The following is a 229,341-nucleotide window of genomic DNA, read 5'->3' as shown; positions in this document are numbered from 1 at the left end:
TTGGGGCCAGCTGCGAGGGTGACTCGATGGATGGGGGACAGTAAGAGTCCCCTCTGGGGTCACCCTGCTGCACCACTCCCTCCCCGCCCTGCTCATTTCACTATCATCATCCCTTGAGCACACGTCCCCCCCACCCCTTTTCCTGGCCGTGGATGGCAGCCAGGGGTGATCACGGAGCCCCTTGGCCCCTTTGCTTCAGAGCAAGCCTGACTGCCACACTGCTGAGGTTGCCGCCTTTGCCAGAGACGACCCCTAACCACGGTTTCGTTCTTTCCTAACCTACTGCCCTCCCATGGAGCCACTTCTCCAAGCTGGAAAATGGTTAGTTGCCTTTTTTTTTTTTTTTTTTTTTGGTCTTTTTTAAGGGCCATGACCGTGGCATATGGAGGTTCCCAGGCTAGGGGTCTAATCGGAGCTGTAGCTGTCAGCCTACGCCAGAGCCACAGCCACAGCCACAGCCACACGGGATCCGAGCTGCATCTGCGACCTATACCACAGCTCATGGCAACGCCGGATCCTTAACCCACTGAGCAAGGTCAGGGATCGAACCCACAACCTCATGGTTCCTAGTCGGATTCGTTAACCACTGTGCCACGATGGGAACTCTGTTAGTTGCCATCTTAAGAAAAACCATGTGAAATTGGAAGTTCTCTCATGGCACAGTGGGTTAAGGATCTGCTATTGCTGCAGCTGAGGTGCAGGTCTTTGGTGTCCATGTGACCACGAGCAAGTTACCTGGCCTGGCTGAGCCTCAGCCTCCTCACCTATGAATCAGAGGAGTGAGGTCACAGAGGGCTGGACTGTTAGGAGCAAGCAGCCCTTGAACCTGTCCTCAATAATTTATCCTCTGCTCCAAGCCTGCTCAAGGGCATGGCAGCTTTGGGCTCTGACCAGGGAACAGTGAGGGTCCGGGTACCCTCACTCTCGGCCACGACTCCCTAAAGAAACAAGGGCTTACAAAGGAACAGAGCTTAGAGTTCCCACTGTGGCTCAGCAGGTGAGGGACCTGACGTCGTCTCCGTGAGGATGCGGGTTCGATCCCTGGCCTCGCTCAGTGGGTTAAGGATCCTGTGTTGCCATGGCTGTGGTGTAGGCTGGCAGTTGCAGCTCCCATTCGACCCTGTCCTGGGAATGTCCATATACTGCAGGTGCTGCCGTTAAAAAAAAAAAAATGTGGCTCACTCATAATTGCAGCAAAAACCTGGCCTTTGCCAGGAATCAGATTTCTGTGGGGCTGGGGCCTTGGGGGTGAGGCTCTTCCCAAAGTGCAGTTCTACCCGGGGATCTGGAGCGGGGTTTGGGGGGCTTCTCTGGGCACTAAACACAGTAGAGGCAGGCAGAAGCCTTGGCATCTAGAAGGACCTGGGAAAGGGCTGAGGACAGGCCCTGGTGAGGCCAAGGTTGATGCGGGTCCTCCGGGCGCTGTAGGCCCTGTTGCCTGGGAGATAATTTCCTTAGCAACCAGGGGGCTGTGGGGGCCCCGGCACCCATCCCTGTCCTGCCCCCACCCTCCCCCCGACCCTCCCAGCACCACAAACCACCTTCTCTCTTGTTTTTATTCTTTCCCAGTCACCTCTCTGTCAGGGAACGGTACACCCAGTCCTTCCCGGTCCCCTCCGCAGTGCTGGATCTGGAGCCCAGGTGGTAGCAGTGGGACAGGGCCTCCACCTCCCTGGTCAGCTCCCGCAGTCGCCGCCTCACGTCTCTGGCATCGTAGGCTATTCGGCCTGAGGAGCGGCGCCGGGGGATGTCGGGGACATGGGCTGGGCCCAGGATAGGCGGCTGGGCCGGCAAGCACGGCTCCTGCTCTGCCTGGGCTCCCACCCTCACGCCCCCTCCGCTGTTCTTGGGGATCAGGGCCTGAGGGCCAGGGGGTGGGGGGTTCACAGGGTACACGTAGGCCTCTAGGTCCAGCTCCGACCGCATCTCTCTTTTGAGGGGCCTTTCCTCTACACTGTGCTGGAAGCGGATGGTCTGGGTGGGCGGCTCCGCAGCATCCGGGGCCCAGGGAGTCCAGAACCTCTGGGTGGATTGAAAGCCTTCCCAGTGCCCGGGCTGATCCCAGTTGTGGGAGCAGACCGCCGTGTGCTGACGGGAGGGCTTCTCATCGTCGTCCTCGTCAGTGTCAGGGGCCCAGGCCACCGGGCGGTGGGCACGGCGCGCGGAAGAGCCTCGACGGCGATGCCGCCGAGTGGGTGGGGGGGTCACGGTCATTTTTACGGGGTCCATGGTGCATCGAAGGTGGACTCTAGGGGAGCTCTGCTTCGGGGACTGGGTCTTCTTCCAAGGTGAGCACGACTTAGACGTTTCTGTGGATCGGGAAGGGGTGAGAGGCTGGAGGGGAGCCCGGCTCCTACAGGGATGGAGAGGCAGGGCGCAGGGAGAGAAGCTGCGCAGTTATGGTGTCTGAAAGGGGAGCGCGGCCGGGGAAGGGGCCAGCTTAAGGTCAGGGCTAGGATGCCTTCTTTCTGCCCCTCCTGTGCCCCCACCCCTCCACTCCCCACTTACCTTTCTCACAAATGACATGGAACGCATAGTGTAGGAAGCCACGGAGTCTGCGCCAGAGCTAGGTGGGGATGGAGACAGTGACCCCGGGGAAGCCCCCGACCACCGGGCCTGCCCCCCAGCCATCCTGCCAGCACCCTCCCACCTGGCCCCACCCTGACCAGCGTCACCATATTGATGCCAATGTTAATGCAGATGATGAGGCCCAGCAGCAGCAGGATGGAGCTGCCCAGGTCCTGGCAGCTGTTGGTGTTGGGGCTGTGATATGAGGCCCACCCGGGCCGGGGCCGCTCAGCCATGGCCATGGGGGTCCCTAGGGCCACCGGGGCCCCTAGGCCCCCAGCCCGCTGTGCCTGCAGTAGCCACCGGCCCCCCTTCCTGTCCCAGAGGCTCCTGGGGGTGAGCGGGTCACAATGGTGCGGGGTGCTCCCTCACAATGTGCCACGAGGGAGAGTCCTGGAGCCACGGTTGAGCCCTCCAGCCTGGGCCAGGCCGCAGCAGAGGCCAAACCCTTGGCCTTGCCTGCCTCTCCTGGAGCCAGCCAGGGGCCTCTCGCCTGTCTGGTGTCTGCCCCCATCAGCCCCTCCTAGTCCTCTCACGCCAGGCCCTGACCCCTGCGCAGAAGCTGGTCCGGATCGGAAACTCCCCCAACCACCCCACTACCATGAGAACCCTGCCCCAGCACCCACTCCCCTTCTCTCAGACCTCAGGACTGTTTACTGGAAAGGGCTGTGGGCTCAGACCCACGCCTCCTCCCTCGTCGCCAGAGTCACTTCTCCAAGGTTTGTTTCTTTCGCCGCCCCCCCCCCCCGCAACATAACAGCAGGCAGAACCAACAGTTAAACTTTTATATTTACAATATTCTCTTCATCTTTTGCCAGGTTTAAAAATGTGTACAGAGCCGCGAAGGGTTGGGGTGGGGACAAGGGACTGTCGGGGAATTGGTCTGGGGAGAGGGGCTGGGCATTGGAGTCCGTGGCTGAATCATGGGGTCCCCCAGCCCCCCTCCCATGCCCCAGTTTGGGGGGCATCTGTCTACAGGGTTCAGGGCCCAGGTCCCTAGCATTTAGAGGGCATGGCTGTTTGGAGAGGAGCTAGACCAGGCAGGGCAAGGGGTGGGAAAGGAACTAAGTTTCCACGGATGGAGGTGGGGGCAGAAGGGACGGGCGAGAGGCAAGGTTCTGGGGCGCCAAGACCAGGGATTCTGGATTCGGGCGTCAGTGGAAGACAGCACTCCACCTCCTACTCAAATTTGGCACCAACGCAAACGAGGATTCGCCCCCCTCTCCACTGGGGTCCCTTGAAATCCTTCCTGGCTTCATTCTTTTCCCCAGAGGCCCAAACCCTTTCTCTTTGGGCCGTCACCTTACACACGGCCTTTCAAATCAAATTCTTGCAGCTGAGTGCCCTAAGCCCTGTCCCCCACTGTCCCCTCCAGCTGTCCCCCAGCACAGCTGTCCCCAACCTGTCCCAGAAAGCCTTCCTCCCCTGCACCTTTCCTTCAGACCTGGAGGCCCGGGGCAGAGGGGCAGGTTGAAGGAGGAGTGGGCAGCTGAGGGGAGAAGCTGCTTTGACGCCAGGAAGGGATGGCTTCAGGGGGGGACAGGGACAGGGTGGCGGGGGAGAACGGAGGCAGAGAGGGCCGGATGACACACAGTGAGGAAGGACACAGGTGGGACCCCTTTAGCTGCCACCTCCTCTCCTATACCCCACCTGCCCACACATGCACCCACCCTGGCCCAGGACTGGGGAATCCTTGGCACATTTTGGGGGGCTTTCCCCCCTCAAACCCACCTCCCCAGGTTGGCAGGGGGGGAGCAATGGTCTGAGGACAGAGGGAAGGGCCGTCCTCAGACCTCAGGGAGGGCTTTGGTCAAACACGCTTGGCCTCTGTGGGTGGCAGGTGCCACGCACCCTTCCTCCCCGCTCCATGGCTGCCCTCCGACTTGGCTTCTCCAGGGGAGGGAGGGGCAGGGCGCCCCCTTGGGGTTTGCACAGCCCCTCGGCTTCTGTCAGTTTGAGGTCTGTTCCCACCTGCTTTGTGAGGAGAAATTAAGTGGGGGGCGGGGGGCCTGAGGCCCGGAGGATGCAGGGAAGGGCCAGAGAGAAAGGGGCTGTCTGCATGGGAAAACATACATCCACATGCAAGAACATGTTTCCACTCAGATACGCGTCCTGGACCCGTGGGAAGACAGGTTCCCAGGCAGCACAGGGAGGCAGGGCCTCCTCCTTCCCCCGCAGGGAGCCTGCGCCTGTCTCCTGGGGAAGGCGACGCCTTGACTTGTGCCACGGGGGATACTCATGCTTCGCTGGGGTGGGGGCGGGGGAGGGGGGCTGTGATTTCCTCGCTGCTTCCCAGGCACCACCCTGTGTCATGTGGTGGCCAAGGGTCACTCTCTGTGAACACACCACTTCCAGGGTCTCCAGGGGGGTGGGGGGGGGAGGGGAGAGGAGGCATGAGGAGACAGGATTCGGGGGTACAAATCCCCACAGAAATTCTTGGAGGGAGCCAACATGTGTCCAGGGCGGCCAAAAAAAACACCTCACCCTGCACATGGGAAAACACACCCCCTCGTGAGAAAGCACAACCTCCACGTGGGAAAACACTTCCACTCCACGTCTCCACACCCCGGAGACCGGTGTCCCGGCGGAGGGGAAAAAAAAAAAACAACCCAAAGCACCCCCCTCCCCCGGTTGTTCGAAGGCCCGGGTCCGGAGAAGGGGCCTCTCTGCTGGGGAGAGACGCGCATCCGGGTGGGGAAACCCATGTCCGCCTAGCGCTCCTCGACGTGAGCCGGCTCCACGCGGGAAAAGCCTGTGGCCGAGTCCTCCTCCCTGCCTTCCGCGCGGGCCGGGAGGGCTGGGGAGCGGGGCCTCCCCGAGCCGCCCCCTATACCCTGGTGGTGGAGTGGGGGTGGGGGAGCGTGTTGTTGTGGCTGGTAGCGGTGGGGGGCGGCGGGGGGAAGGGCCCGAAGGGATGGAGGGAGGGGGGCGGCGGGGGAGGAGGGGGCCCCAGGCCGCTGGGCAGCAGGGTCAGGGCCCCGGGGGCCAAGAGAGGCACGTCGTCCGGCGCCCGGCGCAGGGCCAGGGTGTAGTCGGGCGGGCAGGCGGGGCGCAGGGCCTCGGCAGGGTCCGCCCCGACGCCGCCGCCCCGCTTCAGCTGCAGCGACACCAGCTCCTCCTCCGGCGGCAGCTCGCGGCCGGCGGCCGGGAGCAGGGGGCCGCCGCCGGGCACGCCGGAGCCCGAGCCGCCCGGGGGGCTGAGCCGCCGGCACCGCAGCTCCTGCCGCCGGTCCCGCTTGTAGTACAGGGCGGCGAAGGCCAGGATGTTGAGGAAGAGGAGGGAGGCGCCCACGGCCACCGTGACGCTGAGCTCCGTGGAGTAGTCTCGCGAGTCCCCGGGGAAGCGGTCGTAGGCCCGGGGGCCCGGCTCGGGCTCGGGCTCGGGCGGCAGGGTGGCGGGGGGCGGCGGGCGGCGCGTGCCCGGGGCGCCGGGCGGCGGGCGCGGCGGCCAGCGCGTGGCGTAGGGCGGCAGGCGCGTGGTGGTGGTGAAGAGCTCCGTGTGCAGGTTGTGCAGGTGCGGCACGAGCTCCAGCCAGAAGGCCACCTTGTTGGCGCGGTAGTTGTCGCGCACGCGCGGCTTCAAGCCAATGTGCAGGTACTGCTTCTCCTTGCTGTTGAACTTGCTCCACACCACCTCCTCAAAGCGGTTGGGCTTGGTGTGGATGAACTTGGTGTCCTGCGGCACCGGCTGGTTGGGGTCGCTGTGGGCACAGGAGGGCAGGGAAAGGAGGAGTGAGGGCGTGGTGCCACCGGGAAGGGGGCTGATTGTGGGAGCAGGGGGAGGGAGACGGACAGAGATGCCGAGAACCCAGGAGAGAGAAACGGAGACAGAGCTGGATGCGAAGAGACAGAGAAACCGCCAGAGACAGGGACAGAAGACACATAGGGGTGGGGACAGACTGCCAGAGACAGCCAGGGATGAGGACCGAGGGACAGAGGGAGGGCAGAGACAGACTGCCAGTGAGAGAGGCACAACCTGAGACCGAAGGGGGTAGAGACGCATGGACACAGAGAGGCAAAGGCGCATGAGAGAAGCCAGGGGGAAACCTGTGAGCCAAGAGCGGCAGATCAAAGCAAGGATATCCGTGGATTTCAAGAGAGAGAGGTAGAGGCAGCCATGAGGAGACAGACAGACACAAACCCTTACACATCCTCAGATACACAGACAGACGGGAGCACCCAGAGGGCGGAGCGCCGGGGGGAGAGCGGGTTGGCCGGGTGAGGGAGAGAAGGAGAGGCAGACACAGAGCCAAAGCCACCAAGTGAGCACCCCCCCCCCCCGGCCCCCGAAAGGACAGGGACCTCTCTGTCCAACTCTTCTGACTCTCCAACAGCGGGTGTCTGAGTGGAGAAGGCAGGATCGACTTGATGGGAGGATGATGACCGTGGGAAGGCGGGAGAGAAGGGGCTGAGGATGGAGGAGGTGTGTGCCCTGGGCTGCAGGGGTGCCCCACCCAGCCCCTCTGGCCCTCACCCAGTCTTGGCGAAGTTGGTCCAGTAGGTCATGACCACAGCGCTGAGCATGACGTCATTCTTGGAGAAGTTGCAGGGGAAGAGGTCGGTGGCGCCCACCATGGGCACCCCGAAGACGTAGGGTAGCTCGTCCCCGTGCGCTGCGTCTGCCCACTCGGGCCGGCCCTCGGCCTGGCAGTGGTGGTAGAAGGTGTAAAAGTAGACGGGGGACTGGTAGTCGGCGTGCAGCTTGGCGGTGGCCACAGCCGGTGCCACCCACTGGTGGTCGGTAAAGAGCGCCAGCAGGGTCTTGCGCCGCATCTCGCCATTGTCCCTGTCGGCCCAGTCCGTGTACATAAACTTGATGGTCTCCCGCAGCACGTCCTTGCCCTCGGGGTAGCCATACAGGTTGTCCACAAAGTTGGAGACGGTGAAGTCGAAGGCGCTGGCAGACACGCCGTCCTCGCTCTCCGCCGAGTCCTCCACGAACTTGAGGCCCTCTCCTTGGTTAACCCCGATGAGCATGTCGTAGTTGAGAAATTCTCCCTGCTGCATGAGGATCTCGGGGTCATCCGGGACGACGTCACCGTCCACCACCGGCCCGAAGGCGATGTGGTAGCTGGAGAGAAGGGGTCAAGGTCGCGTCACCTGCCGGCTGGGCTGGCCTCCTCTCGACTCACAGCCTGCTGAGCCCTCTGCTCGGAAGAGCCCTCTTCCCTAGGGAAAGCCTCCTGAGCCCTTGGCCTCTAGGACCCTTCCCCTCTGGGGAAGTCCTCCCAGAAGGATGTCCTGGCACCCCCGCTTGGGGTCAGCATCACGGAGAAAGCTGGGCCCCCAGACGGGTCTGAAGCCCCCCGCTCCCTGGCAATGGGAACACCTGCAGCCCATGGGCACCTCTCGCCTCAGCCCCCGTGGAACCAGCGAGGAGCGTGGAGGCCTGGACCCAGCCCTCTGCTACCCCCATACCGGGCGGGCTGCACGTCCTGGTCCACCAGCTCCCGAGAGGGCTTCCGGCGCAGACACTCCACGGCCTCGGCGCTGTCCTCCCGGTCACAGCCCACCTTGGCTGCCAGCAGTCGCGTGTACTTGAGCGGCTGATAGTTGACAGACCAGCTAGAAATGGCAGTGCCACTCTGGGCGATGGCCTTCTGGAACAACCCTGGTGGGACGGGCCGGCTTCAAGCTGGGCTGTGTCAGCCCCAGGGGAAGGGAGGGAAGTGGGACCTGGCAGACTCAGGGGCACGGGACGGGGGACGGGAGGGGCAGGCAGAGGAGGTGGCTGGTACCTTCCGAATGGTGGGAGAGGATCAGCAGGTTGACGCAGGAGGCCCCTGCCCCGGACCCAAAGATGGTGATGCGCTCGGGGTCCCCCCCAAAGTGGGCGATGTTTTCACTGAGCCAGCGCAGGGCCTGGATCTGGTCCAGGAGCCCATAGTTGCCTTTTGCAGCCTGGTCCCCGGTGCTGAGAAAGCCTGGAGTGGAGGAAGAAAGGCAGCTCCCTGGGGGTGTCACAGTGCCCTTGCCCCCGTCTGGGGCAGCTTTGTCCAGCCCAGAAGCCATTCTGCTTCTGCTGGGTTTAGAGGAACCCCACCTGGCAGGCCTCCCTCCCAGACTCTGGCCCCTAGGGTTGGCTGCCCACCCTCACCGAGCACCCCAAGCCGGTAGTTGAGAGTGGCTACAATGACGTTGCCGTAGGCGGCCAGGACGGAGCCGTCGAACATGTTGCCGGTACCCTCCATGTAGGAGCCGCCGTGTAGAAACAGCATCACGGGCTTCTTCCCGGAATCCCGGATATCTGTGTGGGGCAGGGGCGGGTGGGCAGGCCAGGGGGTGGGGGACAAGAACACAGTCAGACCAGAAGCAGCACCGCCCAGCTCCCAGGTCTGCTGAGGTCCAGCCCGGAGCTCAGGGGACATGTCACTCCCGTCCCTGGGGGGCAAGACCGGATTCCCCTCCCTCCCTCCGCAGCTAGCCCTGGCAGAAGGTCCCTCCCCACCTCCTGCGGGCCTGCCCCACCGCATGTCTCCAAATGCTGGGCAGACCTTCCAAGAAGCCTCACCGAGGCAGGGGTGGGGGTGGCCCTCCTCAGGGCATCTGCTGGATCCCGGGGACCCCTTCCCCCCACACACACAGCAAATCGTCCTGCTCCTAAGAAGAGCGAGCTCCCAAGGCTGACACCAGAGCTAGAGATGCTGGGAGGGTCCTGGCATCTCCTCAGACTCAGGCCTCAGGCCTCAGCTCCACATGGTAGCCTGGTCTGTGGGTGAGGGGGTGCCAGGCCCTAGGGTCCCTGGGGGCTTGGTCTCCTCCCCGCCCTAATTCCTTTCTAGGTCACCTCCCCAGTTACCATGGCAACCCCCAGCCTAATTACTGTGGCAGGAGGAGGCAAGGTGGGAAAGGGCCCGCTTAATGAAGCCAGGGTACAGCCCTCGAGTCTCGGACCCGCCCCCTCTCAACCTGCCTGGGCCCTGGGTTCTAGAGCCCTCTCTTGCTTGTCCACACAGGATCCCATGATCGCTGCCATATGGAAGAGGCCCTCGAGGCACTCCAAAGCCGACTGAGGGTAACTAATTCCAGAAAGGGGGGGAGTCTGAGAGGGCTTGCCAGGGTCCCTGCCCCTGCAGCTCCACCGTGATTCAGCCACAGTGCCTGGGTCAGTGGCATCACCCCTGGCTCCCAAGCCCTTCTCTTTCTTTCTTTTTTGTCTTTTTTGCCATTTTGGGGGCCGCTCCCGCAGCATATGGAGGTTCCCGGGCTAGGGGTCAAATCGGAGCTGTAGCCGCCAGCCTACGCCAGAGCCACAGCAACTCGGGATCCGAGCCGGTCTGTGACCTACACCACAGCTCATGGCAATGCCGGATCCTTAACCCACTGAGGGAGGCCAGGGATCGAACCTGCAACTTCATGGTTCCTAGTCGGATTCGTTAACCACTGAGCCACGACGGGAACCCCCCTCCTCTTTCTTGACACCCGTGATGTCTGACTTGCCTGGACACTTATTGAACAAGACCCAGCTGGTTCTCCAGTGCCTCTGCCTGCCTCCCGCATTCTGCTAGAAACTTCTCTCCTGCCAGAAGGTTAACCACCGGGTCACTAGGACTCTTCCCTCCACCCTCTCCTGTCTCTTAGGACCTCCTCTGCCACCTCGACTTTGGCGGGGAGCTCCCGGTTGGGCCGTGCCCTGTGTCCTCCCCCAATCCCTCTCTTCCCGTTGATCCTGAACCTTGAGTGGCCTTCCAACAGTTCAGGGCCCGTCTCCTTCCCTCCTTGGTCCTGTCCTAAGAAGTCCTTGGTTCTCCCCACGCCTCCCCACCCAGCACCTCCACTCCCAGTGTGGGGGAGGGGGAGTCAGAAGGGGAAGGAGCAGGAAGGGGGGCTGGGGCAACAAGAATTCAAAACCAACAACAAAAAAACAGGATCAAGAAAGAAGAAAGAAAGAAAAAACAACAACCAAAAAGCAAGAAGCTCTCGGGGCAGATTCAACAAGAAAAGAAAAAAAAAAAAAAAAAAAAAAAAGATCCGTTTTTGGAAAAAAAGAAAAAAAGAAAAAAGTTCTTTGCACTTTTTCAAAATTTTGTGGTGAAACTTCAAGATATTGGGCCCTGTTTGCAAAAATTTCCAAATTCTTTAATTCGCTTCAAATGTGCGTTGTCTGCATTGGACAGGTTTTTGGAAATTGTAGCAGGTTTCTGATGTTTCAATTGTGTCATCAATTTGCCAACTTAACTTTTTTCTCAAATATTTTGTTCCAAATTAAAATTGGTTTTTTTTTTTTCAAACATAACATTTCGCAAGTTTCGAAACAGTCCAGATTTTTCTGTCAAACGCTAAACATTTTATCCAATTCTTTGGCGTTTTCATTTTTTTTTTTTTTCTGACATTCCAATTTCTTTTTTTCACTTTATTTTTCTCGCCATGGTTAGCTTTTCTTGCCAGTTTTCTAGTGGGTCCAACATGGTTCAAATTTCTTTTGAAGTTTTCAGATTTCTTTTTTCCAATTATTACCAATTTTTCTTTTCTTTTCTTTTTCGTTTTGAGTTGGGAGAACGACTGAGGGGCCGTGAGGGCTGCGGGGGGCATTTAGTTAGGGGCAGGGCCGTGAATGTCCTCTTATCAGCAACCACATGCAGCAGCGGGATTTTTAAATCTACCTGTGTCTGGCGGATTGAGCGTCGCCTCGTCACGTTTTTTTGTGAGCGGACCTAAGACCGGGAACACAAAACAGAGAAAAAAGGACAATTTTGTGGGGAAAGATGGGGGTCAGGGGAGGTGGTGGATGGGGAGGGGAGGAGAGAAAGCAGAAAAGGGGGGGGAGGGGCAGAAAAAATAAGCCAAAAAAAGCAAAATTTGTTTGCAAGAAAAAGAAACCAAGAAAAGAGAAAAACGTTTCTACAACCCAATGTCATTCCCCTCCCCGGAAAAAGTCATGCCCCAAAGAAAAGGCTGGTTTTGGGGGGGTGGGGTGCCTGAGTGGGCTGAGGCCTGTCTGAAGACCTATTGACTCGGCTGGAAGGATTTGGCTTGTCCAAGTGTTTGCTAATTGCTGGAAACGAAACGGTGTTAGAGGTGGGGCGGGAGGGGAGGGGAAGCCCACCCGGGAGCCCAAGGCCAGCTGTGCCCCGCCCCCCAGGGGCCACCCCTCCTGCAGGCCCGGTTCAGGGCCAGCCCAGCACCTGCCTGCTCCCCCAGGCTGTAGAGAGGAGGGGCTGCAGCAGAAAGGACTCTGCTGTCCTCTGGGCCAATCTGGCGGGCAGAGGGCAGGACGGAGGGTGGGGGCAGCCCGGCCCCCCAGCTCGCAGCCCCTGGAAGCCCTCAGCTCCCCACTGGAGGGCTGGGGGGAGGCCAGCGAGGGCTGCCTGTCCGCTTCCCCAGCCTCTCACCAGCCAGCATTTCTCTTCCATCCGCACTCACAAGCCTGACTTCTCACCCCAGGTCCCCGGTGTGGGGCGAAGCAGGGAAAGGGGTCATCAGGTCTTGCCCTCCACGCCACCTTCTCCCTCTGACCCCCACCAACCTCATCCCTTACCCAGGCCTGCTCTCCTCCCCTCCCCCCCAGTGGTAAACGTCCCACCAAGGGCCCCAGCACCCCCCCACCAACCCCTGCTCTAATGCCAAAAAGCCCCCCTCCCCAATTGGGGGTTCCCGCCCACAAATAAGGACTAGGAAACCCAGTGCCCTGAGCCAGCCTGACACAGAAAGCGCCAGGAGGGGCCTCACAAAGTGTGCCCACTGTCAAGGACAGGCTCCGGACTGTGCTCAGAGTTTGGCTCCGGGCTTGTTTTAGACTGGGGGGAAGGGTCAAGGCAGACCTGGAACCCAGGCCTGAGGGGTTCCCCGGGGCTGACGGATGTCTCCTCAGTGTCATAAGGAGGCCTGGGTCGGCAAGGCCAAGGCCAGCCTTGGAAAGGCTTCTCCCAAGGGGCAAGGATGGCCCTGTGGGGCCCCAGAGGATCAGGGCCTGTTCTCCTCCGACAGGATGGGGATGGGGATGGGGGTGAAGTCGGCAGGGCGTGTGTGCGCGTGAGACTATTAAGTGTGCGGGTGTGTGTGTGTGTGAGCATGTGTGTGTGCACGCGCCTGAGTCAACCTCTTCCTCCCAGAGCTGGTGTGAAGATTCAGTGAGATCACCTGAATGTGTCAGGCCCCAGGCAGGTCTGCAATAAGATGGTTAAAAATACAGAAGGTGTGGGCGCGGGTGGTGTGGGGGCGGGGCGGACAATGTGCGTGGAGGTGTTGGGTGGACAGTCCGTTGGTGGGAAGTGCTGGGGGGATGGTTCACACGAGGGGGGACGAGACGGTAGCCCATTGAGGCGGGTGACGGTGGGGAGACAGTCTTCTACATGCAGGGGTGGGTGGAGAGCTCACGACTGGAGGGCAGAGATGGCCCGACGGTCTGCTGGAGGCACTGGAGTGAATGATTCACCAGTAGGAGGGCACTGGGGTAGGTGGTCTGGGAGCAAGCAGGGGAATGCAGAGTGGATGGTTCTCACAGAGCGGGTGCTGGGCGACTGGGGAGGGTGAGTGAGTGGTCTGGGCTAAATGATCTATTAGAAGCCTTGGAATCGAATAGGCTTCCCCCCCCTTAAGGGCCTCACTGCAGCATATGGAAGTTCCCAGGCTAGGGGCCGAATGGGAGCTACAGCTGCCGGCCTACGCCACAGCCACAGCAACGCAGGATCCAACCTACACCACAGCTCACAGCAACACTGGGTCCTTAACCCACTGAGCGAGGCCAGGGATCAAACCCTCATCCTCATGGATGCTAGTCATGTTCATTTCCACTGAGCCACAACGGGAACTCCGAGTATGGTTGGAGTAGACACTTCTGGGGGTTGTGTGTATGGGTTACTAGGAGGCGTGGCTTATATGGGGAGCAGTTGTGACGGGCATTGGGGGCATGAGGTATTCTGTGCTTGGCACGAGAGGACTCTGGGTGCAGGGTGCAAGGTGCTGGAGAACTTGATCTGTGAGCAGAGCGGAGGGTGGCTACGTGTCTTGTCCCAGCCAGAGCTATGACACTCGGGCAGGAGGTGGGGTAAGCCGTGTTTGAGAGATGCTGTGACCCTTGGGGACTGTGGTTTAAGTGGCCTGTTGGGGCACATGGTCCAGGTACAAGGTTATTGGGGTGAAGGCCTATGTGTGGGTATTACCAGGGCGCAGGGATATTGGGGAAGACAGGTCTGTGTGGGTGACAGGGTACACAGAGAGGACTTGGGGAGATGCTGGGACTTTTGATGCGGGGGACACTAGAGCGCAAGCTCAGTGTTGGCTCAGTTGCGTACAAGATGGGAGTGTTGAGTAGCTGAGCTTTTGCCGTCTGTAGTGGGAACGTGAGTTCGTGACATGAGGCTGTTGTGTGTACAGTGTCCTCACGCAGGTGGCCGGGTAGCAAGGCTATGTGTGAAGTTGTTGGAGAGTGGCCTCTGGGGGCTGTTGTGGGAGTGGATGGTCTCTCTGGAGGTGTCGGGTATTTTGGAGTAGAGACATGGGTGCTAGGATAACGAGGACGCTGTCTGTGAAGATGGTCCGTAGGGGTGGCTGCCGGCCTGCCGATTACCCTCTGCTGTGGGGCTGCTGGAAGGTTCTGTGGCTCTGATTAATCCCCCGTGTGCTGAAGGCTGGCAGGTGGGGAACTGTCTGGGGGAGTGGGCAGGGGACTGACTACAAGCAGTGCTGTAGTAACTGGAAAGTTCGATGACAAGAAGAGCTGGCTCAGAGCCCCAGGGCAGGTGTTCTGGGTGGGTGGTGGGCTGTGCTGTGAGCGGAGGGGCTCTCGGCCTTCCCTGATCCTTCAGGAGTGTATAGGGTTCAGGGGACAGGGCCTCCTGAAGGAGAGGCACAACTCAGCTCAGGTGATGGGCTTTGTGTGGGACAGAAGGAAGTCTGTCCCTGCCGGCCTGGGGAGCAGGGGGAGTGCTCACTGTCCCTGAGGGGGAGGTGTAGTGACATGGGGTGCTGGCTGGGGACAAGCCCGGGGGCAGGAGATGGGGCAGAGCTGGAGCAGTCATCTAGGCACCTGAGGGGTGCCTCCACCACCAGACTGCCCTCAGTGTCCCCTTGTGTGTGCCTCTGGGGGGAGGGGGTGGGCAGGCCCAGCCTAGCGCCTGCTGCCCCCGCCATCAGCTCGCTATGGGCACAAAGAGCCTCTGGGGAGGCTGCGGTCTTCATTCCTGGGATCGCCTGCCAGGGACACCTGTCACCCTGGGAGGGCACGTGCAGGCTGCAGGGACACAATGGCCCGAGGGCACCCACGAGGGCCCAGCTCCCGGCCCGGAGCGAGCCGTGGCCTGAGGGTCTGCGTGGACGTGTGTGGGCTGTGTCCACCGGGGGCCCGGCCGGTGCCCGCGCCCTTACCGTCCTCGGTGGGCACGTAGAGGTTGAGGTACAGGCAGTCCTCGCTCTGGTTCTGCACGTAGGTGGCGGCCGCCTCCAGGTTGTCGGTGAACCACACGGGCAGCATGATGGCAGGCAGCGCCCCGTGCAGGTTCTGCGGGCAGGCGGGCGGCAGGGTGGTGGCGTTGCGCACGCCGGGCCACGAGGCGGGGGCCTCGGGCGGCTGGAAGCGGCGGGCGCCCAGGGGGGGCGTGGCGTAGGGCACGCCCAGGAACTGCACGACCGGGCCCAGGATCTCGTTGTTGAGCTCGCGCCGCACGCCGCGCACTCGCCCGTAGGCCGTGTTCACCACTGGGAAGCGCTCCTCCCCGAGGCTGCTGAGGCCCAGGCCCGGGCCGCCCGGGGCGCCGCCGCCGCCGCCGCCGGGACCCCCTCCCCCCCGTTGAGCCCCCGCCAGCCCCACCAGACACAGCGCCAGGAGCCACATGCTGATCGGGGGACCCCCCCTCCCTCCCCGGGACCCCCCCCCTCGGAGAGAGGGAGAAGGGGGGGGAGAGGGAGGGAGGCCCCCCTCGCCCCAGGAGGGAGGAGGGGGCGGGGGGAAAGGAGGGAGGAGGGGGGCGGGGAGGGACCTGGGTTAGACTGGACAGGGAAGGGGTCTGTTCCTCTCCATGGAGGGGGCGAGGGGTGGGGAAGGGGAAGGAAGCGGGAGCAGGTGAAGGCAGGCCCGACCTGCGGGGAGGAGGGACAGACAGACAGACGGACAGACGGACGGACAGACAGACAGAAGAATACAGAGGAGGGGCGCCAGAGGGAAGGGAAATTGGACGGGGCAGACAGACGGGAACGGGGAAACAGAGAGACAAGTGGTTAGTGACTTGGAATTCTGACCAAGTTGGCCCCCTTCTTCCATCCTCAGCCCACCCCCGCCCCTCCCCCACCCCCCATCACCCCCACACCGCAGCAAGGACCCAGATTGAAAAGTCTGAGGCTGCGGTGAGGTCAAGATATGTTAAAAGTGTAGGACAGCCAGGGGGTCAGCACCCCAGACCCAGCCCGCCAGGGTCCAGCGGCTTATCCTTCCAGGCAGGCCCCCACTTAGGGACTCAGGAGTCCCAGTTCCCACCTCCCTGGGAGGGATGAGATAGACAAGGAAGAGAAAATAAAAATACCAAGTCATTAATTAGCAGGAAGTGGCGGGTTTGTTTATACGTGCTAATTACTCCTGAGCTGTAATTTCATGGCACTGAACCCCAACCCCAGGCCAGACTTGGGCCTTCCTTGGGCCGCACAAGCCTTGCACCCTCCCCTCCCTTCCACAACTCATCCACTAAGGATCTGTGCAATGGGGGAGACCCCGTGTCCGGCGCCCTCCCCATGTCTTCCCTCAGAAGTTAAGGTGCCTTGAGTCAGGGGCTAGATAGGGAGGGGGTGCTGGAGGGGCAAATCTGGGGACAGATGCCTGATCCTGCCGCCGGTTGCCGGGCGACGGGATGCTGCCCCGCAATGTTACCTCGGCAACGGGCTGTAGCTTTAACCCTGGGGGGGGGGGTCTGGAGGAAGAGGGGAAGGGGCTAGGTTGGTTATGGGGTCCATTCAGGGCATGAGGGGGAGAGCAGAGGCGTGAGTCAGAAGCCTAGAGTTTCCCCCAGCCTTGGCATAGAGGAAGAAGTACATAGGTTGAGAGGAGCAGGAGACCTGGGGCATAGAGAACCCTAAAAGGTCCGCCTCTTGCCCCTTGTTGGCCAATCAGAGTCTAGCCCTAGTGACCAGGCCTCTGGCTGGGGAGAAGAGGTGCTGAGGTGGGTTTGGGGGCATCAGATGCACACACCGACGGCTCCTCTCCCACAGTCTTGAACAGCCTTGAAGCCCAAACACCTCTTCTTCCATGCCTGGCATTTTGACCCATGCCCTAGGGGCAAACCTCCTTGAATCCTAACCCAGCTATTCACCTCCCCTTCCCCTTGGCAGCCCCCTAGCGTTGCTGCCTTGACGTCTGGGTGCTCAGGGCAGCAGGGGTGGGACAAGGGAGGAGATGGGACTGAAGGGGCAGACACCCAGGTCATCTCAGCAAGCCCCCCTCTCGTCCCCCCCCCTCCAGCCGCCAGAGCTGTTTGCTGACGCGGGGTTTTCAGAGCCAGGCGCCAGCCCGCGGGTGGCTCTCTGCAGGTGTCAATTTATTCCAGAGATGAGGACACAGGAATCCTTACCACACACACCCAGTCATGCCCTCCCTGTCTTCAGGTCCTCTTAAGCTCCTGTTCCCCTGTCACCTGGAGGGGGCTTGGTGCTGACTGCCTCAGGATCTCCTCTGCCTGTGCCATGCTGGGCTCTGCTTCCATGGCCTTGCCGCCCCCTCCCCCTCCCACTAGCAAGGTCTGCCTCTGTTACCCCCCCCCCTTAAGGTACTTTGAGCCCCTGGCCTCCTCCCTGCCAGCTTCTCTCCCTTCTCCCCTCCCACTGGAGCCCTCCCCCCATCCCTCTCCTCTCCATAGCCTCCCTCAGAGCATCTTTCCACGGCCTCTTCCAGCTTGCTCCAGCTTTTGCCTTCCGTCTCTCACCCCTCAGTCTTTTTTCATCTCTTTCTTCTACACCTCCCTTCCCGGTGTTTCTCATCTTCCTCTCTCCTTCAAATCCCTTCCCCAAATTTCCCCCTCAAGCCCCTTCAATTTCTCTCTTCCCCTGTCTCCCCCATTTTCTCTCCTCTGCTCTCCCCAGCTCTGTCTGCCACATCTTGCTCCCCCCACCCCCTTCTCCCTATCCCTCTGCCTTGCTCGCTCTGCTCCTGCCCAGGCCTGACTCCCCCAGCCGGGGAGAGTTGAGGAACGGGGGCTCAGGCCGCAGGCCCCCCCTTCTTCCTGCAGTGGGGAAAATGGCTTGGCCGGGAAGGGGAGAAGGAGGGGGAGGGGGAGATGGGAACACACGGGGTCTGTGGGCCCATTCAAAGGATCATTCATGGGCTGGAGAGAGGCAGAGACAAAGAGACCGAGACGCAGAGACACGGCGAGAGCATCCCTAGGCGGAGACACGCAGACAGAGCAGGCTGGGGGAAACCGGGCGCAGGGAGAGAGATGGGGAGAGGGAGACCCCAGCGGACCGCCACACAGCCCCCGCCACCCGGCCCGGCTTAGCTCCTACCTGGCTCAGCCCTGGGGCCGTGGTGCCTCCATCCAGGGCTCCGAGTAGGGGGCGGACGGGCTTCGGGAGGGGGGCGGCGGCCTCTGAGCCCCCGCGGCCCCGCAGGCCCAGCCCCCGCCCGCAGCGCCTCACCCGGCGGGGGAGGGGGATCGCCCCAGCCCCGGGGGGCGGGGCCGGGATCCAGTCGATCCCCGGGGAAAGGAGAGGTAGGGGATGGGGTCAGGAGGAGCCCGAGAACAGGGAACCCCGCAGTGGGGACGGCGGAGGGAGGAGGGGACAACGGGACAGGACCGGATTGGGGATCCACTGGCTCCGTGGGCCGGCTTCGAGGGACCAGAAGGCGGTACAGGAGGAGGATCCTAAGGGATCGGGTGCGGGAGGAGGAGTCCACAGCAATCCCCAGGGGCCCGGAGCCCGGGAGCGCAGGATCCGCGGTGCAGGGGCAGGGATCCAGCCGGAATCCTCAGGGAGGGGGAGGGATCTAGTCGATCCCGAGGGCGGGCGGGAGGGGGAGGTCCGGGGAGTCAGGGGAGGGCGGGAGCCGAGTCTGGAGCCCCGGGGCGGGGGTCGGCAGGGCTCCTGGGAGGAAAACTGGGGGTAAGGGGGAGGCTTCGGGGAACGCTCAGCAGCAAGAAGGCCCGGACTCCTGTCCCCGCGCGCCAGAGCCCGCCCGCCCCGAGTCCATCCCAGCCCGAGAGTGATGATCCGCCGGCGGAGCAGCCGCAGCAGCCCCGCGCGTCACCGCGCGGCCGCCTCCCCCGCCCCCTGCCGAGAGAGCGGCGCACACCCCTCGCTCGCACCCGCCTGCCCACCCGCCCTCTAGAGTGTGGGGGGATTGGAGAAGGTGGAACGGGGTGGGAGTGGACAGACCGACGGATGGACGAAACAGGCCAGGGCAGGGTAGAGACACCCCCCTCCTCCCCGATCTCCCACCCTCCCGACTCTAGCCGTTAGTTGAGGGGAGAAGGGGGTGAACTCTAGGGGACGGGGCATCATATGAAGAAGGCGGGGTCTTTGCCCATATGGGAGGGGCTATTTGGGTGGTGGGTGGGGTCTAACGGTGGTGGGTGGGGCTTAGCTACCATGGGGCCGCCTCTTTTGGGGAGTGGGTCTGGCTTAAAGCTGAAAAGGAGGAGCTTGTGGGGAAAGGGGCGGAACTTTGCGTGGGGACCGGGATCTTTGGAAATTGGCCGGAGGTGGGGGGGTGGGGAGGAAGGTGTTAGAAGAGGCGATCAACTTGGAAAGTGGGCCAATCCGTGACGCAAATCCTCTGGTCCCGCCCGCCCAACCCCGCCCCCCCACTGCTCGGCTCCTCCGCTCCTAATTGGTTATCTTTTCTCCGCCCGCCAGACGTCTTCGCCACTCATCAGAGGTTTTACAAAGGCTCAAGTACCCGGGTGAGGACGTGGACGCAGAAATGAACATGGCCCGGATTGGGCACCGGTGGCCCTCATTTGCATGGAAGATCGGGATTGGCTCGCCTCTTGGGTGGCCCGGGCGGTGTTCGTCCGGCGCGTGACCATCCTTTGCCATGGCGGGTCCGGGGGCTGTTTTCCGCCGTCTGGGTGCCTTGTCCGGAGCCGGGGCCTTAGGCTTGGCCTCCTACGGGGCGCACGGTCAGGAGGCTGGGGACAGAGTTGGGATTGTGTTGGGGGCGAGCTTTAGGGTCTGGTGCAGAGGCGGAGTCTGTGGAAAGCGTCGGCCTTCACATCGACCAGACAGCCCGCGGAGCCCTCAACCGTTTGAAGTCCCTCAGCCCGGTCCAGTTGGTTCCCAGAACCCCCCTTTGCGTGTTTCCACCAATCAGAAGCCTCCTGGGGGGCGCCCTGTCCCGCCTGTGTCCACCTGGGTCCCCCCGGGAGTGGGGACGATCGGGGTTGTTGTTAGGACTGGTAACCTTTGCTTCTCCTTTCCACAGGAGCCCAGTTTCCGGATGCCTACGGCAAGGAGGTGAAGTAACTGCGCTGGGGCCTCCCGATGTCCTGGCCCCTGAGGGCACAAAGCCTGGGGTTTCTCAGGGAAGGAGTGGAGGGGCGGGAGCGGCAAGGGATGCAGGTCCGAGGCCTGGGTGTCTGGGGGTGGGGGTAGCAGACGCTTGGGCTGTGGGATTGGAGGACGAGCTCCTGTACGTTGTGCCCCCGCCCCTGTGTTTCTTAAGGAAGTCCACTCTTCTCTTTCTTACAGCTCTTTGACAAGACCAACAAACACCACTTCTTACACAGTCTGGCCCTGTTAGGGGTGCCCCTGTGCAGAAAGCCCCTCTGGGTAATCCCCCCACCTCCCCCACCCCTAACCCTCACCAAGCCCCACACACTCCCTCTAGCCTGCCCTGCCCTTATTAGCCTGCATTCTGCTTTGTCTCTCCTTCAGGCCGGGTTACTGCTAGCTTCTGGAACTACCTTATTCTGCACCAGCTTTTACTACCAGGCTCTGAGCGGAGACCCCAGCATCCAGACTTTGGCCCCTGTGGGAGGGAGCCTGCTAATTTTGGGCTGGCTTGCCTTGGCTCTTTGAGCTTCCTTGTGTTGAATTTCTGGGTGCTTTTTCAAGAAATGGAGCAGGGAGGGCATTAAAAGAGAAAGGCAAATAAAGAACTTTGGAGTCTTTGTTCCTCTAGCCTCTGGGAGGAAGGGTAGGGATTGTCAACCTTTGCACTCCTTCCCTTTCCTAAGACTGACTCAGTGAGCCTTGGGTCTGGCTGGAGAGTCACTGCTCACTTTAAGTTAACTTTGTTATGAGGTTCTGAAACTGGTGGACATTAGAGTTGTAAAGAATGCTTGAAATAGGGACCTCCCTTGCGATGCAGGGGGTTAAGTATCTAATATTGTGACTGCTGTGGCTCAGGTTCGATCCCGGCCCAGGAATTTACATATGCCTCAGGCCTGAAATAATGCAGCTTCTTACTGAAGCCCTCTTCCGGGGCCTGGGAATCTGTTTTTTAATAAACTTATCCTGTTCTGTTGCTCACTAATATTAATACTAGGTTACTGTAGGGTAGTGGTTTTCAGCCCCAAATTTATTGAGCACCCACTTACTCTAGAAGTCAAGGTTGAGGCAAGGCAGAACAGGAGGCATGTCATTAGTCACAAAATAATTTGGGGCTCAAAGCAGGGACAGAACATCATGTGTTGGGGGTCAGAACATGCTTCCCAGTGCTTGAGATGATTCTTAAAAGAGCACTGTTCTGTGGCTGAAACACAGCGACCAAAGGGACAGGGGTGGGTGGCAAGGGGTCTGGGGCCACACGAGTCCTCAGTGTGGATGGAGTGTCTGAGTTAGGCAGAAAAGGAGTGAGCAAGGTGGCAAGGCAGGCTGGAGTAGCACCCACAGCAGAGAGCTGGATGGTATTCAGGAGGCAATAGTTAACTAAACTAGGACTCACCAAGTGTGGCTCATGTGTCAGGCGGACCCAGGTTACAAGGAAATTGGCCCGTGAGCGGGACAGTCACCATCCTCTCCCTCATGCGCTTTCCCATCTAGTAGTGGAAACAGACCTTAAACAACCAAACACAAATATGTCACTGTGACCTGCGCTCTGTGCTTGAAGGAAAAGAACAGGGAGGCTGGGACAATGGGGTGGTGGAGGGTGTGCCCCCAAGACTGCGCAGACTGAAGGGGAAGCGTGATTTAGGCTGAAAGGGTACCTGGCAAACAGACTGAAATGGAGCGGTTTGAAATCCTTGAGGCAGGAGACAGTTGGGCGGGTCAGAGCCGGAGCAAAAGCAGTGTGACTGGCAAGCAGTGACGAGGGAGTCCCCGATGGCCAGCGAGGTCCTTGCAGGCAGTGGCGAACCGCTCGGAATTTATTAGCAGCGCAACAGTAAGTCATTGAAAGGTATACGGAGAGAATGCTAGGGTCTGGTGGAGATGTTTAAAAGATCCGGAGAACCAATCAGAGGACGGCAAGGATGACAACAGGGAGACCGGTCAGGAGGTTCTAGAGGTCCCTGGTGATGGTGGCTTGGCTGAGGATGGAAGAGGTGCTGAAAGAGGTCCTGAAAAGGGGTGAGCAAGAGGGCGATCTCTGGTTTTGTGCACCTGGTTGGATGGAGGTGCTGCTACTCAGATGAGAAACCCTGAAGGGAGGGGCTGCCCAGGGGAGGGAGCTCAGGAGGTCCGTTTGGGGTGAGTTGCTTCTGAAGTGCCTGGGAGACTTCCAAGTGGAGGCACCAAGCAGGTAGTTGAGCTCAGGGAGGTGCCTGCGCTCAGGGAGAGAGATCGGCCTCAAGTGTACTCTGCACCCCACCCTGCTCTTCCATCCCATCTCCTCCCCATAAATACCTTTGGGAGGCTCCCGTGAGTCACTGCGGACTCCTCCTGGTTGCCAGACCCAGTGGATGGTGTTCAGTCTTCCCTTCCTCATCCTCTTTGCGGCATTCGACCCAGTTGGCCACGCCAGCCGCAAGCACATCCTGTTGCTGCCCCGCCACACTCTCCTGGTCTTTCCTGGCTCTGTGGGTGCTTTGTGGCCAGCTTCTCATCTACCCAGTTTATTTATTTTCTTTTTGGCCGTGCCATGGTATGTGGAAATTAGGGTTAGGAATTAAAACCTGTGCCACAGCAGCGACCCAAGCGGCTGAAGTGACATCGCTGGATCCTTAACCCATTGTGCCACAAGGGCACTCCAGTTTAAATCAATAGTTCTCCAAATCTAATGAAAAAAAAAAAAATAGCGAGTTCCTGTCGTGGTGGAGTGGAAACGAATCTGACTAGGAACCATGAGGTTGTGGGTTCATTCCCTGGCCTTGCTCAGTGGGTTAAGGCTCCGGCGTTGCCGTGAGCTGTGGTGTAGGTCACAGACACTGCTCAGATCCTGCGTTGCTGTGGCATAGAGCGGCAGCTGCAGCTCCGATTGGACCCCTAGCCTGGAAACTTCTATATTCCATATGCTGCTAGTGTGGCCCTTAAAAAGCAAAAACAAGCAAACAAACCAAAAAAACCCCACCTATGTTTACATATGTTAATTTCACATTTTATTTACCTTTTTATTTTTATTTTTTGGCCATGACCAAAGCGTGTGGAAATTTCAGAACCAGGGATCAAACCCACCCCCACCACTCTGAGCCACAGCAGAGGCAATGCAGGATCCTCAACCCGCTGTGCCACCAAGGGAACTCCAAGTTTCACCTTTTTTTTCTTTTTTAAGGGCTGCACTTGCAGCATATGGAAATTCCCAGGCTAGGGACTGAATCGGAGCTGCAGCTACCTGCCACAGCCACAGCAATGCAGGATCCTAACCCTATTGAGTAAGGCCAGGGATTGAACCCCCATCCTCATGAATACTAGTTGGGTTTGTAAACCACTGATCCACAACAGGAACTCCCAAATATGTCTTTTTTTTTTTTTTTTTTTTGCTTTTTAGGGCTGCACCCGTGGCATATGGAGGTTCCCAGGCTAGGGGTCTAATCAGAGCTACAGCTACTGGCCTACACCACAGCCACAGCAACGCAGGATCCGAGCTTCTGCAACCTACACCACAGCTTACGGCAATCCAGATCCTTAACCCACTGAACGAGGCCAGGGATCAAACCTGCAACCTCATGGCTCCTAGTCAGATTTGTTTCCACTGTGCCATGATGGGAACTGCTTTTTTTTTTTTTTTGGTTGCCCTACAGCACATGGAGTTCCCAGGCCAGGGATCAGATCCAATACCCAGCTGTGGCAACGCTGAATCCTCAACCCACTGTGCTAGGCTGAGGATCAAACCTGCATCCCAGTGCTCCCAAAACACCATAAATCCAGTAGCACCACAGGGGGAACTCCCAAATTTCACCCTTTTTAAAAATTTCTATTTTTATGTATGTTTTATAAACATGGAAATCTGTAGTATACTGGGGGTGCATACTTAGCTTTTTTTAAATTATTTTTATTTTTTTAATTTTTTTTGGTCTTTTTAGGGCTGCAACCACGGCATATGGAGGTTTCAGACTAAGGGTCAAATTGGAGCGTAGCGCCGCTGGCCTATACCACAGCCACAGCAGATCCGAGGAGCTGCGTCTGTGACCTACACCACAGCTCACGGCAACGCCCCGATCCTTAACCCACTGATTGAGGCCAGGGATCAAACCTGCATCCTCATGGATATTACAGATTCATTTCCACTGAGCCACAACGGAAACTCCTTTTTTTCTTTCTTTTTGTTTTCCTTTTAGCGCTACACCTGTGGCATATGGAAGTTCCCATGCCAGGGATCCAATCAGAGCTGCAGCTGCTGGCCTACACCACAGCCACAGCAACTTGGGATCGGAGCCACATCTGCAACCTACGCTACAGCTTGTTGCAATACTGGGTCCTTAGCCCAATGAGTAAGACCAGGGATCGAAGCCACATTCTCACAGAGACAGTGCCAGGTCCTTAACCCGCTGAGCCACAACAGGAACTCTGCAATCCGCATATTTTTAAATCCAGTAAATATCTCCCACCCTACTGAGCTCCAGACCCCGTGGCAGGCTCCATGTAGCATAGTGCTCACTGGACACCTGCAGAAGTTAGGTGGTGAGGAGGAAGAGGGCCGAGGTCCAGACCAAGGCAAAAGCTTTGGAGTCAAGAGAGAGCACAGTGCCTCTGAGACCTGAAAGAATTCCTGGTGGCTGGCTTGAGGATCATAGGAAGGTCAGCAGTGAAAGATGAGGACAGAAGGGGCTAAATGGTCGAGTGCTAAGAGGTTGGACTCTTCTGAGAGCAATGGGGAGCCACTGAAGCATTTATATCCAGGGAGGAGGCATGGCTTGAGTTGTATTAGCAGAGGATCACAATATTTCTTCATTTAAGAGATAAGTAAGGAGTTCCCTGTTGGTCTAGCAGTTAAGGATGCTGTGGCACAAGTTCAATCCCTGGCCCAGGAACTTCTGCATGCTGAGGGTGAGGCCAAGAAATCATAATAATAGTAATAAAGAAAAAATAAAGGAGTAAAATAAGGCTTCAGAGGGGACCTCCAGAGTGGCCCAGATTGCCAGTGGCAGAGCCAACACTGGATCCCAAGGCTCCTACCTCCCAGTCCAGTGCCCTTGCTGCATTTCCATCCTTCATCTCAGGCAGTATCTGGGCCGCAGGGAACCTCCAGGGGAGGAGACCCTGACATCTGCAACGGCCACTGTCCATGTCATGTATCCTTAATACCTTTGCTTTGGTCCTCTCAGTGGGTGGGACTCAGGGAAACCAAGATAAATAAGGCCCATGTGAACACTGGTCCAGTCTTCTCAACAGTCCTATAAGTCAGTCGAAAGTGAAGTTAGAGGTGAGGTAACGTGTCCTATGTCACACAGCTGGGACCTAATGAAGTTGTGAGTCAAACCCTCTTCTGACTAATTCTCCGTGCTAAGCTCTTCCTTCCTTTCTTTCTTTCTTTTCTTTTTTTTTTTTTTTTTTTTTTTTTGTCTTTTTGTCTTTTCTAGGGCCGCTCCCGCGGCATATGGAGGTTCCCAGGCTAGGGGTCGAAATCGGAGCTGTAGCTACGCCAGAGCCACAGCAGCATGGGATCTGAGCCGCATCTGCGCCCTACACCACAGCTCACGGCAACGCCAGATCCTTAACCCACTGAGCGAGGCCAGGGACTGAACCCGCCACCTCATGGTTCCTAGTCGGATTCGTTAACCACGGAGCCATGACGGGAACTGCCTAAGCTCTTCCTTTCTTATACACAGCAAGAAACTCAGATTTCAGCAATGAAGATAAACGCTTTTAAAAGTAATTTGATATAAGTTCCCATCATGCTCAGGGGTAACAAAGCAACTAGTATCCATGAGGACACAGGTTCAGTTCCTGGCCTCACTGGGTTAAGGATCCGGTGTGCCGTGAGCTGTGGTGTAGTTTGAAGGCACGGCTGAGGTCCAGTGTTGCTGTGGCTGTGGTGTAGGCCAGCGGCAACAGCTCCGATTCGATCCCTTGCCTAGGAACTTCCATATGCTGCGGGTACTGTCCTAAAAGACGACCAAAGAAAAAAAGAAAAAGAAAATGCAATGCATTAGGTGTTACAAGTAGATACTGAAGTGGGCTTATTTTGCCTTTGGGGACTGGTAAGGCTTCAGCTCATTTTCTGGGTTTTCAGCAGGCATAGTTCACCAGAAAAAAAGGACAAGATCATACAGTTAACAAGTCAAAGGAGAACAGGCGTGCCTGCAGCTCAGGATGGAGTAGACAGGCAGGAAATGACCAAACAACAAGAGTGAAGGGCTTCCTGGGCCAAGGCTGAGTCACCTTTGACTTTCCCTTTCCTCACATCCCATTTCCAAGCCATCATCTAGCGCTGTTGGCTCAAAAACATGTTCGGAAGCTGGCCCTTTCTCACCACCTCCCTTGCTCCCACTCTGGCGCTCTGGTCGACACCACGACATATCTCGTCAGCTTTTTTTTTTTTTTTTTGGCTTTTCTAGGGCCGCACCCACGGCATATGGAGATTCCCAGGCTAAGGGTCTAATTGGAGCTATAGCTGCCTACGCCACAGCCACAACAACGCGGGATCCAAGCTGCATCTGTGACCTATACCACAGATCCACGGCAATGCCGGATCCTTAACCCACTGAGCAAGGCCAGGGATTGAACCTGCAACCTCATAGTTTCTAGTCAGATTCGTTAAACCTCTGAGCCACGGTGGGAACTCCTCATCTAGCTTTTTGCAAGAACTTCCATCTGTCCTTGCCTACCCACAGCCTACTCTGGACAAGCAGCTAGAAAGAGAGCCTCCTGGGAGTTCCCGTCGTGGCGCAGTGGTTAACGAATCCGACTAGGAACCATGAGGTTGCGGGTTCGGTCCCTGCCCTTGCTCAGTGGGTTAACGATCCGGTGTTGCCGTGAGCTGTGGTGTAGGTTGCAGACGCGGCTCGGATCCCGCGTTGCTGTGGCTCTGGTGTAGGCCTGTGGCTACAGCTCCCATTCAACCCCTAGCCTGGGAACCTCCATATGCCGTGGGAGCGGCCCAAGAAATAGCAACAACAACAACAAAAAGACAAAAAGCCAAAAAAAAAAAAAAAAAAGAAAAGAAAGAAAGAGAGCCTCCTAACACAGTCATCCTCAGCCTTAGCTGCAATTTAAATCTGCTGGGGAGGAGTTCCCATTGTGTGGCACAGTGAAAATGAATCTGACTAGAGCACAGCTCATGGCAACACCAGATCCTTAACCCCCTGAGCGAGGCCAGGGATCAAATCTGCATCCTCATGGATGCTAGTCAGATTCGTTAACCACTGAGCCACGACCACTGAGCCACGACGGGTACTCCCAGAGGTACTTTAAGGCGGCCCAGATGGTTCAAACTTGTGCCCAGGGTTAGGGACCACTGTTTCAGCTTGTAAATCTCAGGTCACTTCTCTTGCCAAACCCTCCAGCACTTTCCATTTCACCCAGAATATAAGGCGATGGTCTACAGGCCGTATGTGATCTGGCCTCCCGTGACCTCTCCCCTCCTCCTTCATTCCATTCCAGCCACTGGCCTTTAGGGTCAGTGAACAAACAAGGCACACTCCTACTTCAGGGCCTTTGCCCTTGTTCCCTCTGCCTCAAACACTCTTCGCCTACAAGTTCGCCTGGCTTAATCCTTGGCTTCCTTTACGTCTTTGCTCAACCATCACCTTCTTGGTGATGACTTCCTAGTCCATCTATTTTATTTGTTTATTTATTTTTAATTTGTTTTTTTAGTGCCTCTCCTGAGGCATATGGAGGTCCCCAGGCCAGGGGTCTAATCAGAGCCACAGCAGCTGACCTATACCACAGCACAGCAACACAGGATCCAAGCCAAGTCTGCGAACTACACTGCAACTCATGGCAATGCTGGATCCTTAACCCACTGATGGAGGCCAGGGATCAAACCCATATCCTCATGGATACTAGTCAGGTTCATTTCCATTGAGCCACAATGGGAACTCCCTAGTCCATCTCTTTAAAACTACAGCTCCTGGAGTTCCCGTCGTGGCTCAGTGGTTAGCAAACCCAACTAGCATCCATGAGGACTCGGGTTCAATCCTTGGCCTCAATCAGTGGGTTATGGATTCCGAGTTGCTGTGGCTGTGGTGTAGGCCGGCAGCTACAGCTCTGATTAGACCCCTAGGCTGGCAGAGTTCCTGTCGTGGCTCAGTGGTTAACGAATCCGACTAGGAACCATGAGGTTGCAGGTTTGATCCCCAGCCTTGCTCAGTGGGTTGAGGATCCAGTGTTGCTGTGAGCTGTGGTGTAGGTCACAGACTCGGCTTGGATCCCACATTGTTGTGGCTCTGGTGTAGTCTGGCGGCTACAGCTCCCATTCGACCCCTAGCCTAGGAACCTCCATATACTGTGGGAGCGGACCAAGAAATGGCAAAAAGACAAAAAAAAAAAAAAAAAAAAAAGAGAGAGAGAGATCCCTAGCCTGGGAACATCCATATGCTGCAGGTGTGGCCTTAAAACAACAAAAAGACAAAAAAAAAAAAAAAAAAAAAAGAGAGAGAGAGAGAGTTCCCTAGTGGCCTAGCAGTTAAGGATCCAGCATTGTCACTGCTGTGGCTCAGGTTCAATCCCTGACCCAGGAACTTCCGCATGCCATGAGTGTGGTGGCCAAAGAAAATTGCAACTCCTGTCCACCATTCTCTATCTTTCTTACCCTGCTCCATTTTTCTTTATAGAACCTGTCACTGTCTGACTTTAGATGTATCTAAGGTACATTATCTTTCTCTTCTCTAAGATTAGAAATTTTAATTTTTTGAAAAACTGCTATATTTTCCTATCACCTTAAATGCTGTCTGAAATATAGTTGGTGCTCACTTAATCTCTGTTGAATAATGGAATTTCTATGTGTTTGTACATTTTGGTGGAGGCTGCTGCATAGTTGGGGCTGGCTAGAATATGAGGCAATGAAGGGTACCAGGGGAGAGGCGAGGCACTTGAGTGTGATGCAGATGATGACTGAAGCTGTTGGACCAGCCCAGAACATGGACATGGGGACAAAGGAACCACCAAATCTGCTTCTCCCTATGTTCATCTTTTTGTCTTTTTAGGGCCGCATCTGCGGCATAGGGAGGTTCCCAGGCTAGGGGTCCAATCAGAGCTGTAGCCACCGCCCTACGCCACAGCCACAGCAACCCAGGATCGGAGTAGCATCTGTGAACTACACCACAGCTCATGGCAACAGCAGATCCTTAACCCAGTGAGCGAGGCCAGGGATCAAACCTGAAACCTCATGGCTCCTAGTTGGATTCGTTTCCACTGTGCCACGATGGGAACTCCCTTTCTTTCCTTCCTTTTTTTTTTTTTTTTCCTAAGGGCCGCTCCTGCGGTGTACAGACGTTCCCAGGCTAGGGGTTGAATCTGAGTTACAGCTGCGGGCCTACTCCATGGCCTCAACAATGTGGGATCCAGGCTGAGCCTGTGACCTACACCACCACAATCAGGCAATGTCGGATCCTTAACCCATTGAGTGAGGCCAGGGATCAAACCTAAGTCCTCATGGATACCAGCTGGGTTCTTAACCTCCTGAGCCACCACGGGAACTCCCTCCCCATGATCATCTTGACGGATGAGACCTCCATCTACTGGTCACCAGACACATGAGGTCATCCTGAACTCCTCACCTCCACATCTCATCTCCTCAAAAACTTCTATATTATTATCTAAATATCTCTAAAATCTGCCACTTTTGTCCACCCACACTATCACAGCCATCCTCTCCCCAGACTACTACAACCCACACTGGGTGCCTCTCGTGTGTTTAAATGGCTTTCTAAAACATTCGACTTTCTCCCTCCATCTGAAAATCCTTCAGTGGGCTCCCTGCTGCCTTTGGGGCCAAATCCCAGCTCGCACAAGGCCTTCTGGGCCCGTGGGCCGGACTCCCTCTCTAAACTCATCTCCTGTCACTCAGCCTATAGCGCCCTGAGGCGCAGAACTTCCTCACACCTGCGGGCCTGGGCTCAGGACCCAGAGCAAGCGAAGGATGCGACTCTTCTTGGGGGAAGCCTTCCCTGCTGACAGCGCTGCCTCCTCTGCTCCCGCTGAGCCTCATTTTACATCATTACTGACAGTCCGGTGGCCTGTCCCCCGAGTGGCTGGGGGCGCCTGAAGGAAGTGCTGTAATTTCAAGGTGTCTTTGGGGGTCACTGCTGCGTCAGGGAGAGGAGACTGACGAGGTAGTCCCAGGGAGGCAGAAGGGGAGCCAGGAGCCGGTCCTAGGAGCCAACGGATGAGTGTTCAGGGTGTTCCGCTGCGTCAGCGAGGCCCGAACCGCCCTCGGGAGGAGGAGCCTAGGGTCCAGCGCCGCGCAAGCCGCCCTCGTTCCCACCAAGGGGCACTGAGGACTCTGCGCCCGCGGACCTGGCAAGGGTCGCAGAGCTAGGTCTCACCCAGCTGCCCTCCCAGGCGAGCTTCTCTCTGGGCTTCTGCATCGAGCGGAAGTGGCGGGGACGCTCGCCAAGCCGCGGAGCCAGGGGCCTGGGGACCGAGGCCCCGCAGGAGAGCCGGCACTCTTTCTGCGCAGGCGTGTCGCTCAGGCCGGGAGGGGCGGGGTCTGGTAGGGGCGGGGGCGGAGCCAGTTCCCGGGCCCGCCTCCCCTAGCTCCCCGAGCCGCCGAGCGCTGGGCGCCCCGGCTGTTCTAGGGGCTTCAGGTGAGCTGGGGGCGCTGAGGGGTCCGGAGACCTCCCTCGAGGTCGGGCCGTCGGTCTGACCGCGGGCCCATCTGCCTGCCGTCTGCCAACAGCCGCCTCCGCGGAGAATGGGAGAACAAAGGGAGGGGGCGGTTCTGGGGCCCCTGAGGGAAACCAGGGTCCCAGGGCCTCCGCCCTGCCCGCTGACACTTTCGGTTTCTCCCCGAGTCAGACGCGCCGCCCTGGAGACCCTGGGCCGGCGGTGGGCGCAGCTGCCTCTCCGCGTTTGCCTGTCCGTCTTTGTGTCTGTCTCTGTGTCTGTCTGGCTGTCTCCGAGCTTGCCTCCACTTCTAGAACTAAGCCTCCGGGACACCGACATCCCGCGAACCCTCCCCCGTCTCCCATGGCAGGTAAGTGGGTGCAAGGCTGAGGGTCTCCGTTATCCCCTCACGGACTTGGGAGCCCAGTGTCGGACGCATCCTCCGGGAATGTGCTCGGACTGGCTGTGTGGGGCCCCTCCCTTCCTCCCAGGAAGCCGCCGCCCTGCTCCCCCGCCCCATCTTTCTCCGTCTCTTGCCACCACATTTCCCTCCACTCAGCCTGGCAGCCCGCGGGCTAAGGGGTAGAGGGGTGAGGTGGGGAGGCCCCTTCTAACCTACTCCTGTCCCCCCACAGGCTACATACCCCCCAAGGGCTACGCCCCTTCGCCCCCACCTCCCTATCCTGTGACCGCTGGGTACCCGGAGCCGGCGCTGCATCCTGGGCCCGGGCCCAGCCAGGCGCCAGTGCCTGCCCACGTGCCTGCCCCAGCGCCCGGCTTTGCTCTCTTCCCCTCGCCCGGCCCTGCGGCCCCGGGGCCAGCTGCCCCCTTCTTGCCAGTGCCCGGGGTGCCTTTCGGCCTCGAATTCCTGGTGCAGGTGAGTGGAAGGAAGGGAGGGAGGGGTGAGGGGGCGGGGGGGGTACCCAGGCGTCTCGATCCTCCAGCTGACGTCTGCGCGGCCCCTACTCTCTTTCCAGATTGATCAGATCTTGATTCACCAGAAAGCTGAGCGGGTGGAAAGTGAGTGGAAGGAGGAGTAGGTTGGGCCTCGTGATGGGGGCAGATCGTGGGCTCTCGGTCCAGTGGTGCCTGAGCCTCAGCGTGTCACCCCTTGGCAGCGCTCCTGGGCTGGGAGACCTGTAACCGGTACGAACTGCGCTCGGGGGCCGGACAGCCCCTAGGTCAGGCTGCAGAGGAGAGCAACTGCTGTGCTCGTCTGTGCTGTGGCGCCCGTCGGCCCCTGCGAGTCCGCCTGGTGGACCCCGGGGACCGAGAGGTGCTCCGCCTGCTCCGCCCTCTCCATTGTGGCTGCAGCTGCTGTCCGTGCGGCCTCCAGGAGGTGGGTGGGGAAGGATGCGGCCAGGGAGAGACTCGGGTTGGGGGCGGGCCAGTGATGGGAGCAAGACCCGGGAGGAGGCATGGGGAGAGTGGTGCCTCAAGTGCAAGTTGGCCAGCAGGTGGGATGGGAGGTCTAGAGAGGAGCGTGACAGGTAGTCTAGCGAAGGGGATGGGAAGTCTTAAGAGGGGAGAGAGACAGGTGATAAAAGTAGACTGGTGAGCGTTTGGGCCAAGGCGCCCTGGTTGGGCAGTGACCCTGTCTGCCTCTCGCTCCAGATGGAAGTACAGTCTCCACCGGGCACCACCATTGGCCATGTTCTACAGACCTGGCATCCCTTCCTCCCCAAGTTCTCCATTCAGGATGCTGATCGCCAGACGGTTTTGCGAGTAGTGGGCCCCTGCTGGACCTGTGGCTGTGGCACAGACACCAACTTTGAGGTATCAGGAAAAAGGGGAGATCTGAGCCCTTCATAAGCCAAGATGAACCGTGAGGCAGGATGGCCGACAGAATGGGCACGAGCCCATCAGTCCAAATCCCCTGTGATGCCTACCATATTTCCGGTTTTCCTCTACTCAGAAATAGTCTGGCCCATGGTCTTAAAAAAAATACGGCGAAGAGGGTTTCATCTTAAGGGCCAGTGCCGATTGTTACTGCAACTGTGTATTGGGGGGTGGTGGGATTCAAGGCCAGGCTGGATTTAGGGTGCAGGATGGTTATTGAGTGCACTGTGAGCTGGGCCCGTGTGGCTGCTGTGTTTTGAGTTCCTGAGCCCAGGCCCTGGAGCAGGCACAGATTTAACTTGCTAACATGTGCAACTCACCCTGCCAACCTGCAAGTCCAAATGAACACCGCCACCCTAGCATCCAGGCAGTATCCTTCTGACATGCATCCAGTCACCCTCTGGGAGCCTGGAGAACCCAAGTGGTGACCATTTCGGAGGAAGGCCTGGGAAGCACCTTCCTTCCTAGAAGACAGAGGCCCTGGCGTACTTCGGGTTAACTACCTGTGTAGATAGATAAGGGGGGAACCACAGGTCTAATCCAGTAGACTCTCCAAGCTTCTGATGAGGTGCCCTGTCTAAGGTTACTTGTAAAAACTGAGTCACCTTGGGGAGGTTTTGTGATGGGAGCTGGTTGGGTGACCTCTGGATGGGCGTGTGTAGGCTGTGAGGTTCTCATCAGGCCAGCCTCCCTTTTACATAACTATGAATGGTTCATATTAGGGGTTGCACTCTTGGGACAACAGGGCTGGCTGGGAGAGGCCCTGCCCAGCTGGAGACTGGTCTCCAGGCAGTGCCCCAGGGCTATAGAGCAGGGGAGGGAGAGGGGAGGGGAAGGGCGGAGATTTAGTTCAAGCTGCTGGAGAACAAGCATCAGAAAAAGACCAGGGAGTCACTGTGAGTTACCCACCTCGGCAGGGCTTATCATGACTGGTCCTCTCTCCGCACCAGATGTGCTTGGATTCGCCCTGGATGAGGCTGGCATGTGATGCTGGACGGGGGCCTCCCTAGCTTGTGGATCAGAGGACAGGCAACCCTCTGGGCAGACACAGCCTTCCAGCAGCCTGGTCGGCTGGTAGGGTGCAGCCAGGCAGTTAGCCTGCTTGGCCAAGATACTCTGTGCAGGGCACAAACCGCACCAGCTGTGGGCAGCAGGGACTTCGCTAACTAGAACAAACCCAGCCACTGGCCATCCACTAAAGAGATTAGACAGTCTCCTGCTGCTTGCATTTCGCCCCCCTCAATGGGATCCAGGGCTGTATCCTGGTTTGTGCTCTACTCTCACAGAGTGGCCTCCGGGGCCTCAGTTTCCCCACGTGTCACATGGAAACCCAAGGCTTTGGGAGGGTTCCCTAAGTGTAGAGCCCGCACAGTGCGTCCGCTGTGCGAGTGAGACGAGCAGGTGACATCAGGCACTTCCTCCCCAGCGGGGCCCGCCCTCCCTCTCTCCTGCCAGGTGAAGACCCCGGACGAATCCCGCAGCGTAGGCCGCATCAGCAAGCAGTGGGGCGGGCTGCTCCGAGAGGCCCTCACCGACGCCGATGACTTCGGCCTGCAGTTCCCGCTGGACCTGGACGTGAGGGTGAAGGCTGTGCTGCTGGGCGCCACATTCCTCATCGTGAGTCCCCCCTTCATCTGCTACCCCTTTGCTCTCACGCTGAGGCTCTATGCCCTTCTTGGCCTCTTGCCAGGAGAGGGGTAGGGAGAGACTCGCGGTGGGGCTGGGGGGGGGCAGTTCCAGGCCTGCGCTGTGACCCCCGAGCCAGGCTGGCCCAGTCCGATCTCCGGCTGACCGTGCCCTCCTCTCAGGACTACATGTTCTTCGAGAAGCGAGGAGGCGCCGGGCCCTCAGCCGTCACCAGTTAGAGGCCGCCTCAGGGTGAAGAGACCATCAGACTCAACCAGAATCCACGATGGTCCCTGGCCCTGACCTGGCCCCTCCTCAGAGACAGTCCCTTTCCTCCGTGTACACTGCAGGGGAGAGACAGGGACCCCTGAGAGGCTGGGGGCTTGGCGCCCCGGCCCAGCCCACTCCCCTGGCCTCCTTCACCTCTGGCCCCTCCGGAAGCGTAGATATGAGAGCCCTTCCCCGTGCCTCCCACCAGCACCCCTGCACTCCCGGCACACAGGCGTATCGCTTTCAGACTTTCCCTCCCCGCTTCCTCCCACCCCCTTCCAGAGCCTCTGCTCCAGACCAGGCCTTGCGCCCTGGGAAGGCAGGGCTCTGGGGTTTCGTGACAGGTGGGGACTTCAACGTAGCACCAAAGATGACAGGCGTGGCCAGCCTTTCCCCGCATCGGGACTGGCTCCTAACTGAGGCGGCCGCTCCCTCCCAGCCCGGCGGGAGGGCCCAGGCCCCAGCGCCAACTTCCTCCCCTGGCTGGTGCTTGCCACGGCCCCCTGTGCCTTACCTCACCACCCCTTCTTCCCTCGCCCCAGGAAGGAGGCTGCCTCTTTGTATGTTATGTTCATATAAACTTTGTAACTTTTTGGACACTGGAAGGTGTATGTCCTGGGAGAGGGTAGGAGAAAGAGTTGGTGTGGGAAGAAACAAAGGGAAATGTGACCGCTGGGCTGGGCAGGCGCTGACCCATTTCACCATCCAGGCTGCCAGGATCAAGTGTCCTTGAGTCTAAGAGGGCCACTGTCATCATCCACGATGGCCCCCGACGAAGCTGGGGCGGTTGGAGCCATGTGCCCCGGTCAGTATGGCTGCTCCCACAGAGCCCAGGGTGGGAGCTGATGGCGGTTCAGGATGGCTGTTCCCACGGCCCAGTATGGCCACTTGCTCGTTCTCTGTAGCGACAGAAGCTTCCTACGGTGTGATGTTTAGCAGCTCTGTTCCTGCCAGTCCGCCTCTTGGGCGGGCCTGTGTAGCGAGGACCGCCTCCTGCTGTGGCCCAGCCAGGGGAGCCGGCGGCCTCGGAGGCCAGACGGCAGGGTGAGGGGACGCTCCCAGTGCCCGGTGCTGGGCTCCTCCTGTACCCGCCTACGGCAGGCTCTCCCCATTGGGAAAATGCCCTGTGGGGACCGTATTCCAGTTCTGCTTGGTCCCACGTGGCCAGGCCTTCGGGCCCTCTGGTGGCCATGCCCAAAGGAGCAGAGCTCAAGACCGGGCCAGGACGTAGCGGCTGGCAGCTGAGAGGTCCCACTGGTAGCGCTCCAGGATGCGCCGGCAGTCTGCTCTGGACCAGCTGCTGAGGTAGAAGAGCTGGTCCACCTGCGGGGGCGGGAGGAAGGGCAGCCGGCTGCCAGAGGCCCGGCGGGCGGGGCGGGCGGGCTCCCAGGGAAGGGTCGGACTTTACCTTGAGGTTCCGGATGGCGGCCACCACATCTCCCCCAGTGGCTCTCAGGGCCTCCTGGCACTCCTGGTGGGTGACTCCATGCACGCTCAGCTCCACCTGCAGGGGGCAGAGCCTCGCTTAGGCCCCTTGCCCAGCCCAAAGCCCCTTCCGGACATCGGGACACTCCGGGGAGCCCTCACCTCTGTAATCCTCCTCTGCAGCTCGAAGTCAGGCAGGGGTCCTCTGGAGGGGACAGTGGCTTTGCTGGCCCCCGGCGCTCCTGTGGGCTGACTGTGGGGGAGTTCTCTTTTGGGCCAGGGAGGCCGCTCCCTGGGAGGCTGGCTGGGCTGGGAAGACGAGCTGGCGGCAACGGGAGGGCGGGGTGGCAGGCCCGGGGCGCCCTGGGGCCCCATTCTGGCATGTCGAAGTTCAGGGGGGCTGGACCCCCCTCCTGTGGGGCGGGGGCCCAGGGACAGAACTGACTCCAGGCTCTTGGAAATGCCTGCACGGTTGAGAAAGAAACAACTTGGGAGGAGGCCCAGCTGCCTTCTTCCCGTTCTCTGTCTACCTGGGCTATCCTTGGGGTGGCCCTCGTGTTAGGGGGGAACAAGAAGACAGCAGGCAGCCGAGGGCCCAAAGCGCTGTCAGGGGCTGCAGTGGGGAGATGCGGTCCAAAATATAGCCAGAGAGTTCCCACTGGGTTAAGAACCCAGATAGTGTCGATGAAGATGCGGGTTTGATCCCTGGCCTGGCTTGGTGGGTTAAGGATCCAGCATTGCTACAAGCTGTGGTGTAGGTCGCAGACGAAGGAAGCTGAGGTCCCACATTGCTGTGGCTGTGGCGTAGGCCAGCAGCTGCAGCTGCAGTTCAGTCCCTGGCCTGGGAACTGCCATATGCTGCAGGCGTGGCCCTAAAAAGACGAAAGCAAAAAAAACCAAAGTACAGCCAGCCAGGATGTCAGCAGTTAGAATGTGGGGAAGGAAGCCACATGTGGAAAAGCATGGCTTCACAGCAGCAGGCATTGTTGGAGAGTTGTCCTTGATCTCCTCAGAGACCACGGTGGCCCTGTCCCCACGCCCACGCCCACCTTTCGACCTCTGCAGGGCCATGTTCCTTCTCTGGCCTTGAGCTGGAGGGGGATCCCGAAGCTTTGCCTTCGCTCTGTCCCTGTTGGAAAGTGTTCCGGTTCATTCTCCACACCCCCCACCCCACCCCATAGAGCAGTGTCCCCTCCCAAAGAATCTGGGGCTTCCAGGCAGGCCAAGACCGGAGTGGAAGCTGAGACCCGGAATGCGAGGGCTGGCAGGAAGGCGAATCCAGCCTCCCCTCCAGCTTACGCTGCTCCCCCCTCCCCAGGCCCTTCCAGGAAAGTTGCTGGACTTGGTTGCCCGCCCCCCCCCAGCCCTGCCCGCATTCGTCCTCACCCACTGATGTTTCCCTGGTGGTGCTCTCCTCGGGCAGGGGCGCCTCTGGGGAGCAGATGGCTGGCTGGCGAGCCCCCTGAGTCTACCAGCGTCACTGCCGAGGCTGGGAAGTTGCCCATTTTGAATGTGCGACCGTTCTGGCCCTTCCAGGTGGTGGAGTCGGGGCTGTGGGGAGAGGCACTGGTGCAGGGACTGGGAGCCAGGGGGGAGGAGCTCTCAAGCTCTGTGCCACGGAGCGGCCTCTGCCCAGAGGAAGGAAGCCTTTTTCTCTCTAACACAAAAGGGCTCTGTGGACCCATAGTGGCTCCAGCAGGGAGGCCAGGACTGGGGTGGAGCTCTCGGAGCCCGGTGGGGCAAGGAGGAGATGAGGCAGAGGATCGGGGTTCAAGTTGCTGGAGGGAGGCTGAGATGGGACCAGGGTCAGGGGGGTGTCCTCCCCCTGGGGCTGGGTGGGAGGCACGAGGCCCTCACCTGCCCTCGATGATAGTGATGGGGTCACCAGGCTCCATCCTCAGGGCACCTGGCTCTGTGACATCCCTCACACAACGTCCCTCAGGAGGCCAGGCCTGTAGAGACAGGAGGAAAGGGTGGCTGGGCTTGTGGCGTGAGTCAGAAGGGTCATGTCATGCGAGCAGAGAAGAGCATCCACCCACCACGCAAACCCATTCCACATGTGTCCTCTATCCTAGACCCAGGGCGGGACCGTCCCTGTCCCCCACTTGTCATCCAGTGGAGGAGGCAGACCCGGATTCCATGTCAAGCTGGACACAGCCCAGGGGCCAGGGAGCAACAAAAGGGGGGCCCGGGCTCCACCTGTGGGGACCAGGGGGAGGGTGCTGTGACTGCGTCTGCTCCACACCCAGACCTCTCAGATCTGCCTCCCCAGCACCTCTGGAAGTTTTCCACTTCCTTCCAGCACCACTGCCTCCATCCTTATCCAGACCTCTGCATCTCACTTCTGCTTCACAGCCATTGTGGCCTACGTGGTCTTTCCATCGTCAGCACCATCCTTCTAATCCCCTTTTGCACCAAGCCAGAGTGGCACAACACGTAGAGGTGGCTTAACTCCCTTCCGTGGCTCCAAGTGCCCTCAGAGTAAGGACTACTCTCCTTAAACAGTAGTGCATAGAGCGGTTTCTGTCACAGCCCTGAAGTCAGATTGACTGATTCAAATCTCCACTCCTCCACTTCCTGTGTGACTTTAGGCAAGTCACTTAAACCGTCAGAGCCTTCACTGGCCCCCCTCTAAAATCGAGATGGGTTGTGAGGATTAAATGGGCAAATATGCGTAAGGCTTTGCCGAGAGCACTCAGTGCGGTATCTTACACAGATCAAGTGCTCTAGGTGCTAGCGCTGCTGACTTAACACCTACAAGTCCCTCTTTGTCACACCCCTGAGGTGTTAGTTACACGTACTTCCCCCTCCCACACGGAGCCTTTCCCCTGCCTGTGGGACACCCACTGCATCCTACTGCTCTGCGCTTTGGGCTCCGTCATCTCTGCCGCAGCCCGCAGCCCTTCTGCCTGCATCCACAAGACCCCAGCTGTCCCTTGGAGGCTCTGAGTGCCCTGCAGGCGTCCCGAATCTGAAGTTCAGAGCCAGTCGGGTCCCAGACCCCAGCCAGGGAGTCAGCGTGTTAGTCTTGTGCATGGAACCTTGGGAGAGAGAACGGATGCCAGAGAGACCGAGGGCATCCGGGGAGGCAGAGGTTCCCACCTCTTGGAGCAGCCCCTCCAGGTTGGAAAAGCTGGGCCGGTCCGCAGGGTGGGGGGCCCAGCAGCGCAAGGCGAGGGCGTAGAGGGCCCTGGAGCAGAGGGGAGGCCTAGGCAGGCGGGCTCGGTCCTTCTCCAGCCGCTGCAGGATGAGGTACGGCGGGACCCCCGCCCAGGGCTCCTCGCCTCCGGAGAACATCTCCCACAGCGTCACCCCAAACATCCACACGTCCGAGGCAGAAGAGAAGGCCCCGTGGCGCAGGCTCTCTGGCGCACACCTGCGGAAGCGAGGCTGAAGGGGGCCTGACGGGGCCGGATGCGTCCCCGGTGCCCCCACCTGCCACTGGGCACGCCCCCTTAGCGCTCCCCGGAAGCCCCCACGTCCGGGCCCTTCCAGACCAGACGACTCCTCTAGTGCCCGCCTCTCTCGGAGGTCCGGCCCCTCCGCACCCGCTTTGCTCCTGCCCCCCAGATCCTGCCCCTCCGCCCTGGCCCTCACCAGGCAAAGGGGATGCGGCGGGGCCCGCCCATGACGTAGCGGCCCCGGGCGCCGCCCAGCGGCCGCACCAGCCCGAAGTCAGCCACCTTGACCGTGCGCGGTGAGGCCAGCAGCAGGTTGCGCGTGGCAAGGTCTCGGTGCACCAGCCCGCGGGCCCCCAGGTACGCCATGGCCCCTGCCACCTGCCGCAGGAAGAGGCAGAGCAGGGCCACGGGCAGCGGGGGTGTGGGGGCCGGGGCGGTCAGGCGCGTGTGCAGGGAGCCCAGGGGCGCCAGCTCCATCACCTGTGGGAGCACAGCTCAGTGAGCAGTGGTCCGGCTCCACCAGACCCTGGCTCGCTCTCCTGTTACCCACCAGCCCCGGGGCTGTCCCAGGAGCTGGCCTCTGGGTCTGCTCACCATCTGCAGAGGCTGGCCCAGTACCAGGCCATGCAGACGCAGCACGTGTGGGTGCTCCAAGTTCATCATGACGGACACTTCTCGCAGGAAGTCCCCTAGCTCAGTGCCCTCGGGGCCTTCGGGACCCACCCGGAGGGACTTGACAGCCACTGGGATCTAGGGGTCAGGGGAAGCACCATCAGGCACCCTAGAGAACAGTTAAGCCAAAGCCAGAGCAGAGAGGGCACCCAGAACAGAGGGGGCAGCTGGCCCAGGTGCCCACAATGAAGTAGGCTCCTGGGACACTCACACTCTGGCCACTGGGCAGGGTCCACAGCCCCCGGTGCACCACGCCAAAGCAGCCGGAGCCCAGAAGCTCCCCTCTGCACACGGCACCATCTGGGATCAGACACTTGAGTCCCCCTTCTGGCTCAGGGAGGGATGGAGGGCTGTCTGAGGGTGGGGTGCTCTCCTTTTGCCCAGGGGCAAAACCTCCAAGGATCTGAAACAAGGGGTAGGAAATCAGATGTGTGAAACGCTGCATACTCCTCTCGGCCAGGGCCTGAGCTGGCCCTTGATGCCTCCCGCCCCCGCCCCAAAACCCAAAACACACACCTTATAGACCCAGTTCTTAGACTTGAGCCCGGAACGGTGCCTCTTCAGGGCTTCAACCAGTCTGCGCTGGGCTGAAGGAGGCCAGAATCAGAGGGATGGGGGAAGAGATGAGGGGAGCAGGATGCAAGGGTTTTACAGGCAAGAAGAAGAGGGTGTGTGTCGGGGGATAGCAGCTAACAGGCGAGGGTGAGAGCAGGGCCTGGAGGCAGGGGACCCTCACCAGGCCGGCCCATGCCAATGCCATCCAGATCCTCGGGTCTTACAAAGTCGAAGTGCTCTGGCCGGGTCACATTAAGCGCCTCAAGGATGGGTCGGTAAAACTCGGCCAGCTGGATGTCCCGGAGCAGCCGCAGCAGCCAAAGGGAGTCCGCCTCGGGGAGCATGTCTGGAGGAGGAACCCCTAAGGCTGACACCCTACCCTCCAGACACGTGGCCCAGGAGAGTCGCCTAATACTCAGGCACCAGAGACATGGCTGCCAGCTTCACCCTCAGCCCCTCAGAAATACTCAGGTACAGAGGAAGGGATGCAGCAGGGCAGGCCAGGTGTCCTGCCCTTCACACACCCCAGAAGAATGTTCTCTTCACAGCTAAATTTCAGCACTGCGCAGACTTCAGGTGTGTGGCCCTGCTCACTGAGATCCTGTGGCACAGTGCCCACACCCTGGGGCCACCCAGATTCACCACGTAGACCCGAGGTGCCCCACTGTACACAGCTACTCACATACACCTGAGACATGCTGACCCACCAGGAGTCCTCCAGAGACACCAAGATACGCTAACCACACCGTGCTTTAAACATGCATGCATGCACACACACACACTCACACACACACACACCCCTACAGATATACTGCAAAAGACATCTGAGATGCCCAGATACATGTCCTCACAAGGCCGAGGCACTCCAGTATATACTGCCTAGAACACCAGGCTTCCCGCCATGTCCCCTCGCACAAGCAGACCTGAGTCATGTTGAGTTCACTGCCTCCAAGATACACCACCCCTCACATCTGAGGCGCCAGGTCCTCACAAACACGCCCCACACAAGATCTCAAGCTCCGTGTCCGCAGGTACCTGAGTTCCACTGGCAGACTGCCCCCTCTGCCCAGAGACGCCCAGGGGCATTGCCTCTTCTACACCCGAGGCAGCAACAAATCGGGCGTTTGCGCTGGGCGGTTTAAACTCAGGTACTGCTCAGAGCCACCCAGGCTGCCAGGTGCACAGTCCCTTCCACACCCACCTGATCTCAGCTCCCGGTACAGAGCGCGGCGGGCGCGCACACCTGAGTCACGGGCTCTAACCCGGCTCCAAGGCGACGCCACCAATCTTTATGAAATAAGGCTCTAAGGTGCTCAGGGTGCCCGCTGCCTGCACAAACACACTCTCCCTTCCACACACGCGGCCCCCTCCCTCCCTCCCTCCCCGCACTTAGTTGAGCCCGGAGGAAGCAGAGGACCCCGGGCTGGGTCCAGAGGGACGCTCGGAGGCGGCGCGGAATCCGGCGCGAGCAGGGGGCGGGGAAGGAGAAAGCCCAGGACGCCCGGGAGCCCCGGGGCCGGGACCCAGGTGAGACGGGGAAGCGCGCGCCGGGGGCATCGGAGCGGCCGCGGCCGGGAGGGGCTGGGAGCGGAGACCCCGCACCAGCGGCCGCGCCCCCGCCCGGCCCCCCGGGCCCCTACCTCCCCCGACTCTCACCTGGCGAAGGCGGAAGCGGCGGCTGCGGAGCCGCCCAGGCTGCCGGGACTAAATCCCGGGAAGGGCGGGACGGAGGCCGCGCGGGGCGGGGCCTGGAGGCTCGGCCCGGGCCCGGGAGGACCAGGTGAGGGCGGTTCCCCAAGGAACGTTTCACCCTTCCCCAGACAGCCCTGTCCGTGCCCGGTCCCCGTGCCAACTCCTCCGCTCCTCTCGACCAGAGTTCCGTCCCTTAAGGGAATAAGCCCCTGGTCAGGACATGCCGTCCAGGCTCCCCCCGGAAAACCAGGCTAAACAGCGCTCAGCCCCTGCCCCCAAGCAGGGGAGAGGGCTTCCCGGCGCTGGTGGAGGAAGAAGGCTTGGTACAGCGGGTCTGGGATTGGCGCCACGGGAGGGTGTTGAAGGCGGTGCAGGACGGCAGTGCCCAGCCTAGACAGCGTCTGCAGTTGAAGCCTTTGCCTTTTCCCCAGCTCCGAACCCCCTTTTCCCAGTCTAAAAGGGACCTTTTGGGGAGCTCCTCAGTGTGGAACATGTGGGGAGCCTTGGGGGTCGGGTTGGAGACGGAGCTTCCGAGCGGCTCCCCAGCCCCATCCTCGCTTGGTACCTGGTCTTGGTGATCCAGGCCGCACCCCAGGCCTCAGGGCTCGAATTCCCATCACTGGCACTTCCTGGCCTCACCCCTCCCCCTAAGTCACCTCTGCTGACCCCAGGGCCCTGTCTGCTGCTCCTTGGCTTGTGGGGCAGGGACACAGTCTGGTTCCCAGAAGGCTTTGAGGAGGACTCTCCTCTCCCTTTTCCTGAGGGAGAGGCCCAGGGAGGAAACCACCAGCCTTAGGACGTGTGGCCTGTTTCCTTCTGTCCCAAGGAAGGCTGTGTGAGCATAGCAGCTGCTGTCCCCAGAGTCCCTGGGGTGGGGGGGGGAAGCCCGCCTCTACTTGGTAAACACATGGGAAAACCCAGCATTGATTGGAAGATCGTAATTCACCGCAGTACTGCTTCTATGATTTTCTTACCAATTCTCTTGCCCTTCAACCAGGCCCGCTCATCATACTGGGATTGTCCCCTGCACATCTGGCATCTCTGACATCCATGAGCCCGCTCCACATGGAAGGGGCTGGATATGGCTTGTTCTTCCTAAGGCACCTGGGTCAGTGTAGGCATATGGTAAGTGCAAGGCCCATATTGGTTATGAAAATGTCTGCTCAGTCTAATTGTCATTCCTTTGTAGATGATATCTCTTCTTCCTGCTTTTAAGGTATCGTTGGTGTTTTGTAGTTCTTTTTCTTTTCTTTTTCGGCAACACCCACAGCATGTGGAAGTTTCTGGGCCAAGGATGGAACCCTGAACCGCAGGAGGGACCCTGGCCACAGAAGTGACAACACCAGGTCCTTAACCCGCTACATCACAAAGGCACTCTGGTGTTTTGTAGTTCTAGTACAGAAGGTCTAGGTATGGATCCCTTTATATTTATTCTACTCAGTATGTTGTGTTTCCTGGGTCCATGAATTCATACCTGTCACCAGTTTTGGAAAATTCTCAGCCAGTAACTCTCCAGATACTCTCTATCTTCCTTTCCTGGTATTCTCAGATTAGAAACCTTTTTACTCTCTCCTCTGTATCTTCTTTTTTTTTTTTTTTTTTTTAATTTTTGGCCACCCCAAGGCATATGCAGCACCCCAGGGCCAGGGATCAGATCGGAGCCGCAGTCTCCACCCAAGCCACAGCTGTGGCAATGCCAGATCCTCAACTCACTCTGCCGGGCCTGGGAGCAAACCTGCTTCCCAGTGCTCCCAAGACACCACTGATCCCCTTTCACCATAGTGGGAGCTCCTCTCTTTCATATCTTTTAATTGCTTGTCCATATTTCTGCCCCCCCCCCTTTTTTAGGGCCGCACCCACAGCATATGGAAGGTCCCAGGCTAGGGGTCTAGTCAGAGCTACAGCTGCTGGTCTACACCACAGCCACAGCAACACAAGATCTGAGCTGCATCTGCGACCTACACCACAGCTCACAGCAACGCCAGGTCCCTGACTCACTGAGTGAGGCCAGGGATCAAACCCGCATCCTCATGGATACTAGTTGGATTTGTTTCTGCTGCACCACAACGGGAACTACTCCTCTTCAACTTTCTTTCTTTCTTTCTTTTTTTTTTTTAATGGTCGAACCTTCAGTGTATGGAAGTTCCCAGGCCAGGGATTGAATCCAGTCCTCAGCTGCGACCTGCACTGCAGTAGCAACATAGAATCCTTTAACCCACCTCCCCCTGGTTGGATATGGAACCCTGGGCTCCACAGGGACCCGAGCCACCACAGTAGGATTCTTAACCCACTGCGCCACAGCAGGAACTCCCACCAGTTTCTCTTTGATTCTCTTTGTTGTGCTATGCAATCCATACACTAAGGGTTTTTGTCATTACTATAATCATGGGAACATTATTAGCTTCCAGTGCCGACAGTACTTTATTGAGGTATAACGTATTTTCAGTAACATGCACAGATTCAACTGTACAGTTCAATGTATTTCAACAAATGTTCACATCCATGAATGCAGATTAAAACCCAGACATTTCTCTGGTCCCAGGAAGTAGCCATGTATCCACTTTCAGTCAATCCCATTCCCGAGGTAATTACTATTCTGACGTCTAAAACTCATAGGTCAGAGTACCCTTTGTGGCTCAGCGGGTTAAGAAACCCAACTAGTATCCATGCGGCCGCAGGTTCGATTCTTGACCTCGCTCAGTGCATTAAGGATCTGGCGTGGCTGTGGCTGTGGTGTAGGCCAGCAGCTTCCGCTCCAGTTCAGCCCCTAGCCTGGGAACTTCCATATGCCGCGGGTGCAGCCCTAAAAGGAAAAAAAAACAAAAAACCCAAAACCTCACAGATCACTTGTGCCTGCTCTTGCCCTTTTTGTCAGGGGAGTCACACGCTCTTTATTATCTGCAGTTGGCTTCTCTCACTCAGCGCGCTTTGAGATTCGTTCTGGTGCTGTCCACGTTCTTGGGGGGAAACACAATGGCTCCATGAGCCCCTTCAGGGAAGAGCATGTGAAACCTGATTTTCCTCTGAATGTCCGGTGTCCTTACAGATCTGGGTGCCCCTGAGGTCCCCTGGTTGGTGGGTGAATACGTGAGGGTCGAGCACATGGGCAGATGCAGCTGGACAGGCTGGCAGGAGGCCGACTAGGCACCAGTTCATCCTTCCGGCCAGCTGTCACCAGGTTCTGGAGCCCCAGGTGAACAAGCCCAGGTCACGCCTACCCGGGCTCACTCGGAGGCACCTTGCACAGTGGGAGCTGGGGCCTTACCTGAGGGCTCTGGTAACCTCTGAAAGGTTTTAACTGGGGGGTGACAGATGCAGCCTGAGGTAGTAAGAGGCTGGGAAGAGGTGAGAGAGAAGAAGCAGGAAGAGGCCTTGACCGTTGGTTCGGGGGAGACAGGCCGCCGGTGCCTAGGCCTTGGCCTTGGAGGGAGAGGAGGCTGCGCATGGGGGGCGCCATCAATTGGACTCCCCGCCTAGGTCCTCTGTGCGCCAGCAGGAAACCAAGCGGAGGCTCAGCCCCACCTTTGCCTCTGTCTTGGAAAAAAAGCAGGGAATCAGAGGACTCATTCCCTGCCCTCTCCCTTTGGAATTCATTTCATTTCATTTCTTTCTTTCTTTTTCTTTTCTTTTCTTTTGTTTTTAGTCTTTTTAGGGCTGCACCTGTGACATATGGAGGTTCCTAGGCTAAGGGTTTTTTTTTTTTTTTTTTGCCTTTTCTAGGGCCGATCCCACGGCATATGGAGGTTCCCAAGCTAGGGGTCTAATCACAGCCTACGCCACAGCCACAGCAATGCGGGATCTGAGCCGCATCTGCAACCTACACCACAGCTCACCGCAACACAGGATCCTTAACCTACCGAGTGAGGTCAGGGATTGAACCCGCGTCTTCATGGATGCTAGTCGGGTTTGTTAGCCACTGAGCCACGACAGGACCTCCCCCTTTTCATTGCTTACTTTTGGAGTTAAGCTTCTCTCATCCCCACCTTCGCCCATAAGGAGGATGGGGTGTGGGGGAGCACAGCCTGACCAACCTCACCCCCCGCAGGAGAGGAGCACCTCCTCCAGGCCAAGGAGATGGGGCGTCCCGCCCACATCACCACCCCCTCCATCTGCATTTCCCCAAAGTCTGCCCTGCCCTGCAGGCTCTGCATCCGAGAAGGATGAGCACATTCACAGCACTGGGGCCAAGTGTTCCCCACAGGGCAGAGAACCAGGAGGACAAACACAGAGGGCACCCAGGGGGCCAAGCTCCCTGCCCCCACCCCCTTCCCGCCTTGAGTTTGGGTGAGGGGTGGGGCCCAGCCTTGTGCGGAAAGCTTTCTGCTCCTGTCAGGAGCCGACTTCGTGCCTCCCTACCTTCTCCTTTTCTTTCCTTCCTTTCTTGCTTTGCTTGCAGCATATGGAAGGTTCCAGGCTAGAGGTCAAATCAGAGCTGCAGCTGCTGGCCTACCCCACAGCCACAGCAACACCAGATCCAAATTCCATCTGCGACCTACACCCCAGCTCATGGCAACGCCGGATCCTTAACCCACTGAGCGAGGCCAGGGATTGAACCCGAATCCTCATGGATACTAGTCGGATTCTTAACCCACTGAGCCACGGTGGGAACTCTACCTTCTTTTCTGCACTAATCCTGGAGATCACTGGGCTCGCCCCCTTCTACCTGACCCAAATCAACCTCTCCCCTCAGTGCTCTGGCTCTCTCTTCTGGGCCTTTGTGGGGCCGGTCCCCCTGCTTGGCAGTCTTCCCGCCCTTCTTGCAGTCTGGCCTTGCTAAATGCAGGAAGCCTAGTCCTACCTGCTCGGGGCTCGTCACCTGCACCCCAAGACCCCTGTGCTTTCCCGACATTGCACTCTTTGCTCTGGCAGAATTTGCCCGTAACATGTCTGTCTCGCCTGCTAGATCCCAAGCTGCAGGTGGCAAATGACTTCATCTTGCCTGGGCAATGCTGGGTCCCCCATGCCCAGTCTAGTGTCTGACTCATGTGACAAGTGCTCAGTAAGCTCTGTTGAACAAATGAACAAGGCAGTCGTCTGGGCAGAGTGAAGCAAAGGAGATTTTTGACATCACGAGCACCTTTGCTGGGAGTGGCAGCGATGGGAGTTTCTGAACCTGATGTGTAAGCGTCCTCCTGGTGAACCTGTCCCTGCCCCCCCCCCAGTGTGGCACTCCCTGGCCCACACGGTTAGCTCTCCCCAGACCCTCTGGTAAAAGCCTTCTGTACCATCACCCCTTCTCCACCTCCCAGCACCCAGAGGTCCCATCCTTTCCTGATTTGCATTTGCCTCGCTAATTAATGGAGTCACCAGCCCACCACCCTGTATATATCTGATGGTTTGCTTTCCAGAGTAGAAGCACTCTGGGCATCCCCTGGTAGGTCAATGGGTTAAGGATCTGGTGTTGTCACTTCTGTGGCACAGGTTCAATCTGTGGCCTGGGAACTTAAACACACACACACACACACACACACACACAAAAAAAAAAAAAAAAAAAAAAAAACCAAAGTGGAAGAACTCATATCTACTGTATTGCTTCAGCCTCACAGGGGAGCTGAGAGCCTTTACAGAGCAGCAGCTTAGACCTCACCTCTGGAGCCTGACTCTGAGTTTGAATCCCCGCTTTATCACTTACCATCCGATGCATCTGAGCAAGTTACTTCACGTTTCTCTGCCTCTCTTTCCTCATCTGCAAGATGAACTTATTAGGAGCAGCTACCTTGTGGGGTTATTGCAAAAGTAACTGAGTTATGCGTCTGGTAGCCAGTCTCCAAAATCATTCCCAAATGAACCTCCCCTCCGCCCCGGTGTTCACACGGCTGGGCCTTCCCACAGTGAAGAGGGCCGATCCGTGTAACCAGTGGGATAATGTGAAAAGGATGGTGTGTGACTTCTAAACTGGGTCATGAAAGACAGTGTGGCTTCTGCCTGCCTTCCTTGGGTCACTGGCCCTGGCGGAGGCCGGCCAGCCACCATGCCCTGAGGACAGGCCAGCAGCCCTCTGGAGAGGTTCCGCGAGTATGGGAGCGGAGGGCTCCTGCCATCCGCCAACACCAACTTGCCAGGCGGGTGACTGCGCCCTCTCGGAAGCTGATCCGCCAGCCCTTGGGTTTCTGCCACCCTGACCAACTTCTCTGCTGCACCCTCCTCAGAGCCCCTGAGCCAGAATCCCCCATTTTAGCTGCTCCTGCACTTCTAATCCACGTAGACTGCGAGTGCTTGTGGTTTTCGGCAATTGAGTTTTAGGATAATTTGTGTCACAGCTGTGGATAACTAATACGATGTTGAAAATGCTTAGAAAGTTGTCTGACACGTAGTCACCATACCCGTTCGCCATCGTGAGCTCCCCTTTACAGGAAGGAAGACTGAGGCTCAGGCTGGTGAAGGGATAGCCCTCAGGTACATGCATCACTAGGAAGGGGCCTGGCCAGGCATGTTGTCAACCCCGGGCCTTTGATGCCAGCCACCCAGCCCTTTTTTCGGACCCTCCGCCCACCATTCCAGTTATCTGTTGCTGAGCAACGATACCTAGTGGCATTAAAACCACTGCTTGAGGAATTGCCATCATAGCTCAGCGGTAACGAAACCAACGAGTATCCCTGAGGTTGCAGGTATGACCCCTGGGCCCCACTCAGTGGGTTAAGGATCTGCCATTGCCCTGAGCTATGGTGTAGGTTGCAGACAGACTCAGCTCAGATCTGGCGTTGCTGTGGCTGTGGTGTAGGCCAGCAGAAACAGCTCCGATTTGACCCCCAGCCTGGGAACTTCTATATGCCGCAGGTGCAGCCCTAAAAAGACTTAAAAAAAGAAGAAGAAGAAAATCCATCCCCATTCTGGCAGGCCACACTCTGGGAGGTTGGCCTTATGGGCACAAAGCAAACAAACTCCACCAGCCTCTGGTGCCATGTGCTCATGAAGGGCTTACACAAGGAGGGCATATCACAAGGATATCAGAGAAGGTTCTGGAGTCATCAGGGATACTCTATGGTATCTACCATGTGCCAGGCTCTGAGGAAACAAAGGCACAAAACCGTAAGCGGCGGCTCTCGAGAGTCATGTGTGGTGTAGAGGGAGGCGTGTAAAGACACAAGTAACAGGTGCCCTTGGAGAGGGGCCTGGCGCAGACTCACTCCGCTCTGCCTCGGGGGCTTAGAGAAGGCTTCTCAGAAGAGGTGATTGCCGAGCCAAAGGAGAAAGGCCTTCCAGGTATAGGAACAAGCCTGGGCAAAGGCAGGGAGACATAAGGAAACAGTGTCTGAACAACTAGACGCCATTCAGTATGGCTGCGGGGTGGGCAGAGCTGACAGACAAAGCTCCCGGGACACCAGGGGGTCAGCTTTCAGGAAGCATCAGCAAAGCCGATCACTTCCTGGTGAGAGGAAGAGGATGTCCTTGACACTGTTGGCGCTGCCATGAAACCTGAGAGAGGATCCCAAGGTTGGGGGGGGGGAAGGAAGGCCGACATGCGGCGTCTGAGACGCCTGTGGGTCATTCCAGCAGGATGCCAGCTCTGTGTCTGGACAGTTCTGGTCTGAGGACCGAATAAGACAGGGTAGCTACTGGAGTTCCTGTCGTGGCTCAGTGGTTAACAAATCCGACTAGGAACCATGAGTTGGCGGGTTCGATCCCTGGCCTCTCTCAGTGGGTTAAGGATCCAGCGTTGCCGTGAGCTGCAGCGTAGGTTGCAGACGTAGGTTTCCAGAGCCCGAGTTGCTACGGCTCTGGCATAAGCTAGTGGCTACAGCTCCAATTCGACCCCTAGTCTGGGAACCTCCATATGCTGCAGGTGAGGGCCTAGAAAAGACCAAAAAAAAAAAAAAAAAAAAAAAGGGTAGCTACTGATGGAGAGGCTTAAATGTCAGGGGCCAGGGCCAATTCTAGAGTCTGTGGCAAGGAAGAGTCAGGGAGGATTTATTTTATCTTATTTTATGTTATTTCTTTCTTTTTAGGGTCGCACCTGTGGCAAATGGAAATTCCCAGGCTAGGGGTCGAATCGGAGCTTGAGCTACATCACAGCCACAGCAACACCAGATCCCCGGGGGCCACTGGGTGAGGCCAGGGATCGAACCCGCATCCTCATGGATACTGGTCGTTTCCGCTGTGCTACAAGGGGAACTCCTCCATCTCCAGGGTCTTGACAGATCCCCCAAACAGTGGTTCTAACCCTGGCTGGCTGGAGGCTCCATTAACTGAGGCCCCGTCTGAGACCACTAAATTCAGCATCTCTGGAGATGAGGACCTGCCACAGGTAGCGTTTTAAGTTGCCCAGACAGCTCTGATGTGCAGCCAGTTCAGAACTGGGAGCCTCCAGGGACCCAGTTTGAAAACTACACGGCAGCTAAGGGAGCGCCAGGATCCCTTCCAGGCTGGCCCTTGGACTGAGACTTGGGGTTGGTTAGTGACAGGCCTCTCTCTTCCTGTCCCATCTCCCATCCCCCAAACCCAGATGCCTGCTCGCCAGGGGACCAAACAGCAGCATTTCTCCAGCACACAATCCTGTTGGGGATTCGGACAGGCTCGTCTTTGTGTGGAGGCCTTTGCAGAGCGTTTTCGAGGTTTCTCAGCACCCCTGGTCTAGACTCGCTAAATGCCAGTAGCACCCCCTCCATCAAAACAACCAAAAATGTCTCCAGATGTTCCCGAATGTGGCCTTGGTGCAAAATCCCCCCCACTGGGGAACCAGTGTGCTCCGCGAGCGCCCCCCTCCCCCCTGCCCGCCCTCTGCGCCCTCCCCAGCTGCAGATAGAGGCCAGGCAGCGGTGGAGGCCATTTGACAGCAGATTTAGTTGGGCCTGGCAGGAGGGAGGCCTCCGTGGGAGGCCAAGGCTTCACAATGTTAAATGGCAGGGTAGCATGCCAGCAGGCTGACTGATGTGGTCTCACGCTAGGGGAAGGGAGTTTTCCAGAACACTCATTCCCGGATTCCCAATCAGTCACAGGAGGGCCAAGAGAAGCTTCTGGGGCAGACAGCCCCCGCTTTCCGGGAACGGGCAGAAGGGGGTGTGGGAGTGGTGGTGTGCACGGAGGGGATTCTTTCCTTCTGTAGATATTTTCCTGGCACGGGCACTGCCCCTGTGCGATTGGTTGAGGGCTGGAGGCGAGGCACTCTCCAGCTGTGGGTGCCTGGGTCCCTGGAGGCCATCTGAAGCTGGGATCTTGGGAACGTCCGGGTATCAGGGTCTGGAAGACTGAACCGCTGGGGCTGGAACTAAGGGGCTAGATGTTTCTTCCCCACGAGACAAGTGGACTCTGTGGGCACATGTGCCTTAGAACCAGAGGCTAGGGTCTGTCCTCGTCTTCACAGCTCACTTTTTGCTTGGAAGTGTCTGTACCTGAGAGATGAGAGTGTGGGAGCCCTGGGAAGGGAAGGGGAGGGCCGGGGGCGGGGAGGAAGGATGGGGGGGGGGAGCAAAAGGGATGGGTTGGAGGCGATGAGGCTCTTTCTGACCCTTATCCCCCAACTCACTCCACTGAGAGGCTCAGAAACCCCAGAAGCAGGACGGTTCCCGAGACAGAGAGGAGCAGAATCCTGGCTTCCCAAAGATCGTGACTTCCTGCAGGGAACCCGGGAGGCAGTGCATGATCCTGGGGACCACATGCATTGAAGCTGGGGGAGCCCAAGAGCTCAGAGATCAGGGTGGGGTGCTGCCAGGGGTGGGAGTAAGGACCTGGGAAGCAGCGCTTTCGGGGCCAGCAGTGCACCTCGAAGCCCTCGCAAGTGGAGCAGTTGTACAGGGTGGTGCTGCCCCCTGCAGGAGACAGCGGGACCAGCGCTGGGTGGGGAGGCCTGGGCTCCACCCTTCCAGAGTCCCACACTTCCTCCCTCCTTTGGGGCCCCCCCGCCGCAGGCCCCTTGCCGGAGCTACCCCTTCCCCTTCCTACTCACGACAGGCGGGAGCGCAGAGAGCTGAAATGAGAGGCAAGGAGAGTGGGGGTCGATAAACTCAGCCACACACTCCTTTGCCCGGGTTCCTAGGCACCCCTCGATCCCTCCCTGCATCTGTACCTTCCCTGTTGTACTCCGGAAGCTTGGTCTTTTGAAGCCACCGCCAATATGCAGGGAGTGGGGAGAGAGACCCTTTGATCTCTGGGGAGGCAGGGAGCAGCTATAGTGCCCAGGGCCTCCGCAGGAGCGGTTCCCCCAGCGTCTCCCCATCACAGTCTCCACCTGCCTCCCCAGCCCCCTCCTCCGGGGCCAATCCAGGTCCCTAGGTTGAGCCTTCTCCCTTGACCTCACCCACAACCCTCAGGACTCTGTGGGTCTTCTCCGTGACTTTGTTCATGGACGTGTCATCTGTGGAGATGAGAGGGACGGGGGATTCGCTCAGCAGCCCAGAAGAAACTTCTGGGGCCCTTCCTGACTTTTTCCCAGAGTCCCAGGAAGCTCTCCCAGGGGGAGTGGCCAGTGCGTCCAGAAAAGGCTGTGGACGGAGGAGGAGGTAGCTGTGGCACAGCTGGGAAGCCAGCTGGGTGCTGCCCCCCTTGGGGCACAGGGGTGACTATTGCTGGACCCGTCCCTGGATGTCTGATCTTACCTAAGGCAAAGGCCGGAAAGTTCCAGGAAGCCTCACAGTCCTTCCACTGGGCCTCCATCTGGCTGCAAAGCTGATGCAGGCGGCCGGACAAGCCGTGATCTGGGAGGCGGCAGAAGATGCAGGCCTCGGCAGCCGCCAGGAAAATCCCACCCAGTACCAGCATCCACATGGGGCCCAAGGAGGAGAACCGGAGGGGTGCTGGCCTCACCTAGGCTGGGAAGGCCTTGGAATGCTCTGTGACCCTGGTTACAGCCCTTTGCCTGGAGGTTCTAGAGTGTTCCGGGACAGTTGGAAGTTCTGGAGCATCCCAGAACAATGCCACTGCTCCATCCCTGGCGGGGGTAAACCTGGGGCCCAAGGAACTGGGCACCAGAAGATACCTCTAGTAGGAGATGGGCAGAGAAAGCAGGGCTTCTGCTGTACCCCCAACCTGGCCCTCAGCAGCCTTTACAAGTTCGCGGTTCTAAAAGCAATTTTATTTGTCTTCTTGTAAATCGTGACCAGTGATAAATAGCAAGCGACTCCCCCAGTGAAGAAGTCGTTTGTGAGTATCCCATCCCCCAGGGACCCAGAAATCCCATCCTTTTCCATAGCCTCCCCCACTCTCTCAAACTCCTCTGTTCATCTCTCTGCCCTGGACAGCCTTGGGCCTTCCCCAGCTATCTCCTAGCAACAGGCTCATGGTTGCCCTAGCAACCGAGAGTTCTATACAGGGCTCCAAGGCCCGGCTGAGCCCCAGTGACTTCTCTCACTTCTCAGCAGCAGAGCCTAGTGACTCAAGGCCCGGCAGGCTCCTCCTGCCGACGTGGTGATGTGAGACACATGTGTGCACGCACACCTGTGATTAAACTAATTCTCAGTCTGCTTCCACCCATGGTGCTGGCACACCTGGTGCCAGAACAGTTGCCAGGCAACCCCGAACAAGCCTGCACATGAAGAGCCCGCAGAAAGACCAGCACACAGACACCATCTCCAGCAACACAGATGGGAGCCAGGAGGTGAGGGCCCCACACATCATCTGACCCACTGGCTGGCAGGCACGTACACATGCCTGAAGCGAAGGAAGACAGGCCAGGACCCAAGAACGTGCTCCCGCCTCCCCCCTGGGCAGCCCCACCATCAATATGGGGTCTTTTAAGATGGGAAGGATGCTCCAGCCCCACAGTTAATGGGGATTCTCCTAGCTCCCTTGTGGCCACCTAGGGTGGGGCGTAGCCTTTCTGTCTCCCTCAGTGGTGGCTTGGGACATGGCAAAGGATCTCCCTTCCCGTGTGTCGGAGTGTCCTGGCCTCTCCTTGGTCAGGCCAGGCCAGGCCAGGCCACCAGCTCCAGGAGAAGTCACAGTCTAGGAGACCACATTAAAGCAATCCAAAGACCCTCTTTCCCCAAACCCTGAGGGTCCCTCCACAGGTCTGATAAGCCCAGCCCTGCAAGAGAAGTGTCTCCACCTTTCCAGACCCTGAATACCGAGCTCCAAGCAAGGAAACACTGGAGGTCCCCAGGCTCAGAGGAGAAACAGCCAAGGGAAGCTTCCCTACCCCTCCCAGGATTAGCATCAGTCCAGACCCTCTGGTCTTGTGGGCTCTGGTTTGGGGATTGCTGCCCATATCTGGGCTCCAGTCAGGTGCAGTGGGACTCCTGACTCTCACAGCTCCCCAAGCAGAGCCAGGAAGAGGCCTCAGGAGAGCCTTCATCCCTTTTGGCACCCCCTTCTTTTTCCCCTTCCCCCCCGCCCCGGTCAAACGGAGGGCAGCGTTCCCAGTTCAGTTCTTAGTGCCGAACGAAGCGCAGAGATCGGGAGTTGAGCAGATCTTCGGGGTCAGGGAAGACGGAGTCGAGACGGAAGCCGTGCTCCAGGGCCACCCGCAGCACCTCCTCCAGGAAGCTCGGGGTGCCCACCACCTCCCGTGGCTCTCCTGGCCCCCCAGTCCACAGGGGCTGCAGCCCCAGTCTCTGGTACTCCACTTCCGGGAGTTCCGAGGGGCGGGGGGCCCACTCCAGACGAAAGTGTGGGCCTCCCTCCGCCCTGTCGTCATTGGCCACACCAAATCGGGCCCGCATGGCACCCAGACACTCGGGGTCGGTGCAGAAGAGGTTGGCCCGGAAGGTGTCCACCTGGACAGAGCTCAGCTCATAGTGGTGCGGGCCCCGGCGAGCGGAGAAGTGCACCAGGCGGGGGCTGCTTTCTACATCTGCGTGGAGCAGGGCGGCTGTGGGTGCCGGGGTCCCCCGAGATGCCTCTAGTTCCCGCAAGGCATCCAGGAGAGGCCGGATCTGGTAAAAGTCAGCCTCTGCCCGGAGAAGCGCCGTCTCCCCATATCCACGGGGCAAGTCCAGGCGGCCCAGCCGCAGAAAGTTGAGGATGTGCCGGAAGGCCTTGCCATCTCGGTCGATGAAGTAGTGGCCACCTCCCTGGGGACTGAGGTTGGGGGTCATGGGGGTACCGGCCCTAAACATGGCCCCCAGCATGGAGTCTGGGAATCGAGTCAGCGTCTCCAAAGTGGTGGAATATAGCGTGCCCCCCACATTCAGGGTCACAGGGCCCCCAAAGGCGGGGGGCGGAGAGGGCACAGGAGGAGGGGAAATTTTGAGGAGTACTGGGGACACCGAAAGAGAAGAAAAGGCGGAACTTCCTGGGTGTGTGCAGAACTGGGGCGTAAAGTTCAGGCAGTCTCTGGGTCGGAGGCACAAATTGGAGTACAAGGCAGCAAGATGTGGGGCTCACTCCAGCTACTGTGGTGGGGGAGGGTTCTGGGCACAGAAATTCCGGAAAGATTGGGAGAACGGATAAAAACAGCAGAGGGAAGCCAGAGAGGGACGAGAGATTTAGGTCCGATTCCGGGGGTCAGCGATTCCTCTATGTGGTCTTCAGACAGTGGGTTTCCGAAATCCAACCAGCAGGTGACGGTGGCGAGCACAAGGCCGACTCTTTGAAGGGTCAGGTTTCTGAGCTCTGGGGCAGAGCGCTGTCGCTCCGGGCGAGTCGATGCAGAGCTCCGGGAGCCAGTCGGAGGCCGGGCCTGGCCTGGCTCCGGCGCGGGTTCCAGGAGATGGAGGAGGGGCTGACCGGAGCCGACACCGGAGGCTCCTCTGTGTCCGCTGGGGAGCGAGGATGCACGCTCAGTCCGAGCTGGCAGTGTCCAAGGACTCCGATGGAAGCAGCCGGGAGTCTCGAGACCGGGCGCCGCCGCCTTCCCCCAGTGTCGTCGCAGCCGCTGAAGTCCTCTCCGCCCCCAGGAAGTGGCCTAAGGGCAGCGGCCGGGGGCCCTTTAAGAGGCAGCCCCGCCCCCTGGGCGCCCCGCCCCCCGCCCCCGCCGGGCGAGCGCGGCTTGGGTGGTGGTGGGAGCCGAGAGCGGCGAACCGGAGAGACGGGGCGGACGGGCTGGCTAGGCGGACGCTAGCGGGGGTGGGGTCCTGCGGGTGACTCAGGCGCGTCGTTCCGGATGTGGCTGCGACGGCCCCGCCGGCCCCCAGGTGTGCTAGACCTCACGTCTGCATCTAGGCTGGAGCCGGCCCCTCCTATCTCGCCGCTCCGGAAACCGAAGCCTGGCCGTCGGGGGCTGGGGACCAGTTCCTTCCCAGTCGCTCCGCAGGGAATTCCCGAGGGGGCGGGTGCTGAGCCGCCGCATTCCAGGGATGCCTCCGGGCCTGGGCCGGGGTGGCCTGAGCCAGCCTCGCCATCCCAGCCATATGCCAGCACCCCCAAGGGAAGGCCGGGCCCAGCCCACGCGAGCGGCTTCTCCCCACCCGGATGGGTCTGGCCACGTCGCCTGAGCCTACGTGCCCCGCGCGACTCTCAGACTGAGGCCGAAGCTCCCTCTTCTTGTTCCCCTTGTTCGCCCCTCCGCCCCTCGTGTGACTCAAGCTCGCAAACTCCCAGCCGCTCCTGCACCCCAAGAGACGCAACGCCCAACTCCTTGCCAGCCTGAAGGGGCTGCCCAGTAAATGAACTTTGAAGAGCAAGGCACAGAGGATTTAATGGCGAAGGGGCGGAGGGGAGGAGTAGCCGGTGCGGGGCCCTCGACGGTCTGAGATCATAGCGTGTGGAGGTCATGACTGCGCCGCCTCAGCTTCTCGGGGTCGTCAGATGCCATGAGGGAGAAGTCTCGGAAGATGTCGAGATACGTCTCATCTCCTGAGGGGAGGGAGGAAGGGCTGGGACGCCGGGTGGCTGGGCGCTAGCACTGAAGCGCACAATGGGGACAGCCCGGCCTGGTAAGAGCACGCGCTTCCAGCGTGGGTGGAGGGGACATCTGCGCTGTCAGGGCAGCGCCCTCGCCTATTCTTTGCTCTGTTTCAAGGACCTGGCGCGTAGGATGTGCCCCATCCATATCTGTTGACTAAATAATGTAATTAACCAAAGAAGCTGAGCACAGGGGGTTGGGGACAGGTCACCAGCGACCAGAAGCCCAGAGTTACAGTGTCGTGTGGGGGCGGGGATGGGGGGGTACTTTACCAGCCTGGCCCTGGGCCGCATCGGCCTCTCTCATCTTTGCCAGTCGGAGCCTGTAGGGAAGGGAATTAAGGATGAATGACATTCTCTTAACAACCTACCCCCCCAACTTCCTATCTTTTGAGTTGGGAGTTTCATTCATCTGTTTTGTTGAAAAGATGCCTAACGACAATATTAACGAACGTTGCCTCTCTCAGAATAAAGTCCCCTTCCTCGGACCCTGCCCTCCCTCCTTCTCCAAGCCTCAGTCCATCCCTGGAGCATCCTTTCTCTGCCTGGTCCAGGAGCTGGCCCCGCCCCTCCCGGGCCCCGCCCGGCAGGCGGGGGTCTCCGCCTCAGCCCCGCCTCCAGGGGAGGGTGCAAGCACGAGCCCCGCCTCTCCAGGCGTCCTCACAGAGTGACGATGTCAGCGTTGGCTTTTTCCACGGCGATGGTCAGGGGGTCTCTGCCTTCAGAGTCTCGAGCTCCCAGATCAGCCCCACGTTTCAGGAACAGGCAGGCCAGCCTGGACGAGACGGCCACATTCAGCCAGCGCCTCGCCCCGTCTGGGGCCTTCCCCGCCCCAAGGCCGTCCGTCATCCTTGCCCCCCCTACCCGGTGTGGCCAAGAATGGTTGCGTGGTGAAGCGGGCCCCGGCCCTGGTTGTCCGCTTGGTTCACACTTGCCCCGTTCTGGAGGAGAAACTCACAGGCCAGAAGAGAATTCTGCAGAGAGAAGCAGAGAGGGGCATTTTGAGAGGCACATGTGAGCATCGGTTAGAGTGGGGTCCGTTCAGAGGCCGGGGATGGGAAGGGCAGGCTCTGCTCTAGCTCTTTACGTGTGTTCGTCCATTAGATTCATGGAAGGACTTCATGAGCTATGTTATCTTCATTTTACAGATGAGGAAGCTGAGCCACAGGGAGGTTCCTAACTGCAAATGGTAGGAGTCTGGATTCAAACTCGGGTTTGTCGGCCTCCAAATCTCACACTCTTTGCAACCAGTCTCTATTGGTTATAGCCCCTATGGGATGGCAAGAGGGGCAGGGGCGGGGACCAGGGTCAGGCGGAGGGGAGGGGAGGAGGGGTGGGGAGGTGGGCGAGACTCTCACAGCAGCTGTGGCCTGGATCAGCGGGGTGGCATTCTCCTGACTCGCGTTGACCCAGTTGACATCGGCTCCGTGGGCGAGGGCATCAGCCATGGTGGGAAGGGACGGAGGATGCCCAGCAGCTCGAAAGAGCAGGGCCCCAGGGTGCAGGCTGCCCAGGTCCTCAGAGGGTGGCTCTGTGAGGGGAACCAGCCTTGAATCTGGGAAGAAAGCCCTCAGCAGTCCCCGAATGCTGTCATAGGACAGGTCACTTCTCAACTCTGGGGAGGCCTTCTGGGCTGGAGGTTGTGGCGGGAGGTGACAGGGGTGTGTGTGAGTGTTTGTGGGCAGGTCCCCTGGGGTGCACGGGAGAGACAGCCTCCTTCCCCTCTTCCTGTCCAACCACCCTGACCGGCTGGGATGTCCGGGGAGCTGACGGCCGGCCTCGGCTCTCCGGCTCCCTCTGTTCCCGCTAATCCCACACCCTCCTCCCAGCTTTCTCCTGACTCGACACCCTGCACAGCCCTCCCTGCCTACGCCCAGCCCCCCCAGCCCCCCCCCCTCGGTGCTTCTCATTCTCCACAGTAATCCCTGAAACGCTTGCCTGGTAAAACCAGGGCTGCTGTGGGCCTCCCCACCCCTGTTCTCAGGCGGAAGGCCTGGGCCTCAGCCTGTGCGTCCCAGCTCGCCAAGCACACAGCAGGCGCTCGCTGACTGCCCAGCCCAACCACCCCTATACCTGGCTTGGATCTGAAGCTCCCCGGCCGGGGCCTGATGTTCCCCGGCTTTGGGGGCACGGGGGGCTGCCCTCTTGGGGGCCCCCGGCCACCTCTTCGCCCCCGAATCTCAGGAAGCTTGGTCAGGAACTTCTTCTCCACGTATTTGGCGTGAATCCAGGCCTCCTTCTCTTGCCTGTCAGGGAAGGAGTGGGGGGAGAAGGGGACAGTGTCCCCTCCTCCCATCCCAGGCCCTCCCCCCGCCCCCCACCGCAGGAGGGCACCCCAGCCGCTACCCCAGCCTCACCGGGAGCAGCTGGGCCCGGGCTTCTTCACTGCCATGGCCTCCACGCGGGCCTCGTAGATCTGGTTCATGACCACGTTGCCCAGCTCGCACATGAGCTTCAGGCGGTCCAGGCGGAGGCCGAGACAGACAGACAGAGAGGGTGCGGGTGAGCGCCTGCAGCCCTGCCCTCGGGCCGCCCCCCCTCGCCCACGACCCTCAGTCACCTTCACGAGTTCCGGCTCCCACGAGTCAAGGGTCAGAGACCGGACTTTGGAGAAATGAACCCCAAGGCTCCTGAAGGGCCAGGGAGGAAGTCAGGCCCTCTGTGGGGCAGCAGCCGGGGAGCTGCCGCTGCTGCTCCTGAGACGACTGGGGGGCCAGGTCCTGCGTGGGGGCCTTGACCTGGATCCGCAGGATCCCGCCCGCTTGCCATTCCCTTTCCTCTTACCCTCTCCAGCCGTCTCCCACGCTCCAGGCACTCTGGCCTGGACACCTCTTTCCACGCCACCTCCCCTCCCCTCCTCCCACCAGGCTGGCGTGGGTGATGGCCTTAGAGACTTGCTAGGTCCTCACAATATGTCCTCTCTCTGCTTTTTCCTGGCTCCCCCGCCCTCAGCATCCCAGACCCTATACCTCCCCCAGTCAGGCCAATACACTCCTCTCCGTGTCCCCTGCCCTGGCCAGACCGGGACACCGCAGCCTGCGCCTGCCTGGGTCCGCCTTGTTCCCTAGAGGCTCAGCCCAGGTGTGTGCCCCGTGACAGGCAGAATCTGAGAGAGGAAGCCTTGGCCGGGGGTGGGGACGGGAGCCCTGCCATGGGCGCTCTCTTTTCCCCACCCCCGCCCCATTGCCACCAGAAGGAGTAGGGGCCGATTCTCGAGCCTTGGGGAGTGACCTGTGGATGCCAGAGCACTGGATGCAGAGGGTGACGCCGAGGTTGATGCTGGCCCACTCGGGGGCTGGCTCCCGGCAGTCGCAGCACTGGGCATTGCCGTCCACGCTCTGCACCTGTGCTGCCACGTGGCTGACCCCACCAGGCTCCCTTCCCCTGGCCATCCCGCCACAGCCCAGGGTGGCAGCAGAGCCCGCAGCCAGATGTCCTGAGCTCTGGGGGAGACAAGGGAGGAAAGAGTGGCCCTGAGGCCTCGGGGAAGGGCCAGCGCATCTCCCCGGAGCAGCTTGGCCCTGTCCCCCCAGGTACCTGGCCCGGACCCCGGGGGCTGTCATCAAGGCGAGCCTGGCTGAAGGCCGTCGCGATGCTGCTCTGCACAGCGCTGACCCACAGCTGCAGGAGGCGCTCTGAGTCAGCCTGCAGGAGGCAGGACCTGGGCAGGAGGGGAGCCAGAGGGCAGGGAGGGGTCTCAGGCTTGGGAAGCCAGGTGGCCGGCCAGGCAGGCTGGCATTCAGCTGGTAGTCAGCTGGTCCCAGTCCTATTGAAAGGCCTCTGCACCAGGGAACAATAGCCTTTTAAATATCCCCCATTGCCCTGGACCCAGGTGCCCCCCGCCCCCATCAAGCCACCAAAGGGTGAATGCCTGGAGCGGCTTCAGGGACCTCCAAGACCCTGCTAAGATGGAAATGCATCAGCTCTGGCTCCGGGGACCAGCACTCACTTGCTGGGGGACACGACCTCAAAGCAGAACCTCCTCTCTGAGTCGGGACAGAGCTTCACTGTGCAGAGACGAAGGTCATCCACCACCACGGTCACAGGGTCCTGGCAGGGGAGGGAGGTCAGGGGGCAGAGTCCAGCCAGCCAGGGCAGGGCCGAGTTCCCCGGGGCCTAGGCATCCAGGACCCGAGCCCTACCCACCTTGTACTTCTTCTGATAAACCAGTTGGTTGCTCTGAATCGTGAACCAGCGTCTGGAGGAGGTGGAAACAGAGTTACAGACACGGGCGGTATCAGGATGGGGCTGGTGACAGGGACAACAGAGAGGCGGTGCTCTCAGCCCCACCGGGATCTTGCTGAGAGGAGAGAGACCCCGGGCTGACTGTCCCGAGAGATGGAGGAGGGTGGACAGGGGCGCGGACCAGGACATCTTAGGGGTGCTGTTCACGTCTCGGGTGACCCAGATCTGCTGTATTTACGAGGCCAGCTTTCCAGCAGATGGCAGTCAAATGTGTTTACTAATCAGATAAGTCTATTGCTCCAATTTTGAGCAAATAGAAGTATCTTGGAGAAGGGGCTTGTTTCCTAATTTGCTCAAAGCTCCCAGACGGGCTGGCAGTGGCCCTGGCACAGGGAGGGGTTGGATCGGAGGAGATCACCAGCCGGCTCTGCACCTGCCAGGGCGCCCCGCTTCCCTCAGTGGAGACAAGTCCTTCCAGGAGCCAACGAGGCCCTGTCATGATTCACAGCTCCATCAGCTCCGACCTCACCTCCGACCTCACTTCCTCCTCCCTCCCTCTGTCCACACCCACGGTCTCTTCTCTGTTCTTCAAACGGCTCCAGGTTCCTCCAGGCCTTGGCGCTGCTAGTTCCTCCTGCTGCCCAGAACATTCTCCCCCAGAAACCCTTCCAGTCTTCACTCAGAAGTCACCTTTTCACGAGGCCCTATCCTGACCCCCTTCTTCACAATTTTTTTTTTTTTTTTTTTTTTTGGCCATGCCCATGGCATGGGGAAGTTCCTGGGCCAGGGATCGAACCCAAGCCACAGCAGTGACTTGAGCTGTTGTGCTGACAATGCTGGATCCTTAACCTGGTAAACCAAGAGGAAACTCCTGACCACAGGAGTTTTAATTTGTTTAAGATTATGACTCGTCCCCAGCTCTCCCCAAGGCTCGCCTTATTTTTCCTCTATGGCACGCTTACCTTCTAAGATAACGTATAACATACTTAATTATTCTATTATTGCCTGTCTTTGCCGAAGCAATGTAAACTCTCTGAAGGCAGGCGGGTTGTCTTTCTTTTGGTTTTTAGGGCCGCACCCACGGCATATGGAGGTTCCCAGGCTAGGGGTCACATCATCACATCAGAGCTGCAGCTGCTGGCAACACAGGATCCAAGCCACGTCTGCCACCTGCACCATTGCTGACAGCAATGCCGGATCCTTAACCCACTGAGCGAGGCCAGGGATCGAACCTGTGTCCTCATGGATCCTAGTCGGATTCGTTAACCTTTGAGCCACAAAGGGAACTTTCTTTCTGGGGGGGTGCACACCTGTAGCATGTGTAAGTTCCCCGGGTCAGGGATCAAACCCATGCCGCAGCAGTGACCTGAGCCACTACAGTGCAAATGCCAGATCCTTAACGCACTGTTGTCTGTTTTTTTTCTGCTGCATTTAACACACGATAACCACTCAGAAACAACTTAACCCATGGATGTGGCCGACTGGGGTGTCTGCTCCTCACCTGCTCCAGGTCTTAAATGCATTGCTGGCCCGTTTGAAGAGATGTCCCTCCATGACCAGGCCACCAGGCCCCTCCTTTAGGCTTGGCTCTGGCTCCTCCCCTCCCAGCTCCTGGGGGCACAAGAGGGTCAGAGGGCACCTGCAACGGGCAGAGACCAGGGCCCAGGCCCGTCTGCCTCCGGCCTGCAGCCACAGCCCTCACCTTCTGTTTCAGCAGCACGTGTCTCTGCTCCATGTCCCTCTTCTCTCGAGCTGAATTCAAGACCAGCCGGTGCAACTGGGCACAGGAGGGGCATCTCAGACGGCCCCGGCCTCCCCCAGCAAGGCCAGGAGAGTCATCTCAGAGCCCCTCCCTCCCACCCTCCTCCCCCTGTCTGCTCCCTGGGCCACTACCTGGCCACCCAGCTCCTTGCGATATTGGGCCAGGCGGCTCAGCTCCTCGTGGCCCTGCTGGAAGTGGGTGGCCTGGGCCTCTACCAGACGCAGCACCTGGGGGACAAAGTGAGCAGGGGGCAGACCCCTCTCTTTCCCTCTTCCCTGCAGCTCTCGTCAGCAGGCTCCTTCCCATCGTGCCCTCGCCACCCCTGCAACTCACAAACTCCATGATGTCGAACTTCCTCTTGTCCTCAATGACATTGATCTAAGCGCCAAGAGACCTCGGGTCAGTCTCGGACCCCGCCAGCTCCCACTGCACACCAGGGACTCCCCAGCCTCGGGGTGACTGAGGCCCTGCCACCCCAGGACAGCTTGGGGCAGGCACCTGCAGGGCATAGTCCAGCGCCCGGCCCCGGTAGCCGGCTCGGGCAACCTTCAAAGCAGCCCCTGCCTCTTCTGCCTCTTGGGCCCGCCGCCTGGGGACCTCTGCATTGTGGGCAAGAGCAGCCTCCAGGCTCTCGGCGCCCCGCCAGAAATCCCGACGAGCCTCTCGGAAGCCGCGGAGGCCTCTGCGGGTCAGAGGAAGACATAGACCTGCCCTTGCACCCCCCCCTACCCCCCCCCACCCCCCCACCCCCCCCCGCCACAGAGAAGGCCCCGGGGCTCGCTCAGAGCCTGCTGCTAGCCTGGGGACAGCCAGAACACCAAGGGCATCCCAGGGAGGGGGGAGACAATCAGGCCATCAGAACCCCCCAGGCTCATAACTCCTTCTTCATTCGGGGAGGCCCCTGGTGCCATGGGAAGAGGGCTGGAGGGCCGGTTTCCCTCCCAACTCACTCCTTGACCAGGGTTTGGATCTGCTGCTGCAGGGTTTGGTGAGTGGTGTCGAGAAGCTCCTGAGGGGAAACAGAAGGTGGCAGGTGGGGGTCAGGACTGCAGACGACCCCGCAATCCCCGCAGCCCCACCTGCCCCCCACCCCTGCCTACCGCGTGGCTGTCCAGCTTGTGGCTCAGGCTCTGAGTGAATTTGTCCAGGCACTCCTAGGCAAGAAGAGGCACAGAGAGAGTACCAGGCATGGTGGCAGCCCTAGACCCAGCCTGCTCTGGCTGGGGACCTGCAGAGGCCGGCCCAAGCCTCCCTTTCCAAGGCCTTCCCCCTCACGGCATCCCAGCCCCTGCCCCAGCCCGGTTCGGACCCTGCACATACCGCCATCATGGGCTCTGGGGGACCCAGGTGAGCCAGGTCACAGATGCCAACAATGAAGGCGCGGCTGGCCGCGAGGTAGTGGCGCCCGCTTTCCAGGAGGCCGTTACCCAGCTTGAGGAGCTAGGAAGCAACCAAGCCAACAGGGAGTCGTGCCTTCTGCCACCGAGAGCCAGTGACACCCCGACCCCCGTCCTGCTCCCTCTCCCCTCTCCCAGGGCTGTGCCTCTCCTTCCCCACGGCACCTGCACTTCTCTGTGGCCCAATTTCGATGTGCTTTCTCATTTCTATCTCTTTGTTCCCAGCCGTCTGCGCTTGGAACAGAATTCCTCCCAGCCTTGTCACCAAAGCCAGGGTTGGCGTCACCTCCAAAGTGTATTTCTCTACTCACTTCTACGCATGTCTCCCTGCCCTACGCCAACTGCTGGGATCTAGAGTTCTCCAGAAACTGCATTCTCAAGCCATCGGCTGGCTCACAGATCAGTGCTCTACTGGTTCATAGTCTATGGTTTTACTGTCTGGAGGTGTCTAGTCTGTGCTTGTTGAATGTTCCCTCATAAATTTTTTTTTTTTTTTTAGGGCTGCACCCATGGCACATAGAGGTTCCCTGGCCAGGGGTTGAATTGGAGCTGCAGCTGCCAGCATACCCCACAGCTACAGCAACAGGGGAGCTGAGCCATGTCTGCAACCTACACCACAGCTCAAGCAACACCGTATCCTTAACCCACTGAGGGAGGCCAGGGATCGAACCCGCATCCTCATGGATACTAGTCGAGTTTGTTTCCGCTGAGCCACAAGGGGAAACTCCGATTCCTCATTACAAACAAGGAGGCTTGGTAAACAAGGGAACAAGTGGAGTTCCCTGGAGGCCTCGTGGTTAAGGACCCAGCATCATCCCTGCTATGGCAGTGGGTTTGATGCCTGGCCTAGGAATTTCCACATGTCACAGGCACGGCCAAAAAACAAGGGGACAAGTGACTGGCCCAAAGAGGATCTCTGGCAGAGCCAGGTGACTGACCCAGAAGCCAAAGCGAGGGTGTCTGACCCCTGGCTCTTGTTACCTGCAGAAACGGCATTGCTTTTGAGGTGACACCATTGGCTGTAGCCTAGGCATCATGCCTGGGATTGGGTAAGTGTCTGTGGAGCTTGTCAGCTCAGCCAGGGAACAGGAGATCAGCAGAAGGCTCTATGAGGAAACCCCGGGCAGCAGGGGCTCAGGGAACGTGGGCTACATTGGCGCTCGTGGAACTTTGGTGGAGCTGACCTTTTAGGATGAGTCAGGGAAACAGAGCGCGACCTGAGGGTGGCTGGCAGGGTCAGTCATGGTCGGGAAGCTGACCATGATCAAATCTCATCAGATGTCACCCTCGGGTGTCCATGACCACAGACAAGCAGCCAGATGCTCACGACTCCATGACAAGGAGCTGGGGGACTGAGGGTCCAGTTTTTCCCTTACCCACCGCCCCCCTTCCCAGAAACCTGACAAAGGAACTTTCATAAGACGGAACCAACTGGGACCACCCTGGAGCAAACGCTACTGGACAACGCAAAAGGGAATGAACTGTTCATACATGAACAACTGATAATGAGCTGCTGCTATTATTGATACGTAACACCTTGAATAAACTTCAAGGCCATTATTCCGAGTGGGGAGAAAAAAAAGCCCATCTTGAGAGGTCCCCTACTGTATGATTCCACTTATAGAGCCATCTAGAAAAGACAAAAGTCTAGAGATAGAAAACAGATGAGTGGTTGTCATGGATTCGAGGAGGAGGCAGGGAGGGTCTCATTACAAAGGACAGCACAAAAGACTTCCTCGGTGGTGACAGGAGTTTTCTATCTTGAATGGGATGCTGGTTATAAGAATCTATACATGTGAGAAAGTGACAGTGAAGTACACGCAAAGATTTTTTTTTTAAGGGCTATAGGCAAAACAGGTAAAACCCAAGTCAGGTTGGTGGACTGTTCACTGAATCATGCCCATCTCAGGCGCCTGCTTTGGGAGTGTGCTCCAGGTATGGAAGATGCTGCCACTGGGGGAGGCCAGAGATTCGTACACAGGACCTCTCCGTGCCATCTTTGCAACTTTTTACATGCATACAAGTAATTAAAAACAAAACACGTAATTAAAAAAATATGGAGTGCCCATTGTGGTGCCACGGTAACCCAACTGGTATCCATGAGGATGCTGGCTCGATCCCTGGCCTTGCTCAGTGGGTCAAGGATCTGTCGTTGCCGTGATCCATACCCAGCCCTCAAAAGCAAAAAAAAAAAGAAAAGAAAAAGAAACAAATAGGAGTTCCCGTCATGGTGCAGTGGTTAACGAATCCAACTAGGAACCATGAGGTTGCGGGTTCGATTCGTGTCCTTGCTCAGTGGGTTAAGGATCAGGTGTTGCCGTGAGCTGTGGTGTAGGTCACAGACACAGCTCAGATCTGGAGTTGCTGTGGCTCTGTGGTAGGTCGGCAGCTACAGCTCCGATTAGACCCCTACCCTGGGAACCTCCATATGCCTCAGGAGCAGCCCTAGAAAAGGCAAAAAAGAAAAAAAAGACCAAAAAAAAAAACCCCAAATAAAAATAAAAATATGTATAGGCGTTCTCTTGTGGCCACTGGGTTAAGGTTTCATGCTGTGCCTGTAGCAGCTTGGGGTGGCTGCTGTAGTGGAGGTTGGATCCCTGGCCCAGTATGCCACAGGCACAGCCAAAAAAATCGAATAAATAAAAATATATATATTAATTGGCTACCTACTAAATTTTAGGCACTGGGGATTAAGCACAAACAAAACATAAAAGTCTCTCATGACACTTATGTTCTAGTCGGGAAAGGACGAGAAAAAATCGGCAAGCAGGACAGACAGCTTCCCACCCTTGAGCTGGGGGAGTGAGACCCTCAACTTGCTTCTAACCAGTGCAATAAAGCACAGCGAAGGTGACGGCACTCTAACGGCCGGTGTGATGGCTTCGCTCCTGTGACCACAGCCTGCCATCAGTGGTCCAGCACCCCCAAGAGAGGCTCGCCCGCTGGCCTTGAAGAAGCAAGCTGCTCCCAAGTAAACTGCCTGTGGACGGGGCGCCGTGGCAGGGAGCCGTGGGTGGCCTCTAGGAGGTGAGGCTTCAATCTCAGCAAGGAACTCAACTCTGCCAAGAATCATGTGACCTCAGAAGAAAAGCCTGAGCTTCGATGAGACTCCGTAGCCTCCGTCCACACCTTGGCTGCAGCCCGTGAGATGCTGAGCAGGGGACCCGCTAAGCCCGGCGGGCCTCCTGATCCACAGGCCCACTGTGATAACGTCAGGGCCTCAAGTCACCGAATGTATAATTTGTCATATGGCGATAGGAAATGAATACAGCCAGTACACATGTCAGCAGTCAGACCGAGATAAACGCCATGGAGGAAACAGAACCAAGTACGGGGGATGAGAGTGCGCTGTTTATCAAGAGTCGCCAAGAAGCCCTTGTGTCTCGTGTTTGTGTTTTACTACTTCACTTCCCATAGTCAGTCTGTGGGCTCCCCGAGGGCAGACACAGACTTCTTTGCCCTGAGGCGCCCAGGGTCCCGCATCACCAGGGCTCACAGGTGACCAGGTAAATCCACAGGTGAGTCTTGTTTTCCAAGATTCCGAGCTCCTTAAGGGCACAGAACCACTTTGGCTTCTCTGAAGCCCCCAGATATGGATCTCCCCTGGTGAGCGTCTGTATCCTGGGTGTCATTCTGGGTCTGCAGGCGTCTCCCGGGGCCCACCCGTCTCATCTTAACCACCCCCCCAGGTCGCCTCTCTGCGTCAGGATCACCTTTTCCAGCCGGGTCTCCAATTCGGACACTTCGGCTTCCACCAGCTCGACAGAGGCTCTGGGAAAAGGAGGGACGGGTCACCGGAACAGAGCCAGGGGCCCTGTGGTTTGTCGCCGCAGCACCCCCCACCGCCTGCCCCGGCAGGGTGGGGGCTTGGGGTTCCGGGGCGGAGGGTACAGACGAAGAGGCCGGTGGGGTTAAGAACTGCCCACCCGCCCTCTCTGGCTCACGCTGCTCTGCACGGTGTGGGAGCCACTGCGGCCCAGGCCGGAGCAGGAAGGGTAGAAGGAGGGTGGATGTGGCGAGGGCAGGAAGTTGCTAACCGCCCAGAGCAGGTGCTGGGGGAGGGGCAGGGGTCCCAGAGAGAGGGTGGGGGGAATGCCAGTTCTGGGGGTGAGAGGGGATGGCGGGGGCGGCGGGGGGGGCCCTTCACACTTGCAGTAGGGGGTGAGCATCAGAGCCCCGGACTTGAGAGAGCCGAGGTACCGCTTTGGCCCCGCAAGCTCCATCTTGTCTCTTTTGTGACTTACTCCCTGGAAGGACATCTGACTTGGGGAAGGTGGTGCGGGTATGTTGGGGGGATGTCAGACCACCCCCCTCCAGCCCTCCAGCCCTTGGCCCACTTACCGGAAGCGGGGGGAGTCCTTAAGACACTCCTCGAAGTCCAGCTTGACCGTCATCTCAGCTTGACCACTCCGGGGCCAGAGGGCCCTGGGGCCAGGAGGGTGGGGATGCAGGTGGCCGCACTCCCTGCGCCCGGAGGGCGGTGTTGAGGGAGGGGGAGGGGGTCCCCTCCTGGGTAGAGCCTGAGGGCGCGACCCTTTCCCAAAGTGGAAGGGGTATCCTAGGAGGAGCCCTCACCCTACACTTCCAGGCAGCGCTGGGAGGGGCAGAGGCGGGGCCTGGGCCACGGAGAAGGGCCGGAGATCAGAGAAGCCACAGCCCCGCCCTAGACACTGGTGCAGTCACCTTCCTACCGGGGCCCTGGCCTCCGGGCTTCAGGCTCCATCGGCGGTTGAAGTGTGGGGGTTAGGTTCAAATCCCGGTGGTGTGACCCTGGGCAAGCTCCCCGATTCCTCCGGTTCCTCATCCGAAGGATGGAGATGGCCACTCCTCCCTCCTCCAGGGCTGCTGCAAGAATTCAAGATGCTACCGGTGTGTGACTGGCTGAGTCACACCAGACTCTGTCATTCCCCCTGCAGCTGGGTCTTCCGAGACTCCTGGGTGCCTGCAGAGTCTGGTCCCCCAGATCGCTCCCAGCCTCCCGCTCTGCCCTGCCTGCTCGTGGTTTCCTGGGTGGGAACTTCCCCCTCTGCCCCCCTCTCCACCGTGACGCCTCTGGTCCAGCCTGGGCCGCCAATTCACAGCACGCAGACTCCTGCTCTTCTTCTCTTTATTGTCCACCTGACCGAGGTGGCGATGGCAGTGGAAGGCTGGCCCCTGCCCACCCCTAGCTGGCTACGTTTTCCATTGCCTGGTTTCCTCCTCCTGAGTCCATCGAAGCCGCAGGGTTTCATCTGGAGGGAGACGGGGCCGAGTGAGTGACTTTCTTGCTGCAGGCGGGAGACGTGGCCCCTGTGATCCTCAGATGCCCTAGAACCTAGCCTCTCAGCCCCGTGCCCCTGCCCATGCTCACGTCTGTGCTGGTCCTGGCTTGGGAGGTTTGGGTAGCGTCCAGCATCCCTCTCTGAGCCTTCTGCGCTTTGCCAGTTCAGCCCCTTGGACACCAGCCACTGACACCAGCCAGACATTGCTTGGGACCCGCTGTCTTTGAAGGGCGGGGCAGGACCTGGAGCGGGTGGGCCGCAGAGAGGACTCAGGCAGGAGGTGTGGGGGCAGCGGTGGTGCCAGGCTAGAGGGGGCCCCACTCCTCTGAGCCCCCGTGGGCCCTCCCTATGCCGCACGGACCTCGCCCACAAGGACGTTTAAAGCCTCTCTCATCACCTGTTGCCGATGAACCGGCCCGAGAGGAGCAGGGGTTGGGGGGTGGGAGCTTGCCAAGAGCCAGGCCTGGTAAGATGGTGGCCTGGTGCCCTCACCAGGCTTCACTGGTGTCACTGTCACCTTCACGGAGTTCTCGGGGGCCCTGTGATCCTGAGGGGGGCTTCTCTTGTGGTCCAGCAGGCGGACCTCAGTGCCCACAGGACTCTCAATCACCCAGTTTAAGTTGGCGGAGCCTGGAAGCATCACAGGATCAGGGCGGGGGCACCCATGGGTCCTCGGCCCTCCCGCTCCTGGGCTGTCCCGGCCCGGCTCTCACTGGACTGCTGCTCATCTTCCGTGTCCTCCTCCAGCTCAGGGTGGGGAGAACACCTGAGGTACCTCCCTTTCCTGTAATACTCCTTGCGCTGCAGCTCCATCTCCTTCTCCGTGACGGGGGTGGCTGACACTTGGGACTGACTTCTGAAGGCAGGGGAATCCGAGGAGTCCCTCAAATCAATCTGACTCTTACGGCCACCTAGGGAATGCAGGCCGCCAGGGTCCCCTGTGACGACCAGTGCCCCCAGCACAGGGGAGAAGCTCAAGCCCCAGGTTCTCACCTCCTCCCATTTTAGAAAATCATCAGTGACCACCCCTCCCCCCCCCGCCCCGTTTCCTTGGGTTCTCTGTTCCCCCTCCCCAGCCAGCCTTCCTTGGGGACCATCCTGATGGGGACCCCAACCCAGCTGCCCTCTGTCTTCCCTGGGGTCAGCTTCCAGCACAGCTTTCCTGTGGCAGCAGGGCCCTGGGGTGATGCCCACTGGGAAACACAGGCTATGGAGGAGAAGGTTCTGGAGAACAATTCCTTTAAGGCCCTGGGGCCCCAGCAGAGCTAACCTTTGGCTTCTAGGATGTGGTTCCTGGCCACCAGGCCAATCTCATCTTTGACTCCTCTGGTCAGTCCTCCTGCCCCACTTCTCTCCGCAGGCCTGAGCTCTGGGTCCAGCATCACACCTCGACTGGCACTGCTCACACCGAGGCCACCCACGTGGCTGCCCTTGTTAGGATCCAAGGGCAGGTTTTTCTGAGCCTTGAGGTACTTTCCTTCATTGTAATGGGCCTTGCGGCGCTTTTCAAAATCGCTGGGTTCTGCGGGCCAGGGTCACAGCTTGGCTTGCTTTCCTGCCAGGCTCTCGATGAAGGCTCCCTCCACCTCCCCCTTCGACTCAGCCCCTGCCCTGCATCTCACGTGTCTTGGAAAAGTTGTCTGAAGAGCCGAAGCTTTTGTGATCACTGTACAGAAGGACCTTGGGGCAGAAATCATCCATTGTTGCTAACCTGAAGGGGAGGGAGACCAGTTGGGGGCACAGAAGGGAGAGAACAAGGTGGGGGGGGGCAGGTGGTAGATGGGACGAAGCTGGCTGACTTCCTGACCTCAGCCTGGACAAGTCCTGATCCAAACTGTAGGACCTCCCATTTGGCGGGGGGGGGGGGGGGGGGGCAAGAGCAGATCTGGCACTGACCCGAGTTCGGGGGTGGAGGGAGGAAGAGGCCCCACGTTCCAAAGGAGCTCTGGCAGGACTCTCACCTCTCTGCCAGCTCCTCAGGAGTCATTGCGTAGGAGGTCCCCGCCAGCAGGTCCTCTTCGCTGTCCTGCAGTCTGCAGAGAAGGGAGGAAGCAGTCCCTGAGGCCCCTCTGCCTCCCCGTGCCTTTGACTAGGGAAGGGAGTCTGGGTTGAAGGGCTGGGGCTGAGGACTCTGCACCTGTGGTAGGGGGTGCTGGGCTCATCCACCTTCATAAATCCATAGTCCTTGTCAGCAGGGTGGTAGGTGGCCAGGATATTCATTTCATCCCAGTGCTGAGACTTTCTCCTTGGGGTGAAGGAAGGTCACAAAAAAAGGAGGAGGAGACCTTCTAGGGACCTCCACCTCTGCACAGCCCTCCCTCTTCTTTCTGTCATTCAAAACTTTCTCTTGTCCTCCCTAGTTCCAGAGGTATCGGAAGCTGGGGATGGGGTCAAACCTGAGGATAATCGTACTATGCAGTCAGGGTTTATGCAGTACCTGCCACTCCCTCAAAGGCTAGGAACCTCAGATTGTCCACCCATTTACCCACATCTACTCTCATTTCCAGTTCTTGGGACTCCGCCCCTTCTCTCTGCAGACTCTGCCTGCTCTAGTGTCTGGAATCTCTTCCTCCCTGGCTCCTTACCTCTCTGCCCTGGGGGATTTGTGCATCATGATGGAGCTGCTGTTTTTTAGGATGCTTCGGGGCCGGTCCTCACAGGGTTTGTCGGGGTGCGTGCAAGTTGACCCAGGGCGCGGAATGGATCCTGAGTTGTACATCCCAGGTCCCCCCGACCCCAGGTTGGATGTCCCCGATACACTGGTTCCAGGAAAGGGGGGACTAAACCCGCCAGGGTGTGTACCCGACCCATGGCTGTGGCCCGCGACCTCCCCAGGGTGCTGGTGGAGCCCGGAGTCGAGGACTGCTGTCCCCCCAGGATGCGCGGGGGGCCCAGAACCGTGAACCATGATTACTCCGGGGGGCAGCCCGGCGCCTCCTTCGACTCCTCCGATGCCTCCTAGCGCGTCCCTGGTTGCCCCTCCAGGGGATGCTCCCTTGAGGCTGCCAGCAGCCCCCAGAGATTCCTGCTTCTCCATGGCCCCACTAGGGGGCCACCCTCAGCCACCCCGCCCCGCCTCCCTGCTCCACATAGCCCCGCCCCTAGCCCCGCCCCCACCGCGGCGGGAGCGGGCCCCTTGGGCGGGGCCCAGGCCCCTCCCCCCCCGCGCGCCTGGGAGCTGCGGGGGGCGGAGTCAAAACTATCTCGGGACCTCAGGCTGAGAGCTTCGCTACGTGCCCCTCCCTTTCTGTTCCACCCTAAAACCTTTCTTTGTCTCCGGGATTTGTTCCCGCCCTTCTCCCTCATCACCGCCCTCATCCGAATTAACCAATCATAGCCAGGGGTCCTGGTCATGGGGCGAGAAACCTAATTGTGATGTCACAGCCCTCCAACCTTAGCTTGAGCTTTGGGAGAGTTGAGCTGGGGGCTTAAATAGCTTTGGTGGGGAGGGTCTTCAGGAACCGTCAGGGCCACTGCTTTAAACTGCCTGCCGGGATTCCTTTGGACTCTACTCCTGGATTAAAAAAAAAAAAAAAAAAAGAAATCTAAGTTTGGGAGTTCCCCTTGTGGCACAGAGGAAATGAAACCGGCCTAGGATCCATGAGGACACCCGTTCGATCCCTGGCCTCGCTCAGTGGGCTAAGGGTCCGGCATTGCCATGAGCTGTGGTGTAGGTCACAGAGGCGGCTCCGATCCCCTGCTGCTGTGGTTGTGGTGCAGGGCGGCAGCTGCAGCTCTGATTGGACCCGGAGCCTAGTCCGGGAACTTCCATGTGCCTCAGGTGCCGGCCCTAAAGAGCAAAAAAATAAAATCTAAGTTTAGTTGGACTGGGTTCAAGATGGGTTCGACTAGAAACACCTGCGAGCCTTTTATCCCTCAAAAGCCGGCCCGCTCTGCCGCTCACAAGAGTTGTGATACAAAGCGGAGAAACCGCGACACTGTCGGGAGACACATCCGGTCTCAGGGCGTGGATGGCAAGAGATTTTTTATTATAAAGCCACTGGTTGCCCTGGTCTGATTCCTCAGCCCCGGGTCACACAACTTCGTAGCTACGGCGTGAAGGAAAGACACCTCCTCTGGCCGTAAAACGAATACTTCAAGGTGTTGCCTGCCTCGACGAAGGCGGGGTCGTCGGTGCCGCTGTCGCAAAGCTGAACGTGTTTGGGCTCCACCCCCCCGTCGTAAAGTTGCCTGGGGCAGTCGTTTCTTCCACTGTCGCAAAGCCCCCTGCCGGTCTTCACCCGTCTCGGAGCGACTCCGTCACCTCGCCCGTGCCGTAAAGCAAACCTGCCCGACCCCGTCGTCCTTTCTGCTCCCACCGTGGTAGTCCTTAGTTCCCCAGCCCGGGATGCTTCATTGCCCGGCAGTGCCGTAAAGCATATCTGGCCCCAGCCCCCGGTCCTATTCCCTCAGGGTGTCTGTGCACAGCGGTTGCCACGGTGCCGCCAAGCGCGGCTGTCGCGCGGCCCCGGTGTCAGCGGCGATGGCGGCGGGGTCGGGTGGGAGTGGGGGCTCTGGGGGAGGCCCCGGGCCGGGGCCGGGTGGGGGTGGGGGCCCCGGCGGGAGCGGCTCAGGACCGGGGTCTGCCGGGGAGCTGCACCCGCGCACCGGGCGCTTGGTGAGCCTGTCGGCCTGTGGGCGTACAGCGCGGCGGCAGCAGCCGGGCCAGGAGTTTAACCACGGGCTGGTGTTGAGCCGGGAACCCTTGCGCGATGGACGCGTCTTCACGGTCCGCATCGACCGCAAGGTGCGGAGCAGGGGCCGCGGAACCGAGATATGGAGGGTGATGGGAGGGGACCAGAGGGAGATGAGGGAGGGCAGTCTTGGTAGCCCACATCGCCGGGTACCGAGAGGGAACCGACGGGCAGGACACCAGGTGATGGCAGGAAGGGAGCATGAAGCAGAATCATGTCTCAAGGAGAAGCAGACAAGGAAAGCTTGAATTCCCTCAAGATCCTGGAGCAGGGAAGGGACACGGGCCCCCCTCACTATAGCAACTAGGGAACAGACCTCCTGAAAAAATTTGTGGGAGACGGAGGAGGGAGAGATGTCAGAGATGTAGGTAGCAAGGAAAGAACATCCACTGAAGGACAGACTCACCAATTGGGCCAGAAAGATGGTTGAGGACACTCAGGGAGAAGGAGGTGTGTGTGCATGTGTCTGATGTGGTGAAGGGCCAGGCGCACAGAGGCAGATTTGGGAAGAGAGGGAATTTGAGTGCAACCAGAGCCTCGGAGAGAATTAGGTCGGGAGGGAGAGCGTTATACACGAGAGCAAGGAGTGTGGGCATGGAGAGCTATGATTTGGTAGTTGAGAGGCCACAGAGACCAGGGAAGTTAGAGGGAGCAGCAGGCGGGAGCCAGGGTATTTAGCTGGCATGGTGGGGAAAGGCATGATGTCCTAGAGGACAGAGCAGAGTTGCTAGGGGACAGTGGGTTGAACAGTCCCCTGAGACCAGAGTCCAGAAAATTATTTGTGGGACTGGATCTCTGGGTGGTGATGCCTGTTGTCCTAAGAGAGAAAAGCCGGTTAGCTTGGCTGAGAGGTGGAGGGGGGCACAGTGGTCTGTGAAGTGTGGTTTCCTAGTGGTGGGAGACACCCATTCCTGGCCCATCCTGAGCCTCTGTCCACCACCCCATCACAGGTCAACTCCTGGAGTGGCTCCATTGAGATTGGGGTGACGGCACTGGACCCCAGTGTGCTGGACTTCCCAAGCAGCGCCACGGGGCTGAAGGGGGGCTCGTGGGTAGTGTCAGGCTGCTCGGTGCTGAGGGATGGACGTTCTGTGCTGGAGGAGTATGGGCAGGACCTGGACCAGCTTGGCGAAGGGGACCGTGTGGGCGTGGAGCGCACGGTTGCCGGGGAGCTGCGGCTCTGGGTGAACGGGCGGGATTGCGGTGTGGCCGCCACGGGCCTGCCCGCTCGTGTCTGGGCCGTCGTGGATCTTTACGGCAAGTGCACCCAGATCACCGTGCTTCCCCCTGAACCAGGCTTCAGCCCCCCCACTCCCATCCCCACACCTCCCCTCGAGCCCTCCGCCCCCCCTGAAGATTCTGCCTTGGCCGAACAGGGGACCTCTGGGGATGAAGGTGAGAACACAGCTAGGGCAGAGGTGGAGGGGCGGGGCAGAGGGATTGGCTGAAGGCGTGGGGGAGATGTAGTGACAGGCGAGGCTGGGTTGTGGGCAGGGCCACTCAGGCCCCTGAGTCTGCTGAAGGGGAGAGCAGGGGCTAGAGGAGGGGTCTCCAGGCTGTGGGCCCTGCGGCAGGGGCTAAACCCTTATTCCCCTCCCACCCCGCCTGGTCCCCAGCCTTCATGGTATCCCCAGCGCAGGCCCGGCCGGAGACGTTTCCCAACAGCCTTGAGTCGCATAATGGTGAGGGCTCCGGGGAGGCCCTGGGAAGGGGAGCGGGCAGTGAGGTGGACAGGGAGGGACCTCAGGAGAGGGGCAGGGACAGCACAGCGAGCCCGAGGGGGAGGAGCCTCATCGCTGCTTCCTTTCTCCCTCTCGCTGCCATAGACTTTGCCAACATGGAGCTCTCGGAGGTGGTGAGCAATGCCATCCTGTCTGCCTACAACGGGGGGCTCCTGAACGTGAACCTGAGCTCCCCACCAGCAGGGGAGGCCCCAGGGCCTAGTGGTGCTGCCACCTCGCCCATCCTCACTTCCAACGATGCCCTGCTTTTTCATGAGAAGTGTGGAACCCTCATCAAACTCAGCAACAATAATAAGACGGCGGAGCGCCGCCGGCCCCTGGATGAATTCAACAATGGGGTCGTCATGACCAACCGCCCACTCCGGGACAACGAGATGTTTGAGGTGTGCAGATCCCGCGGTCTGGCGTCTGGCTGACACCTTGCCCTCTGGGAGCCAGACACGGGGCTCCATTCTGGATGCTAGAGGCGGAGAGGTGGGGACAGCCTGGGGACGAGCCCAGGGCTGGGGGCCCTTTCTCTGCACTAACATTCCCCCCCCCTCCCCAGATCCGCATCGACAAGCTTGTAGATAAGTGGTCGGGCTCCATTGAGATTGGTGTCACTACCCACAACCCCAACAATTTGGAGTACCCAGCCACCATGACCAACCTGCAGTCAGGTACTGGCCCCTGGCAGGGTGGGGGCATGGCCAGTGGTGGCCGAGGTAAAGGGCGCCTGTCCCCTAATCAGGGTGTCCGCTTGCCCCAGGCACCATCATGATGAGCGGCTGCGGGATCCTGACCAACGGCAAGGGCACCCGCCGGGAGTACTGTGAATTCAGTCTGGATGAGCTGCAGGTGAGGGCGGGATCCAGCGCGCGGGCCACTCTCCGGGGCACCCTGGTGCCGTGCGTCCCGGATGGGCACCACGTTCTCTGACCTGGAGCAAGACCTTTTATCTTTTGCCCGAAGCTTCCTTCTGCAGAGGCAGGGTTGCCCAGCACTTAGGCACTCAGATTTTGGAGTCAGATGGGTTCAATTCCCCTTTCCCTTCGGCCTTTTGTGCTAGTGATCTGAGCCAAGAAGCTTTTCTTCCCTGGTAGTCTTTCCTTGTTAATGTCTAAAAACGAGCCAGTTAGTGACATCTGGTGAGTCGTCATGAGGGTTAACAAGCTGGTGGTCAGAAGCTGGTTTAACACAGCGCCTGACTTGTGTCGAGCATTCGGAGCGGCCTGAGACTCGTGGGAGCCTTGCGGAACGGTTCCCCTGCCGCAGGGCGTGCTGGGGGGAAGGCTCTGGGACCCCTCTGTTCGCGTGGTCTCCATCCGGTTCGAGTCTGGAGCTCGACTGGGAATGGATTCCAGGCTGTTCTTTTTCTGCTTTGACTAGGAGGGCGACCACATCGGTCTCACGAGGAAGTCCAACTCTGCCCTCCACTTTTTCATTAACGGCATCGATCAGGGTGAGGGGCCGCCGGGCTGGGGCTTTCGGGGGCAGGGGCTGGCCCGGAGGGGGCGGGGGTCCGTGTCTCATCCTCTTGGCTGTTCCATACTCATCTCTCTCTGTCATTCTTCCCCCTCACCCCCCTTCCCTGCTTTGCCTGCACCTCCCGCCCCTGCAGGCGTGGCCACGCCGCTGACGCCCCCGGTGGTGTATGGCGTGGTGGACTTGTATGGGATGGCGGTGAAGGTGACCATCGTCCACAATAACAACCACAGTGACCGCCTCCGCCGGAACAACGCCATCCTGCGGGCGCTGTCCCCCGAGGGGGCCCTCCGCCGCGCTGCTCCTGCCGCCCAGGCAGAGCCCGAGCGCCTGCTCTTCCACCCCAACTGTGGGCAGAAGGCAGCCATCACCCACGAGGGACGTACCGCCCTGAGGCCCCAGTAAGGCCCGCGGGGCTGGGGAGAGGCCTGCGAAGGGGCTCTCGTGGGATTGGGGGCGGGGACGTGGGGGGCAGGGGGAGTCGAGCATGGGACCTCCTGGCTGGAGAAGGGGTGCCTCCTGGAGTGCAGCGTGTAGCTGGTTGACTTGGGCAGCGGGTGTCGGGCAGGCATCGCTGGCCTAAGCTCTGGCCCGCTCGGTGTGTGTGCCTTGAGAGCTGAGGCCCCTTTTGCGATGCCCTCAGTGCCACCGACGACTTCAACCACGGCGTGGTGCTGAGCAGCCGGGCCCTGCGGGACGGGGAGGTGTTCCAGGTTCGCATCGACAAGATGGTGGACAAGTGGGCTGGCTCCATCGAGATCGGCGTCACCACCCACAACCCCGCCTACCTCCAGCTGCCCTCCACCATGACCAACCTGCGCTCTGGTAAGCGCCCGAGAAGGGCAGGGCCGGGAGAAGGTCCTAGGGAGGAAGCCGTCCCCAGAGCCCGCCACCTGGCCCACCTGTGCCGACTCGTTCACTGGCTGAGCAGGGCCACCTGGCCAGGGCCTCTGGCTGGCTGGGGACCTGCAGAGTTTCCTTGCCCTGCTCTGGGAAGCAGGCAGAGGCAGGCTGGGCCGATGACTGGGGAGTAATGTGGGGACCGCTGTGCAAAGGAGAGGAGCTCTGGCTTCCCCCTCATGCCCTCGGCCCTCCTTGTCCCCCCCAGGGACCTGGATGATGACCGGGAACGGGGTCATGCACAACGGGACGACCATCTTGGACGAGTACGGGCACAACCTGGACCGGCTCAAGGTGGGACAGTGGGGGCACCGCCGGGTCTCGGCCGCGGGGAGGCAGGCAAGGCGGGGCTGCCGTGGGACCAGCCTAGGCAGGAGCTCCGCCTGACTCCTCACTCCAGCCCCCCTTCTTCCAAGGCAGGGGACACGGTGGGCGTGGTGCGACGGGAGGACGGGACTCTCCACTTCTTCGTCAATGGCATGACTCAGGGCCCCGCCGCCTGGAACGTGCCTCCGGGTGTCTATGCCGTGGTCGATCTCTACGGCCAGGCGGCCCAGGCCACCATTGTGGACGACGTGGGTGAGGGCCGGGCGGGGCAGGGCCTGGGGCGGCCTTGGGAGGCCTCAGAGGCAGCTGTAGGCCTTACTGGTGACTCCGCTCTTGCAGAGGTGCCCCCGGTCCCTGAGCCTCTCCCCGAGGGGAACAACCAGGCGTCTCCAAGCTCCCCATCGTCAGGGGCCGGGGGCTCCGACCTCCGCTTCCACCAGCTGCACGGCAGCAACGCAGTCATCACCAACGGGGGCCGCACCGCGCTCCGCCACAACTGCCGCAGTGAGTTCAACGACGCCATCGTCATCTCCAACCGGTCAGTGTCTGGACTTTCGTGTCCCCACCTTCCCACTGTCCAGTGTCAGCCGCCCAGGTAGAGCCTGATGGCCTCTCGCCCTGGCAGGGCCCTGAGGGATGGAGAGCTGTTTGAAATTGTCATTCAGAAGATGGTGGATCGCTGGTCAGGCTCCATCGAGGCTGGTGAGGAGCCCTTCAGAGAGAGAGAGAGAGAGAGAGAGAGAGAGAGAGAGAGTGTGTGTGTGTGTGTGTGTGTGTGTGAGTGTGTGATCGCTGATCAGGCTCCATCGAGGCTGGTGAGGAGCCCTTCAGAGAGAGTGTGTGTGTGTGTGTGTGTGTGTGTGTGTGTGTGATCGCTGATCAGGCTCCATTGAGGCTGGTGAGGAGCCCTTCAGAGTGTGTGTGTGTGTGTGTGTGTGTGTGTGTGTGTGTGTGTTTGTGCACGTGCACACACTCCCTCGGGGCGGTCCCGGCTGCCCGAGGCTGGGGCTCGGCGCCGACCTCCTCCTGGCTCCTTCCAGGAGTGACCGCTATTCGGCCGGAGGACCTCGAATTCCCCAACACCATGACGGACATCGACTACGACACGTGGATGCTGAGGTTGGGCTGCCTGCCTTGGGGACCAGCTGGGCAGGGCCGGGGTGAGGGAAGCAGGGTTCTGGGCCTGTGGTGGCCACAGATGAGGACAGGCCCAGGGGGTGTGGCTGCCCCTTCCCTTCAGTTGCGGGAAGCCCTTCCCGCCAACTCTTCAGGTAGCTCCTGCTCTTCCCTGGGAGCTGCACCCTAGGCACAGAGGCGATGAGCTCGGGTCTCAGGCCCCAGATCGAGATCCCAGTGCCAGGCTCTGGAAGGTTCTGACAAGCAGAGTCTGGGCAGAGGCCTGGGTGGGGAGGAAGCCAGGAGGCTGACCTACCCCCTCTGTCATCCCCCAGTGGCACAGCCATCATGCAGGACGGTAACACGATGCGCAACAACTACGGGTGTGACCTGGACGCGCTGGGCACGGGCGCGCGCATTGGCATGATGCGAACGGCCAAGGGCGACCTGCACTACTTCATCAACGGCCAGGACCAAGGCGCCGCCTGCTCAGGCTTGCCTCCCGGTAAAGGTGACGACGCTGTGGCTTTCGGCCTGCCGCCCTCGGCTCAGCCCACGCCAGCCTGTCAGGCTCCTGAACCGCTTCCTTCCCTACCCAGAGGTGTATGCAGTAGTGGACCTGTATGGCCAGTGCGTCCAAGTGTCCATCACCAATGCCACCGGCCCCATGGACAACAGCCTGGCGACCAGCAACAGCGCCACTGAGAAGTCATTCCCCCTGCACTCCCCAGGTTCAGCCGCCAGGGAGGGAGGGCGGGCCCGAGAGATAGAGCTTCCAGGTCAGGGGAGCCGTTCAGACAGGCTGGCCGCAGCAGCCGCCCGAGGATCGCGGGGAAGGGAGGGAGCGGCCCTGGGGGCCAGCAGGCACGAGGGGTGGAGTGACACACGGCCTGGATGCTCTCCTGCCACCCAGGGGCCGGGACACCGTAGCTGGGCATACGGCAGGTTGGGGCCTGAGGCTTGCGGGGGAGACAGGGGTGTCGGAGGCCCTGAGGGAGTACCGCAGGTGGGGCCTTTCTGTCAGCTTCCTGCTTCGCCCGCGTCGTGTCCGAAGCTGGCTGCCCTCACCCTCGCCCTTCCTCTCGTGCCCTCTTCCCGCAGTGGCTGGCGTGGCTCACCGATTCCACAGCACCTGCGGCAAGAACATTACTCTGGAGGAAGACGGCACCCGGGCGGTGCGTGCGGCTGGCTACGCCCACGGCCTCGTCTTCAGCACCAAGGAGCTCAAGACCGAGGAGGTCTTTGAGGTGGGCAGTGGAGACGTGGCCGAGGCGGCTGCGGACCGTGCCAGCGGGGCCAAACGGCCCCCCACCCCGCTGCCCCCGCGAGCGCAGCTGAGCGCGTCTCTCCGTCCCAGGTGAAGGTGGAGGAGCTGGATGAGAAGTGGGCAGGCTCCCTCCGGCTCGGGCTGACCACACTGGTGCCTGGGGACATGGGGCCCGGAGCGGGCGGGGGCCCGGGGCTGCCACCCTCCCTGCCCGAGCTCCGGACGAAAACCACCTGGATGGTGTCCAGCTGTGAAGTGAGGCGCGACGGGCAGCTCCAGAGGATGAACTACGGCCGGAACCTCGAGAGGCTGGGGGTGAAGCAGCGGACGCTCGGGGCAGGGCTGGGCTTGGGAGCGGGGGTGGGGGGGTGGGAGGGGGGGAAGAGGCGGGCTGAGCCCCTGTCCTTGCGTCACCTGGCTCCTAGGTGGGGAGCCGCGTGGGCCTTCGCCGGGGCGCAGATGACACGATGCACATCCTGGTGGATGGAGAGGATATGGGGCCCGCAGCCACCGGCATTGCCAAGGTAGCCCCAGAACCTTCATTGGGGCTGGGAGGGGGGTTGCGGCCCTCCCCTGGTCTCTGACCCCCGGGTCTGTGTGCCCCCAGAACGTGTGGGCCGTGTTGGATCTCTACGGGCCAGTGCGGAGTGTGTCTATTGTCAGCTCCACCAGGCTGGACGAACCAGAGGGCACCCAGCCGCCTTCCCCCAGCTCGGACACCGGCAGTGAGGGCGAAGAGGAAGACGAGGGCGAGGAGCATGGCCCGGAAGTAAGAGGCAGCAGCAGGGCCAACTGGGCCCAGGGACGGGCAGTTGGTGGGCCGTGGGCCACCAGGTTGTCTTCGGGTTCTCTGATCCAGTCCTGGCTGGGCAGAGGCTTATTCACAGGCTCTGCGTAAACTCCATTGGGGCGGCTCATGCTTCGCATCAGCGACCCTAGCAGCTCACTTTCTCTTCTACACCAGGGCCAGGAGCAAGTGGCCGTTATGCCCACGGCCCTGGAGTTCCTGGAGAACCACGGGAAGAATATCCTCTTGTCCAACGGGAACCGCACAGCTACCCGAGTGGCCAGCTACAATCAGGGCATCGTGGTCGTCAACCAGCCCCTGGTGCCCCAGCTGCTGGTCCAGGTGGGCCTCCCCTCCCTATCCCCAGCTCCACTTGCTTGGGGGAGCTCAGGGCCAAGCCTTCCTGGACAAAGGCTTTTCCAGGTTGAGGACAAAGTGGCAAGCACGCCCCTTGGATGAGCCTCCTGAGATTTCTGTTCCTGCCCAGAGGTGGGAATCCTAAGATCAGCTTCTGGGAGGTGCCCACCTGGGGGCTTTGGTGAGGGAAGCAATAGGGAGGGGCTGGGGGAGGCCAGGGAGGTTTGGGATCCTGAGTGTGGCAGGGGCCGCAGCCTGCAGGATGTCAGAGTTAGGCCGGGGCAGGAGCCTCAGGGATAGGAATCCTTTCGGGGCTAACAGCAAGACCAAGGCTGAAAAAGGGAGGGCCACAACTGAAACGGCAGCTTCCTGTCCCTCCAGGCTTCAGGAAGGGCACATCCCAGGCCTGCCCTTGGGGTGCCACCTTCCCTCGCTGGCTGCGGGGAGGAGCTTGCTTCTGCTGGGGGCGTGGCCTCTTCCCAGAGGCCGAGATTGGGGAGTAGTTGCCTTCTCCTCAGGTCCGGATAGACTTCTTGAACCGGCAGTGGACGTCTTCCCTTGTCCTGGGAGTCATCACCTGCCCGCCGGAGAGGCTCAACTTCCCTGCTTCTGCCTGTGCCCTCAAACGGGCAGCCTGGCTGCTGCGGGGCCGCGGCGTCTTCCACAACGGTCTCAAGGTGGGTAGGGAACAGAGAGACGGGGAAGAGCCAGGCCTCTGAGGAGGGAGGGTCTGGCCGGAAGGGAGAAGGGGGGGGGCCCTTCGCCGTGGAGGTGGGGCCACAGGTATAAAGGGGGCCCTGCAGCGGGTGGGGGAGGGGTGAGCATCAAGGCCTGGACGGGTTCGGACTCCCCCGTGCCCGGTGTCCCTTCCCCGGAGCGCGTTGCAGGGGGAAGGGGAGATGGGCTCTAGGAGACCGGAGCAGGGGAAGAGACTGGATGGTGGGCACATGTGGAGGCAAAGCCCTGGGGCTGGCGACCCCAAGTTGAGTGAAGGGCAGGGGTGGCTGCTGCCCTATGAGTCTGATCTCTGGGCAGACAGTAGTTGTCTCCTCCCAGATCTGTGAAAAGTTTGGGCCCAATCTGGACACGTGTCCTGAAGGCACCATCCTGGGACTCCGGCTCGACGGCTCTGGAGGGCTCCATCTCCACATCAATGGGCTGGACCAGGGCGTGGCTGTGCCAGACGTGCCCCAGCCCTGCCACGCGCTCGTGGACCTCTACGGGCAGTGCGAGCAGGTTCGTGGCAGTGCAGGCAAGGAGGAGCGGTGCCTGGAAGGCCGGGTTGGCTGAGGAAGGGGAACGTCTGTGTTCACGAAGGGGGGTCAGCCGGCGCGGGGGGCTGGTCAGAGCCTAGCTGACCACCGCTCTCTCCTGCAGGTGACAATCGTGAGCCCTGAACCAGGGGCTGCCAGTGGAAAGAGTACTGGAACCCAGGGGGACATGGAGAAAGCGGACATGGTGGATGGTGAGCCAGCCCACGGGTCCGGGATCCCACCTCACCCCGCCTCGTACTTCGGGCCCCAGCTCCTGTGACCTCTGCCCGCTCTGCTCCCGCAGGTATCAAGGAGAGCGTGTGCTGGGGTCCACCACCCACTGCCAGCCCCCTTAAGAGCTGCGAGTACCACGCCCTTTGCTCCCGTTTCCAGGAACTGCTGCTGCTTCCTGGTGAGTCCCCGTCTCCCTGAACTGCCTCATGCCCCACCCGGCCCAGAGCCAGGGTCCCAGAGACCAGCAAAGAGGCCGTGTGCCTGAGACCTAGGGCGGGAGCCGAGCCACAAAGTGGGCCACTCACTCTCCACAGAGGATTACTTCCTGCCCCCGCCAAAGCGTAGCCTGTGCTACTGTGAGTCTTGCCGCAAGCTTCGAGGGGACGAGGCCCACAGGCGCCGCGGGGAGCCCCCCCGGGAATACGCTCTGCCCTTCGGCTGGTGCAGGTTCAACCTCAGGTACACATGGGACAGGGTCGTGCATCTCCCTCACGGTCCCCTGCCCCCTTGAGAAACGAAGGTCCCAGGAGGGTGTCTTCTTGCTTGGGGGATGACCCTGTGGAGACAGGGACCTTTGCCCCATCTGCCCTCTCTGTCCCCCTCCTAGGGTGAATCCCCGCCTGGAGGCTGGGACACTAACCAAGAAGTGGCACATGGCGTATCACGGGAGCAACGTGGCAGCCGTGCGGAGGGTGCTAGACCGGGGGGAGCTGGGAGCAGGTACCACGGTGCCAGCAGAGGCGGGGCAGGCCGGGCGGGTGGGCCATGGGCGGGCTGCCCTTACCCCGCTCTCTTCACAGGTACCGCTTCCATCCTGAGCTGCCGGCCCTTGAAGGGAGAGCCTGGGGGAGGCTTTGAGGAGCCTGGTGAGAACTGCGCGCCTCCCCGAGAGGAGCAGCCCCCTCCAGTGCTGCTTTCCCCCTCCCTCCAATATGCCGGGGCCGAGACCCTGGCATCCAAAGTGCAGTGAGTACCTGGGAGGGGCCCAGGGCTGCTCAGATCTGGTGTTACCCTCCTTCCCAGCCCATCTCCACCCAGCCCTCACACAGTCTGAACAAAGACCTCTTACTTGGTCCTATCACACAGAACAAAAAAGGGAACCCTAGCCACGTGGAACTTCTGCCCTCTCTTGCTCTGGAGTGTTTGTGCCTAATGAGTGTTTAGTAGTTAGTATCTTTGAAGGTGACATGTAAATACTATGGAAACAAAATGTAGAGTGGAGTGAGGTGGATCAGAAGCGTGGCAGGACCCGGCCTATGAAATAGGGTAGTGGCGGCAGACGTCATTAAGAAGGTGGGATTTGGAGTTCCCGTCGTGACTCAGTGGTTAATGAATCCGACTAGGAACCGTGAGGTTTCGGGTTCCATCCCTGGCCTTGCTCAGTGGGTTAAGGATCCGGCGTTGCCGTGAGCTGTGGTGTAGGTTGCAGATGTGGCTCGGATCCCACTTGCTGTGGCTCTGGCGTAGGCCGGTGGCTACAGCTCTAATTAGACCCCTAGCCTGGGAATCTCCTTATGCCATGGGAACGGGCATAAAAAAAGAAGAAGGTGGGATTTGAGCAAAGGCCTGGAGAGGGGAGGGGAGGGAGCGAGGGGAGCGGGCATGGGAGGAAGACCCTTGGGAGGAAAGGGTGGAGCCAAGTCCCAGTAAGGAGGGGCTGATGCCTGGCAACAGCAAGGCCAGCTGCTCAGGCTCGCGGTCACCGTCAGGGCGGTGGTTGCAGCCAGCAAGAGCGAGGGGTACTGGGAGCAGAGGCCTCACTGTCCCGTTTCTGCTTCTTGCCTGCCAGATTCCGGGACCCCAAATCCCAGCGGACGCACCAGGCCCAGGTGGCGTTCCAGGTGTGCGTGCGCCCTGGCTCCTACACCCCCGGGCCCCCTTCTGCTGCCCTCAGAGAGCCTCCCGACCCTCACTTCAGCCCAGCTGAACTCGAGTGGGTGACCAAGGAGAAGGGGGCCACGCTCCTCTATGCCCTGCTGGTACGGGTGGAATGAGGGGTGACACCGCACTACGACAAGCACAGCAGGGCCTTGGGCCCGTGGACTCTGAGTGACGACTGCCTCCACCTCATTCCAGTGACGCGCGGCATGCACGGTGCTCAGCCTGGCAGATGCACAGGAGCATGTAGGCGGGCTCGCAGAGGAGCGCCCGGGGCCGGGACTGGACAGCCCCTCGAGGCGAGGGCGGCGAGGGGTCCGGCCGCCGGCCCTGGGGAACCCTCTCCATGCACTGATCTGGGGAGCGCGCCTCCCCGCCACTCCTCCCCCTACACTTAATTTATTTCCGTTTCTGTTCCTGGTTACTGTGAAGGCCAGAGGCGTCTCCCCGCGCCCCACACGAAGCTGCTTTTCCGGGCCGGGCGGGAGTGGGGAAGGCGGGCGCGGGTCGGGGCCTCTGTACAGTTGTTACTGACTCTGATTTCTAAGGAGCCAATAAACGCCGTCTCAGAGCAGCCGCCTCGGCCTCTCGCGCGCGCGCCTCTCGGTCCCCCCCGCCCCGACCCGGGAGGAGACCCGGCCCCGCCACGTCAGGGGCTCCGCCCTCGGGGTCGACGCCGTGCGGGGCGCAGCGGAGGCGTTTGGACGCCGCGGGCACCCGTCGCCCGCGCTTCCGCCTTCCCGCCCCGCCCCGCCGGCCCGCGAGCGCCGCGACAGCCTCGACTCCGGAAGGATTCGGCCCAGCGGCCGGATGTGACGCCACGGCCCAGGCGCTCGGGAGGCCGCGGAGAAAGCGACGAGAAGACGGGTAGGGAGGGGCCGGCGCCCGGGTAGCGGGCAGGGAGCGGGAGCGCCGAGGCCGAGACCCCCGCCCGCGCTCGCGGAGGAGCCGCGCTGTTAGGCCGGCCCGGCGGCAGGCACGTGACCGGGGCGGCGGGCGAGTGGCTTCCGCCCCGGCCTGGTCCGCTCCCTCTGAGCGCCCGCCTCCCCGCAGGCCCGGTCTGAGGTCTGGCAGCCAGTGACAGAGCCGGGCGTCCACGGCCCGAGCGCCCCCAGCAGCACCATGCCTGCGCTCCTGGAGCGCCCCAAGCTTTCCAACGCCATGGCCAGGGCGTTGCACCGGCACATCATGATGGAGCGGGAGCGCAAGCGGCAGGGTGAGCTGGGGCCAGAGCGGGAGGACGCACGGCCCGGGGCGCGCTGCTCTCCCGGGGCTGACCCCGACCCACGGGCAGACCCTGCGCGGCGGCCACAGCTAGAGGAGGGACCGATAGCCCCGACGTGGCGGGCGTCTGAGGCCAGATCTAAACTCCAGAACCGTGAGCTGGCAAGGACCTTGGAGAGCACCTAACAAACTTCCCTGTCCCCAGTGTCCTCTTGCAGTGGTGGGCAAACCTGTTTCTTTTAGAGGGAAAGAGTTCGTACCAAGTGTAGTGGGATACCAGTTTTTGCTGGCTTTCAATCGCTAACATTCTAATCTTTTAACCATTCTGCCACTTCCCCATTCTGCCTGACTCTGACTCTTCCAGAGGAAGAAGAGGTGGACAAGATGATGGAACAAAAGATGAAGGAAGAGCAGGAGAGAAGGAAAAAAAAGGAAATGGAAGAGAGAATGTCACTAGAGGAGACCAAGGAACAAGTAAGCAGTCCCTTGATCTCTCCCCAGCCCTTTCTGCCCTTGGCTCTCTTGCTTTCATCCCTCTCCTTCCTTCCCAGATCCTGAAGTTGCAGGAGAAGCTTTCGGCCCTCCAGGAAGAGAAGCACCAGCTTTTCCTGCAGCTCAAGAAAGTTTTACATGAGGAAGAAAAACGGAGGCGGAAGGAGCAGAGGTGAGATTGGGCAGCTAAAAATAAAATTGGGGCCCAAAGTCTAACTGGGATCAGGTAACAAGAGATCAAGTTTTTTGCGGGAGCGGAGAAGGGAAAAGGCTTGCCTTTGATCTGATGTGCCTGCCTCTTGTTCAGTGACCTGACCACTCTGACATCGGCAGCATACCAGCAAGGCCTGACTGTTCACACAGGAACTCACCTCCTCAGCATGCAGGGTGAGGATTAAAGAAACCACTTGTCAGATGGGCCTTCCTGGGGGTTGCAGCCTCTTCTTGCAGCATCACAAGCCCGTCTCCCTCTAGGGAGCCCCGGAGGACACAATCGGCCAGGCACCCTCATGGCAGCTGACAGAGCCAAACAGATGTTCGGCCCCCAAGTGCTTACAGTAAGAGCAGGAGGACTGGGTATCTAGGCTGTCATTTACTCCCGCTACTTCCAGCCGGCCTCGCATCCTTACCCAACCAGCATTCAAGTCATGAGTGTGTTGGGGAAATGGGGCTTTCAGTCACTCAGGTTTTTGCTTCATGGAGTTTACAGTGGTTCTCGTCCTCCCTCCTTAGAACCGACACTACGTGGGCTCAGCAGCTGCTTTCGCAGGGACCCCGGAGCATGGGCAGTTCCAAGGCAGCCCCAGCGGCGCCTATGGGACTGCTCAGCCCCCACCTCACTATGGACCCACCCAGCCTGCCTATAGTCCTAGTCAGCAGCTCAGAGGTGAGCCTTGGGCAAAGGGGAGGAGGGGCATTCCTCAAGGCTCTAAGGGAGGAGTGTTGTGAACAGGCTACCAGGAGGTCCTAATGGCTGTCTCCTGCCTTCCTCAGCACCTTCGGCATTTCCTGCAGTGCAGTACCTGTCTCAGCCACAGCCACAGCCCTATGCTGTGCACAGCCACTTTCAGCCCACCCAGACAGGTGATGGTAGACAGACACCACGCAGGGGCCCAGTTCCAGCGGTCCTCCTCCCTTCCTCTTCGCCTCCTTTCTCTACTCACCTCACACACCCTTCCTCCCCACCTAGGCTTCCTCCAGCCCGGTGGCGCCCTGTCCTTACAAAAGCAGATGGAACACGCTAACCAACAAACTGGCTTCTCTGACTCAGTGAGTAAAATCTTGGGAAGTCAGGGGAAGGGCTGCCCACACTAAGGGGAGCCCCAGGCTGCCTCAGCTGACTTTGTTCTCTGCAGTCCTCCCTACGCCCCATGCATCCCCAAGCTCTGCATCCAGCCCCTGGACTGCTTGCCTCACCCCAGCTCCCTGTGCAGATGCAACCAGCAGGAAAGGTAAGCCCACCAGAATGCCTACATCACCAAGTTGAAAAAAGGACTGGGTAGGACAGGTGGTCCCTGCCCCCCTTTTTCCCTCCTCCTCTGCCATGGCTGTCAGTCCCCTGCGGGAGTAGAAGGAAGGGGAAGGGCGCGCACTGACAAAGCCCTCCTCTCATTACTGCTGCCAGTCGGGCTTTGCAACCACCAGCCAGCCTGGCCCTCGGCTCCCCTTCATCCAGCACAGCCAGAACCCGCGATTCTACCACAAGTGACCATCAGAGTCTATCAACCTCGCTCCCCGCCCCTGCCCCCTACTGTGGGGGAGGATCCCTGGTGTGCCTCAGTCCCAGGCCAATAAAATCTACCTGCCACTGCCCCCGATGCTGCTACTGTCTGTGTTACCTCCCACTGGGCTGCCTGGGGTGGGGGTGGGGGTGGGGGTGGGCGGCAGGTCCGCAGGACGCAGGAATCACAGTGGGACAGCAGATTACCAATCACTTTCTCATTTCCACATTGACTTCCCGGTCAGCAAATACCATTTAATTCAAAGAAGCAGCTGAGTTGGGGGCTTCATATTAAACTTGTAGTTTTATTCAGGTTTGATTTTTAACAAATGTGTCGGGGAGAGAGCCCGCAGGAAAGGGTGAAGCCCATGGGGGGCAGGGCCCTCCCAGATGCCTGAGGAGGGGGCAGGTCCCCTCCCCTCTCCTCCTCTTCCCTCTCCATCTAAAGGGACTTGGGGAGAGACATCAGCAGGGGAGGGGGCTGGTCCCCAGTCTGTTGGGGTGGTGCTTGGGATAAAGGGCTATGGGGGAGTAAGGGACCAGACCAGGGACGAGTGTGGGAAGGGCACAAGGACCATTTGCCAGAATCCACAGCTTTCTGATTCCAGGTTGAATTAAAAAAAAAAAAAAAAAAAAAAAGAAAGGAAGAAAGAAAAACTAAACCACAAGCAGCACCCACCCCCTCTCCCCCACCAGGGCTGTAGTGTGAGGGGAGAGGAGGAGGGCAGCTTCGCCAAGGCCATGGTTCGCTCACTCCTGGCCAAGGGAGCAGGGTGAAGGGCAGGGGCTCCCCGACAGATTGAGGGGGTAGGGAAACCAAAATAAAACGTCAAATAAGTCATGTAGGAGTCCAGCCAAGGGCCAAGCCAGAGCTGGGCCAGGCTGGGGGAAAGGGCCTCTGCAGGCTGAAGGATCACTGCTGCCACCACAGCCACCCTGAGTAGGAGAGAGAAACCAGGTGAGACAGGGCAAAACCTTCAAGGAGAAAAAGGGCAAGAGGGACAGGGCCATGCTGGGGGCAGAAAATAAGCCTTGAACCACCATGACCATGCTGAAAGCATCGCTTTGATGGAAATGACAAAGCGTGTGAAGGGGGCTTTGGGGCGGGGTCATGCTCACCTGGGAGCCAGTTATTTTGCCATGGCCTTGATTGCAACAGCTGCCTCCTCTGTCATGGCAGACAGCACCGTGATCTGAGGGAGCAGGGGGGACGGTCACAAGTCTGAGCTTGGGAAGCAGCACGGAGGAACAGAGCTGGGCACAAAACAAAGGGGGGCACCATACCAGGATCTCTTCTCCACAGTCGTACTTCTGCTCAATCTCCTTGCCGAGGTCTCCCTCAGGCAGACGAAGGTCCTCTCGCACCTCCCCGCTGTCTTGGAGCAGCGATAGATACCCATCCTGGATGCCAATCAGCTGAAGGCAGACAGGGAAGGAAGCTGAAGGGAGGCCCAGGTAGCTTGAGGATAAAGAATCTTGATGGGCAAACTCGGGTGGCAAACTGACACCAAATACCCTCTCCTGCCATCTCTCTGGCCCAAGCTCTTCTGATCAGTATGCATCTCCCTCCACCCACCCCCAACCACTACTCCATCTGCGCCCAACCATCTCCATACCTGGAAATCATTCCTTTTGATGTTGGGGACATCCATATTATGAGTTGACGGGCAGATATCTTCATATTTCTTCCCAGTAAAGATGTCAATACCAACCAGATGGACCTGTGTGTATGCATCACATCAGAGAGAAACCCAACCAGACTCTAGGATGGAGAAGATAAAGGCTCATCAAAGTTTCCCTGGCTGGTAAGGGAAGTCAGACTGAGTTGTCAGGGCAAAGATTAGGGAAGTTGGCAATGGAACCAATTAATTCAAAAAAGAAACACTAAAGCCCCTAAAAAGAGCTGAAGGCCAAAGACCACCATGACTGGAATTGACAGCACAAGGGAAGGTTTTAGGGCAGGCCTGGAGCAGTCAGTTACCTCAAGCTATCAAAACATGAATGAGGCCAAGGTCCTTGGGAAGCAGGAGGAATCCAGGTAAAAGTATAGAAGAGGTTTTTTGGACATCAACATAAAAGGCTGAGGACTTGCAAAATAAGCAAAGTAGAAGGAAAAAAAGTTCAGAAAACAGGAAGGAATGAGAAAGGAAGAGTCAAAAAGAAAAAGGACTTGGGGGACACCAGAAAGGACCACGCATTTAGGAAACAAGGAAACCTGAAAGAACAGTAAGTACAGAGGCATGATGGAAGCATTAGGGGATGACCCAGGATGAACAAATGCCAGGGCAACAGAAGTTGGAAAAACCTATTTAGGGAACAAACCACGAGGAATGGATGGGCCAGGTTCAACTTCTGAGAAAAAAAAAAAAAAAGTACAAAGTTACAAGAAAAGCAGAAAGAATATCAGGACCCAAAGAAGCAGGAGGTGGCTCCAGCAGAGGGAGCAGCAATTCAGAAGCTCAGAGGTACACCGGAGCCCCTCCAGGGGAAGGGTGCGTTGTTAGGACTGCAGAGAGAAATCCTGGGCAAAGCAATGGAAACAGAGTTCCTACAAGGTCTCAAAGGAGAAAAAGGGAATCAGGAAAACAAGGACGGAGCACCTGAATAGCCAGAGCATACATAAAGGAGCTCGAAGAAAAGCTGGGAGATTCACACATCGATGGAGAAGAGGAGGGATTTCGAGGATGACAGGCCACAGGAGAGTAACCAAGGAAAAAGCTGAATGCTGGTGTGGCAGTTGAAAGGTGTTCCAGGCTAAGGGCTGAGCTCAGGAACTGGACAGTAATAAAAGAGCTAAAGAAGGTAGAGGGCCAGCACGGATGACAGCTTGTGGGAAAGGCAAAATGTGGAAGTGAAATTCTAACCTTGGCGTGGCCGTGCTTGCCAGTCTTGGAGGTAGACATCTCCACAATCTTACATGGCCGGCCTTTGAGCACCACAAAGCCATTCTTACGTAACGCTGAGCACTGCATCGGGAAGGTGGCTGAGGCCCCTGCATCTCCTGTCTCGAAGTCCAAATCATCTGCCATTTTAAGAGGCTTCGATTCCAACTAGAGTCAAGAAAAGAACTAGGGTCAGTAAGGACAGAGTTCACAGAATCTCCAATCTATTCCACTCTACTCTGGAAACAGCACTTCATTCCTCCCCCTTTATTCCATTACCCGCATAGTATGGTACAAGCTCCTACGTTACATCCTGACGGGGATCAAAAATACCTCAGAACTAGTGTGTATATGCAGGCGGAAGATCAGCAGGATCCCCACAGCAAATGAAAGCTAAAGGGGCGGCTTGGGATAGGAGACCTCCAGGACGTTAGGATGCCAAATCTCTGAGATGGGCAAAGGCCTGCCTCCTAGTACGGGGAGGACTCAGGTGTAACTTGCCAGTGAAACCAACCACCCCTCTTCCCCACACAGAACCAGGGCTATAATTAGGTGAGCAGCTATGAGCCAGCAAAAGGGCGGGGCTAATGGAGGGGAGGGGGGTGGAGACCGGAGGACAGGGAGCCCCACCCGTCTCTGTTACACCCCCCCCACCCTATCCACACACGAGCCAGTCATTGGTACAGGAAACCACAAGGCCTCTTTGGGGGATTCCCGCCTCTCCAACATGCATTTGCAGATGCAGCCGAGGGGAAGAAAGTAAAGTTGTTTTCTAACAGATCTCCCTGCCAAACACCTCTGGTTTCCCAAAGGGAACCCAGGAACCCAGCCTCTTCGCGAGGGCCCTCCCACTTTTCCCAGGATGCATCAGTCCTGTCGGCTTTTCAGGCCGGGCCTGTACAGTCAGTAGAAAGTGGGGGAGTGAGGAGTGGTGAATGACAATAAAATGAAAGCAAAAGGCTGGTAGTAGTTAGAAAGTAGAATAAATTATACTAAGCTAGGAAAGTTATGGACTCTAAAGCCGGGAACTCCCAAATCAGACCCAACGAGAACGACAGTGACAAGGTGAAGAGCACCTATCACACAGAGTAACTCATCTGCCCAGGACTTTAAGCCGTTGTCGGCATGACCGAGAAGAGTTGGGCTCCCGTCCAACTGCTCTCAGTTTCCCCATTTCGTTGGCCTCCCAGCACGGAAGAGTGCCACTTACACCTGGCTGGCCACCTCGCTTCACAGGAGGATATGGGGGAAAAGCCCCAGGGGCCCATGAGGGGAGAGAACACTAACATATGCCCGCAGACGGCTCTCCGGAGTGATCAGGATCCGGGCCACGGGCTACTCGCACTCCTCAAAATTCCAAGCCCCCTTAAGCGCCCGCGAGGACTAGCTCTCCCCGCGCGGGGGGTTGCCGGCTCCCGCCCACCATGTGGCCGCCCGGGGCTTCCGGTGGCGGGGACCTGGGGGGAGGGGTCCCCGCGCTGCCATGCGGCCCCCGTCCACGTTCGGCCATGCGGCCTCCGACCCCGAGGGCAGGCTGCCGTGGGGGCACTTCCGGTGCTGCGGGCGCCCCCTCCTCAAAGGCCGCGCCAGGCCGGAGCCACGCCGCCTCCCCTCCCCCTCGCTGGCCGCCAACCCCCCCCACATGCCCTCTCACCGAATAGCCCCCTCCCCCACCTCACGTGGCCGCGCGGCTCCCGGTTCTAAACGGCCCAGGTACCCTTGCCCCGGCGGGCCGATCTGGTCCCCGGCCCTCGTCCCAGCGTGGCCGCCCGGCGGCCTCTCCCGCGTGGCGGCCTCGCGGCTCGCCGTCCCCCGCCCTGCGTCGCTCCAACGTCACCCGGCCAGCCCCAACCGTCACCCCGCGCGCCAACCGGGGCGCGCGCCCGAGCCTCTCCGCACCTCGCGCTGCTGCCCGACCGAACCCCGTGCGGCGGTGGCCGCCGCTCCCCTCTGCCCCCTCCCCGACACTCGCGCAGTTCCATCTCTACTCCCAGGCCCAAACCAAGGTTCCGCGCACGCGCGCCCTGCTCGCTCTCACCTCGCGCGAACGCACTGACTCGACCCCGTCCGCTCGCCGCGAGCCCAACCGCTGCCTCCGAGCCCGCTGCCGCCGCCGCCGCCGCCGCCGCCTCTACCGCCGCCGCCGCTGCTGCTGCACACGGGTCTTAGTACGCAGGCGCCGACTCCCCACTGACCAACCAAGCAGCCCTGTGACAGCCGCGCAAGCGTGCTACCTATCTCCTCCGCCCTCCACCCCCGCACTGCGCAAGCGCACAGACCCTCCCCGATCTCCACCCTCCCTCCTACCTACCCATCCAATGACGCGCATACGTGACCCCGCCCCTCACAAATCCTGAGCTCGTCCCACCGGTAGACAACGCGCAGGCGCACCCGGTTTTTTAAGCCCTTCCACCTCCTCTCCCCTCCCCGGGTTAGACCACCAGCTCTACCGGACAGTCCTTGCGCTTGCGCAGTAAGGAGCCCCGCACTCCACACCCTCTGAAGGAAACGCCTCGGCCTCAAAGCGCATGCGTGTTGGGAATCCTGACCGCCCCTTCCACCTCAGACGTCGTCTGTACGCCAGGCGTTGAAAAGACCACGCCACTGTATTGCTGGTTCTGTCTAGAACGCATGCGTCTTAGGAAACGCCCCACTTCGGCTTTAGCTGGTCTTAAAAGACTCACACGTTTCAGAAAACTTGTGCTGTGGGGTGGGCCCCTTGTCTCTGAGCCCATCCCCCACGGTTCCGCACATGCGCGGCAGAGCCCTTTCGATTCCAGCCGCCCTAGCGCGCTAGTGCTGGTCGGGTTACCACCCTTCTCAGCTTCACTTCTCTAAACTGCGCTTCTGCTCTGCCATAGAGTTTCGCGCGGGAAGATAGAGCGGTCCTGCCCTCAGCCACCATCTTGTTTAAAACCCTGGTCCGTGTTGGTCCCAGTAGTTTCCACAGAGGCCTTTCTACTTCTGATTCCTAAGATGTAGAGACTTACACGGTATTTCTCTTTTTCCTCCACCTAGTCTCCGCCGTCTCCAGAGCAGTCGTCTACAAGCAAACCTAGAAAAAGTTCACTGTAATGAAGAGTGGGGTATCAGATTTCACTGACGTTCTTTAAGTCCTAGGAGGTGTCCGCGAAGCCAGAAACATGCTCTCCCTCGGAATGAGTTTACCTGGCCCTCGTTCTAGGGAAAAAAGCTGCTGCTTTTCCTGAAAGGTTATAATCTTACCTCTCCAGTTCCAGGATTTTCAGCACTACCTGTATGCCTTCATTGCTTCAGTAAGCTAAGTGGACAACAGAATTGTGTAACAAGACAAGCAACTAAGCTGGGCTTGGAATCTGGTTGTTTTGTTTGAGATGTGACCTGCTAGATGGAAACTGCAAACACTCGTTTGAATGAATACATTTATGTAGCATATAATATCATCACCCCCAGCTCTTCCTACTCAGTTTTCTGTGTTTTATGGCATTTGCTTTGAGAGAGAGAAAACAACAACAACAGTCTTCCTGAGAGTATTGTTTAAAAGTCCAATTTCTGCTCTTGTCAAAGATGTATTACATGACCCAACAATTCCAGTCCTAGGTATCTACCTCCCTCCAAAATTAAAAACAGGTATTCACATCCTTGCACGCTAATGTTTACAGCCGCACTATTCATGGTGGTCAAAACGTGGAAACAAAGGGGTTCATTCCCATTGTGGCTCGGCCGGTTAAGAACCTACTAGTATCCGCGAGAGAATGCAGGTTGGATCCCTGGCTTCACACAGTGGGTTAAGGATCCTGCGTTGCTGCAAGCCACAGTGTAGGTGGTAGATGTGACTGTGATCCCATGTTGGTGTGGCTGTGGTGTAGGCTGGCAGCTGCAGCTCCCATCGGACCCCTAGCCTGGGAATTTCGATATGCCAGGAGTGGCCCTAAAAAAAATTGTGTTTTTTTTAAATTAATTAATTTTTTTGTCAAAAACTTTTTAAAGGTGGAAACAACCCAAACATCCGTCAACAGATGAATGAGTAAATTGTGGCATGTGTGTGTAATGGACTATGAATCGCCAAAAGGAATGAAGTGTTAATGCATGCTCCAGCTCGATGAACTTTGAAAACATTTTGCTAAGAAGCCAAAAAAGGTCACATGCTTTATGCTTTCATTGATAAGAGATATTCAGAGTAGGTAAGTACATAGAAACAAAAAGCAGACTGGCGGCTTCTCTTGCGAAAAAGTGAGTTAAAGATGCGGCACCGTCCCTGTAGGGACTCAGGTCGCTGCTGTGGTGTGAGTTGGATCCTTGGCCAGGGAACTTCCACATGCCGCGGATGCAGCCAAAAAGGGAAAAAAAAAAAAAAAAAATAGCAGATTGGTGGTCACCAGATGTTGGAGATAAGGGGAATGGGAAGTAACTGTTCGGAGGTCATGGGGTTTTATTTTAGAGTCATGAAATGTTTTGGAATTAAACGTGGTGGTTGCACAACGTGTGAATGCACTAAATACCACTGAATCGTTTATTTAAAAATGGTTTTATGTTATGTGAATTTCATCTCCGTTTATAAATTCTTGCACACACATGTTCAAAGCAGCATTATTCATAAGCAGCAACAAGTATAAACTACTTAAATGTCCATCAGCTGATGAAGGGATAAATAAAATATGGTACATCCATGCAATGAAATATTATTCCACACTAAAAAGGAATGAAGTATTGGGTACACGCTGCAACATGGGTGAACATCAGTCACAGAGTTCCCTGGTGACCTAGCAGTTGGCACACGTTGCCGCTGCTGTCGCTTGGGAACTTTTGCATGCTGGGGGCGCTGCCAAACCAAACCAAACCAAACAAACAAAGACTTAGAGAATAACTTCAATAAAACTTCAAAAAAATACAAGATGACAGTCGCAAAAGACCACATAGTATATTATATCATTTACATGACATGTCCAGAAGAGGCAAGTATCGAGACAGAAAGTAGATGGTCGTTGCCTAGGACTCAGGGCTTAGGGGGAAATGAAGAGATGGAGAGAGGCCGCCAGTGGCTATGGGGCAAGGGGCAGAGGGTGTCTTTTGGGATGAGGAAAATGTTCTAAAATTGGCAATTCCCAGTGAGGTGCAATCAGTGGCATCTTGGGAATGCTGGGACGAAGGTTCGATCTCTGGCCTGGCATTTCTGCAGCTTAGGTCAAAACCACGGCTCGGATCTTATCCCTGGCCTGGGAACTCCATGTGACATGGGGCGACCAAAAGAGAAAAAAAAAAAGAAAAAATTTTTGGAGTGACAATTACTCTATTCAGATATTAAAAAACATTGGGGGTTCCCATTATGGCTCAGTGGGTTGAGAACCCAACTAGAATCCATGAGGATGGGGCTTTGATCCCCTGGCCTCAATTAGTGGGTTAAGGATCCAGCATTGCCCTGAGCTGTGGTATAGGTCCCAGATGGGGCTCAGATCCATTGTGGCTGTGGCTGTGGCGTTAGGCTGGCAGTTGTAACTCTAATTAGACCCCTAGTTTGGGAACTTCCATATCCCACAAGCGCAGCTCTAAAAAGACAAAAATATATATAATGAATCATACATTTTAAATAATTAAATTGTATGATACGTGAGTTATATGTGGATGAAGTTGTTACTTTTAAAATGTCATCTTTGGAAGTTCCCTTTGTGGCTCAGTGGTTAACGAATCTGACTAGGAACCATGAGGTTGAAGGTTCAATCCCTGGCCTTGCTCATTGGGTTAAGGATCCAGCATTGCTGTGAGCTGTGATGTAGGTCACAGACGCGGCTCGTATCCCACATTGCTGTGGCTCTGGTGTAGGCCAGCGGCTATAGCTCTGATTCGACCCCTAGCCTGGGAACCTCCATATGCTGCAGGAGTGGCCCAAGAAATGACAAAAAAAAAAAGACAAAAAAAAAAAAAAAAAGTCATCTTTGGGAGTTTCTGTTGTTCAGTGGAAACAAATCCAACTAGTATCCATGAGGACTTGGGTTTGATCCCTGGCCTTGCTCAGTAGGTTAAGGATCCAGCGTTGCCATGAGCTGTGGTGTAGGTCGCAGGACGATGCTCAAATTTGGTGTTGCTGTGGCTGTGGTCTAGGCTGACAGCTACAGCTCCAATTCAGCCCCTAGCCTGGCAACCTCCTTATGCCATGGGTACAGCCCTAAAAAGACAAAAAAAAAAAAAAAAAAGTCATCTTTGGTGTTCCCATTGTGACTCAGTGGTAGCGAGCCTGACTGGTATTCCATGATTTTAAAAGGAGATGGGAGTTCCCGTCGTGGCACAGTGGTTAACGAATCCGACTAGGAACCAGGAGGTTTCGGGTTCAGTCCCCACCCTTGCTCAGTGGGTTAATGATCCGGCGTTGCCGTGAGCTGTGGTGTAGGTTGCAGACGCGGCTCGGATCCCACATTGCTGTGGCTCTGGTGTAGGCCGGCGGCTACAGCTCTGATTAGACCCCTAGCCTGGGAACCTCCATATGCTCTGGGAGCGGCCCAAGAAAAGGCAAAAAGACAAAAAAAAAAGACTTCCCTGAAAATTATTGGAGAATCTTTCTTGCTTTTTTTCTCCTGATTTACATACCAAGAATTCCCCTTCAGCCACATAGAAGTTTCTTTTTTGAGAACTGATTCAAATACAATCGATCAGATTCTATCTCTGTCTTGTCTTAATGACATTTCACATTCCTTTCCCACCTTCTTCTGGTTACACTCACTCACCAGGATTAGAATTCAGATGTTCTTGGAGTTCCTGTCGTGGCTCAGTGGTAACGAACTCTACTAGTGTCCATGAGGACGTGGGTTCAGTCCCTGCTCTTGCTCAGTGGGTTAAGGATCCAGCATTGTCATGAGCTGTGGTGTAGGTCGCAGACATGGCTTGGATCCTTCGTTGCTTTGGCTGTGATGTAGCTCCAATGTAACCCCAGGCCTGGGAACTTCCATATGCCACACATGCAGTCCTTAAAAAAAAAAAAAAAAAAAAAATTCTGGAGTTCCTTTTGTGGCACAGCGGAAAGGAAGCCAACTAAAAGCCATGAGGTTTTGGGTTTGATCCCTGGCTGGTTAAGGATATGGCGTTGCTGTGAGCTGTGGTGTAGGTCGCAGACTCGGCTTGGATCCCGAGTTGCTGTGTCTGTGGCCTAGGCTGGCGGCTATAGCTCTGATTGGACTCCTAGCCTGGGAACCTCCATATGCCTTGGGTGCAGCCCTAAAAGGCAAAAATCAAATCAAATCAAATACATCTGATGGAGTTCTCTTGAGGTGTAGCAGGTTAAGGATCTGGTGTTGTCAGTGCAGCGGCTTAGGTCACTATTGGGTTGAGGGTTCGATCCTTGGCCGAGGAACTTCCGCATGCCAGGGGTGCAGCCAAAAATAAAATCCGTTAAATAAAAAATACATCTGAGAGCATAGTAAACAGACTCTGTGTTGCATGTGTGGGTCAACTGTCAGCTAATGGAAGGAATTTCGAGATAAAAAGAAAACAGGGGAAGACTGGAGGCAGGCAGGAATTCTCTGTGGTGCAAATATTTCACAGTGAGAATTTATCCTTATCAGGGGGTCTTGGCATGTACTCTTCTTCCTTCCACTCTCAAGGACTTACATAAAAGTCAAACACACCAAATGATCTTGAGGATGAGCATATAGGTGACTCCTTGGTTGGGAGTGGGGGGTCATGGACCTGCTGCTGAGGTCAGAGCAGACCCTTGACTGTGTTCACTCACTCATCCATTCATTCAGTTCATATTTACTGAGTCTATTAAGTGACCAATACTTGGGATACAAGGGTGATGAGTTTAGCAGTATGGACCCTGCCCCACAGTTGGGAGAAGGAGAGTATCAGATAATAAATAAGTAGCTAATGTTGTCCAGTGTGCTGAAGCCAGGGCCTGCCCAGCACCAGTGAGTGGTGGGTTTCTGAGTGGCGGTTGATATAAGAGTAGAAGGAGCACCCTGAGAAGATGCCTGAGGGATCTCTTGTGATTTTCACCTTGCTTCTTCGGAAGCTAAGAAAGAGAGGGTGGAGATAGAGAAGAATGACACAGGAGTGGTTCTGGGCCTAAAGGAAAAGCCCAGAAGTCCTCCCCACCGCCTAATCCCCAGAGGCTTTATGGAACCTGAGTTCTAGGGAGGGAAGTCAGGAAGTTTCTTAGAGGAGTTCCCTTGTGGCCCAGTGGGTTAAATTTTTTAGAGGAGTTCCCTTGTGGCCTAGTGGGTTAAGGATCTGGCATTGTCCCTGCAGTGGCTTGTGTTCCATCCCTGGCTTGGAACTTCCCCATGCTGAGGGCTCAGGCCAAAACAAAAAACAAAAACTAGGCTGGAGTTCCCATTGTGGCACAGTGGTAACGAACCCAACTAGTATCCATGGGTTCGATCCCTGGCCTTGTTCAGTGGATTAAGGATCCAGCATTGCTGTGAACTGTGGTGTGGGTTGCAGACATGGTTCAGAGCCCACGTTGCTGTGGCTGTGGTGTAGGACGGCAGCTGTAGATCCAATTCGACCCCTAGCCTGGGAACTTCCATACGCCTTGGGTGCGGCCCTAAAAAAGCAAAGCAAACCAACAACAATAACAACAAAAAACAAGCGGAGGGAGGGTCTAGGAATTCCAGAGGCAAGGGATAAAGCAATCCTGGCTGGGTGTCAACCACTCTTGACTGGTCTAGACCTATGCGAAGGTGTTATACCTCAAGACATAAGAGAGGAAGCAAAGGGCAGACAGCATCTGTGTTGGGAGAAGAAAGATCCAAGGTGCGGGTCAGGGCCTCAACCCCAACAGGGCTACCCTTGCTGCATCCTGGATCCTGAGTCCTGGCCGGTGCTCCTGCCCACGATCACTCGGTCTCTCTTCATCCCATTCCTGCCTCCCCTCTCTCCATCTGGCCACCTCTCCCGTGCCTTTCAAAACCGGGGTCTAGGGAGTTCCCATCGTGGCCCAGTGGTTAACGAATCCGACTAGGAACCATGGGGTGGCGGGTTCGATTCCTGGCCTTGCTCAGTGGGTTAAGGATCCGGCATTGCCGTGAGCTGTGGTGTAGGTCCCAGATGCGGCTCAGATCCCACATTGCTGTGGCTCTGGCGTAGGCTGGTGGCTACAGCTCCAATTCGACTCCTTGCCTGGGAACCTCCATATGCCATGGGTGCTGGGAACGGCCTGCTCTCCCATTGTGCCACAGCAAGAAATCCAGCACGGTGACTGCAGTTAATGATACTGTCTTGCATATTTGACAGTTGCTAAGAGAACAGATCTTAAAAGTTCTCATTCCAGGAAAAAAAAAAAATTGTAACCTAGTGTAGTGATGGATGCTAACTAGATACATTGTAATGATCGTTTTGCAGTATCTGCATATGTCAAATTACATTGTACATCCGAAACAAATATAATGTTATATGTCAATTATATCTCAAAAACAAAACAAGGAACAGTGAGAAGTAGAGTTCCCTTGTGGCCCAGCAGTTTAAGGATCTCATGTGGCCACTGCTGCAGCTTGGGTTGCTGCTGTGGCACGGATTCCATCCCTGGGCCTGGGAACTTCCACATGATGAAGGAGTGGCAAAAAGAACAAACAAAAAATACCAGAAAAAAACAGTGAGATGTGAGTTTGACCTTAGAGGTAGGGAATATTCCTGGGTACACCTCGTCCTGCCCTGACCAGCCAGGAGCCAGGCCTGAGACTTGAGCGCCCTTTCCTCTCCTGTGTTCACCTCCCCTCCTCTTCCAGATGCTCCATCCAGCTTAGACTCCGACCCGCCTCTCCCTGGCCCTGGTACCCTTGATTTGTTTTCTGAAGGAAGAGTGGCCTGGGCAGCTCAGAGTGAGTGCGACTCACCAAACCCTAGTATCTGCTGAGGGGAAACCGGCCTTAGAGACAGGACTGGACCAGAAAGAGGAGCCCCCTGCTTGAGGCCTGTCTCCTGCTTGTTTGGAGAGGAGGGTGTCCCCCAGCTGCCAAGCCTGAAGGAGGAGGAAGCCCTCCAGGGCTGCCTGGCTCCCCAGACTGAGGGTAACATCAGGGCTGCTGGATCTGAGGGCCCCTCTACCTCCCTTCCCACCCCTGGGCCACTCCTGCTGTTTCACTTTGGCCCAGTCACTTACTTAGCCTCTCTGGGACTCTCACCTCCTCTCTGAGAACAGAGAGGTCAACATTTACTCTTAGGGAGCTCAGCCAGACCTAGGGCTGTCGATGCCGCCTGTGCTGGGGGCTCTAAGTGCATGTCTGCAGCCCCGACTTTCTCCTGGGCTCCGCACTGATCCCCCAGCTGCCTTCCTGTGCTCTCCGCTTGGATGTTTCTAAGCTCCTGACTCTGTTCCCCTTCCAGGTTTTCTCACGGAAATAAATAGCATCATCATCCACCCACATTCAAGCGAAAAACCTATATGCCTTGACTCCTTTTTCCTCACCCCCACATCCTGTCCACCACCAAGACCTGCAGACACTATTTCCAAAACATGCTTCGGGCTGCTCAGTCTCTCCACCCTCATTAAGCCACGCCTCCGGGCTTTCCTCCAATTTATTTTCCCCAGTTTCCCCAGAGCAGCCAAGTAACTTTTTTTTTGTTTGTTTGTTTTGGCTGCCCTTGCAGCAAGTGGAAGTTCCCTGGCCAGGGATCAAACCCATGCCACAGCAGTGGCCCAAGCCACTGAATCTGGCACCATGCCAGTGGCAGATTCTTTAACCTGCTAAGTCACCAGGGAATTCCCCAAGTAATATTTTAAAAATATAAATCAAGCTGGGGATGTTGTGTGGGGACAGAGGGTATGTGAGAAACCTATGTATCATCTGCTTAATTTTGCTACAAACTCGGTGTTCCCTAATGGCCTAGCGGTTAAGGATCTAGCATTGTCAGTGCTGTGATTTGGGTTTGAGGCCTGGCCCAGAAACTTCTGCATGTGGCGGGCATGACCAATTTAGATTCCAAAGCTTGGGCTGATCTCCCCCTGCCTACCTCCACTTCCTCCTTGCTCCCTAAACATTTTCCTCTGATGGGCTCAAGTCTTTTCTGCCTCAGGGCCTTTGCACTAATTTTTTTCATGTGCCTAGAACCCTCTTCCTTAATCCCAACGTTTGGCTCTAAGTCGGAGCATCAGCTGTGACACATCTCCTAGCAGTGTCTTCCTGAGAGCCTAATTCTATTGTTTTGTTTTGTTTTTTGTCTTTTTAGGGGGAGCTTCCCAGGCTAGGGGTCCAATCAGAGCTGTAGCCGCTGGCCTATGCCACAGCCATGGCCATGCCAGATGAGCCACGTCTGCAACCTACACCACAGCTCACGGCAACACTAGAGTCTTAACCCACTGAGCAAGGCCCAGGATCGAACCCACATCTTCTTGGATACTAGTTGGGTTCATTAACCACTGAGCCTCGAGGGGAACTCCCAAGGGCAGGGATCTTACGGGTTTTATTCACCACTATTTCCCTAGCACCATTTTTAGCTCCTTGGTGCACAGAAAGGCTCACTAAATGCTTGTTGAAGAGAGAAATGAATACGTGTGTTTTGTGGTAAATCACTTGAACTGTTTTTGGGAAGCTCCCAGAGTTGCCTAGGACCAGCTCACTTGTGGTTATCGTTGCAGCTACTCTTGGCTTCCCCACCGCATGGTCAGAGAAGGGTGCTCAGGAAATGTCAGTACGTTCATTCAGACAAGAACTTCAGTGGCGTGGCAGTTGAGGTTGAAAGCGTTGTCCGATGACAGAGATGTTCCGTATCTGTGCTAATACGCTATCCACTCGCCAGTTGGGGCTGCTGAGCTCTTTAAATATGGTTAGGGCCGGGGGGAGGCGGGAGGAAGTGGGATGGATGGGGAGTTTGGGGTTCGGGGATGCAAAGGGTTACATTTGGAATGGAGGGGCAGTGGGGCCCTACTGTCCAGCACAGCACAGGGAACTGTGTGTGATTGGGTCACTGCTGTACAACAGAAATTGAAGAAACACAGTAAATCACCTATAAAAAAAATAAAACCTTAGAGATCGCTAAAAAAAAAAAAAAAAAAGGAGTTCCCATTGTGGCGCAGCAGAAATGAATCAGACTAGTATCCATGAGGATGTGGATTCGATTTCTGGCCTCAATCAGTGTGTTGGGGATCTGGGGGTCCCATGAGCCATGGTGTTCGTCACAGACGCGGCTCCGATCCCGCATTGCTGTGGCTGTGGCGTAGGCCAGCAGCTGTAGCTGCGATTGGACCCCTAGCCTGGGAACTTCCATATGCCATGGGTGCAGGCCTAAAAAGCAAAAAATAAACTATAATTAAATTAAAAAATGTGATCCGTGAGACTGAGGAATTGGATATTTAATTTTATTTAATTAAAGTTAAACTTAAAAGGCCATGTGCAGCTAGCAGCTACTGTGTTGGACAGTTTAGACTGTGTTAGGAAGACCAGTCAAGAAGGAGAGCTAGGGGCCTGGGCGGGCAGGGATCACCACCAATGAGAAGACAGAAGGCTGGATCTCGGGTCTTTAGAGCTGATCCAGGAGATTTGAACTTTACCTGAGTCTTCAGTGGGAAGTCACTGAGAGGTTTGAAGCAGAACATTCAGGCATTCACTCATAAATTTGCTTAATTATTATTATTGTTTTTTTTTTTTTTTTGGTCTTTTTGCCATTCCTAGGGCTGCTCCCTCAGCATATGGAGGTTCCCAGGCTAGGGGTCCAATCGGAGCTGCAGCCGCTGGCCTACACCAGAGCCACAGCAACTCGGGATCCGAGCCGTATCTGCAACCTACACCACAGCTCACAGCAATGCCGGATCCTTAACCCACTGAGCAAGGCCAGGGGTCGTACCCGCAACCTCATGGTTCCTAGTCACATTCGTTAACCACTGAGCCATGATGGGAACTCCTGCTTAATTGTTTTTTTTAAACTTATCCCATCATTTCCCTTCCCTTCCCTTCCATAGGCAATTATGCTATTGTTTGTCTTTTCTTTTTCTTTTTCTTTTTTTTTTTTTTTTGGTCTTTTTAGTATTTTTAGAGCCAAACCTGTGGCATATGGAGGTTTCCAGGCTAGGGGTCGAATTGGAGTTGCAGCTGCCGGCCTACACCACAGTCACAGCAACATGGGATCTGAGCTGCATCTGTGACCTACACCACAGCTCACAGCAACACCAGATACTTAACCCACTGAGCAAGGCCAGGGATCAAACCCGCAACCTCATGGATACTAGTCAGGTTCGTTAACCACTGCACCACAACGGGAACTCCTGGTTTTATATATTCTGACGAGATGTGACTTTCTGGGAATGTGTCCTGTTAATAAGTGAGCGAGATCATCGTACATCTCATTCCGCTTCGTGCTCTTTTTCTCTCCGTGCCGTGTTAGCAAGATCCATCCCCATCCAGGTTGTCATAAGCACATCTAATCTCTCCTTTTTTTTTTTTTTTTTTTCTGTGTAATAGGCATTAGTTGGTTTATTATGGAGGTCACTCTGAGTTTGAGGTGTTTGTGGACCCCAGGGCGCGGTTGGATAAGCAAGTCTGGAGAGAAGAGGTTCAGAGGGAAAGTTTTGAAGTAGGGGAGGGTGAAACCTGCCATCAGAAGGGCTGGCAATGGTGGCGAGGGCACGGGGGGGACATGATGGGAAAAAGGGCTGCAGGAACTACAGGCTGGATGGGAATGTCACCATCACTCCGTCTCCTCCCCTGCCGGCTGCCGCCCTCCCGCCTCCAGGCCGAAGCGTTCAGAGCCACACGCAGTGTTGGGATGTACTTGGGTGTTTACTGGGAAGGGCTCGGGGCCGGCTCGGCTTCTCAGGTTTTTTTCCTTTCGCACTCTGGGCTTAGCAAGGGACACGATCCGGGGACTGGCCACTGCCTTCTTGGTGACCTCCGGCACCTCCCGGCGTGGGTCTCGATCAGGAACGCACTTCTCGACTGGGCCTTGGGCACGCGGACTTTTTTCTGCTGCACAGGTTGTTCTGGGTCTTAGGGGTGGCCAGCTCTCGCAGGCGACTGGATGGTCAGTGTTCCAGGGTGGAGCATGGGATGGGCCAGACGGGGGTGGTCCTTGTTGTGGTTATAATACTCCGAGTGGAACCTTGTAGGCCAGGCCAGCTCCTCCACCGGGAGGGACACCTCCGGCACCATGATGGTGAGTGTGGTGTCCTCCAAAAACCGCTCCGTCCAGTACCCGGATGGCCAGTAGACACAGAACTGCAGGTTCCTCATGCCAGGGGCGAGCCAGGCGGAGCCCCTGCAGCAGCCCCCATCCTGTCTTTCAAGACTTGCCGGTTGGTCTTGGGCTTGGCCAGCTCGAACAGCCGCCCTCTCTTCCGCCTCTGCCTGCCCACAGAGGTGCTGGGGTGCCTCTGGGAGATGGACAGCCGGCTACCTCAGGGCCTTTGCTCCTGCTGGTCCCTCTCCCCACACATGCCTTGAGGGCTCCTCCTCAGGAAGGCAGCCCATTTCCAGGTCTCTCTGCATCCTGGCATCTTGTTTGACTTCTCCAAGGCATTTGGCATGGCCTTCCCCAAGTGAGCATTCAGGCTTCTCCTCCCTTTTTTTTTTCCCCAAGACCACAGCATGTAAAAGTTCCCAGGCCAGGGATGAACGTAAGACACAGCTGCTACCTGAGCCGTTGAAGTGACAACACTGGACCCTTAACCTGGGAACTCCTAATCTGTCCTTCCAATTGCTGCATCATACTCCATAGTGTACCCGCCACATCTTATTTTGTTATTTGTTTTTGTTTCTGTTTTAAGGTCACACCTGTGGCATATGGATGTTCCCAGGCTAGGGGTGGAATTGGAGCTGCAGCTGCCAGCCTACACCACAGCCCTAGCAACACCAGATCCTTAACCCACTGAGTGAGGTCAGGGATGGAACCCGAGTCCCTATGGATACTAGTCAGGTTCATTACCACTGAGCCACAACGGGAACTCTGCACCTATAGCACTTCTGTCCCTGTCATCGCGTGGCATTGTCCCTGTGTTTCTGTCTTTGCATGGTAGGTTCCTCTTATAAGGACACCAGTCGTGTTAGGTTAGGGCTCAGCCCAATCACTTCACCCTCGTTTGATTTCATCTGCAAATATCCTATTTCCAAATAAGGTCACATTCACAGGCACCAGGGGTTGGGGCTTCAACATACCTTTTGGGGGGGGGGACACAATTCTACCCTTGATAGGTCATAGCTGAAACAGTGGGAGTGGATGAGCTCTCCAAAGGTTTTAGAGTCAGAACAGAAGACCTGGGAACTCTGACCTTTAGGAAAGGGAAAATACCCTAAAAAGACCAAAAAAATACATACATAAGGAGTTCGGTTGTGGCTCAGTGGTGATGAAGCTGACTACTATCCATGACGATTTGGGTTCGATCCCTGGCCCTGCTCAGTGGGTTAAGGATCTGGCGTTGCAGTGAGCTGTGGTGTAGGTCGAAGACTCGGCTCATATCTGGCGTTGCTGTGGCTCTGGCGTAGGCCAGAGGCTACAGCTCCGATTAGACCCCTAGCCTGGGAACCTCGTTATGCCGCAGGAGCGGCCCCAAAAATGGCAAAAAGACAAAAAAAAAAAAAAAAAAAGATCCATGTTACCACGAGCTCCAGTGTAGGTCACAGATGAGGCTCGGGTCGGGCATGGCTGTGGCTGTGGCGCAGGCCGGCAGCTGTAACTCTGATTCCACCTGTAGCCTGGGAACTTCCATATGCTGTGGGTGCAGCTCTGTGGCCCTAAAAAGGCAACAAACAAATAAATAAATGCATAGGAAAGGGCAAATAAAAGACCGAGGAGGAGTTCTTTTGTGGCACAGTGAGTTAAAGCTCCAGTGTTGTCCCTGCAGGGGCCGGGGTTGCTGCTGTGGCACAGGTTTGACTCCTGGCCTGGGAACTTCCACATGCCATGGGCTCAGCGAAAAAAAAAAAAAGTTAGGCGCTCATGAAGAAGTCTGAGGAGGTCTCCGTTACACCTGTCACATAGAGATGGAGCAACAAGGGCAAAAACGTGTCCACTGAACGAATATGGCAGATGGCCGTATACTTCCTTAGGCCCCACCAAGGGAAGACGCAGAGCCTGGGTAAGGCAGACAGTCTGGGAAAAAATTTAGTTTCAAAGGAAAAGCTTGATCTATGGAAAGGACTAGAGGGGATGTGGGGACAAGGGATTTGGGGCAGGGGAGGGGAAAGCGCAGTCCCAGCACAGGGGAAGGAGGCTGGTGACAGAAGATGGGCTCTGGGGTTAGGCTGGTCTGCGCTGGAGCCTCCACAGTGGCCTGGTCCACAGCTGTGTGATTTTAGGCTGATCGCTTAACTTCACTATACCTCTGTTTCCTTACCTGAGAAACGGGGAGAATTATAATAGTATCCGCTTGCCAGGGCTGTCAGCAGGAGTAACTAACACAGCACAGGGCACATGCTAAGTGCTCAGTAAATATTAACGCTTATTTCTATTAAGTTCATAAATACTAACTCTCACTGCGCTTGGGTTTTCTTTGGAAACAGGACTAGGAGGAGGTTTCAGGAAGGAGGCCGTGAGCGCTATCAGATATAGTAGCTGGGACAGGAGGTAGAGCGTGGAGAAAAGGTCAAGGATTTGGCCGAGTGCTAGCAGAGCCTGGAAAAGGGGAGGGCCGAGCTACCAGGAGCTAAGAGCAAGTGGGAGAAGGGAAGCGGTGGTGCCGGGGCTGCAGGTATGGACATTCTCTTGGTAGCAGTTGAGATTAAGAGAGCGGGTATGAAAAGAGAGAAGAAATAGATCCTGGTTTGGGCTGCAACAAGAAAATTGGAGGAGAAAGCCGCTGGGAGTATTTGGTACTAGGGGACTGACAGAGGCCACTGCACACTGCAGTTTTGAAATCTTTCAAATCTCTCTCCTTGTTTCTTTATTTTTAAAAAAAAATTTTTTTTTTTGGCCGTGCCCATGGCATATGGAACTTTCTGGGCCAGGGATTGAACCCCAGCCACAGCAATAACCCAAGCCACAGCAGGGACACCAAATCCTCAACTGCTAGGCCGTCAAGGAACTCCTAAATTTCTCGGTTTGAAACCATAAGTCTTTACTTTTGCTGTGCTGAACCTGGGCATCCTGGGAAAGTATTACAGTCAGGAATGGGCTCTAGGGAATGACTGTGGCTAAGTGGTGACATAATTCAGCAGGGGAGGGAGGTAAACGAGGAGCTTAGATGAGGACTTAAGTTTCAGAAGCCTGAGGAGCCACTTGCTAGAGAATGTCTGGCTCAGAGTCTGCTGGAAGGTGGGAAGGACTCAGGGTTGGGACCTGGCTTAAGAGCCATCAGGAGCAGGTGGTCACCCAAACCTGGGGAATGGATGAAATGACATAAAGAAGGCGGGTGGCAGGAGAAGACAGTCCAGGAAAGATTGAGGCCGGTGGAGAACAAGCCCCAGAAGGAGAGGTAAGAGGGCATGGGGGAAGGTTAGGCTGTGGGAGCTTTTGGCAGGAACGCTTCTGTGAGTGGAGCTGCAAGAGAACCCCAAACCAGGCCCTGAATGTCTCAGTTAAGAGGGTGTGGGGAGTTCCCTTCGTGGTTCAGCTGTTAACAAACCTTACAAGGATCCATGAGGATGTGGGTTCAATCTCTGGCCTTGTTCAGTGGCTTAAGGATCCGGCATTGCCATGACCTGTGGTGTGGGTTGCAAACATGCCTGGGATCTGGCGTTGCTGTGGCTGTGGTGTAGGCTGGCAGCTGCGGCTCTGATTCAACCCCTAGCCTGATGGGAACCTCCATATGCTGCAGGTGCGACCCTAAAAAGACCAGAAGAAAAAAAAAAAAGGGGGAAGAAGAAGAGGGTGTGGAGCCATCTCAGGGGAGTGGTGGGGCCAGAAACCAGATTTGGGTTGGCAGGGTCTGAAGGAAGGATGAGGAAGAAGAGACAGTTGAGACTGCTTCCAGGAAGTCTGGTGTTTAATTAACGGAGGGCGGAGAGCAAGAGTTAAGGAGGCAGGGGTTTTATTTTCATTTTTTTCTTTTAAACAGTGAACAAGATAGACCAGACCTCAGGTGGGCAGGCAGCGACGTAGGGACAGAGAAAGAGGTCTTTTTGCAAGAATGCCTGGGCTGCTTATTATCTGTAGCACTTAAAAATATTTAAATAACCAGAAAACTACATTCACAAACCCTCCCGAGGAACAGGAATATTAATTGCACCTCTCTGTGGCATCTGCTGCTTCTCATCCATGGGGATAGAGAGTCTGTAACTGTTTTATGTCTAAGCATTGTTTCATGCCTCACGGCAGTTGTGGAAAGTACTTTTTCTGGAGCACCTGTACCCTCGGTCTCCTGACATTATTATTATTATTATTTTTCTTTTGTCTTTTTGCCATTTCTTGGGCCGCTCCTGCGGCATATGGGAGGTTCCCAGGCTAGGGGTCTAATCGGAGCTGTAGCCACCGGCCTACACCAGAGCCACAGCAACGCGGGATCCGAGCCGCGTCTGCAACCTACACCACAGCTCACGGCAACGCCAGATCGTTAACCCACTGAGCAAGGGCAGGGACCGAACCCGAAACCTCCTGGTTCCTAGTCGGATTTGTTAACCACTGCGCCACGACGGGAACTCCCCCTGACATATTTTAAGTTGTACTATAGTTGTGGCTCAGCAGAAACCAACCCGACTAGAATCCATCAGGATGCAGGTTCGACCTGTGGCCTCGCTCAGTTGGTTAAGTATCTGGTGTTGCTTGGATGGGGCTCTGATCTGGCTGTGGCCGTGGCCGCGGCCGGCAGCTGCTGCTCTGATTCAACACCTAACCTGGGAACGTCCATATGCCGCACCTGTGGCCTTAAAAAAAAAAAAAAAAAAAAAAAAAAATTTTTTTTAAACTACAAACCGGGCTCACCCTTCCAGTGAGCTTCCTCTCTTTCACCATCTAACGGTCCACACCTGAGCTCCCTCTCTACCTTCCATGTGATTCTTTTGTTGCCAGAGTCACACTGTGAGTTACCTTGCTTGTCTGCTTTGGTCTCATGGGCTCAGGGGTGTCTGCAGGTAAATAGGTACTTTATAGTCTAAAGGAGTGTGGTCATTTGTGTATCACCTTGATTTAGTTATTTTCTCTTCTTTTTTTTCCCGTCCACTGTGCCGGATGCCCTAAGAATCAGAATCCTCCAACTCTGAAAAGGGCCAGAGCTGTGGGGCGGGCGGGGTAGCTAGCGAATGAAAGGACAGAGGAAGCCGGGGCGGGCGGCCTCCTGGAGCGGCCGGCAGAGGGCGCGCTGGCACCGGGAATGGCAGCGGCCGGGGCTGGAAAGTGGACGCTGACCTGGAGAAGGGCATCGGGACTGGGGACGAGCACGTGGGGCTGGACGGCGCGTGGAGGCACGTGTGCTGCTGGGGCTTGTGCTGTCGCTGCTAAAAATACGCATCCTGACGGGGGCTCGGGGAGATGGCCCTGGGGGAGCGACTTCTGGAGTCTCATTGTGGGAGGGAGATTTCGGCTCCCGGGCCGGCCCTCAGGGCTCCGGAGAAACCCAAGGCAAGCCTCGCACCCGGCCTTGGTCGTCTCATCTGTGGACTGGAGACCATTCATTTGTCCAAGAAATATCGAGCACCTGTGTTGTGCCAGGCACTGTTCCAAGCGTCAAGCATAACTACACCGTTCTTCTTGCTGTGGAGTTCAGTCTAGCATTGCGGGGGGCGGGGGGGGAAACAATGGCAGCAAGAAGCAATTTCATATTTCTAAAAATGCCATGAGAAAAGTAAAGGATGAGGAGTTCGCCTAGTGGCCCAGCAGAAATTAATCCGACTAGGAACCATGAGGTTGCAGGTTCGATCTCAGGCCTCGCTTGGTGGGTTAAGGATCCGGCGTTAAGGTAGGTTGCAGTTGCGGCTTGGATCTGGCATTGCTGTGGCTGTGGTGTAGGCTGGCAGCTGTAGCACCGATTAGATCCCTAGCCTGGGAACCGCCATATGCCACGGGTGCGGCCCTAAAAAGCAAAAAGAAAAGGATGATTTGATGGGAGTCCAGTGTAAGTTGGTACTTGGAAAAGTCACCCTGAGAGACATGCTCCTGAGTCTGAAGAGCCGGGTCAGTTGGATAAAAGGTGGAGGAAGAGGCCAGGGAAAGCACGGGGAACTGGAGAGGGAGACCCCATTTAGCTGGAGACCAAAGTGTACCCTGAAACTGATCTCCAGTGGAAAACATCAGAGCAGTGGTGGTTTGTGTGGAGGCTGGGCCGGCCTGGAAGGGACTCAACGGAATCTCTCAAGAGTGACGGGAAAATCCCTTGATTAGGGTGTTGATTACATGGATGAACACGTTTATCAAATCTCAGAGAAGAGTTGTGCATTCTGCTGCATGTAAATTACATGTCAAAACGAAAAAGAGTCCTTGGTTTGTGAGAGCAACAGTGACCTGGGAAAGGCTAGCTGGCTCCTCAGGCTGATTCTGCAGGCCAAGGTGTGCGGGGCATCCTCTAAGAAGAGGGTGGAACCGGCTGGGAGAAGGCGACCACAAGTCGGTGTGCGGGCAAGGGAGGGTGGAGGTGAGCGGTGCCGCTCACAGCCGGGACAGAGGATGCAGGTTCAGGCCCCCCACCCAGGTTGTCAGGGGCAACCTTGGAGTTGCACCCCTCGCCCCGCCCTTCGCGCCGAGGCCAGGTGGCGGTTGGGGCGCGACCAGCCCGTTTGATTTCCCGCGGCCGGTGGAAAGGGGCGGAGGGGGGAGGGGAAAGAGGCCGTCGGCCAATGGGTTGGGCTGGGGATCGTCACGTGGCTGCCCCGGGGCGGGGCCCAGGTGTACTTACAAGGCGGCGGGCGGGGGCCTCGGCCTCCGCGCGAAGTCCGGGAGGCGGGGCCGGCGTGCGGGCCCGGGGGGGCTGCTCCGCTAGGATTGGCTTGTGGCCGGGAGGCGGGGCTTGCGCGAGCCGCGGCTGCTGGTTGCGATTGGCCTCGGTTCAGGGCCGGCTGCCGGCGTGCGGGCGAGGCTCGGGGCGCGAGGACCGAGCGGGGCGGCGGGTTCGCGAGCCGGGGGGAGGGGCCGGGGCGGTGGCGGCGGCGGCGGCGGAGGAGGAGGTGGCGGCGGGGGCCGGTACTGGACCCGGCGGGATGAGCGAGGCGGAGGCGGCAGTGGTGGCGACAGCGGCCCCCGCGGCGACGGTGCCCGCGACGGCGGCAGGGGTGGTAGCGGTGGTGGTTCCGGTGCCCGCAGGGGAGCCACAGAAAGCAGGCGGCGGGGCAGGCGGCGGTGGGGTCGGAGCCGCCTCGGGCCCCGCTGCTGGGACCCCCTCGGCGCCGGGCCCCCGCACCCCTGGCAACCCGGCGACGGCGGCCTCCGGGACCTCCGCGCCCCCGGCCCGGAGTCAGGCGGACAAGCCGGTGCTGGGTGAGGGGCGGGGCACGCGCCAGGGCGGCTCTAAGGGGGTCGGCGGCTGGGGGAGGGGCATCATGGAGCCTGGCGGGGTCCGGAAAGCTGAAAGCCGGTCTTGTTCGGAGGCTCAAAGGACTAACTAGGCTGAGGCCAGCAGATCGAAGTGGGTTCCCCTGGTGGGAAGTCCTGTAGTGCCTTCCTGGGTGGGAGGGCGTGGTCGGCGGGTCCAGCTAGGGTCTGGCCACGCCCCCAGGGCGGGAGACTGGTCCCAGTTGCCCAGTTCATTAGTGTTAGGTAAATCTCTGAGCCCTGGAAGCGAGTGCACTAGTGACCCTTACATTGGGAGGGCTGGAGAGACCCTCAGTTATGACTTGAGGGCGGAACTTCGTGGACCAGGTGAGTACTCGGTTCTAGGTGAAGGTCCTGGCTTTCTAGGATGTGAGGCACATGCTTTAGAATCAGAAGAATTTTAAAAGCCTGAGCCCTGCTCTGTGGGCTCTTCCGTAGAGCGCAATTGGGGTAAGAATATTTTGAAGCTGCTGGGTGAGACCTGGTTGGCATGAAGTTGATAGGGCGGTAGCTCAGATTTTGGAGTGTCCCCAAACTGAGTCCAACTCCATCTCTTCCCCCCATCTTACTGCCCCCACTGCATCTCTGCCTGGCAGCAATCCAAGTCCTGGGCACTGTCAAATGGTTCAACGTGCGGAATGGTTACGGATTCATCAACAGGTATCTGAGGAACCCAGGGAGGGGGGTGGAGTGGGTATCTTCCAAACTGGCCAGCGGGACTGGATGCCTTCCCAGCCTCATTTCTACCCTTACCAAGGCACATGGTTGCGTTGTCCAGCTGACGCTGATTGAAAGTCTTTAACCACAGCACAGATGTGGGCAAGCCTCCTCCACATCTTCAAGGGCAGCGGAGGGTTAATGATCTAGGCAGCTTGCAAACCTGCCTCTAACCCTCCCGGGCTGTCTGTGTCACCTTCTGGTTCAGTTTGCCGCCGCCTTTGGGGCAGAATGTACCTGCTCTCCGAGCCTCGGGGCTGGAATCTTCACTCATTTCCTGTTTCGGGCAGCACACATAGCACCCTCATAACTCATCTCCCTTAGAGAGCTGTGAGCTCACTGAATCCCCCACCTGATGGCACTGAGTCAGGTCAGGGTGGGGGAAGGAAGGCTCCAGGCCAGCCTGAGGCCGCTGCTTGCCTTCAGTTCTGCACCCACCCCTCCCCTCCCAGCACCGGGAGGGGCCTTGGTGGTGGATTCTGAGCCCAGCCTGGTCTCCCCAGTGGGCACTTCCCTAGCCCAGGCACCCTGCCCAGCCCAACCCAGCCCAGCCCAGCCCTCCTGGGAGGCCCTAGTTCCCTCTTAGCAGGCTGACCTTTGTGCAGAGCCAAGAGCTTTAAAGCTAGAACATTTGTTCTAGACTTGAAGGGTCCCTCTCTAACTCTGGAAACCGAGGACTCCTGGGAGGTTCTGGGGGAAACCTCATCACTCCCCTCCCCTCCCCCATGGGGTGCTAGGATAAACTGGGCAGATGGGCAAGGTGGTGACGGAGAACACGATCTTCTCACCCTTGATCTCTTGGTGTGTCCAGAGGGGCCCTGACCCTGGGGTTGACCTCCAGGCTGAGGATAAAGTTTTATGGCTGTTCGGAGTGAGTTCTTGACACACTTTCTCCTCCTCGGATTGGTTCTCCACCTCTACCCCGTCCCCGTTTTCTCCCTCCTTGAGTGTAGCGGGAAGGAAACTGGAATTTTCCACCCATGATGTGAGTTGGGGAAGAGGGCCTGTTGGCAGGGGACGGTCACACCCAGCACTGCCAGGTTCTAAGGTGCCCCGGGACAGGGGGTGGTGACAGAAGCTGGCCCGGCTCCTTCAAGGTGCCTTTGCCTCCCCCTTCCGCCCTTGCGTCGTGAAGCCCAGGTTCTTCACAGAGGTTTGGGGCATGTCCTCTTCATACCAGCTTCCGGGGGCCCTGCTGGCTCCTGCCTCACTCCCTGGGCCGTGTTGAACCCCAGGCAGCCATGGAAGATGGAGAGGGTGGGCCCACGGGTCTTAGGCATGGGCACCTGGGGAGGCTGCCCTGGAGGTGGGCACCTCGCCAGAGTCCCCCTAACAACCCATCCTGTTCCGCAGGAATGACACCAAGGAGGATGTCTTTGTTCACCAGGTAAGCGCGAGGCTGGCTTTCCAAGGGAGGAGCCTGCCCTCTCTTTGATGGCTTTGGCCCTTATCTTGAGCAGCACAGATCACGTTTTTCCAGCTTTGACCTCCCAGCAGCATGCCCGCCAGGAAGTAGTTCCCCAGCCAGCTGCCTCAGGTGTCTGCATTAACTGCATTGGCCCCACTTGGGTTGGGTTGTCTCTCTGAAAGCTGCCCGTTGCCCTCTGGGCATGGCACGCTCACTCCCCCCCGGGGCCTGTGAACACCCCAGGAACGAACGAACAAACGTGGGAAAGGACACAGGCCAGCGTCCCATGGGCACAGTGGTTCTCAAAGTGTGGTCCCCACACCAGCAGCAGCACCACCTGACCTCCACACCCTCAGGCCCACCTCCGCCCTGGCCGAGCTCCGGGCGAGGGGGAGGGGCCGGCAGGCTGGGTCAGCGAGCTCTGCAGGTGATGCTCATGCAGCTTGAGAACCACTGCTTTGGTGAGAAGCGCTGGCAGTGGGACTGAGGTGAGAGGCGCCGTCTGTCTTACCCACCGCGCAGCTTCAGACTGTCTCGGCTTTTGGTTTTGCTCTTGAGTTCGTGTTTCTTGCTTCCCTTCTTGAACTCCCCGAGGGCTCAGGGGAGGAGGGAGGGTGTCCTCGAGACGGTGGGAATGGCACAGTCCTGCCCAGGCCCCTAGTTCACGACTTTTCCCCTGTTAAACTCGGACCACCTTCTCCTCGCTCCACCCTCCGGCCCTGGCCCGGGCCCACGAGGGAAATGTCGCCAAGAGTGAAACGGGGGGTGGATCTAGCAGGGGCGCTGGCTGGCCTTACCTTTCTCCTGGCCTTTCCCCCGCCAGACAGCTATTAAAAGAAACAACCCCAGGAAGTTTCTGCGCAGCGTTGGAGATGGCGAGACCGTGGAGTTCGATGTCGTGGAAGGAGAGAAGGTTCGGGCTGCAGTGGGAGGGAGCGAGCCCCACCCAGGCTGTGGGCGGGTGGCCCGGGGTCCCCAGGCTCTGGCCTCCCGGGGCCAGCTCTTCCTCTGGCGCGCGGCCCAGGCTGGGGGCCGAGGACCGTGTTCTCATGCAGACCTCTTGTCCTTAACACTGGCCGCTCCGAGGGGCGTCCCGAAGAACGTGTCCCCGTGGTCATCGGGAAGAGCTGGGTTTCTTTGTAGTTGGCCAAGCACTCCCATGTCTGCTCCCCACGGGGCCCGCGCCCCCGTTTCTCCCGTGGCAGCCCTGTCTCCAGCCCCACCCCCACCGCCAGGCTAAGCCTCCAGTGGGTCCAGTGGCAGCTCTTTCAGAAGGACCAGCTGCAGATGTGGCCCCTCCTGGGAAGGGTCCGAACACCTGCTGCTGCTTCCCTGGGGAGGGTGGAAAGAACTAGAAGTTAGAGGAGCCCGAGGAACGCTGGAGAGGGGCGTTTAGTGGGGAGGGTGGGAAGACGAGGACCCGGGTAAGACTGGGGACGTGGTACATCTTTGTCTGTCGGAGCGAGTTCTCACCCGGGCCTCCCACCTCCTCCCCAGGGCGCTGAAGCTGCTAACGTAACTGGGCCTGGGGGGGTGCCAGTGAAGGGCAGCCGCTATGCCCCCAATCGACGTAGGTTCCGCAGATTCATCCCCCGGCCCCGCCCAGCTGCCCCACCACCCATGGTGGCTGAGGCCCCATCAGGCGGGACCGAACCGGGCAGCGAAGGGGAGCGAGCCGAGGACTCCGGGCAGCGGCCCAGACGACGGCGCCCACCACCCTTCTTCTACCGCCGGCGCTTCGTGCGAGGCCCTCGGCCCCTGAACCAGCAGCAGCCCTTAGAGGTGAGGGGAGCTGGGAAGGCGGGAAGCAGCGGCCCAGCCATCCTGGGAAAGGAGTGGGAGCCTGTGAGGCTGGAGTCCAGAGTCCCCAGAGGAGGTGGAGTGGGGTGCGGGGAAGAGCTGCGGACACTGGGTCCTGGGCAGCCCGTGCCCACCAGCTCACGCGGGCCTCCTTGTGTTCCCAGGGCACCGACGGGGTAGAACCCAAAGAGACAGCCCCGCTGGAGGGGGACCAACAGCAGGGAGATGAGCGAGTCCCTCCACCCAGGTTCCGGCCCAGGTACCGAAGGTAATAAGACTCCCTCTCCCGGGCTCTGTCTTCCCCCTTAGGCAGCCAGCGTGGGGACAGGGGGACGGGAAGGGGACGGGCCCCAAGCTAGTGGTGCGGGTGGCTGGGTAGCTGAGTGATGACAGCTGAGGTGCCCAGAGGTTGGCAGGTGCCCCCAGGGTGGGCTGGGGTGGGGAGGCAGGCTGGTCCACCTCTTCTGGAGGAAAGGACATAGTCCGACTTGGGCCCTGTCCCCTCAGGGTCCCCGCTTTTTTCCCCAGGCCTTTTCGCCCCAGACCACCCCAGCAGCCCACCACAGAAGGCGGGGATGGCGAGACCAAGCCCAGCCAAGGTCCCACGGACGGTTCCCGGCCGGAGCCCCAGCGCCCACGAAACCGCCCCTACTTCCAGCGGAGACGGCAGCAGCCCCCTGGACCCAGGCAGTCCGCAGCCCCGGAGGTAGGGACCTGGGACCGGCCGGCGGGGGTGTGTCGGGGGGAGACTGAGGCCGCTTCCCTCTCGCCCTTCTTTCCCTGCTTCTGTCTTCTTTTCCCTGCTCTTCTCTTCCCACCCTCTGTGTCCCCCTCTTCTCCTGGCCCTGCTCCACCCCCCGCCTTTCACACAGCCTGACACCCAAAGGCTGGCACTGTGGGGTCTCGCCGTGGCGGGCACCCCACCCACCAAGAAACCCCAGCAGAAGCAGCCAAACCTTGTCACCCCTGCAGCAGCTCGTGGATGTGAACTGGGGGAGGGAGGGGAAGAGGAGGGGGAGGAGGTTGAAGCAGGGGGGGCTCCGGAGGCCGCGGGGGGGTGGTCTTAGTCATCCGCACTTGTTCTCTCTAGACCTCAGCCCCCATCAACAGTGGGGACCCCTCAACCACCATACTGGAGTGATTCCAACTTGAAGGACACCCAGAGCCACCGTCTGGTGAGGGGCTGCTCGTGGGGCAGGCCCAGGGTGGGTCCCAGGAGCCGGGAGGGCTGGCTGGGGCCAAGTCACTCGGCGTGATTTTTCCATTTTTCTCTCCCAGGTATATGCCAGTTTTTCCAACTGACCTGTATCCTACCCAGCACCTCCTCCCCTTTCCCATAATCCATGACATCAAAACAACGGCTTTCCCCCTTTTCCTCGAGACTCAGGAGGGCCAAAGCAGCAGCCTCTTGCCTTGTTTCTCTCTCCCTTAGCAAGGGCTGAAGGGAGGGCTCCGTCCTTAGTGTTCAGAGGCACCAACTCCCTCCCCTCGATCAGGCTGAGAAGGAACCAGCCAGCTCTTACCTCCTCCTGGTTGTTTTTCTTTCCCACCCCAGTTTATTTTTTGTTCCCCCGCTACCCCCTACCTCTGAAGCCATTTTATGAACCGTCATGTGCCACCTGAGCCTCCAGTAAAAACAAAAACAGGCTTTCCTGTCGTCTTGGTCTCTGTCTCTTTTCTGTTCGGAGCCTCGCTGGCAACTGGCTGGTGGCGGGAGCCGGGGGGGATTGTGGGGCAGTCGCCAGGGCCTGCTCTCTGATCTTTGTTGCCACGTTTCTAGCACCTTCGTCCCTCTAAGATTCACTTCTCCCATCCGGGAAACCAGGCTAATGGCTCCCTGGCAGAAGGAGCGTTTGCGCCTCACGTCTGGCACCTGCAGCTACAATTTACTGAGCGTTGACCACCCTTAACAAAAGCCACGACGGGCAGGCCAAGTGGGGGTGTGAGTGACGGCATCCACGGGACTCCGCGGCCTCGGCCACGGCCACGGCCGGGGATGGAGAGGAGGCGGCTCGGTGGTGGGGGTCACGGCCGTCTGGGCCCGTCCCCCAGTGCCTCACACGACAGCACTCTTGTCTCTTACAGTGACTTTATATACGGAGCTCTCTCTATACATTTAGTACAGCAGACCTTCGGTTTCTTCTTCCCGCCCCTTCTTTTTCAAACATATACAAAAATATCTGAAGGCTCCTCCCAGCCCAGTGTTCACAGGCAGCCTTTCAAATCCCTCTTTCCCTTAGTTGGTCAAAGCCTGTGGGGACAACACCCTCCCAGGATGGGCGAGGACGAAAGAGTCTGTCGTCCCTCTTCCCCCCCCCCCGCCCCGGTCGCCCTGGCAGCCTTGGGGAGCAGCCGGAGTGGGGCCAGGAGCCCTGAGTCTAGAGGGGAGCCCGCTGTCCCCTCTTGCCTGGGAAGGCTGAGCGAGAGGACTGAGCCTGCAGCGAGAGACGTGAGGTTAGACCCGGGGCTGCCTCCTCTGCCCTGGAGGGTCAAGACAGACCCCCTTTCACCCAGAGTCTGTGCGGCCAGGATTCAGAGGAAGTGCCAGAGAGGGAGGAGTCCCCAGTGGCAGGAACTGGATTTCTCCTCTCCAGTCCTGCTCTCCGCTTCCGTCAACCTCCCCGAAAAGTCAGTCCTAGAGCCTCCCCTCCCCGCCTCCCCGTTCCCTGGCTGCAGGGGCTGGAAGTCTTCCAAGCCGAGATGGGGTAGGGGTGGGCTCCAGAGGAAGGAGGGGACAAGAGGAGAATGGCCCACCCACGACCCGAGCCTAACCACAACACATAAATAATCCAAGAGTCACACAGGGGAATGAGGGGGTGCTCAGACCACCCTTCCCTCTAGCTCCCCATCCCGCCAGGCTGCAGGGGTTTTCTCCACCCTGGAAGTAACGGGGAAGAGAGGGTTAAAGTGCTGCAGAGGAAAGGAGGGGGGTCTCGGCAGGTGGAGAGAACTGGCTCTCCGACCCCTGCCCAGCCCCTCAGTCATTCTCATCTGGCCCTAAGTACTCGAGTTCTGTGCTGGGTTTCACCTCCTGCTCTAAAAGAGAGGGTGTCCGGCGGAAGGTGGCTGAGATCTGGTCAAAGGTCCGGCCTCGGGTTTCAGGCACTTTTAGGAAGGTGAAGATGAAGAAGCCAAGCAGGAGGACCGCGAAGAGAAGGAAGACGTAGGGCCCCATAGCATCCTGGGACAGGTGGAGAAAGAGGTGTTGACAGAGGGGAGGGAATGGGTGGTCGCAGGCAAGCCGGGGACCCAGGCCCTCCTAGGGAGCTGGAGGCTGCACACAGCAGGTGCCTCGTTGCGGGGCAATGGACATCACCAGGAGAACCGAGTGAAGGAAGGATTCTCTGAACCCGGGCTCTCTTGGTGTTGGCCCCCTCTCTGCCACCCCAGGAGTTACCACACTGAGTGGGTTCCCAGCCATTTACAGAAGTGACAGGAAGTTTGTAATTTTACTCCTGGTCTAAGTAAGTTATGCCACTAGTCTTTTTTTTTTTTTTTTTTTTTTGTCTTTTTTTAAGACTGCGCCTGTGGCACATGGGGGTTCCCAGGCTAGGGGTCGAATGGGAGCTGTAGCTGCTGGCCACAGCCACAGCAACGTGGCATCTGAGCCACGACCACAGCCACAGCAACACGGGATCTGAGCCACGTCTGTGACCTACGCCACAGCTCACGGCAACGCCAGATCCTTAATCCATGGATCAAGGCCAGGGATCAAACCCACGTCCTCACGGATCCTAGTCAGGTTTGTTAACCACTGAGCCACACTGGGAACTCCACCACTAGTCTGTCCTGAAGACACCTCTGTCGTTGTCCCATCTGGCTCAGCACTTTCTTTGCTTTGATGCTGGTGGAACCAGTGGCCTTCAGGACCGACGTGGCCCCCCAGAGTGACCCCCAGACCAGCAGTCTGGGGGTGGGGAGGGAGGGGCTGGCCAGAACGTAACTGGGCTAGCTGTGAGTTGCCCTCCTCGGGCTGATGGGCTGGGAGATGGGGAGGGACCGGGGCAGGGACCTACCGCAACATACTGGAAACTCATGCCGATGATGAAGTTGGACGTCCAGTTGGAGAAACCTGCCACAGCCATGGCTGCTGGGCGGGGTCCCTGGCTGAAGAGCTCAGCCACGATGAACCAGGGGATGGGGCCTGGGCCAATCTCAAAGAAGGCCACAAAGCCAAAGATGGCCACGATGGAGACATAGCTCATGGCTGGAACCCGCTCCTGGGGGCCGGGAAGGGAGAGTGGAGAATTCAGGTCTCTCTTTCCGTTGTTGTTCTGTTGTTCTTTTTAAGGCCCCACCTGCGGCACATGGAGGTTCCCAGGCTAGGGGTCGAATTAGAGCTGCAGCTGCCGGCCTACACCACAGCCACAGCCATGCGGGATCCAAGCCAAGTCTATGACCTGCACCACAGTGGCAACGCCGGATCTTTAAACCCCTGCGTGAGGCCAAGGATCGAACTCGCATCCTCACAGATACTATATCTGGTTCTTAACCCACTGAGCCACTCTGGGATCTCCGGTCTCTCAGCTCTTATGACTGTGATTCCCCTTGGGTCCTAGAGCTGGGTCCCTAGGAATTATGTTCCTGAGGTTCCACCGGGGCTCTCCTCCTTGGCCGCCAGGATCGTGCTACGGCTTCTTCCCAGAGCAGGGGAAGTGTGGCCAGGGGTCCCTAGGGAGCGTGGTCCTGGCACATGACTTTCCAGGGGTCCAAGGAAGGCATGTATTAAGAGAGCCTCTTGGGGCAGTTCCCATGAGTTGGACCGCTGGTCCCTTCCCTCTCCCCAGGCCTCACCAGCAGAAGCAGAGCCACAGTCATCAGGATGGCACAGCCACACATTCCTGCCAGGCCCAGGAGATGGAGTGTCCGGCGCCCAGCCCGTTCCACCAGCAACACCTGTGGGGAGAGTCGGGGCTTACAAGGGGGCCTTCAGGGCTCGAGATGTGGGAGGCATTGGGTGGGTGGGGCTAACCAAGAGCAGGGCCCAGGGATGTGAGGCCAACAGTGGGGGCCCTTCCAGAGGCCAGCAGTTACCGAGACCAAGGTGAAGACTGTGTTGACCACACCGGCTCCGATGGTGGCATAGGCTGGTTGCCCCACCCCCGCCGTCTCGAAGATGCTGGTTGAATAGTAGAAAACCTAGAGGTGGACGAGAAGAAAAGACGATGGCAGGGGTGTCCTTTGCTCCCTTGCGGCTGCGCCAAGCTGGACTTAACCTTGAAATTTTTTTTTTTTTTTTTTTTTTTAGGGCTGCACCTGTGGCACATGGACGTTCCCAAGCTAGGGGTTGAATCTGAGCTGTAGTTGCCGGCCAGCCTACGCCACAGCCACAGCCACACCAGATCCAAGCCGCCTCTGTGACCTACACCACAGCTCGTGGCAACGCCGGATCCTTAACCCACTGAGCAAGGCCAAGGATGAAACCCGCATTCCCATGGATACTAGTCGGGTTCATAACCCTCTGAACCACAGGGACTCCTTGACCCTGAATTTTAATGGAGAGGGGCTTGCTCTCTTCTTCCCTTCTCTCGGGCTCTCCCCTAACCCCTGCCCTTCCTTGAGGCTGCCACGTATGTACCGCGTTGATGCCCGACAGCTGCTGGCTCAGCTGCAGCACAATTGCAATGATGAGGGGCTGCCGGTGAGTGTGGCTGCCCAGGAGCTGGAGCAGGGACAGTGGCCGCTCATGCTCCAGCTGCCGCTTCTCCTCCTTCAGCTCAGCCAGCGCTCCAGACACGTCGGCCCAGCCTGTCAGGCGCTTCAGACCTGGAGGCGAGGAGGGTCAGGCCTGAGGGGACAGGGAGGGGGCCTGGGAGGAAGACAGGTGCTACAGCAGGACGGCCCGGGAGCTCACTCTTTCTCGCGGGCCCTTCTAGGTTCCGGATGATATAGAGGTAGCGGGGGCTTTCTGGGCAGAAGGGCAGCAGGACCAGCTGCAGGAGTGCAGGCAGCACTGTGATGCCCAGGAGTAGTGGCCATAGGGTGGCAGTGCCCAGCATGGACTCCAAGCCCAGCACCTGCGGGAGAAGGGCGGGAGGGAGAGAGGGCAGGCCGTTCAGCCCTCCCCAGAGTCCCACCCCCACCCCTCCCTAACCTCCCATGAGGCCAGGCCCAGTCACCTGAGCGATCAGAATGCCAATGACGATGGCCAGCTGGTTGAGTGTCCCCAAGGCACCCCGCAGGTGAGTGGGGGCGATCTCCCCCACGTACATGGGCACCAGCCCAGATGCCAGCCCTGGGCAGAGGGAAGGAGGGAGGTTCTCAGGCGGCTGCCCACTTTGACCCCCAAACCCAGGGACAGCAAAGGAGGGCAAGGCACTGGGCGGGGCTGCAGTGCCCTCAGTACCTGAGTAGGCACCAATGAGGAACCGTCCAAGAATGAGCATCTCGTAGGAGGCAGCCGCCTTGGCCAGCCCCATGAGGGCACCCGCCAGCACTGCCAGGGTGTTATTGAACAGCATTGCCTTCTTCCTGGCACGCAAAGAGTGGGGCCGTCAGAGGGCAGCTGTGCTCTGGCTCCCTTCCTGTTCCCCCAGCCTTGCCCTCCAGTCCAATACCTTCCCAGCCACTGAGAGACGATGCCAAGCAGGAAGGAAGAGAACATGCCACCCACAGAGAAGATGGCCACGGAGAGAGCCCAGAGGGTAGTGAGGGTGCCTGGTGGGATGGAGCCGGGTCCATTGGGCCCTTGCCTGCCCAGCCACGTCTCATTGTAGCTCTGTTCAATCACCTGGGGACGGGGGGGGAGCACAGGAGTGATGCCTGCAGACTTGTCCCTCTCTGCTCACCCCCTTCCTCCCCCGCCTTGTCTGGGAACCCCACTCTGCCAGCTGTGGCCCCTCACCTTCTGGGGGGCATTGATGACCCCAATGTTGTAGCCAAACTGCAGGGAGCCGAGCACAGCGGAGAAGACGGCGAGGACAAGGGTCCCAGTGACTCGCTGCTGAGGGGGCTCCCCATCCTGGGCAGGTGGAAGCAGAGAGGGGACATGTCACGTGGAATTGTGGTTTCTTTCCTTCCCTCTGAGGCCTGGGCCCAGCAGGAGCCTTAAGGTGCTGGGTTCCATCCAGCTCGTTGGGTGAGGAAAGTGGACCTTATTAGGAATCCCTTGAAGATCTCAATGTAAACAAGAGCGGGAAGAACCTGTGGGCAGCCAGGCTTGGGGAGGGGGGGGGGGCGGAAACCGATGTTTGAGTCCAGCAGGCAGAGAAATGTTTGAGGACCTGGGTCTCACAATTCCTCTGTGACCTTGGGACAGCCTTGGTCTTACAAGACCTGAGTTCAGATTTTGTGTGACCTTGGGTAAGTCACTTCCCCTCTCTGAACTGTGGAGAACTGGGGAGATACGGATGATGTTGCCTGCTTTGTCTATGTGTCAGTGAAAGTGTGAAAATCAAAATTGAATGTTAATTGTGTCCCCAACTGTACTGGCTTTATAAAGTGACAAGTGCATTATCATCAGCAGCCTCTGTCCTCTTCCCTCCTCCCTGGGGGTTCTGGCAGCCGGCTCCTGGAAGCCCCCAACAGGTTCAAGAAGGGCAGTTCCTAAAAGGACATCGCGGTCATTCCTCCCAGCCTTGTGGCCGTCTCTGTCTCCGCCCCAGCCTCCCTTCCCCCTCTAAGCTGCGACAAAGGGCAGGGGGCCATGGCGGCTCTCGCCTGGGAGAGACTTGCCCAGGGGATGGGGGCGGGAAGGTGGTGTGAGGGGCGGTGGTGGTGGTGGTGGTGGTGGCTGATCGCTGGCGGCACAGACTGTCTCCAAAGGGAAACCTGAGCTGGAGGAGGGAGGGCCGACACTCCCCTCTACCCCTCCACCAACCGCGGGGCCGAGGGAAAGTTCAGCGTCCAGGAGGACTGCCAAGTGTGGGGGTGGGGGCCAACGGAGAAGCCTCTGGTCCTCGAAAAACTGCGGTCGAGCCGGGACAAACGCACAGCTCCTGGAGGGCAAGACCCGCCGGGGTCTGCTTGCTCAAGCTGGATTGAATGCAGGGTGTCCCCGATCCCCGCGCAGCGCGAGGAGGGGCGAACCCTGGGACGCGCGGAATGCAGCTGTAGTCCTTGCCCCGGAAAGTTCCCCCAGACCCACTCTGCCTCCACGAGGGACTGGAATCCGACAGTCACGGGTTGTCAAGCCCCGGGTATAAATAGCCAGTCCCCCACCCCACCCCCTGCACCTGCGCAAGGACCGCCCCCTCGCTGACCCCAACTGCGACCCCAGCCCGAGAAAAAGCGGGACCCGTGTCCCCATCCCGCCCCTGAATGTTAAGCCCTACTTCGGAGCCGATCTGTTGGAAGCCCGACGGCATCTTGTCTTAGGAGCTGGAGGCGCAGGAGCTGCCGGAGACCGGAGAGAGGCGACTGGGGGTCTGTGGCCCCAGCCTGGCGGGCAGAAGGACACAGGGGCGACGGGGGTCCCGAAGCGCAGTACGGAGGGCGGGCCGGGTCGGACCCACAGCCACAAGCCGAGGAGCCAGAGTGTAGCTCCCAGGGATCTGGTGGAGCCTGGCTTGGGGGGAAAAGACCCGAGGAGCAGCCCCCGCAGCCCCCAGGGCCACGCCTTTCACAGCACCCATTGGCCAGGAGCCCGCACACCCCAGAAGGCCACGCCCCTCCCTGAGCTCGGGCTGGGAATTTGGCACCAGCCGTCGGGTTGGCCGGCGAGGCCACGCCCCTTAGCGTGCCCGGCGAGACACGCCCCTCGGTTCCCGCTAGCTTTCCGCCGGGAAGTGTTTGAGAAAAGGGTCCTGGGAGACCTGGCGGCTCCGTCGCCTTAAGTGCGAAGACTCCGCCCACTTGCCAAGCTTGGGGGCCGGAGAAGCGACTTCAAAGCCCTGCGCGTTGGCTCGGAACCGCGGGGTCTGAGAGGAGATGGGCCAGGTACACTTGCCCGGTTGAGACCGCGGGCGGCCCGAGACAGCGCGAGGCGGCGCGCGGGGTGGGTGCGGGCCAATGGCCTAGAGTAACCCACGGCGGTTATTTTTAGCTCCTACGTTGGGAGACGCCAAATGTCAGGTCCCCGGTGTCCTGGCCTGTCCCGGGCGGGGTGGTGGTGGCAGGGAGATGGAGCCTTAAAGGGTCCGCGACACGCTCCCCACGCGGTGATGGCCCCGGGGACAGGAAATTCCGTTCCTAGCGGGTCGGGTGTCTGGACTTGGTGGTCCTCTTTCCGTACATCCCTGCTCCGGGCTCTGCCTATCTGGTCCTTCCCCTACACCCGTGGCCCACGTTGGTTACTGGAAGCGGCCCAAGGGACAGGTGGTCACACCAACCACGTCACCAGTCCTGAGGCCCCTGAGTTGCCAAGAATGTGCTAGCCGCGTGGACGACTTGGGACACGCTCCCTGGAGGCCGCTCTGGGTTTGAATCCCCAGCTAAATCCTGCCCAGGGAGGAGGGCACGACCTAGAGTTGGCATGTCCCGAGAGCAGCAGAACACTGGGTAGGGGAGCGCACGCGGCTGGGAAAACGGGCCTCGGAAGCGCGGTGCTGTAGTGCCATCTGGAGGGAGAGCGCGGATCCGCAGCGGATCGGGCCGAGGTGGTCTCCGAGCCACTCTCCCAGACCTTCTCCCACTCCAAGGTGCCCCTCAGGCCCATCCCAGACCTCCTTCTGGAGCTCTAGATCTGAGTATTCGGTTACCGCCTGGGTGGGCAGCTCACGTGATGAGCGTGTCCAGACCAGCTCCTCCTGCTAACTTCCTCATCTCAGTGAATGGCCCTAAGAGCCACCCTTGTCACTCCCATCAGGTCCGGCTTGATTCCTCCTCTCCTGTACCGACCCCCACCCCCCATCCAGTTCATTCCCAGCACTGATGTTTTGAGTTCCTCGGCTTTCACATTCATCTGATTTTCTCCACCTGTACTGTTGCCACTTTGGTCCAGACCGCCGTCCCGCCAACTCATCTTCCTGCTCCTCTTCTTGTCTTACAGGGAAGGCAGAGTCCCATACAAAAGTTCAGCCTCCTCAGTCCTGCCCTACAAGTCTTTGTTGCCCACTGTCAAGTTCAAACCCCTTTTCAGAGTGAACAAAACCTGCTGCCTTTCCTCTCCTGTCTCTTCCTCACCTTCTATCCCCGCCACTCAAGTTTTCATCAGTTCCTAACTACTTCTTGTACCCAGAACACACTGTGCTCTTTGACTGCTTGGTGCCTTCGCCATCCTAATCCCTCAGTCTGGAATAGTCCTGTTTATCCTCGAAAAAGGCGACCCCCTCTGTGAAAACTTCCTTGATTTTTCTCCAGAGGGCCACGTGTCTCCAATATAGTATATTGTCCTCATTTCTTCTCTGTCCCTTAACCTTGAGGACAAGCGATGTTGTTTACCTCTGTATTCCCCAGCACCCAGCCTAGGGGTGGACACGCGGTAAATGTCTGCTGAATGAATGAAATGAGGGTCTGTTCCTGATGGCCAAGATTGCAGATTGAGGAGTTCCCGTTGTGGCTCAGTGTGTTAAGAACCCGACTAGTATCTCTGAGGATGTGGGTTGGATCCCTGGCCCTGCTCCCTGGGTTAAGGATTGGGCGTGGCTGTGGCTGTGGCTGTGGTGTGTAGGCTGGCACCTACAGCTCTGATTTGACCCCTAGCCTGGGAACTTCCATATGCCACAGGTGTAGCCTTAGAAAGAAGAGAAAAGAAAAGAACACAGATCGGGGAGCAGCAGACACGAAGTGGGCGCAGCCTTTGGTGAATGGCTGCACATATCTGCTCGAGGCGGTGTAGATGAGGAGCCAAGGTCTGATGTTGAGCAGAACTAATCATTTATGCGTATAAAGGAGCAGAGTTGATTTCTGGAAGCAGAGAGGGACCAATCAGGAAGGTAAAAGGAAAACCAGGGATGCTGGAATACCACAAAGGGAGAAGACAGGGAAAGAGGAAAAGCCGAGAAAGGTACCAAGAGGACAAAAGGGAAAACGGTAGAGGTAGAGGGAGGCAAAGTTGGGGGCAAATCTAGCAGAGGGGGTGCAGGGCTGGGGTCTGTCCTTCCACTTGGGGCAAGGCACATTCCTGCTCTCATTTAGATGCTCTGAAGTTTCTGGGCTGGGGATTGAACTCACGCCACAGCTGTGACCCAAGCCACAGCAGTAACAATGCCCGATCCTTAACCCACTGAGCCACCAGGGGATTCCTAGATGCTTTATTCTGATGCATATCAGGGATGTTTCTAAGAGTTTAAGCCCGGGGAAGGAGTTCCCACTGTGGTACAGTAGGTTAAGGATCGTGTATTGACTCTGCAGCGCTGTTTCAATCCCTGGTGCAGTGGGTTAAGGATCCAGCTTTGCCGCAGCTGGGGCTTGGGTTGCAGCTGTGGTGCAGTTTCCATCCCTCTCCTGGGGCGTCCACATGCCGAAGGTGCGGCCATTAAAGTGATGGGGGTGGGTGGGGGAGTTCCTGTTGCGGTGCAACCGAAATGAACCTGACTAGTATCCATGAGGATGTGGGTTTGATCCTTAGCCTCGTTCAGTAGGTTAAGGATCCAGCATTGCTGTGAGCCGCGGTGTAGTTCGCAGGTGTGGCTTGGATCCCACGTTGCTGCGGCTGTGCTGTATAGGCCAGCAGCTGTAGCTCTGATTCGACCCCTAACCTGGGAACCTCCATATACCATGGGTGTAGCCCTAAAAAGAAAAAAAAAAGAAAAAAAAAAGGTATGGGGGGAGTTCTCGTCCTGGCTCAGTGGTAATGAGCCCAACTAGTAGCCATGAGGATGTGGGTTCAATCTCTGGGCGCTCAGTGGGTTAAGTGATCCAGTGTTGCCGTGAGCTGTAGTGTAGGTCACAGACAAGGCTCAGAGCCCGAGTTCCTGGGGCTGTGGTGTATACTGGCAGCTGTAGCTCTGATTCAACCCCTAACCTGGGAACTTCCGTATGCCACGGGTGCGGCCCTTAAAAAAAAGAAAAAGTCAAAAAAAAAGTAATGGGAGAGTAGAAGAGACAATAGGAATAAGGCGAGCGAGTTGGGAGGGAGGAAGAAAAACACCCTGGAGCGTGGGTCTTCTTCCCAACCTCTTCTTGGTCGATGGAGAGAGAGGGGGAAAAGGAGAGCCACCCGAGACACAAAGGAGCACTTCCCATTGGAGCCTGTGTTTGTTGACCTTGCATGGAGAGATTAATCCTTAGCTCTCAGAAGCTATTGTAGCCCTTCCCAAGCTCAGCCCTAGGTCTCGGGCAGCTGATTCTTGCAGGCTTTTGCTGTCAGCTCCTGTGTTCCCTGCCTTCTTGCCGGGTGCAGCCCGCGGTAGGGAAGAGGTTGGGGGCGGAGAAAGCCGGGACACTTCTTTCTCTGCCTCCAGCTCCTACTTTGCTCCAGGCCCACTTTGCTTCCAGTTTCTGGAGGGAAACCTTGGGCCCCTGAGCTCCCGCAATGCCCTCTCCTCCCTTTGTCCCTTCGCTGTTTTTTTTCCTCTCTATGAGGGTCTCAGGTACAGAGGATTGAATTCATGACAGAGTTTTTCGCTTATTAGCCTCACTAGGCTATGTCTTAATCTTGTTTTTATTTTACCAATTATTCTCCTTTATTTCCATACCCATTTCTCTTTTTTTGGCCGCACCCATGACATGTTTGACGTCCTCTGGCTAGGGATGGAACCCGCGCCGCAGCAGTGACAATGCTGGATCCTTAACCTGAGCCACCAGGGAACTTCCAATACCCATTTCTTATTCGTCCTCCCTCAAAGGCAACCCTTCCAATGCATTTAATGCTCATTTTTGTTTGTGCTCTTGCAAAATATGAATCGTTTTGTGTGCACATGTTTTTCATTTATGTAAACAGCTTCTGGCTATATATTTCACTCTGATCTTCAGGAAGTACTGCATTTTTTTTGGTCTTTTTGCCATTTCTTTGGCCACTCCCGCGGTATAGGGAGGTTCCCAGGCTAGGGATCAAATCGGAGCTGTAGCCGCCGGCCTACACCAGAGCCACAGCAACTCGGGATCCGAGCCACATCTGCAACCTACACCAAAGCTCACGGCAACGCCGAATCCTTAACCCACTGAGCAAGGCCAGGGATCGAACCCGCAACCTCATGGTTCCTAGTCAGATTCATTAACCACTGCACCACGATGGGAACTCCAGGAAGCACTACATTTTAAAAACCCATTCAGGGAGTTTTTTTTTTTTTTAAATAAAAACCCATTCAGGAGTTCCCATCGTGGCCCAGCAGAAACAAATCTGACTAGGAACCATGAGGTTGTGGGTTCGATCCCTGGCCTCGCTCAGGGGGTTAGAGATCCAGCATTGCCGTGAGCTGTGGTGTAGGTTGCAGACACTGCTTGGATCTGTGGCCCCTAGTCTGAGAACCTCCATATATATGCTGAGGGTGTGGCCCTCAAAAGCAAAGCGAAACAAAACAAAAAACAAAAAAACCCCATTCATGTTCTGTGATGATCCAATTTACGGTTGCATAATGTGCCTCAATTATCAGTCCTCTCATTAATGAGCATCCAGGTCAATTCTAGTTCTCAACCCTGTGGCAATGGACATTTTTACACAAAGGTTCGTTTCGGGAGCTCTCTCTCGGCCTCTGCCTATGTCTTTATTTATATCTGTCTCCACCACGTGGAATTGCTGAGTCATAGGGTATACTTATATCTAATTTGACTAAGTACTACCAGCTAGCTCTCGACTCTTTCAGCTCCACTTCCATCAGCAGCTCTGGAGGGTTCTGCTACCACCACACACACCCTCTGAGGCAGCATCTACCCGAAGCAACACAGTTAAGATCGAGTATGGACTCAGGGCCCAACCTGCCTGAGTTTGAGCCCCAGGTCTGCTCCTTACTAACCCTGTGCCCTTGGAAAAGTTACCTAAGCTCTTTGTGCTTTATTTACCTCATCTGTAAAATGAGAAGGGAGATAATAATAGTATCTACTTCCTCGAGTTTTAATGAAGGCAAATAATGAAGGCTTGGAATAGGGTGGTTAATTGAGTTTTTTTAAACAGCATTATTGAGCTATAATTGTACATATTTACAATATACAGGAGTTCCCTGGTGGCATGTCGGGTTAGGGATCAGGTGTCATCCCTGCAGTAGCAGCGGCGGGAGTTCGATCCCTGGCCCAGGAATTTCTGCATGCTGTGGGTGTGGCCAAAAGTAGATAAATAAAAGGTGCAAAATGTACACTTTGATAAGTCAGAAGATTGTTGTTGATGTAGGGTTGACATGTACCATTACATTAATTTCAGTTGTACAACATAAGGATTTGATGTCTGTGGGTATTGCGAAATGATTGCCGTAGTGAGGCTGGTTAACATCCGTAATGTGATAAGTTTTGACATATGTCTACACCCATGAAACTGTCCTCAGTGTCGAGATAACGAACACATCTATCACCTCCAGTGTTTCCTGGTACCTCTTTGTAATTAGTCCTTTCATCCCCTAGGCAACCACGGATCTGCTTTTGGTCATGATGGACCAGTTTGCATTTTTCAGAATTTTATGTAAACAGAATCCTACAGAAGTTACTCCTTTTGTCTGGGCTTCTTTTCTCTTTTTGGCTATGCCTGTGGCATCAGGACATTCCCAGTCCAGGGATCGAACTCGAGCCACAGGAGTGACCATGCCGGATCCTTAACCCACTGAGCCACTAGGGAACTCTCTGTCTGGGCTTCTTTTACTTGATTATTTTGAGATTCATCTATGTTGTTTGTTACATGTGTTACAACTTCTCCCCTTTTGATTGCTCGGTATTATTGATTTAATTATCAACCTTAATCAGTTTGAATGCCCATTCACCTGTTGATGGATATTTGAGTTATTTTCAGTTTGGGGTCATTGCAAATAAAGCTGCTAGGAACATTCATGTGTAGATCTTTATATGGACATAAGCTTTCATTCCTCTTGGAAAATATCTAACAGTAGAATGGCTGGATTGTATTATCCCGAATGGTACAGATGGGTGTACCTGTAACTTTTTATGAATCGGCCAAACTGTTTTCCAAAGTGGGCTCATCCATATTCCACTCGCACCAGCAAGGTCTGAAATTCCCAGTTCCCTCACCAACAGACAGTCACTCTTTTAAAATCCAGAATGGACTATGTGAGATTTTAATCCAATGAGAATTTGTTTGGATTTCTAACATGTGTCAGCTCAAGAGGTAAAAGGTGATACCTAATATTGCTGTTTTCTGTGATTACTTATGGCTTGGAGCATCCCTTTAAACACTCCATAGTGCTTTGGCTTTCTTTCTTTCTTTCTTTCTTTTTTTTTTTTTTTGCCAATTCCTTTATATTCTCTACCCATTTTCCCCTGGAATAGTTTTCTTGTTGATTAGCAAGACATTTAAACCAATAATATCACTTCTTTGTTAGATTTGCACACTGCCAATATTTTCTCTAGTTCTGTCGTCCGTCGATTAATCTTTCCTCAGTGAACTTCATTTCGTAGAAATCCTGAAATGTGATGTAATCACAATGACCAGTCATCCCCTTATGATTGATTTGCGCTTTTGAAATTTTGCATATGTCCTTTTTCATTTCTGCCTCACAAATTTATCTTTTCTTCCAATGACTTTATAGTTTGGCTCTTGACAGTTAGTCTTTTTTGGGGAAGGGGTCTTTCTCTCTCTCTTTTTTTTTTTTAGGACTGCGCCCACCACACATGGAGGTTCCCAGGCCAGGGGTCCAATCGGGGTCCAATCGGAGCTGTAGCCACCAGCCTACACCAGAGTCACAGCAACTCGGAATCCGAGCCGCACCTGCAACCTACACCATAGCTCTTGGCAACCGGCACTGAGCACGGCAGGGCCAGGGATGGAACCCGTGTCCTCCCTGATACCAGTCAGGTTCATTAATCGCTGAGCCAGGACGGGAGCCCTCACATTTAGTCTTTCTAATCCACGTGGAATTCATCCTTATTTTGGGTGTTAGGGATCCAATTTATTTTTCCCATATTGAGCCATATTTTTTCTTTTTTCTTTTTTTTTGTATTTTCTGGGACTGCACCCATGGCATATGGAGGTTCCCAGGCTAGGGGTCCAATCGGAGCTACAGCTGCCGACCTATGATCCAAGCCACGTCTGTGACCTACATCACAGCTCACGGCAAAGCTGGATCCTTAATCCAGTGAGCAAGGCCAGGGATCGAACCCGCAACCTCCTGGTTCCTAGTCGGATTTGTTCCTGCTGCGCCACAGGGGAACTCCTGTGCTGTTATTGTTGCTGGACACTTTGTAGCAAGTTTAAATTTCTGGAAGGGCAAGACCCCTCTTGTTTCTCTTCCTGTGCTGACCTGACCATTTGTATGTGTTTTTTTTTTTAATTGCTCCAAACAATTTGGGGGGTACATTTATCATGACCTTTTAAAAAAATCAATTGGATTTTTATTGGTAAGATATCATATTATAAGTTATTCTGGGGACAACTTATATCTTTATAATGGTAAGTCATCCCATTTTAAAAGCATGGACTTTTTGCCGATTCTTTTTTTTTTTTTTTTTTTTTTTTTGTCTTTTGTTGTTGTTGTTGTTGTTGTTGCTATTTCTTTGGGCCGCTCCCGCGGCATATGGAGATTCCCAGGCTAGGGGTTGAATCGGAGCTGTAGCCACCGGCCTATGCCAGAGCCACAGCAATGCGGGATCCGAGCCGCGTCTGCAACCTACACCACAGCTCACGGCAACGCCAGATCGTTAACCCACTGAGCAAGGGCAGGAACCGAACCCGCAACCTCATGGTTCCTAGTCGGATTCGTTAACCACTGCGACACGACGGGAACTCCTGCCGATTCTTTTTTATGTCATCCTCTTTGTTCTTTGTTAGAATTAAAATTTTTCTTGCATGGAGGTCTTATGAATACTTGGTTAATTCTAGATGCTTTATAATTTTTGTCGGTGATGGAAATCAAGTGTTATTTTTTAAATTACATTTTCTAGTTAGTTATTGCTGGTGTAGTGACGTGCTAGTGACTCTTTTCGTAGGTTGATCTTGTATTCAGCAACCTTACTGAACACCCTGGATAGTTCTAATAGTCTCTCTGCTGATTCTACTTGATTTTCTAAGTAGGCGATTCTGTCATCTGCAAGTCAGTTTTATTTTGTCCTTTGCACTCTTCACACTAGGTATTTCTTTCACTTCCTTGTAGTATTGATCAAGACTTCCAGGAGTTCCCGTCGTGGCGCAGTGGTTAACAAATCCGACTAGGAACCATGAGGTTGTGGGTTCGGTCCCTGCCCTTGCACAGTGGGTTAACGATCCGGCGTTGCCATGAGCTGTGGTGTAGGTTGCAGACGCGGCTTGGATCCCGCATTGCTGTGGCTCTGGCGTAGGCTGGTGGCTACAGCTCCGATTCAACCCCTAGCCTGGGAGCCTCCATATGCCGCGGGAGTGGCCCAAGAAATAGCAACAACAACAACAACAAAAGACAAAAAAAAAAAAAAAAAAAAAAGACTTCCAGAACTATGTCAAACAAAAGGGATAAAGGTGGATATCTTTGTTCTTTTCCCAGTCACAAAAGAGATGAGGAGTTCCCTGGTGGCTCAGCAGGTTAAGGATCCAGCATTGTCGCTTCTGTGGCTCAAGTTTGATCCCTGGCCTGGGACCTTCTGTATGCCATGGATGCAGCCAAAAATAAATAAGCAAATGAATAAAAAAATTTCTTCATCAAGTGTAAGAATTTCCTCCTTAATCTTTTTTGCTAAAAATTCGTGTCATAGGAGTTCCCATTGTGGCGCAGTGGGTTAATGATCTGGCTTGTCTCTGTGCAGATTCCAGTTCGGTCCCTGGAGGGGTGAGTTAAGGTGCTGGCATTGCTGCATCTGTGGTGTAGGTTGTAGCTGCAGCTTGGATTCAGTCCCTGGCCTGGGAACTTCCATATGCTGCAGGCATGGCCATAAAATTTTTAAAAAGCTCTTATCATAAGTAGGTACCTTATCAAATGCTTTTTTTTTTTTTTTAATTTGGCTGCACGCTTGGCATACAGAAGTTCCCAAGCCAGGGATGGAACCTGCACCACAGCAGTGGGCTGGGGCCACTGCAGTGGCAACACCTGATACTTAACCCACTGAGCCACACAGGAACTCCCTCATATGTTTTTTTTTTAATTATTAAGACAACTATATATATTTTTTCTTTAATCTACTCATGTAGTGAATTACATTAATGGATTGTCTAATTGAAACATTCACATTCCTGGGACAGACTGTTCTGTTGAGATGTATTACTCTTTAAATATATTGTTACTTTTGATTAAGTGATAGTTTATTCATGATTTTTGCATCTATATATTTAAGACGAAATGGGTCTATAATACTTTTCTAATATAATCCGTAACTAATTTCAGTGGCAGAAGTACCGTAGTCTCATAAAATGAGTTTGTCGCTTTTTACCTCCTTTTCCAGATCTGGATCTCAAAATGCACTCCCGGCGGAACCAGAGGAGAGCATTGAGACCAGCCTCCGGTTTCCGAAGCAGGCATAATGGTATGTATCACTCTGGTTTTCTAGATGAGACAGTTGAGGCCCAAGAATAAATTCCTGAATAGGGTGGAATTGGACAACTTCAGCATCTGGCTTATCATCTTCCTCTGTGTCCTCATTATTGTTGTTGACTTCTAGGAGTGCCATGGTGGCCCCCTAGGTTAAAGATCTGGCATTGTCTCTGTGGCAGCGCAGGTCCCTGGCTGAGGTCGAGAGGTGCTGCTTTATTTTGTCTCCTTTTGGCTTTTGTTTGTTTGCTTGTTTGGCCATGCCCACGGCATGTGGAAGTTCCCGGGCCAGGGATGGAACCTGAGCCTCCGGAGTGACAACGCCGAATCCTTAACCACAGGCTACCAGGGAACTTCCCAAGAGATCCTGCTTTACCTACACCACTGTTCATGGCAACACCAGATCCTTAACCCACTGAGCAAGGCCAGGGATCGAACCTGCAACCTCATGGTTCCTAGTCGGATTCGTTCATCACTGAGCCACGACGGGAACTCTGTGAGTGGCTTGTTACTTAACAGTCCCTTCTTAGAAAGGTGTCCCTGACCTACCTCTGGAGGGGACCCAACCTCGTGACATTACCCTATTTTATTGCCTGCAAGACAGGCACCATTTGCTTTATGTCTTTATTGTCTGCTTCCTCCCTCTGGAATCTAAGTTGTCTGAGCACAGTGTCCTTATCTCTCTGGCTTACAGTGGCAGCCCCAGTGTCAAGCATGGTGTGTTCTAGAAGCCCTCAGAACATACTTGTCAAATAAGTGGATGAAAGACTTGTTAATTTGCAATTTCAGTCAAAGATTTATTGGTGATAAAACCCAGACACATCTCTGCCCTCTTGGAGCTGGCAGTACAGCAGGGAGACTGACATTGAATAAATTACCACACAAGGTAAATAGTTTCAGGCTATGATAAGAGCCTTGAAAGCAAAGGACAAGTAGCGGAGTGAGCTTTCAGCAAGGTGATCTGACTCAGTCTGGCGTTGGGGGGTCAGGCCCGGCTTCCTGGGAGAAGTGCTATTTGAGTTGATGGCTGAAGGATGCGTTGGTTGGCCGGGTAGAGGAAGGTTGGGTGGGGTAGACGAAGCAGAGCACCCAGGCGTCGGGGACAGAGTGCAAAGGCACCCTGGGAAGGGATATAGTACGGTTCAGGAAGTGTGGCTGACTCAGAGCCTGGGAAGCCATAACATGGCATTTATTTGCTAAATCTGGTAGGGCCATAGAAGCAAAAGGGTGCCACTGGACGTTTTAAGCATTTTAAACAGGAAGTGACAAGATCTCAGTTTATTATTATGATTTTGCTTTTTAGGGCCACACCGTGGCATATGGAGGTTCCCAGGCTAGGGATCGAATCGAAACTGTAGCTGCCAGCCTACACCACAGCCACAGCCACGCGGGATCCGAGCTGCGTCTGCCACCTACACCTCAGCTCATGGCAACGCCGGATCCTTAACCCACTGAGCGAGGCCAGGAATCGAACCCGTAACCTTATGGTTCCTAGTCAGACTCGTTTCCGCTGCGCCATGATGGGAACTCCTCATTATTTTTTTTTAAAGTCACTTCCGGAGAACAGATTTTTATGACAAGCAGGGAAGTAGGGAGATTGGTTTGGAGGCAGTTGCAGTGTCCAGGCAAGAGGTGACGATGGCTCGGGCTGAGATGGTCTCAGGTGGAAAGAAGCTGGATATATTTAAGTAATGAGACTGTGTTATTTCTGAGCTGGAAAGCACCTTAAAAAAAAAAAAAAAAGTAGAAAAATTAGGAGTTCCCATTGTGGTGCAGCAGAAACTAATCCGACTAGTGTCCCTAGGATGTGGGTTTGATCCCTGGCTTTGCTCAGTGGGTTAAGGATCTGGTGTTGCTGTGGCTGTGCTGTAGGCCGGCAGCTACAGCTTCAATTTGACCTCTAGCCTGGGAACTTGCATATACTGCAGGCGTGGCCCTAAAAGGCCAAACAGACAAACAAAAAATCCCAAAAAAAGACAAAAAAGGTAGAAGAATTAAAATGAATAATGAAGAGTTTATAAAGGCTGAATTTTATAGAAAAGCAGGTTAATTAGCTGAGTGCGAAGGGCTGTTTCATTATTTATTTATTTATTTGGGCGGAAGCTAGCAGGGGCTTCGTGTAGGATCTCGGTTCCCAGACTGGGGACTGAACCCAGGCCACAGCTGTGACGGTGCTGAATCCTAACCACTAGACTACCAGGGAACTCCCCCCTTTAATATTTTTATTGAATAAAAGAAGGAAAGACTTACTGGGTTCAGGATCCGGTGCTGCCGCAGCTGTGGTGTATACCATGTTCCATGAGTGGGGCCAAAAGGAAAGAAAGGCTTGTGAGCCTGAGGTGTCAGGAGGTTGGAGGCGAGGTAGACTGGGAGGAAACAGGACGAGGTGGCAGCGCTGTTCGCACAGGAGGATGCAAAGAAAGACTACTTGGTGATGCTGGGCCCCAAGGGGACTGGAGATAGGGTACAAAGGTAGACTAAAAGAGAGAGGCGTGACATTGGAAACAGAATAGGCAGGAAGGGGAGATGATAACAGATGAGGGAGGAATGAAGAAAAAAAAAAAAAAAGGAGTTCCCGTTGTGTCGCAGAGGAAATGAATCTGACTAGGAAGCAAGAGGTTGCAGGTTCGATCCCTGGCCTTGATCAGTGGGTTGAGGATCTGGTGTTGCCATGAGCTGTGATGTGGGTCGCAGACATGGCTTGGATCCCGCGTGGCTGTGGCTCTGGTGTAGGCTGGCAGCTACAGTTCCGACTTGACCCCTAGCCTGGGAACCTCCATATGCGGCGGGTGCAGCCCTAAAACAAACAAAAAAAAAAAACAAAAAAAAAAAAAAGAGGGAGGAGTGGATAAATGGGGGATGCTTGCAGGAGATGGGAGCAAGGGTGGGGCCATCGCTTGGGGAGAGAGAGAAGAAACCCGAGGGTGAGGTGGGAGTCTGCGGGCTGAATTAAAGGCCCTATTAGAGCCAAGACGTCCTGGGAGACCGAAGGTGAAGGGGTGGGGGGGACGCACAAAGAGGCAGGTCCAGGATCAGAAGGAAGGAGAGAAGTGTGTGCAGGGCTCAGGGAGGAGGTAGAGGAAAGGTGAGGACGGCTCACAAAGACTCCAGGGAGGGGAATGACAGGTGTGGCCAAGACTCTGACCCAGCCTTTCTCTGCTCCCACCCTTGCCTGGCTTCCGGCTCAGTGGTTTCTTCCTTCTGCTATAAGCACCCTTGAGGCGGGGTGGGACAGTGACCTTGGGGACGTGGGGTACCAAGGGCCCAAACGCTGTCACGTCAGGCAGGGACGGGGACGCCAACCCCGCTGCTGTGGGCAGTTCTGAAGGATTGGAGCCAGAGCCCCTGCAGGTGGGATTGGCTACTAGGAGAGGACGCTGAAGGGAAAAAGAGAAGCGCAGAGGATGAGGGCGAAAGTAGGGCGGGACAAAGAGCGCCTAGGGTGGAAACCGAGAGTCCCCGCGGGCGGGAAAGGCGGCATCAAGGCTGGCCCGGGGCATCCCCCCCACCCCGCTCCGGCTCCACCGCGTTCCTGGCGCACCTGTTGGGGAGAGGGCAAGGGACAACCTAGAGCCCCAGGGACCTCCAGTCCAGAGGGGCTTACTCTAAGCTGGGGACTCCGGCGCAGACTCCGCCTCCTCCCCTCCGGCGGTCTGAGCCCGGCTAGTCGAGGGGCGTGACCCTGGTGCTCAGGTTTCTTCCTCTTTACCTGGGCCGGGAGGGGTGGGGGCCAGGACTTCCGGCTCAGGTGAGTGTCCCTTTGGTGACGTCAGGTCACCCTCGGCCGCCCCTCCGGCCCCTCCCCCCTCGCGCTCCCAGAGCCCGCGGGGGCGCGCCCCCGACGCCCTACATATACTCAGGTGCGCCGCACCTGTGCGCCCGCACCTGCCTGCTCACCGCCGAGCGACCTCGGCCTCGCACTGCAGCCTCGGGCCGAGAGCCCAGGGTACCTTGGGACTTCCACTCCGGGACCGCGCCCCTACGGCCCCTCCACCTTTGTTTGGGGAGGGTCGCCGAGCGCACGGGAGGGAACCGCCTGGTCTTCGCGGATCGCTTTCGCCGGCCACCAACCCTGTTCCCTCTGCTGTGAGGCCTCTTCGCCCCCACCCCCGTCCCAGGGGTCGATTTGTGTTTACCTCGGTGACTAGATTTGCAGGCACTTGACCACCAACTTTTTTTTGTCTCCTGGACTGACTTAAAATTCGCCCACCCGGCGCCCCTCGTCTTTTCTCAGGGCGGAAATGGCCAACTCCGGCCTGCAACTGCTGGGCTTTTCCATGGCTCTGCTGGGCTGGGTGGGCCTGGTGGCCTGCACCGCCATCCCGCAGTGGCAGATGAGCTCGTACGCGGGGGACAACATCATCACGGCCCAGGCCATGTACAAGGGGCTATGGATGGACTGCGTCACGCAGAGCACAGGCATGATGAGCTGCAAAACGTACGACTCGGTGCTCGCCCTGTCCGGTAAGGCCGTGGGACCGACGGGGCGGACGCGCCCAGGGCCGAGGTTGGGGCGGGGGGCGTGCGGGGTCCCAGGGCCCGACCTTCTGGGTTGCCTGGGAGCAGGTGGGAGAGGAGGAAGCGGAAGCGGTCGGGCGGGAGCCGTGGGGTCGGCCGGCCGCGGGCCTCTGGGGCTGCACGTGCGCGCGTCCCGGGCCCGCGGCTCTCCTCTTGGCCCTGGAGGAGCCTCGTCCCCGGCTTGGCGGCCCTAGCGCCTCCCGGGGAGCCGGGCCTTCCCCCCTCCCCCCGCCCCAAGGAAGCAACGGCCTCCGCCTTCTCCCGCCCTTTTCTCGGACGAAAGGCGGCTTGGGCTGGAGGCCGCCGGGTCGGGCTGGAGGCCGCCGGGTCGGACTGAGGGCCGAGGAGCCGTGCGCCCTGTCGGGCCTGGGCGGCTGCCTGCGGCTCCTAATCTTATCGGCCGATTAGCCAAAGCCACAAACCGTGGCCTCGATAGTGGGGTCAGAGCTGGGACGAGGGCCGGGATCCGCGGCCGGGGTTCCGGGGCTGCGGCCACCAGCTCGCCTCCTCTTCGACGTCCCCTTTCACCCTTCCCCCTCCCTGGGGCAGTTTCATCGAAACCCTGGCGCCCCGGGCGGATCCTAGAGCCGAAAGGGCGGGGCGGAGCGGGAAGGCCGCGGAGTCAGGAGGGGCGGGATCCACCGGCTCTGGCCCGGGACCGGGAGCCAAGGGGGCCCCAGACTAGCGACCAGTGGGGCTCGGTCAGCGACTCAGGAGGCTGGAGCCCTCCGAGGGCCGCTGGCATTTCCAGCAACGATGGCATCCTTTTGCCTTCTCCGCAGCGGCCCTGCAAGCCACCCGAGCCCTAATGGTGGTCTCCCTGGTGCTGGGTTTGATGGCCATGTTCGTGGGAACCATGGGCATGAAGTGTACAAACTGTGGGGGAGACGACAAAGTGAAGAAAGCCCGTATAGCCATGACTGGAGGCATCATTTTCATCGTGGCAGGTGAGCAACAGGTCTACGGTGGGCCCAGGGACTCTCTTCCGGGCCCATCCTGGGGGGTGGTGAGGGCCGGCGTGGTACTGGATTGGGGGGGGTGTTCACAATGTCTGAATCCTCATTTCTTCTCCAGGTCTTTGTGCGTTGATAGCTTGCTCCTGGTATGGCCACCAGATTGTCACAGACTTTTATAACCCGTTGGTCCCCACAAACGTGAAGTAAGTATGGGAGCCCTACCTTCTAAGGGTCTGGGGTCCTGGGGTTGGGAGAGGCAGGCCAGGGCTTCTGACCCCAGTCCCATCTCTCCACAGGTATGAGTTTGGCCCTGCCATCTTCATTGGCTGGGCAGGGTCCTCTCTGGTCCTCCTGGGAGGTGCGCTGCTCTCTTGCTCTTGTCCTGGGAGTGAGGGCCAATCTGGGTACCGTGCACCCCGCTCCTACCCTAAGCCCAATTCTGCCAAGGAGTACGTGTGAGCTGGGCTGCCCTGCCCCAGCCTGGCAGCCTATAGGGCACCCCAGACATCTGAAAGGACCTGGGGCAGAGAGCTCAGCCCGTGGGCAGAGTGCGGAGCAGAAGCCTGCGGTCACTCCAGCCTGGCACACTGTGTACAGTTCCTGGGGGGTTGGGAGGGGGGACCAAAAGGGGAGAGTGTGTGCTTTTTGTACAGTAATAAAACTATGTTTTGGAAAGTAGGCTTTTATTCTCCCTTCAGAGCATCTGCTTTCTTTCAACTCAGGTACTTGCAGGGAGCCTAGAACCTAAAGTGTACCTACTTGTTTAAAAAAAAAATCACTTCCTGCCACCAATGGGGTGCAAGGCCTTGCCAGCTCCACCCTTCTGGCACCCAGGCCCCCCATTTTGACGAAAGGGACTATTGCCAGTCTCCAGTCCCATTTGCTCCCAACTCTTGTTTAAATAGTGACCAAAGAGGTTTTTTTTAAATTAAAAAATAAAGATTTTATTAGGCTGGGGAAGGGCATGGGGCTGTTCCTATCCTCTCACCTCCCCTTCTGCCCCCCCCCCCCCCCCGCCTGCTTTCTGTCCCACCTGGAAGCTGCTGCCTGGCTCATGGGTCACAGGGCAGGGCCTTCAGACTCAGGGAACAAAGTCGGGGCAGAGACAGGGTGAGGCCACCAGAGACAAAGGAAGGGTGGTTGTGGGCCCAGCCCCCCCCCCCATTAGAGTCCAGTCAGATCTCCCGGCCACTCAGACATCTAGGTCATCATCTGGGTCCTCTTGGTCCAGGTCGTCGTAAGCATCCGGCTCATAGAAGATGCGGCTGGTGGCCTGGGCTGGCCCTGGGCGCAGCAGAGCCTGCTGCCTGAGCAAAAACAAGGGTGGCAGTGAGGGTCGTGTCTGGATGCCCTCTTTCCCCGTGACTGGACTCCCTCTTTGGTCCAAGTCCCTTTGTCTGGCCTCTCAGCACTGAAGCACCACTTGGTGCAAGGATACTCTTCCAAGTTTTTAGCAGCTCCAGGGCAAGGATCCTGCTGTCTTGCTTCACCCGCCCACACACTGGGCACACAACAGGCCTCACTAAGCTCTTAATAACCTGCCTCTGCCAATGCATTTAGCTTCCCGTCAGTGGTGTCGGAGATAGAGCTGCTTCCCCAAGGTCTGGTGTGGTCTGGCTCAACCCAGGCCAGATTATTCTGGGGACCAGGTGGTGGAGCTGGGACCCAAGACTCTAACCGAGAAGAGACGTAAAGGCCCTTTGCCATTGCAGGGGTTTAGACGGGTGGAGAACCACTAAAGGTGGACTTCGGCCCCTATAAAGTCATAGGTTAATCAACAACCCGCTGTCACCCCACCTTCAGGCCCAGATGCTGGGCTTAACTTGGGAGCCTGGGCTCCGAAGCCCCAACCTTACTTTTCCGAGCTGAAGTGGAAGGGCAGGGTCAGGCTGTCTTTGGCTTCTCTCTCTTTCTTGGACAGGTGAAGGTTGAAGGTCAAATGAGTCGTGGGGTCCGCCTGTAGGTACGAGTGATGCTGCCGCTCTGCCTTGTGGATCCCTGACCCCACCCCCAACCTCTGCAGTTTTTAGCCTCCTCTCCTTTTTCCAGACCCCCACCTCCAGCCCCTGTGCTGGCCTGGTTCTTCAGATACCGGGGGAGTGTGAGGATCCGGGTGGGGCTGGGACTCGAGCGGCGGCCCCCCTTGGAGATCCAGGCTGAAGTCAGGAAGGATGGCGAACCACTGAGTCTGGGGGAAGAAAGAAGAGTATTAAAAAGGCCTTTTCCATCTTACCAAACAATATGGAGAGAACCGAGACCTGCAGCCCCTGCTCCCAGCCACCCGTGTAAAGGCTGCTCTGGGCCCTGCTCTCTGCCTTTCAGCCCCTCAAACCTCCCAGGGACTGGTTTCTCACCCCTCCAGGAACCACTCCTGGCCTTTTCTCCTTTTCCGTTGCCCGGAAGGCAGTGTCTTTCATTGGTTAATAAGCTCATAGGATATGGGCTTTCCAGGCTATAAAATGGGGATAAAAAAAAACAATCTGCCTCGCAGGGGGCCGGGGAGACGGAGGGAATGGCCGAAATGCCGAGAGCCCAGGAGAGTGCTCCACTGTCTCAGCTCTTTACTGTTCTTCCTCTTTGTGTGACCCCAACCTCCAGGCCTCCCGAGCTTTCAGTTTCTCCTGACCTGGCGGGCTGGGCGTTGCTGGGGCCTCCGATAGAGGATGTGGGCCGAGGCCTGGCCCATGGTACCACTCAGGGTCACCTCGGTCTGAGCAAGGCTGCTCAAGGCTCCCAAGGGGCCTGGGCCATGAAGCTCTTCATGCAGCAGGCCTAGCACACGCACCGGCTCTCCTGGGGAGCTGTCACCTGGGGAGGAACAAGCACAGGGCGTGAAGGGCAGGAGGGAACATTCAGGGGTTGGGCTGGGACGGAACAGTGAAAAGGACAAAAGGAAGGAGAGGCTCTCATTCCATCAGAACCACAACCCCGACGGGGACCTGGGCCAGGGTCACCGCCCTGCCCTGCCCTCACCTCTACCACCTTCTTACTCAATGGACGCCCGATCAAGGCACCACTCTGACCTCAATCCCCAGCTCCTCTGCGAGGCCTTCAGGAGGGAATTTACACTTGGAGCATCTGGTCTCTGCTTGCTTTCCAGCCCCATCTCTCACTCACGGAACTGCTTACAATGTCTGCAACTTGCTAAGATCCCAGCCAGTGCCCTAGCTCCCCTCTGTTCTTCCTTCCCCTTTTAGCACAATTACAGGGTGTCAGGCGCTACACGAAAACACCTGCGTTTTTAGGTAGACTTGCATGGAACTGCTGACACTTGATTGTATCTGATCTACAAAAACTGCAATGCCGGAGTTCCCGTCGTGGCGCAGTGGTTAACGAATCCGACTAGGAACCATGAGGTCGCGGGTTCGATCCCTGCCCTTGCTCAGTGGGTTAACGATCCGGCGTTGCCGTGAGCTGTGGTGTAGGTTGCAGACGCGGCTCGGATCCTGCGTTGCTGTGGCTCTGGTGTAGGCTGGTGGCTACAGCTCCGATTCAACCCCTAGCCTGGGAACCTCCATATGCCGCGGGAGCGGCCCAAGAAATAGCAACAACAACAACAAAAGACAAAAAAAGACAAAAGACAAAAAAACTGCAATGCCGAGTGGTTCATCTTAATACCATAAACTCCCTACCCACCCCTTCGCCCCCTGATTTTTACAGAGAAGATGGAAGCACTGAGAAACCAAATACCTATTAATAATTTTGGTTGTGCCTGTGGCGTGTGGAAATTCCGGGGCCAGACCCCTAACCTGCTGAGCCACCAGGAAACTCCCCAAACATCTTCACACAAAGCTGGGTATCAGACTCGAAAGCCCATTCTAGTGCCCACTGTACTTTCAGGCTGGTCCCAGTGCCCCTGGCTGACTCCTCTTTCAGACGTTCCTTCCTTAAGGAACTCTGCTCCATCCATTATCACCATGGTCCTTATCAGGCCATCTTGTAATGGCCTGTTTACTTGTCTGTACCCTTTACGGGACTTTGTGTTCCTGGAAGGCAAAGACCTGACTGGAGTTAGCCTTCATCTTCCCATTATCTAGAATTGTATGTGACATGCTTTGCTAGGGGTCAAATCGGCGCTACAGCTGCCAGCCTACACCACAGCCACAGCAACTCATGGATACTAGCTGGGTTTAGTACTGCTGAGCCACAATGGGAACTGCTGCTCTGTTTCTAGCGTTTGTTGGATGGCTGAATGAAATGAATGAGGAGAAAAGAACGTGGAAGAGAAAAAAAAGTGTGATTAGTAGGTAGCATGATGGAGAAATCGTGCCGTCGAATCAAGGTTAAAGAGCTGAAAGACTGGAGATCCCAATCTGTTTCTACCACGGGAGGAGTCCTGCTGGCTCAGCGCATACAGGCTCTGGCAGAGTGCGGTGCAGGGAAAGCGAAGCAGCAGCCAACTGAGAGAATCCACAGCAATGGTGACAGGGCCAGGGACTGTCCTCCTGCACAGGGCTCTCAAGGCTTCCAGGGGCCCCCCAGGAGGAGCTTCCCCAGTCTTTGACCAGTTGAGAGGGTCTCTGAAGAGATCATGGTAAATCAGCCTGCAAGGAGAAAATAAGAGACATGTTTACACTGCCCCTTCCTCGAACCTCCGACTTCAGCTTCCGATCTCTGTGGCTCTGTTTTCTCCACTGTCACTAAGAGTCTCAACATTAGTGAAAACTTTTTACTAAGAGGTAGCATACAGTGATTGAGAGCACAGACTCTGGGAGTGAGACAGCCTTGAGCTCCAAGCTTGGGTCTGCTACTTGCCCAAGGTCCTCTGATACGTTACTTCATCCCACTAGGACTTAGTTTCTTCTTTTGTAAAATGGAAATACCTCCTGACATCGAGCACAAGGCTTGACACATACTAATGCTTGATAGATGTTAGCTATCACCTTTATCCAATATTTCCTGAGTGGTGCCTAAAGTGTATCACTCTCTGGATGGATAAAGGGAAAGGACCCAAGACAGAGTTTCTACTTACACAGTAACGGCTTAGAAAAGATCCGGAATCTTCTGTGGTACTAACTACAAATAAAAGCACTGCAGGAAAAGAGACTGGCATGGACCAGAAACCCTCGGGAACTTCCTGGTGGCAGAACTTGTTCCCAGACCCCTCCTTCCCACCTTCGGCTTCTCTGCGGATGCCATCCTAACATCCAGCTCTACTACAACAGCTGATACAAAATTAAGGCAGGCTCAACAGACAAATGTAAACTACCCGCTTCCACTTAGCTAAGCAGACCAGGAAGAAATCTTTCCTAACCAGCCAGTGTAGGTGGATTCAGGGACCTCCCGACCTGGGTGCTTTCCCCTACCCCACATCAGTCTTTTAAGTCCTGGAAAGTCCCTGAAGTCCTTTTACATTTGTCCCAAACGCTCCATCCCTACTGCCACTGCCTTAAACCAGGCCTATGTCACCTCCTACCAGTATTCTTCAAGCTTCACTGGAACAGGAATTGCGTCTGCTTTGTTCACTGCTCCAACTGGTTCATGTATCCATCTGACTGACCCTGAATTGCTGCCAGCAGCCTTCCCGCCTGGCTTCCCTGTGCCCAGACTGTCTGCTCCCAACCATTCTCCACACTGGGGTCACCGGAAGAGTCTTTCTAACAGGTATGATGTGATCACTCTCCTCCCAAATTTTCAAATGACCACCCCCCTCACTGCCTTGAGGATAACTCTTCTCGCGCTCTAAGATCTTTTAGCATCAGGTACCTCTGTGCGACCTCAGAAAGCTCTCCCATCTCCCATGTATGCCTTCCGTACCTCCCTAATTCTGCATAAACTTCCGCCTGAAGGACAAATCCCTATGTACCCTGCAGTTCGTGCTGATCCAAGTTTGGAATCTATGTATGGTCCACCAGATTCTCAGTAACTCAAAAGGCAGAACATGTTTTTTCTTATCCTCCAGTCCAGCCTCTGGTGCTAACCTGTCCTTGTCGGCTTTTTATTATTCTATTTCTCTCATCTTCTATGATCTCCAGATGCCATTCTTTCTCTCTCTCTCTCTCTCTCTCTTTTTTTTTTTTGGTCTTTCTGCCTTTTTCTAGGGCTGCTCCCTTGGCATGTGGAGGTTCCCCAGGCTAGGGGTCTAATCGGAGCTGTAGCCGCTGGCCTACACCACAGCCACAGCAATGTGGGATCTGAGCCGCGCCTGCAAACTACACCACAGTTCACGGCAACGCCGGGTCCTTAACCCACTGAGCAAGGCCAGGGATCGAACCCGTAACCTCATGGTTCCCAGTCAGATTCATTAACCACTGAGCCACGACGGGAACTCCCAGATACCATTCCTCTTACTAATTCCCATCTCCTGAAAAAACCCACATCCATCCATTCAATAAATATTTTAAGTAGCAACTACTACATACTGGTGCTGAAAGGGACGTTCCTCAGCAAAAGAGGTTCCAAATCCAATTAAATCAAAACCCTCCCAATGGTACCTACCGTCTGTTGACGTCGGAGTCAAAACCTTCACGAAACTCTTCTTCGCTCACTTCACAGCCCAGGATGTGGACTTGCTCTCCACTGAGCAGAGATAAGGGGGAGCGTCAAAGAGTGGAGCCCACGCTCCCTTTCCGGGGAGGACAGCGAGACTCTGCGAGATACTCACCGCAGTGCAGATTTCTTGATAAGTGCCTTCAGGAGACTGCGCCCCTCCCACTCTACGGAGTCTGGGGAGAGCGAGGGACGATAAGCAACCGGAGAACACTGAGGTTTCCAGCATTCAAGAACCAGTCGCGCCCTCCACCCCTGGCTGTGACCCACGGTCTTTCCTCTCCACTTCCGCCCCTTGTGCCCTACTCGGAAGGCCCTGTCCCTGTGATCCTCACCCCGCAGGAGCACCAGGCCACCAAAAGCCAACAGCGACTCCAACATTTCCAACACGCGTCCCGACCCTCTTCAGACGCCCTCTGATGGCGTCACGCTCCACCGCCCCGCCCCCTATAAACGAAGGGGGCGGGGCACCCACGATCCCTCCGATCCCTCTCAAGGCTAAGACCAGGCATACTCTGGAGAGGTGATTAGGTTCATTATTTCGGGGGCACTGACGCAGAGCGGCCCCTCCTGAGCCCTGGTGCACAGATGTAGGGACGAGGCCCCTCTCTACATTTTTACCGTGACCAGGGCAGGAAGAGCCGTTGGGGCAGTTGTTTGTGGGAGGGGGAGGTGGCCGCAGGAGCAGGTCCCGCCGTCAGAGTCTCGGGGGCAAGTGACGACACCCTGCCCCGCCCCCGCCCTCCGAGGCGGGCCGGCTTTGCTCCAGGCCCCGCCCCATTGCCACCCTCTGCGCATGCGCCTACTGGAGCCTTGTTGGGGGCACCTCCGCTTCCTTTATTCCCACCCCTACAGACCGAGCCCGGAGAACTTCGGTCCCGGTGAAGCGAATACACGTCACCACCGGAAGTAGTGTCAGAGGGGAAGAGGAGGGGGGAAGAAAGGAGGAGGGAGCCCTTTGGGCGGTAAAATGGCGCCTGTCAGAGTGGGAAATCCAGCTGCAGAGGCTGCAGCCCCTCTCCCCAGCGGCTGAGGCACCCCCGATCTCGGGGAGGGGGAGGCCGCTCCGGTCCAGCAATCCGCGCGCTTCGGCTCCCCCTCCCCTCCTTCCCTGCTCTCTCGCTCAGCCCACCCGTTCGCCGCCGCTGGCGCGGCCCTTCGCGCGCCGCTGCCCCCGCCCGCCCCTTTCCCGCGGGCAGCCCCCTAGCGCGCGTGCGCAGCGGGCCACCCTCCGCTTCCCTCTTCCCCTCCCCCTTCCTTCTCCCTCCCTCCCTTCTCCCTAGCCCCCTCCCCCACAGCCCCCTCCCCCAATTCTCCATCCCCTTCCCTCCTGGTCTCGGAGGACCCCGTCGTGGCCCAACCTGTCTCGGCCCGCAACCTCCGCGAAGCCGTCGGTGTCACTCCCCGCCCATGTGGGCCCCCGCGGGCTGCCCACGCCTGTCCCCCAGCTCCCCGTTCTGCTGGGCTTTCCCCTCGTCGGGGGTGGCTTTTTGAGCCGCCCGCTCCCTGCCCCTCTCTGCAGCCTCTCCTGCCACTCGGGGCCCCCGTTCCCCCTCCCGGTGGCGGGGGGCTGCCCCCGGGGGGCTGGCGGAGCTGGGCCGCGGGGGCCCCGGGGCCGGCGGTGCCGGGGTCATCGGGATGATGCGGACGCAGTGTCTGCTGGGGCTGCGCACGTTCGTGGCCTTCGCCGCCAAGCTCTGGAGCTTCTTCATTTACCTTTTGCGGAGGCAGATCCGCACGGTGAGCCTGGGTGGGCGCTGGTGGTGGTGGGGACCTCTGTGTCAGCTGTGTTCTGGGGTTTTCGGAAAGTGTCGGGCCTGTGATTGGGCCTAGGAACCGAGTCCTGGCGGCGGCTTCTCCCGCTAGAGAATTAGAGCACCCATAGCTGGGCTTAGGGTGGGATGGGCCGAAGGAAGAAGACCCTTGTAGCAGAACAGACGTGAGGAGTGTGGGGGCGCGGTGGGGGGGGGCTCGACGAGAACAGGGTTTGGCAATTCTTGGGGGATAGGGTGGTGGGTGGGGCGCTCTTTAAGAAAGCTGGAGCTGTTGCTAAAGAAACCGAGAGGCGGGGAACACCTGTTTGATGGCAGCAGATCTGTTGATGTGGGCTTGTTAGAGACCCTCCTATTATTTGAAACCTCCGTGTGTGTTTGATCTTAGAACCGGGGAGAGACAGGCTCGTGTGCCAAGGGTGTGGGGGTGGGTGGGAAGGCATATGTGACAAACAAGGATGGGAACTTGGGAAAAGCCCTGGATATGAAGGAGAAGCCCAAATGAAGGGAATTCCTGTCCCCAAAGATCCTGAAAACTCATTTCATAGTGTGGATGTGAATATTTGGATTTATTAAGACCCTGGGACTTAAAAAAGAGGCGTTTGTGATGGGCATCTTTGGTTGTGGAAGGGGGCACAGTAAAGCTTGGGTGTGCCTGTCAGCAGCCGGTGCCCGTCCGTTGGAAGGCTTGAATCTGAGGGCACGCTTGTGTCTCCAGGAGACCCCAGCATTGTGGAGGATACTGTGGGGAGTGTACGCGAGTATCTCCAAGGTCAAAGCTCCTTAGGCCAACATCATTTGATAAATGTGCTCCGTGTTCTCACCACCGCGGCGGGGAGAGTCCTCTGAAGGAGATGGGGGAGGATTCAGCGAGCTGAGATGCAGCGCATCTGTACTCCGGCACAGCTCCGTAAAGCTTGAGGAGTTAAAACCAAGTAGGGCCTGCCCAGGTCAAGGGATTTCTAGAAAGCCCTGAGTGGTCGTGGTGGTTGACTTCTGGTTTGGGGAAATGGGCCTGGCCTTGCATTCAGTGTCTTCTTTATCAGTCCGGTCGTTCCACTTGCTGATTTGGGGTGAGGATTGTTCTGGGTGTTCATGGTTGTCAGCAGGCCCCTTCCCCGAGACAAGGGTCGGAAGCCACAAAGAGTTTGGGGTCAGAGATGCTGAGACGTGTGTGCGGCTAGCCCCTGGGCCTTTCCTGGCACGTTAGCTCTGGTCCTCTCTGCCTGGCTTTGCTGGGAGCATCCCTTCTTCCCTTGAGACATCAGCTTTCTTTTCTGGATGCAGGGACGGGCTCCAGCCCAGGCAGAGACTGGTGCCCCGAAGACTCGCTCTCCTCTGGGCAGTACCGACCCCACAGCCTTTTGTCTTCCCTTTCTTCCTTTCCAATCCTGTTTCTCCCCCCCACCCCCTTTCTGGCAGATGCTTCCAGCATTCCCTACATGCCCAGCATGTGCAACCCGAGATAGCAGGCGGGACACCGGAGCTGCTGCGGCCCTCATGGTGGCCCTGGGAGAAAGGAAGGGCAGATGCCTTTGGGATTAGGGGGACAGAGCCCCTGGGTGTGCAAGTGGGGAGCCTGGTTTTGGTGAGGCTTCAGGCCTAGGGGTGGACTGTCGCGCATTTGTCTCTGCCTAAAAGAAAAGAGCAGAGGAGGGAATCTCCAGGCTTTGCAAGGGAGAGATCTGAGTGCTGGAACTAGGAGCCTCTAGAGAAGGCTTGGAGAAGCTGGAAGGCCACCCTGGTGACACCCTTGTGCCTTTCTCACCTCCCACTCACATCCCTGACTGCTCCCTGGCCTTCTTGATACTCTCTCAGTCGGCTTGGCAAGTGGGGCTTTCCAGTGTTCTCTGCCTTGCCCTGGGTACCAGGATAAGGAGGCCGTTCAGAGGGCTGAGGTTCTCTGCAACTTGTGACTTGGCTCGTAGAGGCAGGAAAGGACAGGTGGATGGTTAAAATAGGCCTGGTGGCTCCCAGCCAGAGGAACTTAGCTGACCTGACAACCCCTGGATTCCCTCATCCCCCGTTCCCCTTAGTGACCCAAGAACCTCCCCTTCTGACTCCTGCCCCCTCTCCACCAAGGAGTCTGAGGCTCTCAGCTCCCAACAGGAGGTGACAGGAGTTGTCGCAAGGAATTCTTGCAGCGGAGGGGGCGAGGGCCATGCATTTCTTTGTTCCACGTCACAGGCTGATATTAACAGTTAAGAGGGCAGGGTCTAGGGTCGGCCTGCACAGGTACAACGCGGGTTCCACCACTGCACTGTTTCTCATGTTAGCTGAGCACCCCTGCCGTAGGGGTCTAGGAACACAGCCACAATGCAGACAAAACCCATGCTTTCATGGAGTCTTCGTGAAATTGGAGGAGCAAACAACTGAAGGTAGTTCCTGGCTGTGTAGTCGGAGGCAGGGTATTTAACTTCTCCCAGCCTTGGTTTCTTCATCCTTAAAATGGAGACGGCGTTGTTGTTGTTGTTAGGTTGCTTTGAGATTTAAATAACATGGCCCTAAATTACACGATGGCCAGCGGATGGTAAATGTTCAACACGTGCTGCCTCTGGTCACTGTCCTTGTCAAGGCTTCTAACTCTCTCTCTTGATGTTCCCAGGTAATTCAGTACCAAACCGTTCGATATGATATCCTTCCCTTATCTCCCGTGTCCCGAAATCGGCTAAGTGAGTAGGCCGGCTGGGAAGGACCCGAGGCGAGGGAGGGTTCCAGGTCTTTGCTGGAGGTTGGTCGGTGTCATCCCTTGCTGTTGTGGTTCAGGCCAGGTGAAGAGGAAGATCCTGGTGCTGGATCTGGACGAGACGCTTATTCACTCCCATCATGATGGGGTCCTGAGGCCCACAGTCCGGCCTGGAACGCCTCCTGACTTCATTCTCAAGGTGTGTGGGTTGCAAAGGGATGGAACAGGCATGTCTGCTCTTCTGCTCAGACTCTTGCCCCGTATCCCAGAGCATCTGGTCCCCGGCTCCCTGCGCATCCCCTGGCTCCAGTCGCAGCCTGAAGGAGGGAGGCAGGCAGTAGAGCCGTGGCGGGGTGGGGTGTCCTATAGGCCTGCTCAGGACGTCTCCCAGCCCCTCTCTGTTCCTCTGCAGGTGGTGATAGACAAACATCCCGTCCGGTTTTTTGTACACAAGAGGCCCCATGTGGATTTCTTCTTGGAAGTGGTGAGTCTGCGGAAACTAAAGGGACCTCTGTGATGAAGAAAGGGTTTCAGGGCTCTGGGAGTTTAGAGGATTTGGAGGAAGTCAGGGATCAGGAGAGAAATGGATTAGGCGGTTGCGGGTGTAGACCTCTTGAAGAATGGCTTTGGGTAGTTTGGGTTCATGTGTCCTGCTGTGGTCGTTCTCTTCTTCCACAGCCTTCCTGCTCTTTTGTTCTTGTGTCTCTGAATCTTAAGGGTGCATGGTGCCTAGGACTCAGCCTTTGAGGACAGTTTCAAAATTTTGTGTCCTCTGTGACATTTGATGTTGGAGTCTTTTTTTTTTTTTTTTTTTTTTTTTTTTTAAGGGCTGCACCCACAGCATATAGAGGTTCCCGGGCTAGGGTTGAATTGGAGCTGTACCTGCTGGCCCACACCACAGCCACACAGGATGCGAGCCATGTCTACGTCCTACACCCCAGCTCACGGCAACACCGGATCCTTAACCCACTGAGTGAGGTCAGGGATCAAACTTGCGTCCTCATGGATGCTATTCAGATTCGTTTCCACCAAGCCATGATGGGAACTACACGCCCCCCCGTCCCTTTTCTTTTAGGGCTGAAACCACAGCATATGGAAATTCCCAGGCTAGGGGTCGAATCAGAGCTGCAGCTGCCAGCCTGCGCCACAGCCACAGCAGTGCCAGATCTGAGCCTTGTCTGTGACCTACGCCACAGCTCACAGCAACGCCAGATCTCTAACCCACCGAGCAGGGGCCAGGAATCGAACCTGCGTCCTCATGGATACTCGTTGGGTTGGTTACCAGTGAGCCACAACGGGAACTCCTCAATGCTGGGGTCTTGATAAAGGGAACTATATGTCTAAATGGAGGTCACTTCTTCCGACACCTTCCTCTCCTCCAATCTGTTTCAGGTGAGCCAGTGGTACGAGTTGGTCGTGTTCACAGCAAGCATGGAGATTTACGGCTCTGCCGTGGCAGATAAACTGGACAATAGCAGAAGCATTCTCAAGAGGAGATACTACAGACAGGTAAGGGGCTAGAGTCCAGGTGGAAGAGTGAGGCTTGGGAGACATGCCATCGGGCGGGGGCGGGGGGGGGGGGATCTGAGTTTGAGGTAGCTGCCCTGGCACGGGCCCTCCTGGGGCGTGGGGGAGGCACACTGCTGAGGAACTGGCAGCCTATGGGTGTTGTTGGGCTCGGGGGAGCAGTCACAGAGGGCGGGTCTCCTTTTGATGCCCAGCTCACCCTGCCTTCCAGCACTGCACTTTGGAATTGGGCAGCTACATCAAGGACCTCTCTGTGGTCCACAGTGACCTCTCCAGCATTGTGATCCTGGATAACTCCCCAGGGGCTTACAGGAGCCATCCAGGTATGGGGGAAGGTGGTGAGTCTGGCAGGACTAGGAGCTGGTTCTGAGGCGGAGATCTGAATGCATGGAGCTGGGATTCCCTGGCTTACAGTAGGTCAGGATGCACGGTGTTTTCGCTTTTCGGTGAGCTGTCCGGCCCTCCCCCACCTAACTCAGATTTCTCACATGCAATCTCCTCAGGTAAAACACAGTGGCAGTAAGTCTGATTAGACGCCTCTCACTGGTATGCAGTACAGTGATTAAATTTTATTTTGGAGGGTAAATAAGGAAGGTTTTTTAACAAAACATTTTTATTATAGTGGATTTACAGTGTTCTGTCAGTTACTGCTGTACAGCATACATCCGGAAGCTTTTAGTCAGGTCATTGAGTTGGGGGGGGGGGCATATGTATTTTAAAGTAATGATCCCCAGCCCCAAATAAAAGGAAGAGCAGCCTGTCTTGAATCTTTTGCTTCTTCTCACGTGCCTTTTCACCCTCCCCAGACAATGCCATCCCCATCAAATCCTGGTTCAGTGACCCCAGCGATACCGCCCTCCTCAACCTGCTTCCTATGCTGGATGCCCTCAGGTAAGGAAGCGAGAGAGACACCAAGGAGGCGGGGGAGCCCAAGAGAGAATAAAAATGTGTCCTGTTTTACTCACTTATCTCTTTTCCCTTAAGAACTTAGCATTTGAAGCCAGGTCTTCTTACAAAAACTCGTCACTTTTAGCCAGTGGGTGTTGGGCAAACTGCAGCTCAGTCTCCACCGCCCGGCTTCAGCGAGGCTGCCTCACGCTAAGGTGAGGAGGTCAGCGTAAGGGCTCTACCAATGCAAGTTAATTGTCGTCCCAGGTTCACCGCGGATGTTCGTTCTGTGCTGAGTCGAAACCTTCACCAACATAGGCTCTGGTGACAGCTGCTCCCCCTCCACCTGAGTTGGGGTGGGGGGGAAGGGAGGGTGAGCCCTCGGGATGCCGTCTGGTGCCCTGGCCAACGGTGAGGACTGCCTGGGCAGAGTCTGCCCCTCCCACCCCTCTCTGCCCTGGGAGCCCTGCACTCCGTATGGAGTCTGGATGGACACATGGGCCAGATTCTGAAGCAGCCTCACTCTAACTTCGTGTTCGCACTCCCCGGAAACCCCAGACTGGGACATAAAGCGGAGGCCTGGGAGAGCTGAAACATTGTCTGGTGGAGACAGGACTGGCCAGAGTGAGCGAAAGACACTCGGTAATCCGGGAGGCTCAAAGAGAAGCCAAGCCAGCTTTGTTGTGATTTGATTTTTTAAAAACTCTTGTACAAAACTGATCTAATTCTTCACTCCAAGGGCTGGGCTGTGGGTGGGAAACTGGGATTTTGGGCCACTGGATTTTCCCCAAACTTGTCCCTTCCCTTCCTTTTCCATCTTCCCTTCTTCCTAGAGTCCCTCAGACCTGTAACGAGCTTTCTCTTTTTTTCTTTCGTCTACTTAAACCATGCATTATAACTTTGAAACCAAAGCTGCCCTAGGTCCTTCTCTGGGTTTGGGGGAAATGAAGGGGCTTTGTTCACACCCACCCTGGCTCTGGGCAGAGGGTAAGGAGCAAGCTGTTGACCTGAGGGGAGGGTGTTGGCCACCCTGGCGGGGAGGGTCTTAGTGGCAGGATGATACCCTGGCCGGGTGCGAAAGAACAGCCCTGTGTCCAGAGGGAATGTGAGCTTCCGAACAGTAACACAGAAAAGTTTGAAAGGAAAAGAGAACTGGACGCTGGGAGAGGCCTGGCTTCGTCTGCGGGCCTGACTTAGACTAGCTGAGCGGGCGCAGCCCCCCGGGGGCGGAGGGGGGGGTGTCCCAGGCCCCTGGCGCCCCACCTCCCTCCCCTTGGCCCTGCTCCCCCAGCCGCAGCCGGCTCTACTTCCTCGCACTCGCCACGTGACGCCCCGCCCTTCTCTGCGATCACATGATCTCGCCGTGAGCCGCGAAGACTGTGTTCCTCCGCGCTGACGTAGTCCCTACCTTTCAGACCTCTCCAGTCCCTATTCGTCCACTCATTCCTGGAACCTAAGCATTCTGGAAACATAAGCGTCTTTCCAAACATAGGTCTCGTTTCTGCCCTCCTCTGTTTCCAAAGACCGCTTGCTCCATTGGGGTACTACTTTGTTTTGGTGTCAACCGCCGCCTTCAGCGTACCAGCACCTTTCCTGAATAGCTGTCCTTGTAATTATCTGCTTTTTTACCTCTGTTACTTCTGAAAAGCACTTTCGGAGAACCAAGTCTCAAATTATGATTACCATCTCCAAGCCCTTTTCATCCTGTGGAAAAAGTCAGGAAATGGGTTTTCAGTTATTTTCTATGATAGCAAAAAGCCAGCCACCTTTCCTACGTCGCCTGCGTAGCCCGTAAATTGATTCCAAAGCGATTACGCTGATTGCGTGAGGGGGGAGGTCAGTAGGTGGCGCTACGCTAGTGGCGTTGGGGCCACTGAGCTAGGAGCGTAACATAGCGAGTGGGGCGGCCTCTGACGGCCGGGGGCGGGGTTGGTGAATAGGGAAGTGGCGCAAGGTCCGGGATCGCTCCGCTGAATCCGCCCGCGCGTCGCCGCCGTCGCCGCCGCCCCCCATCCCGGCCCCCCCGGGTTCCCTCAGCCCAGCCCGGTCCAACCCGGTTCCCGGGAGGATGAAGTTCGTGTATAAAGAAGAGCATCCGTTCGAGAAGCGTCGCTCTGAGGGCGAGAAGATCCGAAAGAAATACCCGGACCGGGTGCCGGTGAGGACAGTAGCCAGGGCCGAGGGCGCGGGGCGCTGGCGCTGACGCCACAGCCTGGGCTTGAGTCCGAGACCCGCAGCGCGGGCATCAGGCTGCCAGCTGTGGCAGGGTTGGGAATGAGCCCGAAACTGCTGTCTGTGGGACTGGAGGTGAAAGGAGTGGGGTAGCATTAGAACTGGGGGGCTAGGGGATGTAGGCTTAAGGGGATGTAGGCGCGAGAGCTAGACCTTGGATTCGTGTAGGGCGTTTGACATTCCGAGCTTCACAGGGGGTGCTTGAGATTGAAGCTCTAGTCGGCCCAGACAAGACATGCCTGTTTGATTAAAATCATTGTTTGTTATGACGTCCTATTCAGGGATTCTGGAGGTTTAGGTGAGTTTGAGTCAGTGGGATCAGAATCCCTGCTCAGGACTGCGCCGCGTGTTCAGAGACAAAGAGAAATGAGTCTGGGGTAGGTAGGGATGCTAGGAATGTTGAGTTCTTGACAGGTGGAGCTGTGGGCCTGTATACCTAATGTCTCCTAATTTTCGTCTCTTTATCAGGTGATAGTAGAAAAGGCTCCCAAAGCTCGGATAGGAGACCTAGATAAAAAGAAATACCTGGTGCCTTCTGATCTCACAGGTGAGAACCTGACCCAGTAGCCAGGTTTGCTTCCTGGGGGGTGGGAATGTGGTCTCTGCTGGAGGAGGCTCCACATAGCAGCTGTTCTTTTGAAGGCGTTTGTGACCTCAGACTTTCTCAGACCTTGTTTCTTTGGCAGTTGGTCAGTTCTACTTCTTGATCCGGAAGCGAATTCATCTCCGAGCTGAGGATGCCTTGTTTTTCTTTGTCAACAATGTCATTCCACCCACCAGTGCCACGATGGGTCAGCTGTACCAGGTATAGTGTCTGGGAAGTAGTGGAGGCTTTGGAGAGGAGTTGGAAGCACTTGAGAGGCAGGAAGTTTTAAGTCAGCAGGTCTTGGACTAGTTGGCTTACTTAGCTCTCAGTTTTAAATTTGGCTTTAAAATCTCCTTATAGTTCTGGGTTGGGGATTTAGACAGGGCAGTGGGAGTAGAGAGAAAAGAGAACAGTGAGTTGGAGCAACTGTTGTGATCTGGACTTTCCCCAGGCCCCTCCCCATTTCGAGGCAGCAGAGAACAATGTGTGATTTTTATGCCCAGGACTGCTGCTAGGATAATACTGCTCAGCCGCTAGGGTCTGGAGCAAGTGAGAGGGAGAGTCAAAGCACTGGTTTTGGGGGTCTTCAAAAAGAATGTTTTTGGAAGAATGTGCCTGGGTGGTGGTTGGTTCAAGTAATTAAAGCCCAGGTGCCTGAGCACTGTCATTTTCTGCTTTCACCCCAGGAACACCATGAAGAAGACTTCTTTCTGTACATTGCCTACAGTGATGAAAGTGTCTATGGTCTGTGAAGCTGCTGCCCTTAAGGTCGGGGGTCCCATTCTTCAGACAGAGAGAGGTGGCCCACCTTCCTCGACCTGTCCTTCCTTGAGGCTCAAACACCACCTCCTTTCTTCAGGACCTACACTTCCTAATGTTTGAGACTCTCCTCCAGCCCTTCTTAAAACAAGGGTTAATGGGGGAGATGGCCTCCAGTACTCCTTTCCTTCCCTTTCTCTACCACCTTCCCACTCAGCTTTAGACTTCTTGATTGTCCATCTCTGTCACATCCAGTGGTCGTTTTGGTTTCTGTTTCCTTTCTAACTGCCCAGGGGGCTCAGGATCCCAACAATCCCTTATTTTCACTACCTTCTTTTTGGGGGGTAGATGGAAGGGACTGAATTGTGGCGGGGAAGGTAGGATACACATCAATAAAGAGGAAACCACCAAGCTGAACTGGATTTTGCTTTGTGTTGCTGCCCTCTGCCTTTTGTTCTCTACTCAATGGGGGAAAGGGAGGTTGGAGGGATAGTAATGTATTTTTATTTCTTCTCCTTATGTTGGGCTTTTCCTTGTGCAGAGAAAGTGTGCTTTTGTTGTGATGGATGGAATACTCTGAGTATCATTTCATGAAAGTTGTGTTATGTACCCGTGTATAGATAGGGGCTTGAGGTTAAAAAAAGTTGGTTTTCTACTGTGGGTTCCAGTGGAGAAAGTTTGAAAGTACCTGCTTTGGATATCCCATCCAAGTTTGTCATAACCTTTTGAATCAAGGAAGGGTTTTTTCCAAGTGTGGAGCTGGTAAAAGAACTCTGTCCTCAGGTATATGTCCCTTAGCCAGACTCTGTGCCGGCGTGCGGGTTCCAGTAGAGTGGAATACAAGTTAGGGAGAAGACTGGGAGGAGGGAGCCATTATTACCACGAGAACTTCATCTCCCAGCAGCCAAGTCTCCGTGTAGCCGGAAGTGGGGCGGTCCCCGGGTGGAAAAAGAAGCCGCAGAATGAGGCAGTATGGTGGCCGAGAGATCTAATCCCTTCTTCCCCTTCTTTCTTAGCCCCGCCCCGCCTACATTTCCCAGAAGTCTACGCGCACTCTTCCGCTTTCCCCTCTGCTCCCAATCTCCCCGCCACTCCCCGGGGGAGGAGAGCGGTTTAGTACGCCTGCGCCAACCCATGGTTTGCTGGGAACTGAAGTTCCGGAGGCGTATGAAGTCCCCTTTCCGTCTTCCCCCGACGGACCACAATCCCCTTGATGCACTGCGCGTCGGCGCCCGCGAAGGGAGGAGGGAGGGAGGAGGAGGGAGGAGAGGAGGAGGAGGAGGAGGAGGAGGAGGGAGCAGGCGGCCGGCGGCGCGGGGGGAGGGGGCCCGGTCCGGGAGTGCGGGAGGCAGTGGTAAAGGGAGGTGGCGGCAGCGGCTAGCGGACTCGAGTCACAACCAGGCCGAGGCAGACACCTCTGTGAAGCGAGGCAGTAGGAGCACCGAGCACCGGAGGCGGCACCGGGATCCCCGGCTCGGGGGAGGGGGGCGCCGGACCGGGAGGAGGGGAGGGGGCGATGCTGGAAGCCATGGCGGAGCCCAGTCCCGAAGGTGAGCTCTCGACCGGCACAGAGCCCTGAGCCGGCGGGGGGCGGGCGGGGAATCTATTGGCAAACTTGGAGGTCGAGCCCGGGAGCCCAGCGGGGGAGCGCGGGGAGGGGTCGGGGGCCTGCCCCTGGAGGTGGGAGAGCGACGAGTTGAGAGACCTTGGAGAAAGAGGAGTGGGAGACTGATCGGGGGGTAGCTGGAGATCAGACGCTGTATGTGGGGGGAGGGTGGGGGTAGTGGGAGCTGGAAACCCAAAGCTTCGGGGGTTAGGAACCGAAAGGGCCTCCGGTAGGTTTGGGCCCTGGAACTAGGAGGTTGGGGAAATCTGGGGGCCAGAGAGTTGTTGAGGAGGGAGGATGTAGGAGAGGATTGGGTGAGGAGTCTGGTAGTTCGCCGAGGTGGGGGAGTTTGTGGCGGTGGGGCCGGAGCTCCGGGTAGTTGCCGCCGGAGATAGCCCGTTGATTGTTGGTGGGGTGGGCAGATAGTTGTGGAGAGAAGAGGGGGCCTGGGTATTGTCTGTGGTAGAGGGACCTATACCGGGGGGGGGGGTAGTTGTGGGGCGAGGGAGCCGGAAAGCAGCGAGAGCTGGGTCGTTTGGGGGGCGATGGGGTGGGGAGGGGTGGGGGTTTAAGACCGGCGAGTTGCGCTGGCGGCGCGGGGTTGGGGGGGGGGGTTGGTCGGCGAGGGTTAGAGCCTGGGAGTTGCGGAGGGTGAGGGGGCAGCGGCGGCAGTAGCAGGGCTTGCTGGGGAGGAAGAGAGTAGCTGGATGGGGGGGCTAGAGTTTAGGGGTCTGTAGCCTAGTGACTTGGTGGTGAGTCCGGGGGCGGAGGGGGGGCGGCGGCCGGAGAGAGCGCAGAACTGGGCCCGGGGGCCCGGCGGGGAGCCCAGGAGCTCGAGACGGGGAGGGGCCAAAGCCCCGGATGGGGGCGGAGGGACGGCGAAATTGTGGGGAGCGCGGTATGGGGGGGCAGGTGGGGCCGCGTCCGGGTTAGAGCGCTCTGGTCTGTCCCGGCCGCGAAGTGGCGTTGGATGTGTGAGCCTGTGTGTGTTTGGGGGGGGTGAGGGGCGCGCCGGGCCTCGTGCTCGAGGAGAAGGGGCCGGAGGGCGGGGAGCGGTTCGGCGTGGTCATCCCGGACCCTGGGGGCCGGCGGGCGGCGTGTGCGGTCGAGGAGGGCCCGGGGCGGCGGAGCGCGGCGGGGTAGGAACTCTCGGCACTGGGCGCATGTGAAGGACAGGGGCAGGCGGCAGCCTGGGTAGGTCCGGGGAGCGGTATGGCGGGGTGGGGCGCCGAGAGAGCCGCGGAGCCCGGAGTCTAGAGAAACCGTGAGTTGGGGGGGGCGGGGCGCCAGGCCTCGGGTGGGGGGAAGGGGAGCGCTATAGGGAGGCCCGAGAGGGCGCCGCGCCCAGGCTCCGCCCCTCGCGGGGCGGAAGGGGGGGCAGGGGCGGGTCCCGCACAGCTGGGGGCCTGCTCGCCTCGCCGAGGGACCTGGAGGGGAGGGGGTTCACTTGAGGCCTCCAAGATCGAGAGGTGAGGTTTTCCACCGCCTCTTTGCCAGGGCCTTGACTCAGCTTTTATTGCTTTCACAGATCCACCTCCGACCCTTAAGCCGGAGACTCAGGTGAGGTTCACAGTTCCCTTGCAGCCCAGCATTTCTGCAGGACCCCTGCCCCTCTCCGCTCCCTGCCCCTCCTCGCTCCCTCTCCCGCCTCCCTTTTCCAGATTCCTCGCTCCAGGGACTATGCCTTCGGGAATGCCCTCGCTTAAACTCCAGGTGATACCTCTTTCCTTCCTTTCAGCCACCAGAGAAACGTCGGAGAACAATTGAGGATTTCAACAAATTCTGCAGTTTTGTCTTGGCTTATGCTGGTTACATCCCCCCAAGCAAAGAGGTAGGGTCAAGAGGACAACTGACTGGAGGGTGGTGTCCTAGGGCTGTAGATGGGCTGTTGAGCATGGGAGACTGCTACTTATTATATGCAAGACTAGGGAAAGGGAAATGCAGGGTGCGACTACCAGTATTTGGAGTGCGGGTGGGACTCACAGAGACGCGGCTTGCGCACGGTGAATGGTCTTGGGGTGCTCTTAACGGTGAATGGTCTTGGGGTGCTCTTAATGGAGGGTGCTTTTGGCACATTTTAGCAAGCTGAAAACGGTAACAAATGAGACTACGCAGAACGAGCTAAAGAAATTTCACTCTGCTCTGGGATATCCAGTGCTGTGAAGGCAGTGGGCATTGGGGAGGCGGCTGGAATTTGAGGTCAGAGGTAACATGGAAGAGTGTTCAGGATGAGATGCTTAAGGTAGCTGGGGTGGGGGGGGGATACGTTTTCTGAGTACGGCAGATGAGGCGGTTTGGGGAGGATATTTTGGTTTTTCAGCTGGGTTGGTAGTGGGGCTGAGACGGCACTGGGCCGCCCGCTGACCCTGGTCTCTTCTCCTCTTCAAGGAAAGCGACTGGCCAGCCTCTGGCTCCAGCTCTCCATTGCGAGGCGAGAGTGCGGCAGACAGCGATGGCTGGGACTCAGCTCCCTCAGATCTCAGAACCATCCAGACCTTTGTTAAGAAAGCAAAGTCATCCAAGAGAAGGGCGGCTCAAGCAGGTCCCACCCAGACCGGACCCCCAAGGTCCGCTTTCCCTCGTCTGCAGGCCCCTGACAGTGCCACCCTGCTTGAGAAGATGAAACTCAAGGATTCGCTCTTTGATCTAGATGGGCCCAAAATGGCATCTCCACTGTCCCCCACATCCCTGACACATGCCCCTCGGCCCCCTGCTGCTCTCACCCCGGTGCCCCTTTCCCAGGGGGACCTCTCCCAGCCTTCTCGAAAGAAGGACCGAAAGAACCGAAAGTTGGGGCCAGGAGGCGGGGCGGGCTTTGGGGTGCTTCGGAGGCCTCGGCCAGCCCCTGGGGATGGGGAGAAGAGGTCTCGAATCAAGAAGAGCAAGAAGCGGAAGTTGAAAAAGGCAGAGCGGGGAGATAGACTCCCACCTCCTGGGCCTCCCCGGGCACCTCCCAGTGATACAGACTCTGAAGAGGAGGAGGAAGAGGAGGAGGAGGAGGAGGAGGAAGAGATGGGAGCAATGGTAGTGGGGGAAGCCCCAGCCCCTGTGCTGCCAGCACCTCCTGAGGCTCCTAGGCCCCCTGCGCCAGTGCACCCGGAAGGAGCCCCTCCCGCTGACAGTGAAAGCAAGGAGGTGGGCAGCACTGAGACAAGCCAAGATGGAGATGCCAGCTCCAGCGAAGGCGAGATGCGGGTCATGGATGAGGACATCATGGTAGAATCAGGTGAGAAGTGGGGGGCCACCTCAGCAGCGCTATCGATGGGTTTGGGGGTGTTGTGGATCCCAGAGCCCAGGCAGAATACCAAACAAATCTTCTTTTCCCCAGGTGATGACTCATGGGATCTGATTACGTGTTACTGCCGAAAGCCCTTTGCGGGCCGGCCCATGATTGAGTGCAGCCTGTGTGGGACGTGGATCCACCTCTCCTGTGCGAAGATTAAGAAGACCAATGTCCCTGACTTCTTTTATTGCCAGAAATGCAAGGAACTGCGGCCAGAGGCCCGGCGGTTAGGGGGGCCTCCGAAGTCTGGAGAGCCCTGACATTTGCCATGTCTAGGCTGGAACTTCAAATGGCAACATGACTGGGAAACTGAGCCTCAGGGTCCTTGAGATATCCCCTGGAGCTTGGATGTCCCATTTCAAAGCCGAAATTTCCAAGGGAGACTGGTTTGGAAATGAGTCATGTTCCTGTCCTACCCTTCCTTCCCACGTTGTGGACTTGAACTTAGACCCATTGCAGTTGGTGGGAAGCTGGCTGGGTCCCTAGACACTTAAGTTCTGTCCCTTGGACCTGCCTGTGACCGATCACTTTCTGGGCAGGGTTGGAATTGGGATGGAATGGGACAGTTGTCTATAAAACTCTAGTGTAAATACAGCATTCCCCTCCCTCATCTTTCTCACTCCCCATTTATTCTACACCGGTTGTGTTTTTAATTTTGGACTTCCCCTTTTGAGCATGGAAGCTCAGAGGTGGGGTACCAGCCAGAGCTTGGCCGAGTGAGGAAGGAAAACAGAAAGGTGACGATTCTCTAACTCACCTTTTTTGTTTTTCATAATATCGGCCAGCTGTTTGTACAGACAGCCTGTGAGTTGTAAATAAAGCAGAGTGGGCTCTTTTGTGTTCATAGCCCTCGCTGACTGTCCTGCATGGGAGGGCGGCTTTGGAAAAGCTGGCTGGAGATGGGGCAGGCACCCACTTCTCTTTAAAAGTTCAAACTGAAAATGATCTGGCTCTACCCCTTCCCCCCCAACCCTACGGCCCCAGTTGGCTTTGCCCCATCTCACCCTTAGTGTAGGACCTTAGTGTAGGACACACACTTCCCACCGCCGCTTCCCACCCCATCCCCACTCTCATTTCCCAGGCGCACGCTCCCGCGGATGAGAGTTGCTTGGAGCGACCCCCGTCAGTGGACTAAAGCGGAATCAGTTGCCTGCCACCTGAGGGTGGAGGCCAGCAGAGCCAGGATAGCCAGGACGCGGGTGGGGACACCTTTGGGGGCAGGGTTGTGAGACGGTTGCTGAAGGCAGCAATCATGTGGCGGAGGCGCTGGGCAGTGTCTATGGTCACGTGATCCGGACAGAGTCATCACATGACGGGGGCGTTACGGGGAGCGGGGCGGGCCGGCCCGCGTCACGTGACATGGGGAGAGGTGGGCGGGGCGCTGGAGGGCGCTCGCGACATCGGCGGCGGTGGCGCGCGGCGGCGGCGGCGGTGGCCGCCGAGTCCGGGGCTTTGGGTCGCGTCCCACGGCCCGGCCCCCTCCCACCGCCGCCACCTCGCTGACCAGTGCCGCCTTCCCTTTTGCACCTTACTTGCGCCCAGGCGGTCCTGTCCTCGCTTGCGCGTCGCTTCGCAGGAGTGCGCAGGCGCGGCGGGGGCGCTCAGCCCCGTTGGGTGGGCGGCAGAGCCCGGGAGCGCGCGGGCGAGACCATGGCGGGCAGCGGAGCGGGGGGCGGTGGTGTCGGGGAGACGAAGGTGATTTACCACCTGGATGAAGAAGAAACTCCCTATCTGGTGAAGATCCCTGTCCCCGCCGAGCGCATAACCCTCGGCGATTTCAAGAGCGTCTTGCAGCGGCCCGCGGGCGCAAAGTACTTTTTTAAGTCTATGGATCAGGATTTCGGGTGAGCGCGAGGCCTAGACTAGGATCGATGGGGGCTGTGCTATTGTGGATTGGGCACTACCGAGGGTCACCGGTCTGTTCTGGGACATACAGCGATTTTCTGGGCTGTAGTGGAGCAGATTTTACTAGGCTGGTGTAGATTGGCCATCCCAGGACGGACAAGGTTATGCCTGGCCAGGTTGAGGCGCAAGAATCTGTAGGAGGACAGACTGGGCTCTATTAGACAAGATTAAAAGCGATTAGGCTATACTGGCATACAGTAGGGCGCACTGGTTTAATTTTGGATGTTCTGGACTGTGCTGAGCTGGATCGATCTTTCCTTGGTAGTCCAGTACATTGTGAGCAGTGCTGAGGCACAAAGGCTATGGTGGGGGTGTTGTGGAATCTGCCGGTGTAGATTGGGCTATAAAGGAGCAACTGAGGTGTTCTGTCCTATTACTAAGGCAGACAGGATTGTTTGGGGACGTTCTAGTCTGTGCTAATGCAGAGTGCTGTGTCCGGATGCAGTTATGATCTCTGCTGGGTTCTATTGATTGATCTTAGTTTCTTTGCGGCCTGGTTTTTATTGGGACACTCAAAACAGGGGCAGACAGGGCTGACTGGGTTTATGTTAGTACATAACATAGCGCAGACAGCTATATTGGGATATTCTGGTCTATATTGGTGCAGACAGCTGCATGTGGGGACATGCTAGGCTGCGCTAGAACAGATTGGGCTATCCTGAGGAAATTTGGGATAGTCTGGGCTGGACTGGGACTGTAAATAATGCAGAGTGAGCCCTTTGTGTGTATGTACTTTGAGATTGTGCCCTCTTGGTCCTCAGTCTCAGCTCTTAAAGGGATACTGGATTAAGCTGGGATACCCTGGGTTCTAGGAAAGCTGAGCGGACTGGGCTTGTCCTGGAAAGGTCGTTGGGTGTTAGGAAGGTGGTACTGCCTTGGAAGTTACCTTGGGTTTAAATCAAGGTTCTTTTTTTTATTCGTCAACACTGTAGCCTTGGGCAGTTTATTTAACTTTTGATCTTTGGTTGCATCTTTGAAATGGAGTCGGCTAGAGTAAAACGTTTACTATAGATGTATGGGGCAGGGGATGTTTTTGGTAAGCGGTCGTCATCGTTATTAGTATCAAATCTAATTCTTAAACCAGGCTGCAATGATGCAGAACAGAATCACTTGGCAGGCTGGTCTCTGTTGAGGCTGGATTGTGTTATGAATACACCCTTACGCTGAGGCAGATCGCTGATGACTGGACTGTGCTGTCACACTGATAGTAAATGGGATTAAAATGACAGCGATCTCAGCTCTTAGAACCACATTAGGCTAAAGGGTTCATCAGACTTAATGTCCTAATTTGTGGGTATGAGAGTCTGTTCAGGGCAAGTGTGCCTCCTAGTGATGTGTTTATTAGTGTCGTCAACAGATAGCTGTTAATGCTTAGGAAGGGTCAGGGGCTTTGCTGTGTGGCTGGGGACATGGTTTTGAACAAAACAGGCATTCATGATGTAATGATTTCATTAAAAAGGAGCAAGTCCAGTCCATCAAAGGAACCCATGGGAGGGATGACCCCCAGGGTTGGGTTTTGGAGGCTGTCCAGGGAACAGATTGCTTAGTGCAGTTTTGTGCCAGGTGAGGCTCAGGGGAATGGCAGTCTGGCTTCAGCTCTCCTTGGGAGCCTTCAGTCTAGTGAGGAAGCGCCATTCTTTGCTTTAACGGGTGCATTTGCCAAGGGGAAGGCAGCACATTTGGACATTGCTCTGGAAGTAAGTGAGAGAAAACGAAGGAGAGCATGAGTAAAGACTCAGATGAGGTCCAGTGCCTCTTTGGGGGAAGTTGTGCGAGCGGTCAGGTGAGAGTTGGGGGGAGGCTGCTCCTGAGGCTCCTGAGCTTAGGTGGGTATGTGGGGCACCTGGGGCAACCTTAAGGGAAGGTTTGAATCAGACGCTGGGAAATCTTTGGATCAGCACCGAGCCTCTGAGGATGAGCTGGGGCAGGAAGGAGTAATGAAGAAAGGGAATTGAGTTTGGAGATTTCCTGGGTGTAAGAGCAACATGTTTCCATGTAAGAAGAGAACTTGGACAGGGTGGTGGAGCATCAGCGCCCTTGAGCTGGGTGAAGATGGGGAGAAACTTTTTTTTTTTTTTTTTTTTTTGGTCTTTTTGCCTTTTCTAGGGCCGCTTCCTGTGGCATATGGAGGTTCCCAGGCTAGGGGTTCAGTTGGAGCTGTAGCCACCCGCCTACACCAGAGCCACAACAACGTGGGATCTGAGCCACGTCTGTGACCTACACCATAGCTCACAGCAATGCCGGATCCTTAACCCACGGAGCGAGGCCAGGGATCGAACCCGCCACCTCATGGTTCCTAGTCGGATTCATTAGCCACTGAGCCACGACGGGAACTCCAATGGGGAGAAACTTTGAATGTGGGTGGGAATGGGACGCCAGTGCAGTCACACCGACCTTTCTCTTGTCTCTTGGCAGGGTGGTGAAGGAAGAGATTTCCGACGACAATGCCCGCCTTCCCTGCTTCAACGGAAGGGTGGTATCCTGGGTAAGGGGCCCTGGCTCTGAGGCTCAGTCCCTCAGGCACTGCCAAGCTCCTCCAAGGCTCAGCCTGTGCCTGCCCGCTCTCGGGTGCTGGAAGTGCTGGCTCTTTGCCTGCGTACCTGTTTGGAGAGCCAGCCAGTGGAACCCCTCCGCCTTCTCCTTCTGGAGCCTCTAGGGCTTACTACTTTTTTGTGCTTTTCTCCAGGCTCGCTCAGGCGCTGTCTCCTTTTCTAGTCTTTTCTCTTAATTCCATCTCCTATGCCTCACTTCCCCATTGAGCCTTTTTTTTTTTTTTTTTAATCACTTGCACGGTTCTAGCTGGTGTCATCAGATAACCCCCAGCCTGAGATGGCCCCCCCGGCCCATGAACCTCGGACAGACCTGGCACCTCCACCCCCACCGTTACCGCCTTTGCCTCCAGAGAGGACCAGTGGCATTGGGGACTCCAGGCCTCCATCCTTCCAGTGAGTCCTTGGGGTTCTTGAGTCGGGGGTGTGCGGGGGTGGGGTGGGGTGGTGGAATACAAGCCCCCGGGAGGGGAAGCCGAGGCCTCAGAGCCCTGTCCCGCTGATGTGGGTGGGAAACCCTGTCTGCCCGTCTAGCCCTAACGTGTCCAGCAGCCGGGAGAATCTGGAGCCCGAAACGGAAACAGAGTCAGTTGTATCTCTGAGGCGGGAGCGGCCTCGCAGGCGAGACAGCAGTGAGCACGGCGGTGAGGGGGCCAGGCCCGCAGGCTGCCCGGCCTGGCAGCTGGGGAGGGTTGGCTCAGCCCCGGGGCCCCGAGGGCAGGCGCGGAGCACGCCAGGCCTGCCGCCTGAGCTTCCCGGTCCTCCGCAGCTGGGGGCCACAGGCCCAGCGGCCCCTCGCGGCTGGAGCGCCACCTGGCTGGGTACGAGAGCTCCTCCACCCTCCTGACCAGCGAGCTGGAGAGCACCAGCCTGGGGGACTCGGACGAGGACGACACCTTGAGCAGGTAGGGCTCCCAGCCCTCCCCGGGGCCGCCCGCCGGCCTGCCCGTTCCTTCGGTCCCGTGCCCGTCCCTTCGGTCCCGTGACCGCCACCTGGCGGGCTCCTCGCCCGACCCCCCCCCGCCCCCCGGCAGGTTCAGCAGCTCCACGGAGCAGAGCAGCGCCTCCCGCCTCCTCAAGCGGCACCGGCGGCGGCGGAAGCAGCGGCCCCCCCGCCTGGAGAGGGTGAGGGGCTTCTCGGGGGAAGTCGGGGCACAGGCGTTGGCTTAGGGGGTCCCCGGGCCTGTCGCGGTGGGTGGTGGAAGGCAGTCCAGCTCCTTCCCCCTTCCCCCCGCTGCAGACCTCGTCCTTCAGCAGCGTCACTGACTCCACCATGTCTCTCAACATCATCACCGTCACGCTCAACATGGGTACGAAGGGGGGGGCCTGGGGGTGGGGGGGCGCCCGCTGGGAGGTTGGGGGCTCCCCCCACCCCGTCGTCACCTGGTCTCCGTTCACAGAGAAGTACAACTTCCTGGGCATCTCCATCGTGGGCCAAAGCAACGAGCGGGGAGATGGTGGCATCTACATCGGCTCCATCATGAAGGGGGGCGCTGTGGCCGCCGACGGGCGCATTGAGCCCGGGGACATGCTTTTGCAGGTGGGCTGCACGGCGGCAGTGGCGGAGGCGGCGGGCAGTGGGCCTCTCGCCCCTTCTGCCCGGGCCCGAGCCCCTCCCCCGCTTCTGATCACTGCCCTCCCTGCAGGTGAACGACATGAACTTCGAGAACATGAGCAACGATGACGCGGTGCGGGTGCTGAGGGACATCGTGCACAAGCCCGGGTGAGCCTCCGAGCTGGCCCTGGGTCCTCAGCCCCCTTTCTCTGCGTTTTTCTCTCTTATCATTTTAAAAAGTGGTGAAGTGTAAGGCCGTCAGAAAATCCCTAAAGAGGGAGTTTCCAAGGGGCCTAGTGGGTTGAGGATCCCGTGTTGTCACAGCTGTGGCCCAGGGTCGATCCCTGGCCCAGGAACTTCCGCATGCCATGGGCCCAGCCAAAAACACAACCAAACAAAAAAAGTACATCAGGTGTCACGCACGTAACGAGTGGTTGTGGCGTGGAGGGGCGCCGTGTCTCTACCACCTAGGTCGTGAGCTAGAAGCTGCCGACACCCGCAGAGCCCCGAAGTGTCCCTTCCCGCTCCCTCCCTCCTCCCACCCAAGAGGTGACTGCACTCCTGATTCGTTGGTCGTCACCAGAGCAGCAGGACACAGCAAAGCTTCAGTTTGCTTGGTCGTTGCACTGCCCTTGCACGTACCTTTCAACAGCACAGTTTAGTTGTCCCTGTTCTGGGACTTGCTCTGAGCGGGACCGGGTCTCTTGAATTACTCAGCGGTACAATTTTTAGAGGTGCCCACGGCAGTGAGTCACCCGCATTGGGGAGCCTTCCCCGCTCAACCCTCTGGCCCGGCGGTGTCTGCCGCGTCTCTTTCCCTCTTTCTGTCTCGCACCCGTTCCAGGCCTCCTGCTTCCTGAGGCCTCTCCCCTCGTGCTCGCTTGACTGAGCCTCCTCTTGCCCGCAGCCCCATCGTGCTGACCGTGGCCAAGTGCTGGGACCCCTCTCCCCAGGCCTATTTCACTCTGCCACGAAGTGAGTGCTGCCCAGGAGGCCTGCAGCGGGAGGACAGGGTGGATGCCACGGGGAGTGGGTGGCTGGGGGGTGTGGGGGGGTGTCAGTCCACAGTGGGACAGGCGTTGTGAGCCAGGGAGGGCCAGGGCCGGCCCGCCGGGACCTGGACGTGATTGTCTGGGTGGCCTTCTCCAACCCAGATGAGCCCATCCAGCCGATCGACCCTGCCGCCTGGGTCTCACACTCTGCTGCGCTGACCGGCACCTTCCCAGCCTATCCGGGCTCCTCGTCCATGAGCACCATCACGTCTGGGTCCTCTCTTCCTGACGGTGCGCCCCCGGTACCCCTACCCCCCACCCCGGCACGGTGTGACCCCACTGTTCCCTGGGAGTGGGCCGTGCCTCTGAGTTCCCCGTCTCCCCTCTGCCAGGCTGTGAGGGCCGGGGCCTCTCCATCCATACGGACATGGCATCTGTGACCAAGGCCATGGCAGCTCCCGAGTCTGGACTGGAAGTTCGAGACCGCATGTGGCTCAAGATCACCATCCCTAATGCCTTTCTGGGTATGGCTGGGCCCTGGGCAGGTGGCGTCGCGGGGACGAGGAGAAGGAAGAGGTGGCCAAGGCTGGGGAGGGCCCAGGCCCGGGGCAGGCAGGGGCTGAGGAGGAGATCCTGAGGCCTCTCTGCCCTGGGCCATGCAGGCTCAGACGTGGTCGACTGGCTCTACCATCACGTGGAGGGCTTTCCGGAGCGGCGCGAGGCCCGGAAGTACGCCAGCGGGCTGCTCAAGGCGGGCCTCATCCGGCACACGGTGAACAAGATCACCTTCTCCGAGCAGTGCTATTACGTCTTCGGAGACCTCAGCGGCGGCTGTGAGAGTTGTGAGTGTCCCTGCCCTGGCCCAGCGAGCGTGGCTCTGGCTGCCTCATCCTGCCTCTCCGACCCCAGAAACCAGCTGGGGCCACCAGGGCTCAGAGCAGTGCACCTCCTGCCCTGGCTGCTGACGCTCCTGGGGGCCGGCGTCCACCCGCGTTCTGTGGACAAGCTGAGTTTTGTCTGCCTGCTGGGGGCGGGGTGTGTGTGGAGCTTTTCCTGAGTCTCATGAAAGCATGGGGACTTGGGAGTTCCTGTCATGGCTCAGTGGTTAACGAATCCGACTGGGAACCATGAGGTTGCGGGTTCGATCCCTGGCCTTGCTCAGTGGGTTAAGGACCTAGTGTGGCCGTGAGCTGTGGTGTAGGTTGCAGACGCGGCTTGGATCTGGCGTGGCTGTGGCTGTGGTGTAGGCCGGTGGCTACAGCTCCGATTGGACCCCTAGCCTGGGAACCTCCATGTGTCGCGGGAGCAGCCCTAGAAAAGGCAGAAAGACAGAAAAAAAAAAAAAAAAAAAAAGCATGTAGGACTTGCACTGGGCCTCGATGGCTGTGGCAGGGGGGCAATTCCCTGTCAGAAGCCCTCGGGAGTTTTGTGTATGTTTGGCCACACATCTAGAAGTTCCGGGGCCAGGGGTCGAACCCAAGGCGTGGCAGAGGCTGGATCCTTAACTCATTGCACCACCAGAGCACTCCCTAGACATCCTCATTTTAACCCGCGACATGGATGGTTGTGGGGTAATGGCTTCTGGTTCCTCTTCATTCGATGTCTTGGGGTCTTGGCTTCTCAAAGCAGCGAGTCTCATCCTCTGCCTTTGGCTCCCAGACCTGGTCAACCTGTCGCTGAACGACAACGATGGCTCCAGTGGTGCCTCGGATCAGGACACCTTGGCTCCTCTGCCTGGGGCCACCCCCTGGCCCCTGCTGCCCACCTTCTCCTATCAGTACCCCGCCCCGCACCCGTACAGTCCCCAGCCCCCACCCTACCACGAGCTCTCGTCCTACACCTACGGCGGAGGCAGCGCCAGCAGTCAGCACAGCGAGGGTAAGTTGCCGCCGGGGTCCAGAGGTGCGGGCGCAGGTGACCGGGGAGGCCGAGGGACCCTGGGCGAGGGCTCAGTTGCTCCATCCCCCTCTCGCCCCCACAGGGAGCCGGAGCAGCGGGTCCACACGAAGCGATGGGGGGGCAGGGCGCACGGGGAGGCCTGAGGATCGGGCCCCTGAGTCCAAATCCGGCAGCGGCAGTGAGTCCGAGCCCTCCACCCGGGGCGGCAGCCTTCGGCGGGGCGGGGAATCCGGGGGGACTGGTGATGGGGGCCCTCCGCCTTCCAGGGGCTCATCAGGAGGCGCTCCCAATGTCCGAGGCCACCCGGGGCTGCACCCCTACGGCCCACCCCCTGGCGTGGCCCTCCCGTATAACCCCATGATGGTGGTCATGGTGCCGCCCCCCCCGCCCCCCGTCCCCCCAGCAGTGCAGCCTCCAGGGGCCCCTCCAGTCAGAGACCTGGGCTCCGTGCCCCCAGAGCTGACGGCCAGCCGCCAAAGCTTCCACATGGCCATGGGCAACCCCAGTGAGTTCTTTGTGGATGTTATGTAGGGCCCCAGGTGGGGCGGGGTTCGATCTCCGGCCTGGACCTGGCCGGCCTCGGTGCTCCCTCCTGTGATTGGGTGTCTTGTGGGTCGTGTGTGCTCGGTACTCCTCTGGTGCCCGGGCTCAGCCCGGTCCTGCGGGCTGCCGCCTGCTGGGAGGCTGCTGCCACTGTGACTCTACCAGCAGTGCCTGGTTCCTCCCCTTCCCTCAGGGGGCAGCAGGGACATTTGGTTATTTTTAGCTTTAATGTTTTTTGTAAGCCTTTTGGGGGGGCTGAAATAGACTTTCTTACATTTTTGGACTATTTTTTTAGTAGACATCTTCTCTTTTATATGAAGAATTTGTACCTCCTCTTAGGCCCCTTCTTCTAAGCCCAAAATGTGACCTCCTACTCCGTGCACCCCGTCAGTGGTCCCGCGCAGGGTGGGGGGGTGGCGGTCAGCGGTACCCTGGGAACTGGAAGGGGCTCGGTTACCCTAGACAGCAGAGGAAGCTGGGGTATTGGGTATTTGGGGGCCGTGTAGCTGCTTTTGTTAACTTTATTTATTTTAGTCATTTGTATAAAACACCAAATAAAGCAATAGGGGAAAACTCCCCACGCCTCTGGCTCCTTTTTTTGGGAGGGAGGCAGGCGAGGGAGAGGATGGACAGACGGCAGCAGAGCAGGACCTGAGAGAGACTTTTTATTTGGGAGGCAGTAAGCACGCCCTCCGAGAGCAGGCACCGTTCTGAGCCGAGGCCCCTTTGAAGGCAGAACCGGGACGGGCAGGAAAGGGGCCTGGGCTTTGGCTTGAGAGAAGGCACATTCTGGGCCAGGCTCTGGTCGGGAGTATTCAGACGCCAAGGGGGTTGCTGGTGACCACGCCACCCCGCTCTATCAAGGCCTTGGAGATGCTTTTGAAGTTACGGAAGAGCTCCTGCTGCTGCGGGTCAGACTGCAGAGCAGCCATGTTCTCCCGGATCCGGGCTGCAGCCTGGGGAGGGGACGGAGGGCGGGGTTCAGGCCTGTGCCTTGAGCAGCCCCCCACCCCCAGGCTTGGGAACCTGGGGACTCACCTCGATGCACCAGCTGTCGCAGAGCATTTTCTCGTGCTGGGCTGTGGACTGGCCCTCACTCAGGGACCTGGAGGCCCTGATGGGAAGCGGGAGACGGAGAGTCTGGGCTATGACCCTGGCCCGGGGCCCCCCTGCAGCTCGCGCCTCCCACGCCGCCGCCGCCTCACCTGGACAGAACCACCACCATGGCGTAGAGGTCAATGGCACTATCTGCCAGGCGCTGCAGCACGAACTGTTCATCTGTCAGGTAGATGGCATCGGGTGGGTGGGGGGGCGTTGGTGGAGGGAGAGGGAAAGGAGCAGGGGTGGGGAGGTGGGGGGGGCTCACTCACTGACAATATCCTTCTTGTGTTTTATCAGCTTCACCTCCACCACGGTGGCAAACTGCTCCAGAGCCTGCACTGCCTGAGGAGGTGGGGAAGGTGCCCGGGGCTCAGAGCAGGGCCCACCTCCGCAGCCCTTGACGCCGGATGCAGGCTGTCCCCTGACCTTGACTAGACTGACTTACCAGCTGGCCGCTCCGACTCAGTTCTGGGTGGATGATGCCGCTGAGACTCAGGCCACTGCCCAGCCCTGCCCGCCTTAGAGGAAGCAGCAGGGGGACGGGTTAGTTGCCATCCTCGGCCCCGCCCCGGCCCCAAGCGCAGCCCCAAGCTTACCGCCTCAGCTGTTTGCTGGCCTCTCCCAGCAGGAGGCCGGCATTCCCAAAAGGATTCTTGAGAGCATTGCCCAGCCCAGAGAGTTCCTTTCCTTTGTCCTGTGGGGAAGGAGGGTCCCACAGTCTGGACTCTGTCCTCCCGCCCTCCTCCCCCCAGTTCTGTTCCTTCTCACCATACAGCCTTGCAGAGCCACAAAGAGCCGGAGAATGTCATTCGTCCCCTCAAAGATCCGGAAGATGCGCAGGTCTCGGAGCACACGCTCTACCCCGGGCTCCTACCACGGGGGAGGACAGATCTTAGGGCCCCGCAGGGAGGCGGCTGCCTGCTCCTCCCGGCCCGCTGCACCCCCCAGCAGAGAAGCTTCCTGTACCTTCATGAAGCCCATGCCCCCCATGACTTGGATGCACTCATCTGTCACCTTCCAGGCTGCCTCCTAGGGACAAAGAAGCACCTACGGTTGGCTTGGGAGCCAGGCTCCTGAACCCAGCTCTCCCTCCTCGCAGGCCTGGGACCTCACCGAGCCAAAGATCTTGCTGATGGCGGCCTCTATCTGGAAGTCCGTGGATCCCTGGTCCATGTTGGCGCTCACCATGTAGGCCATGGACTGAGGTCGGGACGTGCGAGGGGAAATGGAACAGGGCTGCGTCAGACTCACCCTGACCTCCCAGATCTGCCCTGGCTCCCTGCGGCCCTGCCTTCGCTTTCCGACACCACGTGTCAGGCCCTTCGAGACATTCGGTCCCCTGGTCAGTGCATCAGGGGCTGGCAGGCATTTGACTTCTTAAAGGGGGTGAAGAGATAAGGGTGGGGGGCATGCCATAAACACCGGTACCTCTGGGAGCACCTCGGGGGAACGTCAACGCTCTCCCGGTCCTGCAGGCGCTGAGCTGACTATGCCTCCCCGCATCCCCTAGGGCATTGGTGTGAAGCTGGAGACCCACTGCCCCAGGTGCTGCTGGGGGTTGTAGTCTGACCCGACTGAGAAGAAGGCCGCAGGGCTCCGGGGACAGGGGGTGGCCCTCACCTCAGTCACATACTGCAGCATAGCCATCCGGGCAAGCTTCTCCTGGATCACCCCAAAGTTGTGAATTTTCTCCCCGAACTGGGTACGATTAGCAGCATGATTCACCTGGAAGAGGGCATGTTTGTTCCACTCGGTCTCAGCCTCCTGCTTCTGGGAACGGGGCTGCGCTGCACTGGGAGGGATGGGCTCTGGCCACAGCCAAGGGTTCGGCCCAGGCTGGGCAGAGACTAAGAGTTCAAGTCTGGGGCTGCTGGCAGGGGAGGGGTCTCTGGTAGAGGGAGGGCCTGCAAGAGAGCAGGGACACGGAAAGGGGGACAGTGTGACTTAGATCCAGGCTGGCTGGGGGCTTGGGCCAGGTACTCACCGCCTTGGCAATGATGGCCTTCATGGTGCCGGCCATGGCCGCGGCCATGCCAAACCTTCCATTGTTGAGAATGTGCATGGCGACCTTGAAGCCGCCCCCGACCTCGCCCAGCACGTTCTCTGTGGGCACTTGCACTTCGTCAAAGTACACCTCCGCCGTGTTTGAGGCCTTGATGCCCATCTTCTTCTCGGGGGGCCCGCTGTGATGGGCAGGGAGGAGACGGAGAGGTGTGTGTGCCACTGGGGGAGGGAGCTGGCCCGTAAGGCACCGAGGCCAGTCCCCGGCACACCCAGAGAGCTGAGGAAGCCTGGCTCTCACTTGGCGCCCCGTGTTAGGCTTATTGGCTACTGGAGCCAGACTTTAGGTCAGTTCCTTACATATCAGGTCCAGAGGCTCTGGCTTTTGCACAGGTATCCCCCCCAGGCCCCGTGACCTGTGACAGGCATCTGCCCTGGAGCTCGGTACTGTCCCCTCCCCAGCCACTCACTGGGTGACACCTCCAAAGCCCCTCTCCACCAGGAAAGCTGTGATCTTCTCCTTCACGGCCCCTGTGGCTGGGTCTGTAACTGGTGTCTTGGCAAAGACCGTGAAGAGATCGGCCAGGCCTCCATTACTGCGGAAAAACGAGAGACAGTCAGGGCCCGGAGGACGGAGCACTGGGGCCCTGGAAAAGCGGGAAAGAGGGAGAAAGGGGAGGAGGAAGAGTGCCTGATCCAAATCTTGCTTCCATTGAGAGTGTAGTATTTTCCACAGGGGCTGGGCACAGCTGAGCTGCGGATGGAGGCTGCATCCGACCCACTGGAGGGCTCAGTTAGACAGAACGCAGCCATGACCTCCCCTGTTGGAGAGAGAACTCCTTTACACTGGGTTTTTCTGGGCAAGAAAAGCCTCACAGTGCCACCCTCACCCCTGGCATTCGCTCTAAACACTCTGGCGATAGATATACAGTGTTTTCACATTGCTTTGCCAGCACGCTGCGATTGATGCCTTCCCAGCATCTACCCCCGGGGCAGGAACCCAGCTACCACCAGCCTGATTTGTGCCAAGCCCAGGACACTCCCAATCCCTGCGTCTCCTGAGGCTGCCTCACCTGATGCCACTTTGGGGAGGTATTTTTCTTTCTGGGCCTTTGTGCCGAAAAGCAGGATGCCTTTGAAACCAATGCTCTGATGGGCCCCCAGGACGATGCCCACGCCGAGGTCGTGCATTCCGACAATCTCCACCAAGCGGGCGTACTGCCGGGGAGACAGGCAGCTGGGGCTCAAACTCGCTATGTGGGGCACTGCCCTTGGCAGGAGAGCAGGGGCAGCAGGACAGGGCCTGACCTGGACATCCCCACAAAGTGAGTGGACAGAGGAGGTGGGACCATGGCAGAGGACTGGCGGGGCTGCTCCAGGTTTTGATGGGAGGGAGGTTTCCTACCCTATGGTCGGGTGGTCCCCACCAGAGCTTCATGAGGGCCTGGGAACCTGGGTGAGGTCCCCGGCCTTCAGGGACCGCATGTAGCCGGATGTTAAGAGTCAACATTCCACAGGCCCCCAGGGGGCAAGAAAGGAGTGGACCAGAACACACTGGAGGTGACGGAAGGGGCGCCCTCACCTGAGTGTTGCAGAGGCCCACGCCACCCAGCTCACTGGGCACTTGCAGACCAAAGGCCCCCAGCTCCTTGAGGCCCTGCATAGTGGTCTCCTCCACTCGCTCCAGCATGTCATTCTTGGCAGGATCGTTCACCTCCTGGAGAAGACAGGGCCCTACGTCCAGGCTCGTCCAATCAGACTCCTTAACCTCCCTCCCACTCCATCAGGGACCAAGCCCTCTACTCCTCAGGCTGGCATCGCTCACCTCAAAGAAACGGGACACGGGCCCCACCAGCTCTTGGAGAACCTGTGTTTGGTCCTCGTTGAGCACTGCGGGGGATGAGGGTGTCAAGAGGGATGGACAGGTCAGACAAGGCCAGGCCAGGGCCCCCGCCCGGCTGCGACACCCAATTCCTTACCAGACGGATATGGAAACACCTGATCCGTGGTGAGCTGGCCTTTGAACATGCCCACAGCAAAGGATTTGGATTCCTATGCAAGAAGAAGGAGGTTTCACGAGGCGGCACGGGCTGGGTCTGCCTCCGCTTAACTCCTCCCAGGCTCGAGGCCACATACCGTCTGGATCCTTTTTTCTCTGGTCGAAGCCTCAGAGGAGAGGGCATCAGGCTTGGTCTTGGGATTCCGAAGCGCCAAAGAAAGCAAAGGGTTAGAGCTGGCTGTTAGGGGAGGGCGCAGCCTTTCCCCTAGTTTCCATCCTAGGGCACCTTGTCTGCCCTTTCCCCTACTTTCTGCGCCGGGGCAGCCAGTCGGCAGGTGACTGGGACCCAGAGGGAGACCCCTGTTGGCGGTCGGAGGTGGGAGCCAGCCGAGGCCAACTGCCGCTCTCACCGCCCCCATTCCCCCCGAAAGCTGCCGTCCCTTACCTGGGCGGCCCCATGGGCATAGGGACGCCAGGCAGGGCCGGGCCGGGGCTGCTCCGGGAGCGCAGAGAGTCTCGAGCTGTGGGAAGTAGGGGTTCAGGGCTGGCCCGGTCCCCGGGCCCGCTGCCCCTGTTCCTCCTGTCGTACACACACCTTACGCCCCCCAACCTCAGCAGCTGCCGCCCCACGTTCGGGGTCATCTTCGCCGCCTGCATTTCCGAACCCGCGACGGCCGCCGCTGCCCTGAGCGCTGTGACCTAGCGCTCCTGCCAGATCTGCCAAAGTCTGGGACCCGCGCCCTGACTCATCCTCCACAATGCACCGGGAGGCGGGGGGGCGGGGCTTCCGGGCGCCGAGGGCACGCTGGGAGCTGTAGTTCCGGGGCGCCACCCAGCACCTGCATGCTGGATGACCTAGGGTCATCCCCAGACGTCCCTTATCTACCCAGACTCCTTCATCTCGCCTGTCCGAACTAGAGTGTCGCCCTAAAAAGGGGTGATGCGATAGGCTGAGAGAGAAATTTAGGAGACTGCAGCCAGAGGGAGGGAGGGTAGAATGACGGGAGGACTTTCCAGGTGGAATTAGAAGGGAGAGGTGAGAAGAGAGAAGCCTAAGATAGAGGCCAGAGGCAGGGGCGTGGAAAGACGACTCTTTGCGGTGTCTCATCAAATTGGTCTCTACCGACACGGAAGGGAGTGAAATGGCGGGGCGGGTGACTCAAGGTGGATGTGGGGTGGGTGTCCCAGGAATGTTTTCCTGAAGCCTAGGAGTAGTCCCTAACTCCAGCAACACGTCAGCTTTTTCGTTTTGCTTTTTAGGGCCACAGGTGCGGCATATGGAGCTTCCCAGGCTAGGAATCAAATCGGAGCTATAGCTGCTGGCCTTCACCACAGGGCACAGCAGGATCCGAGCCGCATCTGTGACCTACACCACAGCTCATGGCAATGCCGGATCCTTACCCACTGAGCAAGGCCAGGGATTGAACCTGACCCTCAGGGATACTAGTCAGGTTCATTACCGCTGAGCCACAAGGGGAGCTCCTGAAACACCTAAATTTTGACAATAGGAAGGAAGCCAGGTGGGTCCGCTGAGACCTTGAACATCTTTGTCTCCGCCCTCTGCTCTCTGCTGAGACCATGTGCTCAGGCCAGGCCTCTGGGCAGATGGGTTCTTCCCAGGCCCCAGAGGAACCGTAGGAATTCTCATGTCCCTGTCGGGTCTGGTTCTCTTTCTCTCTCTCACACAAACATGTTTAACCCTGGGTCCAGAAGTCCCAGATAATTTATGCCCCTTTGCCATTCTCACGGGGGCCAGGCCCAGAAGAGAGTGACAGTTTCCTTTCCTTTTGAGCTGTGGGAGCAGCTGACCCCCTTGCCCAGTCTTCAGGAAAGTGGAGGGGTCACACCTGGCTTTGGGGAGGGGCCAGGGTGTGAGGAGGAAGATGGTGATGGTGGTGGCACAGCGGGCGGGTCGGAGGCTGCCTGCTTTGCCTGGCAGGTCCAGCTGGGTCGGGAGGAGGCAGCTCAGCTCCTCTGACCCTGGGGGGATTAGAGAGATTAAAGTGAGAGAAGAGAGAGATGTCCGAGGGACCCAGAGGTGAAAAACAGGAGTCCTTGTGAAGGAGAGGCCTGGGGGGAGAGGGTGGGCCTGGGGGTCCTTGTCCTGGACCTCTCCAGAGAGTCTGGGGTGAGAGAGCAGAGATAAGAGGCGGAGGTGAATGTGTTGGCGCCTCGTGGCTGGCTCCCTTGTCCCAATCCTCCCTCATTTGCATTTCACCAGCTCCCAGGTCAGCCCTCTGGCTCCTGGCCCCCCCACTATTGCGATGGGCACCCCCTCTCCTCACGGTGCTGCACAGTGACCTCTTCCAGGCCTTGCTGGGTGAGTAGCCCCGATTTTCCGAGGGGCAGCCGTGGAAAGGGCTGGCCTGGGGGCTGCTTGGGAGTCTGGAGATCTTTTGGTAGCTGCAGGAGCCCCAGGCAGGGGTCCTCCATCAGCGTCCACCAGCCCGGGCTGGAGGGGTTCCTCCCTTAGCGGGCAGACGGAGGTGAGGTGATGGCAGGGGCGGCCAGAGAGGCAGGGGGTGGGCGAGGTAACTCGGTGGTTCTGTTCCTGTGACAGACATCCTGGACTATTATGAGGCTTCCATCTCAGAGAGCCAGGTAAGGGGGTGAGGGTGGGGGCCCGACTTCCCGAGGGAGCAGGCAGGGCTGGAGGGGTGCGCAAAGCACTGCTACTATTACCCTGAGACTTGGGGGCCCTGGGACCACGGCCGGAGTCAGGCGCCCCTGCAGCCCCCTCTTCACCTGCCCCAGCTGCAGGCCCCAAAGGGTCCAGGACTCAGTCACTCTTGAGGCTTCCTCCTGTGCGTCTGAGGGAGCTGAGGCCCCCAGGGACTCCCTCGTGCCTGGCCCTCCCTCCCTGCCTGCCCCGAGCACAGCCTCTCTCCAGCGGCCCCGCCACCCTGGCGGCTCCCAGCCCATCTCGGGCTGCTTCCTCCTCCCTGGCTCTGCTGTCAGCGCTGGTGGCTCTGGCCAGGCCTCCATGTTGGCCTCAGGGCCTCTCCGCTCCTGCCTCCATCTCCTTTCCCATTATCCGGGTTCCTGCCAGCGCGGAAGGAGTTAAGCCTGCCAAGGCACCCCCCATTCTGCTCCTCGCTCGCTCCCTCCCTCCCCCTGCTTCCTCTCTCCTCCTCTCTCCCCTTCCCTCCTCGGCTCCACGGCTCCCTCGGCCGCTGCCGCCTCCGACCCCCCCCACCCCACTCCCCCGCCACGGCCCCGAGCCCCTGGCCGTTAGGCAAGACCCCCCCTTACCCCGGGGCTCCCCGAAATCCAGCTCCCCTCCCCCACCTCAGCTCATGCCCCAGCCCCCGAACTCCGGGGCTGCCAGCCCCCGGTGCCCCCGCCCCTCCTGAGAATCGGGGTGTGCTCCCCAAGCCCCCTCCCCTCCACTGGGGACCCCCTTTTAGGGCCCCCTTCCCCTCCCTCCCACGCTCCCCTCCCCTCCCCTTCTCCAACCCCCTCTTTCCCCTCTCACCCCTCCCCCCATCCTGGCCCCCCCTGCAAAAGTGGGGTGCGGAGGGGGGAGGGGTGAGAACCCAGGGAGGGGAGGAACGAAACTCCGATGAAGTCAGAGCCCCTTACCCGCCGCCGCGGCCAGGCCCCCCAACATGGACTGTCTCTGTATAGTGACAACCAAGGTAAGCCGTGATGGGGGGGCCAGTCACCTGGGGGGAGGGTGAGAGTTTGTGGGGAGGGGTTTGTCAGGCCTAATCTGCCGCCCGGGGGCCCTGGCGTGAGAGCATCCGAAGATGGATTTGGGGGTCATAATTTAGTTTGGGGGTTCACGGCTGAGAAAATGCTGGGTTTGGCCACAGGTGCCCCCTGGAGTGATCCCTTTGTACCTGGGGAGAAATGGAAAATAGGGGGTATTCTGTGACTTGGGGGCTGGTGGATTCTGAGCTTCACCAGTGATGTTTGAGGGAGACTTATTTAAGGAGAAGCCTGGCTCACATGGGAGTCCTGCCCGGTGTGTGTTAGAAGAGGGGCTCTGCGTGGGGGGTCCCCTTCTCCCCTGGGAGACAAACTGGTCTGCAGGTGTCTTGTCCAATTTCAGGGGGGCTCCTGGCTTGGGGGTAGGAGGTTACTGGTTGTGAGGGCCTGACTGGTCTGGGGGTGTCAGCTGGCACGGAAGGGGAAGGCCTTCAGGTTATAGAAGAAGCGTCTCGTGGTAGATACATTTGGGGGTGCTCTCATTTTGGGGGAGCAGTTAATTTAGGGTTCCAGCTTACGGAATGGGGATAGTTGGGAGTTGTCAGCGAGCTAGGGCCTGACATAGGATCACCTGAGGGAAGGGACCAGGTGAGGTTAGGATTGGGGGTGCTCCCTTGGGTGGTGGAAGGTTGCAGCAGCTGAGGCTGGCAGCTCCTGAGGAGGAGGAGGAGGAGAGGTTTGGGGAGAGAGGGGATTTGAGGAGGGGGACCAGGTGCATGGTGCAGAATTTGGGGGTGGCCCAGGCAGATGCCCATCACCCCCATCTCCTCCCACACAATATCTACCCCTGGTTGAGAAAGAGGGAGAAGAGCAGGTGGAGGGGATGTTCCTGTTACCCCTGACCCTTGGGATAAAGGTGGGGGAGGACACCTGGATTTAAGGTTACTGGGGTGAGAAGGAGTCAGAGGAGGGCCGGGCTGGCAGCCGGGAAGATCCGTACAAGGCTATCCCTGTGGTTGGAGTGCCAGAGATCCTGGCTGGCAGAGCTAGCAAGCTCCTGGTGGGATGCAGAATACCCTGGTCTTGGCTCTAGGACTCTGGGACTGGGAGGCTGGATGCCTGGTGTGTGGAGGGAGGCTTGGGCGGGTGGCAGGCAGCTGGGGGTTGGGGGGTGGGACAGGAAGTGGGGGCCGGGGAGGCGGGGTCTGGGTGAGTCACAGGCTGGGGAGGGGGTTATATTTAGTGGGAACTGCAGATTCTCAGGGGAGGGAGCTGAGGACACACATGTTCCCTGCCACAAACTCACACATGTGTGTACACATGCGTCTATACATGCCTCGCTCATGTGTGAGCTTGGACAGAGGCGACTGGGAGCGGAGGACCTTTAGGTCCCAGCCCCGACCCCCTCTCCAGAGCTACTTGCTTATCCCCTGTTCTGCGGGCTTTGGGCTTTCTCCCATGCTGCTGCTTCCTCTCATCCCCTGTAGTTTCCGTGGATTTTTGTGCCTCAGTTTCTCTGGGCTGCTCTCCTTTAATGTCTGTCTGATCCTCAGTTTCCCCGGTGGTCTCCTGCCCGTAGCCTGCCCCTTAGCCTTAGGCTCCCTGGCTCTAGTCCCTTATGTGCAGGTGTATACGGAAAGCCAGTTGGAATGTGTGGGCTCTGCTTCCAACACGTGAACACACATATGCCAGCGAGGGTGAGGGGCTTGCCTGCACTGGCAGCTATTCTGGGACGGGGGGTGGGGGGGTTATTCGTCTTCCTTCAAGAACCCTGCTTCTTCGATGGAGCCCAGGGTTGAGCATTCCCGAAGGAAGGAGTCTTACGCAGAGAGGATCATGCATTTTGGGGCTTTTACAGAGGCGTGGAGACCCAGGCTTGCCACATTCCTTGGCCGCAAAACTTGTCTGTCTCGGGATGGCGGGGACTTCAAGTCCCACAAGGCCTTGAGGCACAAGTTCCCTCAGTGTTAGAGGGTTGCTGCCCGTGGGGCTGTTGGGACTTGTGGTTCATCTCTATTCAGGGCAGCGCAGGGTTAGCCTAGGAGGAGCCAGCAGGGGGCACATGGCACTTGTCCGTCCCCCCCCAAATGCTGGGTGGGGTAGAGGGTGCTCATGCTTTGCGGTCGTTGAGCTTCCCAGCTCCATCTGAGTCCTCCATCTTTCACTGCCTATATTTAGACTCCTGCCGCAGTAATTTAAGGAACATTTATTGATTGCTTACTCTGTGCCGGACCCTATGCATTGTGCTCGCTCTGCCTCTACAGCTATCACTTAGTCTTACTCCGTGCCTATCTCTCTGCCGGTGTCTCTCTGTCTCTGAACATCTCTCTCTCCCACTCCGCCCCCGTCCCTCCCTCTTCTCCCCGCGCTGCTGCCGCCGTTGCCATGGTAACCGGCGACGACTGAAGTTGCGTGGCGGGCCTGAGGGCCGGGCGAGGGTGGCGGAGGGCGGAGCAGAACAAGTGGGGGAGGGGGGAAAAGTGGGGAAAGACCGGGGGCATTTGGCCAGAGTCCCGGAGGCGAAGCGGTTAAACCCTCCGGGTGGTCCTTATTGGGCAAGCTAAGACGCCGGGGGCGGGGCAGTGTGGCCAATGGCCTCATTCATTGGCCGACTGGGGCGGGGCGGAGGGACAGTGTGGGCGAGGCCGGGGGAGCGAATGGGCGGGAAGTGGACGGAGGCGTGGTCTCCTAGAGGCAGGTGGGCGGGGTCTGGCGTACTCCATCCAGGGAGGCGGGCAATTACCCTCGAAAAGGGGCGGGGCCTTGGGGCTGGGTAACCGGCCCGAAATGAGGGCGGGGTTGCCCCGGTAGGGGCGTGGCGTGGTCCCATGTGCCGAAAGGAGACGGGGTTTGAGGGGCTTGTTGTCTAAGAAACTGCGGGGCGCAGGGGTCTTTGGAAGGGAGAATCCGGGGGTTGGGCGATCTGACGTCTCAATTTTCCTAAGATGGAGGCCTGTTCAGATTTCATCAGAGCACAACCTCCTACCTCGGCTCTAAGTTCCAGGGAGACGGTTGCTAAGCGACAGCAAAGTCCTTGATTGCTGAGTTGCCAGGCAACGGGGAAACGGAAAATGGAGGGAAAAAGGAAATGGGGGATGGGGGAGGGTCTTAATGGGCCATAGCGCCCACTGGCGGAGAACTAGGGCCTGTGCATTTTCTTTTCTAGAAGGAATTTTGAGTCCAGCCCCTTGCGCACTGGCTCCCTCTGAGAATCCAAGCATTCTATCCAGATATGAAACTAGGGCCTTGGGGGTCATCTTGGAGGTGCATGAAATAGATTCTGCTCAACTGGAAGGGAGGGGGCATGGATGAGGTTCTAGGGAAGGCCATCTTCTCTACCATATGTGGGCATTTTAGAGCAGCCAGAGAAGCAGATTTGAGGAGACTGCCTACTGGGCTTTAAGAGTTGGAAGGATGGGCGTTCAATGGGAGACTGTTTGGAAGAGATGCTTTCAGGTTCAGTTTGGGACAAAATGGGAACCTCTGAAGAGATCTGAGGCTGTCATTTTGGGGTCTTCTGGGAGATTCGTGGGTCACTGCAAATGGCAGGCCAGATCTTATTTTGATGAATGTTTTTTGAGACTTGAGTGTGGAGGAGATAGATATATTTGGGAGTAATCTTCCAACGAAGTTGAAATTCAGAATCATGGCGGGGGTGGGGAGGGTGTTGAGATGCAGGGAGGGCAGCCAGAAAAGTAATGTATGCATTTAAGGGGTAAAGAAAAGGAATAGGGAAATATCACTTAAAGGTGTGGTAATAAATTGAAGAAGTTGCAATTGAATTTGGAAGGTCGGCTTTAAGGTAGATTAAGGATTCTCTGAAAGGGGGGCTGGTGGTATTGGGGAGGGGTATGTTAGAAAGTCACAAGTAGCTAATTAGGTTTAAGGATTTAGACCGCGGACTTGCACAGGATTTGGACGAATTCGAGGACTGCTTACTTGGATATTTAACTGGAGCAAGGGTAATAGTTGCACTAATTTCAAGGTCTCTGTCAGTGGATTGGGGGATAGATGTAATTTTTAAAGGGAGGCTTTGAAGGGTAGATAGTACAACGGGATCCGTGGTCCTTAAGCTCTTGGAGAGCGTTGTCTGGCTAGCAGGTGGGGCTCTAGTGCTGACTAGAACAGGCAGTGTCTTGGCATCCGTGGGGATCTTGACCACATTAACCATCTTTGGGGAGCTTGGGGGGAGGGGATGGGGGAAGGCAGTTTAGATCGCTTGGGGGTCCTCCTGAAGTGAGGATAAAGTGCTGCTTCCTTCCCAGCCTCCAGAGAGTCCGGTGGGGTTTTGTAATAGGGGCCTGGTGATTTTCGGCGTGGGAGATTAGACAGAATAAGGGGTCCCAGAGAACCAGAGTGATAAACTGGTGAATTTTAGGAGGATCTCTTTTTGTAAAGGGGTCAGAAGAGACGTATACTGTAGAAGCCGAAGTCCACGTAGAACCAGCTGGAACCAGGGAAGTTGATGGCTAGGAGGGTCTCCCCGCACCCCGTCTCTCCCAACGTGACGCTCTCCCGCACTGCGCAGGCGCCCTGCAACCCCCCCCCCCCCCCCCCCCCCCGGCCGCAGCCTCCAGTCGCCGCGGCCGCCGCAGCCCCCGCCCCTCTGCCCCTCCCCCTCCCCCAACCCCTGGGACCCTTGCTCTCCCACCCATCCCCTCCCCTCAGTCCCCCTCCCCTTCTCCATGTCGGCTCGGAACAGATTCGCCTCCATGTGTCTCTGCGTGGTACGTGCCGCGGTACGGGCTCCGGCCCCGCTCCCCTCTTCCCGGACCCCCCAAATCTCAGGGTGTAAGCTTCAAGTGCTGTCGCTCTTTTTTCTGCTTGGCGCAGGGTCTCTGGGGTGCAGTGTCTCGCGGACAGGCGCAGTGGGTCGCGCCTCTTAAGATCATCCACTTTCACTCACACCCCTCTATTCTGGGGGTGCACGCCTCGCTTCCAGGTCATTCTTGCAACTGGGGGTCCGGTGAGGAGGGGGCCAAGCGGGAAGGCACAACAGCTACCCCCAGGCCTTTGACTTGTCCTATACCTTAATATATTGGGGGTTGAGACTTGGTCCCAATAGCAGCTGAGCTGTCGCCGGCTGAGGCCCTGTGTCCCAGTAGGATAAATGAGGGGATCTTCCTTTCCTGCCAGTCCTGCTTGAGTTGTCCCGCAATCTGGGAGGAGAGGTGCCCAGCCCACCCCCAGCTCCCAGGTGGCAGGCTGGGAATGGCTCTCTCCCACCCTCGCCCCTTCAGAGGTTTTCCTTACATTTACTTAGAAAATTTCCGGGGGCTGAAGACAGGGCCCAAGCGCCCTCGGCCACATTCTGGGAACTTTGGTTTCCTTCCCTTGTTCCCCGTTTCGGTCCACATTGTCTCCCAGGCAGGAGGAGCCTTTTCCTCCGTCTGAGACAGCCCCCCACGGGGGTGGGGCAGGGAGAGGTGTCCGCAGTCTCACTGTGCTACCTTCACCTTCACCTCGTCTTTAGAATAAACCATGAAATGTCCTTTTCCACGCTTCCTTTTTCTTTTTTTTTAATGTGCACCTTGATATTTCTTCATCAAATTCAGGAATTTTCTCTGTGGGGGGGTGGGGGTGGGGATGGAGGGGCATTGGGTTCAAACTCTCCCCCAGACTCCAAAACTGGAAGCTGCAGCTCTGGGTCTGGCCTCATTTTGTCAGGTAGGGAATGGGGGGGCCTGGTGAAGTGAGAGAGGCGGACTGGCTCCTCCCCCCTCTCCCCCCCATCCCGCCCCAGCTCTGGGCACGCCCAGGCTCAAGACCACATTTTCAGGGTGTGGAAGGAAGAACTTCTTTCAATTCCTGGAATTCTGTTATCCAAGATGGCCCAGGATTTTTTTTTCTTTTTCTTTTTCTTTTTTCGGCTTTTTAGGGCCACACCTGCAGCATGGGGTCATGGTCGAATTGGAGCTGTGGCTGCCAGTCTATGCCACAGCCACAGCAATACTGGATCCTTAACCCACTGAATGAGGCCAGGGATCTAACCCATGTCCTTATGGATACTAGTCTGGTTCGTAACCCGCTCAGCCACAATGGGAGCTCCTAAATGGCCCAGCCTTGAGGGGGATAATTTAAGCTTCTGCTTCCCCCTAACTTCACTTCTTGCACTTGTGGTATTGAAACCTGGAGTTCTGAATTCTCTTTCTAAGTCTGTCTCCAAGTCAAGTCTCTCTCCAAGGCCAGTAAACAGAGCCTATCTTGATGAGCCCCTTGCTTGCTTTCTTTAAGGCGCTTCAAATGTATCAGGATGCTCCCGGATGCCAGCATGTCTCTGTGTCACACCGTCTAACTCATCCTCTTCTCTGACTTCATCCTAACCAAGGCCGAAGTTGGGTTACAGCCTCAGCCTTGGTTCCTCCTCCGAATTTTCAGAATCCTACCTATTGGAGGAAGCCGATCAAGGCATTGACCTTGATCGGCTTCCTCCAGTTTGATCTAGTTAACCGTTCTTCTGTGAACGTTGAGGTCTTCTCAGTGTCTAAGATACTGTGAGAGGGAACTCTTGCCTTTGCTTTTTACCCATGAGTACCGGGGCGTGTATTCTGGCTTCTGCAGTCTCTGAGGGAGCCTCCCCTCCTCCATGGAGCCTGGAGTTGGGGAGGGTTTGCTTCTGTGGGGACAGGGGCAGACCTGGGAAGACCCAGGCTGGGGTGCTGCCTGTCATTACTCTTCTACTGTTGTCTCCAGCTGCTCTCTCTCTCTCTCTCTCTCTCTCTCTCTCTCTCTCTCTCTCTCTCTCTCTCTCTGGCCCCGTTAATCTCATTTACGGGTGTCCCTGTTAAGCTAGGACAGGAGGCCCTTGAGATGGCAGGTGGTCACTTAGGAAGGGAGTCAGGAGTCAGATTGGGTCTCTCCCTCCAAAAAGCTGGAAGGAGACCGGGAATTCGCTCTGAGGCTCTACCGGGCTCCGCAGTCAGCAAACCTGGAAGTTGGCACCCATTCCTGCCCCCCTTCTGTGCCCTTCTGCCTCTGTTCCTCCCCCTCCCTCCCCTCTTCTTCTAGTATATCCGATTAGCTGGCGGGGCTGTGGGCATTTGGCGAGATGGGGTAGACTCCTGGGGCCCCTTCGCTGACGGCTTGGGAACCAGCGAGGCCAGTGGAGGAAGAGCTGGACGGGTTTAGCCTGAGGGGCTGAGGCCGAGAACCTGCTAGTTCAAGTGCTTGACTGCGGTTCCCGCCTGGGAGATGCTGGAGAGCCATTCACTTCCGGGGTAGAGGCGGGAGGTGGAGGCAGGGAGGGCGGGGTGGGGTGGGATGGACCGGGCGGGGGGTGAGGGGGGCACTGGACGGAGGAGGGAGTTACATATGGGAGTGGGATTAAGGTAAAGAGGACGTGGGTGAAGCTGCTGAGGGCAGCAGAGACCCTGGGGATGGAGCGAGAGAACGAGGTGGGGGGGGGGCGCACGTGGCAGGGGCTGGGGCTCTGGGAAAGGGGGAAAGCAACGGACCCCAGAGGAGCGAGCGTGTGGGGTAGCAGGCCGGGGTCCGAGGCTGTGGGCTGGAGGAGTTGCGGGATGAGGCTGGGGTTTGGGAAGCAGCGGCAGGTGCCCAGGCCCGGGCGGGAGAGGGGGCTGTGGGGAGGGTGGAGAGAGGGGAGCCAATGGGCTGGAGGACAGGGAGGGGGAGGAGCTGGTCAGGCCCCGGGGCCTGGCGCACCGCACTGGCGGGGGAAGCGGAGGCGCGCTGGGGCGGGCAGCCTGGGGCCCGAGGCGCTGGGCCGGCCCCCGTGACGCCTCCGTCGTCCCCATCCCCAGAAATACCGCTACCAAGATGAAGACACGCCCCCTCTGGAGCACAGCCCGGCCCACCTCCCCAACCAGGTAAACGCCCCCGAGCTGGTGCACGTGGCGGAGAGGAACTTGTCCCACCTCGAGGCCGTCCAAGGGGTCGTGGGCCACGCCCACTTCTCCCCCCTCAAGGTAGGAGACTCAGGCGGCCCCCTCCCCAGTGCGGCCCCCGGAGCCTCGGAGCTACAACAACCCCCAAGGGCCGGTAGGGCGAGAGCCGTAGGTGGGGGGAGGCTGGGACGTTGGGGGGGGGATTTGGGTTGGGCTCCTGGGGATGGGGGGAGGGGACATTTGGGGCTCTGGATACACCTGATTCCCACAGAGGAGAAACAGAGGCCAGGCAAGGGGGAGTGGGTGTAGTTTACACCCAGGGCGTGTGTGTGTGTGTGTGTGTGTGTGTGTGTGTGTCTGCGTGTACGTGTGTTGAGATGTGTGCATCCCCCAGGACCCTCCCTGGGCCCAGGCCCTCTTCATTCCTTCACACCCCCCACCTCCGTTTCCATTTTCTGTGTCCAGAGCTCTGCTCAGAGTGCCTGCTGCCCTCATTCGCTCTTGTCCCTTGGCCACCTCCTCCCCCCACATCCTGCCTCTGGGCCTGGCTCTCCAGCCCTTTCCATCTGTCTGGCCTGAGACTTCTAGTCTGGGCCCTTTCTCCCCTGCTCTGGCCTTTGCACCCCTCCTGTGCTCCCTCCCCTCCTCGCTGCCTTTCCCTCCCCACCACCGGCTGGCTGGCTGGCTGGCTGGCTGGCTGGCTGGCTGGCTGGCTGGTGCTGGATGCGGTCTCTCTGTTCCTCCCACGCACTCTCCTTCCCCCTCTCCTGGTCCCCAGCTCAGGCCCTCTGCGGCCTCATCCGTCCTCTGCCTCGGGCCAGCCGGCTCCCCCTCTCCCAGTTACCCCTTCCCTACTCCGCTTCTCTCCTCTCCTCTCTCCTGCTCTCAGGCTCGCACCTCCACTCAGATTTCTTTCTCTGCCCCCTGGGTCCCCCCCCCCCATTACTATTCATCACCACCTGTTTCCCCTTCTCTTCTGGGCTCCTTGGATGTTTTCTCTTCTCCAGGCCCGGGAGGCCTTGTTTCTGAGACCTTCCGTTCTGGACCACTTCCCATCTTCTTCCCCCTCAGTCTCCTCTTCTGGGGGCACAGGCTGGAGGGGAGGGGTGGAGTGTGCCAGGCCAGCTGTGAGATTCAGGGGAACACTGTGGGGTCCAGAGTGAGATTACGGGATCTTGTGGGGTGCCCTGGGAGGTGGGAAGTTGTTGACATGTCACCAAGAAGATGGGGCGGAGGTTTTTCTGAGCCTGGGATGAGGAGGCAGGGAGGGGGCAGCAGGAGGTTCTGGGGTGAGAAGGAGAAGAATTGGAGAGGGAGGGAAAGACCATTTTTTGGCACTTAGCAAAGAGGAGGGATGACAGAGGGTCAGGCGTCCTGCGCCAGGAGACAGGGATGGGATGGTGAAATCAGGGCAGAAGGTTCAGCTGGCTGAGAGGAAGGAAAGGAAGGCCCTGGAGATGGGGAGATGGTGCAGAGTATTCCCGTAAAACTCTGGGGGCTGCCTGGAGTGAAGGGAAGACTAGAGATGCTGTATTCCCAAGATGGGGCATTAAGTCCCTGGGGAAGGGGGAGAGGAGAGAGGGTGGTAGTCAGGACAGCGCGAAGGAGAGGTGGAATCTGGGCCCAGGAGACAGAGGAAGTGGAGGGAGAGCCTGCTGGAGGTCATACGTGTGGGAGGGCTAAGGCCTGAGCTGGGGGGCCGGGAGGAGCCTCAATTTTCAGAGGGTAGGGAAAGTGGGTTGAAGAAGTGTGATTTGGGCACACAGAATCTTGAGGGTTTGAGGATGAGGTCAGGGAGCCAGAAATTAGGATGGAGGCCAAGAGCAGGAGACTGATAAAGGAAGGGGCCGGAGGGGAGGGTGAGGACAGGGAAGGCCATGGGGAATGGAGGCTGGGGTTGGAAGATGGAAATTGAAAGGTGGGGCAGAGCTGTAGATGGAGGATATCACACAGGGCAGGGGCAGGGAGGGGGAGGGGACACGGCTGGAAGTAGTTGCGGATGAAGGACGCGGCCTGGGGAAGGAAGTTCTAGGATCAGGATGGGGATGGCGACTGGGGATAGGCTGTGGGGTAGAGGATGGGCCTGAGGATGAGATTTTGGCAGTCAGCGGCTATTGGGCTATTGGCTGGACGGTAGCATCTGCTGGGATGTGAAGGGTCGGAGGATGGTGGTGATAGATGTGTGCGTATGAAATCTGTTAAAGGGTTTGAAAGTGCGTAGTATCGAGAAGTAGTAGGAGAGAGGAGGGACCCCTTTGGAAGGAGAGATCGAGGAGTCGGGGAATCCGTGACGAGTGCCTCGCGCTTGGTAGGCTCCAAATACATGTTTGCTTAAGGAGGAGATAGGTTGGGGACCCCGGAAGGCGGCTTTTGGCCGCCTTCCTCCATTGCCATGGAAACGTGGTTTCGGTTGCCCTGGCAATGGGGGAAGCCCCTAGGACCAGCCTAGAGCTGGCCCCGCCCTGAAGTCTATAGAGACCTTGCTGCGCCGAGGCGACTGACGTCAGGGACCTGGACACTCCCCGCTTTAACCCTTTCCCGGATGAGGTGGGGGTGGGGAGAGAGATGAGAGGATAAGACCCGGATGTCTTTCACCACTCCCCTTTTTCTGACGTCCTTTGCACTGCGTAGGGTGTGGGGCGTAGGGGAGGGAGGAAGGAGGTTACTCAGAATGTGCTGCGCCCACAGACCCCTGAACGGGGACTTCTTTCTGCCTGGCTAACGGGGGGCGGGCCCCGGGGCAGGAGAGGCGGAGCTAGCGGATCCCTTCGGCCTTTGGGAGTCTGGTTGCCCCAGGCCACGCCCCATCTCCCCCTCCCGTTGTCCTGACGACAGGGCCTCCAGGAGGTGGGTCTCCCTAGGCCTTGGCTGGGCTTAGATACCGTTGCTAGGCAACACGGTCCCTAGAGGAAGGCGTGGATTGAATGGTGGGTGGGCGAGGGAGAGGGTGGGGCCCGCATCTGGGGGATCCCCGGATTCCTGGGGCCCAGGGTTTGGGGCAAATGTGTGTGAAAATGAGGGGCAAATCTGAGGTAGGGTTATGAAGGTATCTGAGTGTATGTGGGCAGATAGGGACAGGGATGGGGGCAGGAAGGGAGGGCGGACCCAGTGGACCTAAGTCCTGGGGGGTGTGTGTAGCGCATAAGGCATATAACACTCTCTGGTGTTACATCCGGTGAGAAGATTCTTCTCCCCCCCCACCCCCCGTCGGTCCCCCCGCCCTGACTCTTCACCATCTGCTGCTCCCCCATCTGGCTGTCTCTCCCTTCCTGCTTCTCAGACACCTCCTTCCACATGCAGGGGACCTGGGCTGGGCAGAGTTGGGTCCAGCACGTGTGCACGTGTGTGTATGTCACGTGGAGTGAGGCCGAGTCCTTCAGGGAGTCAAGGGTAGCAGAGCAGGCTAGATTAAGTGGGTAGGCATTCTCCCGGGCACAGCAGGTTAAGGATCTGATGTTGTCACTGTAGCAGCTTGAGTGGCTGCTGTGGCAGGAGTTCGATCCCTGGCCCGGGAACTTCCTCATGTCCTGGCCAAAAAAACTCCCAAACAAACCAGGCTGAGAGGGTAGCTGCGCTGGTGGGCCTCTTGCTTACCGGGTCTCCTTTTTTTCCTCACAGGCCAATTCTCCCCCAGTGATTGTCAACACAGATACCCTAGAAGCCCCGGGATATGTGAGTTGTTTAGATTTTGGGGCCATTCCGTAGGGAGGAGGGAGAGAGGGAGGGCCCGGGCCGCAGGGGCAGGGGTGGGCCAGGTTCCCAGGGAGGAAGTCTGTCTCACTGCTCTTGTGTTTCTGGCCGGTGCTGGAGTTGCAGGTGAACGGGACGGAGGGGGAAATGGAATACGAGGAGATCACATTGGAAAGGGTGAGCGGGCTCCTCCCCCTGAGGCCCTCTCCCCTCGCTCCCTGCCTGTGCTTCCCTGGGCCTGTGTTTTCTAGGTGGCGAGCCTCTCAACCCTGTCCCTTCCTGCTCGGCTCACAGCTTCCTGCCCCCCCCCCCCCCCCCCCCCGCCTCCGCCACTCGCCCTGGCTGGAGTGGGCTGTGCAGGAAGCTGACCCTCTTCCCCTTCTTCTGCCCAGGGTAACTCAGGTCTGGGCTTCAGCATCGCAGGTGGCACGGATAACCCACACATCGGTGACGACCCATCCATTTTCATCACCAAGATCATTCCCGGTGGGGCTGCGGCCCAGGATGGCCGCCTCAGGTGGGCGGAGGAGACAGGGGTTAGGATGCTGGATCCCCTGACCGGGAGGGCCAGGGCGGCAGGAAGCTCCTGGCTCAGGCCCGCCTTGCTGTCTTCAGGGTCAACGACAGCATCTTGTTTGTAAATGAAGTGGATGTGCGGGAGGTGACCCACTCAGCTGCGGTGGAGGCCCTCAAAGAGGCGGGCTCCATTGTCCGCCTCTATGTCATGCGCCGGAAGCCCCCCGCCGAGAAGCTCATGGAGATCAAGCTCATCAAGGGGCCTAAAGGTAGTAACTTGTTGTGCCTCCACCCCCACCCCCCCATGCCAACCGTCCCCAGCCCCAAGACCTGCTCTCCAGGTACCTGGGCACCCACCTCTGCCCTCCGCTCCATCCAGGACTTGGCTTCAGCATCGCAGGCGGTGTAGGGAACCAGCACATCCCTGGAGATAATAGCATCTATGTAACCAAGATTATCGAAGGGGGTGCCGCCCACAAGGATGGGAGGTTGCAGATTGGAGACAAGATCCTGGCGGTGAGGACCCCCCATCGCTCTTCCAGCCCACACCCGGGTCCTGTGTGCTGGGCCCTGCACAGGGCCCGGGCTCCCTTTGCGGCTCAGCGGCAGGGCATCTGCCTTGAGGCGATTTCTGGTTCTGTCTGAGCTCTGCTTCCCTTGACCCCAGGTCAACAGCGTGGGGCTGGAGGACGTCATGCATGAGGATGCCGTGGCAGCCCTGAAGAACACGTATGATGTTGTCTACCTGAAGGTGGCCAAGCCCAGCAGTGCCTACCTGAGTGACAGCTATGCTCCCCCAGACATCACAAGCTGTGAGAGCCCTCCAAACCCCAGAGCTCCCCGTGCCCGGCCCGGTTCCCCCCGTGACATCGCTGGCGACCGTTCCTCTTCAGATACGTCCCACGAGCCAGCTACAACCTCTGTCACTTCCTGTGGCAGGAGAATAGATGGAAAATTGGTCACCTTAGCGGAACTAGAAAAGATTGTCGATAGGTTTCTTCCCCAGAGAAGGCGCAAGGCCCAGGTGGTTTTATGGCTAACTTTCTCAAATCCTCACGGGATAGATAATTCTTCTGCTCTTTCTGAGTATAGGAAAAGGCAAAACGTTTCATAGTTAATTTTATAAGAGCATTTGAAAAGAATCACAACGATAACATAGAAGAAGGAAAGGAGAGGTGAATTTTGCTTTGGAAGAGACAGAGAATGACTGGCAGTGACATTGTTGCAAAACAAACAGCACGTTAAAGGCACAGCATTGTCACAAAGTAAGGTTTCTGGAGTTCCCTGGTGGCACACTGGGTTAAGGACCTGGCTTTGTCCCTGCTGTGGCTCGGGTCGCTGTGGTGTCGAGGGTTCTATCCGAAGCCTGGGAGCTTCCCCGTGCCGTGGGTGTGGCCCAAAACAAAAGGTAAAGGAGAAAATTGGTAACTTCATTTCGAATAGATGTGGGAAAGGTATTTGATGAAAATTTTCAGGGGAAAATTTAGTATGCAAGAGACAGGGGAATCTTCCCTAACGTAATTAAAGAATGTTTGTCAGAAACCAGGAATGATTGTACAACATAACGGTAAAATCCGTGCCGTGTGTCCATTAAGTTAGGAATTAAGTGAGATGCCTTTTTCTGCTTCTCTTAGTCTCTCGGCGTTGCTTTAGAATAGGGTTTCTCCATGTTGGGACTGTTGACATTTTGTACTTGATAAATTCTCTGTTGTGCGGTACGCTGTGCATAGTAGGGTGTTTAACAGCGGCCCTGGACTCTGATGACTGTGCCAACCTCCCGACCCGATCTTTAGACGTTGCCGAAGTCCCCTAGGAGGCAAAATGAGCCTGCCTGAGGATCACTTTTTTGGCGGTTTCAGGTAGCAGGAAAAAAAGAATAAAGAGATTTTGCCTTTGAAAAAGGAGAAACAGGAGTTCCCGTAGTGGCTCAGTGGTTGATGAATCCCACTGGGAACCATGAGGTTGCGGTGCGGGTTCGATCCCTGGCCTTGCTCAGTTGGTTGAGGATCCGGCGTTGCTGTGAGCTATACTGTGGTGTAGGTGGCAGATGCGGCTCGGACCTGGCGTCTCTGTGGCTCTAGTGTAGACCAGCAGCTGTAGCTCTGATTTGACCCCTAGCCTGGGAACCTCCATATGCCGTGGGTGCGGCCCTAAAAAGACAAAAAAGAAAAAAAAAAGGAGAAACAAATTTATCCTTATTTGTAAATTATGCTCTCGTCCATCTAGATTAAAATCTAAATGAATCAAGTGAAAAGCTCAGAAATAATATGTAGGATTAAGAACGTGGCCATATGTAAGATTCAAAAAACAAGAATTAGTAACTTCCCAGCCGGCAGAACATGTGATGGGTAAAAAGATACTTTTCACCATAGAAAAAAAGCTCTATAAGGAGTTCCCGTCGTGGTACGGTGGAAATGAATCTGACTAGGAACCATGAGGTTGCCGGTTCAATCCCTGGCCTCACTCAGTGGGTTAAGGATCTGATGTTGCCGTGAGCTGTGGTGTAGGTCGAAGACACAGCTTGGATCTGGCATTGCTGTGGCTGTGGCGTAGGCCGGCAGCTGTAGCTCCTATTAGACCCCTGGCCTGGGAACCTCCATATGCCTCGGGTGCAGCCCTAAAATGCACAAAGAAGAAAGAAAAAAAGCCCTATAAAATCCTTAGAAAAATAAACTTGACAAGAAGTGTGTACGATTTATATGAAGAAAATGATGAAAAATGAAACTTTACTGAAGGGCATAAAAGAAGGATTGGAGAGTCACATCGTGTTTCTGGATGAAAATATGCTTAAAGCTCTCAGTCCTCTCCAAGTTAATCTCTATGTTTTATGCAATCCTAATCAGAATTTTAATGCTCTCCCCCCCACCCCACCCCCCGCCGAACTTGGCAGGTTGATTCTAAAGTTCAGCTGGAAAAATACATTTGGGAGAATAGCTAAGAAATTTTTGGAAAAGAATAACGAGATGTGACTGCTTCATCCAAATCTGAAGTCATACTGTAAAACCGTATTAAAATCACATGGTTCCTGCTGTGGATAGATGGTGTCTCTGTAGCAGCAGGGATGTAGGTTCAATCCCTGGCCCCATACAGTGGATTAAGGATCCAGCGTTGCCATAGCTGCCATAGCTGCAGTGTAGGTTGCAGCTCCAGTTCAGATTCGATTCCTGACCTGGGTGGCCAAAAAAGGGGGAAAAAACAAACAAACAAAAGACACATGGTCTTGTTTCTAACTACCTAACTACCTAGCAGAAGGAACCTTGACTGCCTAGAGAAAGGGCCCATCCCAAATCTTGAGCAAGAAATGTGGGAGGTGAGGCGTTTGCATTGTGGTTTAGCGGTTAACGCATCTGACTAGCATCCATGAGGATGCAGGTTCCATCCCTGGCCTCCATCAGTGGCTTAAGGATCCTGCGCTGCTGTGGCTGTGGTGTAGGCTGGCAGCTCCAGCTCCAATTCGACCCCTAGCCAGGGAACCTTCAAGTGCCGCGGGTGTGGCCCTAAAAAAGAAAAAAAGAAAAAAAAAAAAAAAAGGCGAGGCGAGCTTGTAGCATCCTTTATACCGTAAGCAAGGAAGCTCATCAAGGGTCCTGTCAGACCCCGGAGCTAGATGGCAGCTGGCCATTCAGCCAAAACTCATCACAAGCGTGTTAACATCTACGGGGACATAAGGACACTTCAAAACAATCGAGTACCTCTGGAGGAAGTACTGAAAATTCATTCTGAAAATCGGGAAAGGGAAGGCATCAAGCATTTATTCTCCCTTCCTGTACAAACTGCACCTCCGAATAACCTACTGGTTGATGGGGGGACGTTCTTTTTTATAGACGAATTCCTCTCTCTCTCAAAAAAAGTGGCGCTCGCTGTTTTGCTGTCCCCAGCGAACTGTCAGGACCAGGCAGTGATCCTCGGGGGCTGCTGCAAGTCATATGTGAAAGGCTGATGGGGCGCTTTATACGGGATGGATCAGGCTGACCATACCCGGACCTAGGGTTCCTCTTACCTCACCCCAAAGACAACCAGACGTTATCACATCCCGTGGGGATGCAGAAAGCAGGCAGCACCACCTGTGACATATTCTTGCCAGAAATTGAACTTGAGTCTCTATGCCAATAACCCGTTCACAGGAGACACGGAACAGAGGCTCAGTTAACACCCCAGGGGCAGGGATGTGAGCAGTGAGGTACCTCTTAGAGTGACCCAGTTTTTTCCAGCAAATGAATGGCCAAGAGGGGGAAAGGGACAGGGAGAGGAATTTTGTAGGTGAAGTTTGAGAGATGCTGCAACCAAACGAAGCCCCCCAAAGCTTGCTATTAACATTCCCCTTGACCTCCTGTTCCCTGGCACATCCCTTTCATATCCACTGTCCACGTCACCTATGAATTCCTGCCCCCTGACGTTGCTGTGATCTGCTGTCCCCTTCACCAGCCACGCCAGCCTAGTTTCTCTGACTCCCTTCCCCTGAGTCTGGCACTGCGGGTGCCCCAGGGTGGCGCCGGGGCTGATGGGTGCCGTCTCCCTCCGTGTTTTTCCATCTCACCCTTTCGCCCACGGCTTCCCTTAGCTTATTCCCAGCACCTGGACAACGAGATCAGCCACAGCAGCTACCTGGGCACCGACTACCCCACAGCCATGACCCCCACCTCCCCTCGGCGCTACTCCCCCGTGGCCAAGGACCTGCTCGGGGAGGAGGACATTCCCCGGGAACCGAGGCGGATCGTGATTCACCGGGGCTCCACGGGCCTGGGCTTCAACATTGTGGGCGGCGAGGACGGTGAAGGCATCTTCATCTCCTTCATTCTGGCCGGGGGCCCGGCGGACCTCAGCGGCGAGCTGCGGAAGGGGGACCAGATCCTCTCGGTGAGCGAAGGCCGGGCCGGCCCGTGCCCTCCTCCCCCGCCAACCCACCCGTCGGGGCCCTCGTGGGCCGGCGCCTGGTCCCCACCTCCAGCGCCTCTGCCGCTCCTCCTCCCTTAGGTCAATGGCGTTGACCTCCGCAATGCCAGCCACGAGCAGGCTGCCATTGCCCTGAAGAACGCGGGGCAGACCGTCACCATCATCGCGCAGTATAAGCCAGAAGGTACCGCGCCTGCCGCTCCCCCGTCTCTTGTGGGGTGAGATGGTCCTCAGAGCCCTGGGGCTCCTGGGGTCCGTGGGGGGCGGGGAGGGGCGAGGACCGTGGGGCCGGGGCTCAGGAACCTTCTTGGCCTTTCGTAGAGTACAGCCGATTCGAGGCCAAGATCCACGACCTTCGGGAGCAGCTCATGAACAGCAGCCTGGGCTCAGGGACTGCCTCCCTGCGGAGCAACCCCAAAAGGGGTTTCTACATCAGGTCAGACGCCCCCCGCCCGGGCTGGGTTCTTCTCATTCTGTGCCCCCCTCACCCCCCAGCCAGCTCGTCCCCGAAACCCTGCCTGACGCCCCCATCCCCAGGCCTGACACTCAGCTGGCTTCCCGCGCGGGTTAGCATTTTGCAACACGCCAAGCGGTTGGAAAACAGCCTTGGCTCAGGTGTCCCTACCGCCTCCCAGCCCCTGGGCCCCCTGGCACCTCCCCTAGGACGCCCAGCTGCCTCCCACTCTGCTCACTCAGAGGTTAACACGCAGCAGAGCAGGGGCTCTTGTCCTCCCAGCCCTGTGGGAGGACACAGTCCAGGGGAGGGGACCACAGCACTGTCCCCCGTCTCTCCGGTGACCTTCCGCTACCTTCTTAGAGCTGCTCCGCCCGCGGGCTGCTCTTTCTCATCCTCATCAGGTGCAGGCGCCGCATCCTCCCCCCTCCCCCCTGGGCTCCCATCCTCCCCCTTCGGCCTCACCTGTCACTTGCCCTGCAGATGGCCCTCAAGACTGTCGGCTCTGGCCTGGCCTCTTCCCGGAGGTCCAGACCTGCGGTTCCGGCCATCTGCTTTCTGGACATGTCCCTCAGGACGTCCCACAGGCGTTCGCACTCAACACGTCCCAAACTGAGCCTCACCTCTTTCCCCTGTACGCTCGGTCCTGCCAGTGTGTGTTCTCTCTCTGAATGGCACTGCCATCCGCCCGGGCACCTGGGACAAACCAGAGCCTGCTGGAGTTCCTCTGTGGTCCAGCGGGTTGAGGAACTGGTGTTATCACCGCAGCGGCTCGGGTTGCTGCTGTGCCACGGCTTCGATCCCTGGCCTGGGAACTTGCCCATGCCCCGGGTGCAGCCGAACAAAACAAAACAAAACACCCCCACAAAAAACACCTAGGCCTTGCTTGGCCCTCCCCTCATGGCGAGGTCCAGTTTGCCCCTGGGGCTGGTCACTTCTGACTCCCAGACGATGCTGGATGATCCTGGAGTCTCCTCCCGTCTTTCTAGCCCCCGTGCTCGCTCAGCATCTCTGCTGTCTCGGCTGTTGTTCCCTCCCTCTGTCCTGACCCCAGGGGTTGTGACTTTGAGGAATTTCTCATGGCTGAGGGTGCCCAGAGTTTGTCAAGAGCGATCTTTTTTTTTCCCTTGTGAGTTTGATTCCAGCGTCCTCCGCGCTGTGAGGCCCATGCATATTGCATCTGCTTTCTTGGGCAGGTGCTGGTCTAGACCTTCCTCTAGAAACGTCACTGAGTCCACAGCCTGATCCCCGACACAACGTGGACTGGATGACGGTTCACCGTTGTGGCGATTATGAGTTTTGGTAGAGCTTCTGGTCCCCACGCTGTTCTTGGGTCCCTCAGAATCCACGGCACCTGTGGGAGAGCCGGCAGCAGCCCTGCTTGTCTATAGGCCCCTGGGCAGCACCTCCAGGATGGGTCTCAGGGGCCAGGGTCCCCACCGGTCTCTGACCGAAGGCCGTGTGCCCTCCAGGGCCCTGTTTGACTACGACAAGACCAAGGACTGCGGCTTCCTGAGCCAGGCCCTGAGCTTCCGCTTTGGGGACGTATTGCATGTCATCGACGCCAGTGACGAGGAGTGGTGGCAGGCGCGGCGGGTCCACTCTGACAGCGAGACCGATGACATTGGCTTTATCCCCAGCAAACGACGGTGAGCCTTCCTGCCACTGAAGCTCACAAGGTCCCCAGGCTGGGCAGCCAGGATGGAGGCCATGGGCCCTCTGACTTCTTGGGGGTCTGTCTGCGGGGGGTGGGGGTGGGGGCAGGGCGTCATGACTCCCATGAGCCTTAGGGGCAGACAGCTCCCTTAGGAGCGCAGACGCCCAGGGGCTGCTGGGAGATGGGGCTGTCCGCCGGCCTAGGGGGCCATCGGGCCCCTGCCTGGGCATTTCTCTACCCCATCCATCCCACATGTATCCCACAGGGTTGAGCGACGGGAGTGGTCAAGGTTAAAGGCCAAGGTACGTGGAGGAGGCCGTGAGCTTGGGCGGAAGAGGGGGGTGGCTTGTAGGGCCGGACTCCTGACCAACTGCACGGCCTGCTCTTTCTTCCTAGGATTGGGGCTCCAGCTCCGGATCACAGGGTAGGTGGGCCGGTTTGGGAGGAGCTGAGGTGAGAGGGCTCCGAGTGTCTCGTGACATCCTCAGGAAGGTGGCGCGGGGCCCCGAGTCCCCTGCCTCGGAGCCCCTTGCAGACGCCCTGCCTCCCGCTAGGTCGAGAAGACTCGGTTCTGAGCTACGAGACAGTGACACAGATGGAAGGTGAGCCCCGGGCCGCCCCTGCACAGCCCCTCCCGCCCCCACCCAGCCCCCCCTGATCCCGCCCTCTGTCGTCAGTGCACTACGCTCGCCCCATCATCATCCTCGGGCCCACCAAGGACCGCGCCAACGACGATCTCCTCTCCGAGTTCCCCGACAAGTTTGGATCCTGTGTCCCTCGTGAGTGCCCAGGCCTGGGATGGAGGGGCTGGGGGCGGGGCCCAGGGGTCCCAGGCAGAGCCCCTTCTGGGCATTGATTGGGGTGCAGCTGGACATGAGGATTCTCGGAGAAGGGCGCTTCTCAAGTCACCCTCACGTCCTGGGCTGACCATCCCAGGGCAGGGATTTGGAGGACTCGGCGGTGGTGGTGTGGGGGGGAGGCAGCTCTGCCCCCCTCGGCCGGCATCTGGGGCTGCGCCGAAGGCAGGGCTGAAGCTAGACGGATGGCGGTTAGCTCTTTGGGGGCTGGGGTGACTTCCCGGCAGATACGACACGGCCCAAGCGGGAGTATGAGATAGATGGCCGGGATTACCACTTTGTGTCGTCCCGGGAGAAAATGGAGAAGGACATCCAGGCACACAAGTTCATCGAGGCCGGCCAGTACAACAGCCACCTGTATGGAACCAGCGTCCAGTCCGTGCGAGAGGTGGCAGAGCAGGTAGGAGCCGGCGGCCCGTCCTCTTCCTCCTCCCTCTCCCTGCCCTGTGGCCTTCCTCCAGCTGTCTCTAACTCTCTCTCTCTCTCTGTCTGTCTCTTTCCCTGCTGGGTCTCCGCTCCGCTCCTCCACCTCCTCCTCCTCCTGGGCAACTCTGTCGCCTGCCTGCTTTCCCGGGCCCCGCCCCCGCCTCCCTCCCTCGGTTCCTGACCCCAAACTCCGTGCTGCCATCTGTCCCCTCCCCTCCCCTCCTCCTTGCCCCATTTTTGCCTCTCCTCCTGTGGCCTCGGCCTTGATGGCCCGGCCTCCCCCCTCTGGGCCCTCCCTTCTGCCGGCTCCCCTCGGGTCCTCTCCCCTCCCCCTGCCCGTCCCTGGGGTCCCGGCTCCCGTCTCCCACTCCTCTGCCACCTCCTTCTTCCCCATGCCCCCACCCTGCCCTCTCTCCCTCCACGGCTTCTTTCTCCATCTGCCTCTCCTCCCTCCATCTGCTTCTCCTTGTTCCTTCCATCTGTCTGTCCTCTGTCCGTCCTCCCGGCCCTCCTCCCTCCACCCCACTTCCCTTCTCCTTCTGGGCTTTCTCCCCAACCTGTCGACGCCACCCCGCTCTTGCCTTGCTCTGCCCCATCTTTTGGGTCCCCTCCCTGCCTGTTCCTCACCCCTCTGCCCATTCCCCCAATCCCTCCCTCCTGTGCTGGCCCCTCCCTTGCTCTCTGTCTGCCGGCCTCCTTTTCTGTCCCTCACTCTGTCTGTCTGTACCTTTCTTGCCTCAACTTTCTCTGCCCACGTGTCTTTCGACATCCATGTCATTTCCCTTTTGGTGAATCTGCCGTTCCCCACCTTCTGGCATACTGTGTCCTGTCCTGGCACCTCTGTCTGTCCTTTCCCACCACCTGCTGGCCCCCCTCCGCCCGCCCTGCCCGCCCCCCAGGGGAAGCACTGCATCCTCGACGTCTCGGCCAATGCCGTGCGGCGGCTGCAGGCGGCCCACCTGCATCCTATCGCCATCTTCATCCGCCCCCGCTCCCTGGAGAATGTTCTGTGAGTATGGTCCCGGGGGGGCCTCCCCTCTGCTCCCCGCACCTGTGGCCCTGGGCCTCAGAAGGCCTCTGCGTTGAACTCTTCCCTCAGAACCCTGGACAGTGGCTCCAGCAGCCCTTGAGGGGGGTCTGCACCTGGAGTTGGCACCCAGAGGATGCAGGGACTCCCAGGCCTCTTTCTGCCTCCCTGCCCTGGTCTAGGCAGGACTACAACTCCCAGCAACCCCTGGGGCACACACCTGCTGGGGCGAGCCAGGGCCTCTGGGCTTTCGGGAGTTAGAGGCTGAATCCCTTCACTGGGGTGCGGGCTGGAAGGAGGAGGTGCTGGAGAGGTCCCTGAAGTGGCCACACCTGGCTGGGGTGGGTCACGGGGAGGGGGCCTATCTGTGGCCCCAGAGGATCTTGGAAGTTGTGCTCTTGGCATCAAGCTCCAACTAGGAAAATACGGGTTGCAGAGTTCCCGTTGTGGTGCAGGGGAAACGAATCCGATTAGTATCCATGAGGATGCGGGTTTGATCCCTGGCCTTGCTTGAGGTGTTGCCGTGAGCTGTGGTGTAGGTCAGTGATGCGGCTCAGATCCCGAGTTGCTGTGGCTGTGGTGTAGGCTGGCAGCTACAGCTCCAATTCGACCCTAGCCTGGAAACTTCCATGTATCTCCAGTGCGGCCCTAAAAAGCAAAAAAAAAAAAAAAACGGAAAGGAAAAGAAAAGAAAATAGGGCTGCGACTTAACATCCCTGGATGGAGGAGACGGAGGGCTGAGGGACCACCCTGAGGTCTGTGTGGCTCTTGCTCCGCAGAGAGATCAATAAGCGGATCACAGAGGAGCAAGCCCGCAAAGCCTTCGACAGAGCCTCCAAACTGGAGCAGGAATTCACAGAGTGCTTCTCAGGTGAGGCTGCGGCGAGCCCGCCGCCAGGGCGCCAGGTGTCTTCGGCCGCAGCGTCAAAAAAGAGGCCCCTCTGGGTGGGTGATGTAGAAAGAGCTGCCGCCTTTGGGCTGGTGCAGCCCCGCGGCTCCTGGATGGGAAAGTGAGGCCGAGGTGCCCCTCCCTTCCCTGGGCCTGACGCCCCGCTCCCTCCGCCGCAGCCATCGTGGAGGGCGACAGCTTTGAGGAGATCTACCACAAGGTGAAGCGTGTCATCGAGGACCTCTCAGGCCCCTACATCTGGGTCCCAGCCCGAGAGAGACTCTGATTCCTTCCCTGGCTTGGCTGGACTTGCCCTGCCTCCATTGCCGGGGCCCTTGGTCTGGACTGAACTGCCCGAGCCCTTCGCACCCAGCCTCCCTCCCACCCCTTCTTATTTATTTCCTTTCTAACCGGATCCAGCCCGTTGGAGGGGGGACGCTCCTCTGCATGTATCCCCGCTCCCCAGAACTGGGCTCCTGAGCCCCCAGGAACCTGGGGTCTGGGGTGGGGGAGCCGGGCGCCTGGTCCCGAGCCCGAGCTCCTCAGGACCCCTGAGCCCTGCCCGCCCCCAGCGCGCACACACAGACCCCCCGGGGGCGCCTGCCCTCCCCTCCCACACACATTCCAGAAGTCAGGGCCCCTCCAGGAGCGCCCGCTGCAGGGCTGCAGGGCTGTAGGGCTGCAGGGCTGCAGGGCTGCAGGGCTCCGTGCTCTCCCGAGGCAGGGTCTGGGGTCACCCCTGCCCCCATCATAACTCCCCACGTCCCTTGAGTTCTCATTTATTTTTTTTCCATTTTTTTTCCTCTCAAAGGTGGTTTTTGGGGGGATACGTGGGGGGACCCCACTGCGGGCCCCCTGCCTTCCACACGCCCCCCACCTTTTTTCTTTGCCGGTTTGCATGAGTGGAAGGTCTAACTGTGGCTTTTTTTTTTTTTTTCTGGGATTTTTTTGGGGAACGGGGAGGGATGGGTCTAGGGAGTGGGAATGTGGGGGGGGAGGGGGGCAGGGTTGGGGGTCGGGTGTCCGGGAGCCAGGGGACGACTGGAAATGCTGCCGCCTTCTGCAATTTATTTATTTTTTCTTTCGAGAGAGTGAAAGGAAGAGACAGATACTTGAAACCTGGTGTGTGGCCTGGTTATTTGGGGCCCGGGTGAGGAGGGAGGCAGGGTGGCAGCATGGCGCTGGGTCCGATGAAGTCAGATCCTTCTTTACCCACCGGCCCCTCACCCCCAGACAGGAGAGGGTGGCCCGAAAGGGGGGGCCTTGAAGGGAACCTCCACAGCAGAGCTCCCGTGTCATGAGGAAGAATGGGCTTGGGGGTGAGGGGCTGGAGCTTGGTCCTAGGTCACTGACAGACCCAGAAAGAGGCCCTGCCAAGGTAGCCCGGCCCTGACCACTCCCCTGGGCAGCCTCAGTCTTGTCAGGCAGCACAGTGGTCTCCGAAGGAGAGTAGAGATGATACAGCGTTCATCCGTGTTCAAGGAGTTGTGGGCAGACCTGGGCTCTGGCAATGACCTTTCTAGAGGTTTGCGAAGAAATGCTGTGTGTTTATTGGATTTCTTTAAGTCTCCCCCACCTTCATAGGAAAGGTTTGAGACAGGTTTGCAAATGATAAGGGTAAGAAAGTAGGACACAATACCAAAGATAAAAGTAGGAGAAACAGATGTGATAGCTATCAGGGTAGTTATGATTTCTGAGCTTCCTGGTAGACAGGGCAAAAAGGGAAGTGGTCTGTTACATATGTTACATCATATTATTATGGGTCTTTTTTTTTTTTTTTTTTGGCTGTGCTTGAGGCATGTGGAAGTTCCTGGGCCAGGGATGGAACCCACACCACAGCAGCCACCTGAGCCATTGCAGTGACAGTGCCAGATCCTTAACCCACTGTGCCACAAGGTTGCTCCTACATACTATGAATGAGAAAAACTTCTGGTTCTTTTTGGGAGTCAGGTTTTCCTGGCCCTAAGTCCTAACTGAAGCTTCTGCCTAGAATACCGGTGCTGATGCATAGAATACTGGTTCCCAGCTCTCCTGCCACAGATCGAATACTTGATGGGCTCCCATCACGCCTGCCACAGCTCCAGCATGGAAGAGCCATCGCGGGTACCAGCTGGGGGAATTCCCACCCCTTTCTCTGACTCAGGAACCCCAGGAAGAAGAGGTGGAGGGGGTACTGAGTAGTTACGGTTAAATCCTGAACTGTTTGTAGCCACTGCTGACAGAAGTTGAGAGCTGGAGGCAAAAGACCAACCACCGAGGGGCAGCGGCCTCAGCGGAGGTGGGGAGGGTGGGGGGTGGTGAAGAGTGGGCGTGGTGAGGAGTGGGCGTGGCTTCCCTGGCTGGAAGGGATCCAAGGCTAGAGACAGATCCCCAGAGGTGGGGGATCTGTCACCTCTGGTCCTCGGGGGTTGCCCTACAGTTTTCTGTGCAGACTCTGACCAGCGGAGGCCAATCCCCAGGGGTGGGGCCAAGGCTCTGACTTTCTGGAAACCTCCCAGGTGATTCTCATGTCTTGCTGGATGGAGAAGCACCACTTCTGAGGGTGCTTTTCCCAGTAACCCTTCTTTGAGCGCGGTTCTGCGTAGGAGCAAATGGGTTGAGGCTGTGCTCAGGTTCCCCGCCGTCGGCCGAAGGGAGAAAGCTGTGAGCTGGGGAAGCTGTGTGCAGGTGATGCGCTTGCACCTAAGGGCTTAAGGAGAGGTCGCCCACGGGAGGGAAAGCCCCTAGTTCTGCACGCGTTGCATCTTAGATGGCAAAAATTATTCGCGTACCTTACAAAAATTCAAATAAATAGAGAAATACATAGGATTAAAAAAAAGTTCCTTCCACGTAGTCCTTAGAGGGAAGGAAGTCTGTTAGCTGTTCGGGATGTTTTCTGAATCTATAAAAAGCTCTTCCCTGACCGTTTAAGGAGCTTGCCCGCGCTTGAGGGGACAGGCGCGCTGGGTTCCCACACTGGGGTTCAGGGCCTGACTCTCCATTCCCTCTACTTTTTTCTTTTCTTTTTTTTTCTTCTCTAAGCCCACACCTGTGGCTTATGGAAGTTTCCAGGCTAAGGGTCCAGTCCAAGCCGCATCTGCCGGCCTACACTGCAGCTCACGGCGATGCGGGATCCTTAACCCACTGAGCAAGCCCAGGGACACTCTGTCGGGTTATCCACCTGCTGCGCCACAGTGGGATCTGCTCCCACTACGTTCAGCAATACTGACTTGGCCCTCGGTGCCGGGCAATGTTTGCAGTGTGAAAATGCACTGTGTCTGCCCCGGGAACTTGGGGGCCCATGGGGAAGACCACCCTAGGAAGTAAAGGCATGCGGGTGACTGATGATGATGCTGGTGTTACTGAGCGAAGAAAGTGACCCCTGGGTGTGTGTCCTTTGCACGGGGTGGTCGGGGACGCGTGAACGATGGCACGGCTCAGGGCGGGGGCGTGCGCCAGGGGGAGCGAGGAAGCAAAGCTGTCAGACGTTTGTAATGTTCGCAGGATGGAGGTCCCGGGAGTGGGGCAGGGTTGGGGGAGGAAGATGAGTGGGAGATGGGGCGGGGAAGTCAGCAAGGCCTGCGACTTCCCGCGGATTTTCTAGGAGCCAGGAAAAGTCCTGCCCGAGGGCTCCGGGGACGGGGCAGGACGGTAGGGGGCAGCAGAGCGCCAGGTAGGAGCTGGTTGTGAGGTTAGGGGACGGATGCGCTACCTGGGGCGCAAACGAGGCACCTGGTTGTGAGGTTAAAGTGAGCGCTGTGGTGTCCCTAAATGGCCCAAGAGCTTGACTTCTCTGCGCCTCGGTTTCCCCAGCTGATAAATGGGAACAATAGCTATCTACGGCCCGGGATTCCTGTGAGGCATAAAGGGAAAATGCCTGCAATGCCTTTGGTACTCAGCCCAGCACAGTTAGAAAGCAGTAACGAGGCTTGCTCTCAGCCTCTTGGTCTGTTCTCCGTTACCAGGTAAACATGGAAACATTTGGAGTTTTACAATTTTCGAAAAATCTCACCCTCCCCATCGAAGTAGGAAAGAGCAGTAGTGTGAGCCCCGGATCACAAGATCCTGGCTGTCCCTGCACAGAAAAGCTGGGGCGTGCTTGGGGCGGAGAGGGTGGAGCTGGGGAGGGGAGAGCCAGGATGGAGAAAGCCTAGGGAGGGACAGAATGTTCCAGCAAGTCCCTGCCCAGTGCCAGGGAGCGGAGGCCCCAGCCTTTGGGTAGTTTATTGGTTCAGGTTTGAAATGTGTGCGTAGCGGCGTCGCCTCCTTCCTGCTCAGAGCCCTGGCTTTCTTGGCTGCTGCTCTGCGTGCTGAGCCTTCCAGCCCCAGTGCATCTTGCTAACCTCTCCCGCCTCATCTCATCTCATCACTTGGGGAAGCATAGGTCACCCTCTTTGGAAAGAGGCCCTGAGCCTCCTCTTTGCACTTTGGCTCATTTGTTGTCACCTGCCTGATCGCTGACCCTGGGGCATCCAGCTGCCATGTTGTGAGGACACTCAGGCAGCCTGTGGAGGAGCCCCTGTGCTGAGGAGCTGAGGCCTCCCGCCAACAGCCCGCACTAACCTGCCAACCACGTGAGCGAGTCCGTCACCTCCAGTCTCAGTCAAGTCTTCCAGAGGATGTGACACGGACTGACCTCCTGACTGCAACCTCGTGAGATACGCTGGGCCAGAATCACCTGGCTCCACTGCACCCAGATTCCTGACCCTCAGAAACTGAGATGATAGCTGTTCCTCGTTTTAAGTTGCTCAGTTTGGAAGTGGTCGTTTTATAGCAATAGAGCGTAGATACCCACGTAGCCCACGTTTATAATGTACATTATACAACACAGCCCCATGCATGGAGTTCCTGCCATGGCACAGTGGGTTAAGGATCTGATTGCAGGGTCTCAGGTGGCTGTGGAGGCATAGGTTCAATCTCCAGCCCAGGGCAGTGGGTTAAAGAATCTAGTGGTGCAACTAGGATCTGTGAGGACACAGGTTCAATCCCTGGCCTTGCTCACTGGGTTAAGGATCCGGCGTTGCCGTGAGCTGTGGTGTAGGTCGCAGACATGGCTTGGATCCCACGTTGCTGTGGCTGTGGTGTAGGCTGGCAGCTAAAGCTCAGATTAGTCCCCTAGCCTGGGAACATCCATATGCTGCAGGTGTGACCCTAAAAAGACCCCAAAAAACCCCCAGAATTTGGTTGTGTTGCAGCTGCAGCTAGGACCCAGATTCATTCCCTGGCCTGGGAACTTCCATAGGTCCTTGGCGGGGCCTTTAAAAAACAAACAAACATAGATATCTAAAGAAAAGGGATTTAAAAAAAAGTTCTGGGAGTTCCTGTTGCGGCTTGGCAGGTTAAGAACCCGACTAGTATCCATGAGGATGCAGGTTTGATCCCTGGCCTTGCTCAGCGGGTTAAGGATCCGACGTTGCTGTGAGTTCTGGTGTAGGTTGCAGTTGCGGCTCGGATCCCACGCTGCTGTGGCTGTGGTGTAGGCCGTCGGCTATAGCTCCCATTGGACCCCTAGTCTGGGAACCTCCATATGCCACGGGTGCGGCCCTAAAAAGACAAAAAACAGAAAACAAAACAAAACAAATTAATTAAAAGTTCTAATGTTTGCTCGCTACACTCTTTTTTTTGGGGGGGCGGGCGCTGTACCCATAGCACATGGGTGTTCCTGGACCAGGGACTGAACTTGCACCACAGCAGTGACAATGACAGATCTTTAACCCACTGAGCCACCAGGGAACTCCTCTTGTCACACTGTTAGTAGATGATTTTGTGACTGCAGGAGTGCATGTTCTCCCACTTTGGAGCCTCTGTGCTGCTTTTTTTTTTTTTTTTTTTTGTCAGTGCTTGAGGCCTGTGGAAGTTCCCAGGCCAGGGATCAAACTCAGGCCACAGCACTGACCCGAGCTACTGCCGTGACAAAGCTAGATCTTTAACCCCATGTGCCACAAGGGAACTCTGAGACCTCTGTGCTTCTGAATGACACTCAGAACACCTCACCCTGAGATTCAAGGCCGGCCTCGCGGTGGCCCCCACTACCTCTCTGGCCGTTTCTCTTCCTCCACTGCCTCCTCTCCCCAGGGTCACCTGCTCAGGACAGCTGATCAAATCCTCCCCTTTCTTTCAGGCCAGAATCACAGACCTCCTCTAGGGAGCCTTTCCCCATCGCTCCGGTGGCAGGACTCCGGCCTCTCTGAATTGTCTGCACGGGCTCTGTTTCCCAAGGGGCAGCGTACGCGGAAGGGACAGGGTCGCTTTGTGTGAAAAGGCAGAGTCTAAGAGGGGCCCCAAGGTTCCATGCTGGCACCCCCTGCACCCGTGAGCACAAGTGTCCTGTTTTACCCAGTGACCCTTACACCTGGCTGGACGTCTGGTGCAGGGAGCTGGCTTGTAAACCAGCACCCCGTGTATCATGTTATTTGTCTGGCCTCCTCCGCAGTGTTTCATCACCCCTGACTCCCACTCTAAAGTTGCCGTGTATGCTGTGCGCGCAGGTGACCTTAGGACACGACGTTCACCCAAGCGGGTCTATTCTAATCCCACAAGCCCCTCGGAAAGCACAGGGGGAGTCCGAGAGATTTGGAGCGCAAGGCAGATGCCCGGCACTGTTGCTGACTTTGCAGGTGGCAGGGTCGCTTTGCGGTGAGGAAGGCAGGTGGCCTGGAGGAACAGAGGGTGGCCCCTGGCCGACAGCCAGCAAGGTGATGGGGCCCTTAGTCCTACAGCCGTGAGGAACTGGATGCTGTCCACGACCTGAACGAGCTTGGGAGCAGATTCTTCTTCTCCGTCGCCTCGCGCAATGGCTACGGTCCTGCCAGCTTCTCGGTCTCAGCTTTGTGAGACCCTGAGCCGAGGACCCAGCTGGGGTTCTGTGTGGATTTCGGCCCTTCGGAGCTGAGAGCTAATAAATGGGTATTGTTTTAAGCTGCTAACTTTGGGGTACGCTGTTACTCAGCCATGGAAAAGGAATACACGCAGCTCTGTCCTGGATGACACTGCATAATTCCAGGTATCTGTTCTTTTTTTTTTTTGGCTGTGCCTGGGCCAGGGATCAAACTGGAACCACAGCAGTGACAATGCTGAGTCCTTAACCACTAGGCCACTGGGGCACTCCTAGGTAACCGTTCTTTTATTATTTATTTCTTTTGCTTTTTTAAGGCCGCACCTGCGGCATGTAGAGGTTCCCAGGCTAGGGGTCCAGTTGGAGCTTCAGCTGCCAGCCTACACCACAGCCACAGCAACTCAGGATTTGAGCCGTGTCTGTGACCTACAGCACAGCTCGTGGCAGTGTCGGATCCTTAACCCACTCAGCGAGGCCAGGGGTTGAACCCACAACCTCATGGTTCCTAGTTGGAGCGTTTTTTGCTGCGCCTGGATGGGAACTCCTGGGTATCCGTTCTTAAAGGGATACATGCAAAGGGTTCGCAGAATGCGTAAATCTACCACCAGGTGGCATTGTTTTGTTTTTAGCTACTTTTTAGTTTCTCAGGATTGTTTCTGCCATTGTACAGAGGGCTGGCTCGTAAATCAGCCACTGACATATCATGTTGTTTGTCTGGCTTTCTTCATTTTGTTTCATCACTTCCAGCTCTCACTCCCAAGTCTGTTGGCTTTGGGTGTCTTTTGACACTGGTCCAAGTACCGCTCCTTAATCAATGGGTTTGGGGAAATGGTTATAGGGTAGAGCCAGCTTGCACGAACGTCTTATTCTAGTATAAGATACAAGCAGAAGAACACACAGCTCTTAAGTGGACAGCATTCAGCAGCTTTACAAACTGAACACACCCTTGCAATCAGCATCCAGATCAAGAAGGGGAACATTTTCTCCCTTTCTCTTTCTTTCTCTCTCTCTCTCTCCTTCCTTCCTTCCTTCTTCTTTCTCTTTTTGCTTTTTAGGGCTGCACCTGTGGCATGTGGAGGTTCCCAGGCTAGGGGTCAAATGGGACCTGTAGCTGCCAGCCTATGCCACAGCCACAGCAACGTGGGAACTGAGCCGTGTCTGCGACCTACACCACAGCTCATGGCAACGCCAGATCCCTGACCTACTGAGTGAGGCTAGGAATTGAACCTGCATCCTCATGCCTCATGCATACTAGTTGGGTTCATTTTTGCCAGGCTACAAGGGAAACTCCAAGACGTGGAATATTTCCTTGGCTCAGAGGCTCCCTTCCAGGCACTGCTCCTGTGGGGTGACTGCTATTCTGACCAAAACAGCGTAGGTTTGTTTGCCTGAATAAACCAGATTGTTAAGTGATAATATCAGAGAAGCCAAATTCACAGCCATCCAAATGACTGGCCGCAGTCCCAGTGCACGAGAACAACATGGGGCTTTTCAAGACACAGACACAAGAGGGTTCAGCCAGGGCTGCTTCTTGTATGCATGTCTCATAATGTAAACTCTCCTAACTCAGGGTCACGTTTTCTCATGGAATAACTGCAACATAGGATTTGCGTGACTCCACATTTGGGGCTAAACTGAGACTTATTCATGTCTTTCACATTGCCCAATTTCCTTTTTTTTTGTCTTTTTGCCTTTTCTAGGGCTGCTCCCGTGGCACATGGAGGTTCCCAGGCTAGAGATCGAATTGGAGCTGTAGCCGCCGGCCTACACCACAGCCACAGCAACGCGGGATCCAAGCTGCGTCTGCGACCTACACCACATCTCAGGGCAACACCGGATCCTTAACCCACTGAGCAAGGGCAGGGATCGAACTTGCAATCTCATGGTTCCTAGTCGGATTCGTTAACCACTGCGCCACAATGGGAACCCCTCCTTTTTTTTTTTTAATTTAAATTTTTAATTTTCTTTTAAAAATTTTTTGGAGTTCCCATCATGGCTCAGCGGTTAGCAAACCCGACTAGCATTGATGAAGGTGCAGGTTCGATCCCTGGCCTTGCTCAGTGGGTTAGGGATCCAGCAATGCCGTGAACTGTGGTGTAGGTCGCAGGTGCGGCCTGGATCCCGACTTGCTGTGGCTCTGGCATAGGCTGGCAGCTACAGCTCCGATTGGACCCCTGGACTGGGAATCTGCATAAGCTGTGGGTGTGGCCCTAAAAAATACAAAAAAAGCAAAAAAAAAAAAAGAAACAGAGCTGAGAATCAGCAGAAATACCCAAAAGCTGAAACAAATAAACAAATACCTTAAAAAAAATTTTTTTTGGGAGTTCCATCGTGGCTTAGTTGTAACCAACCCAACTAGTATCCATGAGATTGAGGGTTCGATTCCTGGCCTCGATCAATGGGTTAAAGGTCCAGAATTGCTGTGGCTGTGGTGTAGGCCGGCAGGTATATCTCCGATTTGACCCCTAGCCTGGGAACTTCCATAAGCTGCAGATGTGGCCCTAAAAAAAAAAAGACAAAAAAAATCTAGTTGATTTACAGTGTTTTTTTTTTTTTAATTTTGTTATTCTCTTAAATTTTTTTTTTTTTGGTCTTTTTGCTATTTCTAGGGCCACTCCCACAGCATATGGAGGTTCCCAGGCTAGGGGTTGAATTGGAGTTGTGGCCTACGTCGGATCTTCAACCCACTGTGCAAGGCCAGGGACCGAACCTGCAACCTCATGGTTCCTAGTCGGATTCGTTAATCACTGAGCCATGATGGGAACTCCTTAAAATTTTTTTATTAAGGTATTGGTGATTTACAATGTAACATTGCCCAATTTCTTTCTTTTTCCTTTCTTCTCCTTCTTCTTTTTTTTTTTTTTTTTTTTTTTTGCTTTTTAGGGCCACACCTGCAGCATATGGAAGTTCCCAGGCTAGGGGTTGAATTGGAGCTATTGCCGCAGGCCTATACCACAGCCACAGCAATACAGGATCTGAGCCACATCTGTAACCTATGTTGCAGCTCATGGCAACATCAGATCCTTAACCCACTGAGCGAGGCCAGGGATCGAACCCACAACCTCAATGATTTAGCTGGATTCTTAATCTACTGAGCCACAAGGGGAACTCCCCGCCCAACTTCTAATTTAGCCTAATTTCAATTTGCACACGCCTCAATCCTCCGTGAACCCTCCATGGGGTGCTGAGGGATCACTTCTAGCATCTCTGGGACCCTGGGGCCCAGTTGTGGCGACAGGAGGGGATTCTGGCTCTGAGGGTAGCACACAGGCCCTGGAGTCCCACCGCCCACATTCCAGTCCTTGTCTGCTCTTCCTTGCGGTGTGACCCTGGGTAAGCTCTTACCACGCAGGGACTCGGCTTCCTCATCTCCATATTGGTGCCTGGTTGGCACCAATCCTGGCCAAGGGGGGAAAGCCTGCCCTCCCCCACCCCCAACAGCGTGCAGGGCTTTACTCCCCTGAGAGAGTCCCCAGAAAGCCAGCCTTAGGTTCAGATGCCAGGGTCACAGGCCCGGATTGGGTAAGAGCAGAGCAGAGATCGGCCCCTCTGTTCCTGGTCCAGAGGCAGTTGGAGACACTAAAAATTCTGGAAAATTCAGAGGCAGGAAATGAAGGGGGAAGGGCGGAGGGGAAACAGCAAAGGGCACCCTGGCCGCTCTGGGCCTGGCCCCCCTCCCAAACTGTGCCTTCAGTGAGGTTGGGGCGGGGAGGACAGCCCAGGTGACTCCCTGTCCCTGGGAAGCCAAGATGAGACAACCCATCCCCCGCTCCCACCCCCACACCCCCCCCCGAGGTCCAAATCCATTTCTGCCTCTGTTTACGTCCAAAGTCCTGGGCACTGGGGATGCCAGGTTTGGTGTGTGCGGACACACAGACACGCAGACGCACAGGACTCAGGGCCCGCGTATGGACCCTGCCCCCTCCGCTCCCACTTTCCAGGGCTGTCCGCGCACCCTAATTCTCCAGCCTTCGGCCGCTCTCCCAGCCGGGCATCTGCACAGCAGTGAGGGACCCAGGAGTCCACCTTGAGACCTTCAGCAAGTAAAAGGGGAAGAAGGGCGGGGGCGGGGGTGGGGGCTGGGGGCTGGGGGCTGGGGGCTGGGGTGCCGATGGGGCCGCGCAGCTTCAGAAGACAGATTTTTGGATGCTGGGTCTGGGAGGGAAGGGGAGAAAGAAGAAGGATCTCCGCGTAGCCGCTGATCCCTTAGAAAGGGACGGGGCCTCCCACACCCAAGTCTGTTCAACCCCAGCCTCAGCCTTAACCTTGGCGGTGACCTGGTTCGAGGTCTAGCCAGCCTTAGCATGACAAAGGAATATCAGGATCTGCAGCATCTGGACAATGAGGAGAATGACCAGCAGCACAGAAAAGGTGAGGGGACGCCTCCGGCCATTTCCAGAAGGCTCTTGCCCCGCCCCCTCGCCTGGGCTCCTCTTCCTCCTGTGACCCTGACTCTTCCTGGGGTCTAAGCCGCCTCTCTTACAGGAGGGCAGGGTGCAGGGCTGCAGTCCCTTTCTTGACCCTCCTGTCCCTCGCCTTGTCACCAGCTTCTCAGGACCCTGGGGAGAGGGGTGCTCAGGGGCGTGGGAGTAAGCGGAAGAAGTCAGACCCCCTTCTTTCCTCTTCCAGCACCCTACGAGCTTTGGCCGAGTGTGTGAGTGTGAGTGAGTGGATGTGAGTGTGTGAGTGTGAGTGCACAGGTGTCTGGGATTTTTAAAAAATTTTTTATTTATTGGAGATCCCATCGTGGCTCAGTGGTTAACGAATCCGACTAGTAACCGTGAGGTTGCGGGTTCGATCCCTGGCCTTGCACAGTGGATTAAGGATCCGGCGTTGCCGTGAGCTGTGGTGTAGGTTGCAGACGCGGCTCGGATCCCACGTGGCTGTGGCTGTGGTGTAGGCCGGCAGCAATAGCTCTGATTAGACCCCTATCCTGGGAACCTCCATATGCTGCGGGTGTGGCCCTAAAAAGACAAAAAAAAAAAAAAAAGATAAGGAAATATTTATTATTATTATTATTTATTTATTTATTTATTTTAGTGTGTGGCATTAGTTTGGTCAAGGGGTAAGATGTCTTTGAAAAGGCCAAGGGATCCCTGAGAGTGGGGGAGATGAGGCCCTCCTACATCAAAAACCAACCCCCCTTTCTTCCTCCTGCGACCAGGGATGTTTGGGCTGAGCCAAGATGAAGTTCTTGGTGGATGGGAGAGGGCAGTGCCTTTTGATGGGGGAAGGGGCTGCTGGTGAGAATGGAGGGGGGCCCCCCACATTCCAGCTCATGGGGGACAGGGTTCCTGAGAGCGACTTGGGGAAACTGAAGTCTGGTTATTCTGCCTCCTGTCCCTGGGCCCAGCCAGAGAGGAGTGGGATTCACGGGGAGAGCAAGAAATCCACTTCTCTTGCCTCACCTGCAAGCGCCCCCCATCCCAGTCCCCCAGTCTTCCTGCTCACGAACTCGGGCCTCCAGGCTGAGTTCATCAGCTGCAGTGACTAAGTTCAGCCACCAGATGTCAGCAAAAGCCCATGAACTGGGTAGGGTTCCGGCCGGTCAAAGTTTCCGTCCCTCCCCTGCTCCAGGTCACCGCTGGCTCCTCAGCTTCACCCACCGCCTAGGTTTCCTTTCTTCCCCCATTCCTCTTTTCTTGTCGTGTCTTTTCCTTCTTCTTTCCTTCCTTTCCCTTCCTTCCTCCCTCCCTTCCTTCTTTTTTGGCTGTGTCTACATGCAGAAATTCTTGGGCTAGGGATTGAACCCTTGCCATGGCAATGCTGGCTCTTTAACCCACCGAGCCACCAGGGAACTCCCATGTTTCTTAATCTATAAGGTTCCTGCTCGTCTACAAGAGGAGGCCCAGGATGCTCTCCTCCTAGGACCCCAGAGCTGCCCTGCCCCAGGTCCCCTCTGTCCCTGAGGGCGTGACGCCCTCTCCTCTTGCAGGGCCACCTCCTCAACAGTCACTCTTTCGGCGTCTCTGCTCGGGACCCTGCCTCCTCCTGATTTCCATGGGCCTTAGCCTCCTGCTGCTGGTAGTTGTCTGTGTGATCGGATCCCAGAGTGAGTTCCCTGGGGCTGGCTGGGGAGGGAGCATTGTTGGGGTGGGATGGGGGACAGTGGCGGGGGGGAGCGCTGGCTTGTGGACACGGCTCCTCATGTTGTCCTGTCCACACCCTCTCCTGCCCAGACTCCAAGCTGCAGGAGGAGCTGCAGGCCCTGAGAGAGACCTTCAGCAACCTCACCGCGAGCACAGACGCCAAGGTCAAGACCCTCAGCATGCAGGGTGAGGAGGGCTGGGGCCTGGTGGGGGGGTGCTGGGACCAAAAAGCAACAGCGGGATACTGAGCGGAGTCTCCTCCAGGAGGAAATGTGGGCAGAAAGATGAAGTCTCTGGAGTCCCAGCTGGAGAAACAGCAGCAGGACCTGAGTGAAGGTCAGAGAGGGAGCCTGTGTACACGAGTGTGCACAAGTGTGCATCTGTGTGTGTGTGTGCGTGTGTGCGCAGGATACAGGGGTCTCGGGCCAAACCAGGGAGCTTTGTGGCAGGAGCATCTGTGATCTGGCCTCAGCGCGGAGATGACAGAGCCTTCCCAGCTCTCAGGGTACATCCTGGCCCCTTTCCCTCCCCCGTGCCCATCTCCGTGCCCCCTCTGCCCCGCTGTCCCCCTAGATCACTCCAGCTTGCTGCTCCACGTGAAGCAGTTTGTGTCCGACCTGCGGAGCCTCAGCTGTCAGATGGCTGTCCTCCAGGGCAATGGTGAGGAGTGGGGGTGCCCAGCCCCTCTTTCCTGCCCACTTCCCCTCAGCCCCTCACCTTCCCTCTGTCCCCCCACCCCTGCTGCCACCCTGCAGGCTCTGAAAGGACCTGCTGTCCGGTTAACTGGGTGGACTATGAAGGCAGCTGCTACTGGTTCTCCCGTTCTGGGAAGCCCTGGCCGGAGGCCGAGAAGTACTGCCAGCTGGAGAATGCCCACCTCGTGGTGGTGGGCTCCTGGGAGGAGCAGGTGAGGGCCCCCCTCCACCCCAGGAGGGGCTCAGCTGGGAGGCTGGCAGGCTGAAGGCCGGGTCTCCAGCCCCTTCTTTGTCCCCAGAAATTTATCCAGCACCACGTGGGCCCTGTGAACTCCTGGATCGGCCTCACTGATCAGAGCGGGCCCTGGAAGTGGGTGGATGGCACCGACTACGAGTCGGGTTTCAAGTGAGTGTGCGGCGCCCTGTGGCACTGCCCCTCCAACTGCGCCCCCTCCCCGGCGGGTGGGTCCAGGGGCGCCCAGGCTGCTCCCCTCGGCTGAGGCTCTGGCCCCCTGGGGCCCCCGTCCGTCTGGTCTCTTTAGGAACTGGAGACCCGAGCAGCCGGATGACTGGTACGGGCATGGGCTCGGGGGTGGCGAGGACTGTGCCCACTTTACGGAGGACGGCGGCTGGAACGATGACGTCTGCCAGAGGCCCTACCGCTGGGTCTGCGAGACACAGCGGGACAGGGACAGCGGCAGCTAGGAGTCTCCTCTCCCTCTAATTTATGTCCTCAATGCTTTTACCTGCCACGGGGGTCTTGGTTGGGGGACCCTCCCCTCTGGGTGCTTCCGGATTTTCACCTCGGATTTTGAGGGAAGGGAGAAGGGTGGGGTCTGAGGAATGGAGAGTGATGTTTGGAGGGGTGGGGAGTTTGAAACGCCTGCCAGTTTCTGTAGTTTGCAGGGTATTATTGTCAACTTTTTTTTTTTTTTTTTTAAAGAGTAAAAAGAAGTGAAATATACAAAACATTCTGAGTTGTTTGGTTGTTGGGGATTAGGAATTGGGAGTGGGCTGGGTGATGCTAGGAAGCCTTAGGCAGGCAGCAGGTCATTCTGAGAACTTTTTTTTTTTTTTTTTCCATTTCTTGGGCCGCTCCCGTGGCATACGGAAGTTCCCAGGCTAGGGGTCTAATCGGAGCTGGAGCCGCCGGCCTACACCACAGCAACAGCCACGTGGGATCCAAGCCAAGTTGCAACCTAGACCACAGCTTACGGCAACACCGGATCCTTAACCCACTGAGCAAGGCCGGGGATCGAGCCCGCCCCCTCATGGTTCCTAGTTGGATTCCTTAACCGCTGCGCCACAATGGGAGCTCCCATTCTGAGAACGTTCTGGGCTTTGGCTGGGTGGCCCCAGGAGGTGCTATTTACAGGTATGTGAGTTAGAGCAAGTGATTCCGCTCTCCGCGTCTAAGCTGTGAAACAGTGTTGGTGCTGAACTCGGCTTCAGCGGCTCAGCTCTCAAGAATCTGGTACTGAGGAGTTCCCGCTTTGGCTCAGCGGTAACAAACCCAATTGTTCCCGCTTCCTGGAGGCCAGTTCTTGGAATTGGGCAAGATGGAGTGGCTTCTGTCGTGACTACAGTCTAGACGTGATGCAGTTAGTTTTTTCGATTTAGTGGTGGTTTTAGTATCTGAAAAACAACTTGGGAATGTGCATCAGACACTCATCTCTGTCCTTCGGGGAGGAGCTAAAGATTCTGTAATTCTGTTGTCCTTATCTTTAACTGCTTGAGCTGGCTCTTTTGTGACTCAGGGGAGGCTTGGGAGACTACAGCATTTTAAAAAAATGTTTCTTTACAAACAAGCGCTAGGGGACGTGGAGGGGGTTTTGTACTTGGGAAGGCCCTTCAGGGTCCTGCTTGGTGTCACTGGGACCATCCTACCTCCAGCAACGTCCCCAGGAACAGAACCACCCTAATGTGAATGGAAGCAGCATCCGTTGATAGGTAACAACTGCAAAGATAAACCCACAAATACCGTGGAAGAGAAAACCCCAATGAGTAAAACCCACACTGTAATGATGTATAAAGAGCATATAAGAAAAAATGAAAAATTCCGGAGACCCCATCGTGGCTCAGTGGTCAAAGAATCTGACCAGGAACCATGAGGTTGCAGGTTCGATTCCTGGTCTTGCTCCGTGGGTTGGGGATCCAGCATTGCTGTGAGCTGTGGTGTAGGTCAAAGACGTGGCACAGATCCCGTGTTGCTACAGCTCCCATTAGACCCCTAGTCTGGGAACCTCCACATGCCACGGGAGCGGCCCTAGAAAAGGCAAAAAGACAAAAAAAACCCCCCAAAAAACCCTGCCAAATTCATATATAAATTCAATGCAATAAAAGTACAAATTTCAGATGGGTTTTTTGTTTTATCTTGTTTTATTTTGTTTTTGGCCTCACCTGTGGGCTGCAGAAGTTCCCAGGCCAAGGATCAAACCTGAGCCCTAGCAGTCACCCAAGCCACAGCAGGGACATCGACAGGTCCTTACCCCACTAGGCCGCTGGGGAACTCCTGGGAGATGTTTTCATAAAGGGACGATTGACAAAATCCTGTGTGAGCAGGATTAGGGAAGCCACAAGAAACAGGGAAGGGACCCAGGTGTCCCGGCAGTGGGGAACTGGCAGCACCTTCAGGAACCCAGGGAGAGAGAAAGCTGCATGGATGGGGTCTCCCGTTGCAGCTGTGACTCTCAGTCTGTTGTGACCTTTGTTCGCAGGAGGTAATTAGCCCACGGAGGGAGATGGGGAGTCAGTATCTTTCCTCCCCTCCTCTTCCTCCCCCTGATCTCCTGCCCCAGCCTGAAGCCAGATGGCAAGGGAGCGCTTTGATGGAGCCATGCAGCTCAGCCTCTGAGGCCACAAGACAACGTGGAGACAGTGGATGCAGAGGGACCAAGAGAAGACATCCAGCTCTTGGGAGTTCCTGTTGTGGCTCAGTGGTTTACGAATCCGACTAGGAACTATGAGGTTGCGGGTTCGATCCCTGGCCTTGCGCAGTGGGTTAAGGATCCGGCGTTGCCGGGAGCTGTGGTGTAGGTGGCTCAGATCTGGCGTTGCTGTGGCTTTGGCGTAGGCCGGTGGCTACAGCTCTGATTAGACCCCTAGCCTGGGAACCTCCATATGCCACGGGAGCGGCCCAAGAAATGACAAAAAGACAAAAAAAAAAAAAAAAAAAAAAAAAAAAGACATCCAGCTCTGAAGGAGCCCAGAGGCGAAAACATTGATAGGAAGCCTATTAGACAATTAGCCAAGGTTACAAACGGTGGGTTCACAGAAGAGGAAGCCCAGGGATCTGATGGGCCTATGAAGATATGCTCATAATCACCAGTAAGGAGAGAAATGCAATTAGAACAAACACCAATGTGTCGTCTCTTTACACCCATTCAGTTGACAAAACTTAGAGAGGAAGTCAAACGCTGGCAAGGGTGTGGGGGAAATGGGAAACTTATGCACCTGCTGGGAAGAGTATAAATTGAAGTAACCATTCTGCAAGGTATTTAGTGGAATTCAGAATGCATGAAAATTGGAGTCCCCTGGTGGCTCAATGGGTTAAGGATCCGGGGTTGTCACTGCTGTGGCTCAGGTTTGATCCTTGGCCCGGGAACTTCCGCATGGTGTGGGTGGGGCCAAAAAAAAAAAAAAAAAGATGATTAGAAAGGAGAAGGTCAATTAAAAAAAAAATTGCAGGGGAGTTCCCGTCGCGGCACAGTGGTTAACGAATCCGACTAGGAACCATGAGGTTGCGGGTTCGGTCCCTGCCCGTGCTCAGTGGGTTAACGATCTGGCGTTGCCGTGAGCTGTGGTGTAGGTTGCAGACGCGGCTCGGATCCCGCGTTGCTGTGGCTCTGGCGTAGGCCAGTGGCTACAGCTCCGATTCGACCCCTAGCCTGGGAATCTCCATATGCCGCGGGGGCGGCCCAAAAAATGGCAAAAAGACAAAAAAAAAAAAAAAAATTGCAGAAGCTTTCCGCGCTGCCCAGACTGGGGTCCACACGGCGTTGTTCTTGATTCCCGTGGTAACTTAAAAGGGAAACTTTCGCAATGTCTGCAGCCCTCGATGTCCAGCAAAGCGGAGGATGTCTGCAGGTTCCTTGCAGCAGGAACCCACCTTGCTGGCACCAACCTTGACTTCCACATGGAACAGTACCTCCACAAAAGGAAAAGTGATGGCATTTACATCAGAAATCGGAAGAGAACCTGGGAGAAGCTTCTGTTGGCAGCTCTTGCCATTGTTGCCATGGCAGACCCAGCTGAGGTCAGTGTCACCTCCTCTAGGAATATCGGCCAGTGGGCTGTGCTGAAGTTTGCTGCTGCCACTGGAGCCCCTCCTATTGCTGGCTGCTTCACTCCTGGAACCTTCCCTAACCAGATCCAGGCAGCCTTCTGGGAGCCAAGACTTCTGGTGGTGACCGATCCCAGGGCTGACCCCCCCGCCTCTCACAGAGGCCTCCTGTGTTAACCTGCGTACCATTGCTCTGTGTAACACAGACTCGCCTCTGCGTTATGTGGACATCGCCATCCCGAGCAACCACAAGGGAGCTCACTCAGTGGGTCCGATGTGGTAGATGCTCGCCTGGGAAGTTCTGCGCATGCGTGGCGCCATCACCCGTGAACCCCCGTGGGAAGCCAGGTGGCCTGACCTCTCCTGCTACAGAGACCCTGAAGAGATTGAAGAGGAAGAGCAGGCAGTGGCGGAGAAGGCTGTGACCAAGGAGGAATTTCAGGGTGAATGGACTGTGCCAGCTCTTCGGTTCCCTGCTACTCAACCTGATGGGTCTGAAGGCGTGCAGGTGCCCTCTGTGCCCATCCAGCAGGTCCCTGATGCAGACGGGTCTGCAGCTCCCACTGCTCAGGCCACTGAATGGGTAGGAACAACCACTGAGTGGTCTGAAGTTCTTCCACAAACTCTTAAAATAGAAATGCGTGGGTGTAAAATAAACAGTTAAAAAAAAAAATTTCAGGAGTTCCCGTCGTGGCTCAGGGGAAAGGAATCCGACCAGGAACCATGAGGTTACGGGTTTGATCTCTGGCCTCGCTCAGTGGGTTAAGGACCTGGAGTTGCTGTGAGCTGTGGTGTAGATCGCAGATGCGGCTTGGATCCTGCCTTGCTGGGGCTGTGGTGTAGGCTGGTGGCTACAGTTCCGATTGGACTCCTAGCCTGGGAACCTCCATATGCCGCGGGTGTGGCCCTCAAAAGACAGAGAAACAAAAAATTGCAGATATTAAGGGGCTCCCATTTTGAAGCAATGGGTGCTACTCAGCATCACCTGGGAAAGAATTTTCTCTGAGAACCTTGAACCTGAATCTAATTAAGCTTCAAGTGCTGACTACCAGTTCATTGTCAATTTAGCGGAGAGGGGAGCACCTCCCCTGGTGTGCATGCTGTTAAATCCGGAAGCAGGAGGAGTTTACAGCCAATTTCCGGTTTCTTTAACGAATAAAGGACAAGGAAAAAAAAGAGGGCGGGACTTGTTAGAGATTAGAAGAGCCCTAAGAGGCGGATCCTCTCTGTGCAACGTGCGGAATGATGGATGCTGATTGGAACAGACCAATTGTAAAAAGACAATGCGGGAATATCAGGTAATTTTGAATACTACGTGGTTAAGGCATTATTGTCAGTTATTTTTTGGTAAACTATTATGTGTCTTGGTGAAGTAAAAAATGGCAGATTATTTTAGAGATTCATGCTGAGATATTTACAGGTGAAATTACATGTCTAGGATTTGCTCCGAAATAATTCGGCAGTGTGTAGGGTGGTGCGGGGGCCACAGGCTGGGATGAATGCAGAAGAAATGAAACCCGTCACACGTTGGCAATTGCTGAGACCAGCCACGGAACGTCGGCGTTCACACTTGTTTTAACTTTGCTGCATGTTTTATTCACTACAGCTCAATCAGAAAATGCAGGGCCGCAGTTCCCGTTGTGGCTCAGCGGAAAAGAATTCAGCTGGTATCCATAAGGATATGGGTTCGATCCCCGGCCTGGCTCAGTGGATTAAGGATCCAGTGTTGCCGTGAGCTGTGGTGTAGGGCCCAGACACGGTTTGGAGCCCGAGTTGCTGTGGTGTAGGTGGCAGCTACAGCTCCAATTTGACCCCTAGCCTGGGAACCTCCTTAAGCTTTGGGTGTGGGCCTAAAAAGCAAAACAAAACAAAAATCCAAAAAAAAGAAAGAAAAACAAAAGGGAGTTCCTGTCATGGCTCTGTGGTTAACGAATCCGACTAGTATCCATGAGGTTATCGCTTTGATCCCTGGCCTCGCTCAGCGGGTTAAGGATCCGGCGTTGCCGTAGGCTGTGGTGTAGGTCGCAGATGTGGCTCAGATCTGGTGTTGCTGTGGCTCTGGTGTAGGCCGGTGGCTACAGCTTTGATTCAACCCCTAGCCTGGGAACCTCCATATGCTGCAGGTGTGGTCCTAAATGTACAAAAAAAAAAAAAAAAAAAAAAAAAGCAGGGCCTGCAGATATGACTTAGTAGAAATATGGGGCATAATTGATTTTTACAGATGTAATGTGGGGAAGTAATATTTTGCTTTTACAGAAAAGATGGGCAGATTTGACTTCACTAAAATCGGAAACAAGCAATAGACTCGGATGAATTATTTGCAAAATTTCTAGCAAGTAATTAATATCTGGAGTACAAAGAACTCCTGCTCAGAAGTTAACAAACTCGGAGTTCCTGTCGTGGCGCAGTGGTTAACGAATCCGACTAGGAACCATGAGGTTGCGGGTTCGGTCCCTGCCCTTGCTCAGTGGGTTAACGATCCGGCGTTCCTGTGAGCTGTGGTGTAGGTTGCAGACGCGGCTCGGATCCCGTGCTGCTGTGGCTCTGGCATAGGCCTGTGGCTACAGCTCCGATTCAACCCCTAGCTTGGGAACCTCCACATGCCGCAGGAGCGCCCAAGAAATAGCAACAACAACAACAACAACAAAAAAGACAAAAGACCAAAAAAAAAAAAAAGTTAACAAACTTGACTAGCATCCATGAGGATGTGGGTTCGATTCCAGGCCTTGCTCAGTAGGTTAAGGATCTGGTGTTGCCCTGAGCTGTGCTGTAGTTCGCAGATGTGGCTCAGATCTGGCGTGGCTGTGGCTGTGGTGTAGGCCTGCGACTACAGCTCTGATTCGACCCCTAGCCTGGAAACTTCCATATGCTGCAGGCGTGGCCCTAAAAAAGGACACAAATTCCCCACCTGAACTTCGGGCCCTTCTCTAAGCCGTTGTCTTGTCTTCCTCTTTCCTCCTCAGGCTAGCTGTGCTTGGGGGAATAAAGGGAGGGGCTCTTTGGGGTCTTACAATTTCGGAGGAGCTCAGCCTTGTCAGGGAGGTTGGAGGTGGGTAAGGCGCCATGGGTAAGAACTCGGAAATATTTGGCTTACAGACCGACACACAAGTGTGTGTGCTCATGTGTCTGTGGGTAGTTGTACATGTGTGTGTGTGTTTGTGTGTATATATGTGTGTCTGTGGATATACACGTGCGTGTTTGCATATGTGCACACACACACACGTGCCTGCTGGGAAGGAGAGTCCAGGGAAAGGGGACCCTGTCTATCAGGAGTTTGCTTTTCTTTTCCTCTTTTCTTTTCTCTCTCTCTCTTTTTTTTTGGCTGCGCCTGGGGACATGTGGAAGTTCCCAGGCCAGGGATCCAACCCATGCCATAGCACTGATGTCTCTGGATCCTCAACCCCCTGAGCCACCAGGAAACTCCCCTTGGGACTTTGATTCCCCTGCCCTGGCTCTCCGGAGGCCTAGGTTAGCCTTTCCTGCCCCTCCTCACCCTGCCTCCCAAAGGACCTCATTACATCCCTCGGCACCACTCTCACCAGAAGAGACGCAGGGCAGACTGGTTCCAGCCCTGTTCGTGCTGCCTGAGGCTGGAGGGACGATTCTTGGCAGCAGGAAGACCAACCAGCTCAAGGGATCCTCTTAGAAGATTCCCTTGTCTCAGCTGAGTCAGAATCCCCCAGGAGGCCTGTCTCGGCTTGAGGGTCTCCCAGAAGGATCTCTGCCTGGGAGAAAGCCTTGAGAAAGAGGGTTTTCTTGGGAGCTGGTTCCAGAAAGCAGGAGGGAAGGAGGGGGGAGAGGAGCAGGGAAGTGCACCCCCATTTGGTGTCAGAAGTGTGAATAGAGGAAACCAGTGTTTTAATAATTGTGGAGTTTCAAATCAGAAGCAGAAAGGTGCAGTGAATAGCAGCAGGCCGGTTGTCCAAATCATTGGCCTCATCACTTAAAAAATATTTGATGGTGGGAATCATTTTTCTTTCTTTTTTTTTGTCTTTTTTTTTTTTTTTTTAGGGTTGCACCTGTGGCATATGGAAGTTCCCAGGCTAGGGATTGAATCAGAGCTACAGCTGCCAGCCTGCACCACAGCAACCTGTGATCTAAGCCGCGTCTGCGACCTACACCACAGCTCATGGCAATGCAGGATCCTTAACCCACTAAGCAAGGCCAGGGATCGAACCTGTGTCCTCATGGATGCCAGTCAGATTTGTTACCACTGAGCCACAGTGGGAACTCCCAATAATTTATTTCTTACGCGTTATCTTCCTAAATTCTGAATGCCTAGCATGCTACTTCTCAAAAATATGGGTTTAAATATGACATTTCATGCTGATGGGACAGAAATAGTAAGATTGGCACAGAAGAGCTATGGTTACCCCAAGGTTTTAATAAGCAGTGAAGAAAACTTCAAATTTCAAAGCTTAGGAGTTCCCGTCATGGCGCAGTGGTCAACGAATCCGACTAGGAACCATGAGGTTGCAGGTTCGGTCCCTGCCCTTGCTCAGTGGGTTAATGATACGGCGTTGCCATGAGCTGTGGTGTAGGTGGCAGATGCGGCTCGGATCCCGTGCTGCTGTGGCTCTGGCATAGGCCGGCGGCTATAGCTCCGATTGGACCCCTAGCCTGGGAACCTCCATATGCCGCGGGAGTGGCCCAAGAAATGGCAAAAAGAAAAAAAAAAAAAAAAAAATTCAAAGCTTAAAATGTTTGCCATGAAGTGAAACCCAGAGAGCTTCTTCCCTCTGTTTGAAGTCCTGTGTTTTACCAAAAATAAACTCTTTTGAAACAGCTATGGAACACATTCCACCTGTGTGGAAAATGCTTGTGAAAAACGTTTGTGGATTATATATATATACATATATTTTTTTTTTCTTTGCATTTTAATACCTGCAGCATATGGAAGTTCCCAGGCTAGGGGTTGAGTCAGAGCTGTAGCTGCCTGCCTACACCACAGCCACTGCAACTCAGGATCCAAGCCTCGTCTGTGACCTACACCCACAGTTCATGGCAATGCCGGATCCTTAACCAACCCACCGAGCAAGACCAGGGATCGAACCCGCAGCCTCATCATTTCTAGTTAGATTCGTTTCCACTGCGCCACAATGAGAACTCCATTTTTTAAAAAAAATACTTCCTCTCTCGAAGTTCTCGTCATGGCTCAGTGGTTAATGAATCCAACCAGGAACCATGAGGTTTCGGGTTTGATCCCTGGCCTCGCTCAGTGGGTTAAGGATCCAGCGTTGTCGTGGGCTGTGGTGTAGGCTGGTGGCTACAGCTCCGATTGGACCCCTAGCCTGGGAAGCTCCATATGCTGCGAGTGCAGCCCTAGACAAGACAAAAAGACAAAAAACAAACAAACAAACAAACAAACAAACCAAAAAACCTTCCTCTCCCCCAATTCCTCCTTGGTGTCTCTTGATGGAGTGTAGAGGCTGCTGGTTGAGAATCATAGCTGACACCGTCTGATGAACGATAGAAGGTAAAAACCCCATCGAGGAACCGTGGGCGTGGAATTGTCCTCCTAAGGACGCCACACCAAGGCAAGAGCCTTGGAAAAATCCCCAGTCTTGGAACATTCTTCCTTATGCATGATGCCACCTTCTCAGTGTGGCTTGTGACTCCAAGTAGGTACCCAGTTGCTCTCAGGGACTTGCAGCCATTCCTGGGCTTCCTATCCTTCTCTACTCTACTCCCTGCCAGGAAGCTCGGATGTGCCCAGTGTGCTTGGCAGGTTGAAGGAGGAAAAAAATCCCTCCCACAGCTGTGGCCGCTGCCTCCCCAACCTCCAGGAAAACAAACCCCTTGTGCCACCTGGGGATACCTCCCCTCGTCATGGGGGGTGATCACGCTAGACTGCTGTGCCCAGGCACCACTGTTCCTTAGAAAATTCTTCAAGGTCCAGCAGTTCTCAAACTTTGCTCAGTTTCCTTGCCTGGGCACAGCCATGTAGACGGGCTTGTGTCCCGAGGACATTGCAGGGGCTCCTGCTTTGGCATTATCCTTCCCTTGTCATGCTCCCTGCCCTTCTCGGTGAGCCACCTGAAGTCACTATAGTTAAAATTAGAATTATAGTCCTTTCATACCCTGAATTTCCTTGCTCCTCTTTCCCTCTGTCATTCTCACCAGGCAAAACTCCAACCCCAGTTTAACTCTTTATTTTTCATTTTTAATCAATTAAATTATCTTTTTTGGCTGCGCCTGTGGCATTGGGTAAGTTCCTGGGTCGGGGATGGAACCCAAGCCATGGTGGTGACAACACCAAGTCCTTAACTGCTTGGCCACTGGGGAACTTTCTCTCCAGTTAATTTCTTTTCCTCTTGCTCTGTTCCTACACCTGGGTGGGTGAACAGGCTATAGAAAGCAGCTCCAATAGCAGCACCACCACGGCATGATGACCTGTCTGGCTTAAAAATTGTGACCGATTTCAAGTGACTCTTCAGCACTGCCTGACACTCCTACAGATTCTGCTAATCAGTCTGCTGTCCTTCCATCCAAGATCGTTGCTTCATATTTTCTTTTCTCTCCATCTTCCTTACTTTTGGTTGATGGCCTTCCTTATTATTATTATTTTTTGGCCACACCTGTGGCATGCAGAAATTCCTGAGCCAGGGATTGAACCCACGCCACCAGGGACAATGCCAGGTCCTTAACCCACTGAACCACCAGGGAACTCCCAACCTTGCTTTCTTATTTCACTGAAGAAATGCCTCATGTCAGTGAGTGTCCCCCCACCCCCTCCTCCCTGGTGAACACCACACCTGGTCTCCTAGGCCGCTCATCTCCTCTCCTCCTGCCAGCCTGCCTTACAGGTAGGTTGGGGCAAGGTGACTGGCTTCCAGCTTGTACTGCTCCTGTCTGGCTCGGGTCTGGCCATGACGCGTCCCACTGGGTCCTTCTCATTTTCTCTTTCCTCCTCCGTTGGCTAGATGGAAGGGATCCCGTGGAGGCCCTGGTGGACAGCAGAGCCCAGGGTGGGAGAAGCCTGGACCCCGGGTCACACTAGTGAGGAAACCTGTCCTCCTTGGGACTGTGAGGTGAGTGAGAAATACGCTTTGTGACGCTAAACCATCCAGGTGGGTGTTAGGCAGCTAAGGAGGCTCACTTTCTCACCTCTGTTACCATTCCTGCATCTCTACACACACACACACACACACACACACACACACACACACACACACACACACACACACACACACACACACACACACACACAGTGTGTGCGTGCGCAGGGCTTCCCAGCCCTCGGCACCCATGAGTTCTCTCTCCCTCCTGAATCATCCCCTACAAATTAGAATCAAGTCTCCCCCCATCTCAGACGCCCAGTCTCTGGAACACAAACCATTTCAGTGAGTTCCCAGCCTCTTAGCTTTTCTTTTTTTTTTTTTTTTTTTTTTCTTTTGTCCTTTTAGGGCCGAATCCTCAGCATGTGGAGGTTCCCAGGCTAGGGATGGAATCCGAGCTGCAGCTGTGGTCTACACTGCAGCTATGGCAATGCCCGGACCCTTTGTAACCCACTACTTAGCTAACTCTGATCCTTCTTTCTTTCTTGCTTTTTTCTTTTAGGGCCGCTCCCACAGCATATGGAGGTTCCCAGGCTAGGGGTTGAATCAGAGCTACAGCTGCCAGTCTACACCACAGCCACAGCAACACCAGATCTGAGCCACATCTGCAACCTACACCACAGCTCATGGCAACGCCAGATCCTTAACCCACTGAGCGAGGCCAGGGATCGAACCCATGACCTCATGATTCCTGGTTGGATTCGTTTTTGCTGTGTCACAATGGGAACTCTTTAGCTTTTCTTGAGGGCAAAACTCTTGAAGAGTTGTCTTTTTCATTGTCTTCACTTCCTCACTTCCTCTTTTTAATAAAAAATGATATTATATTTCAAACCTATAGGAAAATGTAGGAAAAAAATTTAGCCATATACCCAGCATCTGGTGTTCACAGGTCTTAATATTTGCTGCATGATTTCCGAAATATTTTATTTTTTATTTTGTTTGGTCTTTTTGTCTTTTTAGGGCTGCACCTGCAGCATATGGAAGTTCCCAGGCTAGGAGTCGAATCAGAGCTACTGCTGCTGGTCTACACCACAGCCACAGCAATGCCAGATCTGAGACGTGTCTGCTACCTACACCACAGCTCACGGCAACGCCAGATCCTTAACCCACTGAGCGAGGCCAGGGATTGAACGCATGTCCTCATGGATACTAACTAGTCGAGTTCGTTAACCACTGAGTCATGATGGGAAATCCTGAAATATTTTATTTTTAAAAACTATTTTACTGGAGTATAGTTGATTTACAGTGTTGTGTTGGTTTCAGGTGTACAGCAAAGTGGATCAATTTTACATATACATGTGTCCATTCTTTTTCAGA

General features: G+C 57.1%; 23 protein-coding genes, 3 long non-coding RNA genes, 1 other non-coding gene and 2 pseudogenes across 105 annotated transcripts; 16 read left to right on the top strand and 13 right to left on the bottom strand.

Moving 5' to 3' along the window:
* Positions 1-1,542: 1,542 nt before the first annotated feature.
* SPEM1 (spermatid maturation 1) lies at positions 1,543-2,894 on the bottom strand. Its single transcript, XM_084985966.1, has 3 exons — positions 2,667-2,894; positions 2,509-2,566; positions 1,543-2,309 (listed from the first exon to the last, which is right to left on the bottom strand). The coding sequence occupies exons 1-3, from the start codon at positions 2,808-2,810 to the stop codon at positions 1,570-1,572; spliced, it is 942 nt and encodes a 313-aa protein (XP_084842092.1). The 5' UTR covers positions 2,811-2,894; the 3' UTR covers positions 1,543-1,569.
* A 445-nt stretch (positions 2,895-3,339) lies between these two features.
* NLGN2 (neuroligin 2) lies at positions 3,340-15,583 on the bottom strand. 2 transcript variants are annotated; one of them, XM_084985868.1, is made up of 7 exons: positions 14,875-15,583; positions 11,172-11,222; positions 8,666-8,815; positions 8,307-8,492; positions 7,987-8,179; positions 7,043-7,639; positions 3,340-6,269 (listed from the first exon to the last, which is right to left on the bottom strand). In XM_084985868.1, the coding sequence occupies exons 1-7, from the start codon at positions 15,338-15,340 to the stop codon at positions 5,396-5,398; spliced, it is 2,517 nt and encodes an 838-aa protein (XP_084841994.1). In that variant the 5' UTR covers positions 15,341-15,583; the 3' UTR covers positions 3,340-5,395. The 2 variants fall into 2 exon arrangements, with proteins under 2 accessions (XP_084841994.1, XP_084841993.1); XM_084985867.1 differs by lacking the exon at positions 11,172-11,222 and having other exon boundaries at positions 14,875-15,484.
* A 3,925-nt stretch (positions 15,584-19,508) lies between these two features.
* Positions 19,509-20,582, top strand: TMEM256 (transmembrane protein 256). 2 transcript variants are annotated; one of them, XM_084985952.1, is made up of 4 exons: positions 19,509-19,607; positions 19,910-19,941; positions 20,176-20,256; positions 20,362-20,582. In XM_084985952.1, exons 1-4 carry the CDS (start codon positions 19,523-19,525, stop codon positions 20,503-20,505), a joined length of 342 nt encoding a protein of 113 aa, XP_084842078.1. In that variant the 5' UTR covers positions 19,509-19,522; the 3' UTR covers positions 20,506-20,582. The 2 variants fall into 2 exon arrangements, with proteins under 2 accessions (XP_084842078.1, XP_084842077.1); XM_084985951.1 differs by having other exon boundaries at positions 20,334-20,582.
* Positions 20,583-20,989: 407 nt separating this feature from the next.
* Positions 20,990-21,986, bottom strand: LOC146398378 (uncharacterized). Its single transcript, XR_014821795.1, has 2 exons — positions 21,636-21,986; positions 20,990-21,485 (listed from the first exon to the last, which is right to left on the bottom strand). It is a non-coding gene; the product is annotated as an uncharacterized LOC146398378 (long non-coding RNA).
* Positions 21,987-30,184: 8,198 nt separating this feature from the next.
* On the top strand, positions 30,185-34,905 carry PLSCR3 (phospholipid scramblase 3). Of its 7 annotated transcripts, none has more exons than XR_014821765.1 (8): positions 30,185-30,554; positions 30,766-30,943; positions 31,209-31,450; positions 31,551-31,593; positions 31,692-31,912; positions 32,188-32,349; positions 33,839-34,029; positions 34,221-34,905. XR_014821765.1 is itself a non-coding variant. In XM_005669207.4 (8 exons), exons 2-8 carry the CDS (start codon positions 30,937-30,939, stop codon positions 34,275-34,277), a joined length of 894 nt encoding a protein of 297 aa, XP_005669264.1. In that variant the 5' UTR covers positions 30,185-30,554; positions 30,766-30,936; the 3' UTR covers positions 34,278-34,905. The 7 variants fall into 7 exon arrangements, 4 of the variants coding, with proteins under 4 accessions (XP_005669264.1, XP_005669265.1, XP_020923483.1 ...); XR_014821766.1 differs by having other exon boundaries at positions 30,762-30,943; XM_005669207.4 differs by having other exon boundaries at positions 33,868-34,029.
* On the bottom strand, positions 34,866-42,073 carry TNK1 (tyrosine kinase non receptor 1). Of its 5 annotated transcripts, none has more exons than XM_021067822.2 (13): positions 41,563-42,073; positions 40,543-40,707; positions 40,323-40,393; positions 40,018-40,209; positions 39,729-39,884; positions 39,331-39,614; positions 38,836-39,109; positions 37,591-37,685; positions 37,120-37,284; positions 36,783-36,862; positions 35,896-36,197; positions 35,717-35,812; positions 34,866-35,631 (listed from the first exon to the last, which is right to left on the bottom strand). In XM_021067822.2, the coding sequence occupies exons 2-13, from the start codon at positions 40,703-40,705 to the stop codon at positions 35,518-35,520; spliced, it is 1,992 nt and encodes a 663-aa protein (XP_020923481.2). In that variant the 5' UTR covers positions 40,706-40,707; positions 41,563-42,073; the 3' UTR covers positions 34,866-35,517. The 5 variants fall into 5 exon arrangements, with proteins under 5 accessions (XP_020923481.2, XP_020923480.2, XP_084842024.1 ...); XM_021067821.2 differs by having other exon boundaries at positions 42,018-42,073; XM_084985898.1 differs by having other exon boundaries at positions 40,586-40,707; positions 42,018-42,073.
* An 8,742-nt stretch (positions 42,074-50,815) lies between these two features.
* Positions 50,816-53,259, bottom strand: TMEM95 (transmembrane protein 95). Of its 3 annotated transcripts, none has more exons than XM_084985945.1 (7): positions 52,794-53,259; positions 52,586-52,684; positions 52,288-52,344; positions 52,057-52,137; positions 51,719-51,823; positions 51,517-51,604; positions 50,816-51,382 (listed from the first exon to the last, which is right to left on the bottom strand). In XM_084985945.1, exons 2-7 carry the CDS (start codon positions 52,641-52,643, stop codon positions 51,349-51,351), a joined length of 423 nt encoding a protein of 140 aa, XP_084842071.1. In that variant the 5' UTR covers positions 52,644-52,684; positions 52,794-53,259; the 3' UTR covers positions 50,816-51,348. The 3 variants fall into 3 exon arrangements, with proteins under 3 accessions (XP_084842071.1, XP_084842069.1, XP_084842070.1); XM_084985944.1 differs by adding an exon at positions 51,937-51,957 and having other exon boundaries at positions 51,222-51,382; positions 51,719-51,799; positions 52,586-52,887; XM_084985943.1 differs by having other exon boundaries at positions 51,517-51,823.
* KCTD11 (potassium channel tetramerization domain containing 11) lies at positions 53,042-55,827 on the bottom strand. The gene has a single exon (NM_001436096.1). The coding sequence runs from the start codon at positions 55,169-55,171 to the stop codon at positions 54,356-54,358; it is 816 nt and encodes a 271-aa protein (NP_001423025.1). The 5' UTR covers positions 55,172-55,827; the 3' UTR covers positions 53,042-54,355.
* Positions 53,043-69,026, bottom strand: ACAP1 (ArfGAP with coiled-coil, ankyrin repeat and PH domains 1). 4 transcript variants are annotated; one of them, XM_084985882.1, is made up of 23 exons: positions 68,796-69,026; positions 68,454-68,576; positions 67,826-67,883; positions 64,036-64,155; positions 63,816-63,869; positions 63,666-63,724; positions 63,214-63,397; positions 63,049-63,093; positions 62,847-62,942; positions 62,656-62,730; positions 62,455-62,564; positions 60,915-60,966; positions 60,718-60,818; positions 60,306-60,429; positions 60,000-60,211; positions 59,329-59,398; positions 59,126-59,220; positions 58,842-59,014; positions 58,127-58,299; positions 57,633-57,742; positions 57,433-57,543; positions 57,042-57,091; positions 53,043-56,720 (listed from the first exon to the last, which is right to left on the bottom strand). In XM_084985882.1, the coding sequence occupies exons 2-23, from the start codon at positions 68,504-68,506 to the stop codon at positions 56,620-56,622; spliced, it is 2,226 nt and encodes a 741-aa protein (XP_084842008.1). In that variant the 5' UTR covers positions 68,507-68,576; positions 68,796-69,026; the 3' UTR covers positions 53,043-56,619. The 4 variants fall into 4 exon arrangements, with proteins under 4 accessions (XP_084842008.1, XP_084842007.1, XP_084842010.1 ...); XM_084985881.1 differs by having other exon boundaries at positions 68,804-68,975; XM_084985884.1 differs by having other exon boundaries at positions 68,454-68,537; positions 68,804-68,967.
* On the top strand, positions 57,648-60,732 carry LOC146398377 (uncharacterized). The gene is made up of 3 exons (XR_014821793.1): positions 57,648-57,782; positions 57,917-57,957; positions 60,601-60,732. It is a non-coding gene; the product is annotated as an uncharacterized LOC146398377 (long non-coding RNA).
* Positions 69,027-69,202: 176 nt separating the features above from the next.
* LOC146398376 (uncharacterized) lies at positions 69,203-72,642 on the bottom strand. 4 transcript variants are annotated; one of them, XR_014821761.1, is made up of 9 exons: positions 71,959-72,642; positions 71,511-71,618; positions 71,335-71,406; positions 70,996-71,084; positions 70,644-70,895; positions 70,087-70,284; positions 69,771-70,003; positions 69,463-69,615; positions 69,203-69,343 (listed from the first exon to the last, which is right to left on the bottom strand). XR_014821761.1 is itself a non-coding variant. In XM_084985910.1 (9 exons), exons 1-9 carry the CDS (start codon positions 72,408-72,410, stop codon positions 69,285-69,287), a joined length of 1,521 nt encoding a protein of 506 aa, XP_084842036.1. In that variant the 5' UTR covers positions 72,411-72,642; the 3' UTR covers positions 69,203-69,284. The 4 variants fall into 4 exon arrangements, 2 of the variants coding, with proteins under 2 accessions (XP_084842036.1, XP_084842037.1); XR_014821762.1 differs by having other exon boundaries at positions 69,891-70,003; XM_084985910.1 differs by having other exon boundaries at positions 69,866-70,003.
* Positions 72,643-73,773: 1,131 nt separating this feature from the next.
* NEURL4 (neuralized E3 ubiquitin protein ligase 4) lies at positions 73,774-85,966 on the top strand. Of its 15 annotated transcripts, none has more exons than XM_084985769.1 (30): positions 73,774-74,120; positions 75,018-75,462; positions 75,684-75,749; positions 75,894-76,192; positions 76,357-76,468; positions 76,558-76,646; positions 77,178-77,250; positions 77,410-77,674; positions 77,917-78,098; positions 78,382-78,467; positions 78,590-78,752; positions 78,840-79,038; positions 79,126-79,202; positions 79,541-79,619; positions 79,952-80,121; positions 80,216-80,347; positions 80,718-80,863; positions 80,974-81,198; positions 81,309-81,407; positions 81,491-81,652; positions 81,848-82,012; positions 82,546-82,704; positions 83,084-83,263; positions 83,405-83,492; positions 83,585-83,692; positions 83,829-83,973; positions 84,122-84,234; positions 84,315-84,480; positions 85,304-85,493; positions 85,591-85,966. In XM_084985769.1, exons 1-30 carry the CDS (start codon positions 73,857-73,859, stop codon positions 85,591-85,593), a joined length of 4,650 nt encoding a protein of 1,549 aa, XP_084841895.1. In that variant the 5' UTR covers positions 73,774-73,856; the 3' UTR covers positions 85,594-85,966. The 15 variants fall into 15 exon arrangements, with proteins under 15 accessions (XP_084841895.1, XP_084841894.1, XP_084841893.1 ...); XM_084985768.1 differs by having other exon boundaries at positions 79,952-80,127; XM_084985767.1 differs by having other exon boundaries at positions 78,574-78,748.
* A 248-nt stretch (positions 85,967-86,214) lies between these two features.
* Positions 86,215-88,920, top strand: GPS2 (G protein pathway suppressor 2). 2 transcript variants are annotated; one of them, XM_003131934.5, is made up of 11 exons: positions 86,215-86,259; positions 86,446-86,608; positions 86,981-87,090; positions 87,168-87,280; positions 87,416-87,495; positions 87,583-87,665; positions 87,841-87,994; positions 88,102-88,191; positions 88,298-88,377; positions 88,464-88,559; positions 88,733-88,920. In XM_003131934.5, the coding sequence occupies exons 2-11, from the start codon at positions 86,515-86,517 to the stop codon at positions 88,814-88,816; spliced, it is 984 nt and encodes a 327-aa protein (XP_003131982.2). In that variant the 5' UTR covers positions 86,215-86,259; positions 86,446-86,514; the 3' UTR covers positions 88,817-88,920. The 2 variants fall into 2 exon arrangements, with proteins under 2 accessions (XP_003131982.2, XP_020923473.2); XM_021067814.2 differs by having other exon boundaries at positions 86,215-86,368.
* Positions 88,921-89,113: 193 nt separating this feature from the next.
* On the bottom strand, positions 89,114-94,757 carry EIF5A (eukaryotic translation initiation factor 5A). Of its 4 annotated transcripts, none has more exons than XM_021067817.2 (6): positions 94,701-94,757; positions 91,693-91,878; positions 90,445-90,549; positions 90,113-90,244; positions 89,948-90,021; positions 89,114-89,764 (listed from the first exon to the last, which is right to left on the bottom strand). In XM_021067817.2, the coding sequence occupies exons 2-5, from the start codon at positions 91,855-91,857 to the stop codon at positions 89,959-89,961; spliced, it is 465 nt and encodes a 154-aa protein (XP_020923476.1). In that variant the 5' UTR covers positions 91,858-91,878; positions 94,701-94,757; the 3' UTR covers positions 89,114-89,764; positions 89,948-89,958. The 4 variants fall into 4 exon arrangements, with proteins under 4 accessions (XP_020923476.1, XP_013843405.1, XP_084842075.1 ...); XM_013987951.3 differs by lacking the exon at positions 94,701-94,757 and adding an exon at positions 94,161-94,437; XM_084985949.1 differs by lacking the exon at positions 94,701-94,757 and adding an exon at positions 93,749-93,973.
* Positions 94,758-94,847: 90 nt separating this feature from the next.
* Positions 94,848-96,188, top strand: LOC146398375 (uncharacterized). The gene is made up of 2 exons (XR_014821792.1): positions 94,848-95,319; positions 95,680-96,188. It is a non-coding gene; the product is annotated as an uncharacterized LOC146398375 (long non-coding RNA).
* An 8,990-nt stretch (positions 96,189-105,178) lies between these two features.
* LOC146398374 (sperm microtubule associated protein 2-like) lies at positions 105,179-106,324 on the bottom strand (annotated as a pseudogene).
* Positions 106,325-107,598: 1,274 nt separating this feature from the next.
* Positions 107,599-118,583, top strand: YBX2 (Y-box binding protein 2). 6 transcript variants are annotated; one of them, XM_084985919.1, is made up of 9 exons: positions 107,599-107,683; positions 113,598-113,661; positions 115,072-115,105; positions 115,950-116,039; positions 116,624-116,908; positions 117,091-117,194; positions 117,434-117,632; positions 118,017-118,101; positions 118,205-118,583. In XM_084985919.1, the coding sequence occupies exons 1-8, from the start codon at positions 107,635-107,637 to the stop codon at positions 118,065-118,067; spliced, it is 876 nt and encodes a 291-aa protein (XP_084842045.1). In that variant the 5' UTR covers positions 107,599-107,634; the 3' UTR covers positions 118,068-118,101; positions 118,205-118,583. The 6 variants fall into 6 exon arrangements, with proteins under 6 accessions (XP_084842045.1, XP_084842044.1, XP_003131986.4 ...); XM_084985918.1 differs by lacking the exon at positions 107,599-107,683 and adding an exon at positions 110,755-110,942; XM_003131938.5 differs by lacking the exon at positions 107,599-107,683 and adding an exon at positions 112,524-112,947 and having other exon boundaries at positions 117,455-117,632.
* A 418-nt stretch (positions 118,584-119,001) lies between these two features.
* Positions 119,002-125,243, bottom strand: SLC2A4 (solute carrier family 2 member 4; the record flags this gene model as incomplete). Its single annotated transcript, NM_001128433.1, is given in 11 exon segments — positions 119,002-120,107; positions 120,943-121,146; positions 121,721-121,822; positions 121,961-122,065; positions 122,505-122,692; positions 122,781-122,943; positions 123,046-123,161; positions 123,273-123,397; positions 123,484-123,656; positions 123,771-123,887; positions 125,200-125,243. Coding segments are annotated over 11 exon segments (1,530 nt in total). The 3' UTR covers positions 119,002-119,903.
* Positions 125,244-125,612: 369 nt separating this feature from the next.
* Positions 125,613-141,485, top strand: CLDN7 (claudin 7). Of its 5 annotated transcripts, none has more exons than XM_021066034.2 (6): positions 125,613-125,803; positions 135,251-135,331; positions 139,571-139,800; positions 140,637-140,801; positions 140,929-141,013; positions 141,107-141,485. In XM_021066034.2, the coding sequence occupies exons 3-6, from the start codon at positions 139,578-139,580 to the stop codon at positions 141,267-141,269; spliced, it is 636 nt and encodes a 211-aa protein (XP_020921693.1). In that variant the 5' UTR covers positions 125,613-125,803; positions 135,251-135,331; positions 139,571-139,577; the 3' UTR covers positions 141,270-141,485. The 5 variants fall into 5 exon arrangements, with proteins under 5 accessions (XP_020921693.1, XP_084838666.1, XP_005669240.1 ...); XM_084982540.1 differs by lacking the exon at positions 125,613-125,803 and adding an exon at positions 134,359-134,519; XM_005669183.4 differs by lacking the exons at positions 125,613-125,803; positions 135,251-135,331 and adding an exon at positions 138,565-138,687.
* Positions 141,486-141,727: 242 nt separating this feature from the next.
* Positions 141,728-147,696, bottom strand: ELP5 (elongator acetyltransferase complex subunit 5). 4 transcript variants are annotated; one of them, XR_014821767.1, is made up of 8 exons: positions 147,635-147,696; positions 147,415-147,475; positions 147,249-147,329; positions 144,401-145,354; positions 143,437-144,105; positions 142,868-142,998; positions 142,667-142,767; positions 141,728-142,117 (listed from the first exon to the last, which is right to left on the bottom strand). XR_014821767.1 is itself a non-coding variant. In XM_003131929.5 (8 exons), exons 1-8 carry the CDS (start codon positions 147,678-147,680, stop codon positions 142,003-142,005), a joined length of 903 nt encoding a protein of 300 aa, XP_003131977.1. In that variant the 5' UTR covers positions 147,681-147,696; the 3' UTR covers positions 141,728-142,002. The 4 variants fall into 4 exon arrangements, 2 of the variants coding, with proteins under 2 accessions (XP_003131977.1, XP_084842064.1); XR_002337356.2 differs by having other exon boundaries at positions 143,437-143,618; positions 145,134-145,354; XM_003131929.5 differs by having other exon boundaries at positions 142,903-142,998; positions 143,437-143,618; positions 145,134-145,354.
* A 554-nt stretch (positions 147,697-148,250) lies between these two features.
* CTDNEP1 (CTD nuclear envelope phosphatase 1) lies at positions 148,251-155,083 on the top strand. Of its 2 annotated transcripts, none has more exons than XR_014821768.1 (8): positions 148,251-149,039; positions 151,677-151,743; positions 151,838-151,956; positions 152,170-152,241; positions 153,150-153,266; positions 153,479-153,607; positions 154,091-154,175; positions 154,440-155,083. XR_014821768.1 is itself a non-coding variant. In XM_084985940.1 (8 exons), the coding sequence occupies exons 1-8, from the start codon at positions 148,938-148,940 to the stop codon at positions 154,498-154,500; spliced, it is 735 nt and encodes a 244-aa protein (XP_084842066.1). In that variant the 5' UTR covers positions 148,251-148,937; the 3' UTR covers positions 154,501-155,083. The 2 variants fall into 2 exon arrangements, 1 of the variants encoding a protein (XP_084842066.1); XM_084985940.1 differs by having other exon boundaries at positions 153,496-153,607.
* A 1,051-nt stretch (positions 155,084-156,134) lies between these two features.
* On the top strand, positions 156,135-158,171 carry GABARAP (GABA type A receptor-associated protein). Its single transcript, NM_001190288.1, is given in 4 exon segments — positions 156,135-156,330; positions 156,873-156,951; positions 157,091-157,209; positions 157,677-158,171. Coding segments are annotated over 4 exon segments (354 nt in total). The 5' UTR covers positions 156,135-156,240; the 3' UTR covers positions 157,743-158,171.
* A 918-nt stretch (positions 158,172-159,089) lies between these two features.
* Positions 159,090-163,484, top strand: PHF23 (PHD finger protein 23). 6 transcript variants are annotated; one of them, NM_001244314.1, is given in 5 exon segments: positions 159,090-159,299; positions 160,884-160,915; positions 161,094-161,186; positions 161,744-162,581; positions 162,684-163,484. In NM_001244314.1, coding segments are annotated over 5 exon segments (1,212 nt in total). In that variant the 5' UTR covers positions 159,090-159,265; the 3' UTR covers positions 162,899-163,484.
* A 538-nt stretch (positions 163,485-164,022) lies between these two features.
* Positions 164,023-172,736, top strand: DVL2 (dishevelled segment polarity protein 2). Of its 6 annotated transcripts, none has more exons than XM_084985886.1 (16): positions 164,023-164,482; positions 166,959-167,028; positions 167,343-167,488; positions 167,627-167,724; positions 167,862-167,997; positions 168,127-168,217; positions 168,333-168,402; positions 168,493-168,632; positions 168,739-168,815; positions 169,555-169,622; positions 169,802-169,930; positions 170,032-170,163; positions 170,302-170,481; positions 171,299-171,517; positions 171,621-171,910; positions 172,506-172,736. In XM_084985886.1, exons 1-16 carry the CDS (start codon positions 164,289-164,291, stop codon positions 172,734-172,736), a joined length of 2,271 nt encoding a protein of 756 aa, XP_084842012.1. In that variant the 5' UTR covers positions 164,023-164,288. The 6 variants fall into 6 exon arrangements, with proteins under 6 accessions (XP_084842012.1, XP_084842011.1, XP_084842016.1 ...); XM_084985885.1 differs by having other exon boundaries at positions 167,627-167,736; XM_084985888.1 differs by lacking the exon at positions 164,023-164,482 and adding an exon at positions 164,498-166,240.
* ACADVL (acyl-CoA dehydrogenase very long chain) lies at positions 172,734-177,942 on the bottom strand. Its single transcript, XM_003131943.6, has 20 exons — positions 177,778-177,942; positions 177,628-177,703; positions 177,320-177,376; positions 177,163-177,235; positions 177,009-177,073; positions 176,766-176,900; positions 176,257-176,401; positions 175,875-176,004; positions 175,654-175,779; positions 175,167-175,365; positions 174,803-174,907; positions 174,296-174,382; positions 174,149-174,211; positions 173,951-174,052; positions 173,779-173,876; positions 173,628-173,700; positions 173,452-173,524; positions 173,287-173,359; positions 173,120-173,195; positions 172,734-173,037 (listed from the first exon to the last, which is right to left on the bottom strand). Exons 1-20 carry the CDS (start codon positions 177,837-177,839, stop codon positions 172,897-172,899), a joined length of 1,959 nt encoding a protein of 652 aa, XP_003131991.2. The 5' UTR covers positions 177,840-177,942; the 3' UTR covers positions 172,734-172,896.
* Positions 174,670-174,749, top strand: MIR324 (microRNA mir-324). The gene has a single exon (NR_038574.1). It is a non-coding gene; the product is annotated as a microRNA mir-324 (primary transcript).
* A 1,105-nt stretch (positions 177,943-179,047) lies between the features above and the next one.
* DLG4 (discs large MAGUK scaffold protein 4) lies at positions 179,048-204,204 on the top strand. 18 transcript variants are annotated; one of them, XM_084985870.1, is made up of 22 exons: positions 179,048-179,220; positions 179,404-179,502; positions 179,743-179,783; positions 188,594-188,659; positions 192,296-192,349; positions 192,494-192,544; positions 192,760-192,884; positions 192,983-193,152; positions 193,263-193,399; positions 193,551-193,695; positions 197,445-197,740; positions 197,858-197,960; positions 198,098-198,212; positions 199,703-199,879; positions 200,153-200,189; positions 200,284-200,311; positions 200,442-200,489; positions 200,565-200,666; positions 200,972-201,144; positions 202,070-202,179; positions 202,977-203,068; positions 203,266-204,204. In XM_084985870.1, the coding sequence occupies exons 1-22, from the start codon at positions 179,202-179,204 to the stop codon at positions 203,370-203,372; spliced, it is 2,295 nt and encodes a 764-aa protein (XP_084841996.1). In that variant the 5' UTR covers positions 179,048-179,201; the 3' UTR covers positions 203,373-204,204. The 18 variants fall into 18 exon arrangements, 14 of the variants coding, with proteins under 14 accessions (XP_084841996.1, XP_084841995.1, XP_003481342.1 ...); XM_084985869.1 differs by having other exon boundaries at positions 179,187-179,220; positions 188,594-188,758; XM_003481294.5 differs by lacking the exons at positions 179,048-179,220; positions 179,404-179,502; positions 179,743-179,783 and adding an exon at positions 180,311-180,820.
* Positions 204,205-213,780: 9,576 nt separating this feature from the next.
* Positions 213,781-217,653, top strand: ASGR1 (asialoglycoprotein receptor 1). The gene is given in 9 exon segments (NM_001244458.1): positions 213,781-213,943; positions 214,153-214,271; positions 215,836-215,952; positions 216,080-216,175; positions 216,254-216,325; positions 216,563-216,649; positions 216,745-216,896; positions 216,984-217,090; positions 217,227-217,653. Coding segments are annotated over 8 exon segments (861 nt in total). The 5' UTR covers positions 213,781-213,943; positions 214,153-214,204; the 3' UTR covers positions 217,390-217,653.
* Positions 217,654-220,646: 2,993 nt separating this feature from the next.
* On the top strand, positions 220,647-221,642 carry LOC100736856 (small ribosomal subunit protein uS2 pseudogene; annotated as a pseudogene).
* The last annotated feature ends 7,699 nt before the right edge of the window (positions 221,643-229,341 follow it).

Source organism: Sus scrofa, chromosome 12, assembly GCF_054392235.1.
Source record: "Sus scrofa isolate SSC_HxYL_T2T_F1_AM1 chromosome 12, Sscrofa_HxYL_maternal_Yorkshire_Landrace_v2.0, whole genome shotgun sequence".
Lineage (NCBI taxonomy): Eukaryota > Metazoa > Chordata > Mammalia > Artiodactyla > Suidae > Sus > Sus scrofa.
This window is presented reverse-complemented; position numbering and strand designations above follow the sequence as displayed.

Excerpts from the sequence above, each read along its gene's own strand:
- SPEM1 (XM_084985966.1), bottom strand. The coding sequence starts at position 2,810 with ATGGCCATGGCTGAGCGGCCCCGGCCCGGGTGGGCCTCATATCACAGC. Across the intron at positions 2,567-2,666 it reads GCATCAATATGGTGACGCTG|CTCTGGCGCAGACTCCGTGG; the intron begins GTCAGGGTGGGG and ends ATCCCCACCTAG. Across the intron at positions 2,310-2,508 it reads CCATGTCATTTGTGAGAAAG|AAACGTCTAAGTCGTGCTCA; the intron begins GTAAGTGGGGAG and ends CCCGATCCACAG.
- NLGN2 (XM_084985868.1), bottom strand. The coding sequence starts at position 15,340 with ATGTGGCTCCTGGCGCTGTGTCTGGTGGGGCTGGCGGGGGCTCAACGG. Across the intron at positions 8,180-8,306 it reads CCTCTCCCACCATTCGGAAG|GGTTGTTCCAGAAGGCCATC; the intron begins GTACCAGCCACC and ends CCGTCCCACCAG. Across the intron at positions 6,270-7,042 it reads ACCAACTTCGCCAAGACTGG|CGACCCCAACCAGCCGGTGC; the intron begins GTGAGGGCCAGA and ends CTGTGCCCACAG.
- TMEM256 (XM_084985951.1), top strand. The coding sequence starts at position 19,523 with ATGGCGGGTCCGGGGGCTGTTTTCCGCCGTCTGGGTGCCTTGTCCGGA. Across the intron at positions 19,608-19,909 it reads GGCCTCCTACGGGGCGCACG|GAGCCCAGTTTCCGGATGCC; the intron begins GTCAGGAGGCTG and ends TCCTTTCCACAG. Across the intron at positions 19,942-20,175 it reads CGGATGCCTACGGCAAGGAG|CTCTTTGACAAGACCAACAA; the intron begins GTGAAGTAACTG and ends TCTTTCTTACAG.
- PLSCR3 (XM_084985935.1), top strand. The coding sequence starts at position 30,662 with ATGGGAGAACAAAGGGAGGGGGCGGTTCTGGGGCCCCTGAGGGAAACC. Across the intron at positions 31,913-32,187 it reads GTCCGTGCGGCCTCCAGGAG|ATGGAAGTACAGTCTCCACC; the intron begins GTGGGTGGGGAA and ends CTCTCGCTCCAG. Across the intron at positions 32,350-33,867 it reads GCACAGACACCAACTTTGAG|GTGAAGACCCCGGACGAATC; the intron begins GTATCAGGAAAA and ends CTCTCCTGCCAG.
- TNK1 (XM_021067822.2), bottom strand. The coding sequence starts at position 40,705 with ATGCTCCCCGAGGCGGACTCCCTTTGGCTGCTGCGGCTGCTCCGGGAC. Across the intron at positions 40,394-40,542 it reads CATTGGCATGGGCCGGCCTG|CCCAGCGCAGACTGGTTGAA; the intron begins GTGAGGGTCCCC and ends GGCCTCCTTCAG. Across the intron at positions 37,686-38,835 it reads TGGAGGGGCTGCTCCAAGAG|GCCTGGCCTCCTGAGGGACG; the intron begins GTGGGAACCTCT and ends CTGTCTCTACAG.
- TMEM95 (XM_084985943.1), bottom strand. The coding sequence starts at position 52,643 with ATGGAGGCCCAGTGGAAGGACTGTGAGGCTTCCTGGAACTTTCCGGCC. Across the intron at positions 52,345-52,585 it reads CTTTCCGGCCTTTGCCTTAG|ATGACACGTCCATGAACAAA; the intron begins GTAAGATCAGAC and ends TCATCTCCACAG. Across the intron at positions 52,138-52,287 it reads CAGAGTCCTGAGGGTTGTGG|AGATCAAAGGGTCTCTCTCC; the intron begins GTGAGGTCAAGG and ends CTGCCTCCCCAG.
- ACAP1 (XM_084985881.1), bottom strand. The coding sequence starts at position 68,916 with ATGAGGAACCGGAGGAATCGGGGAGCTTGCCCAGGGTCACACCACCGG. Across the intron at positions 64,156-67,825 it reads TGGAGACCCGGCTGGAAAAG|CTCCTCAAGCTGGGTAACGG; the intron begins GTGATCCTGACG and ends GTTGCTTCCTAG. Across the intron at positions 59,399-59,999 it reads CAGTGCTCTGGCATCCACAG|GAGCCTTGGGGTTCATTTCT; the intron begins GTCACTCCCCAA and ends CTGGCCCTTCAG.
- LOC146398376 (XM_084985910.1), bottom strand. The coding sequence starts at position 72,410 with ATGGAGAAGCAGGAATCTCTGGGGGCTGCTGGCAGCCTCAAGGGAGCA. Across the intron at positions 70,285-70,643 it reads CCACATCCTAGAAGCCAAAG|GTGGCCGTAAGAGTCAGATT; the intron begins GTTAGCTCTGCT and ends TGCATTCCCTAG. Across the intron at positions 70,004-70,086 it reads GGAAGATGAGCAGCAGTCCA|GCTCCGCCAACTTAAACTGG; the intron begins GTGAGAGCCGGG and ends TGATGCTTCCAG.
- NEURL4 (XM_084985762.1), top strand. The coding sequence starts at position 73,857 with ATGGCGGCGGGGTCGGGTGGGAGTGGGGGCTCTGGGGGAGGCCCCGGG. Across the intron at positions 74,121-75,017 it reads CGGTCCGCATCGACCGCAAG|GTCAACTCCTGGAGTGGCTC; the intron begins GTGCGGAGCAGG and ends ACCCCATCACAG. Across the intron at positions 82,013-82,545 it reads TGCCCCAGCTGCTGGTCCAG|GTCCGGATAGACTTCTTGAA; the intron begins GTGGGCCTCCCC and ends CCTTCTCCTCAG.
- GPS2 (XM_003131934.5), top strand. The coding sequence starts at position 86,515 with ATGCCTGCGCTCCTGGAGCGCCCCAAGCTTTCCAACGCCATGGCCAGG. Across the intron at positions 87,666-87,840 it reads TCGGCCCCCAAGTGCTTACA|AACCGACACTACGTGGGCTC; the intron begins GTAAGAGCAGGA and ends CTCCCTCCTTAG. Across the intron at positions 88,378-88,463 it reads AAACTGGCTTCTCTGACTCA|TCCTCCCTACGCCCCATGCA; the intron begins GTGAGTAAAATC and ends TGTTCTCTGCAG.
- EIF5A (XM_021067817.2), bottom strand. The coding sequence starts at position 91,857 with ATGGCAGATGATTTGGACTTCGAGACAGGAGATGCAGGGGCCTCAGCC. Across the intron at positions 90,245-90,444 it reads TCAAAAGGAATGATTTCCAG|CTGATTGGCATCCAGGATGG; the intron begins GTATGGAGATGG and ends GTCTGCCTTCAG. Across the intron at positions 90,022-90,112 it reads ACTGTGGAGAAGAGATCCTG|ATCACGGTGCTGTCTGCCAT; the intron begins GTATGGTGCCCC and ends CTGCTCCCTCAG.
- YBX2 (XM_021067811.2), top strand. The coding sequence starts at position 112,671 with ATGAGCGAGGCGGAGGCGGCAGTGGTGGCGACAGCGGCCCCCGCGGCG. Across the intron at positions 116,040-116,623 it reads ATGTCGTGGAAGGAGAGAAG|GGCGCTGAAGCTGCTAACGT; the intron begins GTTCGGGCTGCA and ends CCTCCTCCCCAG. Across the intron at positions 116,909-117,090 it reads ACCAGCAGCAGCCCTTAGAG|GGCACCGACGGGGTAGAACC; the intron begins GTGAGGGGAGCT and ends TTGTGTTCCCAG.
- CLDN7 (XM_021066034.2), top strand. The coding sequence starts at position 139,578 with ATGGCCAACTCCGGCCTGCAACTGCTGGGCTTTTCCATGGCTCTGCTG. Across the intron at positions 140,802-140,928 it reads CATCATTTTCATCGTGGCAG|GTCTTTGTGCGTTGATAGCT; the intron begins GTGAGCAACAGG and ends TTTCTTCTCCAG. Across the intron at positions 141,014-141,106 it reads TTGGTCCCCACAAACGTGAA|GTATGAGTTTGGCCCTGCCA; the intron begins GTAAGTATGGGA and ends ATCTCTCCACAG.
- ELP5 (XM_003131929.5), bottom strand. The coding sequence starts at position 147,680 with ATGTTGGAGTCGCTGTTGGCTTTTGGTGGCCTGGTGCTCCTGCGGG. Across the intron at positions 147,330-147,414 it reads ATCAAGAAATCTGCACTGCG|TGGAGAGCAAGTCCACATCC; the intron begins GTGAGTATCTCG and ends ATCTCTGCTCAG. Across the intron at positions 142,118-142,666 it reads TTCCACTTCAGCTCGGAAAA|GCAGCAGGCTCTGCTGCGCC; the intron begins GTAAGGTTGGGG and ends GTTTTTGCTCAG.
- CTDNEP1 (XM_084985940.1), top strand. The coding sequence starts at position 148,938 with ATGATGCGGACGCAGTGTCTGCTGGGGCTGCGCACGTTCGTGGCCTTC. Across the intron at positions 152,242-153,149 it reads TGGATTTCTTCTTGGAAGTG|GTGAGCCAGTGGTACGAGTT; the intron begins GTGAGTCTGCGG and ends AATCTGTTTCAG. Across the intron at positions 153,608-154,090 it reads GGCTTACAGGAGCCATCCAG|ACAATGCCATCCCCATCAAA; the intron begins GTATGGGGGAAG and ends CACCCTCCCCAG.
- PHF23 (XM_021066153.2), top strand. Across the intron at positions 160,916-161,093 it reads CCCTTAAGCCGGAGACTCAG|CCACCAGAGAAACGTCGGAG; the intron begins GTGAGGTTCACA and ends CCTTCCTTTCAG. Across the intron at positions 162,582-162,683 it reads GGACATCATGGTAGAATCAG|GTGATGACTCATGGGATCTG; the intron begins GTGAGAAGTGGG and ends TCTTTTCCCCAG.
- DVL2 (XM_084985885.1), top strand. The coding sequence starts at position 164,289 with ATGGCGGGCAGCGGAGCGGGGGGCGGTGGTGTCGGGGAGACGAAGGTG. Across the intron at positions 167,998-168,126 it reads GAGGACGACACCTTGAGCAG|GTTCAGCAGCTCCACGGAGC; the intron begins GTAGGGCTCCCA and ends GCCCCCCGGCAG. Across the intron at positions 171,518-171,620 it reads CAGCAGTCAGCACAGCGAGG|GGAGCCGGAGCAGCGGGTCC; the intron begins GTAAGTTGCCGC and ends TCGCCCCCACAG.
- ACADVL (XM_003131943.6), bottom strand. The coding sequence starts at position 177,839 with ATGCAGGCGGCGAAGATGACCCCGAACGTGGGGCGGCAGCTGCTGAGG. Across the intron at positions 176,402-176,765 it reads TGGGCCTCTGCAACACTCAG|TACGCCCGCTTGGTGGAGAT; the intron begins GTGAGGGCGCCC and ends TCTCCCCGGCAG. Across the intron at positions 173,701-173,778 it reads GCCAGCAAACAGCTGAGGCG|GCGGGCAGGGCTGGGCAGTG; the intron begins GTAAGCTTGGGG and ends GCTTCCTCTAAG.
- DLG4 (XM_084985869.1), top strand. Across the intron at positions 193,696-197,444 it reads TCCCCCAGACATCACAAGCT|CTTATTCCCAGCACCTGGAC; the intron begins GTGAGAGCCCTC and ends GGCTTCCCTTAG. Across the intron at positions 200,190-200,283 it reads GGTCAAGGTTAAAGGCCAAG|GATTGGGGCTCCAGCTCCGG; the intron begins GTACGTGGAGGA and ends CTTTCTTCCTAG.